This window comes from Colius striatus, chromosome 4 (assembly GCF_028858725.1).
Source record: "Colius striatus isolate bColStr4 chromosome 4, bColStr4.1.hap1, whole genome shotgun sequence".
In the NCBI taxonomy this organism is placed as follows: Eukaryota; Metazoa; Chordata; class Aves; order Coliiformes; family Coliidae; genus Colius; species Colius striatus.
This window is the reverse complement of record NC_084762.1, coordinates 91,178,240-91,466,597: the sequence shown is the minus strand read 5'-3', so window position 1 is coordinate 91,466,597 and position 288,358 is coordinate 91,178,240. Positions and strand designations below refer to the sequence as shown.

The following is a 288,358-nucleotide window of genomic DNA, read 5'->3' as shown; positions in this document are numbered from 1 at the left end:
GTGATCAGGGAAAAATATATGAGAAAATAAGTGGTCACTGATTGGAGAATAAAGGACTAAAGGGCTTAGGTATGTTTGAATCATTTCCACAACTAATAAAGTTCCTAACTACCTCTCCATGATATAGGTGATTCATTGCCATTCAACTTTCCAGGACCATTAATGCCCAATCTAAAATATCCATGAGATAGATTACTGTACTAAATACTTTACAGGACTGAGTTTATGGCCAGGATTTAGTCAAAAGCTTCTTTACCCTATAAATCATGCTATGAATATTGATTGTGGTACCTTCTACTTATCTAAAAGTTTTATGAGATTAAAAAAAAAGTACTGACTGTTTTGATGGGAAAGATCCTTACCCACCTCTAATATATGCCAATTCAGTGTTTATATAGTTAAGAATGACTTTATAACAAAGTGCTGCCAGTCTAGACCCATTTATTGTATGCTATACAAGTGTTAAAATGCCTTAAATCAATAGTTAAGAAGACAGGAGAGTGCTTGGGTGTAATAAGTCATCATTTTAATGAAATATAGATTATTCCAAGACTATTAAACAAGTGGTTGATGTCAGGAAAATTGTTCACTTTTTCAATGCTAAACAAAACCATCTATTTTAATGGAGTAAAATCGATAAGCAGCTGAAAACTACCATGTAGTTCGAATGCCTAAACAAATGTATGGTTAGAACTGCCCACTGGTAAATAGATGGGTTACTGCTTGCATGTTCTGCTTACTAAATCTGATTAAAAGATGTGGTTTAGTGGGAGCTGGAAAAAAAAAAAACCAAAGGATAAATGCAGAAAAAACCCTGCTTGTCACTTATTTTGTTTGCCAAATCATTTCCAAATCTTTTTGGTTGGTTTTTTTTTCCCAGAAAATACTTTCAAAACTGAATAAATGTTAGGGGCTGAAGATAATTCGGGTGTAGTGAAAGTATTGCAGTTTAGCATTTGAGTTAAATAAAACTTAGGGACTTCCAAGAAAAGAATAATTTTGAAAGTTGCCTCAGGTTAAAAAATAACTGGTTTCCTGTAATGAGCATAGTTTTACTTAATGCTTTCAGAATTATCTTAAAAGAAAATAAGTATAAAACTCTAGCAGGGTTGCAAACTCACCTCCCATTCATCAAAGAAAAAATAATCCATTCTACATGAGGATGAGACTTTAACTCTTATTCTGTGAAAACACTTGTTCTTTAGACAAGAATCCCGACAGCCAAAGTACCAAAGTATGCTGGAAAACACTGGGTGAATTGTGTTAAAAAAATAGGTCTTATATTTAGGAATGTTTGTGGTGAAGGGTTTAACATTTTGATATTTTACATTTTCAATTGCATTTCTCTCATTTTCTCTCTTTATGGAATAATTAAAATGTTATTTAGGCAAAGAGAGAAGTATTTTATGATACTGAATTTAGGGCATTCAACTGGAATGCAGAAAACTTTGATCTGAATCATATTAAGCAGAAACTTGAAATGAGGTCTCTCATGGCTGAATACTCTGGCACTTGGGCAGTTCACTAATCACATGACTTCTTTGCTTTGATTATTTCTGTTGTGAAGCTGATAAAATTCCCTTCTCTTTCCAGTGTTTACTATTCTTTATATAACACTTCCTCCTAGAAAAATATGGATTTTTTAGTGAAAGCCTAAGTCCAGATTTTTCATTTTAGTCTTGCTATGGTTCACTAAATCTCATCCCATCCTGTTTCTTCTGCCATCAGCTTCTGTTGACACTGATTGTTTCATGAATATCTCAGAGTTACCGTCACTTGGCAAATTGCAACTCCTGAAAGTATACAATTGAAAACCTCTTAAAAAGAAGGTATTAGACAAGCATCTCTATCTTGGCTCATGGATTTTATATAAATATTACAATAGGATATTTATTAATCAATTGTGTTTGCCACTTGTTGTCTCTGAACACAGTTCAAAAGCAATCTCACCTGAAGGAAAAGAAATGGAATAATACCTGAAAGCATCCTTGGTTTTGAGATGATCAATCATGTTGGCAGCTAAAAGTACCTATCCTACAACTCATTTCTTTAAATATAGACATCTAGTGCCATTTGATATGTCCTAAAATATTCCATCTTGCCACCAAGTGACTGGTCATAGAGGCAAGAATAATAATTCTCTATAGGAAGAGTATTCCTTAATCTAATGCAACCAGGGAATGGACATTGTAACATTGCCCTCGTAAGCAAACCTGGGAAAGTTCCTCTATACAGTCCAATTACCACATTTAAGAGATCATTTTAAAATAATAGTTCCAGGAAAGTCAAGAAAACATGACCTTTCATAGATTTTTTTCCTGCTTTTTCATTTATTGATGAAATGAATATAAAGCAGTAGATACACACATAGCCAAACAGATTTTTTTCTCTGTCTTTCTGATTTTTCCCTTCCACAGCATTGCTACCTTTTTAAATTAAGCCCAGCAGGTAGGAGGATCCTAAAACATTTTCAAATAAGGTCATTTGTCTCTGCATTACAGCATGTTTCTTTTATATAATTTCTCTCTCAGCTTAGCCCTGCTGCTTTCTGAAAGATGAGTTAAAGATCCTTTGGAATAAATCCTAATGACTGCCTAAGTAAATGCTCTCTACAGAGATGTGTGAAGTTAGATTTTACTTTTTCCTGACATTTAACTCTGAGACATCCTCATCCTGCAACATGGATTTTTTTTTTCCTTTTCTTCTGATACACTCTTCTCTTTCATTAAAGGCATTTTACTCAAAGCTGGTTTCCTTCAGCAACAATGGCTTCTTGAAAAAATAAAGGTGAGAAAAATACATTGATAAAATTTCATATGCCAGTAGGTACTGACTGAATACAGGGGAAAAAGTTATTCCAGTTGTTAATGTAGAGAATAAAGAGAAAACTTCTCGTTCTTCTATCATTTACTATTTGCAAGGACTGGGCAAAAACTTTTCTTAGAGGACAAAGCTGACAGTAAGAGAAGAGCACAGCCAGCTCTGGGGCTGACAGAGGTAACCAAGGAACTTCAGTGCCCTTTTAGCTGAAAGAAGATAATCTGCTGCAAGGTGTGCAAGCAAAAATCTCTTCTTTGAAAATTACATCTTCTCCCTGTGTGTTTTCTTCCAGAGGCTCTATGCTCTGAGTCAAAACAGATCAGATGTTTTGAATGAGACACGGATGATTAGGGTAGTCACTTTTTCCTTATTCCTCTGCTCGGTTGGAAAAAAATGAGAGTAAATTCTTGTCTCACAGTTGTTTCTTTAGTGAGTCCTAAGAATAATATTCCTTTGTCCAGTGAAGGAGCATTTAGGCAGCATATTGTCCTCTCTTTTTATGTATTTGACACAATATGTTTTAAATCAATTGACTGAGGTGAAAGATGAAGTTAACAATGTTAAAGATGCAAATTTAAAGAATATTTTCCTCCCTTTGTCATTGTCTGTGCATCACATACCTGAAAATTAGTTAAAAAAAAAAACAAAACATTTTTTTTTTCTCTTCTGTGTGACTTTTCCTTTTTCTTAAACCCTAAATTAGAGCTTTGTATTTCCAATAAAACAGATTAGAACTGAGTCTATGGACATTAGAGTGTAAGAAAGTCACGTAAAGAAACATTATGGCATTTGGAAACTGCTGCACTCAATTAGCACTGGAAAAAAATCTTTGTGTTTCCCAAACAAAACATGAGTTATTCCTGTTTCTTATTTCCAAATATCTATCTTTGTATACTCTTGTTACTTATTTTTTTTTATTGCCTTCTTGCTTTGAGTGTCTTAGGTACTCAGCTGAAGATCTAAGACATTGATTTTCATCAGTTTTCTTCTAATGGTGTTTGAAGATAGATGTACTTCTTCTTCGTTCCAGGTAAGAGCTAGCTTGAACTCACAGATTAGTCTTGGAACAAAGGTGAAGTAAGTATTCTTACAATGCTTTGGTTATCTTTGATCTTTTATTATTTTTAGTCTTGAGTGTTTCTGCACGTTTGTAAGCTGAAGAGAAGCAGCGAACTAGCCATTTATTCTCTGAGCGATCTATCCAATTGAACTAGATGCAACTCCTTAAATCACAAAATACTTTTTCTGTGTTAAAGGATGGTGTTCCTCAGAGTTTCCTCAGTGCAAAGTTAATAAATTAAAAAGAAAATAGAGAAAACTAATGAGTAAAGCCTTGGTTGGTTCATAGAATCATAGAATAGTTTGGATTGGAAGGAACTTTTAATGGTCATCTAGCCCAATCCCTCTGCAATGAGTATGGATATCTTCAAATAGGTCAGGTTGCTCAGAGCTCCATCCAGTCTAATCTTAAATATTTCCAGGAATGGCAAATACATCTCTCAAGGCAACTTGTTGCAATGCCTCACCACCCTCAAGGTAAAACATTTCTTCCTTTTTTCCTATCTAAATCTAACCTCTTTTTGTTTAAAACTGTTACCCCTTGTCCTATTATAACAGGCCCTACTAAAACATCTATCCTCATCTTTCTTATAGGCTCCTTTAGTACTGAAAGGTCACAATTAGGTCTCACTGGAGCCTTCTCCTCTCCAGACTGAACAACCTTAACTCTCTCAGTCTGTTCTCATCAGTGAGGTGTTCCATCCTTCTGGTAATTTTTGTGGTTCTACTCTGAACCCATTCTAACAAGTCCATGTCTTTCTTGTACTGGGGGACCCAGAGTTGGATGCAGCACTGCAGTGAGTCTCACCAGAGCAGAGCAGAGGAGGAGAATCTCCCTCAGTCTGTTGTCCACACTGCTTCGGATGCAGTCCAGGATATGGTTGGCTTTCTGGACTGTGAGCACACATTGCTAGGCCGTGAGCGTCTCATCAACTAACACCTCCAGGTCTTTGTTTGCAGGTCTGTTCTCAATCCCTTCATCTGTGGCCTGTATTGATACCAGCCATTGCATCGACTCAGTCAGGACCTTATACTTGGCCTTGTTGAACCTCATGAGTGTTCACTTGATCCCACTGTCTACGTCATTGATGAAGATATTAGACAACACTGGTCTAAGTATAGGCCCCTGAGGGATACTACTTGTCACTGATCACCGTCTAGGCATTAAGCCATTAACCACCATGTTCTGGGTACAACCATCCAATCCATTCCTCATCCACAAAAGAGTATATCCATCAAATCCATATCTCTCCAGGTTAGAGAAAATGATGGGATAGAGAATCATGTCAAAGGCCTTACGGAAGTGCAGATGGATAACATCTATATCCTTTCCTTTTTCCATTGATATAGTTACTCCATCATGGAAGGTCATTAGGTTGGTCAGGCAAGACTTGCCCTTGGTTAAGATACTCTGGCTGTTTCAAGTCACCTCCCTATCCACTAAGTACCTTAGCATAGCTTCCACGAGGATCTGCTCCACAGTCTTCCCAGGCACAGGTAACTGACAGGTTACTGACAGATCAGTAATTACCACAGTCTGCTTTTCTGCTCTTTTTAAAAACGAGTGCAATGTTTTCTTTTATTTTTTTATTCCTGTCACTGGGGACTTCTCCTGCCTGCTATGACTTTTCAGATATCATGGAGAGTGGCTTAACAACTACAACAGCCAGTTCCCTCAGGACTCCGAGATGCATCTAGACAATTCTGATAGACTTATATATGTTCAAGTTCCTCAAATGGTCATGAACCTAATCTTCTGTTACAGTGGGAGATACTTTGCACCCCAAACCCTATCTACTGGTCCGTCTACTCAAGAGATGTGAGAACAGATGTTGCCAGGGAAGACTGAGGCAAAAAGATTGTTAAGTATCTCAGTATTTGCCTTTGCTACCAGTTTGCCAGTTGAATTCACCAGGTGATACATTTTTTTGTTCTTATTTTTATGTCTGGTTGGGGATTTTTGTTCAGGTTTTGTGTGTGTGGGTTGGTTCAGGGAGCTTTTTTTGCTTCCTTGTTTTGTTTTTTTATGCCAGCTTTTAAAACTAGTGTGAAAGATGTAGATGTTGTCGAGAGAATGGATCTTCTTATCTCTTTCCTTCTCTTTCCCTGATGGTCAACATCTGTGTGAATGTGCCTTTCAATCCTCATCAGCACATAACAATGTGAGGCAGTGCTGCTTCTTGTATCATGTTCCTAGGTTGCATGTGGAACTGGTATGAAAACAGTAATTTCTATATATAGGACTGATTGTTATAGATGAACACTGCAAAATAGATTTGATTATTCAATGACAAAATTACATCAGCTGAACTTCTTGAGCATTTCCTTTCCACAATGACAGTTTTTAGGTTTTCTGTAAAAGTCTACAAATAGGGTTCAATAAATAATTAATGTTTTAATAGTGAAATACAAGATTGCTTTTAAAGAGATAAAACAACCTTCTGTCTATGTTTCTGTCTCCAACAGCCGTAATTCACTGTGAAAGCAGGACAGGGACTCACATTGAATAATGATAAATACTGACTCTTAAATACAGTGCAGTGTGTAAGTGCTCTACCTTTGTCATACCTTAACTGTTGCACTGTTGCTTTGAGCTACTGTAAGTATGAAACTGATTTCTCCAGGGCTAACTTCACTTTCCATCTAAAAATGAAGAAATAAAACCAATAAACAATAATAAGCAAGAAAACAAACAGCTATCCATAATTCCTCTCTACAAGGAGGAAGGATGCTTTCACCCTGCCTTCCTTCATAATGGTTCCTTTGAGAAAGCTTAGTTCAGACTATAAAATACCTCATTAAGTAGATATCCTTCTGGGTTTTGCAGCATTCAAAGTTATAAAGTGATTTGAGACAAATTAGAGCAGCTGGAAGTGTGGGAAACTTGAAATCCAAAGCATATATGGATGTTCTTTTCCCTGTCCTGACCCTTTGTGACATCAGTTTAAAGAGTAATTCTAACCTTATAAGTTCTTGAGCTTGTTATACATTTATTCTTAGCAATACAACATGTATGAAACTCCATATAAATTCAATTTCCTTGTCTAAGGTACAAAAGAGTGGACATACATGTCCAGCAAAAGATCCATCTACCTAGAATCCTTCACATGTCCAATACTAACCAAAATGGGGATGCTTTATGAAGAAAAAAAGAAAAATATGTTGTAATTGCAATCCTGTGACATAACCTTTTAGCTTCTTAATGTCCATGTCTCAAGAATTCCTTGAATCCAAGGTTGTATCTTTCTACGATTAAATAGAGATGCCATACTTTCTTTTTGCACATTGTTCTGCTCTGGTCAGGAAGCTGGTCTGAGCTCACTTTCTGTCTTCACTGTCCCCAAATGTCTTTCACAGCTCTATGAGACTTTCAGCTGATATTTGCCTAAGAAAGACCCTCAGCTGTCTTTAGGTTTTGGAACATGGGACATAGTGCAACTTCAGGTTTTACAGTGTATATTTTGGCACCAGATTAATGTCTCAATTAAGTAATCTAAAATACCAGGATATGTGTCCATTATACTCAGTTGTTAGGCTTACTTTTTAGAAATACATTGGTATATGTGATGAATGAGCATGTTAAGAAAACAGATTTTCAAATAAGACTACATTTTAGCTCCCAGTATGAGAGAAGATAATTTAAATTCTATGATGCATGAATCAGTGAACTAGAGGCATACAAATGAAGAGAAAATTGGGTCAATCTCCCACCCTAAAACCAAGTTAAGCAGCTAGACAAAGATGTATGTGAACAAATTGTTTTGCAACATACATCTTTTTGAAGGGCCTGCTTCATCATTTCGTTGTGCCATCTTCATCCTGGGACATTTGCTGAAGCTGCAGATTCAAAGATATTCCTGCTGCAAAAGCTTACAAGGCACAACATGAGAGTGAATAATAAAGAACAAGAGGAAACAGAAAATAAAAGAAAACCATGTGAGTTAAAAAGTGAATGCGTAAGATATTAAGAACTACAGAGATAAGTTCCTGTGTGACCTGATCTAGGTGGACCTACTTCTGCAGAGGGATTGGACTAGATGATCTCTAAAGCTCCCTTCCAACTCCAACCATTCTATGATTCTATGATAAGTAAGTTTTAATTCTTCAGAATGTGGTTGGAAGGCAGATACAAGCTCTACTAAATAGCTGAATGATGTTTATTATATTTGATATATTATTTTGCAAATTCTGGACAAATTGTACCTGTTTAATGAGCAAATATCCTATATATTCACCTGGCAGAGAACCTATGTACTATAGAAAAAAAGTAGAAAATTAATGTTTAAATATATATATTTCACTGAATAAATCTAAATACATCATCATTTTGTTTTTTACATATGCCTATTGTTAACTGAAATGGTTTGAAGAAACATTTGAGAGAAGAGGGACCTGATGTAGGTGACCCTGCTTCTGCAGGGGGGTTGGACTAGATGATCTCTAAAGGTCCCTTCCAATACCTACCATTCTATGATTCTATGATATACATTTGTGACCCAAAGCTTTCTTTTCTTTTTTGTGTGTGTTTTTAAATAATCTTGAAGTTGGTTTCATAATCTAAAAGCACAAAACCAAGAGAAAAATATCATGGAAACAGGAATTTGTTATTGTAAAGATGGCACCCATTTTGCATATGGCACACAATAAAGATGTTTGTGTACAGAGCCTTACACAGAAAGATTTTTGTGTTGTTCACAGTTACTATTTAATCTGTAATGCATGGATATAATAACGTTCCACAGCTCAGTTTAACCTTTTGCAATCTCCATTTGTGAAATGTTTAGAAGAACTAAAATTAATTGAACTACTCATTATTAATGTTATCTATCATTTTATTCTCTGTCTCTTTAGCAAATTGTAAGTGAACATTTCTTATTTGTTCTCAGTAAATGATTAGAATACAGGAATAATTTAGCCAGATTGTTTTCATCCCAATTTGCACATCAAAGTATTTACTGTTCATGTTGTGTTTTCAGTTGTCAGTTACATGAAATTTTCTCTACTCTTTGACTATATAACCGAAATTTATGAAAGAGAATAATAACAAATAAGTGCATAATGGAGAATATGAATTGGATACACATTTGGGCACAGTTCAAAAAGACATGCTCAAATGGATTAAGCTTTTGAAATCTGTGAATTTATTCATAATAAATCACTTGCCTTGATAATCACCAAAAGTTAATCGCCAGCAACAGACAAATATAATACAACACCTAAACTAAAAAGTACTTTCTTAAAACCTATGCTAGTTTTTATTTTTTATATTTTCAAATGTATTAACATTCTTGTAAAGTTGTAAAATCTGTGAATGACATTTATAGACAGTTTGAATCCTGCTGTTCAAAGAATCTATACCACCTTTCAGCAGTGCATGTTGGCATTAACACATTTAATATGTTATGACAAAGCTTGTCTTCTCAAGAGTGTTTGCAGAAGCTAGCTATCATTAGTATGTTGTAGGAAGATTTCATGATTAGACTCACCTCATCTGATTTTAGACCTCTATGGATGACCTAGCTGTCAAAACTTTTTGGTTTTTTTGTTGGGTTTTAATAGTTAATGGGGAAAAATAAGCACTTCCAGATAGCTGTTCACATAACCTATGTTATAAAACTACCTTTAACAGATGGGGATCTCATCCTGAAAATGCCTGTTTTTCTGTTGACTATAATAAAGGATGCAGCTAACTACCTCAAATACAGATGTCTACAGTCAGATAGATGTCTAAATATAGGAAATACGATTCTTACTCTTTTTGTTCTGGAAAATCATTTCACAAAATTTCCCTGACAGATATTTGTTCTGAGTAAAGTAATTCAACTACAGACTCTGAGGACTCTAAAAGATCATTATCAGAATGAGACAGCAGCAGGGCTTCACAGTCCTTTGACATCGAAGGACTGTCAAGTTTGTAAATTTGCTGATAATCAGCAGGCTTAACCCCATGTGTTAAGAGCATCGTCAAGGTGATTCTCCACATGTGAATGGTATAAGCAATGAGGATTTGCAAGAGGCATTGAGCATAAGGGAATAATAAAAAGCAGCATAAGAAAAGATTTTTCTGAAAAAAATAATTGCTTTGAGTGCCCTATTTCATTTACAGTAGGAATATGGAGTTGGTGGAGAGTCAACCATATCTGTGTGAGGCAAGTTACTCCCTTTCTATGCTCTTGCTGACCTTCTACTTGACTCATAAGCAGCTTACAGGGATCTATCTTCAGTGCTGTTGATGGAAAGAGTTGGGAAATTACACCTGCAAAAGAATTAGAAGAGAGGAAGTCTTTAGAAAGATGAGGAAAGCTCTTCAATTTCCACAGAGAAATTTTCTTAAGCAACCTTTGCAACTTACATTTGACTTCCACTCTGATAAAAGACAATTGTGAGATTCATCTCCAATGTTTGTCTTCTTGTGAGTAACGACACCAACTTATCGCAGATATTCTGCATCTTTGCAAGGGGAGCTGTTGTCCCTATACTGTTCAACAGCAATCCAGTTCTCAGTAAATAGCAGGAGAAAGATTCTTAGTAACTGCATTTCTTAATGCTGGTTAAATTATAGATGTCAATATTTTAATCAGAACTGTTTTTTGCCATGGGTAAAGGAACATAATTAAAAATACATAAAAGAAATGAAATTTTAATTCAAATAACCTTTGATTGAAGAGAGATTTGAGGGGAAAAAGAAAACAGGAAATAAAAAGAGAAATTATCTAACAAGCTTTAACAGTTACTTTAAATCCTCCTTTGCATGCCTCTCAGGAGAAATTTTGGTGAAGATTTCTCCCCTGAGAGGTGAAATGTGCTAGAGTATGACATGTACATTATTTGGATATTTTGTAATGGTTTTTAATTTACTGTGTTATGGATAATTGAAAAAAATGTAGATGGTAATTAACTATTTTAGAATAGTTTCATCTGATGATCAATGAAATATACAAAATTACAAATGGCTAAATGTGAATAATCCTAACACGATTTTGTAATACAACAATATAACTATCAGAAAGGAAAAAAAAACAATGATCTTACAGCAAGCAAGTTAAATATAAAACTAAATATTATTATTTCTTTTTGTAGACCAATGGTAGCTTGTGTCTCTTCTCTAAGAGTGTAAGCTACTTGCTGATTACCAGGGAAAACCGTTACTGTTTGAAATTGCGATAACATTTAAACAGATGAGTGTAATCATTGCAAGTAAATGTTAACAGAATCCCTTGTCAGAAATTTACAACCACATCTAAACAATATGTATTGGAGTTCTTGTGATGTTGCCATCTGAACTGGGACACCGTTACTTCTTGAACTGCCTTGGTATAGGAAATGACTTTAAGGAGTTGTAGAATATTGAGAGAGAGCAGAAAGCAAGATCAGTTTTATAATCCTGTCATTGCCAACCTTTCATTAGCTCAAAACTGACATAGGCTGCCTTGTTAATACTTTCAGTTCCTGGGGAGTGATTTGCACTGACAAATGTTATACCATTGTAATTCCTCTTAGCTTAGTACTTACCTTCTCTTTGTCTTTGTGGTGAAATGTTCTCAGTGAAGCTTTAAAATGTGGATTTTCAGTTAGTCTTTTATTCAGTCAATTTTCTGAGATACTTCCTTGGCTTCATTGACTTTAACGGGAATGAAATTCGATTTCAAATAAGTTCGGACACCCTTTATTATTCATATAAAAGTATTTTGTACTCTGGATAGTCTTTTCAGACTTAAATGATCCTTAAAGTGTCGGTTTGCATTTATAGAGCAGAAGACATCAACATTTTTCTTTAATGATACAGTTCTTTGCTTTTTCAACTGATGAGGAAGACCCAGAAAAGCACAAGATTCCAGCACTTAGATCAGTCAGGTGAGAATGAATTGTTAAATTAAAAAATGCAAGCAATGGAATACTAACTTAGATTTCCTAGGGACATTAAGCTTTTCAGTCTTGCTATTGTTGACTAAAAATTGCAAATATGATGGAGATTTTTTTTTTAAAATACTATCTACATTCATGTCATTTAATGCTGATATTCCTGTATCTCAAAAGGGATAATATCTAAAGTAAAGTTACAAGGAGGAAAAAAAAGTCTAAAAAACCCTCTCAGCTATACAGAATTGCTACTATTCAAAGGGCTATATAGACTCCAGTTTGGAAGAGGCAAATGAAAACAGTGAATGTTATGAAAATAAAAAGTGTATACACTGTAGTGTATAATGAGAGTATCAAGCTGATCTGTGAATATGACAGGAAGTCTTTTTGAAAGAGGAAATAATTAAGCTGAGGAACCCATTGTATGACTCCGCAGAGGCCAAAAATATAATTGAATTCAAGAAGTGATTAAGCACTTTCATGAAGAAAAAGTCCGTAAAGGGACATTAAGCACAAAACAATGAACTGTAGAATCATAGAATGGTAGGGGTTGGAAGGGACCTTTAGAGATCATCTAGTTCAATCCCCATGCCAAAGCAGGTCCACCTAGATCAAATCACACAGGAAAGCATCCGGATGGGTTTTGAAACCTCCAGAGAAGGAGACTCTACACTCTCCCTGGGCAGCCTGTGCCATGCCTCCCTCATCTCAACAGTAAAAAAGTTTTTCCTTACATGTAAATGGAATTTTTTTGTGTTCCAAACTCTTTCCCATTATTCCTTGTCCTGTCACTAGATACAAGAGAAAAAAGGGATCCCCCAGCCTCCTGACACCCACTACCTAGATATTTGTAAATAGTAATGATATAGAATCATAAAATGGTAGGGTTTGGAAGGGACCTTTAGAGACCATCTAGTCCAACCCCCCTGCAGAAGCAGGTTCACCTAGATCAGGTCGCATAGGAACATGTCCAGGCAGGTCTTGAAGATCTCCAAGGAAGGAGACTCCACAACCCCTCTGGGCAGCCTGTGCAAGGACTCTGTCAGTCTCACAGTGAAATAGTTTTTTCTTATGTTTAAGTGGAACTTTTTATGTTCCAGCTTCATCCCATTACCCCTGTTGCTAGCTACTATAGAAAAAAGAGATGTCCCAATATCCCCCCATAGTCTCCTCTTCTCTAGACTCTCAGCCTCAGTTCCTGCAGCCTTTCCTCATATGAAAGATGTTCCAGTCCCCTGATCATCTTGGTGACCCTGTGCTGGACTGTCTCTAGAAGTTCTCTGTCTTTCTTGAGCTGAGGGAGCCCAGAAGTTGACACAGGACTCCAGATGAGGCCTCACCAGGGCAGAGTAGAGGGGCAGCAGAACCTGCCTTGACCTGCTGGTCACACTCTTCTTGATGCATCCCAGGCTGCCATTGGCCTTCTTGGCCACGAGGGCACATTGCTGGCTCATGGTTAGTTTATTATCAATCAGGACTCCCAGGTCTCTCTCTGCAGAGCTGCTCTCCAGCAGGTCAATTGGTACATGGGGTTGTTCCTTCCCAGATGAAGGACTCTACACTTGTCCTTGTTGAACCTTATGAGATTCCTCTCTGCCCAACTCTCGGGCTGATCGAGATCCTGCTGAATGGCAGCACAGCCAGTCCTCCCAGTTTGGTGTCATCAGGGAACTTGCTGAGAGTACCCTGTGGTTAAGTTCCAGAGCACCCACTGTTAAAAAAATGCCAGGCATCTGGAGATGACCATCATTCTTTTTATCCTTGCTCATTTCTTACATTCGGTCTCTAGCCATATACTGTTCCCCTGTCAAAAGATACTGAACTGCAAAGGGTTTAGTGTAGCTCAATACATGGTCTACTCTGTTATAATTCAGCAGCACTGTACCCCAAAACAGTCATTCCTATGCTTATTTAATTTAGGATCCTTGCTGAAATTGAAATGTACTAGGAACACTTATGGATTTAATCTCTCTGATAAATGGAGCATCACCTGTTTCTAAAATACTGACATATAGGAGCATTTCCTCTCGTTCTCTAGCTGCATTCTGAAAATTATTTTTCCAGTGCATAGGAAATCTGCCTCTCATTGACTCTCCAGGTGGTGTGGAAAGCAGATCTGAACCAACCATCTGCAAGAGGAAATGTCTTCACCACTAGGCTATATGCTATCTAGTTGATGAAGAGATGAAATTAATGTCTTTTTCCAACAAGTTTGACTACTCTGTATGGCATTCTTCCATACCCTCTGTTAACATCCCAGTGATCAAGCTGCTGATCACATCGAGCTTGGGTCTATTTTCAAGCATTTCTAATATATTTTACTCAATAGATGATTAATGTTAAGTAAGCAATCATTAATTTGAGCACAGGACAGAATCCCTTAGGATAGCCCTGAATGTGTTCATTAAGATATTCATTGTGAAGTGTTTGATTTGAATACTTCCACAAGAAGCGGGATGTTCTGAATACTTAGAAATTCAGATGGCTACTGTCAGAAAGCTCTTCCAGCTTCTGAATATGATAACAAGATACTTTCTTTTTTGATACTTGGATGACAGAAACTAGAAATTTCCTAGCATATATTTGATTAGCTTGATCATCACCTTTCATGTAATAATAAACTGAAATAATTAATTCGTGTTACGATATTCTGCTGTAGTTATAGGAGAGATAATTACCGATACCCATTAACTTCAGTTAAGATATGAACTAGCTTAGAATTAAAAATAGAAGAAAGAAAAATAAAAATCTTACTGATTCTGCTTTCTGTCAGTATTGAAGATCCTTCCCTACAGCTTCCACAAATTTATTGAATCTGTTTTATCTCAGACTTCCAGTGCATTCATACTAGTATAACCGAAACATTTTCAGTAGAGCTATCATTTATTTATTGGCCTGGAATGCAAGTGAGATCATAAAAACACACTCTATTTCCAGACATCCCCATTAATATCTGGCAACCCTTCCGTTAATTATAATTCCATTTTACTACATTTTTAAAATAGGATATATGTGCTTTTTCTTAATATGCTCTTTAACTATAATTTAGGAGGGGAAAAAAAGTGTCTATAAAAAGATATCTTGATCTAACTGGTTTGTCCAGCTCTACTATTGATATTGACTACTGTGAATACTAGACATAGGTACAACTCTAATTAAAATTTTAAATAAATAAGCACTCTATATCAAAAGTCAAATTATAATAATGTGATTTTACTTTAGCAGGGCAAATACACAGTCTTTGCATAAATGATGTATGAGACTAGGGATGTCTTACTCTAATTTGAACAACCCAAGAGAGTAAAGAAAAGTGCTATAACTAGACTTCTGTGAGGGAAAACCAAGAAGATCCTGATTAGCAATCACTCTGATCATTCCTGCTTTGTAACTATATGTTCAAAAATGCCACATGGCAACAGCTATTTTTTCCACTTGTATATTAAATAACCCTTTGTTAGTTCTCTCACTTATTGCCCTTATTTTCCTTTCTGTATATTTATTCCCAGCTCTTTGCAATTTACTTAGAGGAAAAGCCCTTCTCTTTAATGGGACTCTGAGAAGCCACTGTGGGAATGAAAAATAAAATGTCTAAAAGCATGAATCCTGGAGATAAACACAAGAGACACATACAGATCTTAAAAAAACACCCTAATATAGGTCATATTTATGCAGATATTTGTATACTAGCATTAAGTAGCTGCTATAATAACCTCATAACTCTACTATGGATGTTTGGCTCTTGACTAACACATAAGGAAGATATGTGTCATGTTAACCTGTGTGCATGTTGGTGACATATATGACTCCCTTTTCAACTTCCTCACTGCCTTGGCCTGCTAAGGGCCATCCACCTGCCTTCCACCTCTGAGACAAGACATAGTTTATGATCATAAATACAAAAAAAATGCAAATATTCCAGTCTATACTGAACCTCAACACAGATGAGTTTCTTCATGCTATGCTGCAGAGCCTGACAGAGAAGTCCATCTGGTTCTGACCATATGAAGATTTCCCTACATCCAAGGGACATAAAATTATACATGCTATCTCCTCTACTTTCTACCTCTTTTCAAATTCCAATCTTATCTGTATATCAGTGTCAAGCAGCTTTACTCCAGCCCTCTGTGGCTACAGCAATACATGATAGCATTTCAAATAGTAATAGAGTTTTGGCAACTAATTTGCAAATAGTTTAGCAAAGTTTTGTAAAGTCCTTTAGGGTAAGAAACTGGGTCCATACTACCTATATGTTATTTAATTTACTGGCTGAACTCCACTGATCACCATGGAAACTGAGACCTCATAGCTCCAATACAAACTTAAAGGTAGGTATCTTAATCTCAGACTGAACAAGCAAAGCTAGCTGTGAGAAAAGCTGGGGGAGACTAGAAAGTGTAGCTGAGGAATCTGAGTGAGAAGAGAGGTTTCAGCAGGACACGTTGGACTAGAAAGCTAATTGTAAGAAGTGAACATGTAAGGTCACTGTATGATCTCATAACTATAAACAATTTGTGTAAGTTCTGAAAGACTTCTGGATTGATCAGTTACACAGTAAATCACCTAAAGAACTGCCAAAGGATATTGTAATTTCTGATAGATAGCTACTAGGGTGCTAAAGTAGTAAAGAAATGACAAAGTTTGTTCTTTCATGCAGAAAAGGCCTTACAAATAGAATTCACTTTGGTTAAAGGAAGGAAATCTGGCACTTAAAGCCAGTTTCTTTCACTGTCCTCACTTTATCATCCTGATTCCTAGGCTCAACCTAAAAAAATGTTTTCTTGATTTTGCAGCCTTGTTAGAGAAATGAAAATACAGATTAAACTGGGAGAATTGTTATTTTTGCATGGTGTCTAGTATTTATCCTGTTCAGGAAGCTTACAACACTGCTGAGAGGAAGGGGAAACAAAGAAATTGTGTCTTAGTGGCTGGTGCTAGGAGGCAGCTCGTTCTGACACTAGTCATCCTGGCATGTATCAGGAGGCTGTGGCCAGCAGGATCTAGGTAGCAATTGTCCCCCTGTGCTTGACATTGGTGACCCTGCAACTTGAGTGATATATTCAGTTTTTACTTCTCACTCCAAGAGGGACATTGAAGTTCTGAAGCGTGTCCAGAGATGAGCAATAAAGCTAGTGAAGGGTCTGGAGAATGTGATGAGGAGCAACTGAGGGAGCTGGGGGTGTTCAGCATGGAAAAAAAGGAGATTGAGACGAGACCTTATCACACTGCAATTACCTGAAGGGAGGTTTTAGTGAGCGAGGGGTTGGTCTCTTCTCCCAAGAAGAAGTAGAACAAGAGAAAATGGCCTCAAGTTGCTACAGGGAAGATTCAGATTGGAGATTAGGGAACATTTATCCACTGAAATGGTTGTCAAGCACTGGTACAGACTGCTCAAGGAAGTGGTAGAATCACCATCTCTGGAGAGATTTAAAAGATGAGTAGATGAGGTGCTGAGGGGTATGATTTAGTGGTTGATGTGCAGTGCTGGGTTAATGCTTGGACTCGACAATCTTAAATATCTTTGCCAACATAAACGATTCTGTGATTCTGTGATAATTATAGATGTTTCAGGCAGTCCTGTTCACAGACATTGAAGGGAACCCTTAAAAGTGACAACACAGATGACTCACACTCCAAATAGTAATGAAGAGATCAAAGAGGATGTGAGTATAGTTAAAACCCTGTAAGATATTACCAGGATGGATGGGATAAAGAAAGATAAATATTTATCTAGCATAAAATCATGTGGATCTTGAAATATTATTGTTGTTGAGTTTTAAGAAGTAAGAAACAGAAATGAGGAACTAGGATGATGAAGCCAAAAATATGTCAGCAGATATTTAGTGTAAACAGAGGAATAAACAGATTGATAAAATCAGGAAGAAAGATCTTGGAAAAAGTTGTAGATGAAAGAAATGTGTCATTCTTCAGAGGTTACCATCTTGAAGGGCGACATTGCTGCGATAGATGTAAAATACTTAGACCAAAAGAACCCCAACCAAGAAACTATAGATATTTCTTTCAAAGTTTCTCAACATTGTTATCCCCAGACATTTTCAACTACAGACAAATAATATCCTTTGAGAATTACTGAGTATGAAAATGCAGTGCCTATTGTCACTATAAAAAAGTAACTAAAAAAAAGGAAAAACCCAAAGAGGAAAGCAGGTTTTTGATAATTTCAAATACGCTTATCTTAAATCCATCTGAGCACATATCAAGTAGAATTAAATGCATTTGCATTCTTTTTTTTTTTGTATTATAGGTTTTTAGATTAGAGAAACACGAAGTCCCAGCATACTCTTTATACTTTATCTTGAAATAGAGAGCACTATAAAAAGGATCAACAAATTGTAACAATAATAAAAACTACTGTGTTTACAGTAATGTTAGGATAATATTTTACAGGATTCTTGGAACTAGTTCATTTCTTTTCTATCTCAATTTACAAGCTGTTGAAAAAAAACGTTTAAGCCTTTCAGACAAATTTTTATCTCCATAGTGATGGTAGATCCCATCTTTTCAGACTTTTTGAATACAGAAAGTATCAGAATCTAGAAAGCTTTTGTTTACTATTTGCATTCTAGATTTACCTTATCACTTTAAATTAAATTCTATTTCCTATGGAACCTGATGTGCAATAAGAGTAGAAGTCATCTTATCCATCTGTTACATGGATTCTGCATTATCTGTCTTTTAGGTGTTTTCTGCATCAGCTTTTACATCTGTACAAGTTGACAAGATGCTGTAGATTCCTTGGCCAATAAAGAGAAATGAGTAACTATGAAGTATTTTTCAACCAAAATGTTGAAAATGTCTTCCTGTGAATTAGATGAATCAGCTTGAGTAAATGCTAAGTCTTCCCTATTACCTGACAGGGAAGGAGTCTAAATAACTGGTTCAGATGTATCTAGCAACAGGACAAGGGGTAATGGGATGAAGCTGGAACACAAACAGTTCCATTTCAACATAAGAAAAAGCTGTTTTACTGTGAGGGTGAGAGCCCTGGCACAGGGTGCCTGGGGAGGGTCTCCCTCCTTGGAGGTCTTCAAGACCTGCCTGGAAATGTTCCTATATGACCTGATCTAGGTGGAGCTGCTTCTGCAAGGGGATTGGACTAAATGATCTCTAAAGATCCCTTCCAAACCTTACCATTTCATGATTCTACAATTCTGTGTGGACATCTCTGTTATATCTAAATAAATTTAGAAGAGCTTTATTCCTCTCTTGATGCCCATAGTGTATTGAGGAGTGGACTATGACACAGCTTTCCATTACAACATGTTTAATGTCACATCTGCTCTCATGATCATGAAACATTTTTGAATGGATGACCTATTTCCTGCAGGGTAAACAGGCATTCCATTCCTGTTCCAAATGATCCGAAGTGTCAACTACTATACCATACAATTTACAAAATAGATCCATTCGTGTCAGAGCTCTAAAAAATTCTAGTGAGTAATGCAAAAACTTACTGACATACAAAATATTTACTGGAGTTAAAACTATACACCTCAGATATAGAACAATTGCCTCTGACTACTATTTTTCATGCTGAGATAAAGAGTTTGGGTGGTTTTTTTACTTAATTGTCACATTACTTTAGATGTATTTCATACATTTCAAATGTCTGAGGAAATGTGTCCTGATCTCTGGTTCTGAAACTCATAATCTTACTATGCCAAATGATGGAAAATTACTTTTTATCTCTGTGGTTAAGGTATGTCTATTGTAACAACAACAGAAAATGCACATTTCCTAGTGTCTCTTCCATTACCATGTAAAAACATTTACTGTAATTTCACTGCTTTTTCACCTTTCACATTAAAGTGAGAGGTCTGCATAGCATCAAAATTTACTCTCACATATAAATGACATACTTTACAATTTGTATAGGTGAGAAACTGAACATCATTATAAGAACAGGAAAAAAACCCCTCTATTTCATATTTCCATGGAACATCACCCTTTGAAGCACCAATGACTATCCTTGCACTCAGAAAACAAAATGTCTCTCTTTTTTTCTTTTCTTAATGACAATTTACTTTATAATGAGGACTCAGTGAGCTTCCCTTCTGTGCTACAGAATCTTTGCTCTTTGGCTTTTGTATAATTTCTGCTGAGCCTGATTTGCATTTCTTATCTAGGCAAAATCGAAACTACATAAGGTCACTTTCTGCAGGTGTTGTAGGTGACATGTAAGAAAACCCTGGCATCTGCTTTATATACGTTTTTTTGCATCCCCATGCATCCTTTTTGCAAGTCAAATTCTCAACCTTAGAGGCAAGTATCATTAAGTTCTTATGCCAGATATATAATGTAAAACTTGCTCAACTTAGGCAACCTGAAACTTCATCCAAATGTTGAAAGTTTAGCTAGCTTTTAAAAACTATTTTTCATTGTGGGCTTATTCTACAGTCAGGACTATATTTACTCTATCATTCATTAAAGATGAGCAGACACTGAATGTCTGGAATGAAGATCCAGTTTTAGATTATTAAAAGCAACTCTGAAGTGAAGTCAGACATTCACTCAGAAAATTTCGAACTGTTCTGTCATTAAATAAGCCTAAGAGTTCTTATTCTCCATCCCACCACTTCTGTTCCTCTTCCTAGACATGGGAGATTCACTGCAGGCTGGACATTCCCTTTACAAGAAGCTCTTTTCTTGATTAACTTCATTAGCCAAAATAAAGAACAAGTTTTTACTGTCCCATGTAACTGCATAAAAAATTATTCTTTATTAAGAGATTTGAGACTTCAAATTAAACAGAAAGTATTTGTTACTGTACCTATAGCAAGGAATTCATTAAGAATCAAGCTTCATTTTAGTAGTGAATGATTTTACATGACTGCATCCTGCCTAATTGTTACCAAACTTTATTGTCCTGCAATAAATAAATATCCTGGTTTTTGTTAAAGTGGGTGAGGAAACTGCCCCTTACCCAGTGGCTATTTCTCATTGCCTCAGGTTGACAAGACAGTGAAAGACAACATCATCTATGATGCATGACCACTAAATCATGTTTGCTATCCATACTTTAAAGATGGCAGGGGATATCTTCTTTCCTTATCAGCTTTACCTAAACCAAGTTTATGATTTTTTTAACACACGCAGACCTGAAGGGCTAAAATCAATAAGACAAATCCAGTATTGCCAGGGAAAAATATTGTACTGATTCCAACTCAAGTCATTTCCTTGGCATGACAATTCTTCTTTTTTTTTTTTTTTTTCCTAATTTTTTCATCATTTTATCACTTTCCTCTTTCTAAAAAAAAAAAAAAGTTAAACTTTTTTGTCACTAACAAACATTTTTATTGCTATTAGTTAACCATTAATGTTCAAAACACACCAAATGATGTAAAAATATGAAGGAATAATCCTACTTAAAAGATCTTAAAGAATTATTTGTACATCTAGGAATCCAGCAGATGCTTCAGTCTAAATGAGGATTTCCCACCGATAGAAGTACAGAATGTTTAAAATAGTTTAAAATATTATTGGTTTACTTTTGCTGGCATTCATGGAAGGTTAATGCTAACCATTTAACTCTTTAAGCTACCAGGGCAACCTATCCCTTACAGATTGCTTGTTCTGAGGAGAAACATCAGATTCCTTCGGATCCCATAAGATAAGGGGGAAATATTCAAGATCAGCCTTGATGGATTAATGACAAGGGCAAATGGAGAGGCACTGAAATTTCAATATCTTCCTTTAAGATACTAACTAAACTGTGTTGTTCCACATCTTGTTTTCTTTTCTCTTATTTTCTTCTCTATTTTAATTTTCTTCCTACAGAATTATCTAGCTTTATGTATCTCAAGCTCATTAAGTGGGATTTGAGATGTGTCTTGAGGTATATCGTAGATCAGAATTAAAATCATAGAATCATAGAGTGGTAGGGGTTGGAAGGGACTTTTAGAGATCACCCAGTCCAACCCCCCTGCAGAAGCAGGGTCATCTAGATCGGGTCACATAGGAACATGTCCAGGTGGGTCTTGAAGACCTCCAAGTAAGGAGCCTCCACAACTCCCCTGGGCAGCCTGTGCCACTGCTCCATCAGTTTCATGGTGAAATAGTTTTTTCTTATGTTTAAGTGGAACTTTTTGTGTTCCAGCTTCATCTCATTACCCCTTGTCCTGTCGCTAGCTACTATAGAAAAAAGGGATGTTCCAACCTCCTGACACCCACCCTTTAGATATTTATAAATGTTAATAAGATCACTCCTCAAACTCCTCTTCTCCAGACTAAACAGCCCCGGCTCCCACAGTCTTTCCTCATATGAAAGGTGTTCTATACCCTTGATCATCTTGGTGGCCCTGCACTGGACTCTCTCTAGCACTTCCCTGTCCCTCTTGAGCTGAGGAGCCCAGAACTGGACACAGGACTCCAGATGAGGCCTCACCAGGGCAGAGTAGAGGGGCAGCAGAACCTCCCTTGACCTGCTGCCCACACTCTTCTTGATGCATCCCAGGATGCCATTGGCCTTCTTGGCCACGATGGCTCTTCAACAGTTCGACCCCCAGCCTGTCCTGGTGCATGGAGTTGTTCTTTCCCAGCTGCAGGACTCTGCACTTGTCCTTGTTGAACCTCAGGAGGTTCCTCTCTGCCCAACTTTCAGGCCGGTCGAGATCCCACTGAATGACAGCACAGCCTCTGGGGAATCAGCCAGTGCTCCGAGTTTGGTGTCATCAGGGAACTTGCTGAGGGTACACTCATGATAGAGTATTTCTTTAAAAAGAGAGAAAACATATTGTTAATGATGACATATTGCTGAAAATGAACAGCAGTTCACATGACAACTTGAGGCCTGAAATCAATGGCACAGCTTCTATGATTTGAAAGTGGCAAGTTCAGTCCTGCACAAGTCCACTCTAAACTGTTCTCTACAGCTTCTCTTCTGTTATTATCCCACCTAATATGCAAAATAACATTTCTGATGCTGCAGTTAAGCATCTAAGAGGGCATTGTGATAAACAGAAAGAATTACAAGGAAATGTATTTTTCTTCATACAGGAGGAACCTGTATTCAGTATCTAAACAGTTTTATACTAGCCATGGTACTTTAAGGATGCTAAATATTTTGTAAAGAGTACAGAAAGGGAAGGTTAATGTTAAGAGAAATAAAAATTAAGAGAAGATTTAATCCTACCTTCTATAGAGAAGCTTTAAAAAAAAAAAAAAAAAAGAAAAGAAAGCCAAACAAATTTAAAGAAAAAGAATTTTTATCTTTCAGTACTCACTCTCTCAGTACAGAAAACATCTTGTCACAGGGATCAGCTGTTTTTCCATCCCAGCGAATGTTAACGGGAGGCATGTAATAAAATCCCATATATCTCTGCAGAACAAATATCCTCAGACCTTCAAAATCCACTCTTTCAATTTCAATTTCTATCATCTACTGATTTTCTGAGGTGAATACGTTTCTGTCTGAATGGCCCTAAGACTCTCTTCTGAGATTTTACTGGAGGAAAATGAAGACAGTCCTATAAGTTCTCGATTAAGGATGCCTTTTCTTTTCATATGGGAATAGCTGTGGAGATTCTTTAATGAAAATGTTTCACTCTCCTCCACTTTTCTGATGATTTTCACCCCAAATGGCATCAGCAGAACACTACATTATATCCTGTGGCTTTATCAAATGGAATATCTGTTATGTTAAGGAACATCACAATGCCCTCCATCATATAATATAGCCATGAGGAAGGAAATCTTCAAAACGTTTAAACTCTTTCCAAGCCTGCACAAAAGCCTATATTTTATTTTTGACATGAAAACATGTGTATCTCAAAGTTTTCTTCTTTGAGCAAAACTGTCTGGGCTTGCCAAATGATACAATAAATAATAAAGGTTAGATTTCTTCCTGAGTCCTTTGATGGGATGAATTGATTAACTAGTGATTTAATAACACAAACAGTTGAAGTTGAGATCTTTACAGATGTATTAGAGTGGTAGACTTCTTATTTTCATTGCATTTTTCTTTTAAAAATGATCCCTAGAGGAAGAGAATGATGAAACTATGGAGGTGACTTCTTTTGGGGTGGTTTAGAAATGGAAATTCAACAATGACTTTGACTAAAATTGGAAAAAAAGCTACAAATGTGTTCAAAGGAGGAGACATAAAGATTGATTTCCCACGATGACTGCCTTAAAGCCTAAGTTAGGATGTCATGTTCTTCACTCATATCTCTATTGCCACAAGTAAAGATTCTCTTCCCTTGACTTTATTTCTGTCACCTTTTTCAACCCATGCCAAAGAAACTGGATACTTGTCTCTTTGTGCTACTTGTATTTCTCCAGTATATCCTCAACTCACTCTCAGTATCAACCTGCAATTGTGCTTTCTGGAGCTTTGCTTTGCATTACCTTGTGGAATGAGTTCTCTGGGAATAATAAGGAGTGAGCTACTAGCCTAGAAGGGAAAAGAAAACAAAAAAAATGAAATGTTTGTCAGAAAATTGGTTTTAATTTCATTTTACCAAAATATGAGCCTGTTATAGCTTTCCTCAACAATCTAGACATACCCTGTCATGAAACCTGTAGGAATTTAGGAGCTTGGAGAATTTTGTTTTATTGAATTAAGCAGAAATTTGTGAATTAATCAAAGATATAAAATCAGACTGACAGACAGAAAATTACTGGACAGGCAGATGGACAATGTGATTCCAAAAAAATCCATTGTAAACCCATGAAAAATAGCTGTGCCTGGATATTTATTGTCTGACTTTAGAAGCCTTATCAGTCAGCATGCTAGTTTTTAGGTGGCTAGATTTGGGATGTCTGTCTCTGTAAATACATTATAAAGGGAGCTTAGTTGCCTGTCAGGCTCCAGGAATCTCACATTCAGTTATTTTTTTCTGGTAACTTAATTTAAAATAGTTCACAATTGCTTCAGTAGTAAAAAGACACTTTAAAATATATCAAAATTATTCATTTAAAGTTATCTTCTATTTTGGCTCTCAAAATTAAAAGCCTTCTTTTCTTGTGTGTTCATTGGAAAGTTATAAACTTCAAATCATTTCTCTTTTCATGAAGCCAACAATATTCTGTTAATGCAATGTATAAGACTCTTGAACACCAAACAAAACTCTTTTTTTTTGTTTGATTTGATTTTGGTTTTGTTATCAGTACATTAGAGTAAATTATTTTGAATTATCTGGTTCTCCAAATTTACCAAAAATAGATATCCAGTAAAATGGTTTGATTTTTTTTCTGAGGAGCTTCAAGTTCATCTATGATAATAAATTAAACCATGTAAAATAATTCTGCAAAGCACTAGGTCTTGATCACCTATGTAATTAAATATCTGGAATGTTCTTTTGCATGGTTTTGGCCCTTGCCAACTAACAGTCTCCTAAATCTCTTTTCAAAATATAGTTAGTGACTTTAGCACAGACCAGGGATCTTTTCAGGTAGTTATTTACTTTTTCTGTGGCTCTACTGTGAGACTGACTTTAACATTGTATACTATGAAAATTTATTATTATCTAGTATTGTATTCACAGACTGTTCTATTTGACCTGGCCTAAAGTTCCAGAGGACTACTCTTGCCCATGTTTCATAGCCACTATACACAGCACAGAAAAGACAAAGTGGAAGGCTGGATTAGTACAGTCAGAAGAAATCACCTAGAGTTTAAGGAAAAACAGAATTTGAAGCAGAAAGAGCATAATGAAGTATGTAAGGAAAATAAAATGAAGCCAGAAAGTCTAAAGAGAATAGTAAATGAAAGAAAGAATTGGGAGGAAATGGGAACACTGGAATTATCAGTGTAGGACAAAACCATTCAGAGACCTGACAGGAAGCTTGATCTACATTTGAAAGATAGCATGTGCCTTTTGCATCATTGAACAGTACTTTTGTTTCACAGATACTATGTTATTTGACTAATGGAAACAATTAAATCAAAACAATCAAAGTGGAAAAGGAAGGAACTGAAAACTCGAGAATTATAAATAATAGGTTATTTTTTCCAAGCCTAACTTTACTGTTTATAAACAATTCTTTTCTATATTAGTAACCTATGGTTACTTAATGCATAATGTTGTCTTATTAATTAAAAGGATCAGCACCATCAGCCAAAATCCACCCACTCTGTCAAGTGCACATGGTAAATTCCTGTTCCTGAGTTCACATTCGCCTGTTAAAAAGCCATTAGTGCACAGAGAGAATGGTAGTCTAGCTGAGGGTGTAGAATAGAAACAATTACTGCAATTAAAAACATCTTAGACTTCAAGGTTTTTCATGTGATATCCAACTTTTGTTGAGAAATTAGGCTGAAATTAGGTAAAGGTATGATTTGGTCTGAAAAATTAACAACGTTTACCAGTTCACAGAATAGTACCTTTAGGTACATGGAAGGAATCCTACCGTTAGCAACATCTTTCACTGTTACTTTCACATCTTTCAATATTTTTCACTGTTCAGGTGAGGGAGCCCTGGCACAGGCTGCCCAGGGAGGGTGTGGAGTCTCCTTCCTTGGAGGTCTTCAAAACCTGCCTGGACGCTTTTCCATGTGACCTGATCTAGGTGACCCTGCCTCTGCAGATCATTTGAACTGGATGATCTCTAAAGGTCCCTTCCAATCCCTACCATTCTATGATTCTTTGATCTTAATCTAGAGAGGGAGGTTTTTTCCCTGTACTTTAAATACTTCCAAAACCATAATAAAAATGCTATCTTCTTTCTGCTTATCCCTTTACTCTGCATAAGGTCTTCCAGGAAAAAGTCACGAAACCACAATCTTCTTTGGTGTCCTATTCCAAAACCTGTCTGCACTGGTGACATTGGAACTTGGTCTGAGGCCATTGGTATGGCTTGGACCACCTGTGATACAGCTAAGAAATTTTAAATAAAGAATGTGTATTGTTGTAAGGGTCACCATATCTATACTTGTACTAGGATTTTGTGCACTAGGATTGAGCAAGGTGGTATTAGTAATAGCAAAGGATAGGAAAGGCAGCTTTGTCACTGTTACCTGTTGTGCTCTGAAGGGAATGCTCTGTGCTGTGCACCCAAGTAACTCCTTCCTGCTCCTCATTTCTATATGAATTTAATACTCTTATCTATGCTTCTGTATTTCAGCCAAGATCTGGAATATAGAAGGGAAAAAAAAAGGTCTGTGAAAATCCAGATGGACAGAACAAACTGTTTTTTGAAAGGGTCTGGTGACTTGTTCTGGCATTGAAAATAGCAGTAAAGTTTCCATTGACTTTATCATGGTCACAAATATGCTTCTTTGTGTCATTCTCTGCCTGTTCTCTCACTTCATTCATATGCATGAGCAGTATTTTTATTCATCCATATTCATATTTTATTGAGTACTTTATATCACAGACAGCATGTCTGCATCTACAATCTTCTTGCATTGGTCATACTGTGAAGACATTTTCTCCCTTTCAGAAATATAATAAAAATCCCTGTCAGTTTCCACTCAATCACAAATTATGCAAGTGTGTCCTGGTGTGACTGGAAATAATCCTCATGGATTCACTGAACAAATTCCTGAACTTTTGTACCCTCCTAAGTTCTCTTCCTCTCAGGCCTCACAAAAGGATTTTACCCCATGTAGTCCCACTCCCCATGCAGCTTACTGAGGAAAATAGTGTTTCCTTGCTCCTACATATCAGTGTGGCAGAAGCCATGGCGCCAGAAGCAAGAAAAATCTGTCTCAGGGCTTTGACCTCAACCTGTTATAAGGAACTCCCAGGAACTGACACTAGCAGCCCAAAATAATCTGTGTGCTGCTTTGCCAGGCAGTTGGGTAGTGCATTACAAATCCTCAGTAAGTTCATCTTGATAGACATAAACCATGCTGAATAACTGGAGTTTTTCTCACCTGTGACCAGTTCAGCTTAATCTTCATCTTGGTTTCCCACCTAGTTTATGAGTAGCATCCAACAGTTTGGGTGACTTAACTGAGGACTAGTTCTCCTTCTGTTTTCAGTTGATGTTGAGAACTGAGAACTGCCAAAACAAAATAAGGTTTATAATCAGTATATTGGGTAATTGTGGTGGAGTTTTTTAGGTAGAAAGAGATGAGCTGCAGTGGTAGTCCCCGTAAGAAGATGTTTGAAACTTTCCTGCTTCCAAGTCAGACACATCTCTGGCAAAGGCTGAGACAATTAGACATCTCTGTGATCACTATTTAAGAAGTGGAAATCTACAGCAGAAGGAGGAAGCAGATGAGAGGAAGTGGAGTGAGAGAGAAACAACCATGTGGACAACAAGGATAGTGGAGATGAAGGGGAGAAGATGTGCCAGAGCAGACTGCATCCTGTGGTGAGATGGTAGCTTTCCCCCTGCATCCTATGGAGAATAGTGGTGTAACCAAGATTCATCTGCAGCCTGTGAAGGACCCCACACCAGTGCAGCAGTAGTGTCCAAAGAAGGCTATGACTCTGTGGAAAGTTAATGTTGGAGCAGTCTCCTTCTGAAAGAATGCAACCTGCATAAGGGATCCACACTGGAAAAGTTAATGAGGAGCTACAGCTCATGGGAAAGACTCATATTAAAGAGGTTCATGGAAGACTGTCCTCTGTTGGAGGGAACACAAGTTGAAACAGAAGAGTTTGAAGAGTCCTACCACTGAGGAGGAATGAGAAGCAGAGACAATCTATGATTAACTGACCACAACCCCTGTTCCCTAGATCCCTGTGCTTCTACAGGGAAGCACATAGAGAAATTGAGAGTAGAGCTGAGCCCAGGAAGAAAGAGGGGGTGAGAAGGTGCTGTGGTTGTATTTCTCATCCTACTCTGATTTTGATTGGTAGCAGATTAAATTGATTCTTTTTTTCTTCCTCAATTTGAATCTGTTTTGCATGTGACTGTAATTGCTAAGTTATCCCTCCCTGTCCTCTAGATCTTCAAGGCCCTTTGTTGTCTGTTCTCTTTCCCATCCCCCATGGATGGAAGGAGTGAGTGAGCAGCTGTGAGGTTCTTTGTTGCTGACTGGTCTTAAACCACAACAATTGGCAACTGTAAAAAGTATTGATCCAGAATAGTTGTGTCAGATAACCAGCATCAGAGCTGCACAGACCGCATATTACACTGTTGTTACATTGTGGTCTCTGTGGACACGTCCATATCTCTATCAAAAGGAATAACTGCTTCCTTTTTGGGAATATCTCATCTATTTTCACTCTGAAGAGTTATTAATGTAGTTACTTCTTTCTTTACAGGGCCTTTTAAAATCCAGATAGAACTTGGAAATGCATGGTCTGTACAGCTATCAGTGTCTTGGATAAATCATTTATAGCAGAGACATACACATTTTTCTCTCCTTTAGCACTGAAACAACTGAAAACTTCTAAATCAAAGAAGCTCAAGATGATGGTTTTAGAATAGGTTTCAGGGTGAATATGGGCTTGCACCAGATGTTCCCAATTGTTATTGGAGAAGAAGTCATATAACCAACTTCAGTGACATCTTTAAAGGGCCTCTGGGAGAGGTGGAGCAATGCTTTACGTTTTAGAATATCACTGTTGCTGTTGTGCCCCTGGAGAAGAACAGAAAGAAAAGGGAAATGGGAGCAAAGCACTCTGAATGGAATAGACAAAGTCACTTAAGACCTGTCACTATTAAATATGCTTACCCATGTTTCGCAGCATGTCCAGGCATATTTTCTAGCCCTTGTAATCTAGACTGCCCATATGTTACCAAACAATCATTTTAAAATACAAGTTTACTTACCAGACAGGATTCCCCGGTCTCTCTCAGCTCTCTCACTGTTTGCTTCACTTAAAGTGACATTTAATTAAATGAACAAGGACAGACTTTGTTCCTCCATAGGAGAAGGGATATATGTAATATCTTGATGAGTTGTTAAAAAGAAAGAAAAAAACAGGAGTGGTCAGAAGATAATTACTTTTTATGCCTTTTCAGACATGAATTCCTCTTCCAGGCAACAATGTCAAAGTAACACTATGAAAAGACATTTGTCTTAACCATGACTTTGCTACTAGCACTGAAATTTGCAGGCAAAGGAAACTTCCATTCAATGTCTGCCAATTTTGTCTTAACAAAGTAGTTTTTTTTTCCCCCAAGATTTTTATCTTGCAAGGCATTATTCTAGGTCATCCAATCTGAGCCCCAGCTCAAAACAAGGATAACTAAAGGAGATTGTTCAATGGGTTTGAATGTTGCCAGGATCAGAGACTCCACAGTCTCCCTGGATAACCTGTTCCTGTGTGGGTAAGCACGTAGTAAAATTGTTTTTCTTGTGCTTAAACACAGTTTCCTGTGTGTCATTTTATGTCCATTACCTTTTGTCCTCTTACTGGTTATCAATAAGAAAAATGTGGGTTCACTTTCTTCACTGCCCTCATTAAGTATTTACACATGCTGAAAGGATCTTCTTGAGCCTTCTCTCTTCCAAACTAAAAAATAATAGTAAAAATACTATTTGTTGAAAGGAAAACTTGTTTAGGGTGATATCATTTATATGAAGATCTCATGAAAAGCTGAATTAGCAGCTAATTATCAGTCAGCTACTAATAATCAAAGACTTCTCTGCATGCTTTTAGCACATAGTTGAATAGAAACTACTTCACTGGTTTTTAATACATCCAGCAAAGCACATACCAAATATATTTTCATCTGTGATTGCCAAGATATTGAGAAAAAAAATAAATTCAATACATGAAATTAGAAATGCCTTTTCATTTACTCCTCACTTGATGTTAGTAGTTTTAGTCCAGTAATTACAGAATATTTTAGACTCTTATAAGAGCAGATGACTCACTTTTTCATTAACAACTGGTTCCATACAGTTAGATTACGTGCAGATAAAATCACAAATCAGTCTAAGATTTAAGAACATGGTATCTCTGGAAAGCTGAAAATAGATATTTAGATCTAGTTTTTGGGTGATTTTTTTTTTTTTTTAACAAAATTACCTTTAATCTAAACTCCTAAATAAAAAAAAAATGAGATAAAGAAGCAACAAGGACCTTCTCCTTGAAATGAAAAACATAGGGGAGACTATCAATTTGAACTAAACTGTATTCCCAGCTACATCTCTGGAAATCAGATCTTACTGTAATAACATGAAGAAGATGAATATATGTTTGTTTTCTAATAAAACTGAGGAGCTGCCTCTGAGACTGAGTCTAATTACAATTTTCAGTTCAGGCTCAGCAGGAGCTATGATCCTTGCATTGCATTATTCATTTGGTATCATAGAATCATAGAATGGTAGGGGTTGGAAAGGACCTTTAGAGATCATCTAGTCCAATCCCCCTGCAGGAGCAGGGTCACCTAGATCAGGTCACACAGGAACATGTCCAGGCAGGTCTTGAAGACCTCCAAGGAAGGAGACTCCACAACCCCTCTGGGCAGCCTGTGCCAGGGCTCCCTCACTCTCACAGTGAAAGAGTTTTTTCTTATGTTTAAGTGGAACTTTTTGTGTTCCAGCTTCATCCCATCACCCCTTGTCCTGTTACTATCTACTATAGAAAAAAGGGATGTCCCAACCTCCTGACACTCATCCTTTAGATATTTATAAATGTTAATAAGATCTCCCCTCAGTCTCCTCTTCTCCAGACTAAACAGCCCCAGTTCCCACAGCCTTTCCTCTTATGAAAGATGTTCTATACCCATCTTGTTGGCCCTGCACTGGACTCTCTCCAGCACTTCCCTGTCCCTCTTAAGCTGAGAAGCCCAGAACTGGACACAGGACTCCAGATGAGGCCTCACCAGGGAAGAAAAGAGGGGGAGAAGAACCTCCCTCGACCTGCTGGCCACACTCTTCTTGGTGCATCCCAGGATGCCATTGGCCTTCTTGGCCACGAGGGCACATTGCTGGCTCATATTTAGCTTATTATCAATCAGGAGTCCCAGGTGTCTCTCTGCAGAGCTGCTCTTCAGCAGTTTGACCCCCAGCCTGTCCTGGTGCATGGGATTGTTCCTTCCCAGATGGAGGACTCTGCACTTGTCTTTGTTGAACCTCATCTCCTTTAATTGTTCTGTTACAACATTTGGACCTTTCTCTTGGTCTCCTACAACACCAGCTGAGACACAGCAGCTTCAGAATTTCCAGAGAGGAATGAGAGGAGAGTAGAAAAATGAGAAATTTAAAATTTGAATCAATCCTAGAAGAATTCCAGCTGCAGTTCAGTCATTTTAAACCTGAACACTTAGATCATGAATGTCTTGCTAAAATCTGTAGGCTCTGGCTAGAAGCACAGTGGAGTAGATCCAAAATAACATGTTTTATTGTTCTTATTACAGTTTAAAAAACATCACATCATGCCTGGATGGAGCATACTCATTCAGTCCTGAATTTCATAGAATGTATAATTCTGGGCCATAATTCATCATTGGCTATGCATATTGTTCTTAAAAAGCATGTTAATTACGTTCTTGCAACAATACACTCTTCAAGTATTCTTCAGTATTTTTAACAAATAGAAGATCATATTTAAGTCTTTATTTTTAGAAGAAGGAAGAGTCTTGTGATTGTAATTTGAAATGAAAATCCATGCAAGTTAAACAATAGAACAAAGAATATCACCAGAACTAAAATCTCATTGGACTCGATTTTGACTGTGCACAGAGAACACCATGCTGAGGTTTCATCATTCAGTGGTGCAAAACCAGACAGTGAGCAGCTGGTCTGTGGTGTGATGCTATAGGAGTGCCTTGTTTCTGGCTGCTAAGCCAAGCTCTATCATTTTTTAATAACAGTCAATGAGTACAGATGTAGTGACTGAGGACTGCAGGAAGTCCAGTGTCATTCCAGTCTTCAAAAAAGGTCAAGAAAGAGGACCCAGGAAATTACAGGCAGTCAGTCTCATTTCCATCCTTGGAAAGGTGATGGAACAGTTCATTCTAGATGTCATCTTTAAGCACATGAAGGAAAAGATGGTTATCAGGGGGAGACAACAAGGTTTTATTGAGGGGAAATCCTTCCTTACTGACCTAATAGCCCTCGATGATGGTGTGACTGTCTGGCTAGATGAGGGGAGAGCAGTGGATGTCATCTACCTTGACTTCAGCAAGGCTTTTGACACTATCTCCCATAACATCCTCACAGGAAAGCTCAGGCAGTGTGGCTTGGATGAGTGGACAATGAGGTGGATGGAGAGCTGGCTGAATGACAGAGCCCAGAGGGTGGTGATCAATGGCACAAAATAGAGTTGGAGGCCTGTGGCCAGTGGAGTTCCACAGGGATCAGTTCTGTGACCAGTCTTGTGCAACATCTTCATCAAGAACCTGGATGACAGGACAGAGTGTACCCTCAGCAAGTTCCTTGATGACACCAAACTGGGAGGACTGACTGAATCTCCAGAACACTGTGCTGCCATTCAGCGAGATCTCAGCTGAATTAAGGATGACGTACACAAGCTGGAACACAGGAAGTTTCACTTGAACATGAGGAAAAACTTTCCTATGAGGGTGAGGCTGCTCAGTGAGGTTGAGGAGTCTTCTTTGGAGGTTTCCAAACCTGTGGACATGTTCCTGTGCAACTTCATCAAGGGGAACCTCCTTTAGAAGGAAGTGGATTGGATGATCTCTAGACATCCCTTCCAATCCGTACGATTCTGTGGGAAAAAACCCACAGAAGATGGGACTGAAAACTGGATTCATAAGTTTCTAAGGGATTTTGTGCTCTTAAGTTTGGGTGCATCTTTGCATTTGTCAGTTGCACAAATCTAGATATATACACAGATTTATGCTTTTCTTCATTATGAAATACAGCACTTACAAATATTGTTAGTGATTTCTAATGGATTTAATGAATGGAAATATTTAGCCTCCCACTTTTTTCTTCCAGAATCATCTGCTTTCAAAAGAACTAAGACTTCCCCATTCCTCTCTATTTTATGTAATAAGCCCATTTGCTAGTCCCTTTCTTGAATCTAAAATTACTTAGACTGGTTAATTATATACAAGATTGTGAAAAAAGTCTTCAGGGAGATATGAAAAAGAAACCTGATTGAGTGGCTGCAACATAGGAGGATGAAAATTTCAGTTAATCAGAGAGAGGTAGTACATGTAAGAAGAACTCCTTAACCCTGAGACATATCATACAATTCTCAAAAAATTAAAATGACTATGTTTTTCTGCTGGAGAAGAACTAGCAATCCTAGTTGATTAGTTTACAAAAAACTTGGCAGCTCAGCTCAGTTGCGGAAGGAGAAGGTTGAGTGTTGAAATAATGGATAGAAAATGGTACTAACATTTTACAGTCCTGTTATCAAAAGTAACTGTGTTACAATATGCATCTGCATGCGCACACTGCTAAAGGGAAGTATACCACTTGAAAACAGATAACAGTATCAGTTGTAAGACAAGAGATTCACCTTGGGTTTTGTTGTTACATTGAACAAGTTCTATCTGCAGCTCTTGGGCCACTTTCACCTAATTCTAAACACACAAGACGGTTACATCAGACAATTTAGGCTGTATGTAAGTATCTGAGATCTTTTTAAATGCCTTGGTATATCTCACCTGCCTATCAACTAAGAGGACAGATCCTTCCTAGGTTCTGTAGGACACTAGTTATATTTCTGCAGATATTTTGGCTATCATATGACATTTTTTACGGTTTTAGAAGCCCATGTGAAAGTACTTGAATCAAACCACCTGGCTCCCTTCATATTCAATCAAAAGAAAGAGATACCTCAGAATCGGAAGTGGGATCTAAATGATGGTCTATAGGCACCTATGTATCTTCAGTGAACTTAAAAAAAAAAGGTGGGAGGTTCCTCTGGCTAAAGATATGTGTGTAATGTTGAGATCTACAGCTGGGCAGACTGCAATTGACATCCTTCATAGTCAATAGAGAGTTAAATCTTACAGCTCTTGATATTTGAGATACAATTTTTGTCCTAAAAGTTTACTTTTGTTTAGAAGAATTGTCTCTAAACTTCAATGACTATTGGCAAGATCTACATTAAATTCATTGGCAGCCCCCTGTAGCTGACTCAATGAGATCAAGCTACAATAGACATTCTTAAGGTGTAATTTGTTTTCCTGAATAAAAATATTTCTACTGTTCTCTGAGGAACCCAAAAATATCTGAAGCATCCAGATAAATACATTACAGGACCTACATGCTTCTGGAGCATCAATTGATAGTGAAGTGGTGATGTCTTAGGCATCTAACATGGCAACTTTATTCCTTCATTAAAGCTAGAGAGATTAATGTTTAGCCTATCCTCATAATTTCAACAATTCATTTCAGTAAAGTGAATTGAATCTAGGACATAGTGTGGGATCAAGAGTAATGGCCATGACAATGAGGAATAACACTAATTCATTACTTCATTTTCAGAAATACTAAGTGAAGGATTTTGTTAAAGAAGTAAACTTTTGTTGAAGAAATTTGATTCCATTGAAAATTATCTGCATTTCACAAAACAAATAAAAAGAAAACAAACAAAAAAGAACCATATTTTAACCTTATACTTCAGTTAGACATTTCATTAATTTCCTTAAAGATAGGGAAACTCTTTCTAGAAGACTCAGCTGCAGTTGGCTAAAATGTCTTGCATGCCACATACATCTGTTCAAGCATAAATACCACTGGGATTACATATTACAGCAGTTCATTGGCATGGAATCTGCATGCACTTCTAGCACCAGGACAGAAAAGGAGCAGAGCTGCAATACTGCACAAATGAGATCAGCAGGAACCATCAGAATGGGTCTGGATTAGGATACAACAAGAATACCTGTAATTTCTGAAGAAAAACCAAACCTGTTGGGAGGTAATACTGTTACATGGTTTTGATTACACTACTACCAAGTATAACCTAAAAGGAAGCAAATATAATCAAAAAGGAACCAAAATAGCTTTTTGAAATTCTGGGAGGTTATTTCCCTAAAGCAGATTGATGGGAGAATTTTCCACTGTGTGGAATAAAGAAGTCTTGCAAGAACAAATGCCAAAAGGTTGACATCATCTTGGGTAGAAAGTTGTAGGTTTTGTAATGTAAAGGAAACTGGTAAGATTTTAAAAAGATACCGCTAGAGATGAAAGTGCCTTGACTGGGCTGGATAGAGAAGATGAAGATTACTGTTTGTGATGTGGACAGAGATGACACGCTCATAGTTTGCATACCACATTGTAAATTCAGTTTGGTTTTAACACCTCTATTTCAATGCAAAGGAAGCTGGCTACACAGTGGCACTGAACTACTTACATCCTCCCAGCTGCCAGCTGTCCTGCTAAAGGAGGACCTTGCATCTCGCCAGTTGCTAGAAATGATTGTTGTAAATTAATTTTCTCTGATTTTTCAAATCAGCACCCATAGCATTTATGAATTTACTATGAATGTTTCCTACTCTAATCTGTCGTGCAAGAAGTAGATTTTCTTCTTTCTGGTAGTCGTGTAGCCTAGTATTAACTTTCTTCACAGTGAAACACAAGGGGATGAATGTCACTGTATTGAGTTTGTGTGGCCAGGTTTGGTAGCAGGGGGATACAGGAATAGTTTCTGTGAGAAGCTGCTAAAAGCTTCCCCCATGTCTGATACAGAAAATGCCAGCCATCTCCAAGACGGACTTGCTACTGACCCAAGCTGAGCCAATCAGCAATGGTGGCAATGTTCCTGTGATATTTAACAACTGATGAAAAAAATGTGCAACTGCAACTGAACAGAGGTATAGGAATATGTGAAACAACTCACCAATGTCAATGAAGAAGGAGAGGAGGTGCTCCAGGCTCCAGAGCAGAGATGCAGAGGAGATGGTGAGGCCCTGCCCCTACAGCCATGGAGGCCATGGGGGAGCAGAGACCCACCTGCAACCAGGGAAGACCCCACATCAGAGCAAGTGGATGCCTGAGGAGAACTGTGACCCTGTGGGAAGTCCACGCTGTAGCAGGTCTTGTTGATCCATGGAAAAAAAACTACTCAGTGCTGGAGCAGGTCTGCTGTCAGGATTTGTGACCCTATGGGGAATCCATGCTGGAGCAGTTCATGAAGAGCTGCAGCCTATGGGATGGATACGTGCTGGAGAATTTTATCAAGGACTCTTCTTGTGGAGGAGACAGGGGAGGACTTCCTATAGATGTCCCTTCTGTGGAAGAGACCTGTCACTGGAGCAAGAGAAGAACAAGAGTAGTCTTCTCCCTGAGGAGAAATGAGTGGCAGAAAAAACATGTGATGAACGTAGCAGAATCCCCTGTTGTGGTTTAATCCCAGACAGCAGCTAAGCACCGTACAGTTGCTCTCTCAAGCCTCTCCAGTGGGAAGAAAAAGGTAAAACTTGTGGACTGAGATAAGAAGTTTATTAACTAAAATGAGATAAAACAATAATAATAAGAAATATATAATAATAGTAATAACAGTAATAAAAATAAACATAACAAGCAGACATAAAAACCCAAGAAAAGATTGAAAGATGCACAATGTTGTTACTGACCACGCACTGACTGAAGCCTGAGAAGCATTACCCCCCTCCCTGTCAACTCCTTCCCAGTTTATATACTGGGAATTTCATCTTATGACATGGAATATGCCTTTGGCTCCTTCAGGTCAGCTGTCTTGGCCATGTTCCCTCCCAGCTTCTTCTGCACTTCCTTACCAGCAGACTCTGAGAGACTGGAAAATCTGTAAGATGAACATTACTTAGCAACAAATGAAACATCAATGTGTTATCAACACTATTCTCACACTAAATCCAAACCACAGCATTGTACCAGCTACGAGGAAGAAAATGAACTCAGCTGAAACCAGGACGCTCTCAATCCTTGTCTGCCTGAATTTCATGTTAGGAGAAGATAGAGACAATTGGGAGTCAAGTTAAGCCAGGAAAGAGGAAGAGTTGAAGGAAAGATGGTTTTAAGATCTGGTTTTATTTTCATTGTCCTACTCTGATTTGATTGGTAATAAATTAAATTAGTTTACACAAGGGCAGTGTGTTTTGCCCATGACAGTAACTGGTGGATGATCTCTCTGTCCTTATCTTCACAAAAGACCCTTTTGATACATATATGTTTTTTTCCCTCCTGCTAGGGTAAACCCATCACAATCATCTACCATTAGTCTCTTTGACATCAAAGTACAGTTTAGCAATGTTAAAAGTGAAGAAAATTATTTATTTATTTTTCTGAACTAAAGCACAACAGATTTCAGGGCATTGGCAGTGCAATTTCTTATTTCAAATATCTTTTTTTGTTTTGTTATGAAGATGAAATTACTCCTCTAACATCTGCTTCAGCAAATGTTGCCATCTCAAGATTGCTACCTCTAAACTTAGATCATAACTACCCTCCCCTTCCCTGAAAAAAAGACATCATACCATGAACTGGTCCCACTACCACTGAAATCAAGGACAATATCAATCTTGCACTCAATTCACTGCTTTGGAGAAATTCTTTAGACAAAAAAGATTTGGCTTTTTATTAAGTACCTACTGTACTTCAAATGCATCTCTAGCTATAAATTGCCCACAAAAAAATCCTTTTAGAAATGACCAGGACATACTTTGGCAAGATTTGTAGCCACGGGACCAGGGATTCTAAATATTCTTCCCTTAATTCTAATTTTATGTTGGTGCATGCCAACAGACTTCAACCTTTATATTCCCGACTTACTTCATATTATGTAAGAATGGAATCAGTCCTTCCTAGCTGAACAGAGCAGATGTGTGGCTTTAAATGACTGAAAATTATATTTCTTCACTGTAGATTAAACATCCTCCTACTGCTTGTTAAATGCACTTGTTCATTTGCTTGATTGACTATAGATTCAGTCTTCTTTTTTAGAAATGGATATCCTTAGATGAGGTAGTCTTAGCAGTCAGTAATATGTTGATGCCAAGTCTCCTGCAGTACAACATGCTTTGAAATTTTCATCAGCAAAATATTGTGTAGAATGTTGAACAGAAAAACCCACAACACAAACGTTCTTTACCACAGGCAGAAACTAAGTCGTATAAGCCAAGAAATCTCTATTGACAAATGAAGTAAATTTACAACTTTCTTCTGATCTTGTATTTCCATCCTGGGAGGAGGGGAAGGAAGAAAAAAAAGAAATAGGGTTTCTTTGTACATCTCTCTTGTAGATCACATTAACACTAGCATCCATTGACAGAAGTAGGGATAATATCCAAGTTTCATTGTACCTCTCCAGCATTCCTGCATCTGAAAATTGACAGGATTGTGGCTTTTCTCAAAGAAACCTTCATTTTCTCAAGTCAAGAAACAGACAACTCGTAGAATCTTACCCAAAGACTTTTCAAGGTCACTATTCAACACAACAACAGAAGACTGGGGCAATGGTGACACAGTCTCTTCCAAAAGCACCATCAGAGTCCATTGGGGAGTCAAGACATTTCATAAAATCTATTGGTATCTTGGTATCCATTCTAGAGAGCTTCCTTGCCCCCTCCTTCCTTCCTCCTCTTCCCCCCTTGTGCAAGTGCAGCAGCTACATGACAGAAAGCTGGAAATATGAGCATTAAACAGCTAACCTGTGATTCCTTCCACAATTTTTAAAAAGTCATTTCTGCTTCTAGGGTTCACATAGCTCTGTCAGAATTTCAGTTCTAATGTAATAAGAGCCAATTCAGCTAATTCCCTGGCGGCTATCTAGAATGTGATTCCCGTGGAGTTATTCATAGATTAGTTAGTGTCCTTTACAGAACCTCTAAATCCTATATTGGTTGGTATCACTTACTCTCAGATTAAACCTGTGCTTTCTGCAGCTAATACTGACACATCTCAGTATAGCTCTCATTCATTTAAGGACTTTGGTAACCACTAAGGGAATATTCAAGGGGTTAGAAACAAAACAGCTCTCAGAAGAGCTCTAATTCATCCTTCAGAAGCTTGCACAATTCCTCTACATTTATTTTGATATAACATAGAGTTCTTACACAGTAAAGCTCTGTGGGTATCCTGGATATTTTTACACTGTATGAAGCAAAGGTAAAAGGAGACATAAAGTCATGTGTATCAGCTTTGTTTAAAGAGACTTCAGCTATTAACTTAAAATATGACATATGTTCAGACTCTAATCTTCTGATACCTGATGAGAGCATCACTACCAGACACAATAAGGACAAAGAATGGTCTGAGAATTCAAAATTAAAAGATAGGGATGTGTGCTTTATCATAAAAAGACAAACTATGTGTGAATGATTCATCAGTATACTGTGTGAACACAGAGCTCTACTTGAGTATTTTCAGATGAGGAAATGATTTCCTTCCAGAAAATTTATTGATGCTTTCTAGATTTACACTCTGACTTGCCCCTCATGTCACTGAGATGTTTACACTGATAGCTCACAAGGTCAAGTTATGATATCTTTGCAAGGAGGTACACTTTTGAGGCACAAATACAATCTCTATTACTCTCTATTCTGAATAATCTTGAGGATACCTAAAAGCTCTTTCATCATATTGCAAAATGATTAACAAGTGATTGAATTAAAACCCTGCTAAACTTCTTTTCAAGTGTTTGCCATAGTTTAAGAACTCAGGTTTTACATCTTTATGTACTTCTATTACAGAGGCATAACTAATACAGGAAAACAATTCAAATCTGGGCATCTGTTCTACCCTAGGGACTAAAAATCCACACTAGAGCAATGTTTTGTTCTTTAAACAAGTAGTATGACCTTTTATGAGTTAATGTGCTGGGGAAAAACTGCTCAGTTTATGTAATTTAAACAGAAGGTTTGATTTGTTAGTGACATTGAATGAACTAGACATTAAGGATTAATAACAACAATATAACAGATGAATCACAAGATCAGAAACTTGGGAGTTATTAATGAAACTATAAATTTGCAAATACCCATTCAATACCTTATTCCAAGAATTTATAATCATAGTCATGTAAATGAACACACACAGGTGCCTACAAGAAAACCAGAGAGGGACATTTTACAGGGGCATGTAGTGACAGAGCAAGGAGTAATGAGTTCAAATGAAATAGAGGAGATTTAGATTAGATGTAAGGAAGAAGATTTTCCCTGTGAGTATGACAAGGCACTGGAACAGTATCATAGGTTTGTGTGGAGATGTTTTTTGCTTGGTAACAAAGGGAGAGGACTGTAGTGTTGGCCCCATAAAAAGCTCTTGAAACTCCTCTAGCTCTGAGGTGGACTCACCTCTGTCCTGGCTGAGCCAGTCGGCACCTCTGTGATCACTATTTAAAGAGGGAAATCTGCAGCTGGAGGAGAAGGTGTAAGGGTGGTACAAGATGGAGGCAACTATGTTGACCTCACAGTCAGGGAAGGAGGAAGGAAGGAGGAGTGATGGACTGGAGACTCCTCTGCAACCCATGATGAGATCACAGGCTGTGCCCCTGCAACCTATGGAGGGCCATGGCAGGACTGAGAGCCACCAGCAGCTCCGTGTGAATGCACTCGGACGGGCAGAGACTGCGTGATGTGGCGGCCATGGCGCAGGCCGTGCTGTTGCAGAGCCTGCGGGCCGCAGACCAGCCCCGCACGAGAGGTGGAGAGGAGCTGCAGCCTTTGGGATGAACACAGGTCAGAGAGGGCTGTGCAGGGCTTCCCAGTCTGTGAGGGACACTGTGCTGAAGGGAGGATCGATGAGGAACCCACTTGCCCTGAGGAGAGACAAATGGCAGGAGCCATTGGAACAGGATTGACTGAAACCCCCATTCCCTGCCCCTCTGAGCCATTTGGGGGGGAGGAGAGACGTTGGGATCAGGGCTCTGAGCCCAGAAAGAGGGGAGGGGTGGTAGAAGGTGGTCTTAAAAGACTGGTTGTGCTCCTCATCATCGTACCACTCTGTGTTGTTTTCTGTTTGTGATGCTTTTGATTGGTGGTGGATTCAATGAATTTTTTTTTTCTTCCCCAAGTCAAGTAGCCTTGTCAGTTTTGCTCAGGGCCATAAGTGATGATTGAACCCTTCCTGTCCTCAGGGAGTTCCAAAGGCCCTTGGTAGTTAGAGCTGATGATGGTCCTTTGTTCCTAGATGTACTTAAACCATGACAAACAAGCTGCCCAAAGAGGCTGTGCATACCTATCCCTGGAAGTATTTAAGGCCAGGTTAGATGGGGTTTGGTGCAATGTAGTGTAGTGGAAAGTGTCCCTCACTGTGTCAGAGGGGGGTGGAACTAGATAATCTTTAAGATCTCTTCCAAGGCAAACCATCCTATGATGTGCCTTGTCTTCTAACAGGCAGGTTACCATATTTAGACACATGTCTTCGGATATCTCATTTCTGTTCTTGGGTAACCTATGACATTCAATTGGTACTATCTGTCTATATTTGACTAAATGAAAACTTTTGCCTGATGAGCTGAGCAATTCTCAACACTCCTGTGGCTAGTAAGGGTAGATTTCTAAAACATGATTTTGCTGCTCAAGTGAAAAGACTTTCATCTAAACCATTTGACGTGCTCTAGTATATCCAGTACTGGTGTTTAGCTGCTGCTCCAAGAGCACATGGATCTACCACAGGTACTAAGTCATATCTGGCAACTTAATGGGCATGTCTTTAGGCATCACTAATGGCACCAAAAGATGATATGTGATCAAATAAACTTAACAATCACTGGCCATCGTGGAAGCTTGGACTTCTAAAGCAGATGCAATTTGCATATTCAGATATGCTGGTTCCGAAGAGAACTCCACTCTTTCAGAGAAATCTAATCTCTACTCCCAACCTTTCCTATCTCTCTTGACTCCTCTTCATCCACCTTTTAACATTGCATGAATATATTTTCCCTTTTCTCAGTATCCCAGTAACTCAGGCTATAGAGAAATAGCAATAGTAGATGTAGCTTTGCTTAGCTCCTTCAGTTTTGAACTGCAGCAGCCTCTTAATGCACTCTAACTTTAATACAATTAGGTGACAAAGATAAAATTTTAACATAGACAAAGAGAGAATACAGAATGACATGCCCAACTTTAGGTTAATTTTTCAGGCATGCAGATATTCTTTCAGTATCTCCAGAATGCACCCTACAAAAGGTAGAGTACTTCTTTAAGAAAGCTGTTGGAAGAGTTTTACTCTGAACAAAATAATGCCTTATTTTCTTTTGCATTTCTTTTGTTTTGTTCTCAGAAACAGATGGATCATTTCAACTAAATCATAAATCAGATTGTGGCTAATGATTAAAGTCAGGCAAGACTCATGCTTTTGAAAACAGTAGCTTACCAGAAATATCTGCAGTTGTGCCAGGCATACAACTCATTAAATGGCATATAATATATATCTATAATGAATATTTATCTTTCACTATAAATGGAGATTAATGTGAAAAACTGGACCATAGACACAACTGATTTGTTTGTATTTTTTCCTGTGGATGTTTTTGGGTTACCTTTGTTATAATAATTCAAGAATATTTACTTCTTAAGAATAACATGTCACAGTTGTAAATAAGCAATACATAACCTGGTCCTCATTAATTTTATAAACCAGGTCCAGCAGGTCTCTCGAAAGTATGACTAAAAACAACATGCAAGATATAATGCTGAAAGCAACATAGAAGACCGACTGCTGTGGAGTTTTTTTTATTTCTAAGTACTGATATTATAACAACTGTAAATTTTGTTTGGGGTTTGGATCAAATATGCAGAAGGCTAAGATGTTATATTTATTTTTTCTATCTCCATTGGCTTCAAAAGAGGGTGTGGCTCTGGACTTTGGAAGGTTTTGAGCCTCATCCCTTTAAATATGGAACCAAACTCATTCATTTCAGCAACATGACTGATTTCACACACCTTGCAAGCACGAATAACTTTGACATGATGCTCATGATCTTGTGCTGATTTATGAGAACAGGTTTTCATATAAATCATGCAATTTTGCCTTATCTTTTGAGAACTGGGTGGAAATTAAAGTGAATTATACTTTGCAGGTAGAGAAGACAGTGATACCATTTGTATAGTTCTGTCATTTTCAAGCTGATATTTAAATAGGCTGAAGATAGGTAGCCATGTCATCTAATGTTTGCCACAGTGTGAGCTTACAAATTATACTGATCATTATGATTGATACTTTTACTATAAGGTAAAAATTAATTCTCCTTTCTGTTTTACAACTCAAGGAATGAAAGAAAGTGGAGTACTTGCTACTCTGAGATTGATCTTTCTTTTTGCTTGGAGAACACTAAGCCACCTGTACTCCAGTTCTGAATGAAAAGTTGGGCAGCATTTTGAAAAGGTATCTGACCAACAATAAAAAGAAGAACAATGTCATGAGGATAACTCATAGAAAGCACTTAAAAAGGATCTCAGGAGATTCAGGGAATGTAACGATAAAGGAGAGAAGAACTACCAGCAAGAAATTGTAATATGCTGAAGCTGGCAAAACTATTCATTTGAAACTTTCAGAAGATTTTATGCCATACAACAAGAAAATATTTCAAAAGGTCAAAGAAAAAAATAGGGGCAACAAAAGCATAACAGTTACCTGAGCAACAGAGAATCCCAGGTGACAGCACTCACAGATAAAGACGATAGATAAGTCACTGACGGACAGTAATCAAGAAAGCAAAAGAAGAATTCAATCAAGGTCTAGTTAACAAGCAAGTACATTTACCATTGAACCTTAATGGTGGAGTATAAGGCAGGGTGAGGGCTGCATCCTTTGAAGGACTATAGGAAGCTGTTAAATACAAATTTTTGGATGTGGAAATGAAGAAAAGTGAATGGGCACAGTACAAAGTTCTGAACAGATAGTTTCAAAAGAGAGATAGAAGTTAGGAATATTGTTGACAGTATTGTGTCCCTTGGAAAGGTGTTTAATTTATACTTTCTGATTTTTGTTTTATTGACAAACCTCAAAACAAAACCAAGAAAATACAATGCTTGTCAGAAGAATGTTAATACAGCTCCTATTTCTTTAACATTTCAAAGGTTTGCAGTTACTCTGTATTTTACATCTGTGTCCCCATCCCTCCATGAGGAATGGTGAAGCTTTTTTCCACATTTTACATTTAACAATGTTGCTAAGGCAGCATCTGGTAAAGACTATTTAAACATTTGTCTCTAGCAAAAAGACCTGATCTGTCCTTTCTAGGAGGATGTGATCCTGGGATCTGGACATCATTAACCTCATTAAGTTTTAGGAAATGAACATTCAGATCTAAAGCCAATCAGTGAGAAGAAAACAGCTTGTTTTAAAACAGCTCCCATTTGACAGTTTCCATATGTTTGCACTGCTAGGCAATCTTAACTCAAAGTATATTTCAAAACCATCTTTCAAATTGTCCTCTATTTCAAACCACAGGAGCTGTTCACATTTATTTCAGCTGAAGCTCAGTGAAGGGACTGAGATCTTACAGCCCTCCACTTCCTGAGCGTGGGTTAGTGAACACATACAAAGTTAAAAGAGTTCAGGCCAGACCCTGAAATTTTTAATCAGGTGAAACTCCCATGCCTCGGTGAGAACTTTGCTAAGGTTAGGACTACTACTCTTGGCTCAGCTCCAGTGCCAGATCTGTGAACTTTGCTTAGCTTCAGGACAATTAGAGTTCAGAGACACAAAAGTACTGCAGAGACTTCACTCCTGATAACCCGAGGCCAGATCTTGAAGGTTTTCCTATTTTCTTTCTCAGCACATAGACAGGGAAACTTCCACCAACAGTGGGAGCTGACAGCCCAAGCAAACACATCCTTGAGGGATTAAAAAATGTGTTGCATAGGTTGCTGCAGGAGCTTTGCTGGATGATATTTCAGTGTTTACTTCAGATGTGGCAAAAATCAATCAAAGTTTCCAACCTAAAAAATGTTAAACCACACAGTAATTTTTATTATTGTAGTATCAGTAAAACTGATTAGAACAGCTCTACTCTGTTCTTATATGGACACATTAACACTGCTTGCTGTAAGTCTAACACTGTAGCTTAAATGCAATAGCCAAGTGATGTATGGGAAAGTATTTCAATATGATGCTCTATGCAATTACAGTAATCTCAGTCCTTCTCCCATGACGGAGTTAAAGTGAATGCATTTATAGTGTATGCAGTTCTAATAAAAAAAGTGATTATGTCATATAGAATATTCAAATGTTACCATTATGAGGACAATTATAGTGATGAAATTATGTGTACACAGGGAGCCTTGATGATAGTGAAATATTTCCCTAAATGAAATAGTGCCCAGAAGATTTAAAGATGCAGCTCAGAATTTTAATAAGAAGAATTTATTAAAACAAAAATAGTGACAATTGCAGGCTTTAACTTTCTTTAAATGCTCCAATTTTCAGCTCAAGAAAGACTATACTATATTTTGCATTTATTTATATAGTATTAGATTATCTATTCCAGAACACATCCAAATTGTGCAGTTTTTCTGCATTAACGTACAAACAGACATGTCCCAAAGGAATGCAGTCATCTTTTTTATCTGTGAGTTCAATATCATTTAATGGGATTCATCATGGAAGGCAAAAGTTGATGTCATTTTAGAGCTATAGTACTCCATATGTATATGATATATGACAAAGAATGGGATCAAAAGAATGTAAAAGCCAAGTGATGAACCCAAGTTCACACCAACAAGCTTTGCATCAGATGTATGTAACACTGGCACACTTTGTAAATTATGAAGTAGCATTGGTAAAGTACATAAGCACTTCTTAGTTTTGTCTCTAAGGTTTGGATAAATAACTAAACAGCAGGCTAGATTTGGGGATAAATCCTTTTCATGTCATTTGCTAAGTAGCGGAATAATACAGCTAGCTGCCATGAATGATATTCACAGATCCTGAAACACAAAAGAGGACAAAAAGCCATGATCTAACACAGATATTGAGTTCAAACAGCATGAACCCACACAAATGGAATGATAGTTTTACTATAAAAGTAGTGTGAGCACAACATGATATAGTAGAAAAGGAGAACAGGGTACAAGAAGTAAATATACATTCTTGAGATGAAATCAGAGTAAGGCTTCATTTTTGTTTTCCAAAGCTATAAATCCAAGAGTTAGCTGTTAAACACCAACCTGGCTCATGGTATCATTGTCTCCACTTTTGCATTTCAGGAAGACTGCCTAAATGTCTTCTACTGGTATCTTCCTTCAGGGAACTACTCAGGTAATTCCAGTGCCATGTAAGGTTCCTGCAGTAACCAGTCTGACATAGAACTCATATATCAGGGGGTTGGACTGGATGATCTCTAAAGGTGCCTTCCAACCCTACCATTCTATGATATCAGAAATGCAAGGGCCTCCTGTAAATCCTGTGTAGCATTTTCATACTGTATGTAGTTAGCCTGGATAGTTTAGGGTATCTAAACTGGACCTACACACTTGTATTTCATTATGTCATTGTCTTTCCAAATGGTCTTTGTGTCAGAAGTGGAGTTCAGTGTTGTTCAGTTTGTGGAGAATATCTAAGAACCCTTGTTTATTAGCATATCAGACTCCATATATAGTTTGCCTGTATTTTGAGAATGAAATCAGGCTGAATGTACTTTGTTGGCTTAACATGTAAATAGAGGTTCACAGTTCCTTTCCTCAATGCACAATTAACTTAAAATTCACATTCAAATGTCTCGTTTCTCAGCAGATTTTAATGTCTCAATTTTCTTCTCTCCTTGAGAAAATGTGCTCTTGACTTGAGAGATACAACAGAAAAAAAACCTAAGGATGCAATTGATTAAGAGTCCAACTAAAAAAATCCAAAACACAAACAAAAAAGTTTGTTATTTATAACATCACAGGCTACAGCTACATTATGGAATTAAACACTCCTGAATGCACCTAAGAACTGAAAGATAGCCATCGATATTGTGTAATTGATTTTGCATGAATCCAATACAATTCTTCCAAACAGTTCCTGAGTAGTTCACAGATGTCATGAGCCACTCCTAGCAGACAGTTTTGATGTCACCACTCTGTTTTCAATGTTAAGAAAAATTAAGAATACAGGCAGAAATTCTTCTTTGCTCATTGGCCTTATATGCCTGAGAAAAGTCCCAAATACATTTAATAAGAGTATCAGAATTACTTTTACACAAAGACATGTCTCAGATCTCTGATCACTCTTATTTTCAGAACCTGGGGTAGAAAATTTTATATGTTCCTCCCTTGTAAAGAAAATAATTAATTGAGGTATATAGATGCAGATACCAGGATGTATTTCAATTCCTCTGTTCATATGCGGGCAGGCACCCAAATGCCTCAGGGAAACTGCTTGATTGAGTCCCCTATAATTCTGCAGGATGTTTCTGAGAGAGCAGAGCTCAATATCCCTTTGCACTCCTTGTGCCAGGATCAGATTCTGCTCTATTATGTGACAAACTATGCAAACTGTGTTGTACAGTGCATCTACCAGCCTGGGGGATGTGGCTGTTTAGAACAGGAGAGTTCAACCACAGAGGTTCCTAAACCAATGTTAAACAAGTTGGGTCTGCCACCAGAAGCTGCATGGCCAGAGCTGTCAGGGTTAATTAGGTACATAGACAGGTAGGGCTCATTAGATGCTGGGAAACACTCATTGACACATTTTTGCTGCTTTTGCTATTCCAGTATGTTTTCATAAGTCTAGACTGAACTGTCTAGGCATAGTAGTTTCCTTGGAGTTAACTCAAGGTCTCCAGTCCCACACTGTGTTCTATAAACCTGCCTTGAATCTTTATTAGCTTGGCTCAATTTTTGTAAATCCTCTTCTGAACTTCGACTGTGTAAAGGACTAAAACCTAGAATTCGCTAACCATCATGTTATTTTTAAAAATATTTTCCAGCTAATGAGACCAGATCGCTGTGAGTAAATATGTGACTGCTTAGAAATTCATGCTTATTCAATGAAAAAACAGTTAATCATTTTTCTTTTGACATTAAATCTATTATTCATGTCAATATGACATGGATGTAAGACTGTCATTACAAGATCATTACAAAGAATTTCTTTATCTGAGACTGTGCTAGGAGGGATGATAATTGTTATTGCTAATAAAAGTAACTGCTATTACTTGGATTTTAAAATATAATTACATGGCAGGAATACTTTGCTGCCATTTACTTACACAGGCCATGTAATAACCATATAACTAAATTAGAAATGGATGAGGTAGATAGTGGAGATTAAATCCTAATTTACCCTTTCTCATGTTATGCAGAAAGTTGTCACAGGACTGACTGAATGAAAAGCACAGAGTTAGTGAGGAGATATTTCTTTCAGCCTCACAGTAGGTACAGATGATGAGAAGACAAATAAGGCAGTTACTCACACCTAATGCTGGCAGCAGTAAAATTGAAGGCTCCTCTCTTCACTGCCAGGTTTATGTTACTGACCCTTGCAAAGTCTCCCTCTGCACCTATGTATCCACATGGCTGTTCATACATAGCATGCACATTGTCTCCTTCTCACTTTTCCCAAACATCTCTGGTTCCAGCTACTCCCATGATGTTAAGATGCTGTGAAGGTCACTTGCACTTATAGGGCTCAACAAAATAACCGATACATTTCTCCAATTCAGAAAAAAATAATTAAAAAAGGAAAGTGCCTGATTTATCTGTGTCATAGAAAGTTTATCTGAAGGATGTGATAAATAATGATGTGATTTGTTATCAGACTAAAGCTGCATATAGGGTATATAAATAGCAGACAGAGAAAGAACATTCTCTATCTGCAGTAGTTAGGGTGTAATAAATATTTTATTTTCTACCAGTTATTGTGAGTGTAGCATCTTTAACTGATGGAATTGAAATATAAAGTGAGGGCTGGATTCAATCAAAACTATGTCAGTCTTCTGTAACATGCCAGTGCTATTAAATGTCTTTTTATATGTGTATAAAAGTGAATTTTATGTAGCTCTGCCCTATACCATTTCTTCACCTTTTCTCATTCTGTTTCTCCACTCTGGAAGGCAACACAGATGTGTCTATGTATGTGCCTGCAGATGTACCTGTTAGATTGTTCTATTAAGACAGAGCAATTGGTAATTGAATGAGCTTGATGAGCTTTCCTTAGTGAGCTAAGAGTGAGGGATTTTGAGAACCTGTATAATCCTGTAGAGAACAAGGCAATGCATCACATTCTTTAAAGTGTGGCTGTGGTGCATTGTGGACAGTTTTCGCCTGGCATTGTACTTAGTGCCTTTGTTAATGATCTGGAGGATGAAGCACATTAATTCACCTTGCAGATGACACTACAGTGTGAAGTGTGAAATAACAATGTAAGGAGAGAGAAACAACAGAAGGGGCCTAAAAAGGAGATCAGAAGGAGAGGCAGGAAATGAGATTCAAGCAGGGAAAATGCATTTGTGGCCAAGAAACAACTCAGAACTCAGTTGAAGCTAGGGAGTAATTTAAAGTCTGATTAAAAGCCTCTTGACATTAGTGAAAAGATGCACACTGATTTTAATAGGCCTTGAAACTGATGTCTCATAGCACTTCTAGTTCCTTGAGTGAAGGAGGCAATATACAGCAAGTTTGATCCTGTGGGGGAGAATTTGTAGTGGATGCTGGTAGCAGATGACACAGGGAAGTATTTATACTTATTTGAGACTATGAAATTAATAACATCATTTCCACTCCCTCTCATCTCTATTCTAACTTATCTCCATGTTCCCTAAGAAAATATTGTTCAAGTGAAGGAGCTCTGGCACAGGCTGTACAGGGAGGATGTGGACTTTCCTTCTTGGGAGGTCTTCAAAACCCACCTGGACATGTTCCTGTGTGATTTGATCTAGGTGGACTAGCTTTGACATGGAGTTGGACTAGATGATTTTTAAAGATCCCTTCCAACCCTATCATTCTATGATTCTGTGATTCCTTGAAGTTATGGAGGAAACTAGGGCATGGGGAGGCCAGTTTCTGAGCACAAGATACTTCAGTTACATATGTGAAATCCTCAAAGCTGCTTTTGTCATTCTACTCATGTTTGAAAAACACATCCCTCCTCTCAAAAAATGCTCTTAAATGGATTGGAATGCTGCAATAGAGAACAGCATTTTAGTGATGTGTAGTATGGGATACATACGATCCTATGATTCTATATATTTAGATGTTTTGTCTGGGTCAGGTTTTGGTAGTGAAGGGGCTACAGTGGTGAAAGAGCTGCCAGAAGCTTCCCCTGTAGCTGACAGGGACAGTCAGTTCTAGGAGGGACCCACAGCTGACAAAGGCTGAGCCAATGAGAGATGGAGGTAACGCCTCTGTGAATAACATATTGGGAAAGAGGAATAAATTGCTGTGCAGTTGCTAAACACCAGCAACAGCAGAAATGCATAAGAATGTGAGAACAACATCTCTGGAGACACAAAGGACAGTGGAGAAGGAAAGAGATGAAGTACACGGGCATTGTAAAAAAGATTCCCCTGTGACCTACGGTGCAGCCCATGGTGAGGTAGCTGTGTCCCTGTAGTCCATGGAGGCCACAGGGAAGCAGAGATCCCCTTGCAGCCTGTGGAGGAGCCCATACCAGAGCAAGTGGATGCCTGAAAGAGGGTGTGACTCCATGGGAAGATCACCTTGGAGCAAATTCCTGGCAGGACCTGGGAGCCTATGGGGAGAGAGGAGCCCACAACAGAGTAGGTTTACTGTCAGGACTTGTGACCCTGTGAGGGACTCAGGCTGGAGCAGTCGGTACCTGAAGGATTGTTCTCCTGGTGAATGGCTCACATTGGGGCAGGGTGTGAGGAGCTACCCTGTGGCAGGCCCCATGCTGGAGCAGTTCATGAGGAATTGTAGCCCATGGGAAGGACTCATGCTGAAGAAGTTCATGAGGGACTGTCTCCCATGGGAGGGACTCTGCAGTGTAGCAGTGGGAAGTGTGACGAAGCCTCCCCCTAAGAAGAAGCAGCAGCAAAGTCCATCTGTAATGAACTGACTGCAACCCTCATCCCCCATCGCCTGTGTTGTTGAGGGGGAAGGAAGCGGAGTCCTGGGAAGAAGGAGGGATGAGGGGAGATGTTTTAAGATTCAGTTTTATTTCTCACTTCCCTGCTCTGTTTTGATAATTCGTTCACAAATCAAACCTTTTTCTCCCCAAGTTGAGTCTGTTTTGCCCATGCCACTAATTGCTGAGTGATGTCTCTGTCATTATCTCAACTCATGAACCTCTCATATTTGTCTCTGTCCAGTTTAAGAGGATACTTAAGAGGATACTCGAATACTTGCTCTATTTTTCTCATATCAAATGTATACACAAAGCATCTTCAGTATTAACATAGCCACTAGCTCACCTGGTTGTCTATGAACACTAATTAAAGCTCATTTATTAATCTTAATTGTGCTATATGTTGAGGCATAAATGAAGCAAAATGTTTTGGAACCTAACGTTACCATCAGTACAAACTGTTAGGTGTACTTGGCATCACTGTACAAATGTTTTAATAAACTTAGTGCCCAGAACCCAATTTTAAATATGTATATGCATAGCAATATATTTCTCAAAGATGTATTTTATCTGTACTATTTTCAATGTTTTCATTTCTGTGTTAACTTCTCACTTTTCGTATATTATTTTTTCTTTTCTTTCATCTTTCCTCCTGCATTTTTCCTTTACTTTTTGGTTTCTAAAAAAAAAGACAAGACTAAAGAAAAAAAATAATGGATGAAAGAGAATGTAAAATATCAAATCTATTTGAAAAATGAGCATTACAAAATTCAACAGAAAACAAACAGAAGAAAAAAAATGTGTGTTCCTTTTTGCTCAAGTATGTGGGAAAGAGGGAGCAAAACCAACTTTTACTTTCAAGTTTTAATTAACAAGAAATATCTTAATAAACACACACACTTATGTAAGTTTTTAAACTTTGTTAATTGGAAAAGTAGGGATGTACACCGGTGTTGCACCTCACTGAATCCAAACAATTATAAAAGTCAGTGAAACTGTAAGTGATAATGAGAAGCTGTACTATTTACAGCTGTGCTGAAATGTCTGCCTGATCTTCTCTGAGGCATTCATGCACCATATGTTTCTAGTGAATTGGTCACAAAGTTTTCCTCATAATTTACATCCCACAAATGTTATAGGCTTGACTTTGGTTTCTACTCAGCATCATTCTACAAATGCAAAAAGTCCTTTATTTTTATTTTACATAGATATTATGGCCTTTTCCCTTTTCCAGAGCACTAGCACAAGTAAGATGCTCAGGCTTTCCTGATTAGCCCCTCTTCTCAGTCAGATATCTGAGTGGTTGGTGACTGCAATGGAAGCCTCTCACCATCACCAACAGAACAGATAAGCAATTGCAAGGGTTAAACTCTAACCTTTGTACTTTTTTTCCAATACAACCGTATTCTTTGTTGTGTTTTAGCAGAGGGTTTCTTTCTGCTGACAGTCTTGTTACTGGCCTCAGGGGGAGTCAGCTTGCTTAGAGGAACATCTAAAGGCAGTGGCTTGTTGAACAGATTCACTGATAGTGGCTTGCTGTGGCAGTTGCAGGAGTGGCAGCCCTGCATCACCATGAGCCAAATAACTATACACCACATGCCTGCTAGGAAAAAGAACCACCTCTCCTTGCTTGCCCTGCAGGCCAGCTGGTGGTGGGTAAATGTCAGATGTTTGCACAGGAGTGGGAAACTTCTGCTTCCAAGCAGATTCCTGCATGACTGTGACCTCGGGTGAAGTCAGCAGGAGAGAGTCCAGCAGGAGGGAGTGACTGCCTTCTGCTTTAAGGGTTCTTTTTACAGTCAGAGTGCAGGGATAGCTTCAAATGAAGCCATTTGAAAAAGATCTGAAGCAGACAAAGGAGTCCCTTAGTGCAACAGAGGAGCACAGGGATGGTATGTATTGCATATCAGATAAATGCAATGACATTCAAAGCTCCTTCAGCTTCATGACAAAAAAAAGTAAGTTTTAAAACAGTTATATATGCACTGTCACAGCCAAGTCAGTCCTAAATAACCTTAAAGTACACACAGCAAAGCAGCAGTTTTTCCAGACATACCTTTATTAGTCATGTTATATGACTTGGCATATGATGTAAACAGACCATTTTTTTTGGACTCACATGGGAATTTTCTTAAAGGGCATCATCCTTTAAGACGGATGAGCAATATAACTGAAAGTAATTGTAGTGAGGAAAACAGAACACAGCATGCTCCTTCAGAGCTGACAAAAAGCATTTTGGAAAGAATGAGAATTTCTCCAGTAATACAACTGAGCACAAAACTACACATTTAGTAAACAGAAATAAATAAATCTGTATAGACCATGAAGAATGCTTAGCTGAGATACAAAAATTTCCACTTAAACATGAGGAAAAACTTCTTTCCTGTAAAGGTAACAAAGCATTGGCACAGGTTGCCCAGAGAGGTTGTGGAGTCTCATTCTCTGGAGGTTTTCAAACCCTCCTGGACACATTCCTGTGTGATCTGATTGAAGTGAACTTGTTTTAGCAGGCAGTTGGACTGCTTGATCTCTAGAGGTCCTTTCCAACCCCCCACCATTCTGTGATTCAGTGGCTGCAGCTGCCCCACTGCAGGACATAGCTGAGCCACTTGGCCAAGCAGAGGGTGCTGGGGGCAAAGAGTGGGAGAGAAAGGACCAAAGAGGCAAAGGATGAGGAATCTGAGGACAGAGCAGCAACAGAGGGACCTCAAGGGTGGAGGAGGCGGAGAAGTAGGGCAGGAGATGGTGCAGGCCCAGAGCAGGGATCCCAGCAGGCCTGGAGAGGTCCCATGGGTGCACAGACCCACCCCGCAGCCCGGAGATAGTCCCAGGCCTCAGTGGGGAGAGATTTCCTGCAGGAGCTGCAGCCAGGTAGAGCCTTGGCAAGAGCAGGTTGACCCTGAAGGATGCAGCCCGGGGAAGGGCCTGTGCTGGAGCAGGGAGAGGTGGAGCAGAAAGGAGCGGCCCAGAGGGGCTGACATGACCCACTGCAACCCCTAGCCCAGCCTGTGCCCCTCAGGGGAGAGGAGTCAGGGGTGAAGAACTGAAGGTGGTACTATGAAAAGTGAATGAAGGGGAAAGTCTTGTGTTAATGGTTGTCTCTGTTTCTCACCAACCAGCTCCAGCAGCAGTGCCAGTTCTTGTGGATGACTCCTCTACTTTTATTTCCAAATCTTTCCAGATGAAGATATGGATTAAATCTTCTTTCAAAATTATCAACTTTATAGAATCATAGAATGGTAGGGGTTGGAAGGGACCTTTAGAGATCATCTAGTCCAAATGATCTTCAGAAGCAGGTTCACCTAGATCAGGTCACATACAAACATGTCCAGGCGGGTCTTGAAGACCTCCAAGGAAGGAGCCTCCACACTCCCTCTGGGCAGCCTGTGCCAGGGCTCCCTCACCTCAACAGTGAAATAGTTTTTTCTTATATTTAAGTGGAACTTTTTGTGTTCCAGCTTCATCCCATCACCCCTTGTCCTGTTGCTAGCTACTGTAGAAAAAAGGGATGTCCCAACCTCCTGACATGCACTCTTCAGATATTTATAAATGTTATTAAGATCTCCCCTCAATCTCCTCTTCTCCAGACTAAACAGCTCCAGTTCCCGCAGCCTTTCCTCATAAGGAAGACGTTCCATACCCCTGATCATCTTGGTGGCCCTGCACTGGATTCTGTCCAGCACTCCCCTGTCCCTCTTGAGCAGAGGAGCCCAGAACTGGACACAGGACTCCAGATGAGGCCTCATCAGGGCAGAGTAGAGAGGGAGAAGAACCTCCCTTGACCTGCTGCCCACACTCTTCTTGATGCATCCCAGGGTGCCATTGGCCTTCGTGGCCATGAGGGCACATTGCTGGCTCATATTTAGCTTATTATCAATCAGGACTCGCAGATCTCTCTCTGCAGAGCTGCTCTTCAGCAGTTTGACCCCCAGCTTGTACTGGTGCATGAGGTTGTTCCTTCCCAGATGGAGGACTCTGCACTTGTCCTTATTGAACTTTATATTTGATTGCTAATGCTTTGTTTCAATGTATGGGATGTCTGTCCTCACATATTTGCAATGAGGGCTGCAGAGTAGTCTCTATGAAAAGAGGCCAGGGGCTGCCATGTGCCAGACAAAAACAATGTTTAGGGATAGTGCAGTATAAATTGGTATGATACTGAGAAGAAAAGGTGCCCTGAGTCTAACGAATGCATATTAGAGGCTTTATTAAAAGGTTTTTAGAAAATGTAATTCCAGTATTATGGTCATTTAAAGGCATGCTTCTCTTGGAAAAAAAGGCAAATAGCAGCATAAGTATAAATATGCATATGACAGTTCAAAATAAGAGAAAACCAGTAATGTAATGTCCTTTTTATAAAAGCTGCGGTATTATTCACTGGAGATTTGAAATTGTTTTAGCATATGAAAATGAAATAGAGCTATGTCATCATCAGTCTTTTCTATTATTTGTGAGAAACTAATTATTTCAGGTTAAAATCACTTTGTGATTAAGCTGCTGATGTATTTAGAAACATCTGCTAAAACTCATATCAGTCTTTACACAAATATTTGCGTATCTTTATTTAAACAATGAGCTATCAATAGGACAAACTAAACCACAGCACTCATGTTTGCCAAGGGTGCATCTTTAATATTGTTTATGGGATATTAAAAGACAGTCCTTTTCAAGAGTCTGTGGTGACTGCTTTAGACTGGATAGTTAGTCTGATGGGGAGTAACTTATCCTTGTTCTCCTGCTTTTACTGAGCGTTGGGGTATTGGAGGAATTGCTTGCCCAAGAAGATCAAAATCAACAATTCCAATGTGTTTCATCTCAAATTTCAGTGCAGATATGAAGCTGATAAAAAGTCTGAACTTAAATATTCCCATACAGTGTAGGGAGAACAAATCTTATTTTTCATCATTCTTTGGAATTTTCTAACTAATAAATGGTCAATATAATATATAAGTAATATGTGACCATTAACTCATCTGACCTGAATTTTCTCCAGCCCTTCTAAACTATAATTTACCTATTTAACTGCATCCTTTTAAGGAGCAGTGTCCTTTTTCCCCCCATTCCTCTCCCTCTATTTCAACCTCTCCCTTTCCCTTTTCCCCTCCCTCTCCTCTTTTTTGCTTTTCATGATATTTTCCTTACTGACATGCCAGGTTTACTTATTTGATTGTGATATGGTTATTAAGGGAATGACAGCTGCTACAGTACAAATATTATGATTTTGAGAAACTTGTTCACTACTTAGAGCTGGTACAATTTGTGTCTTGAGAATTTTCTCATGAGTGCATTGAATATTCAGACTTTCGATTTCCTTTTTTCTTTTCAGTTCATTAATTTGAACAGTAATTTCACCCATTTCAACTCTGAACTGCAATCATACACTGTCTGTGTAAAATACTCTACTGATAAACCTGATAAAATAATTTTCCTTAGACTAGCTATTGCACTTACATTATGCATATTACCATCACCTAAGATGCATCTAGCTTTCTAACTAAAAGCTAGAAACTCATATAGAGGATTATTTTTACATCTTTCTAAACAACCTATTGATTTGATAGTCAAGCCATTATCCCAGACAGAGAGATCTCATTATTTGGGATTTAGGAACTTTTTAAAAGCCCCAGCTCCCTCAGCCTTTCATCATAAGGGAGATGCTCCACTCCATCATCTTTGTGGCACTATGCTGATCTCTCTCCATCAGCTCCCTGTCCTTCTTGAACTGAGGGGCCCAAAACTGGACACAAGATTCCAAATGTGGTCTCAGGAGGGCAGAGTAGAGAGGAGAACCTCTCATCTTTGTTTATACTACTTTCAATGAGCTCCTTTCTGTAAAACAATTGTCGTGATTTGACCTTATCTGGCTGCTCATCCACTGTCACTCTTCTTCCCCTTCCTCAACAAGACATAGTGGAAAAGATTGTGGGTGAAGATAAGAGAGATCCCTCACCAATTATCATCGTGGACAAAACAGACTTGACTTGTGGAAATTAATGTAATTTAATTAAACAGAGTATAAATATAAGAAATAAAAACTAAACTGAAAGCACCCTTCATCACCCTTATCATCTTTGCAAGCTTTTCCATGCAATACAGTCCTTCATGAACTTCCCCAATGTGTGTCCTTCCTATGAGCTGCAGTTCTTCAAAATCTCTTTCAGCAATAGTCCTTTCAATGGAATACAGTCCTTTGGGAACAGATTATTCTAATGTGGACTCCTTTCCACAAGCCACAGCTCCTGACAGAAGCCTGTTCCTGCATGGACTCCTATAGCTGGCTTCAAGGCACATCCATCTACTTACTCTGGCGTCAAGTCCTCCATGAGTTGAAGGACCACAGCCTGCCTCATCATGGTCTTTACCACATGCTACAGGGTAATATGTTCTCCAGTAGCCAAAGGACCTGCTCCTCTCCTTCTCCACTTACCTTGGCGTCTACAAACATTTTCTCACACCTCCCAGAGCTCTTTTCATCCTTTCCTAAACGTGTTATCACAGAAATGCCACTAACATGATGGATAGGCTTCAATTTACACAGAGACAGGTCCATCTTGGAGTTAGCTAGAGCTGGCCCTGTCTGATATGGGAACAATTTCCTATCTCTTCTCACAGGAGCCCCTCATGCACCTCCCCTGCTACTAAAACCTTGCCATGTAAATCCAACAGTCAAGAAGCTGATGTTTTGGGTTTTTGAGGTTTTTTTCTGTAAAAGGACAAGTTTTTTGTATTTTGTTGCTCAGTATTTCCACTATTTGGTGGGCCAGGCTTGGGAAAACATAAGATAATCCTAATTACTAACTATAAAATAATCCTGGGTGTTTGTGAAGACCCTTTCATTTCAGAAATCCCAGGTTTCCAGAACCACTTTGTGAAAGCAAAGTGTAAGAACTGCACTTTAGAGGAGCTGTTTCAGCTTCACAGGGCTTGGTTCATAGGGTTTGAAATAAGTTTGGTTTCTAAAGATTGGAACTGAATCAGCTTATATCAGAGTGCAAGGAATGAATCTTCAGAGAGATTCCTTACACCAAGGCTCTCCTTATCTCCATGGTCAGGAGGCTTTATCTGTGCCTGGTAAAGTACTGAAACTGAAGAAGCCAGGAAGTTCAAGCTGCCTGCCATACAGAAATTACTTCTCTCTCTAGCTGTCATTTAAACGTAGACATCATCTGGTCTGCGCTAGCTTTGAAAGAGCATTCATTTTTCCTCCAGGTTGCTGAGCTATTGCAGCTTTGGGATGATGTGGAGACTGATCAGCTCCTTTATTTATTTATTTATTTTAACCATTCCAACCACTTTAGAGATCACATTTGAGATTGCAGTAATTGTCTAAAGCAGGGAAGTGAACAGGAGATTGCTCATCAGAAAATGAAAAGTGGGAAGTCCTCTTCTTCTGGCCAGAAATAGAAGCTTCTTATTTTTGTGAAAGGCGGTGATGGGTAAAAAAAAATATTCAATGAAGATGCTTTGGATGAAGACACTGTCCTATAAAGAGGATTCTCAATGTTTGCTTCTAATGCTTAGAACAGCCCTGGGGAACAACAGAATCTCTGCTAGTGTCTGGTTATTGTCAGAGCTGTTATTTGTGCAGTTATTTACTACTGTTTGTTAGTACTTTCTCACACCTTCCCACATTCCTTATGAATAAGGACATCTGCATTTCTTGGGATCTCTAAACTTCTGGTTTTTCACTGAAAGTGAGAATTCTGAGTTGACAAGAAGTTACTGAGCAGTAAAAACTGCTCAAGATGAGATTAAAGCAGATGGGATAAGCACAGCTAACACTTTGAAATAATTGAAAAGGAGAATGAGTCTTTTTTTTTTTTTTTACCTTCACATCTTGCTTCATCCATCTCTTTTTCCCACCTTATGTTCTCTCATGCTGACTTTTGCACCTGTCTGGTTCCCTTATACAAGAGACAGTGCAGCGCACTAATTTAGCAGAAAAAGGGGAATGTTATTTCAGTAGGTAATCAGGTATATCAGCTGCCTAAGGGATTCAACTCTCAATATCTGCATCCACTCCTAGAGAAGTGGCATTTTGTGTTGAAAAGCAGGAGGAAAAGTTTTCATGGGATATGGCGAATAAATTGATGGAATTTTCCCAAATCTAGTTACAAAGGTAAGCATTAATTGTATTTTCTTCACCTGAATTGGTGTTGTCATCTTTTGTCAAAGACCAAATCAGAGAAATGGACAATCTCAGCTGCTGAGTTGGCAACTCTACTCCAGCACGGTCTTATATAATATTTTTTCTGAAGACAGCTTTAAAAATAGATATTTATTTATGAATATTCAATGAATTACAGACAGAAACTTCCTTTCTGGGAAAATAAAAATGTTCAAATATTCCTTCTGTACACAGAATCACAGTATATTTAAACAGAAAAAAAAGCTCTGAAGATTTGTACTTGTCACTGCATGCTGTAAGGCCAAAAATTCAAGTAGAGGTCGCTGTGAAGATATCAATGTCTTCTGCTATTTTATTCATGCCAAGGGTATCAAAAACTCCTGCATGGGGCTTTCAGACTTAGCAGGACCTGGGATGGAGATGTGTGCTAATTGAGATGGCAAATGGAGGCTTGGAGGAGCTCCTTATCACACCAACATGGCACTGTCTGTGCTTAGGCGTCTGAATCCTGAAGCTTCTGAGGTGTATATAAACTCTATTTTAGTAGCTATCAGATAGGAAATATTGACATAAAGATTGCAGGTGTCAATAAACAACAAATATTAAAATGAAATACCTATATTTGCTAATTTCTGTTTCTATTCCATTTAAATCTATAGAGGGAGATGCTAATTTTTAAAAATTGCAACCTATTAATATTGTACGACTCTTCTTATGTTATTATTATTGTTCTTACTACACTACAGAATATTTTTAGTTGCTTTCACAAAATATTCCAGATGTCTTATACAGATCCTTCCCACTACAAAACCCCAGTGTCCAAAATGGTTGTGATATCTTGTCCCTTTACATTATGTTCTGAGGAGTGGGCTGTCATATTTTGCAATACTTTGTGTTTCATATAAAATACAAGCAAAAATGCAAGGAAGACTGTCAGTAACTGTGTTTTCTATCTCAGATATTTGTTCATATTTAGCTTATTATCAATCAGGACTCCCAGGTGTCTCTCTGTAGAGCTGCTCTTCAGCAGTTTGACTCCCAGCCTGTCCTGGTGCATGGGGTTGTTTCTTCCCAGATGCAGGACTCTGCACTTGTCCTTGTTGAACCTCATGAGGTTCCTCTGTCCAACTCTCAAGCCAGTCGAGATCCCGCTGAACGGCAGCACAGCCTCTGGGGAATCAGCCAGTGCTCCCAGTTTGGTGTCATCAGTGAACTTGCTGAGGGTACGCTCTGTCCCTTCATCCAAGTTGTTGGTGAAAATGTTGAACAAGACTGCCTCCAGAATCCATCCCTGTGGAACTACACTGGCCACAGGCCTCCAACTTGATTCTGTGCCATTGGTCACCACCCATTTCACCATTTCAAAACACATAGTGTTCATTAATGAATTATAACAGAGAGGAAACAGCAGGGTAAGTTTCTTGTAGAAATTAGGGTTCACAGTAAGAAACCACATTTACTCAGGATAGCTTTTTCTTAAAGAATTGATAAAATCAAAATGAGACAATACTGAGTGGATGTTTCAGAGGTAGTTTATTAAGAAAAATAGAAGAGTTAAAAGAGGTAAGAAATCTTTTATTGGGGTCTTGATTTATCATTTTTGCAAAGGTTAGTTGAAAGTCGCAAAGAAAATCAATTCATCACATGCTGTTCTGCATGAGAGTGTTTGCTGTCAATGACCTGGAGTGAAAACACTCCACAGAAAGTACCTGACATCTTCACAATAATAAATACACACCTTTGACTTTTCTATCCTGCTGTAATGTTTTTTTTCTATCCTGCTGTATGCCTTTCTCCCTTCCAGCCTCCCCACGTCTATCTCACTCTGGCAAGCCATCTCACTCAAGTATCTTGTGGTATTGAAAATCAAAATCTACCTTATGGGGATGAAAGAAGAGAAAGTGGATCATAGAATCATAGAATAGCTTGAGTTGTAAGAGATCTTAAATATTATGTAGTTCCAATCCCTTTGTGATTGGCAGGGACACGTTGCCTTACACCAGGTTGCTCAAAGTCTCATTCAACCTTGCATTGAACTTTTCTGGGATGGGAGCATTCACAACCTCCTTAGGCAACCTCTTCCCATCCCTAATCACCCTCACAGGGAAGAACTTCCTAGTATCTAAATCTCCCTTCTTTCAGTTTCAAGCCATTACTCATTGCCCTATCACTACATGCCCTTCAAAAAGAATCCTTCTCTACCTTATTTTTTGTTCCATTTAGGTACTGGAAGGCTGCTCTAAGGTGTCCTTGGAGCCTTTTCTTCTCCAGACTGAGCAACCCCAATTCTCAGCCTGTCCTCCTCAGAGAGGTGTTTCAGTCCTCTGAAGCTCTTTCATGGCCCTTCTCTGGACCTGTTCTATCAGGTCCATGTCTTTCATATGTTGGGGGCCCCAAAGCTGGATGCAACACTGCAGGTGGGTTCTCACCAGAGCAGAGCAGAAGTGGAGAATCGCCTCTCTCAACCTGCAACCAACATTACTTTGAATGCAGCCTAAGTTATTGTTGGCTTTCTGGGATGTAAGTGCAAGTTGCCAAGTCATGTTGAGCTTCTCATGAACCAACATCTTGAGTCCTTCTCTTGAGGGCTGCTCTCAATCTGTTCTCTATCGATCCTGTATTTGTGCTTGAGATTGCCCTGACCCATGTGTAGGACCTTGTATTTGGCTTTGCTGAACTTCCTGATGTTCACATAAGATGAGAAAACCTAATCCATAATGCCTAGATATTGTGAACCCAGTGAACCCAGTCTACTGCTCACCTTTCATAGAAAGAGTTTTTGTAGGTGAGAGTTCATAGGCCAAAGACAGAATGTTTTAAGGCACAGATTCATTGAGGAGATAAGGCTTAGAATGACTAATGGAGCTTTAAAGCTACAAGTCTCCCAAGGTCCTTGGGATCCTTTAACTCCCATGGTGATTATCTGACATTTTAGTTCCTGTGTATATCCTCAGTTCTTATACACAAACCTCAAACACTCAAACAGAGCAGCTTGTCCACAAGCACTGACAGAAATATCATGGAATCATAGAACGGTAAGGATTGGAAGGGACCTTTAGAGATCACCTAGTCCAATTCCCTTGCAGAAGCAGGGTCACCTAGGTCGCCTATATACTGTAAACCCATCAAAGGTCTTACAGCGGAGACATGGGAGAGAGTCCTACAGAGCACAGACTGATGTGAGGAACAGAAAGACATTAGTTATCCTTGATGCAATGGCACATTGAGCAGCAGCTTCTCACTCTGTTGACATCAAGGATGTGTCTGAGTAAAAGATTTTTCTCGTGTCTCTATTTGAACTTAAGAATAAAGTTTTTTAACTGTACCTGTTGAATCTGGAGCATTTGAAAGTGCTTTAGGAAGTTTCTGCTTCTTGAAATAGAAGTAAATATATCTTTTTGAAATAGTAAAAATCCAAGTTTTATTTATCCTAGGAATTCTCTCCTTCTTCAGGGATTCCTGAAGAAGAAGAACCATGCTGAGATCATAAGAACCGAGCAGGAAAAAAACGAGGTAATAAACTGATCGTTCAGTCAGGGGTGGATTTAATGAAGTTTGATTACTGATGTATCCACCACCACTCCCACCACTCCCTACCCTGTGTGGGTTCTCTGATATCTGATAATGATGTTCTTTGCATTTTCATTAGTGGGAAATTTTCTCTGTCCTCAGTCACCTACCTTCATGGAAGTTGCAGGAGTGTGCTACAGCTTGAACCATGAGTCCACAAATGTTCACTGTAGTTGGATAACAGATTTAAAACTTGCTTAGGGAATGAAGGAGAAATTGAGAATACTGTATAATGGCAAAAAACACTAATATTTATACACTTTTTATGAACATCCAGCAGATATTTCCGTAGAGAACTGATTACAAAGAAATATATTTTTAGTAAGATTTCTTAATGTATGTATTTTAAAAGACAATTATTCCCATTAAATTTTGACATCTTACATAAAGGAAGTCTAGCATGACTTCAACATAGTCTGCTCCAAAAGCAGATAGGAATTTCTGTTGCATTGAGAAGGAGTAATGGGATGAAGCTGGAACACAAAAAGTTCCATTGAAATATAAGAAAAAACTATTTCACTGTGAGGTGAGGGAGCCCTGGCACAGGCTGCCCAGGTAGGGTGTGGAGGCTCCTTCCTTGGAGGTCTTCAAGACCCATCTGGACATGTTCCTATGTGACTTGATCTAGGTGGACCTACTTCTGCAGAGCAGTTCAACTAGATGATCTCTGGAGGCCCCTTCCAACCCCTACCATTCTGTGATTCTATGATTCTGTGACATCAAATGCAAGATCAAAACACATGCTTGATTTTAGAGCACTTCTGAATTACTTTGGTAAGGCTGATTCTACAAATAGAGAACTAAATTATCTACTAATCAATCATGCTTATTTCCCAGTTCTGTACTTGGGATTTTTTGAGCAGCTTTCCTAATAACCTCGCAAGCATGTACCCACATAAGCAACAGAAATATTGGGTCTGGGAGATAGTGAAATATTCTGTGAGCAATCACTTAGTTATTACCATTAAGGATTGATTTGAATTACAAAAAAGTGTAAATCTCGATTAAGTTACATACTGCACATCTGCTTGAGTCTAGGAAAGGATTGTGAATTACTCGTAACAAATTTCAACAGCTAAAGCTACGCCTTCCTTAAAAGAAAGATGTGAGTTTATCTCACCAAGATTACAGTGTGTAAACAAATTACATGTGCAGGCAGTACATGGAAAAATTTACCATTGTTTTAGTAGGTTGAAGTAAATATGGGAGAAGGAGGAAAGAAGAGGAAGTGTGACTATCTGTATTCTTGTGGTTTCTAAGAGCAAGTGTACTTGAAGAAATATTTTAATTATACTTTTAAAGATCTAAGCACAGTCAACGTTTAATCTCTCACTTTACTTTTCACTCACTATTGTTCTCTGCTTGCATTTCTTTCAAGATAATTTAGTTTTTAGCTCACAATACCCAAAGCTAGGATTCAGATAGCTACATGAAAATTATAAGAAATACTATAGCTTTCACATGATATTTTTATTTAAAGAACAAAATTATTGAGCTGAAGTTTGGAAAAGCTTGGGAGCATCAGAAACCTTTTTTTTGATGGTTGATTTCTTTTGAAAAAGACAGGTCAAACTAAAATTGACATTGTCTCTTGATACAGAATATTAATTATAGATGTACCTTGAGTATATTGTTAATCAAAGTGGCTAAATAAATAACACACAAACCATTAATTAATAACAGGGTGATTAAAAATTGCTCTTAAGCTCTCCAGTGCTACAGAGAACTTGAATAAAGAGAACAATGTTGGATTTTAATCCCATATTTGTTTTACTTTTCACTAAATAACATTCATGATATTCAACAACTGAATAGTGTGTTTAATTAATCTATTTAATTTGAAATACAGTTAAACAGGAAGAGGAAATATTTACCAACCAGTCTCGTAAGTGGCACAGAAATGGCTTCAAGAAACCCAGGTCGCATAGATCTCTCAAAGGGGTTGATCCCAAGTTTCTGAGGAACATGAGATTTAGGAAACTTCCAGTTATGAAATTAAGGAAGGGAATTACTGATCAGAATTTACCAAAGTGAAACCTGAACTCTATAAGGAGATACAGGCAGTAGCTGTAAGAACAGAGGTTTGATAATAAGAAGAAATCATCCTCAGGTACAGTCAATGTGTATAAATGAGAGAGAAGCTTATTTTATTAGTGTTTTTCTAGACTAAAGCCTTTCTCAACTTCATCAATGTAGTGTAGATTGATCCCATTAATACTTGGAAAAAACCTCTATATTTTCATGGCAGTTTACTCTTTTCTTTAGACATTCCCTCCTGACAGACCTTGACTTTATGGAGAGCCTTGCTTCTTGGTTGTAGGAATGGCCAGAAGTCTAGCACAGATTTTTGAAAGAATGACCCTCAGCAGCAGCAGTGCCTACAACAGCCTTTCCCACTTGCCACATCTGATATCTTTTTTTTACCATGCAAACAAATTGCAAACTTCAAACTGTCATACTTCTTACAGAGAAGGGAACAAACACAAAATTTGCTTCCTTAAGAGGTGGAAAAACTTCATAGACAACCTTACCCCAAAAGCATGTGGGATTTTCCCCACATTTTATGTTGTGAAATGCAATCTTTATGTATTGATTATAAAGAGGCAAGTTGTAGGATTTATCTTCAAAGCACTTCAGGGACTACTCAGTCAGAGACTTAGAGCTCCCCAAGATTTGACCTCTTATGTTTAAATGAAACCTTTTGTGTTCCAGCTTCATCCCATTACCTCTTGTCCTGTTGGTAGCTACAATATATAAAAGGGATGCACTAATCTCTTGACATCCACCATTTAGATATTGATAAATGTTAATGAGTTCCCCCTTCAGTCTCCTCCAGACTAAACAGCCTCAGTTCCTGCAGCTTTTACTCATAAGGAAGATGTTCCAGTCCCCTGATCATCTTGGTGCCCCGGTGCTGGATTCTCTCCAGCAGTTCCCTGTCCCTCTTGAGCTGAGGAGCCCAGAACTGGACACAGGACTCCAGATGAGGCCTCACCAGGGCAGAGTAAAGGGTGAGCAGAACCTCCTTCCACCTGGTGTCCACACTCTTCTTGATGCATCCCAGCCTCCATTGGCCTTCTTGGCCACAAGAGCACATTTCTGGCTCATGTTCAGTTTATTGTCAACCAGACTCCCAGGTCTCTCTTTGCAGAGCTGCTCTCCAGTGATCAATCCTCAGTCTGTCTTGGTGCATGCAGTTGTTCCTTCTCAGATGCAGGACTCTGCACTTGTGCTTGTTGAACCTCAAGAGTTTCCTCTCTACCAGATTTTGGGTATAAATTTTTTTTCATAAGTTTTTTAAATTGAAAATTTTGTTCCTTTGCATAGATGTGTTTCTTCAGCTGCCACAATGACTGTCAGTCCATGAGTGAAATCATATATTTTTTTCTTTCTATGTGCTGCTTTGTGCTGAGATCAAGGTTGATCCATAGTCCACATAATCTGTCTTCCTAGTATCCAAGCACCCAGATGAGTTTGCATATATTTATCTAAATACTGATCTTCTGCCTCTCCTGTACACTGCATGAAGTGGAAAGATGTGAATTGTTCCTTGTAATTAAACAGTGATTAATTTTGTTATTACAGTGTTCTTTGTGAACAATGTTAATAAAATATCTAAAATAAAGTATTCTTAAAAATAGTTCTATGAATGCAATTTGACTAACATTTTTTCATGGAAAGTCTTTTGCTTCTGATACTATATGTCTCTGAATGCATGTCAAAGACAAGACTACACATTTTTAGAGAGTGGGTTATCAGTAATCGAGACCTGTCATGTAGATCTTCTGGGAGAATTTTGCCTTTTTTCCTTTTCCTTAACAAGCTGGTATCTAGTTCATGTCAGTGGGACTCATTTGATGTGATCTAATGAGAAATGCAGTTGTACCAGTCCTGTGCAAAGTAAAAAAACAGGTCAGAAAAGTTTACCAAGGATCATGCTAATGAGTTCAGAGCCCAAGATATACTAAAAAACCATCTCTTCTCAAACGTTGCTGTTAGACAAGGAGCTTTATTCCTCTGCCAATTTTACAGCCTACTACTCAGCATCCACTTAATTTAAAAAAGAGATGCCTAGTTCAGTGTAGACTCCTATGAGTGCCCACAGATTAGATGGAAAAGAAATACTTTTTACCTACATCAAAAGAAAGTGACAGTTACTTCTGACTAAGGACTACAACTCGAGGTAGAAAGGTTTTTGTTGTTTTGTTTTAAAGTTTGTGATCATGTAAGACTTGTAGTTTGCAGTATTTTACAACTCTCTGACTGAGCTTACAGCAGTTCTTATTTACACTTTGTTGGTATCCTAGGATTTTGTGCTGTATCCAAACTGTGTTTCTGTGTATGTGTGTGTTCAATTTTCCAAACTTAAAACATTTAACTTACATTTAGGTCAGATTTTTTTAATTCTAGTTCTAGAAAGATGGTAGTTACAGACTTACCTGTATTTAGAATTAAAGTAAAAACTATCAGATGGTGTAACTAAAAGACTCAGTGTAAAGTTACAAAGATAAATGACAAGGTCCTTAGGACAGAAATGTCACCGTGCTGTATGCAGAGCAAATCTGTGCTGCCATCCTTACCAAGCAGATCTGATTCCTTAAAAAACAGACTTGGTGTGAAAGCAGTCACTTAGACTGACCTCACACAAGTACACTTCTACTACATGCCATTTCTTGATTCTGCATCATTAACTGATTAGCAGCTGATTCTTTCCACTTTTTTTCTCTCTTTCTTACACATGCAGGATGCACTTACCTGTATTGATAATATTCAAGTGCTAAAATAAAGATGTATTACATATCTATCTTGTCAGCATCTGTCAGGAAAATGTTATTCCTCTTTTGCAGATATGAAAAGAACTCACTAACTATGACATTTATCTCACCTAATTTAGACCCCAGTAATGAAGCTCTCTCCATCTGTGTTGTTCAAGAGAACTCTCTATACAGCAAATGGAGAGAAGTGGGTACAATTAATCTTCCCTATTCTGTATCTCCTGAAAGATGAAAGGACTCCAACACTAGAAATACTTATTTATTTTCATAGACCATAAAAGAGAGCTCAGATACAGATTTCTGCATAGTGAAGGTGTGATGTACCCTATCCTAATAAAATGAGTAATCTTCCCAGAAGAACATTTGTATTCTATGCATATTTCTACACAGAGCATTCAAATAGCAAGCTATCTTCACAAGTATATAGTATATAGGCCAATATACTTTACTCAGACTGGCTATAATAAACTACTACTCATTTCTGAAGAAAAGAGCTGAGATCTATAACCGTGCTATAAATGCCTTAACAGCAGTGTATTTATGCTTTCAGCACCAGCAAAGAACTAAACCTTGGTGTTAAAATCTAAAGTTTGGATCACTGCATTACTTTCCTTTGTGAGTTAAGACCTCAAGGGATCTAGTGGTACAGGGAAATTCTTAGAGCAGTTAACCAAAGAGACAGATTTGCATCCTCAAGACATCACATATTCTTCTACAGATCCCTTGCTGATCTACAAGGTTATGGTGTTAACTCTTGTATTTCACCCTGTAGTGAGGAGATGTTGGAATAAAAGCATCTACATTTTCATAAATCAGTACAGAAATCCTCTTGCATCCTCTTCCTAGGTTCTGTGTAGGAAACTAACCTCCATTAGGAGGTTAACGTTAGTATAGAGTACTGGAAATAAATTTCTCACACCTAATGCTTACTCTGAACATTTTCCAGGCTAAGCAAAATACTCATGTCCTTAGGGGAAATTTTCCAGACTGCATCTTCTCTATCACAATGTCAAAAAGTAATCAGTTTATAATTGCAGTATATCCTTTACTACTAATAGCAATCTGCTCATATTGGACAGGGTAAAGGAATGAAAGAGATTAAAAAATATATTATAATGTTGCTTATTTCTTGCCTTATAGCAGTGGTAATATAATTCATTATTTGTTTTGATCTATAAAGACTTATATTTACTATAAAGAAGAATACCCAGACTGAAGTTCCTTCAGGAGACCCGAGGGAAAAAACCTATAACGGTATCCTCAAATCACTCAGAGTCTCAGTGTTCATTAGAAGCAACTTGATTATTCTAGTTACATTACAGAAATCTGAGTATTTATTTGGGAAAAAACCCCACCATTCATTACCTTCTACATGAATAATTTGCCTTCTCTTGAAACTCATCCCTTTGGGCATCCCTTGCTTTACATGATCTAATTCTGTCAATATAAAGGCATCAGTACCTCTGTGCAAACTGTGTGCCTTTATAAATCACTGTCTTAGAGAATGTATGCAGTATGCTCTATGACTAAGTGGAGCTGTGAGAGGGCTGCCCTATGACAAGCTAAATTCAAGACTTTGAGCATGTGTTATGTGCATCCTTTCCCTCGACTCAGCACTGGTGAGGCACACCTGGAGCACTGTGTCCATTGAGGAGACCTCAGTACAAGGGATACATGGGCATACAGGAGGGGATCTAGTAAAGGACCAGAAAAGTTAATGAAAGGTGTGAAGCTTCTAACATATGAGGTAAGTCTGAGAGAACTGGGACTGTACAGTCAGGAGAAAGGCGTATAAATACCTGAAGAAAGATACAAAGAGTACAGAGCAAGGTTCTCTTCAGTTGTACCCAGTGTCAGGACCAGAGGCAAGAGGTGAAAACTGAAACACAGGAGGCTCCTTCCTTCTGAACAACAGTAAAGCTTTTTAATGTGAGGGTGATCAAGTAGTGGCACAGATCATTCAGAGAAGCAGTGAGTCTCCCTCAAAAGTTGTCAGGACACAGTCCTGGGTAACTGGCTGTAGGTGGATCTGCTTGAGCAAGGAAGTCAGATAAGATGACCTCCAGTGTGCCCTCCAACCTCAACCATTCTGTGCTCTGGTGATTCTGTAATATACTTGGCTTCCCAGGATCCCAGAAGTAATTATGCTGCAGGATCTCTTTCTCCATCAACAGTGATGATTTGCATTTCTAAAGACTCTCAGAGAGTGAAGTCCTTGAAGAGTGCAGTGTCTTTTGGTTGAAAGATGTGTAAAGGAAAAGAAAGATTCCTGCATACAAAATTGCCACATATATGCATGTATGCACAGGCCAGGATGGATAATGTTCATGACATATTCATACACAGAATATTTTAGACTCTTTTCTGCTTATCTACACCAGTCATATTATGCCATTTGTAGAGATTGTCATTCACATCGTCCCTGCTTCTCTCAGAAAGGTTACCAGCCCTTATGACCTGCTGGCTGAGCTGTTCCTTGATCCTAATTTAGACCATTTCAGTAAAAGTGGGACAGATTAGTTTAAAAATATTGTATCTTTGTCACCTTGGATTATGGAGACTGAAGTAATTTTGGTAGCTACATTTAAAGCACATGAAACAAAGATCAAAGAGGGACATTGTCAGGGAGACAGTGATATGAAAGTATAGTAGGACTGTGGCAAAAGTCTCTTATACTGGCACAGCTGCACCTGCAAAAATAAGTCTCTTAATAGAACAGCAATTCATTAGTTAACACCGACAATGTTCTCACCTCTGGCAGCAAAGTGTAAAGAGAAGGAATAATTAGATTTATTTGTTTTTTCTCAAAATTGTGTTCAAATTCCATGCAATCTTTACTAAAACTCTTTTTAGTTACACACTGCAGACATGGAGACAAGAGTCCTTAATTATCACATTTAGCCTAAGGCACTGAACTGAAGCATTAACACAGCAAAAGCTTTCCTAGGCTCTCTGTAGCATCAGTGAGTTCAGACAAAGATCTCTTTGCCTTGGAAAGTCCTTGTCTCTTCCAGGTTTTTCTGAGGTACCCTAGAGCAATTACATTCTTACATTTAGGAGCCATTTATTTACTGAGAGGGTAGTCAAACTTTGGAACAATCTTCCTAGAGAGGTGGTTGATGCTCCAATCCTGTCAGTGTTTAACAGGCATTTGGACCTAACTACATACTATAATTTTTGTTCAGCACTAAAGGGGTCAGGCACTTGGACTAGATTGTTGTTAAGTCCATTCCAATTGAGCTATTCTAATATTTTCTATTCTATTCTATTCTGTTCTCTTTTGTTCATTTATCTGAACAGAAGACAGACTGGAGTGGTTAACTCAAGTCACACAAAGAATACACAATAGTGATATAAAGGAACTTCGTGCTGGTAGGAAGACATTCTTTCCCTCTGTGTGCTCCCAACTTCCTCTGACATTAGGAGTAAGGCAGACAGAGGTATCGTTAGAGGGGTAGCGGGGTTATTGCCTTCTCGTAGCTGTTTTGATCACCTGCTTGACAGATAACCCCAAACAGCCTTGTTCACATGACTTGACTCACTTTGATGGTTGATTTCTTTTCCCCTCTAGACATCTTCCCTCTAATCATCTCCATCCCCTCCAAAATAAGCAGCCCACGCACATTTCTCAATCCATTTTCTTCTCCTAGATCATCAGTGAGGTAAAACTAATAGCTCTGCTTTTTAGACTACAGTGTCCTGCAGATTCATGCTTTTCTATCTAGTAACACTGGGGATCAGGATGGAACAGCTGCATAACCATCACTATCAGTTTTGTTATTTATGAAATCCTTCAATTCTTAATGTTGTTGTCTTGCTAGACATGCCACAAGCCATGGTAGACCATCTGGAAGCAAAAAAGCCCTTTTCTGCCCTCTATTCCTTTCTCCCAGTTAACACTGAAAAATGTCATGCTGTCTTTGATTTTGATCCTAGAAATGTCACCTGTAATATACCCTTTCTGGATCATAGCAAAATGTTTTATTGTGTCTATTTTACATTGCCATTATAACACACGCCAAGAGAGTCTGAGTCAGGCTTAAACTTTCACCATTTATTTCTGTATTAGTAAACAAAAAAGGACTTTGTATTTTGAACTGTTATGAATATTGGGAGAGCATGGATTATGACTATATAGATATCTATCTCACCAAAACAGAGTGACTCCATCCACACTGACTATTGGAAGCTTTCCCTGGCCCATGGTGTCCTCCAAATTGTGGATGGCATTTTCTGAGAGAGTTGGGTAGCACGGACCCAAACCATGCCAAGGAAGTTCTGAGTATTAAAGGATGTGGATGATCATACGTCAGTGCTTGAGTTAATTCCATGTCCTAGATTAATTTTACAGTAAAGATGTAGTTGTTAGGAGACATGATGAACACAGACAATTCTATCTCTAGTTTTCCTTTTGCTTCATAGCAGCATTATACCACAGCCATATTGCAAAGAGGATTGTAACATTAGTATGACTACTACGAACAGACCATTTAGAAATACATCCTGAAACTTGGGGAGTGGTTCTGTACCGACCTCAGATTTTAATCCAGGCAACATTCGCGTTATTTCCTCTACCTGTGTGTAACCTTTTCGCAACCAGACCTGTTCAGGTTTCATGGAGGTCATGAAGGAAAATAAATGTTTAGTCTTACTGCATACAATTTCATTTTTATTCTAAATATTTTTCAAATCAGTCAATATGTCATCCCTAGAGCTCCTATAGCCCCTCCAGGTACCAAAAACCTGACCCAGGCAAAACCACTACAAGGCTTCAATGCAGTAGTTCTTAGTTTTCCAATCTGCAGATCACAGAATAGCATAGAGTTTGTTTATGTACATTTTTTGTAAACATAATTTTCAACAAATGAGGCAAAAGAGGATAAAAGAGAGTAGGAACAAGAGAAGAGCACTGGCTTCTCTTTCAAATCCTGTACACAATCTGTTCCTGCACAGGACAACATGCCACCTGCATATGCTATTACAACACATTCTCATTTCTCTATTTGAGTTGCATTTTTTAAAGCACGGAATAAAGACAGAAAGATTTCAACCTGTTCTTTTCCAGTAGAGTAAGAGACAGAACAAGTCATGTTGGCATTAAGCAAGACAAGAGAAAATATTTTTTAAAAAATCTCCTGAAAGAAGCTCCCTTGCACACACATTTCCTGAAGGTGTGTTGAAAGAAGGAAAATAAAGAAAATAAAGGGAAGGAAGGAAGGAAGGAAGGAAGGAATGGAAAGAAAGAAAGAAAGAAAGAAAGAAAGAAAGAGAGAAAGAAAGAATCCACTCCACTCAACTTTCTGATAAGACAGGTTTTCAGTTATAATGATAATAACAGCTTTCCCAGGACTGCAGATCCTCCTTTTCAGGAGTTGCTTTAGAATAAGAGTCTACTGATTACTCCAGCTCAGTCTTGGAAATCAGGTTACATTTTCCAAACTCCATGTGGGGCTTTTTCCCTTTATTTCCTGGTTCAGATCATGAAGATTCACACCTGAATTTTCTGGAATTGTTTCACAGTGTCAAAGATTCAGACAGACTGTACTCATTCATTAATTATGAATGAATCCATTGGAAAATGAAATACTGTGTTAAGTATGTATGAAATATTGTATTAGTGAAATCACAAAACTATTTGGCAGCTCTAAAGTAAATTAGTGTAAAGTTGCTCTTATTTTAAATAAAAACCCCAGATTTACACATTTTTCACCTAGGTAGCCTCAAGACACTAGCATGGATATAAAGAAGTAAATTATATATTAAAGAAGGTTGGATTTTGGAATAACTGAAAAAAAAATTAAAACAAAACCCAAACAAACAAAAACCAACCCAAGCAAGCTCAAACTCTAAGAAACCCCCCAAGATCTTTACATTTTGATCTCAAAAATGTATCAGAACACAATGTAGATTATTAGAACTGTTTACATGATAGATTAACAATTTGTTATCCACAGAACTTTCAAGGTGATCTTTAATGGTAAACAAAGGCTTCTTTCATGGTATATTTTACTTTATAATGAATAGAAACAATGTATTCAAAGAGTTTTTTAAAATTAAAGATGGGAAAAAATTTTTACATGATATTTAGTATTTCAAACAATGTTTTAATAGATACAACTGAAGGGTTATTTATTAGGAATGCATACAAAATTACTTGAAATATTTGAACTAATAGGAAATAGACTCCAGCCTTGAGTGACATTTTTTCTACAGATATGCAATATTTTTAAAGAACTGACATTTTCAAACTGTTCATTTCCAGCATTTGAATTTATTTTGCCTTTTCTGACAGGATAACGATAGCAACTAACTGACTGTTATAGTAAACAGTACCCCTCCAAAATCCTGTTCTTCCTTCTCCTTCCCTTTGATAAATTAGATAAGGTGAGGGCTAGTTCCCAATAAATGCACAGTTTCATTTAGGGACCCTGAGTTAAGGATGGTGATCTGCAGCACACATTAGAGATGTGAGAAAGGTGGATTTGAGCCCTTGCCTTCCTTGAGGATGAAATTTAGTCAACACTTGGTAAGCACACCTCTATAGTACCACACATGCGTGCTCAGAGGGGCAAGGGGAAATTTTGCAGAACCACATACTCATCCTGAGAGTGTTTATAAGAGACACAATTCAAACACCTCCCTTCTGACAGTCACACACTGGCTCAGCACGCTGTCTTTTGCCACTCCTGTGTGAAACATCTACTCATGTTCATTTCCAGCACAGCGAGCCTCTGCAACTGGGGACTGTGAATTTGTCTCCTGAAGGAAAACATGTCATTGATAAACATTGTGAAGCTCAGTGTGGCAACATCTAAATCTTCTGTGAATCTGGGAATTTGAATCAAAGGTTTACCTAAATCATTCATTTGCATTCTCCAAGCTTTGCTGGTATGTGAAATATGTATGTACATTACGCTCAATTTCCTTGGGAAAAAAAAAGAAGCAAGAAAATTGTTATTTATTCCCTCTGCCTAAAATAGGAGAAGGGTCAGCACTTTGTTAGTGACTTTTGTTTTCAAGCCAGCTGTAGAAAATGATACAGCAGAACATGTCAGCATGCTTTATCACCACTGTAACCAAATGACACAAAAAGAAAAAGAAAGAAATAGTGAGAATGGGTAACAAGCTCAGGAGAAAGTTCTAACTGCTAAAATAATCTTAAAGCTCAGCAAAAAAAAAGATGGGAAAAGCCTGGATAAGCAATCTCATTTTGTCAGCTTGGTTACATGGTAATTACAGTAATAATAAAACTAATTACATCACATAACACCTCTGTGAGGCAGGTGAGAAGTGCTGGCGGGGAGTTAATGTCAAGATAGCAGATGAACATGCATAATGGGGAAGCCAGATGAAGCTCTTCTCCAAACAACTCCCATCTACCCATATTCAGAGCCCTAAAAAGAGACAGTTAAGTGACTAGAAAAATTACATTTCTAGAAAAGCAATCATAAGATGTTTGGAGTGTTCATTGTTTTTTCAATAAAAGCTTATAACTGCAAAAAGAAGTAAATAGAATTCTTCAGTGTCTTCTGTAACCAGTTAAAGTGGTCATGTTAACAGCTTTGATTATCAAACAGTCAAGGCTGGGCAATGTGTTTAAGCGAGACACAAGATGATATAAGTGGCTGCTGATTCTCAAAGAAGTCTCATACCACTTCGTCCTCTTCCCTTCCTTATTGTGTACTTTACTCTTAGAGGTGACTCTAGCATCCATCTGGCTTCTCAGTTTCTGAGAAAAACACTTACAGAACACTCTTCCAGCTTTAGTGGGTTATTTTCATTCCTTTTTAATAACTTAAAACAAAGTACAGAAGGGCCAATCAACTAACAGCTGGTGTTAATAGAGAGATGTGAATGTACACCTGGGAGAAGCAGTAGTTGGAGTGGGATTATGGGGCAGGAAACATGGAGGAACTGCACATTTCTGCATCAGGTAATGATTAGACATGATCACCTAACAGAGCTTGTGTCTGTGCACTACTGATGCAAAGAAGAGAATATATCTGGAATGTCTTTCATGACTAAGGGGTTGTGATTCTGTTTCTCTGATGACAGTACTGACGTGCAAGATCTGACAAAATCACTGTGTGCTGTCTTACATGTGGCCACCACATAACACATAGATGTTAAAGGCCATGTGAACGTAGAGAGTAGCGCAGTCTTCATCACAGTGTTGTCTAGTACAGCCCAGTGTAGTCATCTACACTAAATCAGTAATCCAGGTTCCACCTGCAGCCAGCTGCCAAACTCATGTGTAGGACAATTGAGTTCCCTAATTTTAGATGTTACAAACTTTTGATGGGAGGAAATCCTATCCATTAAAGTTAGATCGAATTACTTTTAGGTGTGATATATTAGCTTCTTGCCTCTAAGGCATGAATAATAGCATTTCCACACACTAAAGCGGTAAGAACATGTTAGTGAAGATGGTGGAAGATGAGACAGCATTCCAAGGCAACTCAATAGCAAGTTTCACATAGCTGGTGAGCTAAGCAGAGCCCTGAAGCAATTCCACAGGGCCCCTGAGCAATTTCAAGCACTGAAATTCAATTGCCCATGTTGTTAAACTCATGGAACAGTCCCTGGCATGATTTTGGCAGTACTCCCAGATAATTCCTGGACATAATTTAGATGTTAGCACTTCCAATGAAAAACATGGGCAAGGCCACTTTGTCTGGAGAGTCAAGTGACTAAGTATAGATGCAAGCCTCTTTGTGCTGCTGCCAGATTCCATGTCAGGGACAATAGCAAAGACTGCCTTGCTGTTCTAGACATGCTGTGCAACTGTATAAGACAAGAATACCACTGATACTCCACTGTACTTAATAGAAGTGACTGGAATTGTCTGGTGTAATGCAGTTTCTTCACTGTGTGCAGCTAAAGGCATAGTTCTTACTCAGGCTTCTTCAGTTACACAGCTCAAAGCAATTGTATTTGGTTTAGATGGAAAGACTTTAGCAGCAAGGGGGGTTGCAGGGCTGACTTCTGGTGTCAGAAGATGCCCCTGTGAAGGTGTCAGAATGCTGCTCCTGTGACCAGCAGCCAGCTACAAGCCAGACTCACTGCTGGATAAAGTTGAGCCAACTGATAACAGCATTTCTGTGACAACATATTTGGCAAAGGGAAAAAATGCTGCACAACAGCAACTGAGAGATAGCAGTGAGAAAATGTGGAATAAACAGCTCTGCAGATGTCAAAGTCAGTGAAGAAGAAGGAGGAGGAGATTCTTCAGGCACTGGAGCTGAGATTCCTCTGCAGCCCATGGTGAAGACAACAGTGATGCAGGTTCTTCCCCCACAACCCAAGGAGGACTATGATAGAGCAGATATCTACACTTCAGCCCATGGAGGACCTCACTTCAGAGCAGGTGGATGTAGCAAAGGAAGTTGCAGCCCACAGAGACTCCATGCAGAAGCAGGTTCCTGGCAGGAACTCTGGCATCTAGAGATGAGCCCATACTGGAGTAATCCGTATCTGAATGACTGAACCCCATGGAAAAGAGCCATATTAGATCAATTTTTGAGGTACTGCAATCCAGGTGAAAGACTGACTTTGGAGCAGTTCATGAAGAACTGTATCCTGTGGGAGGGGCCCCACACTAGAGCAAGAAACTACGTGGAGAGGAAACAGCAGCAGAGACAAGGCACTAGGAGCTGACTGTAACCTCCATTCCCCATCCTCCTTCACGAACTAGGGCAAGGAGGTAGAAGAACTGGAGTGAAAATGAGGCTGGGAAGAAGGGAGGGGTAGAGGAAGACGGTTTTAGATTAGTTTTCTCTCTATCCTATTCTGCTTAACTGGTAATCAGTTAAATTAGTTTCCCCATGTCGAGTTTGTTTTTCCCAAAATGGTTATTAGAGAATGAACCCCATGCCACTGTCTTGACCCACTATATTCCTTTCCCTGTTCTTTCCCTGGAGAAGCTTGATGGGCATCTGGTTCTGGCCAAGATCAACCTATCACAGAAACTTTAAAGACAGGTAATTGCATATTTAAAACCAAGTATTCTTATCACACCAAAGCTCTTGGAAATAAGAATTGCAATGGTATTTTTAATCACAATTTGACAAAAAAAGCCAAAATGTTCAGTATGTACAGAATGTTAACAAAATTGAAACCCTGTGAAGTAAGAAATATGGATGGGTAAGTCAAAACAAAAGGATTTACTATCAATCTGGTACGCATGACCACATAGATTAATCAGAAATTCAAAATAAAAAGGGGAAAAAAGTCCCTAGAAACATATTGCAGTATCCAGAACTTAATTTTTCAAAAATTGACTGAAGATATCAGTCAAAGCATGTTTTTGCCTTCAGAAGTGTAGGTTCTGATAAATCAGTATTCTCTACTGGAGAAAAAATTCTGTTGAAAATGAATTACCAGCCAACTGTGGTAAATATCAGCCTTTCATTGTTCATCCTGGGAGCTGGAGCATGGAACAAGAATTGCGAGGACAGATTAACCGAATTAAATCTTTACTAGGAGCTGCTATTATGAAACACCGGTCCAGAGCCAAATTAAGGGAACGGGAAAACTCCAGTTGTTTTCTTCTGGTTCTGAAAACAATCCTTTAGTTCAACGTCTCGTGGATTCAGATATGTTGGTTGGGATTTGTGAGAGAAAGGTAGTTGCATTGTCCAACAGAGGACAAGTTTCGTCAGATGCATATGAGGAAACTCTTCTTGCTATACCTTACTACTATCAGCAAGGAACAAATATTCATAGGAGGTTAATTTCATTGCTCGAATCTGTGCAGCTTGATTGTACAACATTCCTTCTCAGCTGCTTCAATTTGATTAGCAGCTTTGTGGTTGCTCACTACATCCTGTTTTCTACTGTTTTTTTTCCAGTACACAGTTGACAGCTTTTACCAGCATTTCCTTTGTACTTCAGTGATATCAAAACATCAGCAAATACAATGGGAAGGAGAAAGTGATAAGTACCATATTCCTGCTCTCTCTCTTTCTAGCTCTCAGTATTGCATTGTGCTACTTACCAACCTTATCAGTCTAGCTACAGGATACTTTAACTGCCCACATAACTTTTGTCCTTCTCTCTTCTCTTGTCCACACACAAAGGAAAAAACTAAGTCTTCAATACCTAGCAACTGATAAACACATGTTTTGAGTATCAGTACTATCATCCTGAAGCAAATCATTCTTGCTTATTGTGCTTGATAAGTCTCAGCAATGTCTACTTTGAACATATAATTTAACATGACGTGAAGTATTCTACTCATGGATGATATTCCTCCTGACAACTGTCAGATGATTTGAGAAACAAACAAACTAAAACAAAACAAATTCCCCAGTAAAAATTATTGGGAGATTACTATGCACACAAATTCCAGTCAGGAGTTGACCACGACTGAACTGTCTAAGAGGAGACCTGCCTTGACCATGCCCATGGTACATACAGCAATATGGCTTTGTCTTCATGGTTACGGGGTCTTAGGTCCCATACTCCCCCTGTCTTTCATTCACATGACCCAGACTGGGCATATGGTATATACCACCTTGCAGGAAAAGCAGAAGGCAGACTGCTTTCAGGAGCATGCTCACTCCCCAAGGCAACGCACACAGTTGTAGGCTGCTCGCTGTTTTCTTTATCAGTGAATTGCAACATATCCCTGGGATATGGATGTTACTTGCCAAGGAATATGTAAATGCAGTCTTTAAAACAGTCAGAGTGGGTGTTCCAGGTTCAGGTTATTAAGAAGATAGCAGAAAACATCAGGAAGATCTCAGACTACTGTCTGTGTTTCTGGTCAGCTGCATTCAGGAGTGATACATTCCGACAGGAACAAGTTCAGATAAAGGTTAGTAGACAGACTCAAAGCCTACAAAAAGCTGTTACAGAAAAAGAACATTAGAAAGGTGTCTTTTGCTTAGCTAAATGAAGATTAGGTGGGGATTGGATCATACTCAGAGGGCTAAGCATTAAGAAGGGAAAAGAACTACTTAACTGTCAATGTTGACATGAGAGGAAATGATACACATTTAAGCTAGAAAATAGGCAAAGGTTTGTAGTAATCTAAGTTATATCTCAAATAGCTTTCCACAATGTGTATAGGGACCACAAGCCAATCTAGTTTTAAAATTGAATTTGTGGGATTATGAAAAAACCACTTTATGAGGTGGTGTAGTGGTTTTGCCTGGGCCAGGATTTTGGTAGTGAGGGGGCTGCAGCGGTGGCTTCTTTAAACAAAGAGCTGCCAGAAGCTTCCCCTGTAGCTGACAGGGCTAATTTCAGTTAATTCTAAGATGGATCTTCCACCTGACCGAGGCTTGGCCAGATAGTTGTTGAGGTAACACATCTGTGAATAACGTATTTGAGAAGGGAAGAAGTTGCTGTGCAGTTGCTAAACTGCAGCATCAACAGTGAGTGAGAATGTGAGAATAACTCTGCAGGCACCAAAGTCAGTGGAGAAAGAGGGGAGGAGGATGCTGAGGCCCTGGAAGAAAGGCTTCCCTGTGATATATAGTGAGGACCATGGTGAGGTAGCTGTGCCCCTGCAGCCCATGGAGGCCACAGGGAAGCAGAGACCCACTCACAGCCTATGGAGGAGCCCACCCTGGAGCAGGTGGGTGCCTGAAGGAGGCTGTGACTCCATGGGAAGTCCACACTAGAGCAAGTTCCTGGCAGGACCTGGGAGCCTGTGGGGAGAGAGGAGCCCAGGCCAGAGCAGGTTTGTTGTCAGGACTTGTGATCCTGTGAGGGACTCAGGCTGGAGCAGTCGGTACCTGAAGGATTGTTCTCCCGGTGGGTGACCCACATTGGGGCAGGGTGTGAGGAGCTGTCCCGTGGCAGGCCCCATGCTGGAGCAGTTCATGAGGAATTGTAGCCCATGGGAAGGACCCACACTGGAGAGGTTCATAAGGGACTGTCTCCCGGAGGAGGGACTCCACAGTGTAGCAGTGGGAAGTGTGATGAGGCCTTCCACTCAGAAGCAGCAGCAGCAAAGTCCATCTGTAATGAACTGACTGCAACCCTCATCCCTCATCCCCTGCACTGTTGAGGGAGAAGGAAGGGGAGTCCTGGGAAGAGGGACGGATGGGGTGAGGTGTTTTAAGATTCAGAGCTTTTTCTTATTTTCTTGGGTTTACTATTCCTTTGGCCCATGATGCTAATTGCTGAGCAATCTCTGTCATTATCTTGACTCACAAGTTCAATTTAGGAGAGGGAGTGATTTTATGACTTGATTGACATCTGGCTAAACCACCACAGAGGTGGTTGCTTACTACTTCAGGTCTACTTATTTTAGGAAGCTGCAAGATATGATGGCTCCAAGAGTTGCATGCATTTCTACCTACAATGTGAAAAAGAGATTGCTGCCTCATGTTCAATCTGGAGTCCCAAGGACTCCCAGGTCCTTTTATGCCAAGTTGTTTTCCAATTGGATGTATCCCAGCATATATTGGTGTATGGAGATGTACCTCCTCATATGCAGGACTGTGCGCTTCTTGCACAAGAGTCCTGTTGGGCCACTTCTCCACACTCTGGAGGTTCTTCTGATTGGCAACACATCACTCTGGCATATTAGCTACTCCTCCCAGTTTGGTGTTGTGAAAAGTTGCTAAGGGTACTCTGCGCCACCATCCAGCTCTGTAATGAATGTGTTGAACAGGACTGGACCCAGTAATGATCCCTGGTGTACAATGATAGTCACTGGCCTCCAAGTAGACTTTGCACTACTGATCATCTCCCCTCAGGGCCCAGTCACTCAGGCAGTTTTAAATAGACTTCGTTCTTTACTCATCTACCCCACACATCAACAGATTCTTTAAGGGGATGCCACAGGACACCGTGTCAAATGTCTTCATGCAATCTAAGCAGATAATATCCACTGCTCTTCTTTCATTTATGAGGCCAGACAATTAATTGTCGAAGTTTATCATTTGATCAAGCATGACTTCCCCTTGTTAAGACATAGAATCACAGAATCATGGAATGGTAGGGATTGGAAGAAACCTTTAGATATCATCGAGTTGAAGTCCCCTGCAGAAGCAGGTTCACCTAGATCAAGTCGCATAGGAACATGTCCAGGCAGGTCTTGAAAACCTCCAAGGAAGGAGCCTCCACATCCTCCCTGGGCAGCCTGTGCCAGGGCTCCCTCACCTCAACAGTGAAGTAGTTTTTTCTTATTTTTCAGTGGAACTTTTTGTGTTCCAGTTTCATCCCATTACCCCTTGTCCTGTTGCTAGATACAATAGAAAAAGGGATGCCTCAACCTCCTGACATACTGGTTACTCCTCATGATTTTTCTTGTCTTTTCTATGTCTGGAAATTATCTCCAGAATTTGCTGCTCCATCAAAGCAGCTCTTTCTTTCCTTTAGAGTGTTTAGTTAATTTTCTTCCAATTACTGTGTCAGCTACTCAAACCATATATTTTATGACTTTTGTTTCACTTTAAACAGTTAAACAAAGATATTCTGTACTGAAAATTTGGAGAGGGTTTTATTTCAGCAGAATTTTATTAAGTCTACACTATATGTTACTGAAGATAGGCTTGAGTAAAGAGGACAGTTTAAAGAGTTTGAAGATTTCTTAGTATTTCATTAAAACAACTATAGTGGAAATAATGACACGAATTTGTGGCATTCACTGTAGTTAAACTAGTTAAAAGTCATATATCCTATACATTTATTTCAGAAGAGTACAAAAGAATTGCTCAATTCCATTCTTCCTTTATTTTCATTTTCAGACAGTTCACAAGCCTGGAACCAAGAGCAATAAACCAATCACCTTGAACCATAGTTTGAAGCCTGATGCATAACCCACTGAGGCCAACATGAAATATAATGAATTCTGCTACCAACTCTTCTCTACTTTTCTCAAAGAAATGTCCCTGAATAATGACTACCTCTGAAGTCATATATATACACACATACCATATTATACACATTAAAATAAACTTCCAGTTCATACTTATCACATCTTTTTTATGACTTTATTAACTATGACAGTAATCTTGAGAATCAGACAAAACTATCTCTTTCAAGTGTATTCAGTTGCAGATAAGCAGGAAGTAGGTATCTACTATCACTCAGTAAAGACTGACTCTTCTTTGACTGTCACTAAGGGATATACAAACACAGTATGATGTCAGTTATTACTGAGAGTTATTTAGAAGCAATGCTCTACATTTGTGTTTGCTATAAGGAAAAGAGCTTCCACGTGAAGAACAGGTACTTTGCATTTCAATTAATATAGTATTTTATTGTTTCTTCACTTGTCTTTAGGTTTGCAATCAGGTAACATTTACACATGAAATGTATTTATGTCTGTGTCTGATGAAGTGAAGAGTTAATAGATTATGTATGCAATTAAGCTGGTATTTTGGATACATTATGTAACATCTTTATATGAGCAAATGGAAAATGCTGCTTTTATTCCTGTGGTTTAATAATGATTACAATACTCTGTGTTTTATATGATGCTGCACTGGCAGCTACCATCATAATGATGTCAGCCATGTTAAAAACTGTTATTATAATCTGTACCTAGGCTTTATGAACTGCTCTACCCTATAGTATTTTTAACAAATTGCAAAAGAAGCTGATTTCACTTCTATCTTAAAAAGATAAGAACAAGCATAATAAATTGGAAGAATTGCATGGCACTATAAATTAGACTAATGGTTTCTAGCATCTTAGTGAAATAGTAACCAGTGTGATTAAGTTTTGCTACTTGGAAGATAGTAATTTTTAATTTTACCAAAATACCAATTTGTTTCTCATAATCAGTCATCTACATTAATTGTATCTGACAACATAATCAGAATTTATTCACTGGAATTTCTTGCTGGTGCACAGATATAAGCCTGGGCTAAGGAAAATAAAAAAGAACATGGCACAATACATGTAGAATGAAAACACATATGGAAAATGAACCAAAAAAAAGAAGGCTAGATTTCCCTGACTTTCTATTAATTTTAATAGAAGTTACAGACTGGGATCCTGCATACTGCTAAGCCATAGACACCATGCCTACTGCTCTCTTCTTTAAGCAGTAACTCAGTAAGGCCCTTACTGAAATACAGTGGACTAGTTTAAAAATGTCTCATTTTTTACAGTATTATGGAGAAAGAGATCTTTATCTTCCCTTTATCCTTGGAAAAGAGAGATGGGAGATTGTGATCCTCTCAGACTATGTTTTGAGCAATGCACTACACTGATAATCATAAAACACACATTGAAACAAGGGAGCATAGAGTATTTATAAAGAAAATCCTGCAGTGAATCATAGAATCATAGAATCACAGAATGGTAGGGGTTGGAAGGGACCTTTAGAGATCATCTAGTCCAAGCCCCCTGCAGACGTAAGTCCACCTAGATCAGGTTGTATAGGAACATGTCCAAGAGGGTCTCGAAGACCTCCAAGGAAGGAGACTCCATACCCTCCCTGGGTAGCCTGGACTCGGGCTCCCTCACCTGAACAGTAAACCCATTTTTTCTTATGTTGAAATGAAACTTTTTGTGTTCCAACTTCATCCCATTACCCCTTGTCCTGTTGCTAGAGACAGTCCCAACCTCCTGACACCCACCATTTAGATATTTATAAATATTAGTGAGATCCCCCCTCAGTGAAGTTAGAAGACATTTTATAGCTTTCTTTCTTCACATCCATCACTTCCTTTATTGAGATGCCTGTGCCCAGAAAGGTGCCATTTTAATGGCTGTCTTTGTTTCTTCTCATTTTGCCAGTGACAGGAACTGGTATGTGATCTCTCTGCCTTTTTCTCGATCTTGCACATGCTTTCCTATCTGATTTTTCCCCTCTGTCCTGTTGAGGAAAGAGAGTGAGACAGCATCTGAGTTCAACCAGTATCATTAGTTTTAGACTGAAATAAGAATAAATTAGCCAAAGAAAAACTAATGTTGGGGGAAAAAAAAATCCAAAAATGATCTAATTTTTGTATCTGTTTATTTGACTTTTAAACTCCCATGGAGCAACCTGGGAGTCTATTCAAGAAAAAGATCACTAAGTACTTTGAAATGTGTGGTATATACTTGTGTTGTAACTGTTCCCAGCAAATTTGGAATGTATTTTATATGTTATGTCATACCAAGGAGCATATCCAGCATATTTCACCTTCGAGATAAAGAGACAATGGAAAGTCAAAGAGAAGAATTCTGGGTAGAGGACTAAGTTGCTGACAAAGGGCAAAGTTTAAATAAAACATGTTCAGTGGAGTTGAATCAATACTTTATTTGTTAAGGAGAAGTAAAAGTACAAAAAACCTTGTACAACTAGGCATAAAAAAGTGAGAAATCAATTCTAGTTAATTCAAAATGCTTGAAGAGTCACCTATGCCATTATGTATGAATAATTCAGGAACAGAAATTTATTGCAGACACATATTGTTTGGTTTGGATTTAGTTTTGCCCCTCGTTTGACCTGAATCCTGTAAAGAATGATATTCAACTAATTGAAATAACATTTTGCAAGTAAGAAAATACCTTAGGGATATTTCAAGACTAATCCTGAAATAAAATCTGAGAGATGAAATGTCTGATAAAGTTTATACAAATAATGTTATTTTACAGTGTGTTAAATGTTGTGCGTGAGGGTCTTCTCATGCAAGTTGTGTTCGCCAGTTGAAAACAGATCAGATTACTTTCCTCCTTTCTCTCAGTCTCCCTTTATTTCTCCCTAGAGCATTCTCTCTCTCTCTTCCCACCTCTTTCCCTCTCCAAATGTTGATCATGTTTGAGAAATATTTATTGCCCTCCATCTTTTATTCACAGGAGAAGTTTTTTGCAAGACATTATTGAGAATACCTGAAGTAAACTTGAAAAGCACAAGATGCTTTCAGGTAGAATCAACACAAACATTTTGCTCATGTCCTGACATATTACACAGATATCTGAAACCATAAAAGACATAGGTTGACTACACGTGTTGCAGTGACTACCTGGTTTGCAATCAGTGTAATGATATCTCAAAAAAACAACATGGAATCAATATTTTATTACTGATTTTTGTCTGTATTATACTAGCATTTGTTTGTTCTGTTATAGGTCTAGGTCTGTGAGTGTCTCAACATTTTAAAAGTATAAATGAATATAAAAACCAAACCAGCAACTTCAGAGACAAACAGTGACACTAGTTCAGTTACATTCAAGTCCAGTGTCACTTCTGGGTTTAGAAATCAGACAAGGGAAATAATTTTGCAGCTTACTCATTAAATAGCTGCCCTCGAAAAGGAAATTAAAATCATTCACACACAGTAGGAGTCTATTCATTCAATAGAAGATGTTCAAAGTATTGAATTTATTCAGATACAGGTTTTCAATAAATGTCTTTTGTAATTCATATAGAACTTCATGCCACCCAGCATCAGTGTCTCCATTGACAGCAGCCAGCTTTAGATACAGCCTGTGGCTAGGATCTGAGAAATCCAGATGCTTAATTGGAGATTTAAGAATTGATGCACACGCTTGTCTTCCATATGGCCTAATCACCGAGTGCCATCCTTGGTGTACATAAAGCTCCCTGGTACCTCTTTGCTGGATCTGAGTATTCCTTGCATATTTTCACTTACATGCGTGTGTCCGGAAACACTCAGTTAATATTGTGTTGCAGTTCAGACTTAAGTAGAGGAACCCATATCAGAACATCAACTCTGATTAGACATTCATAGAAATGAGCTAACTAACAAAATGGACAAAGGAAGTGACAGTATTTATACTTTGTGGAATCGTCTTCTGGATAGAGCATATGCACAGTGTGACCTTGTTCTGCTTAGAGACTTCACAGAATCATAGAATGGTAGGGGTTGGAATGGACCTTTAGAGATCATGTAGTCCAATCTGCTCTCCAGAGAGTGCTCTGATTGTAAAGAAGAAGGTCATATAGTGGAACAAGTGAAAATAAGAGACAGAAGATTTAATTTTTCTTGACAGATGGATTCGCCATTCAGTCAAATGTATAAAAAATTATGAACAAAGTTTCCAAGAAAAAGTCCAAGCTTAATCCAGGAGCCTGCAGCTCATTGATATTTATATACTAATGTAATAATATTTTTGAGGTTTTTTTCTGATATAAAACACATAAAAATCATACACACCTTGTGTTTCAAACTCTCCTATATTCAAGATGGGTCAAAACCAAAGCTTTGCTTTCTGTGGACCTGTCTCTGGAGATGCAAGAGCAGATTAACTGCTTCTACTTTTAATATGGTAATCACAACTTTTTTTCTCAGATTTCTTCTGAAGACTTACAATTTCCTTAGTTGTGGAAGAACTTTCAGGTGGAGCAGTCAGAGCTCTCATAGTCATAGCTATAGCAGTAAGACATAAAGATGGTCTGTCTTCCATTCCTGAAGTCAAAGTGTAGTATAGTCTGTGTCACTCCAGCTGAAATCTCTCAGTCTGCAAAAGACAGGAGGTATCTGATCAGCCTTTTGAAGTGACCTCTCCTCTGTGTTAACTTCTGAATGAGTTCAATAGGACCACACCACATTAAAACCATGCCAGAAACCAGCCTAGCAAATAACAGTGTTGGCAATCAGGGCAAGTCTACCCTCTACCACCATTCATTTGTTAATATAAACATAGCCATCGAGTTTTAGACATCTACTCTGCACTAAGCAATAGGAAGCCTGGGTCACTCTGTGGGACTTTGTGCTCATGCTCTGTTGTACCCACAATCTGGGTAGAACAAAGGTAAAATTGATACTTCTCATGGTCATTTTTTGTTTGTGGAAAATACAGTACAAAGCAGTTACTAAATTACCCCACAATTTCAAGCTGTTAGCCCAAGCCAGGACAACTCATGTACTTCACACTACCTCTACTGCTATTTTCCAAAGCTGCCTTATTTTCTTGCAGGTAATTGCATCAAACACACCCCTGCTGTACTTAGATGTCAGTGGTGTTGTTTGTTACAGACTGGTGTTTTGTGAACAGCCTCCTGCTTAGCATTTTGATTTGTGAGAGGATCAGATCAGGAAACATCTTTATGTTCTTGCTCATTTGAGGGCCTGGTACAGAGTCCATATATGGGCTCTCAAGGTGCAACACCAATGTTCTTGCATAGTTAACCAACTGAACTGTAGGAAGTAGGGTGTACTCTATTGACTAAACTCTGCACAGAACAATGCCCTTGTCCAATTGCATCTAGTTCAAACATCAATTTCAACACCATCAGAGAAGCATGGTTTCTACTCCAAAGGCAAATATGTAACTACATTTTTGTAACACCTTCACTGAAAATCATATCCAAGCTGGCAAATTTAAACTTACCTCAGTGAGGATGTTTAGGGCTTTATTTGTCTAAGAAAAGAATAAGAACAAAATAAAAATCTAAAGGGATCGTTTTATCTTCACTCATTTTTATGCTACAGAGGACTCCAGCAAAGCAGAACTGAAGTATTCACGCGAATTCACCTACAATGGTAGGCAGCAAAGTTCAGAATGAATACAGAAGGGAAAGTCAAAGTAACACGGAAAAAACCTGACAAAAACACTTTCACAGAGCATGAGCTAAGTGGCTTGTGAATAAAATTGTAATTATACCAAATATTTTTTATTTACATCACTATCCTCTTGGTAAATTATTCAATGATTCCCAGCCTAAAGGAATTTGTGTAATTTATCACTTATGAAACAATTCTTGAAAAGCATTGTCTTGCTTTTATATTCCATGGGAAGCCCTGTATACGAGAAAACCCTTTTGAGGACACACAGGCAACTCATACCCAATTTTGTTAGCAGAAGTAAAATGTAGAGTAACAACCTCACTGGAGACTTTGTGAGCTCTGCGAACTCCCAATGCCATTCATCTAAGTCATTAAAGTAATTTTAATCTGGCTGGAACAGGCAGTGTGAGAACATGTTGTAATTGAGAAAGAGAAGGAAAACCAGTTTTACCATAAACAGGTCAGCATTTCTTCATTACATTATTTATCTCAGCATAGCAGTTTGCCAATTTACTCTACGTACACAGTATTTTCTTCCCAATGAATTTTAGGTATATGTTCTGTGTTAGAATAAGAGATGTCTTTTTTTCTTACCATTAAAATGTCGTCATTAGGGACACCATAGGATAGACTGTTTCAGATAATAATATTTCTTGAGTACTGTGAAAGCATATTTACTGAATTGACATAATTCTTGAATTTTCTCTACAGTATTCAATGTACTTTAAGTGCCAATGTGAAATATTTTTTTTACCAAAATTGATTTGGGATTGTTAAATTTCCTCTCTATAAAAATAGTGGGTTTGAAACTACAGGTGCTTACTCAATAAGGGACAAAATCTGTTTTCTCTGGGAATAGAAAGTGTTCAGATAAAGTAAGTTAATTCAAACAAGGTTAAGCACAAGGGCTGTGTACCTTCTGGCACATAACTGAACTAGCTAATTTAGGGACATAACGCCCCTACACTCATTAAAATGAATGGAGAGAGATGGGAAATCAATGGAGAAATATAGGATATTCCAGAGGTCATTTAGATTTCAGGTGGGTAGCATCAATCTCTTTTTCAGTAAAGTACAGAGAAAGCTAAAGCTGACTATATTTCTATCTTATACATTTCAGTCAAGTGCTCAAAGTCCAGTAAGAAGGGTGCAGAAATAACCCTACTGAAACAAAAAGAAAAGCTCCTGCAGACTTCAACAGCAGTCAGGGTTAGACCTTAGACCAAAACCTTGAGCAGAACTAAGTGGCAATATTTATCTTCTCATTTCTCCAGAGAGCAGACCACATTGAATTTGTTTGAGGAGACACAATTATACAGAGCTGATTATATGCAAAAGGAGTATTTAGCTAAGGTGGGGTGGGGTTTTTTTTGTTTCATTTGATCTGGTTTGGTGATTCAGTGAGATATATATAACATGCAGACTTATTGGAGAAACCATGACCACCATAAATGCTCAAGACTTCTCTGTGTTCCTGCCTAGCACATCTGGACTTTCATAATTTTTTAGTGGACATCCTCCTCAGAAGTTCTTATGCTTTCTGTTTCATGTTCTTTAAAAATGGTTCTTCCTTTTGTGGTTTCCCCACAACACTCCTGGAAATATCAAATTATTGGGAAATTCATATTTAATCCCTTTAGGGCAGCAGACACATTTTCCAGTTTGGAGATGGCATATTCATCTGTAATTTTATCAGTGCAGCCAAATTAATACAAATGTTAATAAAAATAAACCTCAGGTCAGGTTTCAAATCCAATAATAGCAATATAGAGTACTTTATTGGCTCTGTAGCACAGGAAACCATGGGAAATTAGAGATATTATCTTACTCACCTGAGAACCCTGATATTTGATACAATAAAGTATATATGTTATGTATTCATTGTCAACCAAATAAAAATAAATACACAAAGAATGTAAATTTGAAGATGACTACACCTGTTCTCTCTTCTGGTCAGGAAATTCTCTGTAGAGATGATGCTTATGGCTCCACGGTTATGAATACAGTTTCTCAGCAACCTGATAAGCTACTGTCATGTATGACTCCTCCAGAGAGTATCTGTGAGGACAGAGAGAGAATATTAATGCTGTTTTCAGGTATCTGAAACTGTTTTTCTTTGCCAATATCTGCCTGGTGCACAATATGTGCATTGGGAACGGGCTGAATCTTTTCTGATTAGGGCTATACTAATAAATTAAATAGTATCTGAGATTATGCCCTGACATAATAATACAACTGTGAAATACTTTTTTTTTTTTAAATATACTGTTGAGCAGTTAGAATAGTCTCTTGCTTCTTTCACACAAGTCCTGGTCACAGTTCTCATGTCAGCCTGCTCAGGAACCATTCCCAATAGACAGTTTGAGAGTGGTGACTTGGTTTTGAGAGCTGAGAGAGTCCAACTGCACAGATGTGAGCTTTTCCTTGTCACTTGCTTTCAGTGTTTGGAAAAGTCCCCAAAGATATTTACTAACATATCATTTATGTCTCAGTTGAGGAAGGCAGCTTTGAAAAAAATGTGAGAACAGTTTTACCTCCAAGTGTCAAATATTCCAGAAGACAGTCTAGCTTGAAATCTTCAAAGAGAAAAAGCAGTTTTGGGGATCCTGAAGATAGTTATTTTCCCACATATCCAAATTATTTGAAGGCTGACATTCTAGAAAAGAAAGAAGTATTTGTTTCATCTCTTTCAGTTACTAAAATCTGAGTAGTTGTCCCTAGAAATCCATCCTAACTTCTAGAATCATCTTTTTTTTTTTCTGTGGAATTTCAAAATTTGTCTACTTTCCTAGCCTGGATTATTTTTACAAAGGTTTGAGGGGGAGAGTTTGAAAACAGCTTCTGTATTCTGCCTCATGATGGAGGTATTCAGGGTTTTTGTACAAAGCATATCCTTCAAACAAACTCTGTTTTGCTCAGCTTGAGTACAGGGCCCTCTGCTATGAAGTTCCTAGCTGCTGACTGTAACACCTAATAAAGATGTCATCATACATAGGAGTATGCACAGGTGCATACACATACACACACACACATACACACACACACATACACACACACATACACAGAAGTACATACGAAAGCTTGCTTTTAAAACAGCTCTTTGGTACAAACAAGAGCACCAGATAAATAAGACATTGTTATTATGATGTTGTTTCTACCATAAGACTGAAGAAATCTTTCTCCATGTGTTATAGTCATTCATAATGATGTCTATATGCAGAGCATTAAAGAAATTCACAGTTATTATTACAGTCATCTGTTATTATCTGTAAAATCCACCTTGATAAGAATTGCAGGTTCTCAGAGGCACATCTTATTGAAAGTGCTTCTGCTCTGAAAACTGAGACCTTCTTCCTTTGTTTTCCTAGTTGTATGACATTATTGAGTTAAGGATCACTAGCCCACTCCCTACCTTCATGAGCTGAAATCGCAGGAGACCTGTCACAATGAGATGTCAATAGGAAGACAAACACCTCCATTCTCTAGCTGGATCATCAAAAGGCACGAGGAAACATTGTCCTCCAAAACTCATAGGCTGTCAATATCTGAAGGGAATATCAAATCCTACTCTTTGCCACAGACTTGCACTCAAGAGATGAGTAACTGGACAGTAGTTTCACCACTGCCACAAAAAAAGTGGGTTTGTTTTCTCTTTCTTTTGTGTAATACATGAACACTAAATAAGTAGTTTTCATTATTTCTTCCTCTGGCCTCCAATATTCATCTCTGTTAGGAAGAAATTGTATGGAGTTATCTTATGACCTTCTCTGCCTCTCTTCAGCATCTGTCTCCATGGCTCACTGAAACTTGGTCCTACACTGAGAGCGTGGGTGTGAGTAGGCAGCTGTAGACATGTCTACCACTCTGAGCCAAGCACTGGTGTGTGATGCCCAGCAGCTTCTCATCTGTCCTTCCTGGATGCCAGGGACAGCAGGACACACAGCAGGAACCAGTAGCCTCTTAGACACAAATGTAACACTGGAGGCACAATAAAAACAGGCAGATCATGAACATCTATTGTTCCTGCAAGAGCAAGGGATGGTTACATGTTCACTGCAGTGCCCAAGTTTGACAGAGGTGGCTTAGTAGGTGTCCAGCTTAGCTTTTTCTCCATAAAGAAGGGTGGAAACTAAATAAAAACAAAATAAAACAAACCACAAACAAACAAACAAACAAACAAAAAAGAAAAACCAAGAGGAAACCTACAAAGCATGAGATTAATTGCAAGCTTAAACCACATGCTGCAAAATGTAGATAATTGTCTTTGCTCTTTGAAACAGAGATCGCCTGAGTGTGAATTGCCCACTCAATTTACACAGCCTCTGAGGGTAGAATCCCTTGGCTGTTTGCTATGGGTCATAGTCTCAAAGCCCATCTACTCCATTTCATGCACATCAGCTTAAAAAGGTTTGGCAGCAACTCAGACTCACAGAATAGAGCAATAGCACCAGTACTCGTTCCCCACTCTTCTCAGGTTCTGCCTTCTGTGCTCAGAGGAGAAACAGATTTTTATATAGTCTTTATTTCCACCAGTGCTACAGTTAGTAGCACCAAGAAAATCCTTTTTCTTTTTTTTTTCCCTTCTTTGTTCTAGAAAACAGCTCTTTCTCAACTCAAACATAAATAATGTCTCATGTGTACAGTTTGCCTGTATTATTACTTTTCTGAGACCAGAATATTCATGTATTTCACTGATAAAGTATTCCTGATATGAATGCACTTAAACAGCACTGAGTAAAGAAACCTGTGCCATGGAATTATTTGGCCTGCCTTTACCTAAGGAACTTCTGCCAGCTCACTTTTGCCAGTCAGGTGTAAGCCCTATTGTCACTCTACTACTGAAACTGTGCCAATGGAAGTCAACATACAGATGCCTTTTGGAAGTAAAACCACTCTTTGATTGACAGGAAGGGATATCCAGTATTTGCATGCCAGGGCAACTGCATGACCATTCCAAATGCAGCTGCACATAAACTACATCTACCTGTAGGGCATACCTCAGGCTGTGACAGTCTAAGTTTTGGCAAAAAAAGAGAAAGGTGTGAGAAGGTGTGAACAGAAATCCAGGATTCCTGCTGCCTCACAGCTATCCCTTAAGCACAACTACATGCTCCTGGAAGGTTATAGCATCTGTTTTTTAAAGCAACTCTGTGGCAGAGTGGTGTGATATACCAGGGGGCAGGTTCCACCTTGTCCTATCTTATTTTCCTACACCTGGTTTTATGCTGCAGCACACGTCTGCATGCCTGGCTGGTCTCTGTGATGCTCATTAACTCACAAGAGTAGTATTGTTTCTTTGTCAAGAGTTTTCTTTGTTTTCTGATTGCCATGCACGGATTCCATGGGGAAATCAGAGAATACAGGTGGACTTTCTCATTGTTGCTGTGTTGTCATTATGATAATCTTTAAAAACATCCCCAAACACATAAAATAAAGAACACAAAGGGCATGTAACATTCTTGTCAGAAGGAAGACGCCTCTTTTCACTCTTTCTGAGAAATGATCTCTGTGTGTAAAATTAAATATAGTAGGTACTTTATCTACCTGTCAATTCCTTCAACTCTTCCACTCTTAACAAGCAGAAATAAGCTTCAGGAACTGGAAATGTGTATAAACAGAGAAGAGATGTGACAATATTAATATTAAGCATTAAGACAATGTTGAACTTTTGATAGGAAACCTCATGGTACATGATGGTATTTTTTTCATAAGTGACAGTGTGTCATGGTTTAGGCACATCCAGGAACAAAGAACTATAATCAGCCATAAGTACCAAGGGCCTTTGGAACCCTGTAGGACAGGAAAAGTTCACTCATCACTTATGTAGGATTATAATGAGAAGTACAATTTGTCCTTTTAAGAGCTGCTTCCCCCTATCCCTCTTCTCTTCCTATGCTCAGACACCTGATCCTGATACCTCCTCCTCCCCCTGTTGAGAGGTGCAAAGGAGCAGGAAAATGAAGGTGCAGCCAGTTCTTTCCCAATGACTTCTGCTGCTTATCTCTCCTCTGAGGAGGAAGACTACTCACCAGTCCTCTCTGCAGCAGCATGGAGTCCCTCACACACCAGCAGCCCTTCATGGGCCCCTCCAATGTATGTTCATCCTGAGGGTTGCAGCTCCTCTCCACTTCCTCTGGGCTGGGGTTCACAACAATCTGCCTCTTTGGAACAGGGTCTCCAAAACTTCCCCTTTCAAACATGTGGTCTGCCTGGAGCTGCTGGCAACTATCAGTCCTCCAAGCCATTGCTTTCCATAGGTTACAGGGGTATGGTTGCACTCTCACCACAGGCTGCAGGAGCATCTCTGGTCTGGTACTCCTGCTCCCTTCCTCCTTCTCCGACTGCAGGGTCCATGCAGTCATCTGTGTCTTTCCTCTCCATTCCACTTCCTTCTATGCACTACAGATTTCCCTTCTTTCTGCCATCTTTCTGATGGCAGAGCTGTCAGGATGGTCTGGCTGGGCCTGAGGTGAGCCCAAACTCAGAGCTGGGGGAAGTCCAGGGAACTGTTTACTTAGGCAGCACTGCAGCTTTCACCTCCTGTTAGCAAGCACAAGCTGCTCCACACAGACTCATCACATAGTCTTGAAGAGATATGTGATTTTTTTGTTATTCTTAATGCCTAAGAATTCTGACAGAAAAAAAACTTCATTAATCTCTTGAATTAGGAGGAGCTGGTTGCAGACAAAAATGACAAGAATTACTGTTTATGTTAGAATCGTGTGACACTGAAGATTAAATTATGTTCTATGGATTATGTGAAGTTTATATCTGTATTTGTGAACTAGTATTATTAGAGCATGAACTTATTATTTGCTGATGATCATCCAGACTATCTGGTAGCATAGTCTTTGACATGGTTATGGCCTGGGCCAAGATACGCTATTATGTTGGGCAGAGTTTATAAAAGAACATGAATCCTCATGGTATGACCACTGTCACCTTGTTTGGGGAGAAACATAATTGTCCCTTAAGGTTTCCAGTTTTGCTGTATCATTTGACTTCAGGGTCAGAAATGGAACTTGTTCTTCATTTATTGGACCAAGAACTGATCCACTATCTGCTGAACCTCAGATTCAACCTTAAACATCTGATGCATACAGGAGGTGCTTGCCTGGAAAAACTACTCTTTTCAGGAGCAATTTTCCTTCCAGATGCAAGTAGTAATAGCAGCAATACCTTTCCATTCTTTCCTGAATAGTAAAGAGAGCTAGAAATAGATAAATATATCCATGTGAGAGGGAGATGTTGCTTAATTAGATAGGACTAGATAAAGGTTAGAAGGTTTATACTGGATACGATTAGTAACATGCAGCCAATTTATCTGCTGTCTAGCTTATAAGATGTTTATGGTTTGGATATTCATAGTAATCATTGCTTTATTTTCTATTAACAATTTTCAACACCTTTTCTTTCATTTTATTTTAGTGTTTTCCCCTCTATTTGACTTCTTAAAGAGCTTCAGAGAAATCTTTGTAGAGAAAAAATATCTTTTTCTACTATTTTAAAATACCTGCACTTCCAAGTACAAATTATTTTCTCTGTGAGCATAAATACTAGCATTTTCAGAGAAAAAATAGTCATTACAGATTTTATCCTATCTGTGTCATCCGTGTTTCATTCATATCTATGACTGCCTGTGTTGCAGTGGGAAGCTGACAGGAGAATATACATACTGACAGCATCTGCACAAATTTGCTAAGTGGTTGGACATACATTCCCCAGAATCTTGAACAGGAAAGAAGACTTTTTGACATAATGTGTGATTGGCATTTCAAAGAGTTGTGTGGGGTTTTTTTAAAAGTTATTTGAAGCAAAATTTTGACTGGTCAGATGAAAAGCCTTGGTTGTCATTCAGAATGTAATCTTTTACAGACCTTATATTTGTCTGCATCACCAAAGACAGGCCTCTATAAAAGAGCAGTGATAGACGAATAAGGGGTTATGTGATGAGCTGAAGCAAAATTTCTGATGAAATCTGCAGAAAACAGCTCTATCCAGTTGAACTGTGGTCTGATGTGTCCAAGCCAGCACGTACGTGATCCACCATTACTGAATATCTTAAATTTTGTACAAAATGTACTTTCACAGCTTGAACTATTTACAAAAGACTATCCTACTTGACTATCAGACTATCTCTGACTCTGTAGGAGCCACGCCTGTTAATCATTGACAAATGTCTTATTGTGTTCAATTTGCTGGATTCTGCAATGGGAACCTCCCAGCAAAGTGCGTGGAACAGCCACATTGCTCATCAGGATGTCACTGAAGCACACAAGTAGCTGGTTTTGAGAAATCTGTGGGACAGTACAAGATTATCATGCTGTAGAGCTCCTGTGAATTGAATGAGCTGTTGTGAAGTCATACAAGAGTTCAATCCTTTACCTTGTTTCAGGTGAGTCACTTGTATTGTCTGTCCAGCCAACTAGATAGAGAGTTTCTGGACCAGTCTTATGAGATCTTACGACTTATGTTTGCAGATGCACAACTATATCACACTTATAACAGAAACTTGATACTTATTTCTGGTTTATGGTTTAAATTCTATAGTTCCTACCTCAAACTTAGTAATACTATGAATCCTGACAAGGTTAACTCATTCCTTAGCGGACTTTTTCAAAAGTACCTTTGAATTCAGTCTTACAAAGGACAAAGAATCTTCTGGTGCTTCCATTCACTTCATCACATATTGTTTACTCTATTTCAAAGACCAGCCACTGAATTTCTATCTTCTGGGAGCAGGCTGTTCAATTTTCACTCTAGCAGGTAACTTAGAGAACTCATTTACAATTCAGTTTTACAACTATCATAAGTCTTGAAAACCTTCACTGTTGTGGCTACCTCATTATACGTCACCTATATTTTTTTTTGCCTGGCTTTGTGTAGTAAATTGGGTTTTGGTTGGGGGTTTGAGTGGGAAGGAGGAATTTCATGGAATCACAGACATCCCTCTGACTTCCTTTATTCTGCTCATTTATTCATCTGACTGTTCCATCAAGAAGTAAATCTATGTGCTTTTAAAGCTAGCAACTTCAGCATAAATTTATTAAAACTTTTGAAAAGAAAAATAAACTCCACAAATGCAATGAAAGAGTGCTTTTATATCATGAAAAAAACCCCACACCAGTGTCTAAATAATTTATTCAGCAAACTCTAGCTAAGCATTGAATTCGTACCCACAGTGAAAGGTATGAGGCTAGCTTTAGTGCTTACCTATCTGTATCTTTTAAAGGCCAATAAACATCAAGATCAATAAAACATCCTGAAAATGCTTTCCTGTTTGAGAACATATATTCTTTTCTGATTTAAGAAATATGATATATTCAAAATCATCTATTTCTCCAGTGTCTCTGGTTGAAAATAATGTGACCTGTTGCTTTGAAAACATCGGCACAATAGATCTACTGTTCCTACAAGTCAACATGAAAGAATATAAGTTACTCTTTTTATTATCCATTTTTCAAGATGGAGCAAAATGTTTGCAGTTTGAACTCAGGATCACAGACTGCATCATTTAAAGAACAGTAGCTGGTGATATTTAAGCCTAGTAGAAAACAATGTGTGCTCTTCCCTAAAGTATCTCCAACTTTTACCTCGGCAGTGAAGCATACCACATACAGAAAATAATCAATGGGCTGACTCCATATTTATAATGCAATTCACAAGATGAATTTATTTGTTATTGAGTTAAATCTTTGAACACAGAACTTTGGAGGAAAGTGTCTCAGGACTAAAGGAATCTTAGTCTTACCTTCTTGGGGATACATATGCCAGCACATGAGTTATAGACAGAACAGGAAAAGAACAGGGCTGAGGGCACTAACTCTCCAGTTTTAATACTTCAAATACTTGAAGTGTAATGGAAAGAATATGTCATGTGGTCTTATATTCAGCAAATGTGAGCTTTTTTGTGTGCCTGATGTCCCTAATATTTGTTACTTTCTGGTTGTATGCACAAGCAAACAAGCAACTTGTTCGAATCAATTCTTGCAGTTTCTTCCTTACCATCATTGTTCCCTGTGATTTCCTAGCATTATTTCCAAACAAAACAAAATAAAGCAGCCTGTCAAACATCCTATAACTTTCTGTTATCTTCAGGTGGGTCTTGTAAACCTTTGAGGTTAATTGCAGCGAATCACTTTAACAGCCAGCTTAGCCAACGAGAAGACAGAGCTGTCACTGTGTGAATGAGAGCTTTGCAACACAATAATGTCTGGAGTTTGTATTGACCTGACTGGAGAAAATTGCATAAGCCAAATTCCTGGTTTTAAGGTGCAGCTTTGAGAGCTCCGTTTTTGAAATATGAGCTTAGAAAGTTTTCTAGCCTCATGATGTACTGCTAATAAGGTGGGAAGACAATAAATTAAATTAACTACTAATATGCTGCCAGATATCACTATTCACAGATGACTGCTACAATTATTGCTAGGTAGTTTGGCACAACTCCAAGGCTCTTAATGTATAGTTTAGGACACTCAAGCAAATGAGCAGCTCCTTGGTTATGTGCTACTGTAAGCACTCCCAGCTTTACTCTTACTAGGCTTATGACATCATCTTCCATTAGAAAATACATCTCACTTCTAATACAGCTATCTCAGCTCTGAGTGATATGAAGAATGATATTTCATCATGGGAAAAAAATCCTGAATAATTTACTCACAGATGACAATGTTGCATTGATTTTAATACCATGGACAAATGTGAATCTCATTCTGATTATTTGAATTGTTCTCTACTGCTACTGTTATTTTTTTTTCACACACATGTTTTTGCTGTTTTACCAGGAGTGGATGAGTCACAGCTACATTTCCAACGGTGCACTGTTTGTAAAGCAACAGAACTGCACTAATAGCTGTCAACTGTGAGGTGTGACATATCTATGTCCTGACTCTACTCCTACTCACTGATGGCAGGTACCAGCCCTGTCAGACTCACTGGTTTTGAAAGAAAAACAAAAGATGAATGTTAAATCATAGAATCATTTTGGTTGGGAAAAGACCTTTAATATCATCAAGTTCAACCACTAACGTCACGTTGTCAAGCTCTGCACTAAACCACGTCCCTCATCACCTCATTTATGTATCTTTCAAATATCTCCAGGGATGATGACTCCACCACCTCCCTGGGAAGCCAGTCTAACAACTGTTTCAGTGGAAAGTTTGTCCTAATCTCCAATCTGAACTTCTGTCACAACTTGAGGCCATTTCTTCAGGTCCTATCACTGGTTATTTGGGTGAAGAGATGGACCTCCACCTCACTACAACCTCCTTTCAAGTAGTTATAAAGAATGATCATGTCTCCTTTTGGCCTTCTCTTATCCAGACTAAACAATCACAGTTTCCTCAGCCTCTCCTCATTAGACTTGTTCTCAAGACTCTTCACTTGACTTGGGCAGAAGCCTTCATGTCCTTCAAGTATAGGTCAGGGAGCTGAAGTTTACTACAGGTTATCCTTTCATATAAATATGTATTTCTGTAACATAAATAAGTGTTCTACTGTGTTCCAGCTAATTACAGAAGTCAATGATTCTAGAGTATAAGTGTAAATTTAGGAAAATGAAGAAATACCTTCCAAGCAAATTCCTCTCTATTGCTCCTGTGGGGCTGAAAAGTTCCCAGGCAAAGCCAGAGATCTAATGGCTTGTATTACACTAGAATTGATTCTCCTAAGACATGTTGCCAATTTAGATGAAATAATAAGAATTTGTTCTACATTTGCATATATACAGGTAGAATTCAGAAAGCCAAGCTCACTGTTAAATTAACAAAATACCTTATTTCTGTTCAAAAAAGAACCATCTTTCTTAGAGGACTTCTTGAAGAATAAGATAATAGAGAACAGTTCTTTTTTGAGGTCTAATCTAACCCACTTTGGTATTACTGGTCATTAGATCAGACCTTGATTAACCTCTGTTGTATCAAGATACATGTATTAACAAAGATGGGCTTCCTAAATAAAATACTTGGTTCTGGATAAATCATTGTTTATCCTCTTGGTCTGTTTCTAACATGTTATTATGCAAATATCTAGGTGACATCAAAGTCAAATGTTTCTGCACCTGATGTAAGAAACATTTGTGGCAATGCTCAGGTACTGTGATGAGGATAAGAGTGGACAAACTGTCTATAGTCAGTCTTGTACTGGGATGAGTTTATGCTCAGCCAGGTGAAAAAAAATCGATCTAATACTCTAGGAAATTCTGATTAGTGACAAAGAACACTTTACATTTTATTTTATATTCGTATCACAAAACTCATCTCCCTTTCTTCAGGCCTTCGGGAATGGGAAAGAATTGGAATAATGGAGAATAACTGGAGAAAAGAGAGGAAGGATCTGTAAAACAACTGGATGAGGATTATGTATATTATAGTGTGAGTATGCTTAGTATCTTCTTTCTGTTCACAAATTATGTTCTGGGCACAGATAAATACTATTAGCTTTATGAGTGTGTGGGTGTGTTTCTAAATAAAAATCTTTCTAAATAAAAAAGAAATTAGCTGTTAACCTGGTAGTTAGGTATGAAACAATGTGGGTACAAAAAATATTGCATAAGATAACATTAAACTTAATTTCATGAGATGGGAGATATAAATTAAGAGTGTATAAAATAGCTTTTCTTGGGCAAAAGGTAAGAGGTTAATCTTAGCTAAGCTTAACTGTCTGAAAGTTAGCTGTCTAGACTATCATTTAGTATCATATTACTGTCAAGGAGGAGGTGAGCACTTCCAGAAGGTTATTATTTCCATTTTAAGATGTCTATCTCTGGATATTCCAGAGACAGTATTTTGATTCTTTATATGGAATCTAGATGGGTAGCTTAGACTCCATGTCTAACTTAGAGAAAGTATGATAATAAATCAGATACAACTGTGATCATTCGTTGATCTACCTAATATGCTTACATAGAATTCACCTTTTTTTTTCCAGTCAGATATGAAATAGTCATTTTGGTCCTTGATGAGAGGTACTTTTTAATACAGAATAAAACTGAAATTTTGCTAAACTAATGTATCACATGACCCTCAAAATTATGCAATGGTGAATGCTTCAAAAAGTTCTTTCTTTTCTATGATACAATTTAACATCGATGTTTACATAGAATGATAGAGTCGGAAGGGACTTTGACCACATAATTGGTAAATATGAATATTTATCTTTATTCTTATTATTATTGATGTACCTAAAATAAATACAGATGTTGTGATACTCTTTAGTAACAATGCTTTAGTTGAAAAGATCACCTGCAGCCTGGGAGACTCTGAGATCATACAGAAGAATTCAGAAGGAATGAGAAAGCCTCTGAACCACATTTAACTCATTCACCTACCCTAAAGCCAGGAACTGGGAGAGTGTTTAGGGAATTATCAGCAACTATATATTTATATTTTCTTATTTTTTATTCTCAGTATGGACTGTTGACCACTATCAGAAATCAAACAGCTGTTTTTTTTTCTTAAAGTTGATATCATGCTGAGGTTTGCTTGTTTGTTTGTTTTTCCCATTGCAAAATGTAAACATATAATTCTCCATTAGTGTTAACAGAAGCATTTCATGTTCCACAGTATTTAATGTTTAACTTTAGTAGTGAACTTAGTAATGTCAGCACAAGTTCAGTCCCCATGAGCTCTGCTTTCTGTAATTATGCCAGATAGCATTTTCAGAAATGCTGAACTTCCAGTAATCATTACAGCAATCATTGAACTATAAGTAGAAAGAAATTCAGCAATGCATAGCTTGCCTTTTTTTGGTTTTATTTTTTACCGTGAAGCCTGAATGATATGCAGTTTCAAGGAAAATCTGTTTTGAACTTTTCTCCAGCAGCTTGAGCCCTAATCAAAACCTGAACTTGAAAGGATTGCATGAGCAAGTCACCTTCTAGTGTTGATATCTGCACTGTTTCTGTCCTGGTCTCATTCCAGATACTGTAGATGGGTGACACTGTCCTGTTTTATCCCATTGTTTATAGTGTCTCACACTGAGTCTTCTGGCTGATCTAATGGATTTTGGGACATTATTCGAAATATACCCAAGAAATCAACTCTCTTCCTTTCAACAATCCTGACAGGTCCACTTAGGTTGAAGTCCATTCACTAAAGATCTTTACAAAATGTAGCATGAAATTGTGGTTGACAGTACCTTCAGAAGCAAGTTCCCTTTGACCAAAAAACCTAGATTAAAGATGAAGCAAGGAGATAAAAGAGACCATGCTTCACATGCTGTAATACACTATTTTCATTTTCTCTCCTCATCAAAATAGAGTCTCTTATTGGTTTTACAAGACCTAGGACATCAATCATAGCTGTGAGCTCTTGAGGAAAATGCCTGAATCTAGGAGTGAATAAGAAGAGAATTAGGGCTGATTTATTGTAATATTTTAACTTTGTATGAGATGAACAATGGAAAATGGTAGAGAAGATAAAGACAAGGAAATAATAACTTGTGTATGACAAAGTGGGAACTAGACTAAGTCAATGACATTAGAAGAGAGACTGGAGGGGAGAAGACTCACTGCATATGACAGAGCAGGGATCACATTATTTCATTAATGTCTAGTAGATCCATTTTGCAATACACCATAATACATGACTTTACATGTCCATCTATATATGTGCTATTGGCTACCCTCAGATACCTACAAGGCATCAAAACCAGGTGAAGGTATAACATGTCATATCATTGCCAGGACTTGGCCCTGTTTGACTTTTATAGCTGGATTTATTGGTACCCTTCTGTTTTACAGTATTTCACAGAGCTGCTCATGTTTAGTTTTAGGGAAATTCCAAGACTCTCAAAGTAATAGGATAGACCAAATTTGCACTGAATCATTACATGAAGTATTCTCTTAATAATAGCTACATATAATTAAGTAATATCAAAATACTTCTTGCATTTCTCCTCACCAAATACTACTACTATCAATTCAGAGGGTAGTTTTATTCCATTACTTGTACTACTCTGGCTTAATACATGAAAATTAGGACTACATTGAGTGTAAAAATACCCTAGAGTCCTGAGTCATGATCCTTGGCTGAAACTGCGATGTGCTTTCAGGATGCTCTATTTTTAGTTGCAGTGGATGCTAATTCAAAAACATTTTTACTGGATTAAATGTTTTCTTCTCAGAGCTTTTCAGACAAAGTACATTTTCCTCCTTTCTAGCATGAAGTGATCTATACTACAGAACAGTTTAGTGTAGCACTGCAATCATGTAAGGTATCAAGCTGCCTAGGAGACCATGCAGTTTAGCATTTCTCCTTGTCTCCTTATGTGGGTTTTAAGGGGAAAAATGCAGGAAGCAAATGAGGAAAGAAGTGTTCATGAACCATTAAAAATCCCTCTTCCTTCATTTTCCGTGGTAGAACTTTCCCTTCAATCTGTGACATATGTCACACAGGTATTTATTTTTCAAGTAGTGATTGGAGCATTCACTATATGGAGATGTAACTAAAATAGTAAATAGAATTTGATATTATTTCATCTAATGTAAATATCTGGCTTTGGATAAAATTAATTACATTCTAATCTCCATTAAGTATCTCTATTATCTCTCCACAGACCACAGCACAAGCCTAGGGTCACTTGTTGGCATGAACACTTACATTTGTAGATAAGCACATTTAGTCAGATAGACTCCATCCCACAGGAGGGTGGAACCAGAGAAGAATCCATCAGTAACACTGCTCAGACATCTGTAAGATCTCTGTATTAATTTGATGTGACAGCTATTCCCCTTTGAGTTACACCTAAATTAATTTTCCTTGCCCTCTGCTTTTCCTGCAAAATATGAAATAGGTCTTTAGAAATCCTATACTTGTGACTGAAATGTCGGTATGGATACAGTTACACAAGTATAAATTGATGGCTATATTTGATATACCGTGGCATTTAGAGCTGGAGGCAACATTAAACAGTCAACCATTTCCATATCTACAACTATGATGGACATTTCCTTCTGTTGGTTCTTAAGAAAAAGACCAAAGATAAAGATTTTACAGTATCTCCACCGTGGGCTGTTCACATCCAGTAATATCTCCCTAGACCTCAGATTGTAACACCTTTAAAGAGTGGGAAAAAACTGTCCTGTAAAACAGACTGTAAAGGAAGACTGAGGTGAAATTAGCATAGGTGATGAACAAAATGTTGTATAACAAAGAGACAAACTAGACTGACTATAACATGATGAGAGATCATCCAGTCCAAACCCCTGTCAAAACAGGTTCACCTGAATCAGGTCACACAGGAACACTTCCAGGTGCATTTGGAAACCTCCAGAGAAGAAGACTCCACAACTTCTCTGAGCAGCTTGTGTCAAGGCTTCCTCACCCTCACAGGAAAGAAGATTTTCAGTCTATATACTCAAGACAAAAGCCTGCATGTTTTTATCAAAGACTGTCTTCAGCAACACTAACATACTAATATTACACCAGGCTTCTCCTATTCTATGTTGACAGACATCACATGTTCAAAAAAAACAGTAAGTGTTAGAAGGAGGTCCAGATAGACTCATGTATTCACTTTAAACTTTTCAGATTTTACACCTTCAGTCCATGTAAAAGCCTTTTAGCCTTTGTTCCATTCCTTTAAAAGCTTGTTGATCTTTTAAGCCACATTTCTGTAGGTTTCAAGAACTCCCAGGGAGCCAACACATATGCATAGCAAGTCTGATGTTTGCTCCAGCTGCACAAAAATCACACACAGATGTGCTCTTTTATTTCCTTTCTGATGTTAAGATCAGCTAATCACATTCAGGGATCTTTGTGAAGTTGTACTGCCTGCCTCACAGTCATCCATTTAAAGAATTAGATCTTTGAATACTGAAAGGTGTCTATAGATGGAGTTCCTCTCAAGCTGCCTAGACATGAAGGGATAGCATGTGTAAAAATAACATACTCAGAAGGAACCACTTCTACAGATAGAAATCTGTCATGTAAGTGGACACTGATTTTCTATCCAGTTTATCTGCCTTGCAGTTAAGTCCTAGAAAGAGGCAGAAATCATCACAAAGTAAATGTTCAAGAATTACGAGTACACTAAACACTTGTGTTAGGATGCTAGCTGGAAGGGACAAGGAAAGTATACTTAATAGAAATATACAGCAATGTGCTAGGAGAAAGATGCAAGTGCTGCAACACTAGCAATAGGGTAGCTTGACCAGCTGGAAACTTCTTAAATAGCTGTATGTCTGTGCTCTATGGCTACATCTTTACTAACAGATAGTGTCAGTGACTGCCCCAAGCAGTGAAGCTTCACTCTCTGCACTTTTTAGTTGCTGTAGTGCAACAATAAGCACTTAAAAATAATTGCTGTGAATAGTTCAAGAGCTACCTCAAGCCCAAAATAAATTCTGAGGCAGCTTGAATACTACTCTGTTTCAGAAGCTAAATGGAATTATTAGTATGAGTTTGAGCATCTCCATGCTAGCTCTAGAGGACAATCTCAAACACATGTAGTTACGAGCTACACTTTTTTCTCTTTCTAGTTTCCAGAGTGTGCACAAACAAGATAAACACTGAATATAAACACAGAATGTATTTATCTCCTTGAAAACCAGCCTGTACCAGGAATCTTCTTGTAGATGAAAAATGTTAGCATTACTAAATGCATCACTTTCATAATTTAGCTTGCATTTGTAATATCTGCATTTTTTCCTTTGAGTTCCACTGAAAAAATGAGTGCAATATATGTACCTCATCCGTTGGCTTAGCTAATGAGATCAGTGTTACAGCCACACATTTAGAACAACAACAAATGGCTATAAAATGCTACCGATGGTTGGACCAGATGCATGGAATGACCTTTTGGAGTTTGCTTGAGGAAACCTTGTAAAATCTCTTTTTGTTGGCTAAAGCCATGTTTACTGCATAGCTAATGTCTTTTCACTGGCTTATGTGCAGTTAAAGACGATAATTTGGACTGACACCAGTCATAACTTTTCATGCTTCAAAGCAGCCTCCACCTAAGCTATTAATTTGCCACCTGCTTAAGTTCCTGAAGAAACGAGCTGTCAACAATTTTTCTTAAGCTCTCAGAGTGCTTTCAAACAAAAGGTTGCCGTAGGAGAATTAAATGTACATTATCTCAATGAATTTCATCAAACTGTTTCACATAGTTCATATGAAATGAAAAAGTTGAATGTTGAGAATATTTAGCAAACTTCTGAGTTCTCCTTCTTCTCCTGCCAGTCTTAGGTCTGCATGTCTGAAGCTCATACTTAGTAATATTACAGTAGTTTGGTTAAATATGACGGTAAAATAGGGCTGCTATTCATTGCAATTCCTTTAGAATCTTAGTGGTATAACTGATAAAAAATTAGATTCAGGATATTATGGCCCTAAATGTAAAAGTTTACAGTTCAAATTTGGTTAACAAACACAAATCTTGCTAAACCTTTGAGTCAAAAATGCATCAACTGTCTTTCATGCATGGAAAAGTATATTTAAAAGTAATCTTTTCCATACTGACTGGAAGGTAAAACTTGTATTAGATGGCTAAACTGTACACTAAATTCAATACTACACAATTTTTGGTTATCTTCTTAGTAAGCAACCATCAGACTGAGTTGTATTTTGACCCAATGCTTTGAGTCTTTTGTCTCTCAACAGTCACAGAAAGTCACTGAATGCTCAAAGATCTTTGAAGTTAAAGTTAAATCCACATCTTATGAAATACTTTTTTTTTCTGGAGGGATGCAATTAACTAAATTTCTGGGAAAGCTTCATTTTCTAATGTAAAACTATGCATTTAAATGGAGTTTCCAAGTAAAATAAATTCCCTTTGTTTCACTCCAGAGAATGAACAATTCACATAGATATGGGCTAGAAGGCTTCTCTTAGTAGTCATTTCCAGGGGGGGTTGGGCAGGATTCTACATTAAGCGAGATGGGAGCAACCAGACACCAATATGATGTGCATCAACTCCAAAATTTATTGTTACGTAATCATCACTTATATATTTTTTCCAAATGCTGTATACGTGCTAAAATTCATGACAATTAGCTAATACTAAGGATCTCGTGCTATGCATAAGGCCTCAAAGTTTCATTGTAACAACTTAGACACCAACTTCATTGTGTTAAAACATCGTCCTTATTGTACTTAAAACATCAATTTTATTGTGCTTAGAATATCACCCCATCTATTTGGCCTTCAGTTAGTTTTCTCTCACACTAGACTATGGTTATGCTTACCTTACATTTTACTTAACTTTATACTACTGTTAGTTACATATGTTACAATTTGTTAGTCACATATATAAGAACACATAACGCTTTATTGAATGCTCTATTCTATCTTTTAACAATGCTTAGTTGAATACTCTGTCCTGTCTTCTTGCTTTGACCTTGTTTCCGTTACAATCTGCAGTTTCGGTTTCCCCCTTGCTCATGCTTGCTATCACATAGGCATTCTTTTCTTTTCTTTTTCTGCTGCTGAAGGTGATTCAAAGATGAACTGCTAACTTTCTCCATCTTTGTCTGACTCCATAACGTTCATTATAGCCCAGGCCCCAACAAGTCATGTTCTTGTTCTCCCCACCTCTTTGACCATGATGATTTCTAGCTATGTTACGTATGAATCATTGCTTACTCTATTTCTCCTCATTTTATATTTCCTTATTTCCTCCCTTTCACTAATTACAATATAAAGCCTTTTGCACATTTTCTTCTACACCTTTCTCGATGATGTAAGCTGAATCTTACCAAAACAAACATTTCTGATTTTCAGTTACTTGTAACTAAAATCCTTTTTCACAAGTTTATTCACTAGGCAGTTGAAGAAAACAGACATGAACAGAGTAAATGCCTGACATCAAGAAGCTGTGAGTAGCTTTGAAACATAGGTCAAGACAACCTGCAGATGCTGGGTACTTCTCAAGACTAGTTTCCATGGCTTTACATGTAGAAAAGAATAAGCTCTCATTATTATTAGGGAAACCAGAAGGTGCTTTGCATTCTGTAGAAGTCATTAAATAATTCGACTCAATTTTAAGTAAGTCCTTCATTAAGGTACCTAATTTGGTATGTTGCTTCTTTATCACTCCTTCCACAATCAGTGCTGAGCACAGGTAGCTAGCTCATCCTGTCTGTCATCTGCAGCAGACTGTGTAATTTGTCTAATCCTCTCCACTACATATAAGGAGCCCAAAGACTTTGAAGGTGCATTGGTCAAATGTCTAAATCTATTCAACACAAATCTCTTCCACCAATCCAATCCTTTAAGACCTCAAGGCATCAAACTGTTGAGAGAGCAGCCAAGTATAATGTTTAAGTTTTGTTGTGTGCGTTATAACTCAAGTATCTAATTAAAGCTAAGCACATTATTGAAGAGGACTGAGTAAAAAAAGGTAAAATTCATTGTTGAATTGGGACCTTGTTCTCTCACTGATTTATCCAAGGTTGTTTTGCTTCTAACAAAAGACCTTGGTTATCTTTTGGAACAAGTAAAATGAGAATCATTCATTACTTTTATAGGAGTTTATACATGCTTTCCATGGACCTGAGGTATCTACTTTGTTGTAAAAACACAAACATGGGAAAAAAAACCCCAATTTTGCTGGTTAATCCAGAGTCTCATGCCTCCAATAATTTTTCACATGTCTATTAAAAGCGGATTTCATGTAACCTTTCTAGGTAGGCTTTATTCGGTAATTACATTTAGCGTTATACAAGAGAATAGATGCTTTTTTATTTTACTACATTGTAACTCAACTACTCCTTGATAAAATTTAACAGTAATACCTAATCAGCAAATCAGTACTGCCTAGAAACATAAACTAGCTTAAAACTAGACTGGGACAACTAATAACCTGACATATAATGAGGTAGATGTTATTGACCAGGTATTGTTTTTTTCAGTTGAAATATAGGAAGTTAAAGATGAGAAAATGATTGTCCCATAAAGATTTGTATCACGTTGTTATCTGGGCATGTGAGGAAAAAGTTTGACTATAGCATAATATGAAGTTCCACTTGAAGAAGGAAAAGCAGGTCATGAAAACTAAATGAAAGGTGGTTCTGAAAAAAGATTGAAGGTCACAGTAGACAGGAACTCTCCCTTCCCAGTACAATTACAAACTGTTAATTCAGTCCTGTGTGTTTAAATAAGAGATTATAATATAGAAGAGAGCACATAGTCAAATTCCTCAATAGAATGTGGTTGAGAATAGAGAAACTGTGTGCTTCTTTTGTTCACATAAACAAAAAAGGAACCTTGTGATTCTGGAAAAGGTGAAAAAAGACAAAGTATCAGACAATGGGAGAAAAAATTAAGTGGTAAAAAGTAAGAGTTCATTGTTCAGTTCATCAAATAGAATAGTAAAAGGTGACTTTGACATTTTTAAAGTAATTTAAGTTAAGGTCTGATTGGTATTTTACCTTAAAGAATCAGTAAAGTATAGAGAGAACTAACCTCTGGACACTGAAGCTAGGAAAACTCAGATCAGGAGCAGTTCTTAGCAAGACTGATGAAAGTAAAGGATTCTGTGTTTCTTTATATCACACAATTTCATGTGTCTCTGGGAGTCTTTGTTAACATATCAAAATCAAGATCTCAGCATTTCAGTTGCACAGTTTAGGCAAATAATGCATCAAAGCCCATCTAAAAACCCTACTGTTTCTCCAAAACAATCTCACTCTTTCCCATCTTGCTGATCTTTTTCTCTCTCTCTAATCCAACTCCTAAACTTGTTCTCTTCACTGTATTTCTTAAATTAGGCAGATTCTGCTTTCTAACATTGGAAAATGTAGTGAGATTTCTGCAAGAATAGCACACTGTTTTGTCTTACTGCACGGTCAGTCATTTGGTGGTCAGAGCTAATAAAAAGGTGAGGGTAGAAGTGTGGTGTCAGGAGCACACAAGAGGAGCAGATAATCACAGGACAGAGAAATTTCCTGTAGATGATAGAGCCATTAGAGTAGATGAGTCATAAAACATAGTACCCTTGCACTCTGATAATTAACAAACTCAGTTACCACTCAATTTTTATGTAACTGGATCTTCTAAGCTTTTTCATAACTGTTTCATGCTTTTTCCAGAGGTATAAAATGTTTAGTACATAACCACAGACTAATCCAAAGTTTCTTCAAAGCAAGTGTTTGATAATTCAGAGGCAATTTTGAATAATTAAAACAATTAAATAATTTTACATTTACTATATTGGTATTTAATTTTTCATATTGTTTTCTAATAAGATTTTAATCTTCTGGACATCTGGTTTTACCAGTTTTCATTTGATGTGCAATAAATATTTAAATTCACAGCTTCTGTTGAAAGCCAGTGCAGAAAAGATATAATTATATTCTTCTATTCATCCAGTTTTTATTTCAGAGGCACTAAAAAAATGGCTAATACTTGAAATACTTAATCCTGAAATGTTATATATTTGAAAATCATTTGTGCATGAAAATAATCAATTAAAAAATAGTAATAATCTCAGGCTCTAAACAATTTAGAGTTGCACTACTCATCAAAATGTATATATTTACTGCCTCGCTTTATGGTCCACTTAGAGTAGGTCATTTATTTTTTTGTATACATACTTTCTCCCACCTCTTAAATTTTTAGATATGTTTAGCTCAGTTCAATTCTTACATATGAGTTGGATTCTTATATGATATGATATGTTATCGTATTTTTATTGTTACACTTACTATTATTACTGTTACACTTAATATTATTATTGTTATTTACTACATGGTCTTTATTATACACTATAATTATAGATTCAGTTTATTGAGAATGTCTAAAAATACTATAGGAGCAAGATCATTGACTTAATGCATTCTTTAATGTTTATTAGTGGAATCTTACAATTTCTCACAAATAAAAAGTCTAATTAAATAAGTATTTGATTACTAGGAGAAAAATATATTTTAATGAATTCTAATCTTGTAAAATGAGATTTTTCTTCATACATTTCTTATTCATTATTTAGCCTTACTCATTGAAATGCTAAAAAGATCTAAGCAAACAACCATGGGACAGAGAAGAAACCATAATAAATTGTAAATAGTGAAACACATCACTGAAGATAAACACTTCTTTCCTTAGGCTGATATTTTTTATATACATCATTTGGCAATCACACAACTAAATGTCAATATTGGTCTGCAAATAGTTACTGAGAAAGAATAAAGGTTTACGCCTCTGTGTTATTAGGGCTTACTTCTTGCTGATCTAAGACAATTGAATTTGCTCTCAACCAATACAGGGATTTAAAACCATAAGGACTGTGAAAACAAAAATTCCAGGATATTTAATTTGCCAATTTTCTTTTGAAATTAAAAGTTCTGAATGTATATTTCTCTTGAAATAAAGCCAAAGTTTTCAGTATAAGAAGGATTCAGAAACTTAATTCCACCGTAATTACATCAGCAAATAATCCCCTTGCTCCTTTATATTATATATATTATATATATATATATGCATATAGTCTAATCCTTTATTTATAATCTTACTAAGATTAATATATGATCTTGACTGTGTTGGGATTTTTCTGAGTGAACAGGATTGAGAAAATTATTAATTCTTTTGGTAATTAAACTCTTAATTTAAAAAAGACTTATCTGCATATTCAGATTCTTTCATTGGTGTAAACATATAAAAATAAATTGAAGAAAATCAATCCATAAGAGTTGACAGGACAGATTTGTTCATATTAATACACACTTCCGTGCATCCCTTTTTTCCATGGTATCTAGCAACAGGAGACGGGGTAATGAGATGAAGCTGGAACACAAAGTGTTCCATTTAAATATAAGAAAAAACTATTTTACTGTTTAAGTGAGGGAGTCCTAGCCCAGGCTGTCCAGGGAGGGTGTGGAGTCTCCTTCCTTGGAGGTCTTCAAGAATCACCTGAACATGTTTCTATGCGACGTGATCCAGGTTGATCTGCTTCTGCAGGGTGGTTGGACTAGATGATCTCTAAAAGTCACTTCCAACCCCTACCATTCCATGCTTCTGTGTAAACAAGGATATACACTATGAAAAGGTCTGAGTTTTTCTGAGTAACAAACCAAAGAACAGTAACATCATGTGCCTACTATAATTATCTTGTTGTAGTTTAATTTTTACTTTGACCATTGAGCTGATAAATATTAATTAATGTATTTTTTATCCTAAAATGTTACAATATGACAAATACTCCTGCAATTGAAAACAATTTAAAATGTTTTTAAAGAAATATTGAGGTTAATCTTTCAATTTGGATTCCAGGAAAAATAATTTTTCAGCCATTAGTTATAGCAGAATGTTAATATAACTGCTAGGAACAGATAAATGCAAAATGTTTGTGCCACATTAAAACCAAATAAATAAATAAATGTAGTGAATTCAGAGTAAATTAAAACATATTGACCTATTTTCCTAGTGGCTGAAAAAGCTGTGTGAAGATGACATACCATTATAAATTATGTATTTCCTATGTCAGTAGAGAAGATGAGAATGAGAGACTGGTGACCAGATTTCCCCTGATGGTTCTTTCTTTATGTTCTTCCAGCCCTTCAGTGTACTGGAAAAAAATTACAGCATTTTTTTATTAGCATCAGCACTGGATTTCTAATCAATGGTAGGACAAGGAGCATAGGTACAAGCTAAAACATAAGAGATTCCAAAGAAACATAAGGAAAAATTTCTTCATTGTGAGGGTGAGGGAGCACTGGAACAAGCTGCCCAGATGGGTTGTGGAGTCTCCTTCTCTGGAGACATTCAAAATCCTTCTTGATGAATGTCTGTGTGATATACTCTAGGTGATCGTGCTCTGGCAGGGTGATTGAACTAGATGATCTTTTGAGGTCCCTCCCAACCCTTAAGATATTATTTTATACCAGAAACTTGAAAAAATGACTTGTGTGCTATAGGTACAGGAAGATATAAAGATATAAAAGCTTCAGCAATGATGTGAAGGACTGCTGAGGACAAAGGGAGCCAAAACTTCCTTTCTACAGGTCCCAGAAGTAGAGTATTTTTAGGGATCAAGTTTTGTTTTAAATAGAATAATTCAGATTCACTCCAAAATATGGTCTGAAAATACACTCACATTTATGCAATCTGGAGACTGAAACTGCAAGCTAAGGTGTCTGGCAGAGTAAACATATCGTTCACATCAGTAATATAGCCATCCTCGGAGCTGGATTTATAGAAAGGTCGGCTTATTTGTGTGTCATGTATGTGAAACAAAAACAACAGGCAAGGACTAGCTTTTTTTTTTTTTCTTGCCAATTGCAAAACAACTGCTGAAAGATTCTTAGCTGTGTAAACTGCCCATTTATATGGCTTAAAACATGATCCACTTCTCAGTGCTTTAGAGCTTAATTTAATAATCTTAACACTAAATTGACTTAGAAAATAGAATTAAAAGACTGGGAAATTATGCACTTACAGTGACAGAAAATGGATCTTAATGATTTTGTACGTCTGGTCTAAATGTAGCCAGTGTACATCTTTAAAAATAACAGTCTAATATTTCCCATATAAGTTGGTAATTTTCAAGGAAAATCAGCCATATTTGAATTGCTATTTAATTTTCATCCTGTTTTCCTACCTTTCTGGACATGTCAGTGCAAAAGACCAGTCTTACACCGAGCATGCTTTCTTTACACTGATGGTAGAAAAAGGGTAGGAATTCATTTTAGGAATATGTCATAGTCAGTGGTTCATACTTAAATCACAGTATTGTTTAAATAATGGACCTGTTTCTGTCATCTGTCTAAATATCAAATGTCAATGAAACATGGAATGGCATCACAGTTATTTGTGATAATGATATATTTCCCAGAGGATCAAAAATGCAGATGACACAATCTTCATTTTGTCTGTTTCCTTGCATCACATCACTGTGGTGCAGCTGTATATCCTTTCCTTCCCTAAGATTTTGGTCGCATTATGGATCCACTGATAGGGATTCTGGCCTGTTTTTCACTATATAGAAAAACAGAACAGATTACATCACACAAAGTAACATCAAGTTTTTTATGGGAGATGAGGATCCCTCAGAGAAGTGCCCTAAAGCTTCATAAACTCTCTCAGCTCATCAGAAGAAAGTGTTCAACACAGTGGCTCTTCAGTGTCACACCACAGATTGAAGACCTGAAAGATCGAGACACTGGTATTACCAGTGGAACCAATGCTTCTGTTTTAGATAGTAGTACCTACTGAACAGTTTAGAGTCAGAAAGATCAAGTTTTGTTGGGAGTCCCATCTAAATTATTCATAAAATGAATGAAAGTCATCGTATAATCACAGAATCATCGAAAGGTAGGGGTTGGAAGGGACCTTTGGAGATCATCTAGTCCAACACCTCTGCCAATGCAGGTCAATCTAGATCAGGTCACACAGGATCATGTCCAACTGGGTCTTGAAGACCTCCAAGGAAGGAGACTCCACAACCTTCCCTGGGCAGTCTGGGCCAGGGCTCCCTCACCTCAACAGTGACATATTTTTTTCTTATGTTTAAATGGAACATTTTGTGTTCCAGCTTGATCCCATTACCCCTTGTCCAGATACAACACAAGAAAGGCATCTGAAAGTTGCTGAGTCTAGAATGAGCCTAGTGTGACTAAGAGCCCTAAAAGAATTTACAACTGCTTCCTCTTAATGTAGACTTCACTCCAGTCAGTTGCGTGTGATAATAGTGCTCCAAACTGATTCTATAACACATAAATGTAAACTATTTCACAAAGTTCAATTGGGTTCAAATTTTATTACACTTTACCAAGGCTTATAATAAATACCTTCATTAACAGGCCACTCAAAGTAACCACATCATGGCAATTATTAGGCTACTTAATGCAGAAATGAGAGATCAGTTTATATTATTTAAATATTTCAAAGGAGTTTCAAGAGATGGAAGTGAAATACCATTTTGTTTGTTAACTACACACAATATTTCTGTTTTCTTTTGAACTTCTCTGAGCTATTTGTTGGATTCAAAATCATAAAAATTACATGTTCCCCTGTCCAGATTTCTTGCTAAAATCCTGTTTGTGTGAAGCTGACAGGTATAATTTCCTTTTCTTCATATTAAATAATGGTGAAAACAGTCAGTACCGTGTATTCATTTGAGCTCATAAACGACTTGCTCAGTTACAGCTACAGCAGTTTTGTCTTCGTACATATTTTCTGTTAATAAAGAAATAGAAGCACTATTTTAAACACAAAGATAAAGCCTTATTTATACAAAATACAGAAAAGAGTACATTCTGCTTTCCTCAGACTTTGGTAAACATTTCAGTTTACTGTTCTCCATGCATATTTACAAGATGTTCCATTAAAGCCAAATGCTCACTTTTTAAGAAAATAATTTAGCTAAAACAAGTGGTATCTCTAGTTAGAAATTATGATAAAAAACCTGATTTGCATTCTCAAATCTCAAATGTTTGAACAACTAAAAATACATTAACAACTAAAAAGCATTAAGATAGGAAGTTGTAAGACATGTATCTAATGATCTCATTTTTCAAAATTAGAAGTCATCTGGAACTTCCATCACTGGGCATGTTCCAGAGTTGAATCAGGGTTATATTTACAGACTTCAGTGTCTTCTCAAGCCTGTGTGATGAGCGAGTCATAAAATCAAATTAACATTATGAAGGAGCCACAAAAGGTCACTGTTGATGATATGAAGACGAGTAGTAGGAATGGCCTTCCTGGGGTGTATTAAAAGGGCTGTGGGTAAAAGATTGAGAGAAGTTCTCCTTCCCCTCTACCCTGCCCTTGTGAGACCACATCTGGATAACTGTGTTCAGTTCTAGGCCCCTCAGTTCAAGAAGGACGGGGAGCTGATGGAGAGAGTTCAGCACGGGACCACAAAGATAATGAAGGCAGTGGAACATCTCCCATATGATGAAAGGTTAAGGGAATTGGGGCTCTTCAGCTTGGAAAAGAGGAGACTGGGGAGTGACTTAATTAATGTTTACAAACACCTAAAGAGTAGGTGTCAGGAGGATGGAGCCAGGCTGTTCTTAATGATGGCCAACGATAGGACAAGGGGCAATGTGTACAAGTTGGAAGACAAGAGGTTCCAAAGAAATACAAGGAAAAATTTCTTTACTGTGAAAGTGACGGAGCACTGGAACAGGCTGCCCAGATGGGGCGTGGAGTCTCCTTCTCTGAAGACATTCAAAACCCACCTGGATGCGTTCCTCTGTGACCTACTCTAGGTGGTTTTACTCTGGCAGGGGGGTTGGACTAGATGATTTTTCGAGGTCCCTTCGAGCCCTTAAGATTCTGATTCTGTGATTCTATTAATCTTTTCAGCTAGCAGAACAGATGTTTCTTGGGAATAATATTTATGCAGAAGGTATTGTCAGGTAGAATTTATCAACAAGGTATGAATATCACTGATTCAGGGTATGGAGAGTTGACCTTGACTGGATATCCAGCTCCCACTTAGCCATGTTGTTGCTTCCTCAACAACATGAGAGTGAAGGAGGGAATAAGATGGAAAAAAACTCATGGGTCAAGATAAAGGCAGTTTAATACAGTAAAAGCAAAGGCTGCAAGCAGAAGGAAAGGAAAACCAAAGATTTATTCCCTACTTCCCATCAACAGGCAATGTGCAGCCACTTTCTGGGAAGTGAAACTTCATTACAGGTAGTGATTCTTCAGGAAGATAAAAGTTGTAATATTGAATTCTGCTCTTCCTTTTTCAAATACAAGGATAGCAGTAGGAGGGCTATTCTGGAGAAAATCCTTTCTCAGTTAGATCAAAGACATAAGGGACAAATTTTAGTGGGGTCCCTACTAACCACCTACTAAGAAGAAAAGACCAAATGAAGTCCAATCAACTGGGACAGAGAGATACACACTTCTTGTTCAAAGGCACGAGTTTTAGAATAAGCATCTTCTGAGAGAGAATGAGAATGAATGAGGAAGGGCAGAGGGAAGGCAGAGAGGCTGTTCACTGAGCTCCTTTGAAAAGGTCAATCTGTTGAGGAGCTCAAGTATGAACCTACTCCTTAGTTACGTCTTGATAAAATGTAACCCTAAATAGCACTGAGTGACTGAGTTATGGCTGTTTGAAGTGTCAATGCCTCTTTAGTATTGTGTTGTACCTTCTGAGAAATAAATGCCTTTAGCTATTAAAGAATTGCTCTAAGAGACATTAATCCAGGAACTTGTCAGAAAACCATCGCATTTTAATGTGCATTGTGTTTCGTCCCTGTGCATCCAAACACCTGTAGAAATTCCTTCACTTCTCAAGGGTTTGATGATGAGATATTATAAACCAAAACTGAAGTATCTTATCATAGTCATTCGCATATGAAACGTTTACATCTAATAATGTCAAGAATTATCCTTTGTTATCAGTAAAGCCATTGGGTCACAGCTTTAGAAAATTCACTGGAACCAAGAAATATTTTGTTTTTCTTAATGAGATGGATTTGTGATCTTTTACTGATGGAAGTGAGGAAGAAGAAGCAAAAGAAATCAGAAATCACAATGAAATGGTAATACTGTGTTTTGAAATGTCTTTCTCTGCTAATCATCTTGTTACAGACGTTAACTGGATTATATGGCTAGACTAGAGTTGGCATGAATGTTTGAAACGTTCACCTTAAAGAAACAAGGGACGGGAAGAATAGAACACCTCAGAGACATTACTCCATCTTTCAGAAGGTCACAATACATGTGGATTTGTAAAAGCTGATCACCCAGGTGGAGGTAAAAATAGGGCCTGAAATTTTACAATCCCAAATACAGAAAAAACTGGCATATAAGCCAATGTTTAATGTAAACCCCTGATAGGAAGAGTCGTGCCATGTATCTAAACAATAGTAAAAGCAGTGCCAAGAAGGGAAAGTGAAGAGAAAGGAGGCAAACAAGTTCTGGTTCAGTGGAAGGGTTTTAAGACCCTAGAGGAATAACGTTTGAGGCTAGCATTAAATAGTCTCTAGGTGCCTTAGGCACATCACTCTCACTGGAAGTGGGAGCAATGCCTAAAAAAATGGCACCCACTTCATTTTACCTTCAGTAAACAATGGATTACATGCTGGTGGCTTGTTCAGTTTTTCTTGTTGATACTACTCTATTCTAGATGTATGTATATAATTAAAACTTTTCCAGGTGCAGGGCAGGAATTTGATTGTGTTTGAAGAAAGTGAAAAAGATATATCTGTGTTGTTTTAATCTCTGTGTTGTTTTAATTTCTGCCTTAGCATGCTCAAGCGAAGGTGATTGCTCACTTTTAGGCTTTTACAAATAAGCTTTAAAGAAGCTAGAGACTATTTAATGCTAGTCTCAAACATTATTCCTCTGAGGCCTTAAAACATTTATCGGCATTTAATTTGGACCAGTTACAACAACAGATGAGTAATCTAATGAAATGACCTGAGAATGGGCAAACCAAATAAAGACCTATTGTGCAGACAAGTACTAGCTGAACTGCTGCTGCTGTCAGTACTTGGAGATATATGGAATTATTACAAATATTTTACTGGGACAGATCATACCTCAACAAGTTAAATCAATAACAGCACCAAAATCACCACTGAGTCTCATTTGTAATGGAGCATTGGCATATCTGACCTTGTCCCTCTCTAACAAGCATGCTGTCCTTACCTGAGTACATAATGAAGGATCAAAGTAATGTTCCAGATAGACTTAGAAACCATCTTACAAATTAAAACCTCATCACGTAAATTCACAGATTGAATAAAAAAACCCAAAACAACAAACATTCTATTGATTCTTCTATGCTGTTATCACCAACTCTGCACAAATGATGATGAGTGAGTGTCCTGTTCAGAAACTAGGGAATCTGAATAAGAATGTGAACCTTGCTGTTTCTTTTTGGCCCAGAAAGTGAGATGAATCAAGGTGATTGTATGAATGTTGTTTCTAGAGAGGTTGAGCTACTCTCTGCATTAGAAAGGTGAAGTCAAGTTTTGCTCTCGTGACTATCCAATCAGAATCAAAAGTAATATAACTCTTTTACCCCACTCAAACAGAAATATAGCAAAAAATCTACAAATATAAGCTTCTTTCCTTGTTTTGTTTTGGGTTTTGTTTTGTTTTTTTTACTTTCAATTCCTCTATAAGAGTTACCTTAGTGATGAATTTGAACCATAGTTTGCTGATACCAGAGTAAAAGACATGGACTGAGTGATAAACACTGGACAGCTTCCAGTGAAATCTTCAGCTTCTGCATCATACATCTCGTCTGGAAAAAAAAAAAGCAAGAAAAGTGGTTCACTTTATAAAAGTATTTTATACAACTATTATAGTACTTTATAAATTAAGCCAAATTTCTTATTAGCAACAACTACAACTGTATTAATCTTTACCTATTTTAGAATATTATACATGATTGCATCTGTGGTCATCTTTGTGTAAAATTGCAGGCACTTGCAAAGTTCACATAAGTGTTTAAATTTTTTTTATGGTATAGTAATTTTTTAGTGGTAGAATCCATACAAAGTGTAACCTTCTGGAAGGAAAAGATATGACTTTTCTTTGGATTAAGATGTGGATTTATATTTTAATTTTACCTTCACTTCCCTCCCTGTTTTGGAAAAGTTATACTTTCTTACCTAAATGAGAGGCATTTATTTAATTTATATAGAAATACGTATATGTGCAGCTTTTGGAAGACAACAACTAAAGAGGATAATGAGAAAAAATACAATAAGAAGAAGGAAAGAAAAAATACAGCTTTTATTTTTTTGTAACAAAATTGCAGTATTAATCAGAATTAGGCTATAGATGCAAAAATGTACATCTCATTTCCTGGTGACTGACTCAGGGTGACTTTACAGCTTGGCAACCTGTGTAATGGTATTTTGATTTAGTTTGGGGAGAAATGGAAATATCAATAAAAACATTTTGTATTAAAGTGAAATAGCTACTGTTTTGGGAGTAAAATGCAAGTAAAATTGTTATCTTGTTTGGCATTGACTTTACCAGAAGCAAAAGGATCTCCTGTCATTTTGAGGTTATTTAACCTTTTGGTTTAAACTTGTTTCTTCAAAACGAGATCATTTCTTAAACTAATACTGCTGTTCTGAAGAAAACAGTTCCTAGGCTTTATTTTACTATGGCTGACAACAGTTCTTTGAATGTTTTGGAAAAAATCCCCAGTTTTGTTGGTTTTCACACTGTTATTTCATGTGTTTGCTTTCATCTGAAAATTCTACAAAAACTTCTCAACTCTTTTTTTTTCTGTCATCTGGTTCTGAATTTTTAGCCTTTTTTTTTAAGGAAAAGACCAACTGCCTATCTCATTATGTTATTCTTTATTACTAAACAGCTCCAAATAATTTGTGTCTCAAAACCGATAGGAAAAGAGATATGTAATCAATCTCATGATGACTGACCTCAGCTTTTAAGTGATATGCAAAACAGTTGGATGGATGAGCCAAGGAAGCTGGTCATATCCTCTACTGCTATATATGCTAGAGAAGAATGGCTAGTTGGGAAGTCAGTCCCAGCTACCTCTCCCTTTTCTCATAGGACAGATGACCCGGACCCTTAATCATCCTCCAAGTCCTTCGCTGGATCCTCTCCACCACCTCCATGTCTGTCTTGAGGTGAGGAGCTCAGAATGACACACAGCACTCAAGGTGTGGCCTCACCAATGCTGAGCAGAGGGGAAGGATCACCTGCCTCAGATTGCTGCGAATGTTCCTTCTAATGCAGCCCACGATACCATTATCCTTCTTTGCAGTAAGGTCTCATTCCTGGCTCCTATTCCACTTGCTATCCTCCTGCATCCCCAGGTTGTTTTCTGCTAAGTTGATTTCTAAATGGGTGTCCTGCAGCATATATTTGTGCATGTGGTGGTTATTCCCCATGTGCAGGACTTCATATTTCTCCTGTTGAACTGTCCCAACTACTTCTAATGCTGACAGCTTTGCTACTTACCTAACAACTCCTTCCCTGACCTTTAGGCCTAAATGGATAAAATTAAGATCTAGCCAGCAATAGCAGGCAATGGAAGTGTTTCATACTCTCATTCCTGTGGATTCATGCTTTACCCAGGGAGAGAGCCCTTTGTGATCAACGGGTCTCTGGAGGAAGCAAAGCATCTCGATGGAAAATGGAAGGAGGATATGAAAATGCAGGCACAGGTGAGATGACGATTTATCAACAGGAACGAAGGACTCTCCTTGTCACAGAGCACAGCTTTTCCTGTTGCTTACCAGCTGTTCTCTGTGACAGCTCACTCTCTAGAGACTCGGACAAAATACCAGATAAATGATTATTCCTCAAGGCAACACAGCAGTAGATTATCTAGTGTCCCAAAGGACATTAAAATAGAAGCACGTTGACTACGAAGCTTGTTTTCTCGGAGGTGTTTGCTAGAGCAGGACAGGATTTGTTATATGTTTCAGTGATATGGGGAGGATTTAGGCACATTAAATTGTTGAGCACCTGCAGGCAGCACATAACTGGAGTACATGGCTTCAGCTTTTATCTCAAGTTTCGTGCATGTGAATAGGTACTACCATCCTCTCCTTTCACTATAAAGTTGCCGTGGAGCACTTATTGGCTTGCACACCTTGGCAATGTCCCTTTGAGTGGCTTAAGCATTAAAGAGTTTATTAGAACTGGATGCAAGAAAAATAAACCAAGTTTTATTTGGATGTTACATCATGCTGAAAGATCAGTAGAACAAGTGACTTGGTGAGCTGATAAAGCTAAAGGGACAAACAAATGGATGATCTCTGATTGGGGAACACTAAAAAAAAATAACACAGAGCAGTGAATTCCCTTCCAACCTTTACCATTCTGTGATTCAGGTGAATTACCTTTTACTGGTGAAAAGAAGGAAAAAATATGTAAATTAAGACATTCTGGATACAAATTATCTAAATTTTATTTTGTGTTTTGGTCAGCTATATAACTGTGTGCTCTTAAAATTTGTTCAGGCTTTCAGAGATAAAATATGTAGCTATTGAAAGAAATATTTACATTTCTGTTTTGATGAAGAACAAATCACTTGCTCATATCATCCTTTCTTTTATTTGTCCATTCTTTCTAGCTGTCTAGAAACTTGCACACATGTAGTGCCTGTAAAAAATATACTTATTTTAATGCAATCTGTTTTTTATCTTGGTGCAAGTAAACAGGAAACACATTGCTCTTTAGTCTTTGACAGTGGAAATAAATTTAGTGTATAATTTTATTTTTATCCTCACTTCTGAATTGTCTGACTGCTGCTGCTGAAATTGCTACGAAATCCAGGTCATATATGTGTCTAAATAAAAGGTGGATTTCTGACTTTATTTTATTTTTAACGAGTAGCTGCAGCAAGGCACTTCTTTATTTTTAATGGATAGATACAGCAAAGAACTTTGAAGGCTCAAAACCAATCTTTTTCCCTACTGTCTATGTAGTTACCAAACTTTAAGCTTCTCTTTTTAGTTTAGTATAGTTGCAAAAATTGCAACATTTAGGGGTCACTTTTTACTGAGGTAAATGTCAGAATTTACAATCCTATTTTATTTTGTTTTCTTTTGTCTTAATTTACTGATTGATATAGAAGTCTTGAGCACCATAAAACTTGCATAGAATAAGAATACCTAATGAGTTAAGATTAATCTCCAGTTGTATTTCAAAATTATCACATCACTGTGAGCTGCAACACATGTACCTCAGAGCACTGGGATGAGGGGAAAGAAATCATCCTTCTCAGCATCATCCTCAACCTCACCTCTGCTTTTCAATGGAGGTACAGTAGCTTTGTTGTTATGATGTTATGTTATGATTCCTGTTAACAGGAATCCCACTGTGCTCCCCTTACCCACAAAATAGACGATTCAGGTTACTTAGATGACTCCAAACTATCTTCCACCTGGGAATGAACACTTTACTTCTTTGAAAGGACATGAAACCTTCTGGCTTTACAGCTCAACAAGGCAGATGAGGAGCTGTTGAAACTCTGAAAAGCCTGAAGATGTATTAAAAAACAGATCAGGAAGTTGAGAGTTTGATGGTAACTGAAGAAAGAGTAGTTTTTGTTGGTTTTACTTAGTGTAAACTCCTTGGAACAGCTCAGTAGAGGACAGCACAGAAATCCCCTTTTTCTTTTTCCAAATTGAGATTATCATGATTTCTTTCTTACATTTTGATCTTATACTGTATCTCTATAGACATGATGAATACCTGGAGCACTGAAGGGGTAAAATATATGGTGGGTCTAAATACATTCAAATATGATTCATGTGTAATGGTTTAGACCAGCAAGAGCCCTAATGCTTTTTTGCTATTAGAGGTCTCTAAAATATATTCTCTATGTACTGTCTCTAAAATACAGCAGAGATTTAAGAGACCAACATGGTACAAAAGGTATTGTACAAAGAACTACCACTGAAGCACCTATCTTTGCTAAATACTCATCAACTGCTTCCTGAACAAAACCATGCCACCTTCAGAGTGTTATGATTTGTCATTTTCTCCTGTTTCCCTTTTCACATTTAGCCCACCTTCACAGAGTTTTGTTTGACACGGGAGGGTTTAGGAATAACCAGGAAAATCACTACTGCCAACTTTTGTTCATTTTAAAACATTTCCTGTGTGTTGTGATGGAATTGCTGCAAAAAAACTCAACTAATTAATGATTCTTTGGAGGTGGGTTTCAGTCACCACCTCAACAGGTCCACAGGCTAACCTGGGTACCACCTGTGCACAGATGTGGCACCCCAATGGTCTTGTGAATTCTGAAAAGCACTACAATTTAAATGAAAAAAATAAATTAATACAGATTTGGAAACTTGTTGCACTTGATTACTAAGGCAAAGGGTCACATAAATATTTCAGTAAGGCTCTAACGAAGATAAACCTCATTGTCTCAAAGAGTCATCCCAACTTAGATGATTAAGATGAGAAAGATTAATGCTCCTGTTAATGACCTAAGACCAGAACAGCTCAATCCTAATTCAAGATCTCACTATGTTAAAATATTACTGTATGTAAAATAAAGAACTTGTATCAAAGATTTGAGGTCTGAATGCATGCTTCTTTCTTGTAATCATGCAATATTTTGGGCTTTTTCAGCAGTCATTTTAGAGAGCAAGGAACATCTGCAGAAAGTGATGCAGAGCTTTCAGCCTGTGTAGGTGCCTTTCTGCCTTATTTTTTCACTGAGAAGTCCTAAAGCATAAAGTACTTCAGTTTAGTTGTCAAGCATTTCAATTTAGTGTTCAGGAAACTGTTGAATATAGTTGAAGAAAATAGTCTAAGCAGCACTTACTGGGGTAATAAATAGTCTTATGTTTTAGCTATTTGTGAATGAGGATACCTAAGAAAACTGAAGCTGTCCAAAACAAAACTGAATTCAACCCAAACATCGTATAGAAACATCTCCATTCCATTTGTCTTTTCTCTGTCAAGTATTTGGTAGGACTTAGAGCAAAAGTGAATTTTAAGGTGAAACTTGAAGTCAAGAAGTATCTAACAACTCAAGACTCCGGCACTATTGTAAGAAAGATCCCATACATATGTTTGAAACAAGATCATGCTAGTTTTTCAAGGCCAGTAGGTAAGTGGTCATGACAATTCATCTTAAGGGTGCTTTGATGAGACATTTCCCAAGGTTTGCCTTTCAAAATTCAGTGAATTATTCATGAACACTGCAGGTTGATTTCATCTCTGAGAAAAAATCATGACCTCTCTATTTACTTTTTGCTACTGTCAGGCTCCTCAGGGCTCAACAACTGTTGTAATAAAATGTTATTCAAACTGCTGTGCATCATGGAACATGAACTTTTCTGGAACTAAGAAATGAACCAATTGTGTTCTGACTTTCCTAGTGTTATTTGATACTACAGAAATTCAACCAGAACTGTCAGTATGTCAATATCAAAGGTCACACATAATTTTGCCACAATCTCTGACCCAATTGCAAAAGAAAAACAAAACACAAATGCCTGAAGTTTAACATATGAATGAGTCTTCATTTCTCTCTGTTTCAAGAGTCATAATACATAAATAAGAGGGAGAAAACATTTACAAATGTTTATGACAGAATGTTGACTAATATACTTGTTCTATATAACCTAGTTAGACAGAATTGTGTCTTCTTTCATGAAAACTATCTCCCTTTAATGGTTGGTTTATGAAATGGATAAACATCAAGATAGCCAGAAAATGTGGGCTTTTGAATGTATGGTTGTGGTTTCTTAATTGCGTAGTACTTCCTTGTCCTGCACACCTAAGAGAAGAGTCACAGCGTGAAGAAAAGAAAATGAGAGAAGAAGATATGCAGGAAAAGTCTTGTTTCAATTTTAACTTCTAATTTTCAAAATCTGTGCTTGTAAGTAACCCTGATTGTCACGTTTCCTCTCTAACCTGCCTCTGCATCATTCTCACAAATTGTTGTTATTCTCAGTAAATAAAAATGGTGATTAAATAGAAATACTTCAACTAACTGTTGAAACTTAAGCCTTGTCATTTAGAAGAGAATGAAACAAGGAAAATATAAGTAGTCACATTCTCAGTTCTGCTCACTAGTGCAGGGATAGCTTTTGGACTCTTTTTTTTTTAATTATATATACCAAATCAGATACAGAAAAGGAAATAAAAAAGGTGGCAGCTTCAATTTTCTTTTATAATGGCTTAGCAAATTCAGATCTTAGTTGAGAAGTGATAAGAGTTTCGTGTATGGATATCCTGCTGCAAGCAGAACAGACAGTTCTTAGACACAGAGAACAGTGAGACAACAAATCCACATGATGCTCTGGAGAGGACATATGGAGATAAAGATACATTTCTATTTACTGTGAAAAGTTATTGTTTCAAAGACCTAATTTCCAGACAAGATCACTTCTGTAGACTGTCAAGTTTAGAAAAATGCCTCAGGTACCAAAACAGATGTGAGCTCAGAGCTTATGTTTCTAATTCCTAATCATATAGTACTCACATATCTTTGCCACTCACTGTAGTTTGTTATTGTTCAAATGTTATGGTTAAAATAGTTCTCATTTCTCTATTATACTACCAATCTGAAGCCCTTAGCCTGCCAGCACTGAAATAGCCAGTATCCAAAAAGATGTGAGTCTGAGCCACTTACTGTATGTAACTCTTGACTATTTGAACTCCAAACCTAAAATTACTTTCAGATCTAGGTGACCTGTAGCCATAGTTTTTGAAAATCAGGATCAGTTAGACCTGTAATTTATATGAAGTTAGTTACGTTTCAGATACCTGTCCTCATACAACCATTGAGACACTATTTGACACAATGTCCTCGAGTTTGAAGTTTCAAAAATCATAACTACTCATTTACTCTTCAGTTAAAGTGTAATAGTGTTTCTAGACATCTGTAATCAGTTATCCGTGGATGAAAAACCTTGGATTAAAAAAAAAGTAAATGTATTTTTAAATTATCTGCATAAATAATATGCTAATAGCAGAAATCAGGCTTGAAAAGGTAATATTATATTACATAGATAGACTGGAACCAAAGGGTGTGGCCCTCAAAAGGATCTGCATTACTAAAATCCACTTACCATCTGTGTCATTCAGCTACACTTTCAGCTCCACCTGAGGATAGCACTTTCACACCAGGTGCTTTCAAGACTTTTCTACTCAAAACTAAATATCAACAGCCTCACACCACCTAAAGTATCCATTCCAGTGTACCTTTCAAATCCCAGGTTACTGATTCAGACATCATAAAAACAAAAGGAAAGACAATATTTTAATTTTACCTCTTCTCTTTCCATTATCTTCATCTAACGCCTTCGTGGATCTTGCTACAGTTTTCTTGTCTAGTGAAACATTACCTTTATCTCTGATACTTTCCCTGTTTATCAGCATATATATTTTACTGGGTATTAACTTATTTTTCCCGAGGTACAGCAAGCGTCCTTCCCTGGACAAGATGGACACAGTTGTCACATGTCTAGTCATTTTGGGTGCATTAGGAAATCAGTTGAGGACTGCAAAAAATTGCCCTGCTTGGGCAGTTTTTATAAACATCTCATAAGCCAGCACTGTCTACTGTTCCCTTTAACTTACAGTGATTATTTTACCATGACTACAGCATACCTTTGTCCCAGTATCAAGATAGCATTTGAATTAGGATCAGGTAATATAGTAGAAAAGTTTCCCTTATTAGTTATCATACCTCCTACTCTCTGAGAGCTTCAGGACATCCCTTGACAGCAAGAGGACGGTCAAGTTGAACAGTGGAAGGCAATTCTGTTATTCAAGCCTATTTACTTCCTTTAAAGCCTAGTTGCTGTGACCATTTGGTGTGAATTAACCAAGTTTCCCTGAATTTAGTGAGACTGCATTGATTTGCATCATCTGGGAACACTTGGTTTCTGTATTACACTCAACTGAACTAAATAAAATAATTTAAAAAGAGGTAAATGTGTTTTTTTAGTTAGTTGATTGGATTTATTAACTAAAATTGTTAAAATGATTGTAGTTTCAGGAACTCAATATTAAACATTCACACTAGAGAAATTGCCACCCACAATCAATGACACACGAGACCTTCTAGATTTTTAGGATGACAGATTGCTGCATAAAGTATACCAGAGATCAAGGAGTAGGCAGTGTATGCAAAATTATGCCAGCTACTGAAATTAAGTGGCATTTTCTCTTGTCTTTCAACTTGGGCATAATAAAAACTCTTCAGGAAAGAGACTTGATGATTGACACTATAACTTCACATGTTGTGTATAGCGTGTGTATTGAATGACCTTTATCTGCTGTTCTATTAAAAGAGCAAAGGTTCTTCAATAGACAAAGGTGATACATAAACTCATTTGCCACTTACCTCAAAAGAGGCATCCTCTGTGTTCCTTGGAGGTGGAACTTGTCCTTTTCTTCCTTGTTTTAAAGACTACAAAGGGCATTGGATAACAACATGAGAATCCAATAAGGTCTTAGAATCCAATAAGGATTTTATCTTTTCGCAGGTAAAACTTACAGGCTTTAGGAAAACTGATATTTTGGTATCATTCTGATTTAAATTATGGACAAATTAGCAGGGCAGATTATCAACAGATGGCACTTGTTGCAGGGTGGGGAATACAAGCTATGAATGTCCCTTCAAAATTACAGTAACACAGCTTTTAATTGCCTCTGACAAAAGTGAGTAAGGGCAGTGGAGGCATTGCAGAAGTGGAAAATAACTCAAGAATTTGCATACACTGTAAGTACAAATATCTTCTTGGGACACAGTATACAGAGTTTTACACTTAAGAATACATGCACATGTGCTCACAAGCATATTCCCTCTCCAAGAGATGTAGGTCCCTGTTTCTTTTCTGTACAATTGTCTACTGTTAGATTCAGCAAACTACTAGTGGATCTAAGGAGGGATCTCCACTGGGTCTCGTGGAGGTTGCATGTCTGGCAGGAGCATCTCTATGATGTCCCAATAGTCTCGGCCTTAATGCTTATTTTGGGTTGTATCTAGTCTCCCTCTCATGACACATTTCTGCTGTGACCTTTAGGCTGTCCCTGAATCGTCTTGACTGCTCTATCTAATCAGGATTAATGTGATTTATGTGCAGGCTTTGTTTCTAGGCAGACACCTGTCACCATTTTAGGCTAAACAATAAGACAATTTTGTAAAATTTATTCACATTGTATTGTTAAGCAAGTTATAATTCCAATTAGAGGCCATAAAGACTTCTCTACAGGATAAATGTAGTTTAACCCATCACATTTTACTGGTTAATAGCAGCTTGGAAAACATCCTGTAATATTTCCTTGCCTTACCCTTGAGAAATGCAGATTCATGTAATAGGTGACAAGATATTCAAGGACACTGGAATAAAAAATAACCAGTGTGTTTACTCTACACTTCTTGTTCTCATTTGTGGTAGTTTGAGCCTGGCTGGATGCCAGGTGCCCACCACACCGCTTTACCCCCCACCTCCCGAGAAGCAAGCCAGGGAAGGGGAGAAAATAAGATGGGAATCTCGTGGGTTGAGATAAAAGCAGTTTAATAAGTAAATAAGCAGCAAAGCCGCGCGCGCGGGAAGCAAAGCAGAAGCAGATAAGCTGTTACTCTCTACTTCCCATCAGCAGCGATGTCCGGCCACCTCCCGAGAAGCAGGGCTTCAGTACGCGTAGCGGTTGCTTTGGGAAGGCCAGAAATGAATCTCGCCTCCCCTTCCTGCTCCTTTCCCCCAGTTTATATTCCTGAGCTGACGTCATATGGTATGGAATATCTCCTTGGTCAGCCTGGGTCAGCTGTCCTGGCCATAGTCCCTCCCAAGATCATGCCCACTCACAGCTATTGGTGAAGGTGGGGGAAGGAATGCTGGAGGGACAGCCCCGATGTTGTGCAAGCGGTAGTCATAATATTGATATCAACAGTAAGCACAGCACTGCAGGAGCTGCTGTGGAAAAATCACTACCGTCCCAGACCCACTACATCATTACTTTTAATTTTGCTTAGCTTTAGGCTTGGTTTTTTTTGTTTGTGGGTTTTTTGTTTTGTTTTTTTGACAGAGGTGTGTTTTTTGTGGGTTTTTTCAAAGATTACAAAACCATCAAGTTAGCTCACAGAGATTCAGATGAATGGAGTGTTTTTCTAGTGTCAAATCCACTATGACAGAACAACCTGACAGAGAACACAGAGGGCAGTTCAAAACATTTAAACATAAGAACAACGAGCATGGTTTTAATTACAAAGCTCTGAAGAAAAACAACATTCTTTGTGCCTAAAACACAGAAATAGAAGTAAATGTGTATTTTTTCTGTAGTTCATAGGTGTACTAATCAATGAACTTTTATTACATTAGCCCTGCTTTGGTTGGTTATCTAGTAACTGCAAAGTCTAACTGCACAAAATGTTGAGTTCATTTAAGGAATTTCCAACAATTTGATGGGAAGCAGCTCTAGATACCCCCAGTGCAGTGATCCATGCATCTGTGATGGCATGGAAAGGCTAGTTTGAGAAGTCTTTTTGGTTCATCATGTTTGACAGGGAGCATATACTCTTTTTGACCCTTAGCCATACAGAAAGACTGGGCTTATTTCTAGAACCATACACAAGTCAGAACCTTCTGAAAAGGGGTCATTTTTCTTTTCCTCTCTGAATCTCCACTTGTCATCAAGAGTCTGAAGAATCAGAAGAAAGTGCATCTGAGGAACTCACTAACCCAAGGTTAAAAAAAGGTTTCTGCACTATCTCTGTGGAATTTAGTTATCAGAAATCTTGTCTAAAGCACTTGAGAAACTGCATTAATGAAACACTGACATTAGAAGAAAACAAAGTGATGTTCTCACAAGGGTCTAAAAATGATGTGGTACCAAATATCTGCATATTCAGTTAGAAATTAATCTGGTTTTCCACATGTTGTACCTAAATAAGAGTTATTCTGTGAGACCAGCCACAGAGGACGATAAAAAGACAACTGTTATTATTGTAAAGAGAAGGGATAGATTAATAACTACTTGGATTGAAATTGGCAGATACTGTCATTAGTATTGTCTAGGTAAACTAGACTATTCTATAATCCATCAGGTGAGGTCTGTGCATTTAATACTGGGTGATGATGCTGAAAGCATATAATACATGATGTAATTCTCTGGAAAATATTAAAGTAATTGGTGTGAAATTCTGAAAATGCAGGTGTGTGAAAAGGAGCTCTGTGGTTTAAGGATCCCCAGGGCCATGACTTATTCTTAGGAATAAGTATGAAAATGCCTGTTGTTTAACTATATATAAACTTTGGATATTTTGTATTGTCAAGCTTCTCTGAAGGCTGAACCCAGCCAAAAGGAATCACAGGTCATGAGTGGAAATTAATCTTTCTAAATACCATCCTATCAGCTTGCACCTATCATTTTTCTGCACAGCCCACTGATTCTCTTCAGCACATTTCTTGTGTAACTCAGAATTTTTACTTGAAAACTATTCACAGAAGAAAAAAATATAGGCAGACGTCACAGTGATGGGTTGTTTGGGCAAGAAGGATTGAAACACAGGATTCAAGTTACTGTTCCATAACAAAGGTTATTCTGGGATGCGATCAACTCTAAAGAATGTTGGGATGAAGAATTTGATAGAAACAAAGATGGTAATGTTCCTGCTTCTCTGGGGCATTCTGCTAGAACTAAAATATTTCTATTGATAAGCTCTGGCACTTCCAGTCTGTTTCTGTATTTAAATTTATAAGAACCAAGGATCAACATGACAAGACTGCAGCGACTGACGTTCATTCTGTCAGTGTTACAGTAGGGAATGGAATGCACAGGTTCAAAGTCAAAATATGTTTGGGGTTTGTTTTTCCCCTACAAATAAACCCTGAGGCATGCTTTCTGCAATCCAACTCACAGACACTCACCTATCAAAATCCAAGACCAAAGAACCTATTCAACTATCAAAAATTTTGAATCGAAAAGTGGCTCCAAAAAAAACCCAGAAGCAAATTCTGATCATTTTTCCTTTCATATAGTTAAGAATCTTGTGCATATTCAATAGACAAAATCCAATAATAAAACACTCTATACGTATATATGCTTGTGCATTTAATAATGCTTTATTCCCAATACTAATACTTCAGTCCTGAAATGGAGAGTTTGGTTTACAGGAAACTAAATCTCATGTAGAAAAGACAGGAAAATATGAGTGATAAATGTACTCCTTCATGAAGGTTCGGGATTGATTTGTAAATCAAATCATGAAGCCCTCTGCCTTTCTGCACTCCATATAAACTACGTCTTGATCGGGGAAGCTGGGTTAAAAGATGTGGTTATGTATTGTGTTCACATAAACTGCTGTCACCAGGAGAGGTGGTACAGGAAAAAGAGTAACAAAGGAAGAGAGATATCAGGACAAATTTCAGGACTCTACAGCACGTTAAAGAAGAAGGTCATGAGGGAAAAGAAGTATGTACAGTGCTTGTGTGTGGGAAAAGAAGGAATTAAAGAAAAAAATTAGAAAAATAAGAAACTAATCAAGTAAGGAACATAGATGAAATAAGGGACAATTGAGACAACGATGTCTCATTTCAAAGACAAACATGAGAACATGCTCCCAGTGTAAGTTAAGGGGAACTAAGAAAAAATTGCTTGAAAATTAAGCAAATGCATATGTGATGGATCAAAGTCTTAGCAAAGAGAAAATTTGATGGAAAAGAGGACGTAAAAAACAACGAAGGGAAACTGTGGAAAAGACAGGAAAGAAGTGAACTCACCAGCTGCCTAGTTACCATGCACTCTGAGGACTGCACAACGCTGATTCTGCTGCCTCTTCACATTGCTTTCTGAGGTCATCCCTCACTTCTTTATGTTAACAGCTGCAGAGGTGAAGCCCTGAAGGTGTCAGTGGAGATATAAGGGAAGAAACAACAAGCAAGCAGTGGCTGCATTGTTATTACAATGCAGTGAGGAGGCAGTTGAGCAGGGCAGCTGACACACTTGGTCATGTTTTTCCAAGTTTTGTCATTTTCTGACAAGAATTGGAACAAAATCTATCATATCTAGGGGCAAAATGGCTTACTTTGTGACAAGCTGTTTTGCGGTACCTTAACCAAACCCAGGTCTGGGAGAGAAAAAGAAATCTCTCCTTCAATTTACCATTTCCAAAAAGATATTAATAACTAGAACCTAGAAAGTAATCACACCTTGCAGTTGTGAGGTTTGTTATTGAGTTTTGGGTTTGTTTGAAGGGGTTTTTGTTCTTGGTTTTTGTTTTTTTTTCATTCTGCCAATTAATTCTAACCTGTTCACTCATGGGTTTGGATTTACATAATTTGTTCAAGGAATATTGACAAAGGTTTTTATAGGTACTTTACTACCAAACTAATCTAATTAACACCTCCATTAATGCTGAGTTATGTTGCTATTTAAATAACTCTTCACTTTAAACCTTGACAGATGAGACTATTTATTATTCTCCGGCTCATGGCAAGACATACACACAGCTGAATTGCCTTTCTTGGATTTTGACAGATAATAAAACTAGAATATGCAAAACCCAGAGGAAAGAAATAAGCTAGAAATAGATGAAGGAAGGATAATCCTGGATGGAGAATGAAATGCAAATAACTGTCACAGAAGGCACATTTTATTGAGAGGTTTTGATGTTAATTTATGATGCCATATTTAAGATGCTAGATCATACGTTTGCAGCTCTACAGACCCTTTACATCATGGTTCAAGCTCTCGTCTTGTGCTTATATCTCCAGCTTTAAAATGGAAACAATATTTTCCTTTCTGTCAGGATAAATTGATGAATACTTAATTACCCACTGTTAAGGGAGCCTGATGGCTGAAAACAAGACACTGACACTTGTTAATTAGACCTCTGTGATTAGGGCTCTGATATCAAGATGAGTTACATCAGGCAAATCACCTTATTTTAAAATAGATTTTTCTATAAATACAAAGGTGTTCAGAGCTACACACTCTATAAGCAAAAAAATTTGACTCTCTACTTTGTGAAATTAACTGAGAATGAATCCTTTCTCTGACCTCAGCTCACATAGAACTATGCAAATCCATCTGTCAAGAGCATCATGCCCTAAAACTCTACCAGTCTTCGCAAATCCCTGCATTTAAAAAAGTGAAATCACTTCACGTGGAAGATTCCCATTATGCATGCAGTGACTTCTTATGGCAAGTGTTCTTCACCCAAATTAGGAATGTGTATAAGAGGGCTTGACCATACTTACTTAATAATAAATATCATTTAACAAGAGCACATATTCATTATGACCTCCTTTAAAGTGATTTATTAAACATAACGTTGGAGACTTGTTTTGTTCTTAAGACTGAAAGAATTATTCAGCCCAAGGGAGTAGTCTGGTGAATAGATTAATATTCTGTCAGGTCACAGGCTGTTTACATCATGGTTGAGACTAAACCCAACTGAAGCAGGAATGGTCAAAAATCAATCTTTTGTAAAAGTTGTAAAAGCCAGGAGCTTAATAATTGTATACAAAATTATTCAAGGACTATAGAAAAGTATTTTTCTGCATAAACCTAATAAAATTCAGCATAAGCTATATGCCACTGTCTGTTCTTGGAAAAGTGCAGAGAACATATTTTATGAAGTAGTACCTTTGCTTAAACTTCAGAAGAACAAGTCCTTTCAAAAGATGAGAACAGAGTCATACGTAAGATGCATATGTAAAAGGAGGACAGGGCTATCAGCTACTGCATGCCAATGTTTCTGCAATGCTGTCTATCACGGGCATCACATTTCAAGGACAAGGATGAAAATGAAGAAAGGACACTTCTTTCAGTCACCAGTGCAAATTAAACCCAAGATGGAAATAATGATACTTTAATGATCATCTGTAATTATGTTATTATTATATCATTACAATTGTTCGAATAATTTTTAAAAAATGAATTTGCAAATCTCCATATGATTCCCAGAGGATAAAAGTGAATTCAAACTCTGAGAAAGTAGGGGAAAAAAAGTCCTCAACCTCACAATTTTAAAGAACTGGGAGTCTTGTAAAATAAAGTCATTGTTTGTGGGAAATGGGATAGCAATTTGCTTCTAGGAGCTTCCACATGACCAAGATAAGCATAAGCAAAGGCAACTGAATAGGAAATGATCCCTGGATTAAGTCAGGTTCTTGAGTAAATCCAGAGCTTTTTGGCATCTAGGTACCAGTAAAAATTTGGAGTTGCCTAAGGAGACAGTATATAAGTTTGAGGGAAGATATATACATAAATGTTTTTTGAATGTACCAAAAAGCTATCCAAAATCAAAACAGAGAGCTCTTCTGTAAAAGAACTTCAAGAGGACAAAATGAAGACAAAAAAAGGGAGGAAATGCATTTCTTAAAGTTAATATAACTTCACACAAACTCATGTGAATATGAGGAAGTTTTTCATTTCAAGATCCCATAACATTTTCTTTTCCAATGTCAGACATGGAATCTAATTCTCAGGAACTACTCATCAGATATGTGTCTTCTTGTCAGAATTGTGCAATTGTTATTATTGATGAGTAATTATATCATATCCACTCTTATACGCCTCAAAACTATCAAATATGTCAATCTTTTATGTCTTAGAAAACCATAAAATCTATGACATGAGTGTTCAGAACATCTGTTAATGTGTCAGTAACAAAACTGTTATTGACATGTTATACCACAGTGTGTGATCAGCATCTCCCCAGATCAGATCTTGAATGTCTCAAGCTGAGATTGAGACCTACAGGAGCCAAGTATCAGTTAATAATTCACAGAGGAGTGGATTGAACTTCATCTGTATCTCATGGCTGAATTGGTACACCAGCAGGCTTGTGGTCCTATGCAACAGTTCCAGCATAGGGGTGATGCCATGTTACTGAGTGTGTTGAACTTAGTAAAATTAGTAAAACAGAAAAATTAACTCTTTTTGTGGTTTAACCTCACCAGCAGCTCAGCTCCACAGGCCACTCACTCACTCAGTGGGAAGGTGAGGAGAATCAGAAGGATGAAAATGAGGAGACTCTTGGATTGAGATAAAGAAAGTTTAATGAGTCAAGCAAAAGCTTGGCACACAAGCTAAGAAAAATAAGGAATTCTTTCACCACTTCCATTGACAAGGCAGATGTCTAGTCATTTCCAGGAAAGTTTCAACCACACATAACTTGTTTGGGAAGAAAAACCCCATAACTCGAAATGTCTCCCTCTTTCTCCTTTTTATCCTAAATTTTATTACCTAGTATGTTGTCACATAATAACGATTATCTCTTTGGTCAGATACAGTCAACTGTCCCAATTGTATCACCTCTCAGTTTCTTTTGTACCCCAAGCCTATTCACTGGTGAGGTAGTGTGAAAAGCAGAAAAGGCCTTGTCAGAACTGCCCACCAACAACTAAAATGTCTCTGTGTTGTCAGCACTGTTTTCAGCACAAATTCAAAACCGAGAACCATACAAGCTGCTTTGAAGACAATTTAACCATTGCAGCCAAAACCAGTACAATCAGTATAATAATCTCTTCTATGGGACCATACCTGGCTCTACAGCCCAATTAACTACTTGTAAGCATCTTTTCTGTGTTCAGTTAGTTGTATTCTACAGTATGAACTTCCCAGAGCAGTGCCTGGAACAGTCACATTGCTCAAGATGTTAATTATCACACAGGAACACACAAGCACCTGATCAGGACAAATATGTGGGACTGGCCAAAATCTCACACTAGAGAGCTACATACATGAGTTGAATGAGTTGCTGTGGAATCATCTGAAAGTCCAGTCTATTACCTTTTCTCAAGTGACTCTATTATCTCAAATTAGTACATTTGCATCTATGCAGATGACTCAGGAGTTCATGGACCACTGTGGGAATTAATTACTAACTGGCTATACAATTTTGGGTGGAAATAATTGATCTGTTCCAGACAACAATGACACATAGAGGTGCAAGACTCGTGATATCACAAGTACTAAGGGTTCTGACAGAACTATTATCTACATAAACAGTTACAGTTCTTCATCTATGGCATCTGTTTCTTCTCCTTGTCATTGTCCTTCCCATAATCCTCCCCTTATTTTTCTTGCTCTGCCCCTCTGTCCCTGAAGTCATGGTTCCTATACTTAATTCTGTTCTTCCTATCATTTTTTTTTCTAACCTACTCATTTACTTCATCTCAGTCTAATTCATTTACCAAAGTATAGAGGTTGCTGACAAACCTAAGAATGTATTCATACACAGAGGACAAAATAGTTTTGTTAAGCTTGTTGTCATTCTGTTCTTTGTATTGATAAAAACTGTTAGCTATGATACTCCCTATATAAATCCAGGTTAGAAATTAAATATCTTTTTTAAAATCTGGCTAAAATATGGTTTTCAAAACTTGGCCCTGAACTATCTGAACTCTCAGGCTCCAACTACTTTCTTTCTCGTGTCTTGCAGCAGCTTCATGTCCTGATTGGTCTCATAAAAATGAGGGCATTGATGCTTATTGTGGTGTTAAAGTCTACCTTCTAGGATTTGGTGACCTCTTATTACTTTGACAACACCTCCTTTTCTTCTCAGCTTCTTCCATTTGTTTTCTGATATAGCTGTTCTGTTCCTTCAACATATCCACAGTTCTTTTCTCTGCCTCTGCTTATATTTATGTCTAGACAGCCTTTGGTGACAAGACTGAATGTTACTAAATTTGTAATTCAAAAGACTAGTATTCCATTTTTAACATTGCATATCATGTCTTTTTTTCTGATAAAGACTCAAACTTCTGTGACTATGCCAGACTATTTGATTTGTGATTTCAATACAAAAGTCCAGCCAATTTTCCAGTCATAATCCTATCCACTTCTTGGTTAGGCCTACTTGGCTCCATTCATCTGTGCAGATGTCAGCTTTCTAAGAGTAATTGGTCCCAGAGCCAGGTAAAAGATCCTAGCCTGGTATTTCTTTCATCCTCCATTTAAACATTAGAAAGCTAATCTCTTTGAGTTTGTTTTTCTGATTTATTCTTTGAAGGGTGTCATGTCTGATGTATGAATACTTTAAAGCATAGAAAGGAGAATCTTCCACTTCTCCAGTCATTGGGCTGTTTACTACTTATTGGAGGCACGTCTAAACAAAGCTTACATTCAAGATCATGAAAGAGTCAGCCTTGAAATATGAAAGATGAATAAACATTATTTCTGAGAAATCTTTTGGTTGTAGATTCAGACAAAACTAGTGCTTTTAACGTGTCAGGTAATTAAAGTTTGAAAAAATCCCGTCACAAATTTGCTCTGAAATTACTTGTCTTTTTTATGACAGCTGTGTGAGAAAGAAAACAAAATTCCTTCACTGAATAAACATAAAAAATGAGTAAGATCAATTTTGCAATTGTTGGAAAAATGAAGTACAAAATACCTCTTTGGCTTTAGGAACAAAGAAGGTGAGTTCACAGTGCAAGAAAGTGTCTTTTAGTATCTGACAGCTTCCAACTTGAAGCTTGGATTATTATTTCGGCTAGCTGGATTTCAGGGCACTTTATATGTTCTCCTGGGAGAAGATGAAAGAAATAGAGAGGATAAATAGTTTTATCATTTATTTAAGCTGAAGGTTGTCCCCATGAGGTGCTAATCTTATTCACTTGTCATTGTCAATCAATTTATGATGCAAGAGGAAAAGCTATGGGTGTGGGCTTTTAAATCAATGAGTAATATGTGTCTAGGAGCAGCTTTGGTTCTCTAGGAAAGTACTGTAGGTCCTTTAATATACAACACTAGCTATAGAAAGAAATGTGAAATCCTCTTTCGAGCCTGTCTCCTTTAATTATAATCTTCTCAAGGCTTTGCAAATAATGGATCTCATTTCTTACATAGTAAACCACTGAGTACAAGAAAGCTGTGTTGGCTTTCCAGTGCTCAATACAAGTAAAGCTTTCAATCTCCCTTCAGAAGCTTTGTCTCTTAACAAAAACATTTTCAAACAACGTGTTGCTATTACATCTGTTGCTGTGTAGACAGACTGCCATCTTTGACTTGAAGAGGTGGGAGAGAATATAGCCCCTACACATCCCAAGAGATTGATTGTTAAGGAATCAATAAGAGTAATGCTGCATTTTTGTGTCATTATTTTTCTCTTTGAGTTGCTTTTCCAGAACAGCTCCAAGACTTTCTGGTCAACAGCTTAAGAGCAGTTTACTGAATTTCTTGTCATGAGCTACCCCTTAAAAACATAACAATATAAAAGTGCTGCTTCAGATCAAGAGTCCATCTATATCAAATGTCTATTTCTAACTGGGCATAAGCAGACCCTGAGAAGAAAAAGAGCAGGACAGATATACTTGACTGGAGTATTCTCTTAACCTTTGTCTATTTTCTGCTCAGGACATTTCCTAAGACTAATAGAGAACACCAGCCCTCAGAAAATGTCATTTCCTCAGCCCTTTATGGCTCTGACTCATTCTATGAGATGTAACTGCATTGTTTCAGTTGTATTTAAACTCCTGTTTAATGATGAAAATGTGACTAAGAAAGTACTGTCCATGGATGTATTTTTTGGGGTTCTTCCATCCTTTGGAAGAAATTCATAGGATTTTGCCAGCCATGACTGCATTGGAGTTGGGACTTCTCCTGAACCATAAGGAATGTATTTACCATTTCTAGAGGTGTTTACCCAAATAAAACCTATTATCTGTACTGGACAGAGTGGAAGCACAGATACTGTTACAATTGGAGTACAAGATTTGAATAACATAAAATTTTGGTTGGGTTTTTTTTCCCCTTACTTTCCCTTCTCTGTAAGTACTAAGTACAAGGGAGCCGTAGTACAAAACCAAGACATCTATCACCAATGAATGATTGGAAAAAGAAACTCTTCCCATTTTTTAAAAAGGATTGTATTTCCTTTTGGTATAGATGAACTGTTTGTTTTTTTCCACTTAAATTTGATAATTTAAAAGGCATACAAAACTGAAATTGTAAAAAATCTTACACATGGGGTACAAATGTGACCTTTTCAACCTTCTAAAGCATGTAAAAGCTGTAAAAATGTCTTCACATATGTGTCAGAGAAAAAGATTTTCTATTCAGATGGTCAGAATATACTGAAAATAAAAGTCTGTAAAGATTTAATTCTTTATTAAAATATTAAGAACTCTAACAAAAGAGATTAACTGGATTTGTGTAAATAAAAGAATGCCAACTTAAACTCAAAGGCAAATTTATTCACTTGCTTTGTTTTGGATTGTCTCAACTAGATGTCTCCAAGGGAAATCTCAAAACACTGTGTAAGCTTTGGCTCTCTCCCTTTCTACAGACTTTCCATCTCTCCTGTCAGAAGCATCCACACATGAAATGGCATGAAATACATGGTTTCACATAGTGTTATAAAAATACTGGTGAGGGAATCTGCAGTAAACCCATAGCATCAGTGTACTTGTTTCCAATTAAAAACCCAACCAACCAACAAGAACAACAATAATCAAACAAACAACAAAACTAGGGCACGCAAAAGATAATATCTTTGGAGCTAATGAGGCCAAGAGGAAACAGAAGGTCAAGGGCTGTATGGTGCAGATGTAGTTAGTTTTCTCTAAAGAAACTGAGGTGGACATGAAGTCATGTCATTTGTCCACATAACCAGGGATTATTCTCTGTCTTTCATTTTGTTTAATAATAAACAGACAACAGAAGTTGTTTACAAGGTAAGGACATCCAAGTAACAGGATAGTCTGAAACCTTTCCCTTGTTTATGCCGTTAACATCTGAGTGACAACAAAATATAAGAAAACAAACATGTTTCTCTCTACTTCCCATCAGCAGTTGATATCCAACCACTTTGTGGGAAAGCAGGGTTTTGGTACATGTAGTGGTTGTTTTGGAAGACAAACATAAATCACTAATGTCCCTGCCTTCCTTCTCCTCTCCTTGAATTTATATTGCTGGGCTGATATCATATGATATGGAATATCCCTTTGGTCAGGTTGAGTCAGCTGCCTCCTCCCAGGATCTTGCCCACTCCCAGCCTACTGGTAAAGATGAGGCAAGAAATATCAGAGACATAGCCTCAATATTATGCAAGGAGTAAGCAAAACACTGCCATGCCATCAACACGTTTCTATCTAATAGAAGACAGAATGCTGTGAGGGCTGCTATGGAAAATTACAACTATCTCAGGCGCAGCACAACCCACAGCAAGGATGAGGTGAGAAGATGCCCCAGGTTTATGGTACTGCCACACACTGCCCAGAAAGGAAGGTGCAGGGACAGAGCTGTCACAGTGCCTGGCAGGAGGTCAGGAAATCCATAGATGATGGGTGAATGTAACAGTATACTTTTTAGAAACCAACAGGTCTCACTAGAAAGTCATACCTGAACTACCTAGACATCAGCCAGTTCAGATACGAACAGCAGTGTTGTACAGAGCCTACATAGCCTTGCTCAGGGAAGTATCCAAGCAGGTAGCTTGCACCATATTGTCAGAACAACACTACCAACATTAACGAGCTTATAGTCAGACTGGGAGTGTCCTCCTGTTCTGCTTCTGCACCTCTGTGAGCTTCATTCACATGTCCCTCAGACCCCATGGTATCATCAGATCTCTGTGTATCGGCAGAGCACAGGTTTCACTTCATCTTCTTTCTTTCTTCTTCCCCTCATGAACATGCAGAAAAGCAGCTGGTGGGAGAGCTGGCTATGCCACTTAACACCAGCTGAGAACTCCCTCCCTCATGCCACAGAGAATTACAGACCTTTCGTTAGGTCTCTGAGCAGTGTAGAGTGGTGAGAACAGAAAGAGGATTCTGGCATATGGCTATGTGCACTGCCTTCATGCAAGAAAAGCTTGAGCTGGAACAGCCACTGAACCCAAGGCCTCTCTGGGATCTTAGAGATCATCTGGTTGTATGAGCTTAGGACAAGCTTCTTTTGGAAGAAAAGTCAGGCAGAGACTCTCACAGGTAGGAAAAAAAGTAGTTTAAGAGAAGACTTTAAGATTTTGATCAAAATACTCAGCAGTTCTGATGTGACCTTCTCCATCCTGATCTGAAAGCTATTTACTTCCCTGCTTCAAACCTGCTGAACCTCACTCAGCATCTGTCCCTCTAAGTCCCTCTCTTCTTCCCTACTTCTTTTCTTTCCTTCCTGCTCTCTCAGAATGCATAGTTTTGGAGAAATCAGGAACAGAGAGAACATAGAGACTAAAAGAAATATAACAAAAAAAAAAAAATAAAAGAAGGTTAAAGTACACATAAAATGATAAGGGGAAAGTTAACAGAGGAAATGAGCCTCTCAGAGAAACTTTCTCTCTTAAGACCTGTACAGATGATAAGTTGTGTGGTATTTAGTTTCTTAATTCTAAGCATAATTTAAAATTATTTTATATAGACAGTTCACAGAAGACACACCATTGCTTTACATGAAAAGCACTGGGGATATTTTACTAAATCATTTTTGTTCCCATCTTTCCTATCCCTAACTCCTCCAGTGATTGAGACTCTCTTACCAGTTATCTAGTAGCTTAATTTACTGTAATTTAGTTCTGCATTGGTTTTGATGACTTAATTACTTTATAATTATTTTCGGCTGTGGGAGGAAGGTGAAGGTGAAAGAATGAGCTGCTATAAATTATTTGTTATCTAGTAAAGTTACAGTGTTACTTCAAAATCAAGGTCTTCTGCTTGGTATTGCATGGAGAGTGATAATCCAAATGGACAAGGGAGTGAAAGCTGTAGCATTATTAGCCCTATTTGGACTGAAGAGGTGATTAAAGATGAATCAATTTACTGCCTGTCAAAAAGTAAGGCTCTTTCAGAAATAATATTCCAGTCCATTCCACCAGCTCCCAACAGACTCATACTCCTTGTACTTTTATTTTCTTATAAATAATGGGTCTTGTGTTGCTGTTGAGTCTATTTAATTCACGAATAACATGAACAACAAACAGATTGAGGAATCTCTCCACTGCAACATCAAAAGTTTGCAGCCACGAGCAGAGGTATAGTATTCTGAATTTCTACTTCTGTTCCAAACTCTGGTTTTGGCAGATTTCTCATGGACAGTTTTGCTTTTTTTCTCCCCCAGATATTAAATACAGCACTGAATTACTCAATGTCAGGTTACACAGGGAAGTGGTAGAGTCAGTATCCCTGGAGATATTTAAAAGCCATGTAGATGTGACACTGAGGGACATGGTTTAGTGGTAGCCATGACAGTGCAGAGTAAATGGTTGGGCCTAATGATCTTAAAAGCCCTTTCCAATCTAATTGATTCTATGATATTATGACATTTGAAAATTTCTAGGCAATCATACCCAATCTGTTTTGGAACAAAGATTTTCATTCCAGATTACTTTGATTCACACCAGGTACTCTGAAGATTTCCGTGGTGGTTTGCACTTTACTTTCATTAGAAAATTCTTCCCCACCTGTCCTCCTCCTGTCTCCTCTGTTATTCAAAAATTCCTATTTAAAAAATCCTCCAAGCTTTAAAACTGTTATAAAAAAATTTAGCTTTCATGAAGCAAAATACAAGGGCTATGTTTCATCTAGTAGAACATAATAATTAACTGTAATGTTGTGTAGTGTGTCATTCACACATATTCTCACTGTATCAGTGTACGAACGTGTGCATCTGTATCTACGGGATGTATGACATGGTTATAAACACACACATATACAAGGTTGGAAAATACAGATTAATCTGTGTGTTAGATATTAGTGTGTGCACATGCACATACACAAACACTTTCCAACAGATAGCATAATATTGTGATTTTTGGCTCATTTGAATCTAAGAAAATCAAAAAGTGTGTTAAAAAAACCCCAAAGGTAAAGCTCCAGGCATCAGGCTTTCAGCCAATGATACAGATTGCAGGGTGACAGCATAATACATTTAGCCCTAATCTAACACATCACCCCATTGTAATTAAAATCCAGCACATTTTGTGCAAGGTCACATTTATTTTTATTGACCACTGTGATGCTGGAATAAGATTTATGAAGATGATTTGAAATGTCTCAAGTGCTAAAGCAAATAGATGTAAAATATTTCCCATTCGAATAGCAGCTGGGTAATTGTTCTTTTCTTCTGTGATTTCTGTAGAAGCCTCTCTTTGTCTGATGTCTGCAGTATACCAGCAGAAACTCTGTGTCATTATCAGTAACTTTAAGGTTTTTGAAATGTTAACTGTTAAGTCAGGCTAAAATAGTGGGTTTGGTGAGGGGCAGAGTGTCTTTTTGTTGTTTTTTTTTTCATATCTAGCTGAATATGGTGGATATTCTAACAACTTCAGGACAGAAACACAAAACAATTTTTCTCTTGCCTTCTGATGTTATTCCTTTGAGTTCTTTACTAAATTGAGCATGGATATGAACTTTCTTTTTCCATTCCTAAAGCAGATGGAGTGGGTATGCTATGAGTTGGTTAGTATCAAGACTGGAATTGAGTACTACCAATGCTGGCTTTGTGCAAGACTAGTATTTGGAAACTACAAATACTAGTATTAGTATTTGAAGTAATTTCTAGGTGTGTAAGTCTTAAAGAAGCAAAGCAGCAATGTTGAACATCTTTTCATGAAACTGTAATATTACTTTTAGCTCTGAAACAGTTGTGAGTAACTTGCACCATCTCAATCTGTTTCTGTTGATGGAAACAACCAGATTATTATTGTAGTTTTGTCACTTCCTCTTTTATTATGGTTACATCCTCAGCAACAGAAGAGGAAACAAAAAGAAGCAGCTGATTTTCTAGCAACTATCCAACTTCTTGAATAAATTAATATTCTGATTATACTGATTGTCAGTATAGAATTGGGCAGGGGATGAGTTTTAACTCTCAGTATAAATATACTGGAGTGCAAAATATTGGTCAAGCAAATTTCTATGACTTTAGGCAGTAAAAATAGACTGCAGTTTGAGATGATGTTATATAAACATAGCTTTCTACATATTAATGCCTGCAGATATTTCTGGCTATTTTCTAAGTGAGTCTAATGAATGTTTAAGCTTTCATTGTAGTCAGTAGAGCTCTAGACAATATGGTCAGTGGTTCTTTGACACTCAGTCAGTTTCTCTTAAAATAGATACCTACCTTTGATCAGCTAAGTATCTATCTAGATTATGTTGGTTACAGAGGCTGTGGTTTAGACAAATCATTCCATCTCTGTTGCCTAGGCCTAGGTGTCTAGTGTCATTTTGTTAAAGGTCAATGTTCTACTTGGTTTCCAGATCTCTGAGAAAATGAGGCCATGTGAACCAGAAGTTCCAGAAATGCACACCAAAGGATCTAGTTACTTTGCTAATCCCAGTTAACTCACAGTAGCTGAGTTTTGAAAACTTCCATTTGCTGGCCATTAAGCAGCAAGAGAGGTCAAGGAAAGGAATGAAATATAACAAAACAAAACAATCTTCCATTGCTAAACTATCTTATTCTAAGGCTAAGAGTTTCAGTTAGGCAGTTAAATTCTGGTAAATTAAGGCAATGAGGATATCAGTAGTGCTCAATGTGGTGGATTGTATGCTGAAGTCATAGAGAATGAAGCTTTAACATTATGTGCAAAATCAGTGAAAGTGTAATTTCTAAGGCATAAGGGTGAAATTACCCTACCTAACCCATTTTGATCATTCTGTACTATGAGGTTAAATCTTCTCATGATCTCTGCTTGTTCACATCTTACCTGTTTCAAGCACAGATAAATCTTGCAGATGACCCAACACACTATTCAAATTTATCTTAGAGTTGCTCAAAAAGGTTTCTAATGCTTGTTAAAGTATATCCAAGTCCTTTATTTGTCTTTAATGCCTTCCCTGTACTATTTTGTGAAATATACTAATATTTATTTCCTTTTCACCCCATGAGGAACTAAACCAACAGAAGGAAAAAAAAATGAAAGAATATGGAAACAGAGCTCCCATTTATCTGAAAAACTTCCATTAATCATTTCCCTCTGTTTTTAAAAGATGTCATGTATGCATTGAAAAAAAAGATTTACTGTAATTTAAATCACATAATCTGATTTTTTCATGACCTTACCACAGACAGCCTTACAAGGGCTCTGGATATGTGAGATATGATCTATGGATGTATTCAGTAGTGTAGATGAGATTTCCTAGACCAATGATTAATGTTGGGTTCAGATTGTCCATTGAATATCCTCTACTATGACATGAACACTATATTCTGAAGTCCAGAACAATCCTGTAAATGTACAATTATAGCAGCACTTGGTATGACAGCACTGAAGGGAGCTGCTAGCTGTAATTAATTACCATTTGTTTTAATGGAGTTATGGTGTAGTTAAAATAACGGGAAAAGATTAGTTTAGGACTTCAAAACAAAATCCTGTATTGAAATGTAAGCTCAAGCCAATAACTATCAATAATGAACAGAATTGAAATAATAGATTGAAATTCTCATGAATTCTGAGAATTAATGTTTGGACCTGAACCCAATACAAATATCAGATGCTTGAGCTGCCTGAATTCTGTCTCCACCGCAGACAAAAACCAAAACTCAGTCCTACTTTTTTAATAGATTTTCAGAATTTTTTCTTCAAGACACAGGAGATGTCCAATCTCATTCCTACTTCCACCTCTCTCTGGGGCCTGCCAACAGTGGCAGTACTCATGTTTCCTGAGGGCCTCTCACCACCGTGCTCATCCTTTTATCTGTTCTGTCACGCTCTAAGGAATATCATCAGTGAAGGGTTTTACAGGCTGTCAGATGAAAGAGTTTGTCCAGAGCAACTCTCTGGAGATACAAGTTCATTGTCCTGACTTTCAGTATTCATCTGAACTGCGGTACTACTTTTCCTTAACAGAAGGTCCTTTCTTCTTTCAGAGATTTACATAAACATAGAATCATAGAATATTTTGACTTGGAAGAAACCTTTAAAAGTGGCCTGATTCAGCCCTTCTGTATGTCTAAATACGCAGGTTCCCCTTTTTGCTTCATAACATCCTGTTTGAATTAATATATTAAACCTCCAATAATGAGATTCATGGATGCATATTTACAGTTTTGTTTGTTGTATCACTCAAAAGCCTCTTTTTTTGCATTTCTGTTCTTGTGTCAGCTTTCTCTTTACATACCTTCCTGCTCAGCATCTAAATCCTTTCATTTTGCATACATTTTCTCACTCAGGTGTAGCTCTTCCTCCAGAAGCCAAGACATGAACTTTTTCTCCTCAAATGCAGATCAGTTTCAACTGACAAGGGGGTGGACATCAGAAACCTCTTTGCCCCTGGGTGCAGGACATTGAACAGGTTCTATCATAAGAAGCTGATTGTGTTTCTAGTTTGGAAGTTTTATGACTTCCTGTTGATAGAGAAAGATAGTAAGTTTATATTTAAGAATTATACTACTATATCCCTGAACTTTACATCCCTAGAATCATTGAATCAGAAACATGGTCCCTAAATCTTGGAGCTACTCTAATGTGACCTGGACTTCTAGGAGGAATCTGCAATTTAGACAGCATCCAAGTCCACAAACTCATCTAAAATAAAGCTTTACTCTAGAAAGCAGATATTGCCCAGAGTCTATTCTCCACAAGGCTTAGACTGGTTCCAATTAATTATTGTAGTTTTATGGTCAGAATGGCATTTGGATATCTGGACTGCTGTATGTCTCAAGTCATGTTGTGTCTCTGAAATATATTATGCTGTTGTAATTAAAACCTGATGATTCACAAATGCTGATTTAAAGACATCAAGGTACGCAAATCCTGCAACTTGTTTGGGTTAATCAGCTAAATAATCTTTCAAAGGTGGTCCTCTGGTCTAACTCTAAAGCCACTTGTCAAAGACTATGTCTAATTGGCTTTTGGTATCTCCAACAAGGGAGAATCCATGATATCTCTGAGCAACCTGTGCCAGTACTTGGTCATCCTCATAGCAAAAACATGTTTCTTAATATCCAAATGATCCTCCTGTGTTTCAATTTGTGTTCATTGCTTCTGATCCTTTTACTGGGCACCACTGAAAATTCATATCATGGCTCCATCTTCCTTCACATACTTTTATTCACTGATAAGATCCCACCTGAACCTACTCTTTATTAGACTGAACAGTTCTAGCTCTCTCAGTCTTTCCTCAGAGATGCTCTAGATCCTTCATCATCTCCCTGACACTTGACTAGAGTCTCACCAGTATATTTATATGCAATTGCACAATTATGTGTATAAATTTGTAGTTACAGTGTAGTACTTTACTAGATCTGCTAGAAATTAAACATCTAGTGCCATGAGGAGAATCTTAGAATCACAGAATGGTAGGGATTGGAAGGGACATTTAGAGATCATCTAGAACAACCCTCAGATCATCTAGTCCTACTCTTAATATCTCTCTTGTACCAGGGAGCCCAGAACAGTACCCCAAGAGTGGCCTCATCAATGCTGAATAAAGAGAAAGGATAACTATCCTAGAATTATTGACAACACTATGTGGTTTGTTATTGCATACTCCCTAATGCCATTCTGTACAAATGAAGCCTCACAGCACAAGAAAAATCTCTGCAGTTGACTGAGCCACAAGAAACCAATTTCATTAACAGTGGGAATATTCTGAAAAGCTTTCTGCTTGAATTAGTTTTAAATGGACCTGATTTTGATAGTTCATCACATTTCCTGTTGAATCCAAGATGATAATTTTATTTGGATTTTTTTTGGGGGGATGTTACATATTTGTTTGATTTGGTCAGCATAGATCATTCCAAATACTGTATTCTTCAAGGAAATCTGATGATATTTTTTGAAAACACAAAATACTTGATACAATTTTCATCTTTCTTCTAATTATGTAGTTGTTAAAACATTATTTAAAATGCAGAGGAGAACATGGTGAAAAAGGGAAAATAACTGCGACTATTATTCATGAAAAATGTCAATTTTTGAATCAGATCTTCTTTCTAACAAAATCATTTTTGCATGAAAATTGATGTCTGTTTTTCCCATTATTGCAGTATAGTTATTTACTCTTTATGGATTATAAATGATGAATTGCATTAGGGATAACATAAAAAACCTATAAATAGTTATCTGAATATCCTCTCACTTTAGAAGACGTTGTTACTGAAATCCATTTCTATTTTTCCTTTTTCAAGGTTTAGTACTTTTTTGTAATTTTTCCAATGATTTCTCAAAGAAAAAAAAATACTCTTGTTAATTGAGTGATAAAAGGCTTATAGTCATAACAGTTTTCTCATGTTGAAATTTTTAACACAACAGGTTACATTATTGTAGTCTGATCTACACAAACATATCGCTGTCTTATCTCCATCTGTGACTAGTAGGTTTTATGTCTGATATTGTAGATTCTTTTAATTTCTTCATTCCTTAAGTCAGATAACGGTAACTCTTTCTCCTTTCCTTTCCTTTCCTTTCCTTTCCTTTCCTTTCCTTTCCTTTCCTTTCCTTTCCTTTCCTTTCCTTTCCTTTCCTTTCCTTTCCTTTCCTTTCCTTTCCTTTCCTTTCCTTTCCTTTCCTTTCCTTTCCTTTCCTTTCCCTTTCCCTTTCCCTTTCCCTTTCCCCTTCCCTTTCCCTTTCCCTTTCCCTTTCACTTTCACTTTCACTTTCCCTTTCTCCTTTCCTTTTTCTTTTCCTTTCCTTTTTCTTTTCCTTTCTTTTTTTATTCTTCTTTTCCTTTCCTTTTTATGCTGACACAATCTTACATTGAACTTCTTTTCCAATCTGAATGATCCATATTCCCAACCTGCTGCTTTCCTACTCTCTGAGTCTATTGTGGGAATATTTAAAATCAAATTCTTTATTCTCCAGTGTTTTAAATATTGTCTTCTCAGTTTCATCTCATGTAAACAAGTGAGAACTCCACTAACACCATACATAATAAATTGCACAGAAATGATCAGATAGACAGTAAATTTTTTTACAGGATGTATTGATATCTTGTTTTTGTCTAAAATATGTTTGGAGTTTAGATATAATATGGTTCTTTTAGAGTGTATTATAGTTTTATTAGAATAGAAGGAATTTCTTGTAATTAAAATTGTTGTGTTTGGGTTTTTTTTCCCCCCATAAATTGATGGCAGTAGTAAAAAAAGGCTATGAATTTCTCCTTCTTGCTCTTTCCCTCTTTCTGTTCATCTGATGTTTCCTTGAGTTCTGCTACTACAATCACTTGCTTGGTTGCCATGTGAAGAGTATCTGAAAGTTACTATGAGTTAAACAACAGTGTCATTGAGGAAAAATGAGTGCTAATATCATAGATCACAAGCAAACCCAGTAGTGAGGAGGGAGGGAATGAGAGGATCCAGGGAAAATGAATAGTGAGTCTGGAACTCTTGGTGGACAGAGGACAAGGACTTCCTAAAGATTATGGAAAAAATAGCACACTGAGGAGCTGTGCTCTCCAGGCTACAATGGGCTTTGGTTTTGACAAGAAAGTGCTAGATGATCCTGTGGATTTCCAATTTTTTCATATTGGTCAACGAACCAATGACAGAGGATGAGTTCTTCAGGATCTTAATTGTCATTTCTCTTAAAGGCTGAGCAGAAGGTTGCTAATGTTTCTAATTGACCCATTGAGATTTCTTCATGAGCTTTGAAAAGTCTCACAGAGTATTTACTTATGTTTTGGTGTTGGTTTTTTCTTCCCTGTTGTTTTTGTGGTTACATGAATACTCTAAAAGTGTGGGTTTATTTATATGCCTCTTGTAGCTGAAAGCAGAACATATCCTGCATGTAAATGATGTAAAATATTTTCCTACTGCTGCAGAGTCAGAAACTGTAATTTGAAAGTGTGAACTATCCTAGTAGTTTTCATGGGCAATAACCAGGTGTTAGGGATAATGTTATTTTCCATTAGCTTGCTTATCAAAGTAAGTAAGGAAGGAAAGAGGTAGGCTTTGATGTGAATTTTGGAGTTCACTTCCCAATGGAAGTCAGTTCTAGTCTAAACATGAGTAAAATTTAGAACATCAATTCAACAGATGTGAATTTGTATATTGATTAGGACAGAGACAATAACCAACCATATATACATGGCATATGCTACCAATTCTAAGAAAAGCTGTAGAGACAGAAGTTCAAGTGGAGCAAGCTCAGCACAATATTTGAGGCAGTGATATTTATACCAACTTGTTTACGACTTACAGCGCTAGAGAATTATCTAATCTCCATCTGTTTATGTCAGAAACAGAAGAACAGAAATAGCAGAGTACCAGACATGCAAACCACTTATACTGGCATCCGTATGTCACTCTTGAAAAAAGAAGCATCAAAAGTGTAGAACACACACGTATCCTAGCACAGCTATAGAGGAAACAAACACCTAAAAAAGATCCGCTATTCATGTCTTAAAATAAGGTTAAAACATGTCAAAAGTTTAAGTGGGCACTTAATTTAATTGTCCAAGAATAACAGTTCGTTATGAACTATGGACAGAATGGTAAAAGGCTCAATCCTTTAGGCAGAGGAAGTAAAAACATAGGTGAAACAATATTATATATGTATCAGTAGAGGAAGAAAAACTGTTCAGGGAGCCACATTTTCTCAAAGTAAAGAAATGAAATATTTAAAACAAGCCAATATTGAGAAAGAAATATGTTTGATCTTGTTATCCTAATTGACATTCTACTTTTAAAAATTAAGGAGTTTTTTTTTACCTACATGCAGGTAGTTACAGAGATATACTTTTCACATATATAAGGTCTCTTTGCAATGTGCTGTCAGAGTGATGGAATATTACCTTGGTATAGATGTAGTCTACAGTGCTAATAGATGTCAGGCTACCAGTACTGTGTTCATATATGTGCAATATCCTGGTCTCAGCACTTTCCTCTTGTTTCAGTGAAGGAAAAAGTTTAATTACGAAAGCATTAATTCCATTGTTTAAATTGAACTCATGTCAAGAAAACAAAATCAATCAGCAATTACAACTGACTTGTGTTTCCTGTATAGTGTTTTAGACCAGAAAATTATTTGGGGACTAAATAATCCCTTGTTTGGAAAGAAAGTGGATTCCCAGGTTCATCATAAGAATATATAAAGTAATTTATTCTGAATGAGACTATGTCTCTCTTTCATCATTAGATGAGATGAAATGTACACCAGTAAAATAACCTGTATGCATGTTAATAATAAGAACAAGAGCAACAGCAGCTAATAGAAAACCTTTAATCCACTAAGAATTATATAGGCCATTATAAATTATAAGTTGTATTAATCAAAATGGTTTTTAAATGGAAAAAACTGGGAATGCCAACTAAACAGCAAGCATTAAAAAATAAGAAGTTGTATCATTCAACATGCTTGCTTCTGGGGTCTGGAAGAGAACTTATGAAAGGATCATATATGCTTGCTGTTGTGATTTAAACCCAGATGGCAACTAAGAACCATGTGGTCACTTGGTCACCTCTCTGTGCCCACAATGGGATGGGGAGGAGATTGGAATACAAAGATAAAAACTCATGGATTGAGATAGGAGCAGTTTAATAGGATAACACAAGGAGAGAAGTAATAATAATAATTATTATTATTTTAATAATAATTATTTTAATATCAATTTTAATAATAATTTTGATAAATAAGTATATTAAATTATTCACAAGGCACTTGTTCACCACCCAGAACCCAATGCCCAGCCTGTTCCCAAGCTGATAACAATACCTCCTTCCCTTAGGCAACCCCTCCAGTTACATATTGATCATGACATACCACGCTATGGAATATTCTTTGGCTAGTTACAGCCTGCTGGTCTTGGCTGTGCCCACTCTCAGCTTCTTGTGAAAATTAGCTTTATCCTAGATAAACCCAGGACACCTGCCCAATCATTACACTTAATTAACTACTCACATTCTGCAATTTTTTGCAGGAGACTGGATATTGGACTAAATTAATAGGTAGAGATCCTCCACAGAACCTCAGTTTTAACAGGATGGGGCAGTTGGGTGTGTGGCACACACCTCAGTCTGAGTAGGCTGCAGAAATAAGGGGTAAGATTCATCAATCTCACCTGACTTTCAGTGCAGGCACCTGTATTTGAACTGGTTTACTGTGCTTTCGTTATCATCAGTAGAGATGTGATCAGTTAATGGAGTTTAGGACATAATTAGGACACAATTCCTGTGAACAAATGTAAACATCTGTTTAGGATGAGATAAATCACAATCTAAACTCCATTGTCTATATTACTAGAACTTCCCTGACAATGAAGAGACCCTAAAGTGACTTACTGAAATGCACATTAGAACTCACCTTTAGTCACATGAATCTTGTCATGAGCGATGCCTACTGAAGAACTGTTCCAAAATGTTCCTAATGTAGCCTGACAAGACTGAGTAGATCCCTAATGGCTGCTCTCTTTCCATCTACTAAAGACAGAGAAAGAGATCTCCCCTGTAATTTATTTACTCTGTGCTGTAGTGGAAGAGGAGATGACACTCGAGACATAAATTGGGAGAAATTACACTGTGTAGCTATCTATAGACTGGACATATGAAAATCTGATGTCAAGCCATTCCTAAAGAAGCATCATGTTTTGTTCTGTTTTGTTCTCTTCCATTCTCAGAATAGAATTAAAAAAATGTTAAGGGTTTTATCACATATATACAGCCATCTTTAGAAAATCGGTCCAGCATCATTTCTAACAGACTGATTTGCATTGTAGTATCTATGTCCATGGCATAAACAGACTGAAAATATTGCTAAGTAATTATATAATGTAGGGAGCTCTGAGATGGACTGATCCAAGGATATCTAGTAAGTAGAAGGTCAAATCCTTAGCTCAAATATATTAGCACCTTGTACCACAGTGTGAGAGATTTCAGCTATATTTGTGCTCTCATGACACTTGTACTGATCCATACCCAATATCCCTTGAGGCTTGTGTAAATTGCACTGCCTGATAACCTGGTAACAACTCAGAGTTCAGCTGAGTGTATTGAAAAACCATAGGCACAATCCCTTTAGGCCATACATTCCTATTGGATATGTATACCAGAAGAATAATTTAATCTCTGTTTTTTTCTCTCTTTTCTCTGCCCCCTGCCCCCTCCTTAATTCATGAGGTAGTAAAAGAACTCTCTTTTCAGTTGTCTTATTCACTCTTTTTTAGTGTGTCTATATTTTGAAAACTAGAAAGGCTCAGGAAGAGAATACCAATGATTGTTATATTCATTAAGGCTGAAGTTAAAAAAAACCCCACAAACTGAAACTGAGCTATGGTTGGATGTACAAGAACATAAATATCACTCAGTATTTAACCAGAGCTCATGTTGTCTGGTGTAAAAATCCATTAAGCCTCCCTCTTTAAAGGCAAGTTATTTACAGTGTTTTTCCTCCCTTAGGGGATACATTTACAAGCTCGATGCCAATAATTCTAGGCAGGAAACATTGTGATTACATCTGAAAATAGTGTTCAGCAACAGATGAATTAGCTGTCCCTTTTGCTGGCAGATAATTCTATTTGTGTTCTCTTAGCTATTGTTTTAGTTAAAAAGTAATTTTTAACAGTTTATCAGGTATTAGAGGAACACAATATCATAGAGATATAATAACTTTGTCTGGATAGGATTTCTAGATGTTATGTGGGTCAACCTGCATCTTGAAGGCAGTTCAGTTTCAAAGTTAGATCCACAGATATTCAAACATCAGAGCTCCAGGGGTTCTGTGCATCTGTTAAAGATCCATAACTGTCTTCAAGTCAAATCACAGTTTCAAGACTCATTTACATAAAATTGTTTTTGGTTTGATATCCAATCAACCTTCACTGAAGGCTGTAGAGAACTGATTGCAAATGATACTGCTACTGCGAGGTCCAGAACAACTTATACCTCTGGATCAGTCTCCCAAAGATTTTGAGTTTCCAGATTTTTTTTCTGGAATGTGTTTTTGATTTTTATTTAACAAAAAAGAATGTTTTATCACAAACCCTAAATGACAGCCTGTGAGTATCTAGAGTGAGTATTGCTTGGAGTCCTGAGAGCACATTTCTCTATTAAATTTGAGTTTGATATTATTCTTTGCATGCAAAGTTTAAGGATGAAATAACGATTCCTAAGATGCCTCTAAACACAATCAGTTTATGATATTCTCACTCCTAATGCAAAACACACATCTAGGCAGCCTGGGAATCATTGGAGACCAACTACATGATTTCAGCCGTTTTCATTATCCTTATATTCAGTTTCCAAGTGTGCCACAGGTACATTTTCCAATAAACCTAGTATGAAGGCATACTATGAGTATTTTGAGCTGATACAAGAGCAGAATGTCACCTCTCCTTTTGTAGGCCTTGATGCTGAGTAGTCATTCCCAAAATGCAGGTTAGGTTGTGATAGAAACTAATAGATCAATGGTATATGAGGATGTATTGGGTTTATATGGCAAGATTTCATCAGTGCTAGGAGTTTCTGTGAGAAGTGATCAGGAGCTGCCTATATATTGGACACAGCTGGTCCCAGATGGCTCCAAAATGGACCCACCACTGGCCGAAGCCTACTTCAGCAGCAAAGCTGGTGGTGCCTCTGTGATAACATATTTTAAAAAGTGTAAAAAATGCTGTGTGACAGCTCTGAGGTAGAGGAGTGAGAAAAAAAGAGACAACTCTGCTTTTCATCTTACTTTCTCTTGCAGTCTTGTTGAGGGAGAGCAGTGAAAGAATGGCTAGGTGGGCATCTGGCTGCCAGCCAAGGTCAAACCCATCACAGGGACTATGAAATCAACTTCAAGAACAGACAGTGGACCACTGGCATAGATTGATGTGATACTCTTCCTGCTGACTATCTTCAGAATAAGTCCCTTACTGACCTCAAAAATAGTATGACAAAAATTTCATAAAACCACAGTCCTTTTGAAGACTCCATTACCAGTCCCATCACCTCAGCTGGTTCCAGGTAGTGTGATTTCAAAAGGCTATCATCCCTAGCTGTTGGATACTAGCTCTGTGCTTTAGATACAGGAAATGGCAACGTGCAAGATTTGAACTCATTTTGATATATAGTGAAAAAATTAATATAAAAAAGACACCACTGAAATTCAATTTAAATTAGTTTGTTGGGGATAAATTGAAAATTTGTTTCTTCAGCCTTTACACTTTTCTAGAAGTCAGGGTGAAGGAATCCACACTTTCAAGAAGTAGAATATCTTTTTGAAAAATTCCATTTACAAATACAAATTCTGTGTAAGTATCATGCAAAATTCTTACTTCATTCCTGTCTTAAGTCCTCATGTTTGCAGTGACAGCATATCTGCCAGTAAGAATAAAAAGAAATTATTTCTAACTGTGGAGGAATTACTTACAAATATATAAAGGAAATAGCTATTTTCTGCAATTACATAGTAAAAATACAATACCTCAAACCCTTTGCTCATCTGAGAATACCTTACTCATTGGACTAGTCTTCCTGATTTACACAGTGTCACAGCATGAGCAAGGAAGACAGAGGAGAGAGCTTTTGTAGGATCAGGCCCTCAAGTGACCCTGGTGATTGCCTTCTCCTTTGGCAGTAAACTTTTGTGTAAAATAAATTGCCCAATCTACAATTTGTCCCTACAGTGTTCCACTGTTTACAGATCATTTACAAAACTCTTGTGAGCACCTTGCTAAAAGTACTTTGAAATATCAAAACGGACATTATTTGTGTAATGAGGTTTGGGGTTTAATAGCTTCATTCACACATGAGGAATTGCAGGCTTTTCCTGATAGACATCTATTAAACAAAATGGTTTGCAACCTCTGCTTGAGGGGAGAAAACCCTTTGTGTTACCTCTCTGGCCTGAGATTAAATAGGGCTTATGCCTGAGCAGGAGCTTTTTGTAGTAAGAAAAAGCAGTATGTTTTCATTACACTTTTGTTGGGGTGATGACTGAAGTAAGAAATAATTCATGCTGCTGCCAAAAGATGAAAGAAGTTATGAGAAATGTTTCAACAACATGAGACCCTGACTTCTGAAAATATACACCTAGGCTCAATTTTGAACTTTATTAATATTCTTAAAGTTGCAGGTGGGTGTCCAGGAGCAATTTCTGATATCCCACCTTTTCCATCCTCTCAGTAGTCACAGAAATTTCAGTATTAGGCTGACTGTGCCACCAATGATACTCTTTGAGATGGGGTGAGCAAAGCTGTGTCTTTCAGTTACAGCAAGGTAAACACCTTCACTATGTCTATTCTAGTTAGTTAAATAGCCTGAAATAATATTAATGGATTCTGGACCTTCATTCCACCTACAATGAAATTGTGATAAACTTTGGCATGATTTTATTATGGGCTAGCTGGTACATTTTAGATCTTAAGTAGAAGCTTGAGATCATTCCTAGCAGGCAGTTTGGATGAGGCTGCTCTGGTAGAACTACTAAGAGATTTTAATGACAGACATGATAGTGTTTCACTCAGATTTAGTGCTACAGGACAATTCTGATCAAATTTAATTTAAATCATTGTCTGATGGCTTGCTGCCCTGGTTTACCATATAAATGCTTGGTACTGACTTTTTTTACCATACCTTAAGAGACTATTGACCTGATTCAGTTGTCCACCCCAGAGTATTTACTCTAATTTGAGATGTGTTAGAGTATCATGAATGGCTTCCTCTTTCCAGAAGGGCATAGGTTCTCTTGCCAGTCCCATGTAAAAGTTTCTGATAGCTTCAGACATCTCAGATGGTGTCAGACATTTCTGTATGGAAAAATTAATTTCAACTAATGAAAACTCATGAACTTAACTAACTAGAATATAAATTTACAGCTTGGCTCACAATTTAAATATATGAAGGTATTGTCATAGAATCATAGATTCATAGAATGGTCGGGGTTGCAAGGGACCTTTAGAGATCATCTAGTCCAACCCCCCTGCAGAATCAGGTGCACCTAGATCATGTCGCATAGGAACATGTCCAGATGGGTCTTGAAGACCTCCAAGGTCCTTCAATTATGATCTGCTTTGCTCTGGTTTATTTTCCCTCAACTCAGATGCCATTGCAGAAAGGAACAAGTCCAATGACACATCTCCCTAGCTCCTTAACTCTTAAATGTATATGACATTTCATATGAGTTTACAATACCAATATTTAGGCATCTGCCTACGTTTATATGCCTGTGCAATACACATATTGCTCTGAAGCTAAATTCTACCCTCACTGACTGTTAATCAGAGAGTTTGTCCTGAAGGAGACACTAAAAAATTATTGCAGTGAACAGATATGATTGTGTCCATACTAATAAATTAAAAACTGCCAGGTCAATGGCGTGAGTCAACTAGCACTTTATCAAGTAGTGCCTGGGGACAGTCAGGAGTTAGTCAAGATCATGGACTACTGCAATTAGGTACTTAGGACAGGGCCCTACTGTTTTGAGTAATAGAACTGTTTTGTAGTGGTTTAGAGTGAAAGCTGCTATGCTAAATGATCTCAGTGACAGAGCACGTACTTCTGCTTTATTTAGTTTGGTTGTTTTCTGTGTGAACAGTTAAGTTGCAGTTTTGTGTCATGGTAAAGTTATCTTGTAGCTTGGTCTTTCTTTACCACAGGATGATCTCATTGCTTTTCAGGCCTCTGAGTGACTTTCATTTTACTCTCTTCCTTCACATCAGTACTGGGGCTTGTTTGACCTCTCAAAGAAGCATTTCAGAGAAAGCTGTACGTATTTCTAGTACATTTATTTTATGGGTCACCTGAGTGTTTCATGCCCACTGGGATGACACTTATGCAAGTGTTTTCACAAAGTAAACAGCCCATGGGTGCATTGGACTGCCTGCAGAGTTGTCAAGGGGAATAGGATGCAGCAGTACTGTCTCTTTGGACTTGCTGTAAGGATTATGTGACATGTGATATATTCATGAGTAGATATGCCTTTGGTCTCACCTCATTGAGCCTGATCAACTGCTTCTCACTAGATGTAGAGAGCCAGGGAATAATGTTGCCTGTTTGATGGTGCTGGGTCTGACCATCTCTGACTACATGATGGAAGGTTGTAAGGGAAACAAGAGACCTACACACCCACCTACACACCTACACTCCCCAGCCCTCCTAAAGGTAGGGGTAATACGACAGTCTTACCCTACACACATTGCCAGGCCTTGTTTGGACTCTGGATCTATCTTGGGAGCACCTTTTATGAGGGCACTCTTAATAGAAACTGTTACAGTTTTTCTACTATGAATTTTCTTACCAGGGACAAGATTATGCCCCTGTATTCAGCACTGATGAAGCTGTACCTCAAGTACTGTGTTTGGTTTTGGGTCTGTCATTACAAGAAAGACATTGAGGTGTTGTAGTGTGTCCAGAGATGGGCAATAAAGTTGGTAAGGGGTCTGGAGAATAGGTCTCATGAAGAACAACTGAGACAGCTGGGGCTATTTAGTCTGGAGAAAAAGAGGCTGAGGGGAAACAAGATTACTCTCTACAACTATATGAAAGGAGATTGTAGTGAGGTGAGAGTGTCTCTTCTCCCAGGTCACAAGTGATAGGACAAGAAGAAATGAACTCAAGTTGTACCAGGATAGATTTCAATTCAATATTAGGAAGAAATTTTCCACTAAGAGGTTTGTTAAATGCTGGCACAGTATGCCCAGGAAGGTGATGGAGTCATTATCCCTGAAGATATTTAGAAGATACATAGGTGATGTGCTGAAGGATATGTTTTAGCAATGGGCTTGACAGTGTAAGGTTGCTGGTTTGTCTTGATCTTAAAGGTATTTTCGAATCAAAAGGATTCTATGATTCTTTAAATATTAGGGTCAGAATCTATCCAGTGACACAGAACATATTCTGGAAGGGGAAAGCAGACATCACAACAACTAAGCACCTTTCTGGGGCTTTGCAAATTGTCCTTTAGGGTTTTTACCCCAAGGACCAGTTCTGTTCTGTAATATCACTTCAGCTGTTGCAGTTTCCCTCAACTGTAGCTAGTAGTCTGGAAGGATACAGGCTGAACATGAATGTTCTGCTCTCTGCTCATTCTAGGTGTCTCAAATACTCCACAAACTCTCAAATGACACTAGACATTTATCTGTAAGTAATTGAATGGTCTCTGTACAAAACACTTCAGGTGCTTAAAAATATATGTCTAGTATTATTTCAGATATCCTATCTGATCCAAACATGTCATTTGTAAGCTCTCCTGTAGATCCTGTGTCATAAATATCTCTAGGCAGCTATCTCAGGCATTTCAGGACATCTAAAATGTCTCTGCCTGTCTATATTTTAGAAATTTTGATTATTTTTCTACATTGAGACATTTAAATTCAGTTGTACACAATCTGGTACTGAAAGATAACATGAGGGACACAGTTACAGGTTCCAGTGGTTACGGTTCACCTGAATTATTTTAGAACTCTACGTCAGGATGTGATGAACCCAGTACTACAAATGCTGCCTTTGATTTTATATTTTTCTCACTGCAGTTGTTGAGATGGCCCTTTATTTTGACATTTAGGAAATTTCATCTCACAAGGTGTAATTATCTGACTGAATGTTGAAGTGCTTATTGCAGTATACATTTCTGTTAAGAACTCCTGCAAACACAATACCTGTCCAATTGTCCTATAGGAAATAATTCTGCAACACTGTATAAGAATGTAGACTAATGCATTGACTCATAGTAAATAAGTCCAGAGTCTGTCCAGGATTGTTTGCAATGACATAGTGGACAAGGTACATTGGGTTTTAAGACACTCCCCTTACTTGATGAACTCTTCTTTAGGGTATGCTGATTTTGGATATGTCTCGTCATACCTTTCAGGCGGTGATAGTGGTTAATCTCTCTATTGTGCATCTCTGAGAGATATCAGGACTCTGTGCCTTCTCATCTACTGTAGGCACTTCGGTATTTACTGAGAAAAAAAAAAATGACAGTTGTCTTTTATGGTAAATAATATTTCTTAACAAAAGTCTCTCTACCCTCTAGCTTGCCCCACAGCATTTAAGAAATTGATTATATAAACTTTTGATTTTTCTTGCCCGGGATTCCAGAAAAGATTGTAATTCATATCTTTTAATGCAAGCTTTTTACCTATGAATTCTATTATCATCTAATCCTCAAACTCTATCTGTCCTTTTTATTGGATTCTGGTAAGCTTCATGGTGTGCTTTTCCACTGTCTCATCCTCCATTATTCGACTTACATCATTCTTTTTTAACTGAGATAAGTTTGGAAAAAAGTTATTGAGGAAGATACAGGACAGATAGGAAAACATTAAAAATGTGTAATAGAGAAAGGTTTTATTTAAAATGTAAGTAATTTTCTAAATATCCTTTCTGTGAGCTGTCATAACACAGATATCAGTTGACATCAAGAAGAGTGTGGCCAGCAGGTCAAGGGAGGTTCTTCTCCCCCTCTACTCTGCCCTGGTGAGGCCTCATCTGGAGTCCTGTGTGCAGTTCTGGGCTCCCCAGCTCAAGAGGGACAGAGAACTTCTGGAGAAGCTGGAATAAAAAAGTTCCACTTAAATATAAGAAAAAACTATTTCACTGTGAGGGTGATGGAGACCTGGCACAGGCTGCCCAGAGGAGTTGTGGAGTCTCCTTCCTTGGAGGTCTTCAAGACCTGGCTGGACATGATTCTATGCAACCTGATCTAGATGGACCTGCTTCTGCAGAAGGGTTTGGACTAGATATCTCTAAAGGTCTCTTGCAACCCCTACCATTCTATGATACTATGATTCTATGACATGAGATAAAGACTTTCATCCAAATTCTGTATTCAACATTTATGATTGGGAGACAGCTGATTCTCTCCTGAGATTGGAAGCATAATGATCAGTGCTAGAGAAATCTCAGTTCCATAAATCTCTGTCATGAGAAAATCACAATATTCAAAAGAAAACAAAGCAATGTGCAAGAATCAGGAAGAAGTCTTTAATGAATGCATACTGAGAAGAAGAACCTTACGTTCTGCATACAATTACATCACACACCATGTTTCATACAATATCAAATACTGAAATATAACTTCAGAAAACACACAATTGTCAGTATTGCCTTCTGTTAGAAGCATCTGGAGAGAAAAAAGAAGAAAACTGGAAGAAAAGAAACTATTCAAGTACTTTATTGAGACGATTAAGATAATTTAGCAAATTGTTTCAGAATCATTAGAAAAGATCTGCTGATAAAAATGCGAGAATGTAAGCCCTCAATCACTAAAGAGTAACTTCTTCAGGTTTTTATAATGGTTAAGATTAGTCTTATATAGCAGTCCTTGCATGATATCCTATTCACCTGTATCCTTACAGCCTATAAGAAACCTCAAGAATAGAGAAGTGTTCTAGACCAATACGAAAATTCCATTTTGCAGAATTGTTTCATCTTAATAGAATCTTATAAATCAGATAAACAGGTAAATATTGTCCAAAGACAGACACACAAATGTGACAAAATTAATGTAAAGCTCTTTATTTCCACCATGTCTTCAGTCACAGACCTGAATGACATGAATTCTGTATTCCCTAAGGAAGAAATTATAATTTAACTACTTACTGTAGGACAATAAATTCTATTAAGAGGAAAAACAAAGCCTAGTTAATGAAAAAATATATATCAACTGAGATATCATGTAGACAGTTCAAATTGCTGAACAGTCTAATTTTATTCATATATGGTGTACAGTTCCTGAAATCAACATTATGACAATGAAGTATAAACTATATTGGTTTGAACAAAACCCAAAAGACTTATTTGAGATCTTAGGTTCATTGTAAATGATCCAAATCAAAATCACTTTAAATAAATTTTATTTTTCCATCTTCCAACAAGATAAAAATATTTGTTGATAATATTGAACTATGTAATTAATTATATTTTTATATAATCATCAGAATGTGGAAAAAAGGAAATTGAAAAGAGTAATTTTATTTAAAGAAAATGTTTCAAAAGTCATAAACATATGAAACCCATCAATATTTTATGCTAATAGTCTTTTATTTTGAAGCACTGTCTTGTCATGTTTTGGGAACTGTAAGTGTTCCATCTTCCAATCCAAGTTTCCATTTCTCCTGTTGAGACCAGCAGCTTCAGTTTCTTCAAAGAGGGTATATCTACCTCTATGCTTCCCATCACCTCAAGAACACAATCAATGTGTTTTAACAGGTATAATATTATAGACATGTCTATTGACCTGCTATTAACCACACACATGTGAGAAACAAAACACTGATCAATAAATTTGTCATGAATAGAAAATCTTTATTATCAGGGTATAAGAGGCATTGGATAACGGCCAGCCTTACATAGCCTTTTGTCTTTCCTTGAATGCTGCTGTCTCTGGTGTACTCTCTCTCCCTCTTTTGACAGTTTCCAGTACATGAACAGGTCATGGCACACATCTACGTTGTACTACTTTCATCAGACAAACAAAGCTTTTTGAAGATCTCCATAAGGTCATTGACTTGAGGATAAGGATTTAGCACAAGTCTTCTCCCACATCCACTCTCTCTGTGTAAAAATTTATCTGAAAATATCATTTCTGATTAACAGGCTCTGAAGAATTGGTCATAGTTAAAATAGTCTTGGGAGCTATTTCACAGAATCATAGAATCACAGAATGGTAGGAGTTGGAAGTGGCCTCTAGAGATCTAGTCCAACATCACTGAAGAAGCAGGTGCACCTAGATCAGGTCACGTAGGAACATGTCCACGTGGGGCTTGAAAATCTCCAAGAAAGGAGACTCCACAACCCTTGCTGGGCAGCCTGGGCCAGGGCTCCCTCACCTCAACAGTGAAATAGGTTCTTTTATGTTTATATGGAACTTTTTTGTGTTCCAGCTTCATCCTATTACCTCCTGTCCTGTTGCTAGATACCATAGAAAAAAAGGGATGTCCCAAAATCCCCACACTCACCAATTAGATATTTGTAAATATTAATGAGCTCCCCCTTCAGTCTCCTCCAGATTAAACAAATTCAGTTCCTGTAGCTGTTCCTCATAAGGAAGATGCTCCAGTCCCCTGATCATCTTGGTGGCCCTGTGCTGGACTCTCTCCAGCAGTTCCCTGTCCCTCTTGGCTGAGGAGCCCAGAACTGGACACAGGACTCCAGATGAGGCCTCACCAGGGCACAGTAGAGGGGGAGCAGAATCTCTCTATTTTGTACATTGCATTGAGGTGATGGACCTTGTGTGATCATGGAGGAGCACATGAGAGAGAATGAGAATTCATCTTAAGATTGTCCCCAAAATGGTAAATGTTACACTGCTTTAAGGTTTGTTTAATGGATGTTTTTGTTTTTCTGATCTAGTCTGCAATGCCTTAGATGTGTACTACTGCTAGAAGTTGTTTTAAAAACCGTGGCTATTTCAAATCATTTTGACTTTTAGACTAATCATCCAGGAATTCTTGCATACTTCAGATATACTTGGGTACTTGTGTAGTGAGGATCTTTGGAACACTGATGCTCGTTGGTAAGTCAGGTTCCCATTTGGCTTGTGTTCAATTTGGCAATTCACCTGTTAGGAGCTTCAGAAATGAAATTTTTGCCCCCCTAAATCATCCCACTTCCATGGGAGTATAGTAAGTGTCTTTCAACAGAAGTGATAGCATAGTCATATCTACTGATATACTGCTGCTAAATACATGCAGGAAATACAATTCTGGAAAATAAATTAAACTTATACAGAGATAAATGTTCTTAAAAGTATATGAAATGTGTTCATAGCTAGTCAGACTTTATCATTTTTTTCTTCTTTCCTCAAACGCTGCTATCCTTTCAACACCAGTTTTCCTTTCTTTGAACCATGTGAGTCCAGATAGGAGTAAAAAGATGTCTAATGTACAACTTTCTTCTAAGATGTTATCCTGGTTTAAATCCCTCATGAAACTACACTCTAATTTGATAAATTTTTATTGTTGGCTTTGGAAGTGAAGGAGAGAAATTCCCTTAAGATTGCTTTCATTCTATTCAGAACAATCACATGGTAATTTCATATGTTTAAGCAACTTGTTCTTTCAAATAGCACCCACCTTTAATTCAGATTAATTTTATTGAAAGTTTCTGTGTAGGCAAGCTTTCAAACTCACTTGAGTAACTATTAGGAAGATTAAGGAAATCTGGAATAAAAGACACCCAGGCAAAATTACATCCTTGAAGTTCATTTCATCACCATAAAATAGAAGATAAGAAGAAAATTGCATATGTAGATATACATATATTAACAGAGCTGCTCTTTACCCTGATGAAACACAGTAGTAGATCACAACAGAGCACACCAGAATTCTCTTCATTTAAAGCCATTGAGAAAGAGCAAAGCATCAGGAATAATGAGAGTGCTTTTACTTGATCAAGAAGACATGCTGTCAAAATGAAGACTGCAGTTAAAAAAAAAATGCTGTGGAGATTGCTTCGATATTGTTGTAATTGAACTTGTCAGGATCTGAATCAGTCATGCCAAGGAATTGAGTCATGGACATATCAATGAGAGTATCCTGTGCACTTTTTAATGGTTCCTAGCTAAAGACAAGATTCACAGTCTCTTTTGTTTGTCCATTTTTTTTAGACAGCGGTACTTTATTGTGTGGTTTTTTGAGGGTTTGGGGTTTTATTTTAAATGAATAGGACACTTCATTAAGAAAAAGTTTCTAATCTGTAGGTGAAATGGAGCAAGAAGACAGATATAGACTAGAGTAGTGGGGCTACTTCATCATGGTCTAAGAAGCTCAAATACATTTCCTCATTTTGTGTAGTGCTGAGCAGTGATTCAAATGTTGATTCTAACACCTGAACGCTTTCCAAAGTAATCTTTTGTCTCAAATGAATGGCTTCATTTATAAAGTCTGTCAGTTCTCTGTTTTCTCTAGCCTTATATTAAGCAGGAGGAAGATGGTAGCTTTAATTCCTCATCCTTTGCATTTGAATCTGTTACCCTGCTTGGTTTTTGAGGTTTTTTTTGTATGGACTTTGCAACTGTCTTCATCATGGTTTTTCTATGACAGATTGGTTTTTCTATGGAATCATCTAGTCTTCCCAGTCTGGTGTCATTAGAGAACTTGCTCGTCTCCTAATCCAGGTTGTTGATGAAGATGTTGAACAAGACTGGACCTAGAGCTGAGCCCTTTGCAACCCCACAGGCTTCCAACATGATTTGGTTCCATAGATTGTCACCCTCTGGACTCTGTCATTCAGCTAGTTATCGATCCAACTCACTGTCCACTCATCCAAACTACACTGTCTCAGCTTTTTAAAAGTAACTATATCTTTTAAAAGCAAGAGTAAATCCAGGTTGTCTCAAAGTATGTGAGGAAAGCTGTTACAGAGGGTTAGCAAGAGCTACAGAGTGATTCTGTTAAGGAATTGGTAGCTAAAATAATGGTTTAACAAAATTTCTATGATGTTTTTAACGAAGTGGAACAGACATATAAGACTACAGTGGTTAACGGGTTTTTATATTAATATGTTTGCATTTAAAATATTTAATTAATAAATTAGACATAAAATAAAATTTATTTTTATATTTGTTAACCTAGACTACATTTTCACTAGAGAAAAACTCTGTGTACAGACTTCATTTTATCCTTTATGACTAAATGAGTCCTATGAAAATCCTACATCCTCTGAAAGTTGAGTTTTCAGTGCATCACGTCATTCAGTCAAAACTACTCAACAATTTTACCCCTAATCTCTCAAGCCTCCACTTCACAGCACATTGCACAGCACAGAGGAAAAGCTTCTAACTCACATATGCACAAGTATAACCTTTAAACCAAACTTTTAATTGAATAAAATGACTGTGGGGAGCTAGTATGCACCAAATTGATCCCTCACTGAATTAATTCCACTTCATAAATAAAATTTAGTCTTAAAGGGGGATAAAAATGACAAGGGCAGTAAACCCAGATAATACCTTCAATTTAAATTCTCCTAATACCTAGCTGTTGTGTAGAAGTCAATTAGTCATCGTCAGACATATTTTCTCAAAGTATTCCCCTTGGAAAATATATTTAAAGGATAACTGTGATTGGCATGTAGCATCAACAGATGGATATTAATTTTAAAAAACAGTATTTGTAAGTGCTGTGGGAAAGACTTGATGAATACCATTTCATAATGAATTTCATCCAAAAGTAGAGTATAGAGAGAAGATCTTTGTTCAGAGTAGTCCAGAAAAGAACATTTCTATTTTATAATGAATTTCATCCAAAAGTAGAGTGTAGAGGAAAGATCTTTATTCAGAGCAGATCAGAAAAGAATGTTTCTATTTTTAAATATTAATTTACTGTTGAGAATCTATGTACACATACCCAATCCAACAGTTAAAAAATACATAATTAAGAACTTTAAGAAGTATATGTTGCCCCAGATACATTAGAAAAGTACAAATTTAATATTACTTTAATTTGAATAAATAACATCTTCAATTGTAATTTTTTTCTCTGTAACTCAGAATTAATGTCAATTTCATCCATACATTTGTGGTCCACATTGTTTTGATGCACAAATAGTAGACAGTGTCTGCATAAGGTCTCTCCCTGGGTCTCCCCCTTCTACACTTTAAGACAAAATCTTTATCAGCTACTTAGACATCTTCATCTCAGATATTCCATGTCTTAAAAATTAGGTTCCCACTGGCAGAAGGAGACAGGCTTCAATATATCATAGAATCAGAGAATCAATCATAAGATGTGATGGATTGGAAGAGATCTTTAAAGGTCATCTAGTCAAACGTTCATGTAATGAGCAGATACTCTTTCCACTAGATCGGACTGCTGATAGCCCAATCCAACTCAGCCTTGGATATTTCCAAGGATGGGCTATTCACAGTTTCTCTGGGCAACTTGTTCCAGTGTTTCATCACCTACTTCGTTATTATAGAGTCTGAATCTACTATCTTTTACTTTAAACCCATTACAACTTGTCATACTGACACACTAGAACATAGATTTTATATTAATCTCAGGCACTTTACAAGTGACTTTGTAATTCAATTTTCCCATGCAATTCAATCAGGTCCTTCCTTCTCCAGACTCTCTTGATCAGGCAGTGGGCGTGAATCTGTCACATATTTGAGGGCAGGAAGACTCTTCAGAGGGGCTTGGACAGGCTGCATCGATGGGCCAAGGCCAACTGTATGAGGTTTACCCAGGCCAAGTGCTGGGTCTGGCACTTGGTCCACAACAATCCCAGGCAATGGTAAAGGCTTCAGGCAGTATATCTGGAAAGTTGCCCAGTGAAAAAAGACCTGGGGATGTTAATTGACAGCCAACTGAATATGAGCCGGCAGTGTACCCAGATGGCCAAGAAGGCCAATGGCATCCTGGTTTGTATCAGATGATGTATCAGAACATGACCAACGGGACCAACGAAATGACTGTCCTTCTGTACTCAGCATTGATGAGGCTGCACCTTAAGTGTTGTGTTCAGTTCTGTGTTCCTCACTACAAGTGGAACTTTGAGGTACTAGAGTGTGTCCAGAGATGAGCAATGAAGCTGATAAGGCTTTGGAGCACAAGTCTGATGAGGAGTAGCTGAGAGAGCTGGGTCTGTTTAGTTTGAAGAAAAAGAGTCTGAGGAGAGACATGATCACTGTAAAACTCTCTGAAAGGAGACTGTAGCAAGGTTGGGGTCAGTCTCTTCTCCCAAGTCACAAGTGATAGGACAAGAGAAAATGGACTCAAGTTGTATCAGAGAGGTTTGATTGGAGATTAAGAAGAAATTTTTCACTGAGACGGTTGTTAAACACTGGCACAGGCTGGCCAGATGGTGGAGCCACCATCCCTGGAGATATTTAAAAGCCACATAGTTGAAATGCTGAGGGACGGGGTTTAGTGATGGGTTTGGTAATGTTGGATTATTGTTTGGACTTGATGATCTTAAAGATCTTTTCCAACCAAAATGATTTTATAATTTTCTGATTCTATGATCTGCTGACAAGATGGTACAGATAGTTCCAAGATTGTGAGAAGCAGTAGCATGACTCAACAACTGAGTGATGCATGCTAGGCTTCTTGAAAGGTGATTTTTCTCATAACAGAATGTCATCAAAGGCTTTCTCCCTTATACGTGACTGATTCATCACAGATCTGTCTGTCCCTATGGACTCTGTGCTTGTGGCCAGACATACTGGATGCCCTATACAGGTTGACAATGTCAGAGTTCACTTAAATATTTGACAAATGGGGCTCAGAGTCTCTGAAGACTAATCTAAAATACTTCACATTGAAAACTCCTGGCCATATTCAAAGCAGTAAACTGTTCTCAACTCTCTGGTTTTGTTTTTCTTAGTCATGGTTGTTATGCGACTTCATCTTTGTAAAGCATTTGTAAAACCTTGAACAAACCCCAAATTTACTACAACAAGCCCGAAAAGGAGCTTTTCCAGGCTGTTTATTATAGTTACTTTATGATTGTTCACTCACTGAAACCATGTGAGATCTAAGTTTAATTTCTTTCCCTGACTGCCTGAAACACACACATCAAGTTAGGCCTTGCTCCTCTCTAGAGGACACAAAGAAGATAGTATTTAATCCCTTAACCAAATGAAGGACACTGTAGGAAATGTCATGAGATCAGAACATACTATTTATAAAGGAATATCAAAGAACCACCATGATTAGAGCATTTCCCTTCTCTCACTCAGATGGGAAACATGATTTTGACTTTTCTTATCAGGTCTTTTTCAGTTCTAATGGGAACCTCCATAGTTAGATCAGATGTAGGCAGTAGCTATTCATTTCATTGCAATGATTCCTACTCTTTTGGATTTGCTGTCAGTTTCATCTAAAGACAGTGTGGATCCCCTCTTTCCATATAATGAATTCTGAAACTTGCTTTCCGATTAAAGTATTCTTTAGAGGAACAACAACTACAGGTCTGATTCTCTGTAATTAAAACAAGATACTGAACATAAGCTCTCACATTTTTGATGTGATGAACCACCTGTACTTCACAGCAAATTCAAATGACACAAATAGTGTTAGCAGAAGAATGATTGAAAAAGTACTGCTGGACTGCAACAATCAATCCTCAGGTATCCCTTCTGAATTGACACACTTAGTTTAGGGATCTTAACTCCTTATCTCAGGCTCAATTTCTCATTTGTGTGTGCAAAAAAGGAAATATATGTGAGCTGGGCTAAGTTATGATCTCACTTATTTGGACATAAACCTAGGACAAATCCATTGAGCTACTTTTGACCTGTATAAACAGAAGGAAATGCTGGCCGATATAGCAAAACGAAAAGAAAACAAAAGAAAAAAGTTCTTATTGTGATAGTACACTCAATACATACCTTTTAAATAACCTATAAAAATGGTTTTGCACAAAGAAAGGCCCAGAAAAAGTGTGTATATACACAAAGAAATTCAATGAAATTAAGAGAATGGATCTGTGTGCCCTGATCTAGGTGGAGCTGCTTCTGCCGGGGGCTTGGGCTAGATGGTCTCTGAAAGTCCCTTCCAACCTCTACCATTCTATAATTCTATGAGTCTATGACTTCTCAGCAAAATACTTTTAATCATATGAGTTTCCTTTGTTTAATGAACTGTTTTTTAAAAAACCCTAAAATCATATGGTATCATATGGTATATTTATTCTCAAATAAATTACAGTTTTTAAAAATTGGAAATATTTCTCTTATTTTAAAAAATGGTGAAATGTCAAATGAGAATATTCACACACTGTAATTCGTTTTAGCTGCTGAGATGCAAAGCTGACAGCTATAGATCTGGAAGCAGTCAGAGAAAAAAAAAAGTAGAGACAAATAGCAGGACAAGAAAAGCAATCAGTGGTCAGAAATAGTGAGCAGAAGTGGAAATAAAGACTCCTTAACCTTTCTGTGAATCTTCTCCTTTAATATCTATATATTTTTACTGGAATTCAGGGCAATTTGGACAACGGAATAAAGACTGAATCTGTTGCAATTTATTGGGCAGTTTCACATTCCTCTTTGATTCAGGGTAATATATGATGTGGATTTAAATATCAAAGAACCATTATAAGCATCTAATCTTCCTGATACATTGTAGAAAATATCCAATATTATACAAAATACTTTTTTTGGTAATTATTGCCATTTTTATTTCTGTGAAGTTAAATGTGGGTGTTGTCACAGAACAAATTTGACAATTATAAACAGGAAAAATACTTTTCACTTGATAAGGAACCTTGTGATATGGCTGTTTTTTCTTTTAATGGAATAGAGAATCAAGAAACATCTACTAAAATAAAGGATTTGATAAAAAATAAAATGTATCTATTTTTTTTTCCCTTTACCCAAAGAAATATTAATAATAACAATTGCATTATTCTGATCTGGGAATTTCTAACTAAAAAATAAATAAAGAAAGAAAAATTCTCAAACAACTGATGAAGCTCTTCAATTTTTTCTTTCCACATGAGCTTTGTCAAAAAGGTTTACTTTCAAAGAATTGCAGATTTCTCACTTTATTGGTAAGATTCTGCACAGTTCTAGTCACAAACCTATTTGATCAAGTTAATTTCTTCATTTCAGTAGATAATTCTAAGTTCTTTTTCCAATTTATCCAGATATAAAAGGGTAAAAAGATTAAATAAGGCATTGTAATCCAGTTATCATGATCATTCTCCTCAAGGAGGCAAAAGAATGGCTGCAGTATGTGCACGTTTATACTAAACAATTGAGAATGTATCTCCACTTGTATAGCAGGACAGAAGGGAGGCAGCAGTTGCCTCCATTATGTGTGCAAGGAGAAGGAGGACACATGTTCCCAGTCCATACATGTGTGGAAAAGTTTGGGAAAATGCTGTAGTTTATCCCAGAATATAATTCAAAAATCAAACTTGTTTGTTTTGGTTTTTTTATTAAACCCTCATTTGGGTTTAACTCATTTTATTTCCACTACATTCTTTTCACTTTATAATTTTATTTTAAAGTTGAAAAAAATATGTAGAGGGAAACATCAGGACTCAAATATCTTACCTTGTACCTCCTCTGTGAGCTACAGGATTGCATACAGATAAGAAACAGAATTTAAATACCTCCATTAACAGAATATTGGTGTTTTAAAATCTGTTTTGATCTTCAGGAGTTTTTATTTGTCACATTGGACTACATCCCAGATACTCAAAGGTCTTTGAGTACACAACACCCATTGATTTCACAGCAAATAGTTGCTTTCAATAACACTAAAATCCCTTTTTAAAAATACGTGCCTCATTCCTGCCAGAACCAGGTCTCTGTAGGACAGCAAGAGTCCCAAAGCTCAATAAGCTTTGCAGCAGTTCTGCAGGGTTTTTTTGTTTCAGAGCAATAACCTTTAGCTTTATCACAGCTCCTTTAGGAAGTACTTTCCAGACATACAATCTCTTGGGTTCCAACTGGCTTACACACTTCATTATTCTGCTGCTATTGAGCAAAAATGCAATTCATCCATTCTTAAGGAGTCCTATTTTGACACAAGCTCATAGACTTTCAGTTGATTAAATCCACTTCTTTTTTCTTTTCTTCATATGGAGTGTGGTAAAACTGAGTGTCTATTTGGTCTAGGGAGATGAACAAATCACTTCAAGAACTTTCACTGTTCATGCAGATAAAAAGTGTTTTATTTTTTCTAATAAAATTGGACAACTGTCTTACAGCAAACAACTGGTACTAAGGTGACTCTCAGTATTGGCTTATAAAGAAGCTACGTGTTCTTTTAGAAGGGTATATGCAGATTAATACTATGAATCATAGAATCATGGAATCATAGAATCATAGAATGGTAGGGTTGGAAGGGACCTTTAGAGATCATCTAGTCCAACCCCCTGCAGAAGCAGGGTCACCTAGATCAGGTCGCATAGGAACATGTCCAGGCGGGTCCTTGGAGGTCTTCCCCCAAGGAAGGAGACTCCACAACCCCTCTGGGCAGCCTGTGCCAGGGCTCCCTCACCTGAACAGTGAAATAGATTTTTCTTATGTTTAAGTGGAACTTTTTGTGTTCCAGCTTCATCCCATTACCCCTTGTCCTGTTGCTAGCTACTATAGAAAAAAGGGATGTCCCAACCTCCTGACACCCACCCTTTAGATATTTATAAATGTTAATAAGATCTCCCCTCAGTCTCCTCTTCTCCAGACTAAACAGTCCCAGTTCCTTCAACCTTTCCTCATATGAAAGATGCTCCATTCCCCTGATCATCTTGGTGGCCCTGCGCTGGACTCTCTCCAGCAGTTCTCTGTCCCTCTTGAGCTGGGGAGCCCAGAAGTGGACACAGGACTCCAGATGAGGCCTCACCAGGGCAGAGTAGAGAGGAAGAAGAACATCCCTTGACCTGCTGGCCACACTCTTCTTGATGCATCCCAGGATGCCATTGGCCTTCTTGGCCACGAGGGCACATTGCTGGCTCATATTTAGCTTATTATCAACCAGCACTCCCAGGTCTCTCTATGCAGAGCTGCTCTCCAGCAGGTCAATTCCAAGCCTATACTGGTGCAGAGGGTTTTTCCTTCCCAGATGCAGGACTCTGCACTTTTCCTTGTTGAACCTCATGAGGTTCCTCTCTGTCCAACTCTCAAGGCGGTCGAGATCCTGCTGAATGGTATCACAGCCTCTGGGGAATCAGCCCCTGCTCCTAGTTTGGTGTCATCAGCGAACTTTCTGAGAGTACACTCTGTCCTCTCATCCAGGTTGTTGATGAAGATGTTGAACAAGACTGGCCCCAGAACCGGTCCCTGTGGGATAAATGACAGACTACGGGTTATTTCCTACAGTCACAGAACTCTCTTCTTCAAACAACTTACTTAAAATGTTAAGCAATGCCTCTCAATTAATATATCACACCCAACTTGTCATGGATAGTCTCACTCCTCACTCATAGTTGTGTATGGATTACCATACTTTACTTGGGTACTACTGATATTACTCAAACCTTCACTCTTCAATGGTGGCATATCAAGGGTGTTGACTCAGTCACTGGTAATTTTATTTAGTGCAAAGGTATCATACAGTATGTTACTCACACTCTGTAATTTTGCATGCTGTGTCACTCCTGTTCATAGTAGCTTGGAACTATTATTTCCATGGGAAATCACAGCAGCAAAAACCTGACACCTCTCTTGTTCTTGCTCCACTCTACAGAGCATTATGATTTTCTGATAACACGGAGGATGAGACACTATGACATCTTCCAAAAGCCACAGGGAAATAAGTTCTCATCAATAAATGATTTTCCTCTCCTTTTTTCTTTTTTTCATGGTCCTATATATGTATTTCCTCACACACAAGACATTGAAATGTAAGCCAGAAATTTCCCAAAGCAGTGAATAAGAACCATTATAGGCCTGCATTCTTAGAAATGGTTACAAAATTAGGCACTTAATCTCAGAACGGAATTGATTAATTTCTTTTGGGTTTTTTATAGATATAGCATAGTAAGACGCGTGGGCTTTGCCTCAGACACTTTACAGTCTGAAACCTTCACTGGGGAAACCTTCAACTTACTTTTTCAGTTGGGTTGGGATAGTTTTTTTATTTCTTTGTTCATTTTCTTTTTTTTTTACCAGTCTGTATTATTTTTTTCTTATTGATTCTGGATTTTTAGAAGTTCCCTTCAATCCTTACACTATTTCAATATCTGCCCTTCAAGGCCCTCTTGATCTTTAGTATGTGCAGTATAATCTTCCTTTCTGCTTGTCAGATCATTGATATGTCTTTTACTCCAGAGACTGGGCTTCAATCAGCACATCTGGAACATGGCTGTCCTGTTACTTTCTTCTACACTGTGTCCTAGCAGTCAATCTTTTCTGCCTTGTTAGCTCTTTGAATCCAACATCCATCGTCTTCATTCTTTACGAAAGGTCCTTAAAGAGCTCTATATTAAACTAAAAACAAGCTATTGCCAAGTAGCATAGCTGACCTTAGTATTAATGGCCAGATCTTGAGCTAGAGTAACTCCAGGATATCAATGAAGCTAAATTAATTGGCACCATCTGATAACCTGGCCTGTTATATCTTAGATAGAAAGGCAGCTTTTTATCACATCTCTCTCATTCAAGACCTGAGTGACTTAACAACGTGTGAAACACCTATAGACTTGTCACCATGCTCTACTCTTTCTGCACTATATATTGGCAGCTCTGACTTTAGCTTTACCTCAACAAATGGGATGTGCAAAAGAAAACATTCCAGAGACAACTACACTTGTACTTCTCAATCAAAGGATGATGAGACTTAACCTTACTGGAAAGTTGGAACTAATCGCCTGGCTGACATAATTTTCATCATCCTGAAGACTTTAAAAATTAATATTTATGATGATTAACTTTCAGAGAATGGTTTTGGATCTTGACAGAAATTTCCTGTTGAATGTTTTCATCTCCTGTCAAAGTGTTACATTCATAATTTTTTCAGAAAGATTGAAGAAAGCAGGAGTGGACACTGTGGGAGGCTATTGATCCCATCACTACATTGGTCTACAGAATAATCAAAGCTATTTCTGAGGTCTGTGATTCTGACAGATATAGTAAAAACAAAATAAAGATTTTCAAGGTTTACCAAGGAATTAATATTAACAACAGAAATCAGACATCAAAAACCCCCAAGACACCTTGGGTTACCTCTGTATAGATGTCAGTTCCTCTTAAATGTATTTAATCTCCATTACGTTTTCTAGGTGAATGTTTGTGGTTCTGATGAATAAAGTAAAAAGCTTTGTTGATGCTGCAACTTCAAAAGGAGAATGGATCATAGGATAACAGAGAATCTCTTAGGTCAATAAAATTATTCCCCTGACATCACAGCCACATGGATCATGCACCCCCAATAACACCATAAGCTACATTCTTATTTAAACTTAAAAAAAATTCTTCTATAGAAGTTTCCAAAAGTATAATCTAAGCCAGAACAATCAGAAATATCCTCAACACTCTTGTTTTCCTCATGGAAGGGATAAATTAAGTAAAGTTTGAGATGACTGTAGATAACTAGAATATAAACATTGTATAATTACCTAATTTTTAGATGTTAAACTTACTTGTAATGAAAACAAAGTCATAATTTTTTTTATCCAAGCTATTAATAGAAAACTAGTTCAGAAGTTAATTCCTTAGATAGATTTAAATGTAATATTAAATTCTAATATTTTTATGTCCTTACTTTTTTGTGTTTTTTCTTCTTTTACTTTTAGTTTTAAAAAAAACATTTATCAACACTTCAGATAATCAAGATGTTTCCAGGTTTTCATCTGGAATCCCTTCATAAAAATGATTTTAACCTCTTTCATATCCTCCACCTGCCATGCTGGCATCTAGCCTTTGTTGAAATTGAGGCATTATAGCTTAGTCAAAATCATTTTGTAGTATTATAGTTTTGCATTATTTCAGCTATGAAACTGTCTGTTAAAAAAATTGGTTCATACTAAAGAAAATATTTGCATATTTATAGAGTTACTAGGGGAAGGACTGGCAATGATATGGTGATGGGATGGAAAAGATAGTTTACTGATGCTGAAAGAACCTGCACCCAGAATCTTCATTTCAGTAGATGAAATCATGGCCCACGTGGCTCATTTAGCAGCATATTGCATCCCAGTTTGAGAAAGCAAAAGGCAAAGTCAGAATCACCACATCCTTCTCCTTTGGCAAGCTGCTTATTCTCTGGCTTCTTCTACATGCAGTCACACTAAAATGCCTTGACTGGAGATTCAGAAGCAAATTATTATGTTCACTCCTAGTCTCAGCTCAGAATTGTGTGCATAGTTTCATCTGCTTTATTCTGAAACAGAAATTGTGGATTTTTCCAAAAGTGGCATTGCCTAATGATTAAGAAGGATGAGGAGATCATTCTTCAGGCGAGTTTGTCTCTCTATTACAATACAGATAGCAGAAAGTGGTTTGTAATGAGAGGAGAGTTATGTGAAGATATATTTCTTTTTAAAGAACTTGCACTAGAACCTATGTGTTAAAACCAGTTGATGAGAAAGTGGCATGTGAGATATGCCCAGACACCAAGGACTCATTCTTTTGATGTTTATTAACTTGCCTGTTATATTAAAGACTCAACTGTAAATCAAAGTTCTCCTTAATCACTACCTAAGAACACCCCAGGGAGTTTCCATGATGTATGATGACAAGGAGCAGTTTATCCAAAGCTGCAGATCACCCGCATGTACACCGTGGCATCTAAGAGATTTGCAAGTAAGGAGTATACGAAGTAAAACTTAAAAGCTATCAATAACAATCGATGGAGAATCAAAATTAATTTGAAATCAGGAGTTTTGTGATTCAGAAAGCTTTTGATCCTGTTCCTAAAAACAGAGCAAGATTGTTTGTTAATATTTGGAAATTGTTTTGGTATATCCTGGCTAAGTGGAAGAAATAGATTCACTGTAATGCTATTGAAGATAAATGCTTTCAGTGATCATCAGTATGCCCTATATGGCTTTTTTTCGTGTAATTATTACTGGTGAGTTCTCCTTTGATAAAATAGGACCTGTATTCCCTTTTTGGCTCTGTCCTTGGTTTCCTGGGCAAATATTTTTATTATTCCATGCCTCGACATCCCAATTCATACAATGATAGAATCATAGAATGGTAGGGTTGGAAGGGATCTTTAGAGATCATCTAGTCCAACCCCCAAAAACAAATAACTGATGGTAGCTAATTGGAAATAGATTTTTTAAAGCACTTTGAAGAAGCTAGTCTGTACCTTCAAACTGATGGGTAAATCTGTTAAACAATACCTATCTTTAAACATCCTACATACATAATCTGTTTCATTCTGTAGCAAGAAAACAAAGCAGTCACACAATTATTACTTATTGGTGGAGATGAAATTATTCCACTAAGTCATAAGTCTTCCTGCGTGACCTTATCTAGGTGAACCTGCTTTAGCAGGGAGTTGGACTAAATGATCTCTAAAGATCTCTTCCAGCTATTCTATGATTTTATGACTCTATATGCTAAAGTCTTCTTGGTGACAGCTATTTGATAAGACTTCCCGTTTTCTGGAAAATATAAACAGTATTTTCCTGTCTTGTATTTGTTTTCAGAAAACCAGAGAATGGAATTGTCCAGAGTAGTTGTTGACACTGAGTAATGAGTGCCATATATCATGATACCGTTTACGTGTCTATAAAAATTAAAAGTCATTAAAATGACACAGAACCATAGAATTGTTTCAACTGATAGAGACCTTTAAGCTGATTGAGCCCAGCCTTTTTCCCAGTCCTATCAACCACTAAGCCATTTCCCTAAATACAACATCTACTAGTCTTTGAAATCCCTCCAGGGATGGTGACTCCAGCAGCTCCCTGGGCAGCCTGTTCCAATGTCTGACAACCCTTGCAGCAAAGAAATTCCTCCTCAGATCCAGCCAGAATCTTCCCTGGTGCAACTTGAGGCCATTTCCTCTTGTTTTATTGCTTGTTACTGGGGAGAATGGACCAACCGCAGTCATGCTACAGCTTCCTTTCAGGTAGTTGTAGAGAGTGAGGTCTACCCTGAGCCTTCTTTTCTCTGGGCTAAACAGCCCCAGATCCCTTAGCTGTTCCTCATAGGAATCATGCTTCAAATCCTTTACTAGCTGGGTAGCCCAGCCTCTGGATCCTCTCCAGCACCTCAATGTCCTTCCTGTAGAGAAGGGCCCAAAACTGGACACAGCATTCAAGATGTGGCCTCACTAAAGCCAAATACAGGGGAATGTACAATCACCTCCCTGCTCCTGCTGACAACACTGTTCCAGATACAGGCCAGGATGCCATTGGTCTTCTTGGCCCCATGGGCACACTGCTGGCTCATGTTCAGCTGCTGTCAGCCAACACTCCCAGGTTCCTCTGTGCCTGGCAGCTTTCCAGCCACTCCTCTCCAAGCCTGTGGCACTGCTGGGGGTTCTTGTGGCCCAAGTGCAGGACTCAGCCCTTTGCCTTATTGAAACTCAAGGCATTGGCCTTGGCCTAGCCATCCAGTCTATCTAGATCTCTCTGTAGAGCTTCTCTACCCTCAAGCAGATCAGCACTTCAACCCAGCTTGATGTCATCTGCAAACTTACTAAGGGTGCACTTTATCCCCTCATCCAGATCATTAATAAAGATGTTAAACAGGAATGTCCCCAGTACTGAGCCCTGGGGGACACTCCTCATGACCAGCTGCCAACTGGATTTAACTCCATTGACCACAACTTGTTGAACCTGGCCATCTAACTGGTTTTTCACCCAGGAAAGTGTCTGCCCATCCAAGCCAAGAACAGTCAATTTCCTTAAGAGAATGCTGTGGGAAATAGTGTCAAATGCCTTACTAACATCAAGGTAGACAACATCCACAGCCTTTCTCTCATCCAATAAGCGCATCACCCTGTCCTTAAAGGAGATCAAGTGTGTTAAAAAGGATCTGCCCTTCATAAACCAGAACATCCTTCCATCCCTTCTTATATATGGGTGTTATACTGGTTGATATCCAATCAGATGGGGCCTCCTCAGACAGCCAGGACTGCTGATAAATGATGGACAGTGGCTTGGCAAGCACCCCTGACAGTTCCTTCAGTATCCATCTGACCTCATAGATTTGTGGAACAGCAAGCCACTGACCATCTCCTCCTGAATTGTAGGGGGTACATTTTGCTCCTTGTCCCTGTCTCTTGACATTCCCAGGTGGTAAAGCTGCAATTACTAAAGACATAGGCAAAGAAGACATTAAGCACCTCAGCCCTATCCTTGGCTTTTATTATCAAATTTCATTCTGGATCTAATAGGGGATGGAGATACTCCCTGGTCTTTCTTTTGTTGTTAATATATTTACAGAAACCCTTTACCTCTAAAGCCAGCTTGACTTCTAACTGGGCTTATAATCTCCCTACATAATCTAACAACATTCTTGTACTCATTGTGAGTGGTCTGTCCCTTCTTCCAGAGGATGTAAGCTCTCTTTTTCCCTGATTTTAAGCTGAATCTCCCTATTCAGCGAGGTTGGTCTTCTTTGCCTCCATCTTGTCCTACAGCATGTGGATATAGCCTGTTCCTGGGCCTTTAAGATTTCCTTCTTAAAAAGTATCCAACCTTCCTGGACTCTTATATCCTTCAAAACTGATTCCTAAGGGTTTCTATCACATAACTTCCTACATGTGCTAAGGAAATCGTTATTGCTCCAACCACAATTATTGAATTGGTTGTCTTGCTTGTACACTGTCATAATTATTTAATGAGCAAAAACTGTGTGGAAGTGTTTTATCATCATAATATAAAATGGTATTTTTACTGAAATTCTGTAATGAAAGTTGAGCATGGAGTTTGTTTTATATTTAGTCATTTAAATAGATAACCATACACCTGGATAACTATTAACAAGCTTTTTAATTGGCTTTTTGTCACTGAATTTTTTGTTAATGATGAAAAGGATCTATAAACTTTATAGAAAGGAAGAAGAACTATCTAATCATGACACTGATTTGAGAAATTGATGTCCATTCTCAGTTCAGCAGCATACTTGGGTGAGTCATTTAAATTGTCTTTGTCTCTTTGTCTAAAATTTCTATCATAGAAAATATGTATGACAGTTTCCAGACAACCAATGTAATTCCACATTGCTTGAGTATATGTGGAACATCAAAACCTTCTGTATTACCTTGTTCTCTAGTTCAGTAGTGTAAGGCCAAAAGACAATACTGGTAAAAAAAGGTAGAACCAGCCTCTGAACACAAGATATTTTTTCCATGTTTTCAGAGGTGAATCCTATTAATCATTTGAGATCCACATAGTCTCTAAGCAAACAAAACCTATGTTTATTTAGAATTTGGTCCAAGTTTACCACAGGGATTTTGAATATTGGATAAACTTCAAATTTGTAACAAAAGGAGAGGTCGATATCTTTCACACTCCATATAATATCTATTTATGGATTAACAGGAATAGCTTATTGCATTGGAGAACTATGTGAAATGCATAATCAGTGTCCAAATATCAGAGCCAAATTGTCAGACAGTTTTCAACCAGATTCTGATTTTGGATATTCATGCATGGACCTATAAATGTTTTCCTAATTGAGAGTTACAGATACCTCATTATGGGCAGATGTTTCAATACCTGAAAACCTGGAAACCATGACCCTCTGTTCCCAATCTGTCCTACTTATTTTATATACCTATTCTTGTAAGACTTAAGTCAGAAAAAAAATACTCATGGCCAAAGCTTTTTAAGTCTGTGGAAAAATGCCACTAGTGGTTCAGCCTCTATGGTTTAAGCTTATCCAGTGTTGCAGTGTGTAAATTTCCTATCTTCATTGTGTTGTTCAGTGTTTTATTCATGCAAATTTCTCCATCATCCTCTTTTCACAGCTCGGTAGTTGCTGCATCCAAAGCCAATATAAACATGAACAATTACAGGATCTTTCCAAGATAATTTTCTAATTCATTCTGGTAAAGCTCTGTAGACATCGTGTTTATGAAATATCACCTCATTCTGTTGTTTTACAAAACTTTACTTGATCTATGCAGCTGCAGAAGTATTCTTAGGGAGGTGTAAGTAAGTCATGTGCTTGAGAGGGATGAGCTGGTCTCCTGAGATGGACATGGGTTTCCATAGACAGCTATAGCAAAGGATCAACTTGTGAAATCAAAGTGCTCTTATTTTCCACATCTCTGCTTTTCTGGATAGCATAGGGCCAGTAGAATGAAAAGTCATCTTGACAATTGTACAATTTCTTCATCTCTCAGCTGGCTAGCTGAAATTTCTTGTATGTCGTGCAGGTCCTTCAGTCACTGGCTTCATATATGTCATTGTATGTGGTTATAATGCCATCATAAACAGTTGCCCATTTACTATGTGCTGAATGTCCATTAACATTCCAATAGATTCTGCATCCTGGGCTTATGGTTATATCTTGTCCAACAAATTATTATTATTTTTCCTTATTTTTAGCTCATAAATATTTGAAGGAGTTATTACTTCCCTTTTCATAGTCTGAGGAATGTGTTCCCTATGTCCATATCAGTGGTAAGATGGATAAAATATTGTATGCCATACATGTGTTCAACTCTAATTCTAAAGTCATTCTCGGTGTGCTTAGTTACAGTCTAATAATACTAGAAGCATTATGTTGTACTAGCTATATTGTCTCCCAGTTTCCCATTAGTTAATGATGCCAGTCTTAATTAGAGCAACCTGGTAAGGCACCTACACTCAGGACAAACATTAGATCAGCACAGCACTGCAAAAATATTTGTTTCCAGTAAATTATGTGTTCATGAATCACACTTTCTAGATAATATATCTATATTACTGGCACTTTTTTGAATTAACAGATTATATCTATCTGAATAAATTAGAATCATATCATACACTGGCACTGAAATCTGTCAGCATGGAACATCTTAATTTCTTGTTGTTAATATTTTAGCTTTCAAAACACAATGACCACACACTAGATGTCTACTGGGAAAAGTATCTGGCCTATAATACCTCCCAGAACTGTATCCAGAGAATGCAGATTGGCCTGGATCAAACTGCACTAGACACCACTGTTATCACATAAAGAAAAGTACTCTGATACTCTTTCACTGATCAGCTGTCCAGATATAGGAGAAATTTGTGTGTAAGAGCATAATTACCAACTCTAGGCAGTAGATTTCTTGTTGTATTTTAAAGCTTGTAAAACAGACACGTATAACTTATTGACAAACACTAACTTCACTATTTGACTGAAAATTAAAGACAACTTGGTGAAATCCAGCTTTGTAAAACCATTGGAAGCGAGGATTTCCATAAAGAATTTTCACATTCTTTATAGTAATGTGTTAATGACAGCAATGGTATGTTTTTACCCTTGTCATGTTATTTGAAGCAATGTACATTAATGTTCCATGACATTTTTTGTTCTGTACTGTGCAGAACAAAACATTTGAAATTATGTTTCCTATTTGAAACATTTCAGTAATACTAAGATTTTAAAAGGAACTGTAAGTAATTTCTCAATTCTCACTGACAATGAGGTTTACAAATTCTGCAGCTCATTCTCACACCACTTGGGTATTTTTCCCTCATAAAGGAATGTAAATTTGTGGTCCACTTGGTTTACACTAAAGGCTCTCCAGAAAAAAATGAAGGAAAGAAACTTTTCTCAATAAAACCGAATTTGATGGATACACTTCTGGTAGAACTTTAATCCAGTTAACTCACTATGGAAACTGTGTTTTATACACATTGGCTTTGGACATCAGTACCAGTGCTGGTAAAATTATTGCATTAAACAGTGCCAATGAATGTTTCTAGACAAGGAAATATTCTTGTTACTACTATTAAAACACATCCTGTGACAGTGTTGAGCTGTGCCAGTTAGAATTCTCCCCAAAAATGTTGAGCATGGTTTGGGAGAGAGGACAGGCCAGAAATCATCCCCTGAATACAATTTGCATGTGACCATATGGTTTTGTAGATTAAGATAATTTATCACATTACTGGAAGACATTGCATGCCAACTGGCCTTAGAAACAGAGAACAGTCATAGCAGATTTAGTGTAGGAGTCCAATTTTAGCCAGCACAGATAGGAACTAGATGCCCACTTCTAGTTGTGTCCCAATGCCATTTTCACTCTGCAATTAGTTGGGTGGGAGGGAAGGGAAGAGCTACCACTGTTCTCATTGTCCTCTTTGCTGGTGAAACTGGGATTTAATTTGTTAAGGCACTACTGGTACATGACCTGCATACTTGGCTATATCTTCTACCACTGTTTCCTGTTCTGAGCAAATGGTTTGGAATTTTCTTCCTCTTATTCTCCTTTATTTTCTTTGAGATGTGAGTCAATATGGGAGCAGTAAATACGGATAAAAAGTCAGGGCATGGAAACGAAAAGTTCTACAAAATTTAAGTTTGGATAAGGTAAGTCTCAAGTAGCACCACATATTTATGTCAACAATGAAAACTATAACCTGCATATCTTTCCAGGAAGCATATTTTTTCTTATCCCACATCTGCTGGGCATTTTCTGTATCTCTGTCATATCTTGAAATACCACTTGCCTTTCTAAGTGTAGACCTTCTGTGGTCCGTCTGGAGCTACTGAGCAGTACTTCAGCCTAACCAGAAGAGAAGGAGCTTTAACAGTGCTAATTAATCACTCCAGTAGAAGTTATTTTCAGAAAATGACATTGTCTTTGTTAATAGCATTTAGGAAAAACTGTCTGGAATTACTATGTTAGTTTTTCACAAATTATCACAGGATCTTGGTCAGCCTACTCTGGCAGCTGGACCTTATTGAGAAGGAAATTATTACCTCAAGTCTAGCTTTAACAACGTCAGGTCCATCCACTGACAGAAGGAGTCTGTCCGCGGCAGTAAAAAGAATATAGCTGCAAGATTAAATGTCAATACTAGCAACAGTATCAATAGAGTAGGCAAGATGGATACTCAACAGTCACACATTTTAATTCTGACCAATGTACCTGGACTAGTCCAGTTGACATGCTTGCTCCATCAATTTTGTGACACTGCTTTATATTCAGTTTAGCTTGATTAATATGGATATTACAAATGTAAATGTTATCTTCATTATAATGAGTATTCCAATTTCCTATCAAAGCTTTTCTATTAGTATTTTTATTCACATATCTAGTCCAATATGTCACTTAAATATATAAACTGTATTATTCTAGCGTTTCATCTTGGATCAGTTGAAATGTAGCACAACTTTTCCATCCTGAAACAGAGGATCTGATTCCATGCAATTATTGATTATGTTCATAGAAGGAGATTATTCGTGTAAATTTTATACAAAAAATATTTGTCACATGAAAAAAAGAAGTGGAAAAAATAAAAACAAGCAAGTACTCCAAGATACGTAGTGTTAAAGCACAGAGACATCATGTACAACATGAGGTGGAGGAACATACTGTCTAAAGTTAAATGGGAGGAAGAAATTCTCAAGTTTTTATTGGCAACATCTAACTCTAATTACTTATGTCATAGATCAATTAGTCTAGGAAGGTATATCACAGAATCTGCAAAGCTTACAAATTTCCAGATGAAAACTCTCTTGTTTTGGTTGATCCTAATGCACAGAGATTCCATGCACAGAAGAAGAAATTAGAACCTGATTCAAAGAAGCTTTTAAAAGTGTAAAGTATTGCATTATTTTGAATTATAGAAATAAAATTATCTTTTTATTTTCCTTCAATGTTATTTAGTGTGACTATGTTAAATGGAATGATAGAAGCTGGGCAAGCTTTCATTTAAACAGGGATAAAGATACCTTCAAGTTCTTCCTTCCATCTATGGTCTATTCAACAAATTACTTCCAATTTTCTTCTTCATGTTTCTTTCTAACTATCATTCTAAATGTATTATTATATACAATCACTATAAACAGAGCAATTATCAATTATACAGTCCGTTACTATCTACCGTGTTTTGAAAAGTCCAGGTAGAATCGTCACCTTGCATAATCAGTTATATTAGAACATTTCTCTTGATCAATTGTCCTCAAGATGCATTGAATAAATCTTATGAAGTGAAAGAAAGGAGCACAGGTGTCATTGGTGCAAGTAATCACTACAAACAGACAAGAAAAGGAGACCAAAGGGAAAAGGTTGTTATCTTCCTATCTATTGCTGTTTCATAGCCATGATGGTGTTACTGAATATTGATATGGAGTTTTGTAGGGCACAGAAGCTTGTAGTATTCAAATTTTTATGTTTTACTGTGGATTTTGATGTGGATTTTTAAACTTTTTTTGGTAAATTTATCTTTTTTTTTAACTAAATTCTGTAATAATTTTTTTTCATCATTAATATGATGCACAGGTTCACTCTAAATTGTGTGTTGTTCCCAATACTGTCAGCAACATTATTTCAAATGTTCATCAAAGTGTACAGCACTGATGGTGTATAGTTATCCTGCAGCCACAGAGCTGCAGTACTGCTGAATTGAAAGATGGGTGAATGGATAACGTTGGACACTCTCCTGGGATCTCTCTCAGAGAGATCAAGGCTTAGGGGTACCTTTATTTTTCTTTCAATTATACTAAAGTAATTAGGAAGACGTTCACTCAGTCCTCCTTGGTTACTGATTCATGGCTCATTTAAGCAGAATCAAGCCTACTTTTTTGTATGGTTGCATGTTTACTGAGGCTTAGTGCCATAAAGTCTGTGCAAATGTCTGTGTGTGTGAACATAAATGTATATGTACAGACATAAGATACACATAAGTATACGTATATCAAATATATAGTGGAATTTAGCACCAAGCCTTGTCTACAGGAGTCTGCACATGCAAAACAAAGACTGTGTACCCATACAGAGTCTGCAATGAAAATACAATTAAAATGTAATGAATATTTTCACCTTACGTATACTAAAGTGATAGAGCACAGTACTTGATCTGAGTCATAAACTCAGGAAAATAGCCTTTCTACTGCTGTGGAAAACTCCTCTTTGAAATCAGAAACACCAAAGTGCCCATTAAGAAAAGAATGAATGACATTGCAGAGAAGTAAATTGCTCTCCATGCTTCAGCATCCTTTCTGTAACAGAGGAGCTGGTTATATCATTTTTGTCAACCACCTTGTTAAGAAAGGAATTGTCTATGTTTATGGAACAAATACCTTCCATTATCCATCTTTGTTCCTGATCATGAAAGAGTCATTAGTACATGAATCCAGGCAGGGAGAATCATATCATCTGGTTCTTTTTCCTTATTAGAGCTTCTTGGAACCATCGAAGAATAAAATATTCTTAAAAAATAACAAGTAAAGTAAATGTAAACAACATTTGCATTCTGAGAATCATGGTGCTTTAGGTCTCCTCATTTCTCTTTCCTTCTGTTTTTCAGAGAATGTATTTTATTATTCTTGCAATCAGTTGTAAGTAACAAACTGAAGACAAAGAAGAATAATTTGTTCAAAAAGTTGTTTGTCATAGTTATTGATAAGTAAAGAAGGTTAAAATTTATATCTCACTGAATTTTTGTGTGAGATGACTCATGCACTGGGCACAGAGACACAGAAGTATTAATTCCTTTTTGTTGGATTCCCCTTCCAGCTAAAGTCACCTCTACCCTTCTATTGACATGTTTATGCTAGTTGAGTGAGATCCAGGCTGTTGTCAAGGGCAAAGTCAACTGCTTTCAAATAGGTGTCCTACATTCTGAAGACAGGACTGAGGATCTCCTCAACTCTTGGAGTCATTCTTAGATTCTGGGGAAGTGGTTCTGAGTAGCCAGTCCGTGTTGGATTTACATTGGTGTCTCAATCTGCATGAATGGTATTGACAGTACCCACAGCATAATTCTCTTGTTCATCATCAATCATATCAGATTAATAGCTCTATTCAAAAAATCTAAGATTATTTATCTATACTGCTGTCATCCTCGCCTTAGCCCTTCTAATACAGATCTGTCACAAGAAGTCGGAATGTATATTAAGAAAATATCTTCCATCAAGGCATAGGTAAGAAGGCAAACCAGCTTGCTTTCTGTCCCAATACATTAGGCATATCTGCATGGTTTATTACTGTGTCTCATTGTAGAACTCTTGACATCTTGTAGAGGAATGGCAGTTTCTCTAAATGAGCCAAGTGGGCAGCTACTGGCTGCTGGAAAATATCTGAAAGAGGCATATAGGATTTTATTAACAACATGCTGATGTCCCCCTTGATCACAAAGCAGAGTTCAGAGAAGACTGTCCAGATGGTAAAATGGATAAAACTGGCTATTCAACCTGCTTGAAAGGCACGGAAGGCATTACTTTCAAACAAAAAGCATTAGCTCACTTGATCAAGATGACATTGGGAGAGTTGTTTTCTTTTTCAGGTGATACACGTGAAGTGGAAACCATCAGGTAACAAAGACTCTTCAACAAATTGCTTTCTCTTTCAGTACATGCGCTGGTGTCAGCCCCAGAAAACGAAACAAGGAGATGCTGATGAGGAAAGTAAAAGTGTTGATCCTAATTAGAACAGACAAAAACATTTTTCATCCTGGATCCCTTGTCTAAAGGTTGAGTCTTGGCAGAGTGATAACTCGGTGCACTAACAGCACTGGTTACCAGGGCGTCCATCACAAGGGGGATGTGCAGCCAGTTCAGAACCAGACTTCATGCTTGGAGCTGAAATGCCTGCCAGAAACAGATAGGTCATTCTCTTCAAATGATGGAATAATTGCCTCCCAGTGGAAAGCTAAAATCTGCTGGCAGACCTTTTGGGGATTCTGCAGCTACTGCTTAGCTGCCTGATTATTGCTGAACTTAAGGAGGCCTTAATAGGTTACCCATGGGTCTTCAGCAGGACACTAAATCCAGAAAGTAAACAATTTTGGAACATGGATCAAAGACTAAGACTTAATACTAGGAGTCCAAAATGCAATTAACAAAACTGAAATGTACAAAGATATTTCTAGACATTTTCTAAGATTTTTCAATAATCTAGCATAGGATCTTCCTAAGAAGTAATGCAAATAATATATATGAAGCTATCCTTTTTATTTTATTTACCCTTGGAGCAGCTAACATTGGCAAACATTGGCCTTATGCATTGGGTTAAAGGGATATAAGGGTCAAATGCAAAAGAAATTCAGAGTGAGAGAACATTCACCAAAAACTGAGTTGAACGACTGTTCGGTGGCATTGGAATGACTCCAAATGTAAATATTCTTTCTCACACTTTATTTTTTAAGGTCAGGGATATTCTAGCGATTAGTTTAGATTAAATATTTTTTGTCATGATAGCTACACCAGAGCACACTACGGTGACAGAATTCATGTCTGGAGTGGCTTCACGAAGGAAATCAGTGAGGCAGTCCTGCCGTGCAGATGAGTGCTATAAAAAAAGCTGCTCTAGCAAGTGTAAATGTAGCACTGGGTCTTGTCTTCACAGTTTGGTATCAAATGGAAGCTAACGTGTTCTGATGCTCAGGGTTAATATTTTCACTTTTTTTTTCTTTAGAACAGTTTCTAAAGTGGAAAAGAAGGCCAGATAGAGAATCAAGAAAATAAATCATTGAACCATAAAATTATTTGTATTCAAAGGGATCTTTAAAGGTCATATAGTCCAATAGTCAAATAAATGAAAGAGGGTTCTCTTTTCCATATCACAGCCTTGCACTGCAAGTGGAGTATGGTTTTGATCTGACCAGGGAACAGAGTAGTTTTATTTTTGCCAGATTGCTGTTTATGGGGCTGATCCCTCTCTACCCCTCTGGTGACTCATATACATCTGCTCATAATCACAGACACATATTTGCTGTTTCTCCCTCTGTAAATTTCATGGAATTGTCCTTTTCCTGCCATTTCTTGAAGGTAACAATATAAAAAAGGAATATAGGTACAACTCTCTGAGAATGGTTTGAAATTCAGCTCCCAGAAAAGTTACGCTCAGACTCTGACACAGTAGGAAATTATGTTGCATTTCCAGAGAATGGAGAAGGATTGCTTCAAACATTTACTGCAATGTTCCTCAGTGTGAGTCTGCAGTTGTTGAGTGACAAAACCATCTGAAATATAAGCAAGAACGTATGTTTCATTTGTACAGAAGGCAGACCAGACCTGTGTGCAATTGTAGACATAAGCCAATAGATCTTACAGTGTTATCATCTTCATTTACATTCCTAACTAGGCTGTGAGGAAGACAGGCTATTGGAGGTCACAGGTAGGTAAGGCTAAATTAATATGATGCTATAACTGACATTTTGGAGACACTACTTAAGCCTGATGGCAATGACTTTACAAAGGAAAAAGCTTGAAGAGATGGAATTGTCCACTGATGAAACAAATAAATTAGAGGAATGCATCCAACTAATTTTACATCATTACCTGATGTAAATTATCTCAGCTTTGTTGATTTCTCTAAGACTATATACATGTATTATATAAGGGGACATTAGCTGGTGTTTTATTTTCACCAAATTCTATCATCAGTACATTGCACTCTACTACAGTAACTCTTTTGAACTAAATTGCTGAGTAATACACATTCTGAGATGTCAGTAGAAAAGTATTTTGAAAAGTTCAGTCAGTACCTAGCAAAAAACTGGAATTGAATGTGAGAAATAATGTCAAATATTTTGCCAACCAGAACTTTACACAGTCAGGAAAATGACAATGTATATCCAATATTTTGAAATATTCAATTGAACACGGCTTAATTTCCAACTTTGTTCTGAGCTGTCCAATGTAGAAAGAAGTGAATATGTTTTATGACTTCCATACAGAGTGCTGGTAGTAGTATTCTTTTACTGCTGCTTCATAGTAATATCAGCTGCTCTTTTTAAAGTAATACTTCAAGGCATTTCTGTATGAGTGGTAAGCTCATAGGCTGCTGTGTTTATCCTCAAAGGTGCTCTTGCATGTCATTAATCAAGGAAAGACAGGATCTTTATTAACCCCATTTGCTGGAAAAACAAAATAAAATTAAAAAGCCCACCCAAATTCATATTATAGGACAAAATTAAGTGCACTTCATCTTGGATTATAACACAGAACTCTTGATACAAAGTGTCACAAATAAGCAGTTCAAGATTTCAAGTCCCAGCTGCATGGTGTAAAACTCCAGCTCAAATAGAATTCACAAGGAGCTGTATGGTAGCTTTGAAATGTGATATGCTGTTACCAAGATTTTGGTGGGACACTTTTAGGTACAGAACATCTTTGGGCAGCATTCCTCCATTACCTGTAGCTATGTTTGGATACACAGACAAGAAGGGAGATGAGATAGTACTCAGCTGCATTTGTATTCCTGAATTGCTGCTCTCCATTCCATTTCTGATGCCTGTTTTCCAGGCTGACACAGTATCAGTGCTGAAGCCTGAGGACTTCATTCCAAATATGATGAGTAAAATTAATTTCTGTATTTAGAAAATATCACTATTTGGATAAGAAATTAAAATATTTTGAGAGAGGTTTTATCTCATGTCACTCCACCCCACCAAACTGAAAGACTTTAAGAAAAGCTTTTTGGAGAAGGAAAACAGTTGGTTTTGTTGCTTGTCAACTTCCTGCCAAATGAACACTTCTGTCGATTTCACCTCCTGACCTCTTGTCAATTTCATTTTCTGCCAGAAGGCAGAAAGTGACTCTGATGAGAATCCTCCAGGCAGGGAGCCAGACCAGCCAGAGCTAGTCACCTGCTTTCTCTGCCTCTCTAGTTCTCAGCATCCTCACCTGTACCAAGTCTACTTCTAACTCCCCAATTCCTCACATGAAGAGTCTTTGGCAATCTTGTTTTCTTTTTGCTTTTTCATTTTTTTCCCAAGTAAATAATAGAAATAGAAACTATAATCACTTTTTTTTTTTTCCCCAACATAAAATCCCAAGGATATTATTCTTTTATCTTTTTTTCCACTATGGAGAATTTAGATTATAGGTTTTTTTTTTTTTTTCTGAACAGATTGCTCTCTGTTTGAAAACCATTCTGCCATAAAATTGACTATCAGCTCTGTTTCTTTCTTAGTCCTCTAATGCCTAAAAAGGGGCTTAGCTGACTCCAGAATATGCAGGAATGATGCTTCCTAATGTACTCAGCATGGCTGCTTGTGTTGGAAATTAGATGAAAGCACTTGAATCATTTTCCCTTTCAAATGGCAGTCTAATTAACATATAGATCAGCTGGCTAACACTTCCATGAAACATGTATGGTACTTGTTATTAAAACACAAGCACTCTTTGAACTTCAGCAGTCACTTGAAAATTTTTAATCTTCCGACTCTAGCTTTGCTTGTAATAGTTTAGATAAGAAATTAGACAGCCAGGGTGCTAAACCTAAGCAATCATTTGGACACTCTTAATGTCGTGACTGTGCTTCTATTTGTTTAACAGCATATATTATGCATAAAGAATCCCAGTTCAAGGATTTATCTAAATGGAATATGTTATAGTAGATGACAGCAAGAGGATTTCTTTCAAAATTAGCTTGTGTCTTTTTAGATAGAGCAAATTATCCCCAGGTCCCATGAAATCATCTACAATAGATTTCACTGGCACTTGGCAACAATGGTACCTTCTGCTGAGAAAAGACAATCAGCTGGAATATGCTTTAGTTGCTGGACCTGAAAACTGCATGAGATTAGAACATGGTGCATGAGAAATGGGAAAAATCTCAACAGTAGTGTTACTGCTAACAGACCTGGACATCCTCGGCATAAAAACCAGGAACAGTTCAGTGCTCGATTTGTGAGAGGAGAAACAGAATCTACATGGGTAAACAATTGTTTAAGCCTGTAGGTGCTACACAATAGGTAAAAGAGAACAGTATCTTAATTTGAATTAAAAAAACAAAAAAAAAGGATTTTTTTCTTTAATTAAAAAAAAGCCCTGGTATAAAATTTCCTTCTTTGTACAATACTTATGATGATTGTTCAATTTACTTCAACACAAAAATGGACAACAGATGACAGTAAAATTGAAAGGTTGGTTTCTTGAAATTCATTTTCACTCTGTAATGTAATATAGTCTGTGAATAAACAAAAAAGTGGGGTCTTTGTTGGTTTGGTTTGGTTGGGGTTTTTTTTAGTAACTAGCTTTAACAATTCCAGTGAGCAGATCACAATAATAGAAAAAAAAAAAAATGGTCTCTTCTTTTTGTTTATTTTATGGAAATGAAAAGTTTAACTAAAGTTAACTATGGTTGGTTCCAGAGGACATGTTTCAGAGCTCATCAGATAGGCAAGGAATTTAACAACGTGCTTAATTTAAAATCACTGGGATTTAGACATCTGGTGATATTGCTAAAGATTTTTCTTTTCTTTGAAAAAACAAAATTGCACTTGATTTGCAAGCTGAATCTTCATCTCTGAGACAAGTTTTGTTCATAGTTTTCCACAGATAGAGAAACACAATGGGAAATAATGAATGAATGGCAGGTGCGAAGCTAGAGGGACAGCTAATACTTTCAAATTACAACTCTTCAAATAATGAAAAAAAACCAAAAAACCCTCAGCAGGGGTTAAAATTCAGTCCAGTTCTGAAGATTTTGCTTTTCCAGATAAACACAAAGTGACCACTAAAAATATCCTTGCTGAGTTTAATCACTTTTCAATACAAAAAACTATTCACACTTTGACATTGAGAAGAAATTAAATTAAACAATAATAATTTATATCTCACTTCTTCTAGTTTTCTAAGACAAAATCATAGCCAATATACAACAGATAGATATTATCTAACCTTTTCTCCTTAGGCTAACTCACCTTCAGTGCTGTCTTTGCATTGCTAGCAGCATGAGAACCAGATGAAAGGTTGAGTACACCTTTAAGCATTTTCCACTTCCACTTTCCTTCAAAAGCAGAAAAAGCATTGCAATCAAGATGGTTAAAAAAATCTGTGACAAATATTTGTCCTTCCCAAATACAGATTTTTTATTTACATTCTTTAGGTGCTATCTTTGATCAAAAGAATCAAACAGAGGACAAATCTGAGAACTACAGTTAAGCCAAAGTTTTAAATCTCCATATGATGATTATGACTGTTAAAATGCCATCTGGAGATCAAAGGGACACCTGATAATCAAGACAAGATGGCAGAGTACCATCTTGACATAACCTGGTAGTTGCAGTGGAAGAGTGCATTACTGTTAATAAATACAAAGTAAGGTTGATCAAGTTTTTAACTGATCAGTAGAGAACTGCACTGGTGTAAATAATTTCAGAAGAATTGTGATCTTGCATAAGGGTTAGCATAAGCTGGCCATAAAGTATTTTAGGCTGGAAACTAGAGGTAGGTTCCAACAATCTGGAAAGAGGAGACTTGTAATAGGATTTCTATTGGAATTATGGGAAACAGAGGGTCTAATTAATTTTGCATGGAACTTGAAGAAATGAATAGATGATGTGATTCCTTGAGTTGGCAGGGAGTCCATTCAACAGCCCATGAAGTAAATCCTTGATTCAGGCTCCTCTGATAACAGCCGAATCATCTATATTGACTAGGTTTTTATTTCATCTTTAGTTGAGTGTTTATTAACACTGGGGTGAAGGAACAGTTTGGATCAACGTTTCTTGTACTTTCAGTGTCAAAGTTGTGGTATGCTTTGAGTGTGTGTATGTTGCAAGTAAAATGTAAATACAAGACTAGTTGCCCTGCTTAGAATTGTTTTATTAGCAGCATTCTATGAAGCCATTACAGACCAAAACATCATCTCAGACACCACTTCCTAGTGACTTATTTGCAGAATTCAAACACTTGCCTAAAGAATACCAGTCATGTAATATGGTAAGAATGATAACAGACACATCAATCCTCCTTCTCATCTTTATACCTTAATTTCTGGCAAAACTTTCTAGCCAGCGGAAAGGTAAAGATTAGCAAGATCAAATGAGCAGTGGTGGTCTGAGAAGTTACCTTCCTTTCCAGCCTCAGACTAGGGCTATAACTAAATTCCTGAGTACTTAGGAGATGGCTCAGAGAATATATTAGCAAGCTGAAGCAGATTCAGCTCTAGCAGTCTGGCACTTAGCTCTTGATGCCTTTGTTTTACAAGATTATTACTGCATCAGATGCTTAGTACTGAGGAGTTTCAAGTGAATTAAACCAGAAGGTGAGAGGGATCATAATTTAACTGAAACACCTGTGTGCCTTGCTTTCAGAACACCAGATTTTTGGGTTCTCATATCTATGCTTATTGGGGCTGATAATTAAGGGAAAAAAACTTCAATCTGTAAGAGTTAACAAGTGAACCTGAAATAAAATGCATTGTCCTTCTCTGGAGTGAAAAAAATGGCCAAAAATTGGACAGTGAGAAAGAAATCTGTTTTATCAGTAGGTTGCCCTGTGATACCAAGTAATCTACCTATCCTGTCATAAATCACTCTGAAAAAAGAGAGGCTTCAAAAAGTAATTTTGTCAAAAACACATGGTCTAGATGGTCCTAACAAAAAGGCATTTACAGTTGATACAGTTGATGCTGCCCATAAGGATATTTTAATATGATTTATTTTTTACATGACTGCATTTGTTTCCTCCTCTTTGTACTTAATAGATGCAAGACAGTGAGAAAAATACTCATGATGCCTTTCCCTTAAATGAAGGAGAAAAAACTGATATAAAAATCTATTCAAATTTTTCTTCTCCAATGTTTTTTCCATAAAAACATTTCTTATAGATGATCAGTCCACATTTCACAATCTATATCAGATAAAAACTTTTTATTATTTCAACTCCTAGCTAAAGATGATTGAACTTCACAGTATCTTGAAAAGTAAATCACAATAATGGTAAGTTTTGCTCAACATCTGATCTTAATCCCACTATTTATTTTATCCTCTGATGATAGCTACTATCCTAATAACATGGGGGGCTACTTGGGGTATAAAACCACTTCTCACTGTTCATGGAAAGCAACTAACCCAGAGTTTGTTATGATTGCATTATGAACCCAGCTGTGGGGTCTGAAGATTGATAAAAGAGCAGATTTCATTTAACCATCAGAGACCTTTTTAAAAAAAGAAAATAGATTCTGATTAAATATCCTTCCTTTTTCATCATTTTCAATATAACCTTTCTGAAACATTTTATGCTGTGTGAACAATTAAATACATGGCAGAATCAAGCATAAAGCACCTACTACTGTCCTGCTACTAGATAATATCATCAACTTGGTTTATCACTCTAATTTTTCTACTTGTGGCTGAATCTTCAGTTGGAGAATGAGGATACTCTTATTCATCATCTACCTCAAATCTAAACTGAGTAGGGGAACATCAGTGATGTCTTGCTGATAAGATATCCACTAAGCATTTTACAGTGTAGTTTTTATTTTTCTTGTCTTAAGGAGATGGTAAATTATTATTTCAGTAAGGAGAATCACTGTCCCAATTACATATATCTGTGAGTTCTTATGATGCATTCTTTAATTTGACTTTCAGACTATATCGTGCTGCCTATTCTCAACAAAGATGCTCAGATTCTGATCTGTTGAGTACTTAGGAATATCCAGGGCAAGTGGAAAGCAATAAAGCTTATGCTGCTTTCAGTCTCCTATTTTTATTTTGTCTCCAAGCTATTCTGAGGTGATCGACACATTTAATTCTCCTGCCACAATCTGTCACTCCACTGTACATGTTACATATTGAAATGAGAAAACATACTGTTGACCCTGGATGCCCTCATTAATCTACAATAGGACTAGTATTACAGTTATGCATGCATAACCTATTAAATGTTTTAAATATACATGTACACATAGATATACATATATAGCAAATATGTGAACCTATCTACTCACAAAAGGTTCTTCTGTTACCTCTGAACTTCAGCCATTTCCAGTCTGAATCTCAACACATATTTGCATTTTTTTTTCTTCTCTTTAAATTCTCTTATACCTTATTTTTCTTTGAACCTCTCATGATCTTCCTCTATAGATGTTTGACATTCTGGTTGATCTCTCTATTTTTTTGTTCCCTCTGGTTATTTACTGTCTGCTTCTTGTAGCAGCCTCTATTTTGAGTGTAACTTGAGCACATTTGTATTTGACTTAAATTTAAGGTCTTTTAATAAATTTGAAATGAAGTAAAATAAATTTTACTTCAGAACTTCATAATGATTACTTGTATCTCTAGTTAGTTAAGAATTCTTAAAAGTAGTGATTGAGCTTTGAATTTGACTTAAATGTTTTATGCTGGTCCTATCTTAACATAAGTAGTCTTTAGCTGTTACAAAGCAAAATAAAAGACCATTAAATGGTCTGGTTCTAATTCAGTTGTGAATGTTTCTTGAAAAAGAGTATGAATGATGTCTCTGTAGTGAAGGTGGTTCAGGATCACTAAAAACTAATTCTTCTGTCAGTTTTCCAGTTTTGTACATGGTTTCTTATCTTGCCAATGATGCCTGAACTCATGTGTGAAGGGCATGATGAACCGAGGGAGTAAGCTATCCAGCTAACATGTGCCAAGTGACTTACACAAATAGCTGATAACAGTGGTGCACAGACCAAGTGTGATCTAAGGAAGCCTTTTTGGTGTAGAGTTCTCTGAAAGTACGGCAAATAAAAGCAATATTGCAGCCTATCATTCCCTTGAGTCTTGCATGTTCTTTCAATCAAGCAGCAAGTATCATTCTTCGGGGTGAAAATGTTAAAAATCATATTATGGGGGAAAATAATTCTTCCCAGTTTTTTATTGTTCCCATATTCATGAATATCATCATCACTCTTTTACTTTACAATTGCTTTACAATTCTTCTTTATAGGTTTAAATTTCAGAAACACAAAAGAGATGGAGAAATATAGAGAGACATGAAGAGGCTAATGTTTGGTTACTAGACAGGTATAAATATCCTCTAATATTTCCCTATAGATATTTTACTTCAAAAGAAATCTTATATCAATTCAGCCATACAATTTTGTTATTCATTGCCTCACTCTCAAAGCCTTATATACTCATATTTTATTAATTTCTCTCAACTGTTAACTGCCTTCACCACAGATGACACTTACTTAGTCCCTTTTGTCTAGACTTTTCCTCTTCTCTCTCACTTCACCTAGATTCCTCCTGTGTACTCACAGTTTTATCTGAAACGTAAAACTGAAATCAACAACACTATTAAATCTAACCGTTTCTCATTATAGTAATGTTCCTGAGAGGATACTCACAAAAACCCAACCCAATCTTTAGGCTCTACTTTTTAGCCCATGTTCTGAAATTTTGGTTGACATCGATAGATTAATTTCTCCTATATGGAGTCACTCTTACAAATGGCTGCTTATAACAAAACGCCCTGCAGTCTCAGGAACTGTACACTGCTACAATAGTTTTGACATTGAATTCCATTCCCTTCTTAAGGAATTTGGTGTGACCATATTCCAAATAGCCTCCAATTCACTCTTGAGACATTCAAATCAGAGTTTATGTAGTTTTGAAAATGTAGATTGTGGTAACAATAAATAATTAAAATTCCACCACTAACAGTTATCTAATAAAGTGATTTAGGGATCCACCTTTTTTTCTGACATGGACTTTGACACTTAAATGTCTTTGAACTCACATTGGGATGCAGATACCCATTTAACAATGTTCACAATGCTAATTAGGGAAGTAACTGGAGCATATATAGACATTTCTGCCCATAGCCAAGGTAGTTTGGATATCATTTTAACATGACATCATAAAAACTGAGTATCGAGCAATGTGATAGCTAATACAGTGTTTAAATCTAGGCTACCATCTTCTCACTGTTATCAGCATCCAAGAAGGTACCTGGAAGACAAAGCCAGATATGCTAGTGGAAAACTGGCTGGATGGCCATGCCCAGAGAGTAGTGGTAAATGGAGCTAAATCCAGTTGGCAGCCAGTCACAACTGGTGTTCCCCAGGACTCAGTGTTGGGGCCTGTTCTGTTTAACATCTTTATAATTGATCTGGATGAGCGGATCAAGTGCACCCTTAGTGAGTCTGAGGATGATGCTAAGCTAGGCAGGAGCAGAGATCTGTTTGAGGGCAAAAAGACTCCTCAAAGGGACCTGGACAGGCTGAAGGGATGGGCCAAGGCCAATTGTATGAGGTTTATCCAGACTTGGTCCTGCACTTGGGCCACAATAATCCTGTGCAACCCTACAGGCTTGGGGAAGAGTCCTGGAAAGCTGTCCAGCAAAAAGTGGCCTAAGAGTATTGATCGAAAGCCAGCTGAATATGAGCCAGCATTGTACCCAGATGGCCAAAGCTGCTAATGGCATCCTGGCTTGTATCAGAAGTTAGTGCGACCAGCAGGACCAGGGCAGTAGCTGTATTCCTGTATTCAGTAAAGTTAAGGCTGGATCTTGAGCTCTGTGTTCAGTGTTGGGCTTCTCAATACAAAACGAACATTGAGGTCCTGGAGAGTGTCCAGAGGTGGGCACCAGAGCTTGTGAATGTTTTGGAGCACAAGTCTGATGATGAACAGCAGAGAGAGCTGAGAGTGTCTAGCCTGGAGAAGAGGAGGCTGAAGGGATACATGATCAGTATCTACAACTACCCAAAACAGCTTTTCCGCTGAGAGAGTTATTAGACACTGGCACAGACTGTCCAGGGAGGTGCTGGAGTCACCATCCCTGGAGTTATTTAAAAGCCATGTAGATTAAGAGCTTAGGGACATGGTTTAGTGATGAACTTGGCAATGTGAGGACTTGGTAGTGTGGTTGGACTTGATAAAATTCAATATCTTTTCCAATCTAAAAGATTCTATGGTTCTATGTTCTTTCATCCTGTTATCATACCTCGTAGGTACATCTGATCAGTCAATCCACCAGCAATAACAGACGTGATATGACTAGTCAAAATCTTTTTCTCAGATCCAAGGGAGCAGAGACCAGCAGCAACCTCAGATTTGCAGCATGATCAAGAAAGCAACACAAAAACAAACTGACAGTTGGAAGAAAAATTTGCCTGACTGAGAGATTCTACCATGGCTAGAGTTGCGAAATATATAGGAGCTTCTCTCACTTTGCCTGCTCCAAATATATCACTGGACATGTTTAATTAAAAGCACATCAGATTAAGTCATTTTGTTCTATGGGAAAATGTTGGAGTCTCTCAGGTGCAATTGCTGTTGGAAGAAACAAAACACGAATAAGATTCTTCATTGCAGTGACAGAATTCAGATGCAAAAATAGTTTAAAACCCATCCTACTGTGGAATCAGACAAGCTTGAGATGCATTGACTTGCATCTTTTGTTTCTCTGGTCAGCATAAAGACAAGAGTAACTTAGAATAGGTGTGAAATAGTTGAGACAAATCATGTTCATGTCAATCCTTTATTTCCCAGTTTTCTTTGTAACTTATGTTTCTCTTGTATCAACAATTTTACAATGCAGTTTACCTTCTCTGGGACTTGCTGAAACTCAAATAGCTAAAAGCCACACATGAAGAAGTTTTGGTAAATTGAGAGGTAAAAACAAGACACTAAGAAACAAAAAAATCCAGTAACACCACATTACAGTAAATAATGTATAATGTGATCAGGAACATACATTTCTCTTGAGGTGTTAAAATGACTTTTAATTCAATCTTTAGAAATGAGGAACTGCTCATTTCACTTGAGACTGCACAATTTATTAAAAATCGCTATAAATGTGTGGTAATAGTGGAATTTTCCAGATGTAAATTTCCCTTTGATTTCCTTTTAAAGGGATGCAGTCCTTATGGTTAAAGGTATATATTTGGTGGAACAAGCACATAGAATATGAAAATGTACCTCACAGGCATCAATATATGTATGCATATATGCTTCAGACAATAACTGTTAGAAAAATTCTTGAGCAGTCCAATATATGTTAAAGATGTTTCTGTCTTTCCTAATATAAACAAAAAAACCCCAGAAAAACATAAAAAGTATGAGTCATAAATTCCATGCATAAATGAGAGTGCCTGTGGTAGAATTGTAACCAATGGAAAGAGGAATCCACTATTGCAACTCCCTAACAAATACAGCTACTACTTTATTTGCAACTCCTTCCCTTAATCAAATGTTAATGTTAATAATGCAAGATGATGAGACCACTTTAAGTTCTAATGGTATGTTCAACAAGTCTTGAACTTATATTTATAAATATGCCTTGGGTTTTTTGATATCTGAAATGGTCTTAAACTGTCACTGAATGCATTAAAATGAGACCACAGTTTTTATTAATATTAAATATGAAATCTCTGTGAAGATGACATTAACGATCTGATGTGAACTGACAAAAGCAAATGAATTTCAAGTTAAACTTGCTACCTTGTCCTTAATTCACTTCGAGGTGCTAGATGCAGTGGTGTTAGAATTGATGTAAAGTGGCATAAATGTTTAGGAAGCCCATTTCTGCATTGGCAGAGGGCAGTGTCTTTCGGCTGTTCTCTTAGCCATGTGGACGATTGCTCTGGTTCCCACAGATTTAACTCAGACCTTTAAATGTTATGTTATGAAGTTTCAAATATTTTCTTAAAGGTCAGTCCAAACAATTAAAAATTCGCTGCTGCATAAGATAGCTTGTGGTTTCTTTTAAAATTTAATTATATTCATCTACTTTTTATTTTTTTTTTTCAATTTTGCATGTTTGGATGTCTTCAGATTTTCAGCTCCTATTTAATTGAAAACAATATTATTCTCTTCCTCTTTCCACCAGAAAATTGATTTCTAAGGCTGAGGTACTGTTTTTAATTACTTAATTAAACAGTTGAATATATATCCTTCAATAAATGTCTTCCCATTTCGTGATCTGACCTGGGAACATGAATAAATGTCCTGAAGCAGATGTTAACAACAAACACAGCATTGTCCTTAATACTCTCCCAAACATAAAATGCTTTGGGGGCAGATCAACATATATTTTCTTCAGCAGTGGAGCTGCTTTAAGACATTTCTTTTTCTTAGCCTATTCTTTCTAATTTAATCAACACGTCAATGATGTGCTACAACTGTTTGCCTTAGCAGGTGAATTTTAGCACTATACTGAACTCAGACACTTGCCAAATTGTTTCTCCTTTTCAATAATGAAGGTTATTTTGATACAGTGTGTAGTGTCCTACTGCAGAAGGTGAGATGAAATGATTGTTATCAGCCAAAACTTTTCCATATAAACTCACCAAGAATCACTTTTGTGCAAAAGCATGTCTTTTATGTCATGGAGGTGTGAATTTAAGATGGTACAGGCACCTGAGAGTGGAGACATACTGTAACACAACCTCACCATGTCAGCTGCTAGCACCATAATATAATAGCCTCCCTCTATAAAGCAGGCAAGCAGATTTCAATTAATTTAGAAAAATCATCTCAGGAGGGAAAGAGAATAGAGGAGGGGGACTACCAAGTGCCAGATTCTAGTCTAATGCAAATTAAAAGACTTAAGATGATAAATATCCAAGCAAATGGACTTTTATAATGGAACTACTGACAGTCCCTGCATTTTAACAGTGCTGCCAAGCCCTGCCATATGAAAGTGTAAAAGCAATCATCTGCTGTGTTTGGTTTAGCTTCAGCTCCGTCCTTCTTGCTTCATAGACCACATACAAACCATTTTGGAGACCAGTTGACATCAGTAATTAGACCCTCCCTCACAAAAACACACTGACAGGTACCTCAGGCAGTTCCAAGTCATTCTGTTCAGATTTATGCACCCTCTGTCCTGAAAAAGCTGCAGTCCAACCTTCCATCAACCTACCCAGAGGGCAGAGCATCTCTAGAGTTTTAGTCAAACAAGTTGAGAGCAAAAAGAAATGTCTCAAACAAGGTAAAATGCAGCTACAAGCAGAAATATAAAAAATGAAATCTCAGAGTTGATCAGTGACTTCCAGGAGCCTGAAAAACTGCGGACATGAACTAAGGTTGTGCTTAAAAGCATTACAAAGTGCAAATATCAAAGTTCAAACTAGGCAAAGCATTAAAGAAAGCTGATTTTCAGAGCATCTCTCTGCCTTCACAAGAATACTCTCGTATTAGTCATTTTAACAAATCATTAAATCAAGTTAACTGTTCACAGTATGCCACACCAATGATGTCAAGAAATCATAATGGGAAATATATGCCAATTCCAGTTTCTGGATTCCTGTGCAGGCAGGCAGACACCTGCTTCTTCTTCTTCTGTACACTGACAGTAATAGCCATGCTTGCCTGATTACTAATCCCTCTTAGCAGAAGTATACCAAGGAAAGGATACTAGGTGCTATGATTACCTCAGAAAAATATTTGCTGATTAGATTATCTAATTAATAGTAAAAAAGAAAAAAGAACAAACCTGGATGGATACTTAAAATCATCTCACATGGTTGTTTAGATGCCTAAACCAACTGCTCAGCTATGTTTCCTTGGAATGACTACTCTCAATATATTTGTGATCCCAGTGAAAACAGCAAGACCACCCTACTGATCTGTGCAGAGCTTCCTTGTACAAAGGTAGACACTCTGGCTAAAGACCTGTTCTGAGCCCAGGTCTTTCTGTATTGAGGCATCTAATGATCTGTCCACCTTATCAGCAGAGATAAGATCCATGATCCATGTGCATACTTGGACTGTGAGCACACCAAGAACCCACTGCACAATTAATATTAGGCACTCTGGAGGCACCCTCTGACACTAAACTGTGAAGAGTTGACATCAAACTGGGAGGACTGGCTGATTTCCCAGAAGGCTGTGCTGCCATTCAGCAAGATCTTGACCAGTCTGAGAGTTGAGCAGAGAGGAAACTCATGAGGTTCCCCAAAGAAAAATGTAGAGTCCTGCACCTCGGGAGGAACAGTCCCAGGCTGCGGATTGACCTATTGGAAAGCAGCTCTGCAGAGAGACCTGGGATTCTGGTGGACAGTAAATTATACATGAGCCAGCAATGTGCCCTCATGATCAAGAAGATCAATGGCATCCTGGGATGCATCAAGAAAAGTGTGGGCAGCAGGTCGAGGGAGGTTCTTCTTCCTCTGTGTGATGCCCTGATGAAGCCACATCTGGAGTCCTGTGTTCAGTTCTGGGCTCCCCAGTTCAAGAGAGATGGGGAACTTCTGGAGACAATCCATTAGAGGGCTACTAAGATGGTAAAGGGGACTGGAACATCTCTCCTATGAGGAAAGGCTAAAGAACCTGGGACTGCTCAGCCTGGAGAAGATATGATAGGAGGATTCTCACTAACACTTACAAATATTTCAAAGATATAAGGATCGGGCAGCATTTTTTTCTGTAGTGTTCTGTGATAGGACAAGGGGTAATGGACATAAGCTGGAACACAAAATGTTCCACCTATACCTGAGGAAAAACTACTTTACTGTAAGGATAAGGGAGCCCTGGTACAGGCTGCCCAAGGAGAGTGTAGAATCTCCGTCTCTGGAGGTTTTCAAAACCCACCTGGCTGTGTTCCTGTGCCACCTGATCTAAGTGGACCTGCTTGAGCAGACGGTTGGACTAGATGATCTCTAAAGGTCCCTTCCAACCCCTACCATTCTATGATTCTATGATTTAAAACGTGCACACTTCAAAGCTATTACCTAAGAAGAAAATTTTCATATTGCTTCACAATCCATATATTTCCACGAAGATCAAATAATTCCCTAAAAATCATTCCACTATGACCTCTCTTTGTAATTGTTGCTGCAGGTGAAAAGTTATCTCAGTGGTTTGGAGAGAATAGAAGGTTATCTAAACAGAAAAGATACACAATAAGCTGCTCAAAACTCAAATCTAAAGTGGCTCCCAAATTCTTCACAGCTCAGCTATGAATGAGTTAGTATTAAGTACTTGCATTTTCTACTAACTGAAAGACTAGGAGATTATCCTTCCCCAGCTGTAGCCCAAACAAATAGCCTAACACCTTTTAGTCCTATCTGAATTTATGCAGCAATAATTTCCCTTAATTTTGATTATATGGGAGTTAAATTTTTTTTTTTTTTCTGAAATCTCATTATAATTAATGAAGGGAGGAAAAGTAGCACATATTTAAAAGGATTTAAATGTCCTAGAACAGGATGACTCATCCCTCAGAAGTACATATTGTTCTCCTTTGACTATAGGTGGATGATCAACTTAGATGAGACATCTACTTGTAGATAACTAAAGTTAAGTCAAGTAAATTCTATTGTAAGGGAAAAAAATCTGAGATGGATTTCTGCTAACTCTGAGGACATTGTCATCAAATGCAGGAGTATTTTGGATGCCTTCCAAGCTCTCATCAGTAACATAATTTAATATTTTTCTTGTAGTAAACATCTAGATTGAACAGTGACATAAGCAAAGGAATAAAATAGTAAACATTTATCCAAAAAGGAGACTAATTTGCTGTGTAAGGGAAGATATGTCACATCTTTGTATATGAAGAAAATGAATCAGAACTCCCCCAAAGTTTTCACTCTGGGAAACATACTACATTCCCTATTCAATCTTATAGGATGAAGGGTAAGATTAACTTCTCATTCTCTCCTCTACCCACTCAGCTTTGCATGGATTATCGTAAGTATGATGATGTTGGTGTTGGCAAGGTAGAGAAGAGACTGTATAAAATAAATAAGTAAACACAATTTAAACAAAAATACTTATTAAATGTGGGAATAGTTCTTATGACATTATTGAGGGGAATAATGGCATGAAGGGAAAAGAAAATACGATTTAGATCCATGTTTCTGAACAGTTAGAACTGTCTACATGGCTGAAAGAAGTGGAAAAATCCCAGGCCAAATCACATCATAGCCCAAAGGCTATGAAGCATTCTGGCAGTGTTAAGCATGACTGAAGTGAGCACTTAGGATTATTATTACAGCTGACATGCTGCATCTTTTGCCAAATATATAAAATCGGCTATGTAAGTAGGACGTAAGATTAAAGCACTTGACTAGTGGCTACAGATCCGAGCTGTGACACTGTTTAGCTTTGACACTGATTCTATGTGTTCCCTGTGTCATTTCCCATCGCTGCAATATTAGTCTCTGCTCTTGAATATGAGAGTGTTAAAGCATATAGCAAAAAATCATGTATGTACATTGTGGTTTAATTCCAGCCAACAGCTAAGCACTACACAGTCGTTCACTCACACACCCACCCCTCTCCTCCCTGCCAAGTGGGATCAGGAAAAACAAGCAAAACTCATGGGTTCAGGTAAGAACAGATTAACAACTAAAATATAGTTACAATAATAATACTAGCAATAATAAAAATACAAATGCATAGCAATGATAATGGTACTGAAAAGGAATATGGAAAAAAGAGAGGGAAATAAACCACAGGAAATGAAAAAATAAAACAAAAAACAGCCAAGTGATGCACAATGCAGTTGCTTACAACCTGCTCACCGATGCCTGAGCACAATCTGTGCCTTTCCATGAGCTCCCTCCAGTTTATATACTGGCCATGGCATTCTATAGTATGGAATAGCCCTTTGGCTATTTTGGGTTGGCCATACTGGCTATGCTCCCTCCCAGCTTCTTGTGCATCTCAAACTCTTTACCAGCTACCAGGGAGAAAATTAACTCTTTTCCAGTCAAAATCAGTGCACTTTCCTTTGAGTCATAGTAAGGTTCTTGATTTTGTATATTTAATGTAAAATAAAAACTTGAATACAGAATGATTTTTAGTGTTATTTGCATTATATCAAGAGTTACCATAGCTTACATTTGGCCATATAGATAAGAAATATTTTAAAAGATAATAGACAGAGGGTATCAGTCCATTAATATATTACTGAAAACCAATTATCAGTGAAGAGACACAAATAAAAATATAAGGAATTGGTGGCTGATAGAGCAATCTTTGGGTAAGAATTGTATTTAGTGATGAGAGCTCACATATTTCTTGTTAAATAAAATTTATAACATTCCCTTTGTTTTGACAGAGGGAAGGTGATTAAATATCTATTTAAGTAGAAAAGGTTATACCCCAGTTCATATTTAGGTATTCAGTTCTGTGCCTCAATAGCTTGAGCTGTTTTCAAATTCTACCACCGTGGATGCATTTTGCCTACTTAGATTGGAAGTCCTTTACAGTCATATCAGCAAAATGAATCCTTGATAATTTATGTTCTTTATGTGTTATTGTAATACAAATTGTAACAATATTAACCAATAATGATTGTTTCCCCCAGTTAATTCTTTCAATCATGTCTCATATGTAAAAAGCCCAATAAAACTTTCTCAGAAACAATAAAAAATAATTGAAGGACATTCATACTATGGCTATTCGCTGCCTCTTTATTTTTCTAATGTGAGCAACCACTAAATTAAATGACACTGGATTTATCAGTTGGAAAGGAATCTGAACGGCTTTGTAATCCAAAAACAGGATAACATTTCTTCTCTAGGCATTATCACAGCCTAATGCTACCTATACAAAACAAGCTCCTTTATTTATAATACAGCAATGTGGCATAAGTTAAGCGATGAAACATTTACTTGTTGATGAAAATGTAAATTGCTACATGCTGGTTCCTTGCTCACAGAGTGTCTCATTTTGATTTTACATGAGAACAAGTTTTGGCTGCTAAAAGGTGACATGCTCATGGAAGAAACCTTTCTCAGCAGTAGCTTTATTGAAAGCAGCACTCACAACCCTCCCTAACTCACCAGGAAACAATGGCCAACAGGGGATTTCATGGGGAGTGATGATGAGAAGGATTTTCCCACGTTTTGAGCTTCAGTTCCCTCAGTATAACAACACTTTCTGCAGTCTTAAAGACTGTTCCAGAATTTCACTGTGCAAATATTAAAAAAAAAAAAAAAAACAAGCAAACAAATAAACATCTAATTTTCATCCTCATATTAGCAAAAGTCATTTGGCCATCTGCCTTTGTGCACATTGTCTTTCAGCTTAGATAACACCATTCCTTTCCTGATGATTATTGTCATTTATCAGCCTTGGTTTCACAACACTTAGCATGAAGTTTGCTCCCCTTCTATTTGGTGTTCATCTCACAGGTGTGCTCTGCATCTGCTCCAGTTTGAGTTCATCTAAATTACACAGATTAGGTACTGAAATAAGGAAGGACAAGGCGTATTTCAGAGCCAGTCTCTGCTCTGGAAAGATCCCTCAGCAATTTGTTTACTTCAGAAGCCCATGTGAGTTAGAGAAAAATTTGAGTCTCAAAATTCTGATAGTAAATTTAACTTATCTAGAAACAGCCTCAGACATTGGAGCCTGTGGGAAAGAAAGACAATTTCCTTAGTATTAGACTCTCTTAATCTTTAAAACTAGGCAAACTGTTAGGAGTGGCCATTGGCCCTTGCTACCTTTGAACCATATCTGGGAGCTGTTTGAGGCTAGTGTAGCTTGCAGACACTGGAGTCATGCCACTATGGATTTAGTGCACACTGTACTAGATGATCTTTCAAGGTCACTTCCAATCCTTAAGATTATGTGATTCTGTGATAAATTGTGTCCTCACATCATCACTTTTACAAAGATTTTTTTTTAACCTTGAGTAACTTTAACATTAACTTTTTATAATCTATATATAAAAAACAGACTGCTTTAGTTCTTCTCTTTGCTGGACTGGAAATGATATTTCTTCTACCTTGTTTGCAACATTTGTCAATACAGTTCAGAGCAGAATTTTCCTTGTAGGAAATGCAATAGGACTTTGAGAGGTATGAGCTCATCTACTGCTGAACACCAGCTTATGGCCAGGCTTGGTGAAAAGTAAGTTTTAATCATAAAAGTTAAAGTTATAGATACTTTAAGATACAGAAAGATTCGGAAGAACGTGATGGTTTTCAGCAGCCTAATAAATGGTTTTGTTTCAGTTGCCTAAGCCTAGTGCCTGGAGATGCCTTATAACTTCTGACACATCCTTGTGGTAGATATGACACAGGGCCTCTGGAAGACCTGAGCTGGTCTGTAGCAGTAAGAATCACAGAACCACAGAATCTCAAGGGCTGGAAGGGACCTTGAAAGATCGTCTAGCCCAACTCCCAAGCCAGAGCAGGACTTCCTAATGCTGTACAACTATGTTTAAGTTTCTGTATCTGTATCTCTTCCACAGTGTCTTGTATTTCCACAGTATGAAACAGATAACAGTCTTGTCATTTGACAAGACAGAAAAATCACTTTGTGGAATTAATTACTAATAAAGTAATTACTCCTGTACTTAAGTGATTATTCCTATACTATGACTATTTTGTATGGATACAGTTACTTTAAATACTCTGTCTTCCTAGTCTTCCTTTTCTGCAAAAAAGATCTTCATTAATACAAGTTTTGATCTCTAAAAGAATTATCTTTTCAAGAAAGATCTCAGTAATCATGAACATAGAAAAAGTAACAAAAACCTGATTCCATGATGGTTAAAGCTTTTACAGACCACATTTTTTTTTTTTTATATCCCTTTAATTAAAAAGCTGATGTGATTTATCCATCAAATCAGGGTTTTATCTCAAAGTCTATAATGAATTAAGACATTACCTGGCAATTCTTTAATTTCAGCTTAAAGCACAAACAAAAAAGCCACAGTGACATAAACTCTTTACTCACATTTCTAATTTGTCTAAGTGTATTTAATATTAGCCTGTTTTGGACTTAATTGCCACTTTATTTTTTCCCCAATAAGGTTCTGAGTTTTTCTTAATGTAGGTAAAGGGAATATCCAAAATCTCAGTAATATATTTGGGTTAGAGAGACAACTCCCCCGTATAACTCATACCTACCCATAAGTAACTATGGTACACACACTTAAAGACCTCCACAAGACCAGACAAATGGTCAGGTACCATCATAATATTAATTGATACCATGGTTCAGTCTGGAAGAGTACTGCCACATACTTTCAGTATCCTTTTGTTGAGATCTTATGTAATGAGATGGGATAGATAGGTTCTCTTTCACAAAAAATTGCTTGATTTTCACAGAATCACAGAAAGGTGGGAGTTGGAAAGGACCTCTAGAGATCTTCTCCAATCCCCTGCTGAAGCAGATTCCCCTCAATCAGGGCTCCCAGGAACATGTCCAGGTGGGTTTGGAAACCTCCAGAGACTCCATACTCTCCCCAGGCAGTCTGCGCCAGGGCTCTCTCACCCTCACAGCAAAAAAGTTTCTCCTCATGTTCCAGTGGAACTTCCTGTGTTCCAGTCTGTGTCCTTTACTCTTTGTCCTGTCACTGGTCACTACAAAAAAGATTGGCTCAATTCTGTTGACATGCACCCTTTAGGTATTTATAAGCATTGATAAGGTCCCCTCTCAGTCTTCTCCAGGCTCAAGCCTCAGGTCTTGCAACCTTTTCTCATCAGACAGATGTTCCAGTCCTTTGATAGATATGTTAGACTGCTTTCAGTGGTTCTCTATCTGTGCTACCTGTATATATCCATCTAATAGTAGGTATCAAAGGCCACACTTCTTTCTTCAGTCAGTTCCTGATGCATTTGGCAGCAATTCAGATGTAGCATATATCAATCTGAAGCTACTCTGGGACTAGGTGTGGACTGTGAAACATTCCTGATGTGCAAGTAGAACACCACATCATTCCAACACTTCATCCATGATGCGAGCTAGCAGGCAGGCCAGCAGGTTTTGAATGCCAGAAAAGAACAATGCTCTGTCCTCTTCCCTGGTAAAAGAGTCAACATTTGAATCCAGTATAAGTACCCATAATATGTGTGAAACTCAGGCTTATCTGTTTGATTATATCTTTTGAAGCAGTTTTTTACCAGATATCTTTATGTCTAGAAATTGGACAATGGTTTTGATGATGTGGCCCAAGATATTCTTGTGAAAGACGGAGTCACAGATATTTGACTAAGCACTACTTTTAATCTCTATTTATGTCAATAACTCATTAAGTGTGACTGGAGATATTTAGTAAGATACCAAGATAGCAAAACACAGAGTAAATAGACGAGAGGTAAAAGTCATACCCTCTGTCTTGCCACTGGGAAATAATCTGTGCTTAGATTAATGTTTTGCCATTGTCTTGATTCATTATAAGAACAAAAGATTTCCTTTCCAACTGAAGTTAGAGAAGAAAAAAATGTTATAAATCACATATCACAAACCATTTATGCCATTTATTGATTAGCTGATGACTATAGATATGTTTCCAATGGTTTAGATGACTTTGAAGTTTTCCTATTTGACTGGCAATAGCTTAATTAACTATACATAACTATGGAACAATTTATCTCTGGTATTAGGAAAGAATAAAAAAAATAATCCTATATTTCTCATAGAAGTTTGATGCAAGATTCAACTGAAAAAAGATAGATATATGTATATTTATATACATATATGAAACTTATAAATAAATAGATCTGAGTCTTTTCATTCTCCTTTATAATCAAATAAGATAAACAGGCACAATTAGTGCAGTCAATCTCATGCTAAAGTAGACATTCATAATAAATCAGATGACTTGTTGCCTTTAGATGTCTCTTTGTCTTCTTTGACTTTAAAGGAAGCCTAAATTACCTACTTGTCTTTGCCTTGCATTGTACACATTCAAAGACAAGTGGGATAAATTCACTCCATTGATCTAGATTTCACACCTCAAAAAAGAAGTTTTGAAAGTTATTAAAAATTATTAAAATCTACCTATACATAATTTTAAGGAGTCAGTAAACTATTTTATCTTAATATATTGATCCATACATATGTAATTTGAAAATCCTGTGGTCATATGATCAGATGTCATGCAGATTAAATTTCCATTTCTCCATGACACCGTGAAACTAAGAGTAGATGCTCATGCATATAGAACACATCTTCAAGTGGTATATTAAACATTACTGTTTAGTAATTGTACCAATATTTGTAAAATAGTCTGTGGAGGGAGAATATGGTGGGTTGCAAGGAATGGCAGTCGTCACAAGAAATCTTCAAATGTGTACAGTGAAGTTTAGACTTCTACAACAATACTAGTGCTAAATGTGTCGATTACCTTCATGTGGATAAAGAGTTACTTTAAAGGATTGGGTCATCTAAAAAATTTTAGAGATCCGTCACGTGGAGTAAGAAACACTTTTCTTTGTGCCATCATTCCTATTAATAGTGAGCTGTCAGGCATGTGGAAGCACTACATGTTTCTGGATCAGAAAGAAGCAAAGTCCATTGCTTCCACAGTGTCTGTTTGAGAAGATGATGTCATACCAGCATTAACCTTAGATGTTTAAGCATCTTCTCTTTTTTGGCCTCAAAATTAACACAAAATGATAGAAAAGAGAAAATAACATTGATTTCTAGAAAGAGGAACATAATTTAATGAATCTCACAGTGTTCTCCAAGCTTTCTTATTTTGAACTTTGTCTATATGTTAACTATTTGCCTAATTCCTTCAAGATAGTATAAAGTCCATTTGACTATGAATTCCACTTTCACATCAAGACACTTGTATTAAATATGATTCCTGCTTTAATCACTGCCTTAGTTTTTTTTACTTGATTTTGCTTGTATGAAGTGGGTTACCAGAAAATAAAACAAGTAAGAAAACAAAATAAGGATAGAGAAACTCATATTCTCATTTTATTTCTTTAAATGAGCAAAAAACCCTCACTAGAGGCAGGGCAGAAAAATCACTTTATGCCACCACTGCTGATATAGCTATATGTATTTAATTCAATCAAGACTTGTCTGTGTTAAGGTCATAGGTTTAAATTGTCTTGATTAGAGGTGTGACATATTCAAAATTAAATTGCAAAAGCTTGAGGCATGAACACTTACAGCTGTCACTGTAGATTCTGGTCTGAATCTTATTTTCCAAGCAATGTGAATAGAGACAGTGTATTCTTCTCAGTGAAAATAAAAGTTTGGGTTGTTTTCTGCTTTTTGTCTGGCACTCTTGGTTCAAAAAATTGAAATATGCAAGAATCTTCTGATTTGAAATGGGAAGTTTTACAAAAACGCTGAATATTAAAGAAATAAATGAAATGGCACTATGGAAAAAAAAAATCCATGCTGCAGAAATTTCTGTGATCATCTACAAGCTCCTTTTCAGCTATTGTACACCACTGTGAAATTGCATTGAATTCATAAATAAGAATGGAAAGTAGTTAAGAGTCTTTAATTTCTCTAAATGATAACAGATATATCATAGAAAATAAGGTATTCATTGAGAGCTTAATTGCTTTCTCCAGAAAGGTAAGGAAAGATGATCCTCTCAGAGTTATATTCTAAAATCAAGTAGGAGTCAATGCAAGATTTCATGCTTTGACTATACTAGTCAATTAACATATATGAAATGTTTTTTACCTGGAAACAGACGTCCTGTTGTAACTACTAGTCTAATAAGATAATGGCTTTCAAAGAATCTATTAATAATTTGTAATTCTTATTGTGTAAATCCACCAGTGTTCTTTTCATATAAAAAGTTTTTGCCTTAATATTCAGTCCTAAAAAACAGGGAATGCTTAAATAAAGATATTATTTGCATTTGGGAGGGTGGTGGTGATATTTTAAATCTTGACAATTCTAATTAGTTTTACCATAAACAAATGAACAAAATCCCCCTGAATCTTTCTCCTGATATCTGAATAGGGACTAAACTTTTGAAATTTAAACTGTATTAATCATAGATTCATAATTTTACTGACTACTTGGAGCTTCAAGTATTTTCTATGGGAAAGAGTTAATTAAAATATTCCATAAGCTTTGTTAGCTATTATCATGCTAAGGAAATTGTTCTGCAATACTGTGTTTTCTGACCCTCTATGATAGTTGTTTGGCTTTTATCTGAACAGAATGCTCTTTCAGAGTTTATTTGAAAACCAAAGGAGTGCATAAAAAGAATTTTTACATTTTTGCATTATAATTATTTTCAGCCAAGAATTCCCTGGCAGCTTAAAATATTGATTGAATAAGCCTGTTTGGCATATAGATAAAGGTTTCATTTTAGAAATAAGTAAACAGATATAGATAGACCCAATGGAAGAGACAGAATCACAGAATCTTAAGAGTTGGAAGAAACTTTGAAAGATCATCCGGTACAACCCTTCTTCCAGAGCAGGACCACCTAGAGTAGGTCACATAAGAACTCATCCAGGTGGGTTTGGAATTTCTTGAGAGAAGGAAACTCCACAATCCATCTGGGCAGCCTGTTCCAGTGCTCCCTCATATGAACAGGGAAGAAATTTTTCCTAGTATTTCTTTGGAACCTCGTTTGTTCCAGCTTATACTCATTGTCCCTTTTTCTATCATTGGCCATCACTGAGAACAGCCTGGCTCCATCCTCCTGACACTCATCCTTTACATATTTGTAAACATGGATGAGATCACCCCTCAGTCTCCCCTTCTCCAAGCTGAAGAGCCCCAGCTCCCTCAGCCTTTCATCATAAGGGAGATGCTCCACTCCATCATCTCTGTGGCCCTGTGCTGAACTGTCTCCAGCAGCTCCCTGTCCTTCTTGAACTGAGGGGCCCAGACTGGATACAATATTCCAGGTGCAGTCTCAGGAGGGCAGAGTAGAGGGGGAGGAGAATCTCTCTCTTGACAGAAGCTAAGGTCCTGTCTCCAGACTGTCTTCAACTACAGCAGTACTGAAACATGTTTATAATTTAAACACATAATTAAGTGTTATTACAGTTAATTCAGTTGCTTATGTTTTGACTGCACTAGAAATTCATGCAAATGGTACTTAAACTGCTCTCTCAATTTGAAGTAAGAGATCAAGGAAGAATGTGGTAGGTTCAGGCCTGAACTAACCTCAAACACTATACACTGCAGTAGTCAAGATATTTCCTAGTCAATCACATGTTTGGCAGCCTATTACAAAGCTTGACCATCCTTTTGGTGAAGAAATTATTCCTAATATCCAATCTGGCAAATACTGAAATATCCAAATTGGTAAAACATCTTATTTTATCACTTGTTACTTGGGAGAAAAGACCAACTTCCACCTTGTTGAACCTCATAGAATTGGCTTTGCCTCATTGATCCAGCCTGTCCAAGTCTCTCTGAAGAGCCTTCCTGCTCTCAAGCAGATCTACACTGCTGCCTGGCTTGGTGTCATCTGCAAACTAACTGAGGATGCACTAGATTCCTTCATCCAGATCACTGACAAAGATGTTAAACAGAATAGGCCTCAGCACTGAGCCCTGGGGAACACCACTCTTGTGCAGCCTACAGCTGGACTTTTCTCCCTTCACCATCAGATATTGGTCCTGGATATTCCATCAGGTTTTTACCCAGCAAAGAATATCCTTTAGTCTAGTTGCATCTGCATATTTAAATTACGTTATCATGGAAGAAATAGACTGATATTTGTTTCTGTCCCCTTTTCTAATTATTTTTTTTCTCTCTACAAATTCTGCATTTCAGAGACATTGTCTTTTGTGGCAAAGTATCACCTCTACTTGCATTTTTACACCGTTTCATGCCCATCAGCTACAGGTATCCCATCCTTGACAATCGAAGTTCTGATTAAATTTGCTTATCTTTGTATTTTTAAGGGAGCTAAATGAATAAAGGGAGAGACTGCAGCATGTAATAATTAATCAAAATATCATCTACAGAGGCACACATAGTAGTGTTAATGATTATATTCAGATACCTTAATCTAAGTGTTTCTTTACACTTATTTTAGTAAATTAAAAGGATCTTTGGCACAGAGGGCAAATGGTATGTCATAGTTCTTATTCCTAGAGAGAAACACGTAGTTTTGTCCATATATCTTGGTAGGACATATGCAGTTTGTACAATCGTGTGTTGTGTTGCTTTGTGCTACCCCAGGAAGCAGATCTGGCAATTTTGGGAGAAGCCTCATTGTCCAAAGCTTTGCCAGGGGATACTCTGGGTGGTCTTACATGTAGCTCACCACCATCAGATTTTCTCTAGAGACACATATTTTTCATTTAGCATTCATGGAGCTGATCACTGTACTTAGCGTGGGGCAAAATTAATATAATGCACAAGTAAAAAATTAATATGTTAACACTTAGATAGTAAGTTCTGCTATGAGTAGGGGGAAAAGAGAAAGAGAGGGAAGCTGCACCACTTACTCGCTATGTGTCATGTTTGACATATTAACTGCATCAGGGAAATTGAAAAGAGGAAAACAGAGTAGGTGTCCACTTAATGGTGTCTGGGGATATTCCATATTGAGTAAATTGAGTTATTGCATCCAGAATTGCATCCAGAGCTACAGAGACTCAAAACAATGAGACAAATAACAGGAACAGATAGAAGAGCTTAACCAGCTTCTATATCTATATCAGGTAGCCTCATTTTATGTGATTCTTCAGAAAGTTATGCAGGATGTATTTTATTGACTACATTAAAGATGCAGAGATGCCTTAAAGTTACATTTCTGAAAGTAATTAGAGTTACTGCTTTGCCAATCAAGTTTTCTAGAAGACTGATGAGTTTATCTTTCTGTGATTTTTTTTTTCTTTAATAATCAGCCTTTAAACACATGAATTGCTGGACAAATTAAATGCCTTTTCCTATAACAAGAAACATGATCTAAATTCTTTATCTGGAATCTCATCAATACTGTAAATTTGACCAGCAAATGATTCATGTTGCATTAAATTACGTTTCTGTTTTCCTGGACTGCCTCTTCAAATTTCCTTGACACTTCAATTCATTTAGCAGATGGAGGTGGAACATGTGACTGAAATATTTTGTTCAATAATACTTAAGTTCATTCCCTGCAAAGCAGTGTAATGCACTGCTCTTAGAGGAGAGCTGTTTCACTTCAGCACCTTTCCTAATAACTGGTGGAAGGTTCCTTTACAGAAATCCATTTCTGGCAATTCATGCATAGTTGATTAAATACCTCTATTTAACCCCGCCTTTCCCTTGATAAATGCAAAGAAGCTTAAACTGGAAAGTTGTTGATTAAGATGATATTGGACAATTAATTATGCATTGTAAAAACCTTTAACCCAAGCAAACGCTTCCTTTTTCTTTTAATCAACTGAAATGAAAAGTGATCAAATAATTACATGTTCTTGTCTTCCAATCAAGCTGTAGTAGAGAAGAGATGTTGAGAGGAAATCAAGCAGAACCTTAAAGAAAGTAACAATAATAATGAAGCAAATGTAGAAGAAGAAATACATCTCTTGAAACTAACAATGCTTTTTCCTGCTTTTTCAGCATCACATACACAAGTGAAACCCTCTTGAAGTGGCATTTGTAACGAGTTTCATGTCAGTGTCACTGGTGTATATGAAGATATTCCTGGACCTCTGTGTTCATATCTGACTGAAAAGGACCTATCATTTAGATCCTTTTGCATCTGATTCTTCAGAAGCTGTTTCTTCTGCTTCATTATTTCCCACAGGGACGGGGTATTATTCCACAAAGCTTTCTCTGAACAGATGGAAAAAGGAGTAAAAAAAAAGGTGGAAAAACAAACTCACAGTTTTTTGCATAAAGCGCTACTGAAAAGGAGCATTTATACCTCCTCAGATCTCTCAGTCTTTATAAAATCATTGTCTTTCATTAAAACGGGGGGAGTGATTTTGATCTTACTCTTCATGGAATAAAACAGAATTGAATTTCATAAAACACCAAACGTGAGATAAGAATTTTGAATTATTTTCATTGTGGTTCAGATTTTTCTTTTTTTTTTTTTTTAATGGAGTCTTATTTGTTTGTTTCTAGATTTGGGGTTGTTTGTTTTGTTTGTTTGTTTGTTTGTTTTGTGCAGACCATAATAATAAATCAATCCTTCACAGAATAAACAAACATTTCACAAGCTGAGCATCTTGATCTGTGGACATATGTGTCTCTATCAATGTATTGCCTCCCCGACAGCTTGGCAGTCCAGGGTACTGAACTGCTGACCAGCAATATTGCCTCTCCTCTTGAAGTTCTGAGGGAGCTCTGTACATCTATTTAGCTGCACTGGGAAATGAAGACTTCACTATGCATACCCTTAGTGCTCTGAGAAGTGTCATCTAAAGTGTCCCTAGATGTGCCTGTCTTTCACCTACCAGAGTTATGTAAGTATCTTAACTAGGGATATTAAAATTAAATATACCAGTCAGTATTATTGGCCTTGTATGGTTTTCAAAAGTTGTGCCTCGTGTTCCAATTCACTAGATATGGGTACAAAGTGGAAAAATTCATTGTAGAGAATAAGAAACATAAATGATCCTATTTTTTTAGCCAGTAATTAAAACAGAAACAAGTCTTAGTCAAAATTTTGAAGGCAGTTTAGGAAGAAACCCTGGATTTTTACTCCTGAATTTGTTAAAAATTACTGAGAAGAGATCATTGTAATTAGTTGAATGAGCTTTACTATCTACAATTCTGAGTACTTGAAGAGTGAGTCTGTTGTACTCAGTATACGTATTTATTATACAAGAATATATTATTAAGTGATCATTAACATCCTTAGTATTAAAATGACTCTCTAATGCTAGAAGTTTTCTTTGATTTTAACAAAGGTTCAGAAAGGTCCTCAGTTACCTTTTGTTTTATTTGGAACACTGAAATAATAATAGCTGCAAATAATTCATGGTGTAATGAATTATTTCTTTGGATCTGTATAAATGTGTTACTTCCTTTTATAAAATCCTCATGAAGATATGAAGTTTTTTTGTATTCTTCTTAGGAGTACTGACAGGATATGTAACATATTCTGCTGAGAATGGATGGAGTACATTGTTCCTTCATGAATATCACTTTTGATCACATCATTAAGTACACAGTCCTGTGATATAGGTGAACCGGGTGTTTGTGACCCAATGATGTGGATATTAATGAGCATCTTTCCTTGTATGTGACTTTGATTGAATATTTAATCACCTTTGCTCTTTAGAGAGCTTTGCATCAATTCCTGTTAAATCCTTGCAGAACTCGTTTAATTTCTTTTACATGACTGACCTTTCTCACACATGACTGGCTGTCACAAGCTGAAGAGACTGGTAGGTCTTGAGCCATTTAATTGCATCAAGAGGCATTTTGCTGTAGGATAGTAAAGAATACCTGATTACTTAACTCATTACATACTTTAAAAATGATCCTTAGAGGTCAGACAAAGACTTTCTAAAGCTCTAGGTTTTCTTTGTGGTTTGATTTGGATGGGTTTTTCAGGAGGGAAGGGATGTTTGCTTTTCTTCTTCTTCAGTTTAAAATTCCAGAACACTGCTTTATCTTTAGAATATACAAAGGATTATACCTTTATCAACTGTAAATAATCTTTATTTACACTACCTGGTCTTATGTTTATTAGTGTTTCTAAATCAATGAATGCTACTCCCAGTTAAAACCAGAGAATTTTTCTGATGATGAAAAACTGAAGTTAGCTTGACGTGGGTGCAATTTTCTTTCCAGAAAAGCTTAATTTACTGTATATTCTATTCTTTCTGAAGGAGTGACATTTTTACTGAGCTAATATAAATTTAAGAAATTGTTTTAGGTATAATGTTAAATGTCCAATATGTTAAAATCATGGGGTTTTAGATTCGTATTTGATTCAACTGATATAAGATAACATTTCTAAAATGTAAACACATAATCTAAACTAGTCTTTACACTCCCTCTAATGCTTGTGCAAAGAAATATACTCTAGATGATGATTTATCTTAAGTATCTTGGATATCGTAGGTTTTGATTAGTGGCTTCTAGTAATACATGTCTCAACAAAGACACCTAGATGAGTATTCTAAACTAGTTGCTTAATATTTCAATGTTTTAAGCTAGATAATGCAGACTCCATCCCATGTGTTGTGAGGTAGAGATTCTTTTTCAGCCCAGGACTGTACCAGATTTTTCAATATCTGAGACACATAAACCATGTATAGCTTCTCTAGAGACCTCTCCTCAGTGTCTTTACTGCTAGTAATCAGCCTGTACACCATACTGTACATAAGTCCAGCTTTACATCAATTTCCTGCATGTCTTACTATAGAAATCCAAAGATGAGACTTGTTTGTAGCTGGTGTCAAAATTCTACTACAGTGTCTTCTTAAAGAGTTCAGCAACAAGAACACCTGAATATCAGATTATTTGTTTTGCATTGTATAAATGGAATTAAAATGCAAAGAGCCCTGGAATAACATTTGTGTGCAGCCTCAGTGTGATACAAGAGATAATCATTCTATGTTTTTTCACAACTACAAGGCAGCAGGAATTAAAACCAGTGAGATTCAGTCAGATTTCTTTAGTGAACTAATCATTAAAACAATTCAACTGGAAGAGCAATTCTTGGACAGTAGCCAGGTAAGTTCATTTCCTATCTATGCTTTAATTTCTGATCAGAAATCCATGGGGACACGTGTAGCATGTTAAAAAGATCAAATACATTCAAACACTGGCTCAGTTCCTCTTTCCAGCTAATGGGTGTTCTATTTCAGTCCAGAGTACAGCTAAAACTAAAGCCCTCTTTCACTGTGAAGGCATTATTAAAGAAAATACTGTAGGGTACATTTATGTTTTAAGAAAATAATAAACAATTCCATGTGGCCTGAAAAAAACATTAGAGCTTGTGTATTTTATCCATCAGATATAGGTTGAAAAGATATTCCAAAATATATTTTCTTCCAACTATTTTATCAACCTTTTCACTGCAAAATAATAATAAAAAAAAGCAGATTTGTTTAGTATTTTCTTAAAATGCATCAGTAAATCACAATGTATTTAAATTTGAATTCATTTATTTTTACAATACGAGGGTTAAGATGTTGGCAACTGTGCAGATCTGGGCTTTTAAAACTGAGCATTAATTCTATTATTGCAAAAAGAAACAGAAAGTTATTGGTTCACATATTGTTTGGAATCTTTCTGCAGCTTTAATATGGAGCTGATGGATTCCTTCCACTATTTGGTATAGTGGAATTATCACGTGATATAAAATGACAAGAAACTGAACAAAAATATGGAATACAGATGAGCTTCAGAGGTAATCACATTTTTTTTTTTAGAAATGGAAACTATGGAAAAGTTCACTTTGCACATGACAACTAACAGCTATTTTTAATGTCACAGTTGACATCAAAGAACTCCTTGGGAACATTTTAATATCTTCATAAAGGTCTTCCTTAGAAACTCATCAAACTGCATTGTTTTACTACACTTCTAACGCTCAAATTATTCTCATTGTGGTATTGATATGTTGCACTGCCGTTTGTTGACACTGCAAAATTCCCATGTGAATCCCAAACAAGAGTAAATGCTTGAAGAACTGAGGTCAGATTCTTCTCTGTCACTGATGTACCATGAATTTGAACCCTCACTTACCAGTTGCTTATCTGCCCGCCAGTAGTTTGGCATTTCTTTTTTCATCATACTAACCTTATGAGTAAATGCAACAGTACCTTGAGCGGAAGTGTTATGGAAGATTGATATAATTCGGAGTTAAAACATCTGGAAAGAACTTGTTGCCTTTCCCTTGATGGAAAATGAGAGAAGAGCTGGCCAGTCACTGGAAAAATGACTGCCAACAGCCATAATATAAAAATCACTATCACAGTACTCATTAGCATTTTTGTGGGTTTTTTTTCTCTTTTTCTTATTATTTTTACTTTTCCCTCAAATCTGTCTGGCTTATCGTCTCTTGGCATCATCTGGTCATTTGGAAAGTGTTATGACAACTTTTTGAGGAGGCATCTACCCATAGAAATTCCTTAGGAGACTTAATAATCCTTTGGAGATTTAATAACGTCATTCTGGAATATTCATTCCTAGAAATATTTTCAACACTATTGTATAAGGACCTGGGCAGCCAGATCAAACAAAGATTTTATCTTTTCTGAATGGATAATTGAAGCAGATGACATCCTGAAGGCTTCTTTAACACATATTATTCTGTGATTGGATTATATTTTTAGGATAGTGAATTACCCACAAAAGTTAAGATGGGACTGGGAACATTCAACTCACTAGGACCAGACTGCAAGGAAGATGATAAGATGAAACCCTTCAAACCTTAGGTTCTAGGCTCTAAATAGGTACTTGTGTGATAGCTTAGCTTCAATATTTATGACAGAGAATGCTCTGCCTTTCCCACCTTCTCCAATTTTAAATTGTTACATGGTTAGGAAAGTATAGAGCAACTTAGAAGAGCATTACATTGCAAGTCTCCTCATGTTCAGGATTCCTTAGTTTTTTAGTATTTGTTTCCCTTTTCCTAGGACACTAATTTACTACTCCAGCATAAAACAGTGTTATATTTACTTCTGTGGGAAAATATCACCAGCCAAATGAAAACATAGAGTTCTCAGTTCCCAATGAATTGACAAATCCTGAACTAATTGTTTCGTCAGAGGTTTTCCTGTCTGCTAAATCTTTCTTCTTCCTTGTCAGAAAGTAACACTGTCAATGACAGGAAATTTTTCACTTCCCCAGATTCACTGTTCAAAATTAGTTACTGTAAGTTATATTGATAAATAAGTATTTGATGTTATTGAGTGTATAGTTCTTGACTGTATATGCCTAGCCTAGCAACTCTATATCACATTCCTGAGGCCAAGCAATTTTTTTTTTGAGTAGTAAGTCCTATTATAAGGCAGCCCAAGGAATTTGGCTCTAGCTCACCAGTATTTACTAAGATGAGTTATTAGCAGAGACAGAAGGAAACATAAATATTTAGACTGTCAGACTATTTTTCTAGCCATAAATCTCCTTAGGCAAGAACGGATTAATTTTTTAAAGTTTGTTTCCACCATAACACAGTTGAGTAAGGTTTAACTGACACTATACTGGAAGCTGGTAATGCTGGTAATGAGAAACTTCATCTATCGTCTTCTAGGCTAACACACAGTTATATGGGTATCAATGATCAAATGTCTACAAAACTCAAGCTTTTATTCCTGATATGGGTACATAAGGTTTATCAAGATAGTGAAACAAAGTTGCACCATCTTCTACCAATGCTCTATGACTGTTTTGCTTCACAGTATAGAAACAGCTTCAAGAACAAAGTATGCTGTGACTTTCCCTGCCAAGATCTTTCTTTTAGTTAATTCCTAGTGACAATGGCTCAGTGTTATAGGGACAGTGCAGATGGTAAATTCAGACTTGTCCCATATTTTGCACCTTATCAGAATCTGCAATAGTATGGATTCTCTGGGAGTGATGGTATTATTAAACATCTTCTGATAGAAGCTTCAGAAGTTAACAGCCAGCTCAGATATGCCATTAAGAGCTGTTAATTTGGTTTGGGGTTTTTTTTTTTGGAAAGAAAGAAAAACAACAGCTCTCTGCTGTGGCAGAGAACTAAATGAGAACAAAGAAGCCCAAGAGAATTCCTGTTTTAAAAATACTGTATGGTAATAGAATCTAGTAGAAAAACAAAACAAAATAAACAAAACAACATTTTTGAGAAAGGGAGAGTGAAAAAAAATCAACATTACCAAAATTTTTAGGGTAATATAGGTCTTGAAATTTGTTAACTCTGACTGAGGCTTAGTACAGTGAGAATTCGACCGATTTATTTACAGGGAATTATCCCAATCCCTTCAATATCACAAACACTCAGCCTAAACTTAATTGGTTGAGAATCTGGAATCACCATGTTGACATCACAAGAATTACTTTAGCTTTATAAAATTATCCAGAAAATCAGAATCAGATTAAGTATGTCATCAGCACACATAATCAGTACTGCACTGATTATGAAGGGAGCAAACATCTATCCTACCCAACAGATTTGTTCACCAAAGAGTCTGGGAGGTACTTGCTCTTAAATCAGAGGAATATCATTTCATATCTGAGAATTTTAGTAATAGCTCTGAAGAAAGAAAAAGCTTACTTGTTTATAGTTTCACACTTTCTTCTCTACTTCTCGCTAATGAAAGCGGAAACTACACAGCAATTCCAAAAATTGCTTGGCAATAGCAACTAGATTTGCTGGCCTCGGAAGTCGAGGATATAGCTATCACGTTTTATACACTTTATTGCTTCAGAGAATTTATTTTGATCTCTATAAATTCTTTAGTGACCAAAACATCTACCATACCAGGTTTATGTATCCATATATTAATGGTAATTTAATGTATTCTATTCATAACTGCAGAATCTCAAGATTTAAGGCTATAGAGCAATGTTTTATTTTCTTAAGCATAGTGGGATAAATTTTCATCCTAATTAGATGTGAAGCCCCAAAATACACATGATCTTCTCCACTTGTTACCAAAAACAGGAATTGGTTTAAAGTTTGGCAAAATATCAAAAATATCAGCTGGTGTCAACTAAACCTATACACAATAAAACATATTATAAGATTCCCCAGACTTTTACTTGCACTTAAGTTGCCAGAAAACAATGCAGTCCTCTGCATATTAAGTCAATGGATGTGAATTATCTCACAACAAAGGGTTCTACTCTACCTCCTTTTGTCACTCTTATCTGCACCAAGAGCACTAAATTTAATTATCCTGCTTCTTTCAACCACACTGGAGAAGTGATACTCCGTGTCTTTTCTGCTCTGAACCCACAAATCTACAGCACTTCCAAGGGGAACATCTCTGTTCTATGGAATGGAGCAGCGCTGTGGCACGAGCTGGGCTCAGAACAGCACTCTGGCATGAAGGTGATGAATGTGGAAAGTAATGAGATCCTGAGGGATAAAACACGAAAAGCAGGAGCTCAGTCTTTCTTACAGGACTGCTTCTCCCTGCTTTCACATTGTCAGCTCTCTTGTTTCTCTGGATCATTGATTCCAATTTCTGAGATGATCTTTCTCTGAATAAATCCATCATCCCACTAATTTTTATTCTGTGTTAAAACAAAAGTAGCAACTTTGGAGAAGGGCTCATATTCAGTCCTGAGAGAGAGCCTTAGTGTTCAAACACTTTGACATTTGTTATTGTAGCAATGCAAATCAGAATTTCATGTCTAAGAAAATTGCTGTGTATTAAATGAATGAGAAACTGGCTGAACTTTCCATTCTGTGAACTTCTCTCAAACATTTATTTAAAATTGAATGAGTTTAGAAAAACAAGCAATAGGAAGATTGTGCCCTGAAAGATCTTGGAAATTTGTGCAAAAATAGTTCCAGGCTTGATATATGCATTTTAATGAAACAGTAGGTTTAGTACATAAATATGCTGCTGAAAAAACAATTATTTTTTTAACAGCATAAACCAGTTATTAAAGCTGTTTTTTAATTAAAATCAACTCAAGTTCATTTGTGTACAAATGGACAACACAGAGCTTTTTAAGTAATCACTCTGAACACTCAGAACTGCTAAAAATTTATCTAAGGTAAATTGAATTTATTTTTTCACTTGAGATAAAAAATTGTGCTTGTAGCCAAAAAACATATTAAAAACTTAATTTGTTTAATTTTATTTCCATGACTGTATGAGCTCTAATTTTCTTTCTTTTTTTTACCAGCAGATGTTACTGCAGTGCTGCAAGCACTGGGAGTCAGGGTATGACATGTCCAAAGACAATTCCCCTGGTTCTGCAGCATGTCAAGAGGAGTTTCATGGCCGCACTGGACTTTCACATCTACTTTCAATTGCAGTGTGGTCTAAAAAGGTCAAGGCAACAGCAGGAAATCAAAGCATATGTTTTATTGATTTGACACAGTTTTTGCAGATGGCAAATTAGTCAATGTTTTGCTATTAGCTTTAATATATAAGTTTTACCATTTGACCTAATCTGCTCCTTAGTTGGTAGTATGGCCAAAAAACTACTTTCCATTCACTTACAGAGTTCTCTAAACTTCAGTGTAATTCTATTATTATCTAGGACTATTTTAATTGAGAAAAGATATGCGAATTACCTCTTTCTGGTGTGCTGAAGATGTTCTCATTCTCTTCTTCCAGATGTTCCTTTCAATCTCATTGAAGGTTTTGAAACCTATGTTGTCATTAGTCCCACAAACCAGTGAATGAAGCTTTTACATAGCCAGGGGAATAAGAAATCTCTCAAGTTACATCAGTGTTTGACAGAACCAGTACCTTCTACATCCTTTCCTCCCTCAGTATCCCAGCCTTGTCGTCTGCCAGAGGTAATCCTGGCCTCAGCTCACTAATTCATTTGTACGGTTGAGTTCAAGCTAAAGGATTTGGAGTTGTCCAATGAAAGGTATTCATTATCACTCATTTAACCTTTTTTGCTTATTTTTTAACTTAATTTTTCCAAATGATCCCCAGTTGTTCTTACCTATCAAGAGTAACAATGCTGTTTCTAGAATAAAACCTGAAGGAGTAAAGTTGGCAATGTTCAGGCACTTTCATTTCCCAGGTAACTGTAATGTGTGGCTGTTAGAGATGCTAGCCTGTCAAAATAGTGTGGTTCACTGCTTGGGTTTTGCTCTCAGTTGCAGTGCTGATGAAAAGAGGAATGAACCACATGGTGTGTTATGCTGGACTAGAAAATTTAGACTACTTCAGAGTTCCTACAGTGATACTTATTACAGTTTTGGAGTGAGTGTGTTGATGCAACTGACTTTGCCTTATCAGTGTATTTATGCCTGTTTCTGCAGGAGTTGTCCCTTGTACCCTTTTGCTAAGCGACTCAAGCTACAAGATTTGCCAAATGACCACTAGCTTCAGGAGGGCTCAGTTTCCATCCTTGAAGAATGCATATTATGGGAGCAACATGCAGTGACACAGATGGCACAGCAAATTAAGAAAGTAATATACATTTTTTACAGGGGGAAAAAAAGATGTTAATTTAAAACAAAGAAAATAAAGACAATCCAGAATGAACTTATAATTGAAGTTTAATTGTCACCTTCCATAAAAGTAAAAATGCATAAGAAGGAGTTTTAAGAGCAAGTAATCACAGTTAAAAGCATAACTCAAGCATCTGCTTCTTCCACATTATGGATGATATGTTAATATATGATCTAAACATCATTTCTAATGTTTTATAAACAAAGATAAATTAACAGGATCAATTTTCCCTAGCAAATATTCTCCACTTAACAGGATAATCTTTGAACACTAATAAAATAAACCACAAATCATATTTACTCTTGGGCTTACTTTCTTGCTGCAGTTTAGCCTAGCTTGAGACAATATGGCAAATTCTATTAGCAAAAGCATAATTTACTTCTTTTCTCCAAAGAATTAATTTTCTTTTAAGGTGGTTTTGCAAAGATATGCTTACTCTGAGAATAAATGAGTTAATGATAATTAATATTTTCTCATTGAATTGACTAATTTGTTGCATAATTCACTTAATTTGAGTCTTCCATAGCATATGCATCAAGTACTATGAGCATTCATGCATTAAAGGTTATGATTGTTCTTTGTATCTAACGACACATTTATTCATAAAACTGCATAGGTGTATTATCAAGTCTGTACATGATTAGAACAATGAGGTTTATATGTGTCTGATAATTCAAAGCCAAGATGATTTCCTGAGTTGAGATTCCTGTCCAGAACAATCACAAGCAGTGCAATATACTTCACAGGTGGAGAGGCCACTCTTCTATTTTGTATGAATGTTCTGGGAGAGTGGTAAGAAATGGACACTACATTCCACAGAAAAATGTGAATTTGCAGTGAATCAATACATAAAGGTAATCCAGAAAAACAGTTAAAAACCCCCCAACCTTTGCTGTGAAGAACTGTGCCTATGTTTGCTTCATCATAAGCAGCTAAAGACATGTTTGGGGTTTTCTCCTCTCAGATGGAGATTGCCATTCCTCAACAAATAAGTTGCTCCAGCTGATCCTTTGAGTATCTCTGACTACATGTTTTCTCTAGACAAACTCTTCAGAAAACTGGGAAGATCAAAAAATAGGTGAGCAGAAGCATGGCTAAACTGTACAAGTCAAGTTTCCAAAGTAAAAAAAGCCAAACCAAAACAAAATCCAAACAAACAAAAAGGGAAACAAAACAAAACATATAAAACCTCACATAGTTCTTACTACTATTCAATAGCAAAGAAACCATCAAGGGACATAAATGGTGCAGGCTTTACGTAGAACCAGAGGGAACCTTCTTATCTCACTGATAGTGTTGCATGATTCATTGTGTGTCTTAGAAAAGAAAATAAAGAAACTAAGCAAAAAATGATAACAAAATTCCCTATATTTGAGATTATTGAGGCATTGTAACATCTTTTATATGAGGAACAGCTGATAGAACTGGGAGTGTTCAGCTTGAAGCAGGAAAGCTCAGGAGGGTTTCATCCCTCTGGATAAAATACCTGATTGGAGGAAATTAAGATGAGGGAGACAAGCTTTTCCTGAAAGGGCCAAATGATACAAAGAAAAGGATTTAATTTTGAAAAATAAAGTAAAAAACACATTAAGTTTTGTTTGAACACAAGAAAAGACTTTTTTTCACTGTGACTGTCAAAATCCTCATCACTGCAGATATTTAAAACCCATTTGGATGCTGTCCTGCAGAATCTGCTACAGCTGACTTTGCTTGAGCAGGAAGTTAGACTTGTTAATCTCAAGGGATCCTTTCCAACCTCAACAATTCTATGATTCTATGAATTAGCTGTAATTTCAATGTGGCAAGCTTTGTGTAGCTTTAAACTTTATAGCTGATTCCAAATAAATATTTTTTTCATGAAGCATCATACTTTTATTTTCCTGAAAACAACTCAGGAAACACTGTAAGGTTAGATGGATGGACTTTCATTAGTATTCCTCAAAATGTTGTGTCAAGAGGATTTTGTCCTTGAAACTCTGGAAGCTGAACAAAAGGGACATGTGAAGAGTCTCCAGTCTTTGGGAACTGTATTCCAGCTCCGTCTTATAGAGGAATAAGGTCAAGAAAGCAATATTATATCTTTATTTTTGCCTTTAAATACAGATATAGACAAGCAGGATTCTCACTATGCCTTAATCCCTGTTGCCAAGATTAATCTGTATAATTTAGACACAGTATAGATATGTTGCAGCTTACTTTTCCAGTAAATGGCAGAAATAGCCTCCCAGAAGATGGCTGAGATCACAGTCCATTTCAGACTTTTTTTCCCCACTTGCTGACTTAAGATTACTGTGCCCAACAAAAATGCATGATACATAGAATTATTCTTGTTTCTATATGCCAGTGGTGCTACATCATGGGAGTCCACAATCCACAGTACTTGGTAAATGAAAAAGAATAGAAAAATATCTTCAAAATTTTTTTTCTATGAGCTCCAATCCCCTATATATTAATAGAAATATACCATAAAAATTACTCCTTAGGGTTTTTTTTATCACTGATCCAAATCTGTTTCATAATCTTTCTCCTTAGGAAATAAGTAGATAATTCTACATAAGATGGGTCATCCTTGAAAGATCTTGTACTACCAAGTACCCACAATGGGATTCATCACAATTAACTTTAGAACTGTAGTACGTAAGCACAAGCATTTGAGCTAGTCATCTCAGCATGGTCAGGAGACCATTATCTCCTACTTGAAGATACTTGAAACTTCATGTTTTTTCTAAACGATTTCATTATCATTTGTTTGTTTTGATGAATATGCTTTAGTTTGATATGTGTGTAGGGTTTTGTTTCTTTGGTTTTGTTTTTATTTTAACTAAGGGAAACGGAAAGGGAAAAAGGAATTCTTCATTTTTCAATTAAATTCTTGGAGCTGTATTCTGAAAAATATGCTTGCAGGAGAGAATATGGGATCAAAGGCTTTACCTAAAATAAATATATTTATTTCTAATTAAAAAAAAAAGCCACATAAATCAAAGCTGCTCCATAGTCTCCCGAGTAAATTGCATTCTTCATCAATTCTATCTATACATAAATAACTTTCTTATCCTATAGTCACTGAAATCATACCCCTTTTTTACCTGTAAGAAAGATCCTGGAATCATAGAATGGTAGGACTGGAAGGGACTTTTAGAGATCATCTAATCCAACCTCCCTGCAGAAGCAGGTCAACCTAGATCAGTTCGCATAGGAACATGTCCAGGTGGGTCTTGAAGACCTCCAAGGAAGGAGACACAAGATCGAATTTCAAAGACAATTGTGGGAGGAGCCTCTAATTCTGTGCTGAGCATTTGGTGGGGAGTCCATTCTCAAATACACAAATGAGACAGAAAAAGAATGGGGAGAATGATGCTATATGCTGGTGTGTAAGTGACATGCCAACATTATCTGTTCAGTGTTTTTTTCCTCCTATTAGAATTGTTCCACAGTATATCAAGTAGAGCTTAAGGCAGTTGTTGTAGCCATTATGTGACTGATGCTTACTCTGATTAATACTAAGTATAGAGGTATATGCCTGTCCTCAGAGGAAGGAAGAAAAAGTATTTTGGCGCTTCTGTTTGAATCTATCATCATCTGACGATAGCACATCATGTATCAATGCATGTGTGAGGCATCCTGAGTCATATATGGATGAAGAGGATCTGGCAGGCAAGATATCTGATAAATCTGCCTAGAGTAAGATCAGTGTGTCCAAACAGGAATAAAGTGGTTGTTACTCATGCTGCAACTGAGGTTCAAAATGTGTAATCCTGACTCTGTCTTTGTGACCTTGCAACCCAAGATGATTGACAATCCACCAACAGAACCATTTTCTTCTCTTAGGAAAACAGCAACAGCTGTCTCCAAAGCAACCTACAGGAACCAGGTAGCAATATGTCTTCAGTCATCCTTTCACCAAGCAAATTACAGTATTCTGGACAGGGTAAGAAAGAGGCCATCTGTTACTCCTCTTGATGAAATGTTTAGTGTGGACACATTTTTTACCTTGGAAGGTGGCCTTAGAGGCATAAAACAGCTCTACCACACATCTGTCTGTCACTGAGGCATAACTTCATCCACTAACACCTCCTCTCCTGCTCACATTAGATTGATTTATATTTCAGTTTTGTATTTTCTCTTTTCCCCAACCCTTTTTTTCTAATTACAAGGAGATTTTTGTTTGTTTACTTGGTTGGTGGTTGGTTAATTGTGGGTTTTTTTACATCCATCTCTGTGGAGCAGATAAAGTATCCTGACAAATATTCCAGTTGATATTCTATATATTCTATTAGATATTCTATATATATTCTATGTATTATATTCTTCTTCATGCATTGGTTAGCTACTGGAGGTTTCCTGTGTTTAATACACATTTCAGTGGAAAATAGAGTGAATTTCCAACATATTTGTGTGAATATTCTGTTTATAACAGTGCTTCTCTGCCCTTTATTCTTCCATAATTTGGAGTACAAGCAACCTACCTGTGGTCTTTTCTGAACAGGTGAAAACTGTTCTGTCAGAATTGTGTGGAGATGATATTGATAGGGTTTTCAAAAAATGTGTGAGAGAAAAGCACACTTTAAACCCCTAGAGAAAAATGGATAATTGCCTAATGTCCCCAGGTTTTACTGAATGAAATGGTAGAAATCTGTGCCATATACAATAGTATCTGATTAACTTTAATTTTGTAAAAAATCCCCACTAGTAACAATAAGACTCTTCTATAGGACAGTAATACACTTTCTTAGCATAGTCCTTACATTATATAGTATAACTTAAGAAAACATAACGGTACTACTAACTACTTACCAAACTAAACATGTAAGTGGAGCTGAAATATCTGCCCCAAAGCAAAACACAGAACTTTTGTTTGGATAGATAATCATGGATTCTCCATGTGTATCCCACTAAATGGTGCCAGATAGGTATTTTAAGAAGAAAACTCTAGTAATTATTACTTTTGTGTGCACAGATAGACAGTCATGGGCATCTTTGGTATCACATCAGACTTATCATTTGCAAACTGGGTGGTACCGGCCTGAGTAATCCCTGAAAGTTCATGAATATGATAACCACTCAACAACGTGAGCACATCATTTCCCTCCCTGTTTGCTGTAAAAGGATAGTTTAGTAGTTACTTCACTGGAATTTGGCAGGATAGTGTTTATGACTACTAGGGCTGCTTCAAGCCTGGCTATATGCAACGTTCACTCATCTAAGTCACTTGACCTTCTAATTTGATACTTTCAAATCAACATCCTCCAGAAATCTCCTTTTATTTGCTAAAATATGTAACTATTCCTTCCTAGCTCTTGAGTTTACTTTTGAAGAATTAAATATCTGAAGCTTTCCAAAGGCACAAAGCAGGCAACAACAAGAAATTCTAACAGCATGCCAAGATTGAAAATCAAGAAAGATAGCAACTGTATTGCGAACTTCTGACATTTGCACACGTCTCTTAACAGCTATAGTCCTTAAAATGTTCTAAATTATAGCTGGTGTGCTGGGACACTGAAAAATACTGTGCATTGCAGCTGACAAAACAGGTAATAGATTTATCCCAAAAGGAAATATGAAAGATTCAAAAGGTTATTAATTTTCCTTTCATCTTCTTTAACATCTAAACAAAGGATCTATTCTGTTAAACATTACAACATATTACAGACAACCTTTTTATTTTTATATGCGACATAAGAATTGCAACAGTGTTATCTGTTTCAGTAGTCTGTGTATTTTAGGAATTCTTGTTTGTAATATGTCTGTCTCCATTCTATATTTCTGTATTTAGAGGAACGAAGTATTCCTGACTAAAAAATTATGCATATTAGATCTACCTTGTTGAAAATGTTCTGATTCTACTAGAAAACAGCTGTATTGTCTGTGATGGCTTTTGGATTAAGCCAGAACTATACACAAAATTATGACTGTTAGGCCCCAGTTCATTTTTTTCCTTACTGAGAGAAAGATTTAAGCCACTGAACTCAAAAGGATTAAACCTGTGCAGAAAATAGTACAGTTGGTTAAATACTTTCTTAAAGGAAGTCTTTAAGTAGACTTCTGCTACTCTGCTTTATTTTTCTAACAAACTTTATCTCATGGTCGTTTTCTAACAAATATGAATACTACTACATTTTAATGTTTAGATTATCTGATTCTCTTTGACCTAGTTAAACTGATTCTTTACATGAAACAGGACACTATACTTTCTGTTACTTTTCTTTCAGTTCAGTTTTCTATTTTTAATCATGTGTTAAAATTTAAACGAGAAATCAACAATATTCTCATGTTGAAGCCCTGTTTTGTATGCATGAAAATCAATGGTAAGCTGTTTATGGAATCAAATGGAACGGTATCTGTTCCATTACATGTATTGATCTAATACAATAAGGTCTTAACTATTTTCTATTTAGAGAATTCAGCATATCCTTACAGTATACCTAGAACTGATAAAATCAGATAGCACGTGAAATGGCAAGATGCCCATTGACTTTGAAGAAGAAAGCAATGTGAGGTCAAAATTACACAGAATCACAGAATCTGAAGGGTTGGAAGGGACCTCAAAAAATCATCCAGTCCAACACCCCTTCTAGAGCAGGGCCACCTAGAGTAGGTCACACAGGAACTCACCCAGGTGGGTTTGGAATGTCCCCAGAGAAGGAGACTACACAACTCATCTAAGCAGTCCATTACAGTGCTCCATCACCCTCACAGTGAAGAAGTTTTTCCTTGTGTTTCTTTGGAATCTCTTATGTTCCAGCTTGTGCCTGTTGCCCCTTGTCCTATCATTTGACATCACTGAGAACAGCCTGGCTCCATCCTCCTGACACCCACACTTTATGTATTTGTAAACATTAATGAGATCACCCCTCAGTCTCCTCCAAGCTAAAGAGACTGAGCTCCCTCAGACTTTCATCAGAAGGGAGATGCTCCATTCCTTTCATCATCTTTGTGGCCCTGTCCAGAACTCTTCAGCAGCTCCCTGTCCTTCTGGAACTGAGGGGCTCAGAACTGGACACAATATTACAGATGTGGTCTCACGAGGGCAGAGTAGAGGGGAAGGAGAACTCTCTCAACCTACTACCCACAACTGTTCTAATACATCCCAGGATGCCATTGGCCTTCTTGGCCACGAGGGCACATTGCTGGCTCATGATCATCCTGTTGCCCACCAAGACCCCCAGGTCTCTTTCCTCTATTGTTTATATATTGTGTACTTTTATTCACAGTCTTATTCCATGTTAAGGAGTAGTATGGTGCAGCAAAGTCAAACAGTTTGTGAAGACAATTTGAGGTCCAGAACACTTGTTTTTACAAAGTTTTTATTTAAATCTGAACACACATGAATGGCTTGAGAACTTTTCACAAGCAGATCTTCCAGTTTAGTTTTATCTAAAAAGAATATAGGCTACATCAACAAAAAGCACTCTATGATATCAACCGAAACCTATCATTGATAGGAAATACAAACATTCTAAGAGGTTCTCCTCAAGAATATTCTTGATCTGAAATCAAATGCTAGCTATGTAGGCATAAAAGTAACTGAGCAGGAAGGATGTCGCCTTGAGTTGTTAAAGCTGATGATGTCATAATTTGAGGTAGAAAATGAGATGTTAGAAACACAGAAGATAAAAATATGCTTTTCCATTATATGGGTGCAAAAGACCATATCCGTCTTACAAAGTAATATGATTAAAAATCTTTCAGACATTGATAATGTGTTTATGTTTAAAACATGCTAAAGATAGTTCTGTAGCAATTTCTTAATGCATTTTTAGTGGAACCACTGATGTAACCTCAGATATAAAGATGTGAATGCCATACTTCTATTACTTGACTCTAATCACTGAACTTGTTTTTTTACAGTGTTGACATAACTATATATAAATAAACATATTGAAGAGAATCTGCTAGTTTTAGAAGTAAAGTAATGTCATCTAGAAATTATTAATTTGGGATGTAAAATTGTTGTAATTATTGCAACTATTTTATCTTCCTTTATTTGAGATAAAATAATGATTGTAAAGAAGCAGACATTTCCCACAGTGTTCCCTTGCTTTATAAGAAAGCACAGGCTTTATAATCATGCTGTGGATTTTATTTCAAAGACTGAAATGCATAGAATTGGAAATATTTTAGATATATGCTTTTACTTTTTTCTACTCCTTCCCTCCATTTAAACAGATGTAGCAAAATGGCATTGGGCAGGGGAAGCATGAAACTACTTAAACATAGAATCAAATAGCAGTCCAGATTGGAAGAGACTTTGAAAGATCATCTCTTCCAATATTTTACGAGAAAGGGAACATGGATGAGATTATCTAACCACCCTGTCCAACTACATCTTGAAAATTTCCAGTGATGTGGACTCTACCATATGCCTGTAGAGATTATTTCTGTGATTGCTCCCACCGTAAAAAAATGTCTTTCTTATATCAACGTGAAGTGTCTCCTTGTGCAACTTGCATCCATGTCTTCACAAAGTGGCTCCCCGTGAAGAGAAGAGCCTCTGTTCTCTTTGTAATCACCCATTAAACACAGGAATACTGTAATGAGGACCTCCCTGAGCTTTATCTTCTCCAAGGAGAAAAGACCTAACTCCTTCAGACATTACTCATAGGACAGGTTCTCCAGCTCTTTGATCACCAGCCCATTATTTAGACTCTCTTTAGCCTGTCCATGCCTTTTTTGAATTGTGAAGACCAGAACTGGACAAGCACTGAGCAAAGTAAGATGTTCAGGTCTCTGTCTCAGTCCTGTGCGACCTTATCTAGGTGGACTTGCTTTTTCAGGGGTGTTGGACTAGATGATCTCTAAAGGTCCCTTCCAACTCTACCGTTCTGTGATTCTATTATTCTATGATACGGGGACACCTGGATTGACTCTGCATCTGAAGGCAAGTTGGGCTCAGAACAGCACATCTAAAAATCCCATGTCTCTTAGAGGCCAGAAGTATTTGGACTGAGTAATATTTCATCATAGCTTAACTGATGTTAGACAGAACTGTGTATTTCTACAGAATATATTGTGTTGTGTCTTTTGGATGGTCTGTTTCCAGTCACTGGTATTTCAGGGACTGCTTCACTGTGCTGTGCTGAGCAGCATACACGAGCTATTTGGCCGTCCCTGATTAATTCAAAGGTACTCTGTTAGAATCATAGAATCATAGAATGGCAGGGTTGGAAGGGACCTTTAGAGATCATCTAGTCCAACCCCCCTGCAGAAGCAGGTCAACCTAGATCAGGTAGCAGAGGAACATGTCTGGTTTTAGTTTGCTTTTTTTTTTTTTCCCCCTCCAATCTCACTGAAAGACTTTGAGTATTTTCAATCACTTTAAATACATAAAGCCAACCATTTCCCTTCTCTAAATCTCAGATATTTGTATTTGGGTAATAGAGATTTGTGGCAACTTATGTATTATTTCCTCTAGTACTTATCTGTTCTTTGACACACATAAGGATCCTCAAATAGGAATCAATGAGTGTGCCTTGACAAAAAAAATAAACCAAATACTTTTTCTTTCCAATGTAAATTGTACAGTATGATTTAATTCAAAAAATCATTTGAAGGAATACATTTGCTGCCAAATATTCTGATATATTTTTAAAATTGTATATGAAATGATATATCGTCCTGGAATTATGAAGAAAATGAGATTCATCTGCATGCACCAACTATTTGTGAACAGAGTTCATACTGTTTTAAAAACAGTGGATCAGTAGTAAAAATGCACTTGACTGAAATGTCTTTTTTTTCCAAATTGGTTAAAAATAGTTGATAATATTTAATAGATCATGTTAATTACCACATCTCTGAAATTTATTGAACAATTAAAATAAAGCACCAGAGACTTTTTATACCAAAGGGAATGATCCTACAGTGAATGTTACACAATGGGATAATTAAAGGATCTAATACTACTGATAATTCCACACATCTATTAACAGAACTCAAGTCTAAACTTCATTCTGTGTTTTGTCACTGCATTAGCCACTGTGTCCAAAGATCTGACCTAAACTCCCTTTTAGTTACCGACAGAATTGTCACAGAGTGCAGTGTGCTTTGGATCAGGCATCCCAAATCACCCAAATGGTTGGTTTTTCAGTTCAAAATAATGGCAGTCTACCAAACTGATTTGTCACCTTTGCATGATATTCACACATACTAATGAGCTCTGAAAATGTTAATTTACTTTGTGCCCAGATCAAATACACTGAGCAAAGAAAGTTCAGAGACAACACATTTAGATAAATGTACTTTATTCTGAAAACATTTACATGTCATTAATATATTAACATATTCTGTTGAGAGCATATTTAACTGTGACTGGGATGCTCCTGATTAGAACTGTGGACATTGGAAAGATCACAGTTTTCCCTTTTTGTGGGGACATTTTAGACTCCTGTGGAATCCTTGCAATATCAAGGGAGATCACACCTTCTGCTGAAGTGAAAATTGGAGACTGCAATCCTTTAAGCTCTTGTTTTCCAGTGGGAATATCTATTCTTACTGGTAGTTGATGGTTTTGAGTTTTATTGGGCACGTGGAACTGCATTCAGCTGTCCAAAGACAGAGGTCTATCACCATTTTAACTTCATTGCATCCTGCCTAGCCTCTAGATTCTAAAGTGGAGAATCGTTATTTTACAAATATAATGAGAAAAGAATGAAGAAAAAATAAATGACTGTACTACTTGTTAACAGCAGAGAGAATCTACTTGAATGACACAGCCCAACATTTTATTTTTCTACACTTGCTATGAAGTTGTTTTCTAACATAGTTCAAGTAGCTTTTGTAACTCAGTGTAGGTCTACCAGCCCATTCAAACACTTAGGGTGTTTCATCACACTTCAGATGACGATGAATTAGATTGTAGAAGCCACTATACCGATCCTGCAAAGCAGATTTTTTTGTCCAATACATCCTGTTGAATAAATGTTTTCTTTTCTCCTTTCAAGAAGCTTTTTACTGACAGCAGCAGGATTGCTGCTTTTCACTGCTGTGAACAGTTGTGAGAGGGTACATGAAAATCCTGGAAAGATCAGACTGCCCTTGTACTTGATAGTAAGAGCATAGCTGTACATGCTGTCCTCAAATCCAGCAGAAGCCAGTTCCACAAATTAAAGCATTTTGTTAGGAGAGTCTGATTCTTCACCACTGCTGCTAAAGCATCCCTGCAGATCACGAATTTTATAGCAGAGAGTGGAGGTGGTCTAGAGCAGGTCAGTCTCAGTTGGTTCACGTGTTTGCAAACTTTGAGCAGCTCAGCAAGAGTAAACAGTTGAGCCTGGGATCTGATGAGTAAATCATATAAGCTCTGTACACACAAGCTGGGTCAAGAATAATTCCTTACGGGATTACAGTGAACAAAGAGAACTAGAGGAAGTAATTAACAAAGTAGCTTTGCAGGCAGTCAAAACTTTTTGAACAAGGAATCCAGGTGGCATGTTTTTCATGTTCAGTCTTAAGTCATTCAATAGTACCAGTATTTTTTAAGTGTAGCCTTTCTGGAGGGTAATAAGCAATTGTGTTTCTCTTGACTGAACAACACTTTGAGTAGCAACAGGCTGCCTGGCAACACAATTGCTCCTATCTGGCTGCATGATGTCGACCAAAGCCATGTGTGATGTCCCCCAGCAGCTGCCAGCCGTGAGCTGATTGCAGCCACGCGATGATCAGGCATTTGGATTCCCACACAAACAGCTCATTCATGCTCAGCTGCTGCTTTCTTCCCCGGGTAACAAAAAAAGCTCTTTGATACAATGATGGCACAGGGAATATCATCAGACCATAAGAAAGAACATTTAACTCCATCATGTTTTTGAACAATGGTTTGGAAAATTACCCCCCCTTAAGGTGAAAATTAAAATTCATTGCCAAAGACATGATGTGGTAGCACACCTTAGTCATATTGATTGTCAAAAGGTACTTTACTGTATGACTTTAGAATCTCCTACCCACAACAGGTAGGGTGGGTAAGGACAGGGGGGACAGGAAAGCAATCAGTATGCCATGTTTTAAGCTGCCTGCCTTTGTTGTGAAGCAGAACAATTAGAGTTGAGGCTCAAGCATAGCAACAAATCAGTATGTTGTTAGCACTAATGTTTTGGTGGCATTTAAAACCCTATATAAACCCACTGAGCTGTTAATGCTCATGACCAGATTTTGTGACAATGGAATTTGAGGCTATATGTTCATCTATTTTTTGTCACATAGTGAAGGATTAGTTCATTCCGGAATAAGCACAGCTACAGAGACAAATTAGTGTCATAGTCCACGCTAACATGATTTTTCCCTCATATATAAAAAGTAGATTTTTGCAGGCATGTGTTTGTTGTTCATTAGAGGGCATCCCTGATGTTAGGAGCTCTGTACTTTGATCCATATTTTCACTGCTCTTTGATTGCAGAAGAACACATCATTAGAGTTCCAAACGTCCTGATTTATGGAATGCTGTTTTTCACTTCTGTTTACAGTATCTGTATATACGTTTATGCTTTTGTGTGCACAAGAATCACTCGGCAGGGGACTTTTCCAATTTATTTTTAGTTTTCCTGCAGTTTTACTGACACATCTCTGCATCAAAGATGGCCAGATTGCATATCGGATTAATTTTAACCTCTACCTCTCTGGGTTTTTTTCCTTCATTATTTAGCCATTCTCTTTATTTTGTTCTAATCTTTTTTTTTTGGTGAAATTTCTAGGTTTTTTTTTTAGGTTTTATACTAAGGAAGACGGACACCATAATCCAGAACATCCTCCCTTCTTCCTTCTTCTCCCATCCCTAATTGCTGAGCATGATGTCACATAGTAATGACTATCCCTTTGGCCAGTTGGAATCAGCTGTCCCATCTGTCCCCCCTCTCAACTTCTTGTGCACCTCCAGTCTACTCACTGTAGAAAAGATCTTGACACTGTGTCAGCACTGCTCAGCACTGCTTGGTCATAAATGTAAAACATAAAACCATACAGGCTGCAATGAAGAAAACTAACTTCAACCTAGACAAAGTCAGTACAGAGAACAACATTATAATAAAATATTACAGGTGCCATCCAAATATCTATTATATTTAACAAGATCAAGAACTAATGTACTTTGAAATGCAAAGACACAAATAACAGTGTCACTACATAGGAGGACACTCGTGGTTATGCTTTTGAAACTGAGGAAGCTAGTAAATGCCACTTCAGACTAGGTGAAAATAAGGGTTTCCATGAATGCTTACCTTTGCTGAGTGAGCTGGAGAGAAGAAAAGATATATTGACATGAGAAAGCAGCCAGGAGCACCAAGCTATCTGTCCATCAAATACTGACATTGTTCACTTTAACAATATAATGAGTTTTGAGGAGCTGAGTGAAGAGCAAGGCATTTAGTGTTAGACTTTAGGAAAACAAATGGCAGATCAATAGGAAATGAGACAAAGGGGAATAATTGGAAGGCAACATTTACCAATTTTGATGGTAGTGAGAGATAATAAAGGATCAATTAAAAAATCTTGCCAGTTACTTTCATGCCAGTAACAAAAACTGACAATGGTACACTGATAAATGACATTTTGATTACCTGGATCCCCATGAGGTTCTTCACCTTCCAGTGAACCACCAATAAAGTCCATGGTGATAAAGGTGAGATGGCTTTCCAGAAAGTGGTTGTGATTATGAAGATCACTCAGGAAAACTCTTCCTGCTGTGATTAGATCTCAAAATTATTACAGTCTCAAACATTCCATACAGTCAGGAGGCACAGTAATCTGGAAGGATTGAAAGATTTTCTTGTCACAGTCTCCCAGAATATTATGCAGAAAAAAAAGAATAGAATAGGCTTGTACCTATTTGTGTTTGTCATTAACAGGTGATGGTCGTAATAATCCCATGACAGTAACAGTAGTTACCTTTGCAGGATGCTTCAGGCAAAACTTATTTGAACCTTAATATGAATATTGATCTTATCATAAGTACATGTTCAAACAACCTTGTGTTAATTTACCTAGGTTGAAAACACTCCCATAATACTTTTTCTCCAGTGATCTTGCTTAAATTCTTTTATCAGATTTTTCGTCCTTGGATTTGAAAGCTTCTTAAAGAGGAATCAAGGTTTCTTTTCATTGTATTAAAGAAGAAAAAGGGATGAGTTTGTTAAATTCACTGCATTAGCTGTTAAGGCATCATATTTGTGACCAAATACTTTGGCCTTTTTCAACGTCATTTATGCCTGATCTATCCCTATTTCATATTATTTCATTCTAGTTTCATTAGTCTGTAATGCATGCTAAAAGGAAATAATCACAGTGTATATTAAACATCATTTTTTTTCTGTCCTGTAGAAGAGACAGCTGTCAATAAAGGGTTATGATAAATCATGAAACCTAAAAAATTGCAAAGAAAACACACATTAGTTACAGGTTATTGTCATGTAAATAATCCATTTGTTTAATAAATAGTGTTCTAATTGTCAAAAAGGCAGCATGAGGCACAAACTGATTTGATTAGATCAAGATGTAAACAAAAATATAAAAGATTGATCAAAAACATGTAAAAGTCCCTCAGATTCTAATAATTTGTGGCTAGAGTTTGCTCTAGGAGGAGGTGAAAAATAACAAAGAAGTGATTCAGAGAAGGAAAATATAACCATCTTTGAATAACAGGATGCTGAACAATTAATGAGGTTTCATGCTAGGGAATGTAAACAATAGTGAAATGGAAAACAAATTCTCTTAAGAATGATTATAGGGAATTAGAGATGGAGGACAAAGAGAAAATAAAATATATTAAATAATTGCCATCAGTCAACATAAATGGGGAGAGGGGTGAAGAATGGAACTCTGCTGAAATGAAGAAACGATTTTCAGAGAAAACTCCATTAGGAATTGGAAAATGCATCCATAAAAGAAATTATGGTTAGTCACTTTCACAGTTGTCAAAAAGGTGAGTTCTTTTAAGAATGTTAAAATGACAAGTCATGGAATGACTGAAAGCCTATAAGGGAAATGCAGGTTTAAAAAAAGAAAAGGATTACTGGATTAAGAGGAAAATCACATGCTCCATTCATGTAAAAAAGCTAGGGAATGAGTCAGCTAATTATATTGCTCAAAATGGAGAGGTGGGAATACAAAATGAGAGAGCACTTCTTTTTTCTAATGGAGAGTCTCAGAAATTGTGTAGAGTAATATTTTAAAATTACCATTGACTGACTTCTTTGACAAATGTGGGGTTCATGATTAATACAGTGCCTCTGGGGGTTATCTGACAGTTATTAGATGGAAATTTATTTTTATTTTATATGTATTTTATTTTTATGATGAAAAAAACTGGTCTGTGTACTCATCAGCTACCAGCTAAGGTGCATACTTGCTGAAGGATATGGGATCAGTGATTGAATGTTTTTGTGTGAGACTTTGTCTTGACTAGTGTTTAAACAGATCTTCATAATGAGTTCAAAGAGGCTTGAATTTCTTTCCTGATTCTCTTCCCCCTTTTTGCACTAAGTCTGTTGATATGAAAGGCATAACGGCACTTCGCTGAATTTAAATTGCATGAGGCCAAATACAAACAGAAAAAAAAGGAAGAAAAAAAGGAAAATCAAACAAAAAAAAAAGGAAAAAAAAAGAATGTTGAAAATATTCTTTAAATATAGCATGAAGTATGAAATACATGATTCCAAACAGAGAAAATGAAGAGAATGTCATCTTAGACTACTATGGGAAGGTAGTATAATTCGTAGGAGGTGGTATTATTGCCACGAAAAGCACGTTATACCAGTGCTAAAGCACTTTCTGCAGCTTTTGTTGCAATATCTCAGCAAGAACATAATTGCCCTTGAACTACTAAGAAGCAAAGCAGTGAGCAGTAAGTGTAATGTCCTTTGAGATGTGTCATAGGGAAAGGTTAAAGAAGTTTGGACTAGTGCAATGTAAGAAGTGATTTCGTAACAAATTAATTGAAGTTGCTGGAGCTATAAACAAGCTACCAACAATGGCTTGAGAACAGCAAATCACAGAAAAAGAGAGCTTATTAGACTGTCTTAATTTTAATACTTAGCCTGCTAAAACACACAACATGCAACAGATCAGATGCTCATCTGGGGAAACTTCAGATCAGGCTACAGATTCCATCAAATTACACTACTCTACACCTGATGAGGATCTGTCTTGAAATTAATTTGCCCTCAGATCATTCATGTTCATATTAAACCTTTTCATTTTAGTAAGTAGAATAACTTATTAAAATGGGTAAATAATTCCTTCGAAGTGACACACAGTAAATACCAGGAGTTTTTCTCTCTTTTTTTGGCTTATTTCTCCCTTGATGTTGTGTTTTCTTTTCTCCTGCTTTCACTCAAAGTCTGCTAAGCAATACAATCGAAGCAGATCAGAATAAAATTCTTTGATCATCAGATTTTCCTTCTTTTCCTCTCCATGCCACAGTTTAAGTATTTTGGGATCTTCTCAATGTCAAGTTGCATTTCATTTATATCTTTATTCTAGAAAAGCACTTTTATGGAGGAAAATACCTACTTTGGAAAGATGCTGCCCTTAGATCACATACTAAACTGCCTATTTACTTGACATGTTTTCAAAACTTAAGGTTAATATAAGTTGATATACACTTAGTAACAAAATAAGACCTAAAGTTTCATATTACTGTGTCTGCTAGTGGTTGTACTTGATAGGAAACTTTTCTATACCATGTTGCTATATAATATTTTTATTCCTATTCAGGGAACATCCTTGGTTAGACAAGAACCTAAATCAATTCTTAGGTGTTCTTTTCCAATTATTCTTAGTCCTGAACTGAGTGAAAGTCAAGATAGTACAAAAGTTGTGGAAAAATCCAAAATGTCATGAAAGTAAGCCATGATTCCATTAGAAGTAAACAAAGATGCAAGACTGTCATGGTTTTGTGAGGAGCAGCTTCTCCTTGGTAACAAGGGGAGGGGGTTTCAGTGCAAGCGTGCTGAAGAGTTCTTGGACTTTCCCCTGGCTCTGAGGTTCAGACTCATCTCCAGCTCTGCTGGACCAATCTGGTGCCTCTGTCATCACTATTTAAGGATGGGAATTGGAAATATGTGAGGGAGATGGAAGGGAAGGGCAAGATTGAGGCAATCACACAGACCTCTCAGCCAGGAAAAGACAGAATGAGTGATGCTGGACCAGAGACATCCTTGTAGCCCATGATGACAAGTACAGACCCTATGACAGAAGAGATGAGAGCAGGAGACTCCAGGTCAGAGGGAACGAGTAGCTTAGACCCCAACCCAGAGGAGACCAACTGGGGTTGCAGTGCCTCGTCAGAGAGTCCTGTGCAGGCCTGATGTGTGGGAGACTCCAAGCTGGAGCAAGGGAGGGCTGGAGAGGAGCACTTCTCCTCAGGAGTGTGATAAGTGGCAAGAAACATCAGGAAAATATTGACTGCATCCCCCATTCCCTGCTCCTGGCATTGCTTATGGGGGAAGGAGGTAATGACACTGGACTCAGGGCTCTAAAGAGAGAAGGGATGGGGGAACAGTGATCCTAAAGAGTTGGTTTGCACTTCCATCACTCGTCCTACTCCTTATTATTTTTCCATTGAATATTTCTGTTTCTTGTGTTTTAGTTTGAGGTGGATTAAATTTAAATTTTGTTTTCTTCCCCAAGCTGAGTAGTCTGGTTTGCTTGGTCCAGGACCATAAGTGGCAGTTAAGCCCTCCCTGTCCTTCAGGAGTTCTTGGTGGTACTTGAGTCTAATCATGGTCTTTTGTCCCTGGATTGGCCTAAACCCCCACAGACTGATTAAAATCCAACAGGAACCTGAAAAGTCATTCAATGAATGTTGAAACAGACTGAACCTTGCTCCAAATGACTTTGTCTGAATTACTTGCATGTACATGGATTTGGTTATTTCTAACCACAACCAACTATGCACTCTCATAAAATTCTAATAAAAACGAGTTTGAGGCAGCATTTGGGCTTCTAGTGGCAGTCTCTGTATGCTGTGAAGAGTGGACCATGTGTCATTGCCTGTGTCTATCAATGCTAGTTCAGAATTGTTGCTCTTTTAAGTTCCAGGAGATCAACACACTCCACGTGTCTTGGGCTTTATATTTCATGTGAAAGGTAAACACTTTGCTGGCCATTTAATATAGTGGAACAGTTACTGAAGCTCTGCAGCCCATATAACCCAAGACATTCCCAAATCTCTTTGTCACTTGAGTAATCATAACTATTTGTTCTGTCCAGTAAAGTTACAACCAGAAACAATGATCAAATTTAGCTCCGTCTAGAGCTCCAAAGCAGGTATAAGATCATCTTTGCTCTGGGGAGCTAGCCTTGGCTAATGGCCAAATCAACACAGCCACTTGCACACTCACTCTGCTAAGTAGAGCAGAGAAGATCCTAAATGCTCCAATGTCTTACTGTTACGATAATCTTTTGCATAATCATAGAATCATGGAGTGGTAGATGGTCATATGTTGAGAAGTTTGAGGTCCAGAAAGATCAGAAATTGACATTTATTTCTCCAAGGAAATGGTGTACATTTAGAGCTTTGATTTTGGCCAAACGTGATTTTGACACCAATAATATTGTTATATTCCAAAGTAATGTTAGCCAGTATTTCTGGATTAGACTGCACTGATCTCTGACAGTATGAAATATTTGTCTAAAAGCTGTAAGAGTTCAGCATCCATCTACCTTTGAATGCTTCCTCATCATCCAGCCACCTATGGTTTTGAGATTTTTTTGTGTTAGAAATTATATCTGCATCTTTGTTTTTACTGTTTTCAATATGCTCCTTTCTGTAACACAGCTGTGGTGAGTTGGCCTTGGCTGGCTGACAGATGCCCATCAAGCTTCTCTCATTTTCCTCCTCCTCCTCAGTAGGACATAGGAAGAAAATAAGATGGAAAAGCTTGTGAATAAAGATAAGGACAGGGAGATCACTCACTAATTACTGTCATAGGCAAAATAGACTTGACTTGGGGATAAATAATTTCATTTGTTGAAAATTAAAGGAGATTTAGGTAGTGAGAAACAAAGACAAACATTAGAACACCTTCTTACCGCTCCTTTTTATCCTGCTAAGCTTCACTCCTGACTCCTCTCCCCTGAGAGACATAGTGTGGGTTGGGGGTTGTGGTGGGTCCACGGCAACCCCTCTGGGCTGCTCCTTCCTCCTCTCCTTCTCCCTGTTCCAGCACAGGACCTTCCCCAGGCTGTATCCTTCCCTCCCCAGGGACAATCTGCTCCTGCCAGGGCTCTCCCTGGCCACAGCTGCTGCAGGAAATATCATTCATTTTGAAAGAACTCCAGACAGATTTGGGAATGAAAGTAGAACACTGTCACTAGGAACAAAGTAGTATAGAAGAAAAGTAAATAGAAGTGCAAAAAGCTTGAAACTGGTTGAGTGTTCAGATGACAACACTTTGCTTTTATTAAACAGGCACTCCCTCATTAGAACTGGCACATTACCTTAGCTGAAGGGATAGTAGATGATAAAAGATAAAGATGGTATTTAGGTGGTATTTAATTTTTCTTGTTTTTCTTTTAACTCATCTGCAGCTTAACTCTTTATGCTGAGGACAAGGAGTCATATATTTACCTATGGTTAAATTCACATTGACCTGGATTTTAAATTGCATATTCTGTTGGTGCTGTCAGTTAAGGGTGGAGACAAAAGAACCCTCATATCTTGCTTCAGTTAAATACACTCTTGCTACCTTTTTAGTGCAATAAATGGATTTGCATTTACATATAATATATCATAAGAATCATAGAATCATAAGGGGGGGAAGATTTTGCCTCTCAAAAAAGCACTCTTTTACTCATTGACCAACAGTCACAGCTCACTTAAGTGGGATTGTACAATTTATATTTCTCTTGCAGCCTTTGCTTATCAGTGAGAGCATCACATAATTGCTCTTTCTTTCAAAACAGATTGGGGAGAAGATAGAAAGAAAAAAGCAGAAAACAAAAGGGCTAAATCAAACATGAACACATCCACAACTGAACCTGAACATCTTGTACCCAATTTGAAACATTTCCTCTACTCAAAAATGAAACTAGTGATGCAGATGGAAAACAAATGAATCCACTGGGCTTGAATACTCATAGGCAACAATGAAGAAGATGAAATTTTTCTTTTCTTTCTCAAAGTGCTGCTGCACAGACTAACCATGCATTACTAATCATATTTACAGAGCTGATGTGCTCAAAGGACATCCTGTTGATAAGCGGAGTGCGGGGAATATGACCTCATGCTATATGCGTTTCAAAGGAAATGATAAAACAGATCGTAAGAAACAGGTGAAATTAAAAGAATGTCATTAATAGTGATGGGAAAATAAAGATAGCTTTAAAATCTGTACAAGCTAAATAATCACTTGTTTAATTGACTCCAGTTGAGGACCTGTGGTACAGCTTTTGATCACTTCACAGCATTTATTTACTTTTTTGAAGGTTCTCTCCCAGTTCTTGCCCATTTGCAGACACAAATAAAACAAAACCATGAACATTTCTATATTCTTTGTATTAGACCTTCATATAACAATAATTGGTGCTACCCTTCATAAGTGTCAAGGGATGTAGGTCTCAAATTTGACATAATAAAAGTTTCCTGAATTTCAGGAAGATATTTTGCTTGTTAATTTTTTTATTTGTTTTCTAATTATTTTTTCTGGAATATCTTATATTTCACACAAAATGGCATATTCTTAGTCCTTTTTTCTAAATCTTTTCCTTCTAAAGGTATTTGTAACCACTATTATTCACTGGAGAGAATAATAATGGAAAGTGAGAACCTTTCATGTGAAACTGAATCTAATATGTTATACTCTAAAAGGTTAAATAAGTGAGTAAGATCTAAGCACAGTGACAGAAAGAGTACTATAATATTCTTATATATTGCCCAGAGGTACACATGCATTTCATGGTTATTTATCTATTTAGACCATGCTCATAGCAGGTGATTACAGACAAGTGGCTTAACTTATATATACACTGGAATAACTGACTTGGGAGTCATCATATGTATGTGTAGGAACCTTTCTATCCATTCAAACGAGTTTTTGTTGTCAGGTCTGTTTCTGTTCCCTGGAATAAAAAGCTGTTGAGGAGTTTAATAGCCATGTTTAAATGTGCCTTAAGTTAGTTACTAGCGTAGTCACTTTTTTTCTTTTCTTTACTCAATTGAGCTTCATCTTCACCCTGACGTGTCTTACGTCATTGTACTAGATCCAAAATGGATATTCAATTGTGGCTGAGATAGATTCCATACCTACAGTGAGACCTTTGTGCTAACTGCAAAGGGGACCTAAGGTCATTATCGTAGTCTTTAGTTTTAATGTTTTGTCAGAGGATGGGTTCTACAGTCTGGTGTTACCACTTATCAATCTAGACTTTTAAGAGTATAATCTATAAAAACCATAATATTGACTCTGGAAATCACCAAAGATGGTTGTTTGCATATACTATCAGCAGGATAGTATATTCTTCTCAGGAATTTTGGTGCATCTTTCTCCTTACAATTCACCTTTCTGATGGAGTGAATAATTCAGTTAGGTCACCTCCTGACCAAGACAGAAATATGAGTCCTTCTCCTTCACCTAGTTGTCAGTAAATGAAAATAGTCATCTAGAATACAAGGAATTCTGAATCAACTCTGCCCTCTGACTTAAAGCAGTGATTTTGTATGTCAAACTCCAGTATTCCAGCTGAATATATAGACCCTTTGACCAGAGAATATGCTCAGGTATTATTTTCATAATATCTAGGCATGTTTAAAGAGTCAAGTATAAAATGAGCTATGTGCAAAACAAAAGGAGACCAAGCCTCTAATTTACTGACAGTGAAACTCATAAAGGAAAGACAAATACAACTTTGAGATTTGCCTGAAAGAGTTTGAACTCAAATAGCCTATGAAAAGTCACTTGAGACCAGGCATGATATCAGACTTCCTATTATACTTTGTTGAAGCTGTTTCAGGTTTTGCAAGGTAATATATAATTCATCAGATGAGACTGTAAGAAACCATAAAATCAATCATTTAAGAGAGAAGGTTTTCTCTGTGTTCTTAAACCTATGATTAGATGGATATTATTATTTGTTGATTTATTTATTCATCTACACTATTTTGCAAAGTAGAGTGTTTTAAACAGGAGACAAATGGGAACAATATACACTCAAATAGCTTATACTCTAAATGATAGTGCATTTACTTAAGAGTGGTAGGTTTGGTATCATTTTGACATAAAGACAGAACTTAAGTTTTTTGATTTCTAGAAGATTATTTTAACTACTTGACTAAAAGGCATAGAATTATTTTCTGATTTAACTGTCTTCTGCAGGAAATTACTATTTTTCTCCTTTCTCTCTTTTTTTTATAAAAAGATTTAGCTGTTTCATTTCATGACAAGGATCAGTTTGTGAATCTTGAGAAGACTAAGCTATTTGGAATTTAAAAGCCTGCTTCTCTTAGAAAGCATTATTAACAATTCTGTCTTCTGAAAAGCATGAGTTGGGAATCATATCTTTCATCTGGTACTATATAGGAAAGTCTGGGTAGGGACTACTGTTTCCCTTTCCCAAGAAAACGCTTTAATCCGTACTTCAAGCAAAATCTAAAGTGTCTCCTTTACTTTTTCTTTTACCTTGAATGGGTTGGTGAACTTATTCAACAGGAAACACATGCTTTATAGAAGGAGAGCAATGGATACCAATGTGTTACACCTTTTACAAAATATGTACACTTACTGAAAATTTGCAGCTCTGCAAGGGTATCAAAGCTTTTTATTGATTCAGGTGGGCTTTTAATTTCACTGCAGATATTTCAGAGTTGAAAATTTCTAAGAGGTATATTGCAACTGACATCCAACAAAAATCAATGAGTTCATAGGTAGTCTCAAACAAGAATCACAGTCAATCTATTTTTCATCTTGCATAAGGTTTTCAGGACACTCATTAAGCTATTCTGGGCATATTGAAAAGATATTGATCTTTAATGAATGTGTATACAAATCCTTTTTGTTGCTGTATTGAGGAATCATGAACTCTATAGATAGATTCAGGAAAATAGAAAGTAATGTAAAATTCTAGTACGCAGGTTAACCTTACAAAACACAATTCTTTGCCACAAGGGTACAATGCTGACTCATGTTTTATTGGGTATCCACCAGGACCTCCAAATCCTTTTCTGCAAAGCTGGAACATATAGTTACTCAGGAACTGAAGGTAGTTAAATATGGTCCTGCTCTGGCAGGATGGTTGCACTAGGTGATCTTTTGAAGTCCCTTCCAGCTCTTGAGATTCTGTGATTCTGTGAATATGACGTTTGCAGAATTGCTTTCTTGTGATTCTTCACAACAACATTTGCTCTTATTGGCTTAGATAGGCCTTGAGTTTGATATACCCAGGCTTTCAGTTTGTGATTTTGGCATGAATTCCATTGATTACTCCTTGCGATTGATGCAGAATGGCATTCCCAGTTCATTAAGAAGCTTCAAAGTATGGAGAATATACCAGATTCTCACAAAATTATTGCATTTACCGACTTCAATAGAAATACTTTTTCATGGTACTGACCAGGGAGGGTGTGGAATCTCCTTCTCTGGAGGTCTTCAAGAACCACCTGGAGATTTTCCTGTGTGACCTGATCTAGGTGACCCTGCTTCTGCAGGGAGGTTGGACTAGATGATCTCTAAAGGCCCCTTCCAACCCCTACTATTCTATGATTCTGTGATTCTATGATGTATTTTACAATGGAGTAAAAATATCATTTAATCTATGCAAAAGTTGAAAGACATACAATACAGAAAGCAAATATAGTGGTGACACTTTGAAAAAGATGAAGGCAGATGAACCCAATCACTTCTACTTCCTTTCTTTTCCCAGCATGCCAAAAAAAGAGTAATTCCTTTGATATCTTCATACAATAGAAAATTCAAGTGAAATCTCCCTAAGTCCTCTTTCTATTTCTTCCTAGCTTTGTAAGTCAAAGCTATCTCTGTGATTTTGAACTTTGAAAGTATTGTCTAATTATCCCAAAATGTTAATTGTGTTCAACATCTGCTTCTTCATCCCTAATTTTTGATGTTGACAAAGGTTATCTTCCATCATGGGCTATCTTTACGTGTTATTGTAGATCATAATTTCAACTTATCTTTCCTCTGAACATAGAGATGTGTTGCAACTGAGAAATGAGGAGAGGAAATTTTCTGTGATGTTAGTGTTACGATAAAGAGTACAAACCATTCTGATGGGACCTGCTGATTTTTACTCTGACTGCCTTAAAGGTTGCCTAGTGTTTTGTAGACCTTATCTCTGAAAGCTTTTCAGTCCTATCACCTCCAATACATACACTGTATTAAATGGCTTAATAAGTTGATGTTTCATAAAAGACACTTATGTAGAGAAGAAACCTTCACATTACTCACAGAGTTCTTTCTTCAACCAACCTTGCAACCCCCACATCAATAAGAAAGGGAACAATCCTACAAAATAAAGAGCAAAGGATTTCTGATAAGAATTGCTTAGTACTGGGGTTGATTGACTCTCAGACACCTTAAAGCTTCCCACCTCAGGTAATGCTTTTTTCCTGAAGCCACTACTGGGTCTGGTTGATAAGGGCACTTGAAATGCTGAAAGATATGATCTTGTTAAAAAGGGTCAAAAGAAGCAATCTTAGTAACATTTCAATGGTTGGATTATTGCTATGGAAGAGAGCAGTAAATGCCACTTACAACTAAATTTTCCACTTCATCCGAGGTGCGGATAACTGTTCTTCTGATGCCTTTCTCCTAAGGAAAGCTCTGCAGCAGCAGGCAAGGGAAATAATTACATATTTAAAGGTAAAACCTTCTTAGATCAAGTCAGTGCAGTGGGAACAAAAATGCCCCACAAATCCAGGGGAAAAAAAAAGAAAGAAATTACAGATATTTTGGTTTTTTAATATATTTGAGGCAAACTATGTCAAATAGCTCAAGTTAATTGCTTAAAATCATCCAAGATGCATAGCTGTGCATTTACAGTGGTTTTTTTTTTAACTATGTACTGCATCATTAGGTGCCTCAATCTATTTTATTGCCGTGGCCGCTCAGCTGACATTCACCCTCTTATTCAAGGTATGTTTATTGGTTTTCTTTCCTCTTTGCTTATATTTGTCTTTTGTAAACATAAAGGTGAGCTGGAGTGGCTGATCTCATGTTTGACCAGCCATGGGGCTCAGAGGAGTGGAACATAGTATCAGTAGTAAAGAGGAGGCTTGGCTGTGCATGATCTGGAGTAAGACAAATCCAGGCAATATCCTGTTGCTTGAAACTGGACTGTATCCATTTGAATCAACAATGCAGGTCATCTGCATGGTACAGATCATTTCTGACTCTCAGAAATCAATCAGCATGATCCCAAATTTCAGATGTATTTTGAAATAACACTAGAAATTGTAGATATTGTCTGATGTCATGGGGATGTCCAGGATTTGAAATCTCCAAGCAGGAAATGTGTAACATTTAGACAGAGAGTACTCCAAGCTTCTTGAAGAACTTCTAGAAGACTCAAGAGAAAACACCACAGCTGTTATGCTCTGAATTGTCCCCATGTGCTTTCCTAGTTATTTTCCACATGAAGAGTTTGCATGCAAGAAGCTTGTATGCAACAGCTTACTTGATCTTAACATTATTTAGGGAACAGTAACACAGGATGCTGTGGGCTGAGGAGAGGTTGTAGAGAAAAGTACTTAAAAGCACTTAGTGAGACTTAGCCTGGAGATACTACAATTGTTTAGTGTTAAGATCATTCACATCTCACATCTAGCTAGCTCAGAGTCTGGGCATAACAAACATCTGTCTGAATATGCTGTTTTATGTAGTCAACCCTGCATATTGTGGTTGCTGAGTCAAAGGAATTTGAACATTTATTTTTTAAAAAGAGGAAAGAAAAAAAGGGAAAGAAAAAGGAAAGCAAGAGAGAAAAACACAGCATTTAGATACTGCAATATTGTTGAAGACTGAATCTGATAGAGACCTAAACAAATTGGTCTGATCCCAAAGATATATTTCCTTTGAGCAGGATTTTTGACTAGAGATTTCCTGAGGTCTGGTTCCAGCTTGAATCATCACATAGTTCACAACTGACATCTGAAACGAATGCCCAAACCTAACCCAGACCTTCATGTGTCTCCTAAAATAGGTGGCATTAAATTCCAGCTTGTGTACATTAAATAATTAGGATGGAGGAGGAAAAAAAACCCACAAAACCACAAAAATCCACACAAATAAATCTTTTTTTAGCTTCCAGTCAGACTATCTGGATTCATGTGCTCTACTCTGTCACATAATACTGCTGTAATCACATAGATACCCCTGTGCTTGGCCTATGTGGCATGTGGCCACAGCTGCTTCATCCTGATAGGTTAGTTGACCTTTATACCATGATATGTCACCATATACTACATATTTGTTTCTTTTTACATGGGGTCTTCAATGAGGAGGTCATGTTTAAGTACTCCAAAAGGCTTATAGGACACTGAATACTAGACAAAAGGTTTTCTATAGAAGATAGGTAAAAGAGAAAGGTAAAATACAGACAGAAGTGGGTGGGGAAGTGCCTTCTATATCTCAAAGGAAGGTAGAATTTAGAGTACTTTCTAAAGAAGATGGAAAAACAGAAATCCTTAATGTTATGCTCAGATCCAGGAAAGAGGATCTCATAATGAAACATGTTTGGTTAAGTAGAATTATATATTTCTTTTAATTTTCATTGCAATGCATTTAATTTTACTCTGTCACTTCTTTAATTTTAATTTTAAGACATTTCTATATTCTGACAAGAAATAAAAGCAAGTTTAGATATGAATATTTAGCCTAATAGATAGGTAGGATTTTATGAAGTGATTTTTTCAGTGCAAAATAGTCTATTAACTAGAAGCCAGGTGAGTTCTCTAAAAGAAACTCATTGAAAATATAAATATATGTATAGTTCTAATGCTGCCAAAATGCAAATACATTATAATATATAACAAACCAGAAAAAAATACATGGATCATATATAGATATCTAAGTTACTCTCAATTTCTGCAATATCTGTAGTGAAAATTCCCTTTTTTTACTTGCTCTATTATTTTACAGACATTTCTATATCTTGACCTGCTGATGATGAAATTTCTTCTCATTGTAACACTGATTTGAGTTTGCCACCATTTTCTTAAATTCTCTGAAGGCTGGTAAACTTCCAACTTTATTCATAAGACTTTTTAGTCAAAGGATCAAATGTAGTCAAACTAGAAGATGCTAAGCAGGCTACTAGAGACACTTCATTGCTTTCTGCTGACTAGTTATAGGGTTAAAATATTTCATTTAAGGAGACTGGTTCATTTCCCACCAATTTCGTCTATTCTTAACACAACCATCCCTTCTCTGCCTACTGCACACATTTATAACTCTATGTATGAGGATTACTCATGCATAAGTTAAACGCTAAATTAGTCACACTAGACTTGAGACTCTGTAAACAACAACATCATTTTCTCTTTCATGAAAACAAAAAAGTGAAATGCTTCCTAGACTACCAACTCTTTCACTACTGCCTGCAAGACACTAAAGCTTAAACCTGAGTTATTTAGTCACAATCTAAAGTACACCTGTTCCAGCTAAAACAATTTTCTCTTCACTTAGTAAGAGACTATATTGCCTTGACTGGTGTTTCACAATTCTAGTTTGATGGCCAATATGACAACTGGAACATTTACACTACAGCTGTTCCTTGCATTGGAATCTGTTTCTGTTGTGGAGATGTGCTAGGAAATATGATTCATAACTAAGATAATGTACATGTGTGTTCAAAGTATTACAGAGCTAAGGAGTTGCAATACAACGAGCCTGCAGCACTAACCTGTTTCTGGTGAACAGATAGGTAAGAAGTCAGAGACACCAGAACATATCTAGCCACATGTATCTAGGAACTGTATCTAGCAACAGTTCATAGCTAGAGCCTTCTACTACATTGCCCTTTATTTTTGTGTCTAGTGTTACACTGTGATCAATCAAGCTACATTATATATATCTCAAACCTCAGTAGAAACCCCAAAATGGTTGTTTTACTCAAATAACTAACTTCTTGAAGACAGTATTTTCTGCAAGAGTCCCAGTAAACCCTCATCTTTCTTTCACAATAACCAAAGTACTGAAATATATTGGATATTTTGATCTGCCAAAAGAAGATATCATATTAGGTTTGGAACTTGCACTCTCGAATCAGCTCTCCAAGTAATAATGACATTTGCAGAAATATCTGTTTACTAATATGTTACCATAAGATAGATCACTGTGCATGTTATCATGTACACCTAATTTCACTGCAGTTAGATCTTTTGTGAATTTTTATTAAATACAATGTTAATGAACAACTACAAGTTTATTCTGTTAACTCCAATCAGTATTATTTTGTGATAATACACTTAGTGACCAGTAAAAAGAAATATGTATCTTGTAATGGGTTTTATGTTGTGAATGTTTGATGTACTTTAATTAGTTTTTAGATTGTTATTTGTTTTTTTAAGCTATAGCACCTGAGGAATAAGATTTTATGTGAAAAAGTTCTATTTGCCATCTCTTCAGCTGTGAGAATACATGAGGGTGTGGTAGTTTGACCCCGGCTGGATGCCAGGTGCCCACCACACCGCTCTATCACCCACCTCCTCAGCAAGCCAGGGAAGGGGAGAAAATGAGTGTCTTGTGTATTGAGATAAAAGCAATTTAATAAAGAAACAGCAAAGCCAAGCATGCGGGAAGTGAAGTAAAAGCAGATAAAGCTGTTACTCTCCACTTCCCATCAATAGCTATGTCCAGCCACCTCTTGAGTAGCAGGGCTTCGGTACACATAACAGTTACTTTTGGAAGGCCAGAAATGAATCTTGCCTCCCCTTCCTGCTCCTCTCCCCCAGTTTATATTACTGAGCTGACGTCATATGGTATGGAATATCTCCTTGGTCAGCCTGGGTCAGCTGTCCTGGCCATAGTCCCTCCCAAGATCATGCCCACCCACAGCTATTGGTGAAGGTGGGGGAAGGAATGCTGGAGGGACAGTCCTTATGCTGTGGGAGCAGTAGTCATAATATTGATACCAACAGTAAGCACAGGGCTGCAAGAGCTGCTGTGGAAAACCACTCCCACCCCAGACCCACTACAGAGGGCCTCAGAGAGATATGGAGTCAACGTTATAAGTTTTACAAGATGGTCTTTTATTGAAGGCACTGCTTTAGAATTTAAGAGATTTGTGTTATGGTGTCTCTGACAAAGAGTTTCTGAAAAGTTTGAAGTCATCTAATCTCATTCTTCTTCCTCCTTGTACCTAAAATCATCTTACTCATTTTTTTTTTTTAATTCATGTTTAGAATGTGTTCTGAGCAAAAGATGATCCAAAATTATGAAAGGAATAGTTTATCCCAAGGAAATAAACTTAGAAGTGTAATTAAGAGGAAAAATAAATTCATAATGAAAGACATCAGTGCTAATTGGAAGCTCTATAGGAAAATTTATCAGAGATGCTGATGAAACTGCAAGTTGCAGTCAAGAAATAGTATATGCTAGTTTTTTTAATTCGTAGATATTTTAACCTTACCAGAAACCACAAATGCAAGTAAACTAAACTATTTATGCACTTTCCCCCCAAGTTTCCTAAGTTTGGTGGTGAGTATCTTCTCCTGTTATCCAAATGCTTCATTTCATCTTTCCCTCTTGAGAAACACTGAAGTCATAGTTGGGCAACCAACAAGAAGATGTTTAATGTCAATGTACACATGAAGGAATATCCTGCCTGGCATTTTTCTGTTCCTTGCAAGTCCATTTTCTTTCCCAAGTGCAGTAACCTTGGATGATCTGAAACATAATTAATAGTGCTAAGGATCTATATTTCTGAAACTGAATTCCGCCTTGTTTTTCGGAGGAATGAGAAATTGTCATTGTAAGTTTAATTAAGGTTACTAATACCACCTACCTTTTGTGTTTTCTAAGTGAGGCTGGATGACATTCTGCAAACTGTGTTTTAGGAAAGCATAAATTCTTCCCGAGTTCAGTGATAACACTAACAGATTGAAATAACATGCTAGGTGACTTACAGGAACTCAGACACAATATTATAAGGTCTAGAGTCTTTGGTCTTTGTTGTTAAATTTAGGAATGGAGGTAAGAAACCTGAGCCTGTAATTCATAAACAACAGCCATGCAACAGACTAATTGACCATGGCCCTCTGTAAACAGAGGATAAATCCCAAATTGTGCTAACATATCTATTAGATCCTAATTTACCGTCAGTACAAAGAATGGTGATAACAATATTTTAATACTGAGGCCAGCACTCTGAAGTACAGGACTTAGTGGCAGGATTAGGAGTGGTAGTAAGAAAATACGTGGTATTATGGCTTTATGGAAATATAAAGTGGAAATTAATTACTACTGAGCATTACTACATTCAAAATGGATGTACTCTCAGGAATAGAGATTATTCTGTTTTACTGAAATCATTCCACCCTCCCCACTTTTTTTTGGTCACAGTAAATCATTATGAGGATACACAATATTTCCAAACAAATGTTCTTAAGCTCAAGGGCTAATTTTTGAAATGAAATAAAGAGAGAAAACAACAGCAAAGTACTGAATATTCCAATTTTCAGGACTCTCATTTGATTTTGTCAGTGCTGAATCTACTTATCTTGCTTTCCTGCAAGCATCTTGACTGACTATATGCAATCATTAGATATGTCTTTTTCTCATTATCCTGAAAGAAATTTTATACAAAAAAAAGGTCTGACTTTCATTTCCAGGCGCACTGGAGCACATCACCAAATCCACATACACTGAACTTTTGTGACGGTGGTGAAATGATAATATAATTTTATTATATATTTATACACAGAAGATACTGAAGTTTACTTAGGAAAAAAAAAATCCACATTCCTCAGTTCATTCCTCTGCCTCAGGACATAGGGGATATAAAATGATAGTGTTCCCCAAATCAGAGAATCGTTGCTAAAGATATTATCCCCACATTCCAAAGATAAAAAAATCTTGCTATATCTTCCAGAAGAACTTATAGAATTTCTTTAAGAGAAATGAGGACATCAAACTTCAATCAGACCTAAAAACGAAGGATTTGTCCTCAAATCACTCAAGAAAAGTCCCTATAAGAGTATGAAAGACTGCAAACTATAAAAATAATATTTAAAAAAATGAAGTAAAAATTAATGTACAGAGTGGATAAACAAGTCTCTTTTTTAGTCTCAGTATCACTTTTTTAAAGTGATGTAAGAACAGAAAGAAGGTTGTTTTAAAATAAACTCTCTGCTTGCCCTCTAAGGAATGATTCCAGCCACTCACCTGCAAGGCCACTGTAGGAGTGTTCAGACTTTGGCATTTTTCTGTGGTACTGGCAAAAACTGAAGAATATCCCAAACTTCCCAGAACTTCCTCACTTCCTTGGACCTTCTGTGCTAGCAGACATGCCCTGAGCTATAGTAAAGCCCTGAGTGATGGGGATAGACTGTAGCAACTAGGTTAAGGTACATGGACACAAGCTCCTTCCAGATGTTGGAGAAAGAAGAGAAAGCGATTGAACTGAGAAATATCCAAGACCTGCTTCCTCCTTGCTTCCTTCACTCTGTCCTTCTCATCTTCCCCTCCTCTCATAAGCCCTTCCTCCCTTCCTTTTACTTTCTCCTCTGCTGCACACATAATTCCATGCATTCTTACTCCACTGGTGTTTCCTACACTGAAGGAAAGGGCAGAGTAGTACCAAAGAACACTCTAGATCTGTGAAAAGACAAAGATACACATCTAACCTAGAATCTTATCATAAAATAAATATATATAGAGAAAATCCAGCTATGGGAAAACATTGAATATGTTTTGCTGTGAATATCTTCTTCTCTTATAAATATGCTTTTTGTTTTGTTTTCGAAGTTGTGAAATGAAATCCTGCCTTCCAGGAAGTGCATTGATTTTCCTTCACCACTGAGAAAACTTTTTCAACAGTTTGGTGAAAAACTGGAGTTTGTATTGACGAATCACAATAAAATGAGAGCCTTTAGCTATTTCCTCTACCCTATTGAAACATCATTGTGAAGGAACGCATCTTGCTGTATAACAAATGTTCTTAAAAAGGCCCAGTGTTGATGCTAATTCACTTCAGGGAGTTTGATCTGGAAGGGCTGAAGGTTACTTTATAATCTTAGTAAATTTGAATTTCCTAGGTTTTGTTTCAATAGTTTTTGATGCAAATGAGCAAATTTCATAAAGCAGTTAAATCATAATTAAATGAAATGCTTTCCATGTCTAATTAACTAAACAATTGTCCTCAACTCCAATCTCAAGATTTGTCTCTCCTTCTTGACACAAAAGATTAATAACATTATTCCAAGGTTTCTTTGATGTTGTATTTCTTCTGCAGCTTAGCTTTGGTGGGCATTTAATACCTACGTATCTTAGGTACCAGTGATTAGTGTGAATTTTCATGAATATCCAGCCAATGGTATTGATGTTGTGAATAGTTTTTTTTTAAAATTGAAGCTGAATTTGTGAGTTACAGGTATTGTGGGATGTATATAATTAGGTGCCTTAAGCAGTTTGAGTACTTATGTGAGGAACTCAGGCTTCCCTGCAGAAAATGGTAGAGTGCCCTGAGAGTTCCCTGAACCCATGTTTATTAGGATATCATTGATGTACAGTATTCCTCTGGGCAGTAACTACCGTTCATGAACCTCTCTCAAAATCTGCCTCTAGCTGGAAACATTGTAAGCGTGTTTTGTTACATATATCACTCAATCACTGAAAGTTAAGGGCTTTGTTGAGGTTGAATCTAGCTACACTAGCTCTAAATTTGATTGATTGGGAAGAACACAAAGGGAAAGAACCCAAGCACACCTAAACAACTAATGTCAAAGTCACCCATGAACCAGCAGAATTGCCCATGAAATTCACTAAAGCCACAAAGGGAACAATGTGTGTTCCTCTCTAAAATGCCCAATCCAATCAACAATATGAAAAACTGCATAATACAACAGCCAAATTTTCCAGATCAATAAGACTGTAACCTGATGCAGTAGCCAAACACTTGTAGATTTTTTTGCTTTGCTTTTCTTTAGCTCTGAATACCTTGATCAATCCAGAAGATAAGGAAGCTTTTTTTTGGCAAGTCAACAAAAACATACACAACACATTTTACAAGCTGCTCCTTCACTCTGGGCAGATGCCAATTGTTTCACGTGAAAGCATAAGGTAAAAAAGCAGGACAGAGATTGGAAAGCAATCTGAGCTATGCAGCCACCAATTGATTCCTAAGTAACTGTAATGGGGCTAACAGGACCACATGAGTAAATGTCTCATCACAAAACTCAGTTTTGTATTTCAGCACACAGGCCAGACCCTTAGTGGGTGTAAATGAGCATAAACCTGCTCTGGATGTGGCACGCTAATTTATCAGATCCAGCATTCTTTGGCAAACAATAGTCTTCTTTTCCTTACCATTCTTGCAAATAAGAAAGCAGTTTTGTAGAAAACAGACATTTCACTTTTACTCTCTGGAGAGAAATAAATCTAGTACTTAATCTTATTTGTGTTCATGTACAGTTTTCCCTCCCACCTGCTGTCCTTGAACAAGACATTACAGGTTCAAAGCCTTGGGGCATGGGTGTCATGGTTAGCAATGTGGGCCTTAAAGCTGAGGTACTTTGACAGTTGTTCCATTTCCCAGCATTTACTTCAACAGTGAATTGAAAAACCTTAAGGAATAAATACTAACCTCAGACAATAGTCTGTGAACTCCAATCAAATTCTAGAACTGAACTGCCCTTGAAAAGTATTTCAAATCTTTCTTCTTCTTTCATTTAACTGTCAAGATTCAATATTAGCCTTCAGATTTTAGTGCTGCTAATTTTCTTCTTTTTCTGTTAAAAATTGATCTATTTTGAGGGAGTCATTTTTGAGGGAAAAAGGAAAATGATGAAAGTGGGAGATTCCAAACTGATTATTGGTCTTCTAATACAAACAAGCTGAAAGCCCAGCCTTCTCTGCCAGAATGGAAGCCCAGAGAGCACAGTATGTAGAAGCTACAGTATGTAGATTGTTCCTCGGTGCATTTGCTGACATGTCCTGTAGTTCTTAGAATGAAAGTAGGTAATGAAATGACCATGAGGTCAGCAAAAGTTAAGTCTGCCATTGTAAAATAACATGATCCAAGAAGCTCTTACTTCACTGTTATATGAACTCCAAGGAAGTACTGGTTTTTAGAGTGATTTAAGTCTTGTGCATATATACACAGAAATATGAAAAAACTTCAGTTGTAAAGACCCTCTGGAGGTTCCACCTGTTCTGGTATATATTTGAAATTAGATCAAGTTGTTCAAGTCTGTGAAATGCTGAGTTTTCAATGTCTCCAAGAACAGAATCTCTGCATGCTCTCTGGACAGTCTGTTCTGTGGATAACCACTCCCATTGTAAAGAGTTTTTCCGAATGTCTCCCATAAATTTCCCTTTCACACCTTTGACAGTTACCTCTTGCCCTTTCATTGTATAGTTTTAAGGAGAGTATCCATTAGGCTGTTGAAGGCAGCTTTTTGATGCCATCAGAGCCTTGCTTCTCCAGTCTAAACAAACTCCATCTATACTGGTATCTTTTTGCTATGAATCATATTAAGAGCTTCTTGCTGCACTTTGTTAATATGTCCCCTCTACTGGGAACTGTTAAACCAGATACTATGCCATGTCTCTCCCAAGGCAAGGCCCTGAATTTGGTCTTGAATTCCATGAATTTTCTGTCAGCTCACCTCTCCATCTGGTTGAGAGCCCTCTGAATAATGGCCAGGGTAATGAAAGTTTCTCCCATCTTAGTGTCAACCCCAGACTTTCTGTGGGTGTGTTCCCTCTGGCTGTACAGCTTGCTAATGGAGATGTCAAAATCTACCAGTCCAGAAACATCTCAGATTCTACCCAAGCTAAAAGAGGATCTGGAAGCACGATGTATTATCTCTAAGCAGTTTAATCTAATGACTCTCAGAAAAAATGTACAAGAAAGTCTTGTTCATCTGCTGAGAACATACAGCAACATTTAATGTTTATTTTAAAGTGCAAACAGATCAACTTATTTTTAGAGGATGCACCTAGAAACATATCTGATGTCTGAATAACTTCAAACACAGCTTTTCCTCAGTGCAACATATTCCCTAACAAGGATCGTATTAAGATCAATGAGAGGTTATGTTCCTATTGAATTTGCTTCACTTTATAGAAGAGAACTCAAGATTGATCAGGTCAAGGAATGGAGAAAAAAAATTAGAAAGAATTTCTGCCCAAGTAGTCCTCTGGGAAAAGAGCAGTGTGGGTTCCTAGGGCTGCTTTCATATTTTCCATTAGAAATGAGGTATTGCATATTGTTCTTGATTCCAGAAAGCAAGAATTGTATTTCTCACTCCCTGTGTTTCCAGTTATTTTTTCAGGTCTCAGACCCAGAAAGGACTAAATCGCAAATGTCACACGTATTAGGCTCTTTCTTGCTATTTGCATTTGTTTTTCAAGCAGTAGAGACTTCCTTTGGGAAGCAGAAGCCTAAGTGAACTGCTACATTGAGCTTTTATAAAAACAAACTCTGGAAGATAAAGGGTCCAATTAGTCCCGTACTGGTATAACCTGAACATCTTTATGTTTCATACTGGGGAAATTCCAAGAATCTGAAGTAGCTGTAGTGGGCCAGATTTTGCATGCCAAAACCTAGAATCCACAAGTTGACAAAATAATTAGTTACAGATTAACAGAACAATAGAAAATGAAAGAGAAAGGAATCATGTGACACTAAACTTGACATGTCATCCATATAAGATGTGTGGGAATAGATAGGAAAGTTGTCTTGGGAGTAAATATTTCATAGGGAATAATCAGGAACTGTGGAAAGCAGATGACTTTTTAAATTCTGTTAGACAGACATATTTTATTTTGCTTTATGGAAAGCCCAGCACCTAAGTCACTTTTAAAAATGTGGCTGTCATCAAATGCCAGTACTAAATAGCTGAGGAGTAACACAGGCTTTTACTCACTCCTTAATTATTAATAGTCTTGTTTTACAGAAATCAGACCTTAGGAAAAGCTGTCAGCTCATGCACAGAATGGCAATTTAGTGGCAACTCACTTCTCCATCAGACAGCACTTCACAGTTTTCATCTATGGCTTGAGGAAGAATTTCCCTGGAGACAGAAAACAGTTGCAAAGCATTGGAGTTGTTACCACTTAGAGTGGTATCTTGTCTCGGTGCAACTGAGATTCCTACACTCCCGAGGTTGTCTGCAACATTGCAATAAACAATATTACTATCTTGTCACTTCCCACCAGGTCCCTGCAGTTGTAAAGCAAGAATCTCCAACCTGATTCCAGTTGTGTTGATTGCTAACGAGTTGCCAGATCTGGTACACTAACAGAGGTGATATTGCTGCAATGCCATGTCCCTAGTTCAGTTGGTAGTGAGATTGTTTTACCAGTAGTCACGTGTGCAAACATATACCACACATGTATTCACACAGATAGGCACATGAAACTAACACAGCTGAAAATATTAAGCAAATGCATAGGCCTAAACAGCACCAAAGGCCTTGTCTTATTCTCCTCTCTGACTTAGTAGGGCGAAAGTTCTTTAGAAAAAAAAAATTATATGTATATACAATGTGAATCCCTTCAGCAACTGACCTCAGATGTTGAGTCTGCCCAGTAACTAGCCCTGCACCTCAAGTCCTTGAAGTTTCAAACATTGGAACATAAGATTGTCAGTCCAATTAATGGTACACAGATCTGCTTGCAAACACCATGAATTCCTGCAGTAACAGTCCTTAGACACCCAGTGTTCTAGAGATTCACCTTTGGATCCTTGTGGGCTTCCAGATATCACTCAGAGAGACACAGATGAGTAAACAGATTCCTTAGTTGATCCCTACATCTCACAAACTCTTCAATATCTGCTTTATATCTCATCTCTTCTGGTAGTCAGCTCAAAAACAGAGGTCTCTCTTGTAACCTGCCTAGACCATTTGAGTACTTTTCCCTTCCATCTCCTAATGGATCCCACACCCCAGGCAATGTCTTCCTCGGTCTGTGAGGTGACCTGGAGAGATGCTGCATTGTCCCACTGTGTAGGTCCACGGGACTGAGGCTTTCCTGGCACAGTCCTGGAAGAAATAGGCAGGGAGTCCTCAGCCTGTCTTTGTGTCTCTGGGCTCCTCTGTGCCTTTAGATATGAGATTTAATCACATCATCTGTCACTGATCTGTATAACTGATATCTCTCACTTTTGGGTAAATTCTGAACATTGTCACAGACAGGGAAACTGACCTTCCCTCCATCCTCTCCTTTAATGACCCTTTCCCTCCTTATTCTAGTTATTTTCTTATATTTCTGATGAAAAAGATGTAGATCACCTTGACTATTACACTTATAATTCCATTGTGAATCCCTGGTCAGATAAAGACTGAAGGAGAAAAAGAAAGAAAAAAAAAAACAACAAACAACAAAACAAAAAAATCACCAACCCAGCTAAAAGCTTTTTAAACATCCTGATGGTAGCAGAATTTTATTAGTTTTTTTAGTGCATAATAAAACTGTATGTATGTCTGTTTATCCTTATCAGTAAAGTTTACAAGTAAGCATCATCAGCAGAATAAACTATTGCTACTCTGCTGTTCCTCTCCTTCTCTACTTTTGTGTGTTATTCCTGTTTTGTCTTCAAGAAAATAGCATTAGACTTTATTAGTTATAAATTAGCTGAGATTGTCTGAAGGTTTTGATACTGTCCTTATTAAAGTCTAATGCTATTTTCTGGAAGGCACTTTATGTACTCTGTGCTACCATCAAATACGCTGAGTGGGAAAAGAAAAAAAAAGTAGTTTCGATAAGTGAAAGGAATGTGTTGTGGAGAAGTTAACTTCTTCCCAGAAACAGTAAACATTACTACATTGAATCATTTTTAAAATCTGTTAAACAGTTTTTCAGTTTGTTTATTTTTCCGTATGAAACCACTCTCCAGCTAAACAAAAAGCGAACGAAAGGCATTGTTAAAATGGAATCTTTATTCAGTACTCTATATGTTTCAAAGCTTTAATGTGGTTTGTTTTCTTCTTTTCTCATCATTTGTCCTTCTGACACATATATTCACCTTTCTCTTTTTTGCAACTTTAATGGAGGAAGTAATAAATATTTAAAAGTCCCTCATAACTCAGCAAGACTCATATGCATCTGAATCACTCCTATCTTTTGTGACTTAACTTTTCTTAATATAGATATCGTCAAGGTACTAGCTTTGCCTAATCACTCCGTACATCTCAGCAAGACTGAAAGAACAGTCATTCCATTTGAAGGCAAGAGGGGGAAGGGGAAAACCAAAATGACTAAGTAAAGCAAAATATACCAATTGAGTCCTCAAGATTTCAGATTTGGAGTACACAGTTGTTTAAAAGACAGAAACATGAGCTATGCATATTTCCAAAAGTAACAGTGTGACAGAGCTTTAAAAGCAGTCAAAACCAATTAGTCAGTGTGTCAAGGACTGACATGGAAGTAGGAGATTTGTGTGACACTGAGACCCAGTGGAAGGCTGATGTCCTTGAAATAAGACCAGAGATCAAAGTGTTGATGGACAATTTCCTTATGAGTTCTGAATGCAACGATTTTTAATGCTTTGTACCAGTGGTGTTAAAGGAGGAATATTACCAGGATCACTACTACATAATGAAGAGCAATTTTCTTAGGGTCTTCATTTACTAATGACTCCAGTCTAAAGTATTCTCTGTAAGCAGTCAATCTGATACCCTTCCCTTTGCATTGACCTGTCCACTAGGATATAAATTATAATAGAGGCTGCTTCCTTCAAATATCCATTTTCATTGCCAACTGTGACAAATCTGCTGTCTTTCTTGAGACAACTTGATCATTTTAGTTTCCAGACCTCCCTAAATGGAATTCTGCAGCCTCAATTTAGGCAATGTGTGTGTCCAGGTGTTACTGATTCTTGATTTTTCTGTACAAAAATAAATGTGGTTCATCTTGCACAATTCACATAACAAAATATCTCGTCTCCTTTTAGAGTCAGAGGAGAGAAAAAGTTCTCTCCACTCAATTCTTGGTGCAATATAGCTTAGACTAAAGTAGATGGTTAAAAATACTGCAGAAAAATCTCTACTTGAAAAACTTAATCTGTCTACCGGCTGGAATGAGAAACTAGGGTGATTAGCTTAGCTGTAGATGTCTAATTTAAAATTAAGTTAGCTGAAGCCCAAATCCATCTTCAGGCCAAAAAAAGCCTTGTTCCAGCTTTTCTGAATGCTGCCAAAACTTTAGTTCCTTTCTTCTGTAGCCGGCTCTATCTCGAAGCACAGGACTGCAGATAGGTATAGCTGATCTGTCTCAAACTCTGGCATCATTACAACCACAGTTACTGATCTGTCTTTCCTGGCATTTGGAATAGGTTAGTACAGGTAGGGGTCATTTATCTTTTCTTGTCTTATTGGTAAGGGAAGGAGGTTCAGAAAGATGTGAATCCTTGCTGGAATGCAGCATAAATATCAGAAAATGGCAGAAAGTTGACCTATACTCTCATCCTTATGTGAAGAGACAAGTACACAAAACCTGCCACAATTAATCATCTGCTTCCTAACCAGTTTTGGTCAACCTGAGAAGCCTAGGGCTGTTGTTGCCCCAATTCTGTACAAAGAGTAGATCTATATTTCTATTTGCATGCAAACTGGGCTTTCAAATCACTGTACTTTTTGCGTAGATGAGAAAAGGGAACCGATCTAATGGTTTATTGATCCAGTCTCAAATGGCAAGGCAAATGATGTTTCATGGTAAAGCCTGTGAACTATCTTTCATTTCTTCCCAAATTAGTACTTTTCTTTTTTCCTTGAAATTAAAAATTAAATTTAAAAATAGAGTTTTTACAAATTTTAGAGTTTAAAACCCCACAGTTCTTTTTTTTTTCTTTTTTAAAATTAACATTTTCACAGACTGTCATGGCCAAAATGCTTGTATAGCTGCCATCATTTTCAGTCCTTCATGACTCTACATCAGTGTGATAGCAAAATGAATTGAGTTGAGTATAGTTTTCAGTTAGATGTCTGTGCAGGCTCTTATTCTTGACAAACAGTATTTAGTTCCCAGTTCACTGTGCCACTCAGTCCTAGAGACAGTATGCAGCTGCTGCATCCTTCTACTTGCCTTTGCTGCACAAGAGAATTCTGCAGTTGTTCAGGGAGGACAGTCTTCTCTTATCTTAGCACATCATTGCTGCCTCTTTCATTGCTGCCTCTTTCTGCCTGAGTTCAAAAGCCCTGGTGCATCCAACCACTGGTAAATTCATTGTATCCTGGATTCATGCTGTCAGGCATGCCTGTTTCCTCTTCTGCTTCTTCCAGGCTACCCTGTTGGAACTTATCAGCTTTTCTATGGTATCTAATAACACCTCACTCTCTTCCACTAAACCTATTCCTTATCATAAAGACAGAACATTACAATATCTCATTGTGGTCACTTGCACCAGGGACAAAAGTAGCTTCGTGTGGAACATTTTCTGCCATTCTGAAGGCTGTCCTAGTCCCACATGATGTTCAATGGCACTGAGCTTTAGTTCAGTCCTATCTTGATTCCCTGGTCACTTCATCAATCTACACAAGACCTTAATCAAATCATGTTAGAATCATGTATACACTAATAATTTGACTTGTTCTACATTTCACTGTGTGATCTACTTCCTCTCATTATCCACACTTCATGCACACTAGTTCTCCCCCGGTAGGCTCCTGAAGTGGTTGTCTCCAAGAAAAATCTGTATCCCTGGTGGTAGAGTGCTTCACTACAGTCTGCACTTTGGACAGATGTAGGCTGCCTCCTTCTGCATTATGTATGCTACAACCCCAAGAAAACAAGCTTTGTCCCCTTATACAAAAGGCAATGCCACCACTGAACTACCAGTGTGACTTACAAAGGTAAGCAATCTGTAACCTTAACTACATGCTTTAAAAGAAATGCTTTCCAAAACTACAGCATAGCAATCTCCTTATGTGGAAAAATAAATGCACTCACACATACATAGTTTGTGCCCCAGGAACACTGCATAGTCCCCAGAAGACACTTAGACTAAATGCTAAGTGGTGCAGGCTCACAAGTCGGCCCCAGAGAGGACTAACTCTGTACAGCATGGAAGTGAACTAGTTTATGCTGTTTAGCCTGGGGTAGAAAGTTCTTTTCCTACTGTAGTCCCCAAAGGTAGATGTTACTGCTCTATAAAAAACATCAGTTTTCACATTACTTTTAGTTGTAAGCTTACTTTTTTTTTTTCCTAACCGATGTAGTTGCAATGTCTTGATTTTTGTCTAATATGGAGAACTCAGTGAAAGTCATATGAAATTTTCGGAGTTTTCATTCATAGTATGTAAGTCAAGCCATTTCATCTGCATTATCACAGCAGTCAAACAAAATGAAACAAGTGTAATAATACTTTGAACAACTGCTGTAATATACACTCTGTCACCTCACTACTAGTCTAAAGAGCTTCTAGTCACTTTTCTCTGTTGCTCCATCAGAATTATGTTAATTTTCTAGAGAGTAGAAAAATACAACTAACCGATTTAAACTGAATTCCTGAAAAACTTGTACTGACCTTAAAATACCTTTTTTCTCAAATTCCAATATCTGTTTTATTCAGAAGATGAGCACTTTTCTTCCTAGTTTCATTTCTGAAAACAAATGAACAAGAAAAATCCCTTTGTTTTTTGCTAACAAATTGATTTTAAACAATTAGACAGAGATACTAATCAAACTAGTTAATTAGCTAACTGCCTAATATTGCCAATTAACCGTTTCTTAGACCCCTAGAAAATCTTTGACTTGCATTTCTGTGTTTATCATATTTTTGTTAGCTATGCAGTTTTCCATGGAAAAAAATATATTAAATGAAAAGTCAAAGCAGGTTCCTTCAAATAACGTTTCTTAATTTCTTTCAACATGCATTTTTGGCTTGGTTCCTGGGATTCTAATTAAGCTTGACATTTCCAGAATTACTTAAGTAGATCCTCTATCCTCTCTTTCTTTCTAGCTTAGTCTTTGTTTTACTACCACGAAACATGCCAAAATCCATAAAGTATTACTTTTAAAGGACAGTTTAAATCCATTGAAAAATTTACCCTCTCAAAGTTAATCAAATGCTTATCTGTTGGTTAACATCAAGTCAGATCAAACCATCTGTGAAGCTGCAACCGAACTTTCTACATGTGGTCCTATCCAACTTTGATGATTCTATGGCTTCCCACACTTCAAACAAAAGTAGTTAATGATCCAGCTCCTTACACTTTTGTTTTACCTTCTCCTTTCTCTGACCTTATTCAGGATTGGGTTCTGTCTTCAAATACCTTTGTCTGTTGTTAGTGCAGGGAACATATAGCTGGTGTATAATGAGTTCAAGACTCCCTGGATTACAGACTGAATGGTGTAAGCCTAATTAAAGTGAGAAGGACCTGAAAGACTCCAATCATTTTTAGAAACACTTTCAGTGTAAGAGCTTGGAACATTGGGATGTGGTACCCTTGGGGTACAGTTAACAACTTATCCCAGTAAGTGTCTCAGAGTAACATGCATAAGTATTTAAAATTTCTCTAATGCAGAGGTGCTAATTTTAATTCCTTCTCCAAAGAGACTGATTTTCTATGTACATATAAAAGGCAGAAACATGTTATCAGGTCATCTGTTAGGCAAATGTTTTGATCATACCAAGGAGTAAAATGGAAGAGTCTTTTAATAAAGTCAAATCATATTAGATGAGCCTAGAAAGCGCACGATTTCCTGGACAAAGAATAAAAAGCATTTGTTGCAATGTCAATCAAACTATGAAAGATAGAGTGCAGACATTATCTGATACACAAAGAAACGGTGGACTTGAGAACGAGTTGTACTGACAGAAACATTATTGAATGCAAAGTCCTTTCATATCACTGGTAGAGATAAGACATTGGTGTTTTCTACAAATATAAAAAGGAAGGTAAACATGACAAAGGAAAATATAAAAGGAATATTTCTTACACCTGAATAAATTTTTTGAATATGTCTATACTGGGACCAAGAGGAAAGGTTTCTAACTTCTAGAACATCTTGACTCTGGAGCTTTCCAAAAGACATAACATAAATAAAGATAATATCTTTATAAAATGTATCATTTGATTACATTTAGAAAAGTATTCTAAGATACAACTGTTCGAGTAGCAGGATATTGACCTTTTAGATGCATAAGTTTCCATAGACTCATGGAAACTTATTTTTGAAGTTTTGGGCGATGTTTATGTTTATAAATATAACATTTCTGATTAAATTGTTTTGAAAATCCAGAGTAAAAATTAGAAACGAGTGCTCTGTAATTCACTTCCTGTTGGAACAGAATGCTTAATATTTGCAGTGATACTCGTACAAAAACAATATTTCTTTCTTTCTTTCTTCCTCTTTCTTTCCTTCTTTGTCTTTCCTTTTCAGGTTTGTTGTTTTGTTTTTTTTTTCCAATGCAGTAATATTTGTTGTATTCTCTCAGGGCAGAAAATATAATTGTAGCACAGAAAATAATTGATCCATTACTCACATTAGCCCTTTGAGACTCCTTTTCTTTCTCCTTTAAACTTCACTTTTTAGATAGGTTGCTTTTGAAACTAAAACAAAATTTAAAAAGGAACTGTCTGCATTTTAAAAGTAGACTGCTGAGATGGGAGCTCTGTGACAGCTGACAGAGAAGGGACTTGCTTGGTCCATAATCAAAATAGGATAATACAAACTTATGAACAATAATTTATTTAAATGAAAGTGGAATATAAAGAGAGCCATTATGCTTATTCTCTTTAGGAACATTATACTACATTTGCATTTAAAAGTAAAAAACTATTTCTCCTTCAACAATGTCACTAGTTTATTAAGAGTGCTAGACGGTTAAATTAGGATCTGCTAGAAGACCATAATTTCAAGGCATAAGTAATCCATGAGATTTCTGGAAACCACGGATAATTTTTAGCTGCAGGTCTGTAGATACAGCCAAACGGTTGCTGGATCTGCCACTCATAACTAAGAAAGAAGTGGTCAATGATCAATGGTAGAGTTGTTTACAGTCACTATGAGGAGATGGAGTGTAAGATCCTAACACAAATGAAGCAGCATAGTATGGAAAAAATGACCTAGGAGCTAAGTCGGCTTCTTCAGAAATCTGGTAGTCACATGCATTGGGACATCACTCTGAAGGACTAAAAGCTCAGTAGAACCCATTGATCTTTAAAGATTGCTTCCTGAAAAGGCAAGATCTCTCCTTTCCAGTGTGTAGTTAATTTGAACTGTTGTGATTAAAAGCCAGACTGCCTTAGAAGAGAGCTCCTGAGTAGGCACAAATACAAAAGCTCCTCAGAAGGGCCACAGAGACTTTGGCACAAGCTAAGTCAATTCAACATAGACCTGGAAAGGATGCGGGGAGCAATTGTAAGCAGAGAAACCACTGCTACTTAACCATTAAAAACATAATCAATTTAATTCACAGTGAGTTGAATGAGCTACTTCTAAGGTTATAAAAGAACAAAGATTACGTCATTGTCTCTAATATGAAACCCATCAAAATCAATCAATAAGTAAACTCTTTCCCACAAAAACCATGCAGACTAAAATGATTACTATCTATAAGGTTATAGGACCTTCTTGGGAATATAGAGGCAATTTGAGGATTGTGCAAAACTTATTATATAAAGTTTTAAGGAACTGGTGAAGGATGTGAAATCTAATATAGAAAGTTTAGAGGGAGAACTAAAGATGGAGAAAATGATCATTTAAGCTGGATCATGGAGGAGAATGCATGTAAAAACTGAAGGCAAAAATAAAAAGTGGCCGAATGGGACAGGTTGTTGGTGAGTACTCTTGTCTCTCTGAGCCTTAAACCTTGTCATGTCAGTCTAGCCTGTATTCTCAGTAAATTTTAGTTGTAGCTATCTTCTGTGTAGAGGATTTTTCTACTTCGAGTGTGTTGGTTTGAAGTCTATATAAAATTCAAAGGAGTCTAACCAACAAACAGCAAGAGATGTCTAGAAACGCGAAACTGGAGGAAATCAGGTTCTGAGCTGAGTACTGGGCAGAGCAAATATCCAAGACAAGCTGCTGGAAAGACCTTATTGATGTAAGTCTATTTTAATAAAAAGCTTCAGTCCTGATCTGATGAAGGGGAAGAGCAGTATTGAGCCATCTCTCATAATGTTTCTGTAAGTGTTTGTTGTGGTTTACTGAGTGTCAACAGAGGTACTATTCTCTGTCTGCATCAATTTGTGTGTATACATGTGCATTGGCAATATGTGCCCAGTCTCAGTAATGCCTGCATCTGGAACCACAGCATTTTCAAGTATATATGCCAAGGCAGGACAACTCTTTCCTCCCTCCCTCTTCTGCTGAGTCCTGAATCACATTTATTAAAGCTAACATTTACATGTTCTGTGCCTTAGCTTTTCTCATGACCTCCTGAATCCCAGTATGGTGAGGAACTACCCATGGAAGTAGAAAAACTAGCAAGAGATGATTCCAATAAACTGGACTTGTAGAGAGCCATAGAAGAGATGACAGGGAAGTTCTAAGGGAACTGGATATTGTCCCTGCAAGACTGCTCTATGTTATCTTTAAAAGGCCATGGTAGTTATATGAGGTTCCTGTTGGTTGGAAAAAAAGTGTCCCAGTAATTTTCAAGAAGGGTAGAAAGAAGACTGTGGTAAACTAAAGGTTGTTCAGCTCACTCTGAGTCACTGGAAATAATACAGAGCAAATCCTCCTAGAAATCATGTCCAGATCTACAAAGAACAAGATGCCTGGGAATTGCGAGTGGATTTAGTAAAAATGACGTGCTTGGGCATATTTAGGCTAAGAGAAGGCTTAAGAGGCTTTTAATGTCTCCTAGCTAATGAGATGCTATAGAGGAGATGAAGCTAGACTGTTCTCAGATAAGGATATTTAAGCATAGAAACAGGTTGCTCAGAGAGGCTGTGGAGAATATTTTGAATATACTTTCTGATCCTCAACACTCAATATGTTAAGGCCCTGTAGCAACTTGATCTCACCTCAGAGCTGATCTTAGTTTGAGCAAGGACTGAATTAAAATTCCCAGAAGTTCCCTCAACTCTGTATTTTTCTTTTGGTTATATGATCACACTAGATTGGACAGAATGTTTACTTTTTCCAGAAGCCTAACTGGACAATATCAAGTTATAGAGAAAAATGCAGGAAGTCCTATTGTGGTAGTCATGATTTATCTGTTGTGTATATGAAGTCTCACCCCATTTTCTAGTATCTTGGTTAGTTTTATAAATGAGTATGACATTCAAAATATCTCCATTAGTTTTTACTATAATTGTGTTAGTTACCATCACCTTGGAGGATCTTTGTATCCACACACTCTGAATGACAGAGCCTTAAGTCATTGTCATGCTATTCACAGGTCAAATCTAAACTGCGGTTGTGTCAGAAAAATATATGATCTGTTCACCATTTGTCTCTTGCTTTGGGAGAGAATTAACACTTATAGATCTCCACTAACTGACACATTCTGAAGTGACTAATGTTGCAATTATCCCATGGACATCTCAGAGCAACTATGCAAAGCCTACTACTCCTAATCCACTGCATACTACAGTATGCCCCATTTGCAAAGGAAGCACTCACCTGACTGCACATGGTGTGTCAATGTGTACAGCAAACACTTCTTCCCAGAAAGATTTTAAATTGAAAGAAATCTCACAAGGAAAAAGGGCTTATTAGATTAAACAGGAAATTATTATTTTTCCACTCAGTGTTTCTGGGTTTGTTATGTCCCAAAGGCTCCTATCACATACCAATCAAAACAAGGTTGAATCAATCAGTTTTCTCAGCAGCTGCTGTTAAAGAGATTAAACAGAGAAATGTCCACGAGGAAGACACTTAAGTAGTCAGTCTTACCATTAGGCTTCAAAAGATAAGTGCATTTAGATCCGACATGTGACTTCATTAATAAAAACTATAGATAACATACTGAACTTCTATCACAAAAATCAAGATTAATGAGATCTTAATAGTCACTTTAGGAGAGTTTGGATCCTTGTGTGATTTCTCAGGAGCCTGTGCTGCTCAGGTGCTATGTTGATTCCTGATTCTCTTGGTTTAAGATTTTCTTTCTTTTCTGTCTTTTCCTTCTACACCTATAAGGAACCTTTTACAGTCTTACAGGTGCTGGGTGAGCTAGTTTCTTTTACCAAGGTACTTTATCACGTGCATCATGAGTGACTGACTTCACACTTCCTTTCACTTGTGACTTCCAAACTGTGTCAATATACTGTACGCTATCACTGAGTTAAGTTAAATACAAATAACACAAAATGTATTACAAGGTCAGTGTTTTCTCAGTTCCTTTCCTGGCAACACTCTGCTCAGGTTGTTTTGGGTCTAACAACACTATTTGAATCCCATTGGCTTGTAATACACTTTGCTATTCGTGTACTGGAAGATGGTAGGAATTTCTGCCTTCAGACTGCACTATAGATTTGAATGAAGAATGATACACATAAATGAATTATCTAGAGATTGTTGACCTACAAATTTCTGATTTTAACACATTCTGAACTCAGGTAGAGGATATATTTATCACCACATCTAAAATACCCTTTGAAAGTCTGTCCTTTTCAGACCAATAAAATAGGAGAATAAATTTCTGCTACAATCCACTTAGGACTTGTGTGAACTTAGGAAAGAGCTCCAAAATGGCAGTTACTCCTTGGTACCTTTAATACCTTGACACCTTTTCAAATGAACCAAGCAAAGTTAGCTGAGCCAAGATACATATTATTCTGCATGACAGAGAGTTGAAATATATTTATTTTATTGTCTTTGACAGAGATGACTAGTTCTGTGCCAATGGAGTTGGCATTGACTTCCAGAAGAGTTACACGTAAAAAGAGTTAGAAGGATTAGGCCATGAAGGCACAGCTTTTCAGAGGTATTGCTTCTGTCAAAGAAACAAACAGAGAGGCTTAGAAGTGCAAGGAACAGATGAGAAAACTACACATTTGCTTCATCTGCACAAGCCCTCTGTCTCTCCTGGAGAAACTGAGATGTGCTAAGAAATCTTGCAAGGATTTTTCTCAGTTTTCCATTTTTAAAATTTTGAAGCTTCATGCATTACAAAATGAAGGGAACAGAGAGAGAAGGTCAAAGGAGAGAAAAAAATCATCATTAATCACATTCTGACCTTGAAGAAAAATACATGTTTTGTGCAAACACTGGAAGCATGGTGATATCCTGTGAGAATATCCAATTTAAAGAGATTGCAATGAAATAAACTACTATGGACATCAGACTGATACATGTGACCCTTTTGTAAAAAATTCTGGTAAGAGATTTTTTGAGCCATCATCCTGATTTGTTTCATAGAGAATGTGACTTCAATTAAAATTATCCCAGGGAGTTTTAAAACGATTACTAAATGAAACTGGAGTGGGTTACTGTATTAAGTGTGTCAGCATAAAAAAAAGACCGATCAAACACTTTCCAGAGTTCAAAAAGTGAATCTTCCCTTCCATTTTCTTTCCTTTCCCTGCATTTTGCACATTGGAAACACAAATTTATACACAGTAAAGAGTTCAAGGCCAAAGCTACAAGACAAAGGGATAGGGGTAAGCTCTGGGTCTTTCCAAATTTTTGCATCTAATTTCATAGAATCATAGAATGGTAGAGGTTGGAAGGGATCTTTAGAGATCATCTAGTCCACCCCCCCTGCAGAAACACAAGTCACATAGGAACATGTTAAGGCAGGTCTTGAAGACCTCCAAGGAAGGAGACTCCACAATCCCTCTGGGCAGTCTGTGCCAGGGCTCCCTCACCTCAACAGTTAAATAATTTTTTCTGATATTTACATGGAACTTTTTGTGTTCCAGCTTCATCCCATTACCCCTTGTCCTGTTGCTAGCTACTATCCTGTTACTATCTACTATAGAAAAAAGGGATGTCCCAACCTCCTGACACCCATGCTTTAGATATTTATAAATGTTAATAAGATCTCCTCTCAGTCTCCTCTTTCCCAGACTAAACAGCCCCTGTTCCCGCAACCTTTCCTTGTATGAAAGATATTCCAGTCCCCTGAATGTTCCAGTGGCCCTGCACTGGACTCTCTCGCTGTCCCTCTTGAGCTGAGGAGCCCAGAACTGGACACAGGACTCCAGATGAGGCCTCATCAGGGCAGAGTAGAGAGGGAGAAGAACTTCCCTTGACCTGCTGGCCACACTCTTCTTGATGCATCCCAGGATGCCATTGGCCTTCTTGGCCATGAGGGCACATTGCTGGCTCATGGTCAGTTTATTATCAATTTAATTTATTATAAATTTCTTCTGTCCATGATGTGAGGTAATAAATGCCACGCATTGCATGTATAATGGGAACTGAGAAGCAAAGACATTAGGGACACAATGAAGAGAATCACAGAATATTATTTGTTAAAAATTTATGGTAAAAGATTTCTTGTCACACCATTAGATCAGTAAAAAATTAAAATTAAAATTTATTTGAGAGAAATCAACTATTCAATGTCAAAAGAATAAAACAGAGCAACTGTGCTCTTGGAAGATTAATTGTTCATCTGTTGCTATTCTTCTGGAGTGTTTAATTTGACTCCATCTTTTCTGTGTTTTTTCCCCTGAGTATAGACAATAAATAGTTCGGTATTTCCCAGTTATCCATTTTCTTTGAATCAACAGGATGTGTAAAATAATTTCTTTTACCTTTGTAGTATGCACTGTAACAAAAGGATACAACAAAATACCAATAGTGGAAAGTAAAGTCTGTTTATGCATCAGAAGCATGTCTAAACATAAAAATAAATACCAAGAAATAATTCAAGTTGTTTTAATATACTTTTTTTCACTGAGATTTCTCAAGCAATTCAAAACAAATCCAGTGTTACACACTTGGTATTTGAACACATAATTTCACACATGAAGTTGTCTTTCCTTTCATTTGTACAATGTGAAAAGATGTGCTAATGTTTTCCTAAAGTGCTTACTAGATTTTCATAGCAGACAGACACTGTATTCAGGAGAGGATGACCAAAGCTTCCATGTTTGAATTGTATTCTTAACCCAAAATACAGACTGAATTTCCCTGTTTTTTTGTTAGTATTGGCAGAAATGTCAATGACTTATGGTTCTCATGGCATTTGTAGCTAATAGGATGTGATTTTATGGTCAAGTACTTGCAAAAATAGTTTTGATTGTCGCTGTTACTACATAACGGGGTGAACCAGCAAGCAAAGTTCAGCAGTGCATCCTAATGGCTCAATCAAAATGTCTCTTAACATTGCTTGAGCCAGAATTTCACCTCAGGTTTTTAAAATGTGAATAAAAATGTCAAGTAAAAGGAGATCTATACATTTTTTGTTACAGTAATTTAAAAAGTCTTTATAAGCAGCATATGATAAACCTCCATTAAGTTGATTCTAAGCACTTGAAATAAAATCCCAGTATCTATCTGAGGAAGAAGTATATGGGAGAAGATAACAGTGTAGTTATTGCAGCTCTGCTTTGCCATAAATCACTGATGTAGCAACCTGTTTGTTCTTTTTTTTAAATAAACACCTTACTTCATGAGCATAAATAATTATGAGCCACATTTCCATGATGCTTTATTAACTAGTTCACATGTGTGAAATCTGAAAGCAAACTAATTACCTTGCTTAAAAATTAGACTAAGTGCCTTTTAAAATAAAAACATATATTAAACTTATTTCATATAAGATCTTGTGTGTAAATAATTTTAAATAAGTCATTTTAAATAATGAATGGTTCTAATGAGCAAATATTCTCTCACAAGAAAAAATATTGACATTAATGAAGAACATAGAATTATAGAGTGTGAAATTTAAGTGGTGTGAATGCTTCTAGAAAAGAAGTAGTATCAGTCTCTAATTCTGACAACTGTTTATCAGGCAAATGAAGAAAAAACTTTTTTCTGTTTATTTTTCTTTCTGTTTTTGTTTATTTGTTTTCTCTTTGCTTATGGATATTACTACATCTTAATAACAAGATCTATTTATTACAATATCTACAGGACAATTCTCAGCTGAAACGTGTGTGATACTGTAATACTAAATGATATTGTTGACTTCAATCTTTTTCAAGAGTTTAAATACAATGACAAAAATAAATGCAGAAACAGCTCCTCTTTAGTCAGTGTGTTGTGCATTTATTCAGAGAAAAAGAAATCTTATTTCCTTTTGCTTTAAAGTACTAACACAACTGAAAGGAAGAAGGAAGGTCACTTCTCAGTAACATTTGGCAAATAGCAAGACACAATGATCACAAACTGAAATAGAGGAAAAAAATAGTTTTTATGGTAAGCTGGGCAAGACACTGGAACAGGCCACCCAGAGAAGCTATGGAGTCTCTACTCCTCCAGACATTCAGTCTCCTACTAGATCTGGACCTGGACAATCTGCTTTAGCTATTGCTGCCTTAAGGGATAATCTCCAGAGATACCTTTAAACTTCAGCCATTTGGTGATTGTACAATACCGTGTTTGGTTTTTACTTTATAATTTCATCCAAATTTTGCTTATTTTATTTCACAGAATCAGAGAATCTTAAGGATTGGATGGAACCTTGAAAGATCATCTAGTTTAACTCCCTTTAAATTGGACATCAAAACTTTATAAAGGCCATTCAAAGTGATCTTTTCGACCCCAAAACTGTATTATTATCTGATTATGTCTTTGTCTAATCTCTTTCACGGTTATTTATCTTGACAACTTATTGAGGGTACAATAAGCATATGGTGTTACTCATCTGAACGTAGCTGCTGGCAAGAAGAATTTTTGTTGCCTTTGTCTTCAGGATTAAAAAGCCCTTCAGCATCCAAAACTTTCTTTTGAGTTCTACTTGAAGGTCTTTCACTAAGAAGAGAACCTTCCTAAAGACAATGATGACATATTGGGAAAAACTACCCAGATCTCGTGTATCATTTGGGACCCATTCTCAACTTAGAAGAAGGAAGAGGGGCTATGTTTAATTAGAAGTAAAATACAGAATTTTGGACATGAACTTCAGAATGAATTATTCACATAGGTCTGGACAAAAGCTTTTTTCATGCTGCAAAAGGTTTCATAAACTTTTTATGTTATTTTGTACTAACACAAAAAGCTGTCAAACCTACTCTTCGAATCTCTGCTGAGGGTAAAGGCCAAAAAGACTACTCAGAAAATGGTCAAATTGTCACTCTTTTTAGAGCTGAGTTCAAGCCTAGCACAGAACCTATTACCTATGATTTTTATTTGTGTTGGGAATTAACAAACTTCAGCAGTTAGAATAAATTAGGCCCATTTGACAGTAGCGTTAACATGTGAACCTTTGCTAACTTTACAGGAAGGAGAATTAGAAAGTTGCAAAGAAGAGCAGTAAATTGTGAGCATCAATGATGATGACAGCTTTTTTCAGATGCCAAGTGAATTTGAATGAACTAAAAAAGGATTAGGTGTTTTCTATCCTAGTCTATAACTGACTGCATCCAAAATAATTTGGGAAGGAATCTCAGGGGATGCCAGAACCATACTTTTACCACTACTGCCACAAGGAATACACAGAGTATGATTGCACTCTATTTACCCACCTAAATTCTGTCATCTTCACCACAGAACATGGATGTTGTGTCATTTGATTACACTGTTTCTGAGTCCATTTAGTCTCAGCACTGTCATTTGACCTGAAAGTGTTACACAGTGACCTTCTGATAAATTATGACTCTAGTGAACTTGGCTTATAGTTTTCTGAAGAACCTGGTGTATCTTCTTTCCCCTCTCCTCCAACTCTGGGCCAAAATAACATTATCTTACTTTTGTGACCTTTATGGCAGAAAGTAAGCTTTATCTAAGTAAGCTGTCATCCTAGGTTTCCAAATATCATGGCTTTACCTAAGAAATAGGTCTACAGACACCCTAAAGGCAATATCTCTACTGAAGATACTGTAACATAAGTTCTTGTACAAAGACCTAGGCCACCAAACCACTAGGTGGAGAAATAGAAGAAATCTAAGCACTGCAGATTATTATTCAGAAGGGGTTCCAGAACCTATGGTATAAATTGTGAAATATCAGGGATTGTTTATTTCCTAATTCTGTCCTAAATAGACATAGTTATTTGATCTAATAAATAGAGAGGCTGTGTTGCAACCACAGAAGCAGTAGTAGTTCCTTACCAAGGGTTGAGCTCAGTGCACCGACAGACATCCATCCACTTGTTCTCTCACTCTTCAACAGCACAGGAGAACAAAAAGCCTAGAGAAGCCTGTATGCCAAAATAAAGGTATAAAGATGACTGTACCCAGTCTGTTACTAGTTCATTGCCATATATATATGCAGCACAACTGAACAGCTTTCGGAGGTGAGCTTGAAATTGAGACTTGAAGCTTAACTCAGACTTAAATCTTAACTTATCAGCCCCTTGACTAAATTGGATGATCCTTGATGCAAAAGTTATATAACATCAGTTGTTATTCTATAGTGCTTTATAGGTTATTTAGTGAAGTCAGACAGAAAAAAATACATACACAGAGTACAGTCACCAATTTTTGTTGGGATGTTAAAAGCATACCATGTGAAAGGTATTTTCTATCTTTGATCTCCACAGTAAAACATTTTTGTACTTTACCTGCACCATTTGATAGTGATGTCAGCTTCCATTTTAACTTTTCTCTTAGCTTGCCCTAATTAAGCACAGGAGAATAAATACAAACAAACAGTCAACTATTTCTTTCTTGAAATCCTTTTGTTCAAAGGCTGCCCTCCTAAGGTTCACTGTGAAAAGAAGACACTGCAGTCTGTGACACTTTTTGTATCTTGCTCTTTTCTTTATAAGAGTGAAATGTGTTGGGTAGATTGATTGTTGCTGTGCTAATCATCACCAGCTGTTCATAATTGTCTAACAGTTACAGGTGCAGCAGCTTGCTACTGTGCTGTAGGCCTCCAATATGCTCTTTCCAAACAGCTCAGCAACAAAAACTTTTTTTTCTCTCCTTTGTAAGTACTCAAGGAATGAATCTGAAAAGCTTTTTTTAATGCAAAATCTTTCAAGGGTTTTTTTATGCACTCAGGGAAAAATGATAGTAAGTTAAACAATTATGATGACTTGGTAAGAAGTGACAATCACTGTGTGTCCTGATAGAAATACATGTTTGTTTACATGTTCTTACTTGTCTGCTAGTAGGGGTTCTGACAGAGGAAATTGAGGCAATATTTAAAGCATACGTTCAATTCCTCTTCTCTTGAAGGGCTATAGCAATGCAGAAAAATGGTCAACATCAACAAAGAAAGTAGATATATAAATAAGCAGATAGATTCATATACTAAGAGATAAATCTTCCAAGGAATATCATGGTAAAGTTGACTTTTATAAACATTTCATCTGGTCAATCAATAAAAGAAAGTGTTACCTATTCTCCATACAGGTCAAAGAGATGCTAATGATGATTTTTATCCAAGTAACGTAAAACACGATGAATCTACTTTTTACTATCAGGCAATTTTGTGTATGTTGCTGGCCAGTGACATCCAAATCCAGTTGAAGACTTAAAAAAGGTGTTTGTAAGATTTAAAGTAGTCACTATGCTGTCAAACTAAACTATCTGCTTCTGTAAAGCTTAATTTTAAAGGTCTGCACAGGTCTGGGCACTTGTTCAGGGCAATATCTGTATAGACATATCTCAAAGTTATGGCTTAAAGATATACACAATAAAAACTTCCAAAATTAACATTTATTTTTTTTGCCAAAGATTAAAATTCCCAGCCTGTTACTTGCCAGTACTAATTATATACTTAAGTATAAAACTATATCTTCTCTCTTGGTTTTGTTTCCCATAAGAAATAAATTGTAGAGGATTAGTAGATCAATTAATAGGCTAAGTGCTAATTTTTCTTTTTGTTTTTTTTTCTTTATCTGGCAAAAAGTGGAACTGATGTGTTAAAAATGCATGTAAAATCACAGCACTCACAGAACCAGATTCCCTGGAAGCAAAGTACAATTTGATGAACAAAAGAGGAACTATTGTAAGATAGTTATAAAGACTTGAAGTGCCCAAAAGTCTCCATTACCTGTAGCGATGGAGAAGGAAAGAAGAAAGGGGGAAAACCAGAGAAGAAAAAAAAAAAAAAAGACAAACTAAGAAAGCACAAGGTATATACATGACAGATATAAAAAGAGTGAATGTGTAGATGTAAAGCTGCCCAGAGGGGTTGTGGAATCTCCCTCCTTGGAGGTCTTCAAGACCTGCCTGGACATGTTCCTATGCAACTTGATCTAGGTGAACCTGCTTCTGCAGGGGAGTTGGACTAGATGATCTCTAAATGTCTCTTCCAATCCCTATCATTCTACGATTCTATTATACCGCTGAGACTACCTCAATTTTTCCTTAGGATTTTTGTTCATGGTATTTTGCTATGTTTTGTCTCATGGACAAACTTTAAAATTGACTATCAAACTCTCTATAACTGTTTCGTAATTCACTTTCTTTGAACGAGAAGCAGACCAGGCACATAGGATCATCAGCTGTCACTGAAGAATGGATAATAAATCCTACAATTCAAATGAGGATTTGTTTTTTTCCTTCTTACTTGCTGAAAACAATGTAAAGAGACTGATGAAACAGAGTGGATTCGACTTCAACAAGAAGTTAAATTATTTTAAGAAATGAAGAGTGTATGGAAAGTCTCATGTAGAAAAAAAAAAAATCACAACAGTAAGAAATTTGGTCTAGGATCTACAGTTCTTTCATCCATCTGTCACCAATTAAAAAGAATGTCAAAGAACATATGGCCATGAAACTACAGGGTGTTAAAGAAGAAAATCAAAGGAGCTTCACTAATTGTGCACCTAAATAACAGTTTTCAGTAAGTGCCTGATGAATCCCACAGAAAGGTAGATAAAGAGTAGGAGGGTCAGTTGGAATGAAGGACTACAAAGAATTCACCTGTTATGCCAGCATTTTTCCCTTTCTAATACTATAAATTTCAGAAATAATGAAAAACTTCCCTTGGAAAACAGAAGAGAAGTAGACTGTGAGCAAAGCTAGACTCCTTCTGTTAGTTTTTATGTCAATGTTTTCCTTTTATAAAGTCATCCTTTTATAATTGCTTTTGTTGATCTTCTCTTCCTATAAATTTTACTGACTTCTGTATTAAAAAATCATAATTGACTTTTTCTATGTTATTACATGAGATTCATTATTAAAGAATATTGTTTTCAAGAATTTAAAGCCTTTTACTTTTTCAGTAATATCTCTTATGTCTTACAGATTGAATAGAAAAGTGAGACACAACTATGAAATATTTTAGTTTAATAAATAACATTATGTGGAAAGTCTTAAACTAGGAATATTCAATGAATATTTTTTTTTTTTATTACCACCACTTATCGTATACAGAATCAATTCCAATTGTCACATATCATTTTCTCTTTCTTAGTACTTTGCATAATGGTGTTTATTCTTTAAAATCATAATCATACCTTCCTCATAATTCAATCTTATTGCAACATGAGGATTTTATAGGGAGTATTACATTACTCCACAGTTTACCTTTTCTGCTTTTCTTCCTCAAAGTTATTTTCCACTTTTCTTCTTATCAGTCCTTCTGCCATGTTAATCCATATTCCTAGCAAATTTCTGTTTTCTCTGATAGAAGTTCTTTTTGGAGGAGGAAACATGGAATAATAAAGAAGTGACATCCTGCAGGCAGTGTGTCCTTATCAAGAATTCTTTAAAAAAATACTCATCCCTCAGAAAACACTATTTTTTCTATTTAAGACTCTCTCTCTGGAAAAGTCATAGAATCATAGAGCCATAGAATGTTAGGGGTTGGAAGGGACCTTTAGACATCATCTAGTCCAATCTCCCTGCAGAAGCAGGTCAATCTAGATCAGGCTGCATAGAAACATGTCAAGGCGGGTCATGAAGAAATCCTTTTCATAAAGTTTCCTGGTTTTAAATTGAATAAACAAATGCTTGAAAAGCATAAAGACTAACCATCTTATTTTTTTTTTAAAGGATTCTTACTGTTAACAGTACTGAAAAATAACTTTATAGACTTCTTAATGGTGAAAACATGAAAAAGTTCATTACTGAAGCAAAACACTTTAATTTTTTTTTTATAAAAATACCAAGTTTTGTACATGAACTTTTCTTCAAAATTTTAATTCTTGAAATTTCATAAGTTACAGAGCTTTGGGGTTTTTTTTTTCTTAGTTCAGGAATTGTTTCCAAAATCTCCAGAAATCTAAGCTGTGAAGACTAGTTACAGTTCACAATGTTCATGCATAACAAGGCCCTTCCTATATGTACTCTTTCATCCATCATCCACAGACTGCTGGAGGCTGGGAAATCATATTCTATATGCTTCCATAGGTATCTGCTGCCGGTAAATGACATTTCACATAAAATAGGTCTTTGAAGTGGTGCAATAGAGCTATGATTATGTGCTTCGGCTCTTGTTTCTAGTTAAGTCCACAAGATTGAAGAAAGCAATATACAAAACTTAATAGTCTTGAATTAGAGTACAGAAAAACACCTGCAGTCTTTGTCCTGAACATTACTCCCTACACATTCTTTAACATTAAAAAAATTAAATTTTCGCTGAAAATACTTTCTAGTCCCTACCTTTTTTTGTTTTCCTGATAGATTCCTTCATGATCTTCATCATCCCTATGAGAAGTTCACATGACTTCCTTCTATCTTGGTTGCTATTTTAAACTAAAGAAGGAAGGAAGGTTTTCTGCGGGAAGTTCAGCAGAACAGCTGAAATTAATTTCTTTAGTTTAGTGTCTCTTTTCTCTGACTGTATGGTTCTGTCTGCATTGTCTCTAATAGCCATACTGCTGAGCATACTGGCCCAGACAACTCAGATTAGTTGAAAGATGGGTCAGCAAAAGTTGACAGAACACACACAGACCATAAAAGTGGAATTTGGAAATGTACCATTCCCTGATGGAGTTTGATGGGTTTAGCTCAAATAGAGGGTGGGGTTTTTTTTTCATATTAGCTTGTATGGGGGTCTGGTTTGGATTTGTGCTGAAAACAGTGCTGATAACACAGGTATTTTTTTGTTACTGCTGAGCAGTGTTGATCATCAAGGCCTTTTCTGCTCCTTACCCCATCCCACCAGCAAGTAGGCTGGGGGTGCACAAGGAGTTTGGAGGGGACACAGCTGGGATAGCTGATGCTAACTGGCCCCAGGGATATCCCAGATCATAGGACATTATGTCAGCATTTAAACTGTGAGAAGAAGGAAGTGAGGGATATTTGAAATGATGGCATTTCTCTTCCCAAGTAACCAATGTGTGTGATGGCGCCCTACTGTCCCGGAGATGCTTGAACATCTGCCTGCCTGCCCGTGGGAAGTGAGGAAAGAGTTCCCTGTTTTGCTTTCCTTGTGTGTGCAGGTTTTTGCTTTACCAGTTAAACTGAGTTTATCTCAATCCACACATTCTATCACTTTTTCAGTTTTCCCTTGTATCCCACTGTAGGGAATGAATGATCAGTTGTGTGGTGCTTAGTTGTTGGCTGGAGTCAAACCACACGGAAATGTAGTCTGCTCCTAAACTTCCTCTCTGAAGTATTATTTCTTTTATCCCACAATAAAATCTTGATTTTGCCTGATATGCAAACCCTGATTTTCACTGGCAGGAATCACAGATACCAGCAATGTGACAATGAAGATTACCCTCTATAATACACTGAGTGTACACTTCTACTTTAACCTCCCAAGATGCTTAAACTTCACTCAGATCAATCAAATAGCTTGTTCTACTTCTTTTACTTAAAAGAGTGTTCTACAGACCAGGAAATAGCTTTGTCACTGTATTAAGAAACCTGCCCATGGTCAAGCACAACTAACTCTAACCTCATCATTGTAATTTTTTCCTAATAATACAGAAATTATTTTCTGTAACTGCACAGATTGCTTGAAAGCTTGGTCTTACACATCTCAAAAAAAAGAAACCATTTCATTTTGTATTTGAAAAATTAGTAAGATTCTCAGTCATAACTGGGATTTGTGAAAGAGGAATCTTTTGACTTTTGTGAATTGTGTTCAGTCTTGAAGAATGAAAGTTTAAATTCTTTTCTCCCTCGAGTGTACTTCAAAACAGAGCAATGCATATGCATCAGAGTTCAAGAACCTTGAAACTATTTTCAGCATACTTTTAAGCCCTACTGTGTTTCTTTTAATATCAAAATATTAAAGATGGGGGAAAAATGGAGCAGACAGAGGAAAGATTAGATGGCAAATCCAGAATGTGATAGAAATATATAAAATTTTAAAACAGTATTTATATTTTACAATATATTAATTTTTTTTCAAATCTCTCCTCTAGTTTTTACATTGGTTATTAATACAGTGAATGACTGCAAAGAAATTGAATGGCTAATTCTTCAACCAGACCATTAAGACACTCATATCAGACATGAGATAACCAGTATCCTCTTTGCTCAGACGTTTGTGATTAGAGACAGGATTCAAGAAGTACTAGGAATGGATGAGAGTAGATTCAAGGCTTTCTAGAAAGAATTTAATCCTTATAAAGCTGTAGAACCCAAGAAGCTGCATTAAAGGATGCTAAGAGACCCATCCAATGTCCTTGAAATATGCTTTCTGTCATCTTCAACAGATTCTGGAGACTGAGAAAGATCCCAGAGGACCGGACAAATACACCCATCACATCCATCTTCAAAAGCAATGATCCAGAAAACAAAATCCCAGTCACCCGAGTCACAGAAGATTATGGACTGAATCCTTTTGAAACACATTTCTGGGCACATAAAAAAGAAAGCAATTTAGAACGATCAACAGGTAGAGGGTCTACTCTGAAGAAAGGGAATAGCATGAGGAGGAAAGAGAGACAGAGACAGTTATGAACTGACTACAAAACACATTCCCCTTCCACTTGTAGCAGTCAAAGTGGAGGAAGCAGAAGAGTTTGGAATGAAGGTCGTGGTGCTGAGTGCCAGATACCCACTAAGTCGTTCTATCCTTCCCCATCGTAAACTGGACAGGGGAGGGAGAAATGTATCATAAACCAAGATAAGGACAGGGAGATCATTCAGAAATTACCATTATGGGCAAAGCAGACTCAGGGGTAATGGAGTTTGATTTATTATCAGTCAAAATAGAGTAGGGAAATGAGAAATAAAAACCAAATCTCAGAATACCTAACTCCACCCCTCCCTTCTTCCTGGGTTTCTACCTCCTCTCCCACACTGGCACAGGGGATGAGAGTTACGGTCAGTTCATTACAGATGGACTTTGTCAAAGCTTCTTTTCAAGGCAAGGCCTCCTCACTTCCCACTGCTACACTGTGGGGACGTGCCACCAGAGGCAATCCTTCATGAACTTCTCCAGTGTGAGTCCTTCCCAAGGACTATAGTTCCTCACAAAATGCTCCAGCATGGGGCCTGCCATGGGGCAGCTCCTCACAACCTGCCCCAAAGTGGGTCATCTACAGGGAGAACAGTCCTTCATTTACCAACTGCTCCAGCCTGAGTCTCTCACAGGATCACAAGTCCTGACAGAAAATCTGCTCTGGCTTGGGCTCCTCTCTCCCCATAGGCTCCCAGGTCCTGCCAGGAGCTTGCTCCAAGGTGAGCTTGCCACAGAGTCACAGCCTCCTTCAGGCATCCATCTGCTCCGAGATGCATAGCTGCCTCACCATGGGCTGCATCATACATCACGGAAGAATCTCTCTTCCAGGGGCTAAACACCCTTCTCCCCCTCCTTCTCCACTCACCTTGGTGTCTGCAGAGATGTTGTTCTCACATTCTCACTCCCTGTTGCTGTTGCAGTTTAGCATCTGCACAACAACTTCTTCCCCTTCTCCAATCTGTTATTCACAGAGGTGTTACCCCCATCACTAATTGGCTAGGCCTGGGTCAGCTACGAGGTCCATCTTGGAATTGACTGTCATTAGCCCTGTCATCTACAGGGGAAGCTTTTGACAGGTCTTTATTTAAAGATGTTAAAGAAGCTAGGGGCCCTGCAGGCCCCTACTACCAAAACCTGGCCACATAAACCCACTACAAAGCTGTGAAACCCATGAAGAAGGGTGGGTGGGGAAAAAGAGGCTTTTAGGTTGTGTTATTTTATTTTCTCACTGATCTATTTATTTCTAATTGTCAATAAACTAAATTAATCTTCCCAAAGTCAAGTCAAGTGTATTTCCTGTGGCAGTAATTTTTTGAGTGATTTCCCTGTCCTTATCTTGACCCATGAATTTTTCACCCTCTGTACCATTGAATAGGAGTGAGAGAGCAGCTGGGCAGGCATCTGGCAGCCAGCCAAAGTAAAACAACCACTCACAGTGTGGTATTTCCCATGTCAAATTTCCTACATTTTCCATTGGGTGTTTTTCATGTCCCTTTACAAGGATACTATTAAAGACTATTTTGGTTGTCAGTGCAGTAACAAAGGTATAAAGAGTGGATAAATATCTAATTGTAAGAACATACACTAAACTGCTGGTATGTTACTCTCAAGAAAAGTGTCCCCCATTACCTCAAGTGAGGAGGAATCTTTCTTTTGGTCAGAGAGTGCTATTGCTTTTATTATTATCCATACTGGAGAAAGCAAAACAACAACTGTAACTGTGAAACAGTAAAACAAATATTTTCATTAAGAGACCAGGGTGTTGCAGGATAACGGTCACTGGCAGAATATATACTATTTGGCAGCTAGTTTGTTTAACTAGCTGTTTTATTTTTGCATTTTCATAGTATTTACATATCCCATTGCTTTTTGGCGGGAAATTAACTGCACACTTAGTTGGATTTCTGGCTGATTTAAATAGGTGTGACTTGAATGAAATCACTCATGATCCAATCTCTCAATTATAGATGTGTCCTTCTGTAATTTAGCTAGCTGTGTATTTTTTATGGTGGAAAAGTTGCTAACTCACAAATGATTATTGTCTCTTCAAGGCCTGGTTCTAAAATACAACTCATCAGCTTGCATATAAATGTTCCACAGTAATCATAAAGTTAATTCCCAGACTCTCCTAATCACCATGGTTACTGCACTTAGACAAGCACAACTGAGAAACAAAGATATCCTGAATTATTTTTTTCTAAAAAGTCAAAGTCCTATCATGCTCCAAATACTGAGATTTTTTGGGGAGATATTTTTATGGATCTTCTACAAGTCTACCTTTCCTTCAGTTAAATGGGTTTGGAATCACTATGCACTAGAAAATAAGAAAATGGTTGTTCATCTCAAACATTAACTTTTAAAGTTCAACAGGAAAAACAATCTCTATCTTCTGACATTCACCAAGATTTATTCAATCATTGATATAATTTGAATGAGGATAGCCACCATTGTGGGGTTTGAAGCCACAATCTACTGATTTGTCTCCTTTGATAATATCACCTACTAATGTAAAGGCATCTTTCCTCCCTTTGAATGCTTTCCTTCCCAGTATATTCATAGATAGTAATATTAGTCTCTCTTAAGAGAAGCAAACAATTATTTTTATATGTAATACAAATAAGGAAGTATTTGTCTTTTATTGTACTTTGTTAGTATTTACCTCCACAAATTCCTCTTTCAACTGATTTTTTTTCAAATAAAGACTCATCAGAAAGAAATACACTATTCTGACTGAGCTTTCAGCCTTGCCATACACAATGTCACTAGAAGTTTGCTACATAATCCAGCTGATGACAGTTTCTGGCTATTTGTCTTCTCTAAATGTAGTCTAATCTATTGCAAATTATTATTAGTAGAGATGATTTTGTTATTCTTGAGTTATTTGACTTTACAGTTTATATGACCAGAGTTAATTTTGCATTTATGATTTCAGTTCCTCAGTAAAATACATTTTGCCAGTAATATATTCTAACCCTTCTGTTTGCTGACAGTTCTTCATAGGTTTGTACCATCACTGTATCTCATAAATTACTAAACAATAGTGATATCAGTATCAGTG

General features: G+C 37.2%; 1 long non-coding RNA gene across 1 annotated transcript; it reads right to left on the bottom strand.

Annotated features, from left to right (window-relative positions):
• Positions 1 to 112,147: 112,147 nt before the first annotated feature.
• Positions 112,148 to 119,503, bottom strand: LOC133625266 (uncharacterized). The gene is made up of 4 exons (XR_009818578.1): positions 119,403 to 119,503; positions 115,404 to 115,475; positions 112,757 to 112,866; positions 112,148 to 112,316 (listed from the first exon to the last, which is right to left on the bottom strand). It is a non-coding gene; the product is annotated as an uncharacterized LOC133625266 (long non-coding RNA).
• Positions 119,504 to 288,358: the final 168,855 nt, after the last annotated feature.